A 288,358-nucleotide genomic window follows, 5' to 3' on the forward strand; every position below is an offset into this window, starting at 1 on the left:
CCTTTAGGGAACCTCCATTCCCTGGCGGTGGTGCGGTGGTCCATGGCTGCAATATGCTTTGTGGGACCGCCGTGATCCTACCAAGCATAATACGGGGTTCCTCTCTGTCATGCTTTTTATGGGGGTTCCATTGCCATGAAAACCATGGCGGAGAGGAAAGAAAGGGGGCGCTATAGGGCCCCCTGGTCCCTCACACCATGTGGATGCACACAGGGGTGCATAACATGTCCACCCCTGTAAAATTTACAGTTCATGCTATGCAGGAACCTTGTGTGGTGTTCCCATTGTGGTGCCTTTTTCAAAGGCTCTGCCACCTTTGAAGGGGGCTACACCATGTGATCGCCATGCTGCCCAACCGCTAGACCACTTTGAAGTCCTAATATGGCAGGCAGGTGCCGGTAAGTCTCAGCGGTGCTGGAGCGTGGTGGCAGCCCGCCCACTCCCACACCACAGAAACTCATAATTAAGCCCTTATTGTAGATTGTTGGAGGTGTTGTCATATAAACATTAAAGTGATAGTAACAGCCTGGTGTGGTTGTGTGGGGTATATTTTTAGATTTGTATGACTCATAGCTTGTTCAAAGTCTATGATTATTTTCTGGGGTAGTAGTTATTTGTATGTTATTTTATATTATGAAGGAGTTCATAGTAGGTGCTGCTTTGTTTGTTTGGAAGTAGAGTTGACAAAAGGACATTGGTGTTTTCATGTTCACCATGTAAGTGGTATATTTGAGTGAAGGGTTTAGGACACATTTTGAAGGTCCCATCCATCATCCAGATTTGGCATTGGGTACGTTTTATTAAGTTGCTGTGGAGAAAATTACGATTCGTTTTTCATTATTTAAATTGTCAAGTAAAAGGAATGGTACCTCTTTATGTGTTATTTTTAAATGGTCAGGTATTTCTATAGCTTGGAATGTTTTAGGGGCAGGTGGGTTATGGTTGGTGGCTTGTTTAGCGTATGCAATTAAGCATTTTAAAGTGGGAATAGGTGGTAGTTTGTATGGGGACTTTGGGTAGTATGTGTTTCAGGATTGTGCGTGTAGGTTCCTGGAAGTAGTGCTTGCCTCTCTTATATCTTGTAAGATTTCTCTAACTTCTTTTTCTGTAACATTAAGGGGGTGGTTGTGCTCTTTTTTCATTTATCAAAAAAGTATCTTTTGTAATTGCACTCTCATAGCATGCTTACGAATAATATTTAGTACATTTCCAGTTTATGGTTTCTGTTGACGCACTTGGCTGTAGGTGTAGCCCATATGGCTTGTTTCCCTTTCTGCGAAGTTATATATTTAACCCCTTCTCTCATTGTATCTTATAATTGAGGATGCTTCTTTGTTATTAGTATTTTTTTTTAATTCAGTTACTCAATATTTTTTTACTTACTTGAATGTGTTGTTGGGATGTTTTGCATGGGCTAAAGCTTTTTTTTACCTTGTTTTAACATGGAACAGGTGCTGACATTTTGGTTGAAAGAGAAAAAAATATATATTAATTAAGTATGTTATTCGTTTGTACGTTTGTTTAGGTTTAGGCTTGATTGTTAGTTGGGAGAGTTTTTAAGTTAATTTAAATGCATACCTACTTTATTATATATTCTTGGTACTTTGTTATAGTTCATTTTTTCTGTCAGTTTGTCAGTGTGTAAGTTGTTTTTATTTTTCCTTAGGTAGTCCATGTTATTAGGCAAAAGAGACAGAGTGTGTTACTGATCCAGCGGTTCACCAACAACAGATACTCCACTATCATATACTCACCTGGGCCCATAAAACACACAGTGGACAAACCGCTGGAGGTGTCAAGTTTTATATATAATTTCCACAACCTGTTTAGGATTAGTCTATTCAATACCTCTTATTCACTTTTCCAACTAATCCTTCACAGATCAACAAGTTCTTCCCTCTGGTCAATGGACCATTAGTTGAACTATTGATGGTGATAAATCAACTAACTTTTCTACACTTTTAAGTAAATCACCACAGATTTAGCAAAGTTTTTATTCTTTATCTATAATTTCAGATACATGTGAATAATCGCAATACAGTGCAGTCACCATCATTCATAAGAGAGAAAATGTAATCAATAAACACAATGCATTTATCTCTGACTCAAGCAATAATCAATGCCGAAAGGGAGAGGATAGAGAGAAAAGATTTTTAAAAAATTACGAATAACTGACATTTATCATTACCAAGGATGGTGTGGAAGACCAGCCTCCTGGCCAAAGGGCTGGTGTGGGTCCCCTGAGATAGATTCAGGAGACAAAGACTTTAGGACAGGAAGCAGGACAGGATAGTTACCCTCCCTAAGATACAGATGGTTGCGCTGCACCCCTCTCTGACACTGTCTTCCTCCTCGAGATTCTCCCGTAATCTTCGGATCTAATCCAATTAAATTAGAATAGAAATTTCTGCTTCAGGTTCTGCAATTGGCTCTTTATTAGTAATGCAGCATCCCACAGCATCAGCTTCTCTCCCCAGCATTCAGCAAGTCTTCATCAGCATCTTCCCTCAGATCTAACTAACTAAAGCTATCTTAATTATACCTTTCATTCTGCATGTTCCGGCCATTAATGTTTCGATTTCAGGAAAGTACAAAATTTGATTGGTCCGGCAAAGGGAGGTCTTCATCACACTATGCTTACATGTCCGAAATTCAGTCAAACCATTGTTCACAAACCCAACCCCTTACTTTTTATTCATAGGTGTTATTCCCATATACGACATGTATCCGTATGGCAACATTAAGATACTTCGATGAATGGAACATTTCACTGTTGAACTCTGCACCATCCGTTCCCAGGCTGTGGCACTCATTCTTGACTCTCTTTCAACTGCTATGTCGTTGACCTTCATGACTTCTTACAGTGGACATGCGCAGACTTTGCGTCATTCAGCTCATTCAGTTATGCGAGAAAGGCCCAAATACGTAATAAGGATAAAAGTCAAAAGACAGATGTTGATTTCTCAAAATAAGTGTTTGCACTGTATACCACCCACCTCTACTCTATCCCATTTTATTTATTAGACTTATCCCAGCGTAAGCATTAGTAAAATAGCCAGCTCTAATTTCAGATAAGCAGGTGCCACGCATGCGAGTCTTCAAGCCGCCATGTTAATAGCTTCTGCTCATGCGCCAGATTTCTCTCCAAGCGTTACCTCGTCATACTACATAGATGTAGTTGACGCATGCGCAAAACAGATTTCCTGTTTAAAGCGATATTAGTCCTTCTTCAATGTTATCTGCGTTAGTACATCCATATGCAAGCTTTGCTAACCCAAAAGTGTTTGTGTGAATGTGTATTAGTTTCCACAAAACAGTATTAATAACTTGTTAGTGGGTTAAATGAGCGGATTGCTCCGAGCAAGTTTCTTCTCTTCGAGACCTTGCTCTATCATTACTTTTTTTTGTTACATTATATCTTTCTGTTTAATAACAGTTATTTTTCATTTAAATATATGCATTACCTAATTTCAATTTGTAGTTATTGAGAGGATGTATTGCTGTTTTAATTGTTTCTTGAAAGAATCTGGTAGAGATTCCTCCTCTTGCAGCATTTATCATTCTTTGGAGTATATAATCGTTTTAACTGCTTCGATGCTCATGACGGCTCCCAGCCGTCATGAGTCACAGTAGACGTGTGCTCATGATGGCCAGGAGCTGTCAGAACGTTGCCGCTCCGCCTACGCGCGGTTAATTCCCCACCTGTGTGGGAGAAATACTCAATGGGCAGAGTTCTGAAGGCTCCCGGCCGTCCTGAAAACACGCCCACCATGATTTATGATGGCCAGGAGCCGTTATCAGTACCAGAGCGCCACGCCCAACCCCGCCCCCCCTCGCACCACGGCAAAATTAACACCGCTGCGAAGAGGTTAATTAGTGTGCTTTTATAATGTTGGCTTAATTGTTTGTTTGCATTTTCCGTTAAAGTTGATAAAGTTGTTTAGAGTGTTATTTTATTGGTTAGTATAGTATAGTTTGAGTTATTTTCATCAGTTTAGTCCTCATTTGGTAAAAGTAAACGTATGTTTTATTTTTGTAGCATAATATATATAGTTTATTTTTTATATATGAATTATATTGAGTGTGTGTGTGCATATATACATATATCTATATCTACATATATATATATATATTTATATTCCAGATGAAATTGCTCCCACAATTGAAGACACCACACACAATGTTTTTACTTCACCATTTATTGCTTGGCAGGCTGCAGCATGAACATGTACTGCATCCCAGCATGAAATCTGCCACTTGCCATACGCGTTTCAGGATTCCCCTTGTTCTCTGGTTTGGCTTATGGTGAAGGTACAGCTATGCAGAACCTCTAGCACCTGCGATTAATTTTATAATCCTGCCCCCTTGGGCATGTGCATTAGTGCACTCTGGGTCTCGTAGTTTCACTTGTTCAAATACCACAAGAACAAAGATGCAATCTTTGCATACGCCCCTGTGGGCGGTACTATGATCTTAAATACAAGCAAAAATTAAACGCAGCTTTTTTGTCTCCCGTTGTCTGCCAGTGAACAAGGAAAAAGGTTTCCAGAAACATGTTTGGTATGAGGCTTGATTATCTGCTGAGACTCTCGCGCTTTGCTCTGCTGTTGCCTACTGAATAAAGAAGCAGAAAAAAAGTACGTCATGTGTGGCACTTCTCAGCGTGAGCAGTTTTTAATTGGATATATATATATATACATATATATATATATATGTATATTCCAACGTAAAAAGGTTGCCCTCGAAGGAAACGCCAACCACACAAATAGTTTTCACCATCCTTTAATGTGGAACAGCAGCAAATTCATGTTCACTCCTTCAGTCTTAATAATGGCCAAACGCGTTTCGGGCACCTCTCTGCCCTTGTTCACTGGCTTGAGCAAAAGTCCCAACAACTTTAGAGGAACTGTATTTCAACACTAGGACCCGCCCCAGTGGGCGTGTAGTCGCACTGCTTCCTGGTCCTTGAAGTTCCTCGTGCCACATCAGTTGCTGGGAAATCGTTCGTGATACTTAAAATAGTGTTTATTCCCAAGTGGGCTGCTTCAGAGGGAATACAATGATATTGCTCCATATTTCATTTTCCACACCATCGGCCTCTCTGTCCTCTCGGGTCCCGACTTTTACAGGCTCCGCAGGTCCGCTTTCATGCAGAGGGGCGTTTCCGCGGCCGAGCTGCCGCTAACATTCCAACGTAAAAAGGTTGCCCTCGAAGGAAACGCCAACCACACAGAGAGTTTTCACCATCCTTTAATGTGGAACAGCAGCAAATTCATGTTCACTCCTTCAGTCTCAATAATGGCCAAACACGTTTCGGGCACCTCTCTGCCCTTGTTCACTGGCTTGAGCAAAAGTCCCAACAACTGTAGAGGAACTGTGTTTCAACACTAGGACCCGCCCCAGTGGGCGTGTAGTCGCACTGCTTCCTGGTCCTTGAAGTTCCTTGTGTCACATCAGTTGCTGGGAAATCGTTTGTGATACTTAAAATAGTGTTTATTCCCAAGTGGGCTGCTTCAGGAGGGAATACAATGATATTGCTCCATATTTCATTTTCCACACCGTCGGCCTCTCTGTCCTCTCGGGTCCCGACTTTTACAGGCTCCGCAGGTCCGCGTTCATGCAGAGGGGCGTTTCCGCGGCCGAGCTGCCGCTAACATTCCAACGTAAAAAGGTTGCCCTCGAAGGAAACGCCAACCACACAGAGAGTTTTCACCATCCTTTAATGTGGAACAGCAGCAAATTCATGTTCACTCCTTCAGTCTCAATTATGGCCAAACGCGTTTCGGGCACCTCTCTGCCCTTGTTCACTGGCTTGAGCAAAAGTCCCAACAACTGTAGAGGAACTGTATTTCAACACTAGGACCCGCCCCAGTGGGCGTGTAGTCGCACTGCTTCCTGGTCCTTGAAGTTCCTCGTGCCACATCAGTTGCTGGGAAATCGTTCGTGATACTTAAAATAGTGTTTATTCCCAAGTGGACTGCTTCAGGAGGGAATACAATGATATTGCTCCATATTTCATTTTCCACACCGTCGGCCTCTCTGTCCTCTCGGGTCCCGACTTTTACAGGCTCCGCAGGTCCGCTTTCATGCAGAGGGGCGTTTCCGCGGCCGAGCTGCCGCTAACATTCCAACGTAAAAAGGTTGCCCTCGAAGGAAACGCCAACCACACAGAGAGTTTTCACCATCCTTTAATGTGGAACAGCAGCAAATTCATGTTCACTCCTTCAGTCTCAATAATGGCCAAACGCGTTTCGGGCACCTCTCTGCCCTTGTTCACTGGCTTGAGCAAAAGTCCCAACAACTGTAGAGGAACTGTATTTCAACACTAGGACCCGCCCCAGTGGGCGTGTAGTCGCACTGCTACCTGGTCCTTGAAGTTCCTCGTGCCACATCAGTTGCTGGGAAATCGTTCGTGATACTTAAAATAGTGTTTATTCCCAAGTGGGCTGCTTCAGGAGGGAATACAATGATATTGCTCCATATTTCATTTTCCACACCGTCGGCCTCTCTGTCCTCTCGAGTATCGAATATCGGCAGACAGAGGTATACTATTCATGGATACATTTTCCAGCACCAAATGCTGTAACAAAGTACTTCCACTATTACAAAATAGAGGAACCTCCTAATGAGTACACTCCTTTCGAGGAGGTGGAAGTACCACTCAAATTTCAAGAGCATTTGCTCTTATTTGATGGCGCCCTAAAACATAATAATCACATCACCAGGCTCGTTCCTTTAGGTAGACCAGGAGCAACGTGGCCGGTCCTAGCCGGATACACACCACATCCAGACATCGAAGGGATGTCTGCAGCAGAGCTGTTAACACAGCTAAAACAATTAATAAAAATACATAGACAATTAGTCCAATATGTGATGCGGACTTCAACAATTCAGCCAGCGATTAAACTTCCACAGCTGACCCCTCACCAGGGGAACACAAATAAAATTACACCACAGAACATCCAGTCCTGCCTAGGTAAAGTACCAGATGTGCTAAAACAAATTCAAGATGAATATGGTCCTGAACCCGCTTTAACTCTTGGTATGAAATTACTGAAAGACTTCAAGCAGGTCTCGGCTATACTGTTAGCCAACATAAAAGGAGAAGCAGCAAACGTGGCGATCCGCCAGAGGTTAAAAGAGACAGATATAGCAGACCAACCAGCTGAAATTGCCAGAATCATAGAAAAATCCTATGAGGAACTAGGTAGAGATAGTTTAGGTGGAATACCAGTAAAACCGCAACTGATTGAAAGTCCTGGAAAAATATTTTTTAATAATAATTCTACATCACCAAAAAAGAACTGGGATGGAAACAAACAATCCAATCCTAAAGAAAAGAAATTCCAGTCCCGAGGAAGGTCTCCTAGGCGAAGAGAAAAATCTCCGAACCAGAGACACAGGTCACCTCAGAGTGACCCCTCTGGGAAAAGATATAACCTTAGAAATTGGGATAATATTAAAAAGCCTGATAGATATCAAGACATTGATACACGTCCCTCTCAATCTTTTCAGACTTCCTCGCAGAAATCGGAAAGAAGAGGACGATCAGAACAAAGAGAAGAGCACGCCAAGTACAAAGACAAGGAACCTGCTCAACTAAAAAAGAAATTACAATTTCCAAAAAAGAAGGTAGCCAGTATCAAGGTAGTTAACAATGCCGAGAATACTGAGGACACAACTGAAAAACGGAGAGTGGGCTCAGACAATGCTAGACAGTGCAGCAGAAGTGAGCACAGCTCGCAAAGTCCTTATGAATCATCTGGAGACAGTGGACACGAATGAATATCTTCAAGTGGAAACTGCGGACACCAGAGTTAGCAAACCTCACAAAATATACGAAATAACATTGCGTATAGAGGGGGATAAGACTAGGAAAATAAGGGGACTATTTTGGGATAATCTCTCCAAGGGCTATGACATCCTTCTAGCTGAAAAAGACTGGCCACCAGAGTTTGTCAGGGAGTGCCCTCATGGCGAAGAAATAATTATGCCTGCCTTCTCAAATCAAATTCCAATTCATAAAAAATACACACTTGCTAGAAAGTGGGCAGTGGCTCTAGCTCCTGCTTTATATAAAAATCATGTGGGATGGGATGAGGATTCTCCTCCTCACAAAATCCAGTTAAAATCACAACCTACTGCACAAAGGCAGTACCCAATTAAGCAAGAAGCTAAAAAACAGGTAAATGAAATACTAGATCAGCTAGAATACCAGGGGGTGATTGAAACTTGCACCTCACAAATGAACAACCCTTTGTTTCCGGTCTCCAAACCAGACAATTCATATCGTCTAGTTTTGGATTACCGACACCTTAACACATGTTGCAAAACTTTTGCAGTGCAAAACTCACACAGTGCTGCACTAATGAATAACATAGTGCGCAAAAAATACAAAACAACATTAGACATCTCTAATGGATTCTTTTGTCAAAACATAGCACCAGAGAGCAGATATTTAACTGCGTTCTCAATAAATGGCACTCAAAAACAATTCTGTCGGTTAGCCCAGGGGTACAAGAACAGCCCGGGGGTATTTTCAGCGAGAGTAACAGAATTACTACAACTATATGATGATGAAGCATTATCTTATGTCGATGACATTTACTTAACAGATGATGACTTGGAGACTCACTTGAAGAGAGTGAACACCATAATACTTGGGTTCGCAGCAGAGGGTTACAAATTCAACTTTAAAAAATCCAGAATTGCCCATCTGACAGTCCTATTCTTAGGATATGAGTTATCAAGTGAAGGCAAAAGCCTGGCTGACAATTTCCTAGAAAAATGTGCCGTACTCCAAGCACCTAGAACACTAAAAAACTTACAGTCAATTCTAGGCTTCCTAAACTTCGGAAGAACATACATTACAAATTACGCAGAAAGGGTCAAACCCCTTTATGATCTAATAAAACCAGATTTTAAAAGATCCAATTGGACTCAAATACACACAGAAATTTTGAGATCCCTACAAACAGACATGCTAATTAAAACAAAATTAGAAACACGTGATAACACACTCAATCTTGTGATTCGAGTCATCCCAGGGAGATGCGGATTCACATACCTGACCTCTAATGAGGGAGAAAAGGTACCAATTGCATTCAAATCACACTTGTACACAGAAGCTGAAAAGAAGTTCAGCAGTACAGAAAGAATTGTTCATGCAGTTCAAACCGCAATAGCTACAGAAAAATATCAAGCTGACGGTAGACATATCACAGTCAGAACAGCAGAATCAGCCTTTGAGGCACTAACAACACCGTGTAATTTACCAATAACAACATTGAATCCAAAGTGGATACAATGGGTGAATTCAATCACAACGGACAAAGTATACTATTACCTTGATCCAGAACTAGAAGAGTTGAAAAATCTAGAATATGAAAGAATATTCCCTCTGCCAATCAGCATTCTGCCATTACGACATTACGCCTGTGTAATCTATACAGACGGACATGCTCAACCCTCCGTTTGGGGAGAACAAGCATACAACCCCACATGTGAGATTACAAAAGAAGTGTGGCGCGGAGGTAAACTAAAACCTCTATTAACAAAGACACACTCAGTAGAAACTAATTCAGAACAACAAACTGAAATATTAGCTTTGAAAACGGCGCTAGATAATGCGGATCGCGAATTCCCGACACTTATAGTGTCAGATTCATATTACTGCGTCAAATCATATAACAAGGATTTGCAGACATGGATTCAAAACGGTTACAAAGATAACACAGATGCACCAATAAAGCAGAAACTGCTCTGGGAACAAATAGCTCTTTTGAAAAAAGAACTACCAAAGACTCACGTGACACACTCACTGAGTCATCAGCGTGATGGCGTTCACGTTGCAGGGAATTCATTGGCTGAAACAGCCGCAGCGGCAGCCACTAAATCGGCTCCCGTTGTTCGAAAAAAGCGTACATTAAAATACATTGACGGTGAAACAGTGCTGGCGGTGAAAACGTCATCAAAAGGCGACTGCTCAGCGTTACCGATCAACTATCCACTCAATTATACATACATAATCGATGCAAACTCCGTCCCTTTTGCTCGAATCCCTGGAGTGGGGGATAGAGTGATTCCAAACATGGACAGGAGAAACTTGTTAATCGCAGACGCACATATGGGCGAGGGTCTCAGACACCTCAAACTAAAAGATTCTCTGGAAGAATTACAATCACGGTACTGGTGGCCAGGCATGAGCCTGCGTCACACCATGTTTGTAAAAAACTGCCCAAACTGCAACAGAGATCGCAGTGGGGAGAGAAACAGTTTAATACCTCGTCGGTTTACTCCAGTAAAAATCAGGAGTAAAAAGGAAGGGTTGCGATTAACATATACAGGCTAGTTTCCACTTATAATGTAGATCACCAGCACTCGGCTGACGTCTGGACTGCTATACAAAGATTTGCGAGTCTAAATGGCATATACGCTAAGAGCATGCTACGTTTGACCATTGTCTCCACTCTAGCCCTCAAGCCTGAGGGGAAAACATGACCAAATGAGCATAGCCCAGCGGGAATCTTCTCACTTCCTTCCTGAGGGTACGGGATGGTGTAAAGAAAAAACCAAGGCATAAAGCAATCTATAGCGGGAAGGTATTAGGTTCGGGAGCTGGGTGGGTCAAACATCTAATAAGTGTCCAACGTAGTCTCAATAACTTGCCAAGAAATTCTCTGAAGGGATTCAGTGCGTACGAATTATTATTTGGAACTAGGATGATGATCTCTGACATTGATAGTCAGACTTCAGTGGTGAAAGAAAAAAGCTTTGACATCAAAGACCGTTTGGCTATTTTGCAGGACTTAAACAAAATAAGAAAAGACCTGAGCAACATAAAGTTGAAACAACAGCCAACAACCACTGAAGAACCACCACCTGTCCCAGCAAGACCTGTCTGGATTCCAAAAGTCGGGGATCTAGTCAGGGAGAAGATCGCGGTAAAGAAGGAATTTGGGCCTTCTTACAGAAAAGCAGTTCCTGTCTTGTCTGTCAACGGGACAAGATCAGTTGTACTACCGCCACTTGCTGGTAAAAAGGAGAACCGAGTTGTATCCATCGACCTGGTAAAACCACAATCATGTGGCCGATAACAAACAGTAGGCCAAGTGGACTCCCAATAAGTAGCAGAACACCAAGGTTTGCTACCAGTACAGAGGTCCTAACAAAAAGGCTCATCACATTCGAAACGCCTACAGAAGAACAACATGGACGATGCAACAATGCAATAGAACTAAGACCTCTGAGATCCCAAATAAAAACATTTAGCAGAGACACACCAATCTATACTGAAGTACCAAACGAAAATGCAAGAAACAGAAATCCTGAACCAATTGGAACAATTGACAGAACTGCATCCGGCTACTTCATAAACTTCGATGATTCCTCTGAAGGCTTCAGTGAATCAAAGACACAGCCATCATCAAAAACCTTTCAAGATAAAGCTAAAGAACTTTTGAAACAACTGAAAGAAACATATCTGATTTCTCCATAGATTGAATTTTGGGTGGGTTTTGGTGCATTTATCCTCATACTTTGGCTCATCATGGTACTAACTTTGGGACGCTTCATTGAGGGAAAATATGCTAAAATGGACACAGCAAGTCAGAAAATCAACTTGATCCTCAAACCACACACATCTTCACACGTCGAGAAAAGAGAACTTTCTTCAGCCAACTTCACAGCCAATCCGATACCTGGTGGGGTAGCTTGGGACAACACTGACTATGAAATTTATGGTCCGGTCGAGATCCTGAAATATCCACACCAAATTAAGATCTCCTTGAGTGACTTTGTAAAACCAAACTCATTTGCTGATGATTGGGACTTCGAAAGCATTAATAATATGATGTCTGACTTAGTAATGTCTGCTAAATTTACCAAACATGATTATTTGCAGGGTTCTACAAATTATGATAGTATGTACTGTTATAACCACTATGGTAACCATTTTTTACATAGATCTGCACAACCTAGAAATGTTTTAAATTATAATCAATGGGAACATTGTGCAACACCTCCAAAAGGGAGCTCAAGAACCGTTTACGACAAATACTCATATTTTTCAGGTTTTAACACAAGTAATGCTGAAACATTTTATTTAAAATTGTCAAACAAAACAGGGACCAAGACCATGATAACCAACACAAAATTGTTATATTCAGACTCATTCTTTGAAAAAATGAATACTTTTGGTTTTGATTATTGGGACAAAAATGTTGAATTGAAAAGTGTTTGGGGTACCAAAGATTGGCAAGTACAGGGTATAGAAGCTTTGTTTAGAGCCTGCATGATCCCAGAACAAATGATATTTTTAAATGACACTGTTCAACAAACCACCTGTCTTGGCCTAGCCAAAATCAAAGATTTAATTAAACCGTCTATTCCAAAGCCAACAATGTTTAGCAACACTTCTACAGATGAAGAGATAGACGTAAACCATATATTAAACCAAAACAGAACACATCCTGATTGGAAACAGTGGTTGATCTGGCCCACAGATACTAATAACTGTCAAGACAGATTCCTGAACAAAACACAGGGGTTCAAAATGACCAGGCCAGATCCTAGATATCCTCAAAGACATCACCCAGGGATAATAACCACCTACAGTGTGGGCAAATTATGCCTTCAATGGCTACAAACTTCCACACTGGCAGAAATTAAGCAACACCTAACTTTACTTACTGATGGTGCTGACTTGCGTGATTTCACTTTGGGACCACGCAAACAGCGTCAAAAGCGTTTCATAGCAGCCTCTGTATATGCAGCATACAATGAGGCCTGGAAGGTTACTCAAATTGAGACAGCAGAGAGAATACGGGAAATTGACCGTATTAATTTGGAAAAATCACTTTCTGTAGTGGACAATGGGTTAATGACTCTGTCCTCCAGAATTTTTTCTTTGGACAGCATTGTGTCTTCAGCAATCGACATATTATCGCAAGACTTACTGTTATTACAACACGCTCAGTCTCAATTGCGTTCTATTGTACAGCTTGGCTGGACGTTACAAAATCTGCGTTCAGGCTATGTGCCTTGGCGTTTAATCAACACAACGTCACTATTCTATATCTTTAACCTTACTGATAGACAAATCAGTATGGCCCAGAAGGGTGCTGATTATACAATCCTGAGCATTGAGAAACTTGAGAGATTACCAATGACAATGTCAGAACGACCTGTCAGTGAATGGATAATACATGGGATAATAAATATTCCAATCTCAACCTTCAGGTTTCAATACTGCCAAAAATATATACAGGCTGGCATGTACGAGAAATTGGGAAAAGGATACCTTAAAACAACATGGAACCTGCCCTATTCACATGCATGTGCCAGTAATAAAGGACAGAAAGTGTTTCTTAGTGGCAATAATTGTGCGATGTCACTAAACGGCACGTTTCTGTGTAACGGAATTAGTTTGCATGGAGCCTGTGAAGGGAATTCATACAACCTTTCATGTCACCAGCAAGGCGCACCTGCAACAGAAATAGAACCATTCTTTCAAAGACTCTATAATGGGAGTTACATTCTTATTGTAGACCACAAATGTTGTAGTCTTATGCCCGGGACTCCTTATCTAGTAACTACGACTGCGAAGGTCAAGTGCTGTGGACGCTCATTGTTCCCCAGCTCCTTCCCAGGCAGGGAGGCAAGGGCATGGCCCGATTTGAAAATTACTTCTATTCGAATAGATACTTTAAGCAGAATGAAAACAGTGCTTCTTCAGACGCCTACCAGGCTCTCGTCATCAAAAGAAACGTATGATCTACAAGTCGCAAGGACGACTGCAGAGATACATACATTATTATCAACTAATTCCCCCGTACATTTCGCGGAAATCCTGAATGATATCTTAAATATTTCTGATACCAATGGGGTCTCAAAGGTATTTAAGACAGTATTTTCGATGGCATTAACACCATTCAAAGCCATACTGGGTATTTTTCCAGATTTCGTCCATTCGATTTTTGGCGGACTTCCCCTGATCCTGGGACTAATTGCAGGAATCCTATTCTTAGTCCTTATTTTTCGTTATGGCAAACCATGTCACAGACAAAACTCTTGCGACAAGGGAAGAAACAATCCTAGCCATTGGATACCGGGACCGGATATCAAAAATCCTGGGACTCTCCCGGCTTAGAGACCTGAACATGACTTGGTTTCTATCATTTCGACCAATGTGGCAAAGATGTGTTTTACCTGTATTGAGGTGTCTGCTATGCGGAGAAGAATGCGTGTTGGACACCTGTCTAACGCTACAATCGGATGCGCCAATGGATGCAGAAACATTGTTGAGCCCGATCAAGGTTCATGCTTTGTGCTGCCCTCAAAGGCTACCAATCCTGATGACGGCATTCGTGGAAGCTTCACCACTACGATTGATGGGTAGTGAAGTTCAAGATGAAAGCAGCATCGAACAGGTACGACCTTCTGTCAGTAATGCAAATCAGAATGTCAATGGAGACAATCATGCGCAAGAATGCATGATTACACCTATTTCCAAGTTAGTGGAACTTTCCCAGGAAGCTGTTGACAGTTTTTTCGAAAGCCTAAATGATATGATGTTCTCACCAGAGCAGAAATAGAGACTTTTGAGCAAGCTCGCACACGGCGTTCCCTGAATTCGGCCTTCAACTTTAAAAATAAAGTCACATGAACAGATTTTCCCTCCAGTTCACGGACAGCAATTTTTCAGCAGCCCCAAATATTTTTGCATATTTTCGGGACACTATCTTCTGCTTAAAGTAAGAACTATTCTTAAAGAACTAAGGTTTCTAAATTTTAGATAGCTTATAGACATTAGCTGCCCGCTGATACGGTCATAAATATTTTACTCTGTGATGGAATGGTCTCGAACCTTTTTCTGTATTAAGAAGCCATTTCATGTGTAATTCTCATATACCAAATAAGCAATAATGTATACAAATGCGATTACTTTGGCATTATTCTGCAGCTTGAGTGCATACAATACATATGTCTTCAATTTTTCCGTATATTTGAAAAATTTCGAAATGCATTTATGTATTTTGGGGTGGTATGGTATACACTATACTCTATAGTATGTTGTACTATGTTATACTATGCATAGATTAGTAAATATGTACATAGTTAGCGTGGAGTGGGTGTGATGTATTCCTATAGGTTCTGAATCGATCCCCCTATTCCTGACCCTATTCTGGTTAGTAAACTAACAAGTTAACTAGTAATCAGCCCATGAGGCAGAAAATCCCCATGATGCAGATACCGTTATCTGACGCAGTCACACTACGGCACAGGAACGTGTTATCTGATTAGGTCATAACGCTTGCGATCTAATTAGACAAGCGATATTCCTCCAGCCCCTGATAAGGCATACGGAGTTCTCATAACAAATCAAACCTATGACAACCTGGGCAAAACCCTGCGGCCATTGTTTTGATTTCACCGAGAACTTCAGTAAAAGAATGTGCTAACGAGCAAGTCGTATGACATCCTTATTGACGTATCTATGTCCATCCTTACGTCAATCTCGGCACCTTAAAGGTATAAATATTACCGATCTTGCCCTATGCAAACACACGCGTGGTGACGAGACGGAGCAGCCATACTTGCCGAAGCCAAGAGCAGAGCAGACCCCGCTGGCAGCAGCCCCGCCTTCCTGACGCGCTGAGAGACGCGCTGACTTCTCCTGCCGAGAATTCCAACCCCGGCGTTTCTGGGTAGCCCTCGCAGGCAGCCTGGAATATCGAGACCAGAGAGAGAGATACCATTCCTCATTCATCCTAACTTCCAGGTACAGAACTGAATAACCCCTCACAGAGAATTCTTTAGTTATTCACTTGGCAAAAACAAACTTAACTTAAACTGTAACTTTCTATTCCCGCCCACGTATTAGACTTAGGTCAGGTACACGGGGTAGGCGTATCTAGAAACACCAGTTGAGTACGTTTAGTCAAATGTATATGTGTATGTAATATATTTTATTCATTTTAAAACATCTTATGGCTTAGAAACCATATCAATGTTTTTACAGTATTATTTTATACTTCTGCTTCTAATGTATGCACTTTACTTAACTATAAGTATTGCAATAATATCGATCCATTTCTCTTGTACGAGAAAAGAGACTGATCAATAAATAACACCTTTTTATTGAACACGCCCGTCTCCTCCTTTTCTCTACAATCTGATGAGTCTAAGAATGCACGTACTGACTGAGTAAAATAAATTGCCTTTTGTTCACACGACTCTCGAGATATACTCTTGATTAGGGGAGTGCAAAGTTGTCATGTTCTATGGTTGTCAGAAACTAAATCCCTTCTTGTCTAATCAGGGAAGTTAAGTCCTCCTTGAACATTCGAGAAAGTTTCTAGTGAACTCTGAGCTAAGCTGGCAAACCCAAAACTTTAAGTCTAGTATCGACAGTAGTAGACCTAGTTAACGTCTGGTCTAGGCCTTTACTGCTGTAGGTATTATTCCAATGCGCAGAGCCTATTGGGATGATAGGAACTACACTACACATCCTTTCCATGTTTACTTTCAAAATGCCTGGCTACAGGGTATGTCACATCTGCGTGGGTGATAGCTCGCAAATGCTGTAGTATTCGCTTATGCACTTGCGGTCGAGTACTTCCCACATACCTCAACCCGCATGGGCATTCCAGGACGTAAACTACAAACTCAGATTTGCAGTTTAATTTCTGTTTGATTTTAATAGGAAAGGGAGAAAGAGGAGTAGTAACCTCTGTTTTACTGATACCGTGTTTACATGCTTTACAAATAGAGCATCTCAAAAATCCTTTGCTTCCACTAAGCCATGAAGCTGCAGCTACCTCGGGGCTACTGGACACAAGACTATCCTGCATGGCCCGGGCTTTACGATAAGTAATGCTAGGATGTTTGCCCATCTGGGAACCAATATTTGGGTCACTGGAGACTAGGAACCAATTGTCCTTGACTATTTTATGAATACTTTTATGTTGGCTATTGTATGTCATAATTAGTCTTGTTTCCTCGCCCGCCCTGTCTGTTGGAATCTTGGGTCGAACACTACCTGAGCCCAGGAGTGTAGTTCTATCGATCTTATTGGCCCTCACAATAGCATTATCTATAGTTTCTAGTCTATAGCCACGTTCCATGAATCGTGTCTTACAGAGGGATTGTGCCATCCGGCAATCATAATCATTGCTGCAAATCCTCCGAATTCGAAGCATCTCCCCGTAGGGGATGCTACGAATCAGATGCGCGGGATGCTGACTATCTGCATGCAGCAGTGTGTTCCCTGCTGTAGGTTTACGATGTAGTTTGGTCTGTAGCTTTCCTGCATGAACAAAGACCTCCACATCTAGAAAGACAATAGACGATCTACTGAGGGTGCTAGTAAAGTGGATATTAGAATTGTTGGCATTTAATGTTTCTATGAACTCAACAACCTCATCCTCAGTGCCATCCCATACAAATAATAGGTCGTCTATATATCTTAACCAAAGTTTGACCTCAGCATTCATGGTAGCAGTGTGTTGTTTCATCAGGACCTGCTCCTCCCAGTACCCCATATGGAGACAGGCGTAACTGGGAGAGAAGCAGGCCCCCATTGCCACTCCCCGGGTCTGCAAGAAAAGTTGGTTAGCGAACAAAAATATATTGTTCTCAAGGCAGATCGTGATCATATCAAATAACATTTTTGAATGTTCTTGAAATCCAATGTCTCTTTTGTCAAGAAAATGTTGTGTGGCCTTCAAACCATCAGCGTGGATTATACTGGTATACAAAGAAGTCACATCCATGGATACCAGAACATAATTAGGGCTCCATACTAAATCTTGTAGTTTTCTCAACAGATCACTGGTATCCAAGATAAAAGACGGTAGGCTTCTCACAAAGTCCTGTAAGAAAAAATCAATGTATCTGCTCATGTTTTCCAACAGGCTATTGCAAGCAGATATAATGGGCCTACCAGGGGGTTGAATCAGATTTTTGTGCACTTTCGGGATAAAATAGATGACCGGCATCACAGGATAATCCTTTTTAAGGAATTTATATTCATCCATCGAAATCAAGCCCTTGCTTCTCCAAGCAGACAATTTCAAATAGATTGTGTTTCTTGTTTGCATAGCGTCCTGCAAAGAGATACGTCTATAACAATCCCTGTCATTGAGTTGTTTGTGGGCTTCCTCCAAGTACATTTTCCGCGGCCACAAGACCACGTTACCCCCTTTGTCTGATTGTCTGATCACCAAGTTCTTATTATCTCTCAACTTTTTGATTAAAGTGTGGTATTCTCTGTCTCTATAGGTGTGGCGTTTGATCGAATTGGCAGTTCTAATCTGTAGCTCCTTTAATTGTGAGGTAACACGATCATGGAAGATATCAACATTGTCCTTTAGCATCAGAGGACAGAACTTGGATTTTGTTTTGAAGTGGGTTGGACAGGCATTTGGTAAGGGTTCACCCCCTAGTGCAGTTTGACTTTCTGTAATGGGACATAGTTCCTCTTGTTGGAGCTCATACAGTTCCTGTGTAAGTGCTGCTCCTGTTACGATAGTATCACCAACATCACCTGGTATGTTTAGTATAGGAGCAGTTACTGACATTGAATGTGTGGAATTGTGGACTGGTCCACCCCGGGCAGCAAAATATTTGCGTAACTTGAGTTTACGCACAAACTTAAATATGTCGACTTTAGTTGTAGCGTAATCAAAAGTGCCTTTAGGACTGTAGGACAAACCCAATGATAGAAGGGAAGTTTCCTTGGTAGTGAGAACTATGTCCGATAAATTAATAACTGCCTTAGTATCATGACCCCCTTGCTCTACCAAAGTTGCTGAGGAGACTGCATTGATAGTGGTTAATTCCACATATATATATATATATATATATATATATATATATATATATATATATATATATATATATATATATATATATTCACTGAAAAAACCATAGGTTATAGACCATATATAGTTAGGAATTAGCATTTAAAAAACCTTATTTTACTCACACAAAACCATTGAAATTCCATATATAGTTAGTTGCACTAACTATATATCGCGCACCCGCAATCCACTGCTGATCATGTCACATATTACATCATTCATGACATGGTCAGTGACATCACTGATGACATCACTGATGACATCTCAAATGACATCACTGATGACATCTCAAATGACATCACTGATGACATCATCTAGTGTCTGTGTGTTTTTGTAAAGTTTAAATATGTTTTACATATTGAAGAATGAGTGGATGTATAAGTGTCTGGATGAAGGATTTAGTAGGTGCGTGACTGACTGTATGAGTGAGTGATTAAATGTGTCTCACTGAATGCATGGGTTAGTGACTAAACTGTCTTAATTTGTGCATCATTATGTCTGTTGTTCTGTAAACTGCTGCATGTGTTGATCATTAGCTATACGAGAGGCTATATGTGTTATTAATTGGTTGCCCAAGTATTTCTATGGGAGATTGAGTTTGTGTAGGGGTGGCTGGAAGGTGTGTGACTCTATGCATAGATGTGTGAGCAGTTTATTCACTAGGTGTATGAGTTCAAGAGTGCATGTGGAAACAGCTACATGGGCAGTTGACTGTGTGCATGAGTGTATTGATGAGTGAATGGATATCTCAATGCTACATGTCATAGTAAGTACATATGTAAAACACAGTACATGTGAGAGTTGGCATATATAAATAACTGTGCATGAGAGCCACTGAATGAGTGAGTAGTTGTATCGATCATTGTGAACTTGTATCAGGGATTGTATAAGAGAGTAAATATGTGTTAGTATATGTTTCAATAAGTAAGGTGTGTTTAACTGTATAGTTGAAGAAATGGAGGTGAGATTGTTTCTTTGCATGACTGACTGGGTGTGTGAGTAACTCCATGGATGAGTGGCAGTGTGTGAGTGTCTGTATACACTGAGTGTATCTAAGGTTATATTAGAGTCTGAAGAGGTTTGTCGTATTAGCACAAGAATGATGTCAAATGAGATGTCATCAGTGATGTCATTTGAGATGTCATCAGTGATGTCATCAGTGATGTCACTGACCATGTCATGAATGATGTAATATGTGACATGATCAGCAGTGGATTGCGGGTGCGCGATATATAGTTAGTGCAACTAACTATATATGGAATTTCAATGGTTTTGTGTGAGTAAAATAAGGTTTTTTAAATGCTAATTCCTAACTATATATGGTCTATAACCTATGGTTTTTTCAGTGAATTTTCAAGGTTTTGTAAATGCTAATTCCTAACTATATATGGTCTATAACCTATGGTTTTTTCAGTGAATTTCAATGGTTTTTTAATAGCAAATATCATAAGCTGTCGAATGTCAAGTACGTGGTAAGTGAAAACATTTTCGTGTTTATGCACACTGATCTGCTTTGAATGGTGCCCCCCCCCCTCATTTCTATTAGGAGTACTCTCTCTTTGCAGATAGTGAAAGGTAGTTAACGCAGGCCTTTGCCCCCATTGTAATCCGTCGTGCCTGCTTCTCTCTCCATTTGATTGATTGTTATCCAAGTATTTACTGTTTTAGAATTAGTTCTCTTTGGTTCATTCTCTATTTACAAACAAACACAGAGTCGCAATACTCTGTTTAGTCTTTGCAGATAACGAAAAATCGTGTAAAAAAAAAGAAAAGGAATTGAGCAAAATCAGTAGGCCACTAATGGGATCTCTTTTTGACCTCGCTAAAATAGAAACATTAGGAACAACCCCTCATGACAAATACAAAACTAGTGAGATGAACTGAACTCCACACAATGATGGCTGCAAAACAGCTCGGCTCCGCCACCCACCCCGCCCAAAATAACGATAAAGAACGGCTGCCATGATTGGTTGCGGAATGACCACGACGGAGCTACGAAATGGTGCTGCTCTCATGCTAACCCCAGCTTCAGTCTGAAACATCCAGAAACACTGTAGACTACCAATTCGATCAGTTCCGGTAGCGCCCCAATGTAACCCGGTAGAGAAGAACTAGCCCTCCCCTCTTTGACTGATGGTTCTTGTTGCCTGTCCCTTCTGTTGTCATTTAACAGAACTATTTAGCCTGCTGAAAGGGGTTGTGTTCCGACCGCTGGTTGGTGGAGACATTTTGACTATATTCTGTACCTGCGTTGTCGCGTAATGCGTCATATGACGCGCCGCGTTAGCGCATCCGGAAGTCATCCGGGGCGCGCAGCGCGTAACGTAAGCATAACAAGTCATGTGACTTGTTAATAAAACTTTTCATTGGTTCATTTTACTTTTCTTATTGTAATGATGAAAGGCTTGGTCATATGACCTAAAAATTACGCTTTTCATTACTTCCGAACATTATTTTTTCTTAAATATATGTTATAATGTTCCAGGCTAATGTACTTTCCCGGAAATTTTACAACTGTCCTGCAAGTAAAATATATTCTTTTTTCGAGAAAAAGAGCGTTTCTTCGTCCCATGACGGAGCCGTTGAGCAAAAGAGGGTCGACCTGCTGTCTTAGTCGCCGATACGCCTGAATATGAGATTCTTATCGATCACTTTATGTTGCAGGAATAGAAAACACAACAGCCCTTGACCATTTATCTTTACTGCGTTCCTTCGTATTATACCTTTTACCCTTCATGTAATTGGTCTGCTTTATTTCACTTGCCTTTTAATGATTCTAAAACAGTCACTATTATTAAAAACTTTACCAATGTATATACTACTACCATGTTTTCTTTTAAAAACCTTTATTGTGAAAATTTCATTATACAAATACGAGCCTATAACCACGTGGGCCTGCCACAGAGCAAACTGTAATCGTATATGATGAATAGACATTTACACTGTAGAGGAACGTAACGGGCGGGCCATTAGGTTGCAAGAACTAAGGTGTCTAACAGTTACGGAATCGGTGGACGTACATTTTATAATTAAAATACGACAGGGCCAGTTACAATAAAATTATCTAGATATACATTTGCGGGCAAGTACCATGGGTGACGTTAATTCGAACTTTCAACAGTACAGTAATCAATAACACATCAGAACTTAATATCAATAGGGATGTCGAAATATTCAATCAATTCTCGTCCCCGCCCGCCATGTGCTTCAAAACTGCATACGTATCTCGTGATTTCAAGGTTCTGCAACCAGTACACAACAAGGAGTTACGAGTCCCATTTATTCCGGCGCCATTTTGGGCGAGGACGGGCAGGTCCAGGATATAGTCAAAATGTCTCTACCAACCATCGACTATGATGATGTTCATATGCTGTATTTATTAGAGTAACACTCATCTGTCCACATGAAATTAATTTGCCACAATCTAAACATGTCATTTTAATCTTTCCAAAGTTCTTCTAAATATTTGGGACCGTTTCCCTTGCCTCTGAAGCTCTCAGTGCCACTTCTTTGATGAATGTACTAGCAGGTCAGGGGTTCTCCTCCAAATCTCTCTTTTATGCAGCACTATAATTAATTGGTGCCACCTCTCCATATGACGATGCATGGTATAGTTACCACAACTATATTTTTTTTCGGTTCCTCTGGAGAGTTCATCGTGGCAGATGAAGCGTGTAACGTACCGGGCATTTACCTTTTTTTGCATGTACAGGAAAGGAAAAAAAAATCGAGCGTCCGAGTTCTAAGGTGTCCCAGGGCCATTTTAGTGGACCAGGCCCAAATCCAAAGAACAGGCCGCCATTTTGAGAGTCCTCTTGCAGCCGCCTGTCGCTGTAGCATCAAGAGCAGCCGAAACTCAGCTGAATGGCAACTGAAACGGTAAAGGGGCGCCCAACTACAGCAGACGAGCCTCCACCTAGGAAGGCCCATTCACGCCGGCTCCCCCCCCCTTCGGGCACCCCACGCCGTTATTCGGAGCAGTATTGTAGGATGGCCACACCAGTGCGGCAACTTGCTAGACATCACCTCGGTGGTAACCGAATCTCAACGCCTTGTGGTGTCTCCTATTCAGAAAACATTGTTATGCTGCCTTCGACCTATTCGCCGCAAGTGCGCACACAACTCAACTGCATAGCTTGCTAGACACCACCTCGGTGCCATCCGGATCTTGGAATGTCAGCACCTTTTGGTGTCTTCTCTTCAGAAAATATTGTTGCGCTGCCTTTGGCCCCATTCGCACATCGGTCCGCTACTGACGCCATCTCACAGGCTAATGGGGCGCCCCACGCCGAGTTTCAGCATTGTAGAATAACCACACCAGTACAGCAACTTGCTAGACATCACCTCGGTGCCATCCGGATCTCGGCGCCCCACTGCAGATGAAGTGCCTCTCAACTATGAAACCACCACGGTGACATCCGGATCTTGGCGCGTTGTGCTGCCTTCGGCCTATTCGCACATCGGTCCGCTACTGACGCCATCTCACAGGCTAATGGGGCGACCCACGCCGAGTTTCAGCATTGTAGGATGACCACACCAGTACAGCAACTTGCTAGACATCACCTCGGTGCCATCCGGATCTCGGCGCCCCACTGCAGATGAAGTGCCTCTCAACTATGAAACCACCACGGTGACATCCGGATCTTGGCGCGTTGTGCTGCCTTCGGCCTATTCGCACATCGGTCCGCTACTGACGCCATCTCACAGGCTAATGGGGCGACCCACGCCGAGTTTCAGCATTGTAGGATGACCACACCAGTACAGCAACTTGCTAGACATCACCTCAGTGCCATCCGAATCTTGGCATCTCAACGCCTAGTGGTATCTTCCATACAAAAAATATTGTTACGCTGCCTTTGGCCCCATTCGCACATCAGTCCGCAACTTAGACATCACCTCGGTGCCATCCGGATCTTGGCATCTCAGCGCCTTGTGGTGTCAGTCAGAAAATATTGTTGCGCTGCCTTTGGCCCCATTCGCACATCGGTCCGCTACTGACGCCATCTCACAGGCCAACGGGGCGCCCCACGCCGACTTTCAACATTGTAGGATGGCCACAGAAGTGCGACAACTTACTAGACACCACCTCGGTGCCATCCGGATCTTGGCGCGTTGTGCTGCCTTCGGCCTATTCGCACATCGGTCCGCTACTGACGCAAACTCACAGGCCAACGGGGCGCCCCACGCCGACTTTCAGCATTGTAGGATGGCCACACCAGTGCTGCAACTTGCTGGACACCACCTCGGTGCCATCCGGATCTTGGCGCGTTGTATTGCCTTCGGCCTATTCGCACATCGGTCCGCTACTGACGCCGCCTCACGTGCCAACGTATTTTCTCCGCATTTTATACCCTATGCCGCATAACTGGTCATGTGACTTGTTTATAAAACTTTTCATTGGTTCATTTTACTTTTGGTTTCCTAATGATGGAAGGCTTGATCATATGACCTAAAAACAACACTTTTCATTGGATGAAAACTTTTTTTTTCCCCCAAACGATGAAAGCCCCACCTTGTTTCTGGATGTTTCAGACTAAACTGGCGTCAGCATGAGAGCACCACCATCTCGTAGCTCCGTCGTGGTCATTCCGCGAGCAATCATGGCAGCCGCTCCCCACCAGAAGCCTGCAGGAGTCGGGGCCCCCAAAACTTTTGATGAATTCTCAAGGCGGAGGGGACGCTTTCGAGAATGGGGTCCAAGACCTAGCAGACAAGCGTCCGATTTCCAAGGTGTCCCAGGGCCATTTCAGTGGACCACGCCCAAAAAGGAAAGAGCCTGCCGCCATTTTGAGAGTCCTGTGGCAGCCGCCTATCGCTGCACCGCAAGAGTGGGCGCAACTCAGCTGAATGGCGGATTTTGACACAGTGGACCAAAAGCGGACGGAATGGCAACTGAAACGGTAAAGGGGCGCCCCACTAAAACAGATGAGACTCCACCTGGAGAGGCCCGTTCACGCCGCCTCCCCCGGGGCGCCCCACGCCGTTATTCGGAGCAGCATTGTAGGATACCAAAACCAGTGCGGCAACTTACTGGACATCACCTTGGTGCCATCGTTCTGCTGCCTTGGAACTATTCGCACAACAGTTTGCTACTGATGACCCACCCCCCGCGACGCCCCACGCCGTTATTTGCTGGGTGGCAACTTACTAGACATCACTTTCGTGTCATCTAGATTTCGGCGCGTTCTGCTGCCTTGGAACTATTCGCACAACAGTTTGCTACTGATGACCCACCCCCCGCGACGCCCCACGGCGGAAATCTGGACGTTGTGCTGCGTTGGGACTATTCGCACAGCCGACCGCTACTTCGTTGTTTTTCCCTAAAAATGTTTATATGTTATTACTATTTTAGTTTTCTTGTATATATTTATAAATTATTAAAGTTTTATAATCTTACTACTTTGTCGGAGTGCTATATATTTTTAATGTGACACATAATTGTAAAAACTTTGATGTACAAAGAGTCATCCCTGGAATCTTCCGCTTCACGCTCGGTCCCCTCCCCAATCACAATACAGGATGGTTTTCAGATAATAGCAACGCTTCTGCTGTGACGGATCTCATCGAGTGTGGGCCTTGATCTACTATAACTCCTTTGAAGAGGGGTGATTCTTTACAGCTGTGGCCATAAACTACATCTGCAGGGCTAGCTGATAGCCTAGGACCGGCCTGGACAATCGGACACAGAGGAAAAGGAGTGTCAGAGGGTGCGGTAGTGAATAGGGCGAAAGGGAGGTGTCGGGCGGGCACAGGGTGTGATTCTCAGGGAAGAGCAGCGCAGATGGGGGGAGGTTTATTACCCATGCATAAGACAGAGAGCGGGGGTGACCACTGCCTGGGTGAGATGCTTGCGAGGGTGGGGAGCCATGCTAAGGATCGACAGCGTGCACAGAGTGGGTCTGGTCAAGGCATCTAAAATGGCTGCCGTGCACGACAAAAGTGTGGCATTTGAAAAAAGACAAGATGGCGCACACAATGTTTTTCAACAATTCCTGATTTCCTTCGAATCGAACGTTAACAGACGTTGGGGCATATTACCAAAGTTAAGCGATATTTATCCCTAACGATGCATTGCAAAGATTTTTTTACCGTCAGAAATTATCGCAGATAAACCTTGCTATTATCAAGGTTTATCGCAAATACGATAAAAAACGACCGCAATGCATTAATATCGCTGAAAACTCAGCGATATTCATGCATTACCGAGCTAATGCTCTTAGCCATGTTATCCACCTCCCATTGGATAACATGGCTAAGAACTGCTCAGGGCAGCTGTTACTTTTTGGAGATATTCGCGCTTATCTCGAATATTTCCAAAAGTTGATAATAGGAGATAGCGATGTTAGCGACTGTTTCCAGTCGCTAACATCTTGGCATGCCCACTTTGCATGTCATTAGTGATAAATATCACTCACATGCAAAGTGGGACCCAAGATGGTCGCTATCTCCTACTAGCCGTCGCTAACTGGTGTTAGCAACAGCTAGGTAATACAGATATAATTTTATCTCCGCGAAGCGGAGCGCTGTTACAGATATATATCTTGTTTTTGAACGTTAATTTCTCAAAATGCACTGAAGCACATATATTGAGACATAGCAAAGGCACATCGGGCTACCAGTCCCTAGGAGATAGCGATGTTAGCGACTGTTTCCAGTCGCTAACATCTTGGCATGCCCACTTTGCATGTCATTAGTGATAAATATCACTCACATGCAAAGTGGGACCCAAGATGGTCGCTATCTCCTACTAGCCGTCGCTAACTGGTGTTAGCAACAGCTAGGTAATACAGATATAATTTTATCTCCGCGAAGCGGAGCGCTGTTACAGATATATATCTTGTTTTTGAACGTTAATTTCTCAAAATGCACTGAAGCACATATATTGAGACATAGCAAAGGCACATCGGGCTACCAGTCCCTAATATTTTACCAAGTTTCGTGCAAATCCATTCAGCCGTTCGATTATTATTATTATTTATTTTTTTGCCCCGCGGGGCCCTTTTAAAACCTCCACATCAAACCTAGGGGGTCAGCGAGGATCTACTATGCCCCCTTATGGTCATTTGCCCCTTCGCTTTGGCCTCCTCTTGTCTCTCGATCCTACCGAGAGACAAGATGGCGGCCGCTACGTACTGTTTGGAATGTTTACAGACACCGGAGAGCCAATCAGCTTCGCTTCGCAAAGCTCCGTAACGCGAAAAGTACGCGAAGCGGTGCGCTGTTACAGATATATATCTTTTTTTGAACGTTAATTTCTCAAAATCCACTGAAGCACATATATTGAGACCTAGCAAAGGCACATCGGGCTACCAGTCCCTACAATTTTGCCAAGTTTCGTGCAAATCCATTCAGCCGTTCGATTATTATTATTATTTTTTTTTTTTGCCCCGCGGGGCCCTTTTAAAACCTCCACATCAAACCTAGGGGGTCAGCGAGGATCTACTATTCCCCCTTATGGTCATTTGCCCCTTCGCTTTGGCCTCCTCTTGTCTCTCGATCCTACCGAGAGACAAGATGGCGGCCGCTACGGACTGTTTGGAATGTTGACAGACGCCAGAGAACCAATCAGCTTCGCTTCACAAAGCTCCGTTGCGCGAAAAGTACGCGTCCTGGGCCGCTGCCCGGTCCGCTGTTACAGATATATATCTTTTTTTAAACGTTAATTTCTCAAAATCCACTGGAGCACATATATTGAGACCTACAAAAGGCACATCGGGCTACCAGTCCCTACAATTTTGCCAAGTTTCGTGCAAATCCATTCAGCCGTTCGGGCTAAAAGTGAGGCCAACCGCCCTATGGAAAACTCAATGTTAAAAACACGTTTTGGGACCCCCCTTTTTTCTCGGCCCCCACTGGACGAACCCCCCCCAAATTTTCAAGGGCTGCTCAGAAACAAAATGTGCCATTTTCCTGAAAATTTCAGCCAATTCCGTCCACAAACGCCAAAGTTATTAGACATAGAATTTTCAAAAAACCCATAGAGAAAAAATCCTAACTATATATACCTACTGGCGACTGCCAGTAGGTAATATATATATATATATGCACATCAATATGTATGTGTGTGTATGTGTATATATACACCACCTGGCTAAGGCAAAGGGAAGTCAGCAACACCGACACTGGTACAATAACGAGTGCAAACAAGCACACAGTGTTCTGGGGGGGGCAATAAGATCAGGAGACCAATCCAGAGTCCAATACACAAGGAAGCTCTATAAGAAGAAGGCAATCTTGTCATCAAAAAAGGCCTGGGATGAGAAAATATGGCAGGACTCAAAAGAAGCATGTAATGACAGGAACATGCAAGCTTTTGGAGCCTGGTAAAATAGGGCACAGGTGGTCCAGGGCAATCTCTTCAAAATCATGTGCACCCTGAACCGTGGGTAAAGTTTTTCTCAGATCAATATGCAGACAGTGATAATAAGGATTATGACCCTTCCTGAGTTCATTTTAATCCATCTGACACTGTTTTTAACATAGCCGATGTAACAATTGCAGTGAGCACTGTTACCAGTGGGAGAGCTCCAGGCATTGACAAAGTGCCCGCTGACTTCTTTCTGCTGGACAATGCCAAATGAAGCCAGTACATAATGCTCTTAGCAAACGCCATCGCCCATGGATCTCCTATCCCAGATACCTGGTTAGGGGCGGAGATTGTCCTGATTTATGAAAAAAGAGATACATTTACCTGGGAATTACAGCCCAATAATCCTCATAGACTCCATCTAGAAAGTCATAGCATGACTTGTTTAAGCAAAAATTCTAACTTGGATTGATGATAATGACATCCTGAGCCCCCTCTAGGCAGGCTTCCGAGCTCACCTAAGCACCATTGACCAGGTCTTCCGGTTCATTTTAATCTACTGGTGGACTGTGACCCTTGGAAAAGGTAGCACTTATGCAGCCTTCGTTGATCATAAGTCTGCCTTCGACTTAGTTTCAGTTTAGGGTATTGCAGGAGCTTGGGCTGCCCCCTGATCTACTTTTTTAATCATTCGTCTCCACGAAAATAACTTTGCCCAAATTCATTGGGGGGCTCAGGGAAACAAGACTCACCGGTGCCCAGTAGAGATAGGAGTACGCCAAGGCTGAGTCCTAGCGGCCAAGTTATTTTCACTTTTTATTAATGGCATTGTCCGTTTTTAAGCTTCTTTTACCACAGATGCCCCAGTGCTAGCATGCAACAAAATTCCAATACCAATGTTTGTGGATGACACGCTTATATTATCCAAAATACCGAGTGGGTTAAAGCATGGGCTGCAGCATTTTGAAGAATTCTGCTCACTGAGAGGTCAAAAAATCAATACAGCAAATACAAAGTTCATGGCCTTTAATCAACATATGTCGTTCAAGGATGGTATGGTGATGAATGGGCAACCCCTGGAACAGGTTGATGTATTCACTTATTTAGGCATCACCTTGCATAAAGGACTCAGCTGGAGGCCGCATATCGACACCAGGGCCTTTAAGTTAAACACAGGCAATTGGCCGCCGTCATGATTAAGGAATTCAAAACATCGCTGACCAAGCCTCTTACCCCGGTGCAACAGATCTATAGCTCTAAGACACTCGGTTCTGTATGGCGCCGAGTTATGGCAGTTTGAGAAATTGCATCCTCTTGCTGTATCTAAGAACAAGTTCCTACAAGGGATTAAAAGCCTTACCCAACGTACTCCTTTGCTCCCCCTGCTTTATGATTTTGGCAGAAAAGATAGCGGACATAGCAAGACTATATCCTGTCCTCTATTTGCGCAGAATCTGGTGTGCAGTAGAACTGGCCATTTTTGCAGAAGTCCTTAAAGATATAACGGAGGCTGGTCACTTCCAGAAAATTAGCTGGTTGAGTGACATCAGAAGCTCCCTAACCAGTATAAGAATGCAAATATTGTGGGAAGACCCTAGCAGTACTGAGTTTCCATCAAAATATTTAATTAAGCAAAGGTATTGGGAACTGATTGTGCAAGAAACTAACAGAGCAAGTGATGCCGCTACACTGACAGGAACGTTCTTACAAATAAAATCAAGGCCATGTTTTGAGGACTACTGGGACGTCATCTCAAAACCACTAGACCGTAAACTGTATTTCCAGTTTACAATAGGTTGCACACCTCTGAAGTCTTTCACAGCTAAATGGTTTGCCGCTGTCGATGATAAATGGCCAAACTGTGTTGACTCAGAAGAAACATACGCACATGTGCTGTTTGTATGTCTCACGTATGTTGCAGATCGTAGTGCTTGTCTGGCACCGATTTTCAGGAACATGGGCACTCACCTGTTGAGTGTAGCTATGAGAATATTGTGCACTGATCCATCTGTATTGTATGCAGTATCAATGGCAAAGTTTTTAATTTGGATGTGGATAATCAGATCCAAGCACCTTCCAGCAAATTGACGAATGAAGGCCTTTTCCATTAACACCAATGAGTTACGCCTTAGACATGTTGGGACTTTTTAAACAGTTTATCATTTAGTTGCATCAACTTGTAACAACAAAACTGTGTACATGTTTATTAGTGTTTCGAATCCTCTTTTTTAACACATATTTTACTGCATTTATCTCTTTTAAAACTTGGGATTTCCGTTTTTACGTGACCTGATTTTATGACATTTACTGTTGAATAAAGCTTTAGTTGAATTATTATATATCTACATTTATATGAATAAATATGTTTATAGTTCTTAATAATTGTTTTGGTATTTTTAAATGTATATGTTTAGGTTACGCTATTTTGGGAAGTATTTGTTTTATTTTTGTTTAATTTGATATTTTTTTGTTATAGTTGTTTATTGAAAGTTTTGGGCTCATTTGAAGTAATTTTTTCAAGTTAAAATTTTCTTTTTGGGTGCATTTTTATTGATGTATTCATTTTGTTGGCAATAGTACTGAGATCAACATTGCCCTAATCGATATTTTTGATATTTAACATTTTCAGTTTCTTTGTAAATGATATTTGTGCGTTTGATATTAGTGATTTTAATAGTTATGTATAGGGAGCTGATATTGTTTTAATCAACATTAAATTCCCAATAGCTTTGTATATCAATGTTTGAAGGATCGATATTATGTCAGAAAGCCAATAAATTGATACATAGCTTGCATTCAGGATTATGGAAAAATTTTAATAAATGATACTCTAATGAGGGGTATAGAGAAAATAAAAATTGTAATTAATTTTATATAATCAATATTTTGATGAAAACTGTTAAAAACTATTTAAAATGTATCCCTATCTTACGATTTAGTGCAGGTGTGTTGTTCCTTGTTAATGTGGCAGAACTGTACCTCAGGTAAAATCTCATTTACACCAACACAATTTAATTATGCTTCTTACACTATGGGGTCGATTCCGATTCGGGAAACAAATCCGTACGACGATTCGTATTTAAAGCCATTTCCGTACGAATCGTACAAATCCGTCCGAATCACGTAGTACGATCCGTAGGATAGAAACACGTCCGAATCCGTGCAAAACATACGAAATACAAGGCGAAATCCGTATGAATTAGACTCTCACAGTGAACCGTATGATTCGTAAACAAGCCGTACGACCCGCCAAGTAGGATCCGGACCGGGTAATGAATACGCGATTCGTACGGAACACGTCGAGTATAGGCAATTCATACGGAGAGCCACACATTCACATATGCACCGTACCCCTAAACGCAAGGGGTGTACGCATGGGGTGTACGCACCGTGCACCTACGGCCTTGGGGGGTACAAACCATAGCCCTACGCGCCGTAAGCCAACATTCATGGGGTGTACGCACGGGGACATACGCACCGTACCCCTGAAATTCAGGGGTGTACGCACTATACCCCGACGCACCAATACCGTGCTATCATGGGGTGTACACACCATACCTGGGGGTCCGTTTCATACGCATTTCGAGGCGAAATATGACTTACGGATGTTTTAAGCTCCCGTAGAAAAAGAGCCGTATGGAGTGTTGTCGATACGATTCATACTTGCTGGGTCGGAAAATACAGCTTTGATCCGTACGGACGTCGCGTACTGCGCGTGCCGAATGCGATTCGTACGGATCAGTGAGTTGTACGGTCTTCGGTACGATTCGTACGGAGAACTGCTTTGGGTACACATCGTACTAGGTCTTACTTACGGGTACAGTTCTCCATACGAATCGTACGGGAAAAAAGCTCTGTACGGCTATTTGGAGGGCATTTTCCCAAATCGGAATCTGCCCCCAAATGTCATAAATGTGCCATTATACCACTTTGCGTAATTGCATGCCATTCTAAGTGGAAACCCACCACAAATGCTCCATTTGCGGTAAATATTTACAGTGGACGTACAGGATGGATGTTCGTTACAATATAGCAGTGACTGACTCATTTGTATTTTGTGTAATTTTGTTAAACTTTGCATAATTACCCGAAACAAAATTACACATTTCGCAAAACCCTAAGATGAACAGCAATTAGGGAAATGTGCTTTACTTGTTTTTAATTTAAAACAATTTTTTGTTTAAATGATTTAAAATTAATTTTCGTGAAACTTCTCCATTACCTTCTGTAGGGAGATCTCTGCCCAGATAGCAGAAATCTCTTCAACAGGTGGAAAGTTATTAATAGTACCTTTACTCTCATAAATTCAGGCATAGGGGTCTCAACCCTCACACTTGAGCGGATGGAGACTCTTAAGTCTACATCTAGGTGTACATTTTCACACGGAAATGGTGAACAGCAAAAAAGTGGAGATTTATAGCTAGAAATGGAACAGAGTAGATGTAAACTTACCTTAGTGAATAGAACCATAGAAGGCTTGGTATTCGGCCACCCTGCATTCTGCAGTAAGGACATTTTGGTCCAGTGCACTTATTTTGTTATTCTTTTTTTGTTACATATTTGGTGCTGCCTAGAGGCCACAGCTGTGTCTCTGTTCTTTTTAGGTGATACGTGATCTGTGTACCAGAGATCAATGTTGTATTCAGCAAGACTAAGAGAAAGGGAAGTTGTTGCTTGAGAAGGCACCACCAAAAAAACATAAGAGCTGAATGCAGTGCTTGTTGTCAGGAGTGGCATTAACTCTGATGAGCTGGTTACTGTAAGGTGGTATTTTGTGTTTTACTGACTGTCTTGCTTCTTCACAGCACAAGCCCCTTGCAGCTTGAATAAATCTGGACTCCAACATGCACTGCATGTGTTGCTGATCTGTTTGTATTTTCGCCAGCCTAAAGTATTTAGTTCCATGCTGGTTTCATTTTGTGCATGACAAGATGCAAGGCTTTGATTCTTGGAACTCTCCGCCATTGGCAGTTAGAATCCGTATGGCATCTGCAGATACCAGTGAAAAGGGCATGTACTTTTTATTTTCTTTGTAGTCATTTAAAAACATTTCTGATGTCTAGCAGCAGGAAGATTTTCAATGTTGTGTACAAGTGCTCAAACTCTTTTCGATGTAATGCTGTCATTTTAACACAGACTCAAGGTGCTTCCTCAACTCTTTTAAAACTGTAGGAAATAAGGGATTTCAATAGGGTGAAATGGTACATTGTATCATACAAAAAGCCATTTATGATTGTTTCTAATGTATACATCCATGGAGCAGATTAGCAAAGTTAAATTAATTCGTAAACCTAGGTTTATGGCTGAACTTACATTACTTACACCCACCAGGAATTCAAAAAGGGATTCCTGGCAGGTGTCAGACCATTTTCGTGTGTGAAGATCTGCATCATGAGTGTGAAGTTGTCTGTACTCCTATATCTCACTCAAGGGGTGGGAACTTGGAATATAAAAGGCATGGGGGCATATTATCAAGGGGGTTTATCTCCGCTTTTTTGGCTTTAAAAGCCAAGAAAGCGGAGATAGAATTATCTCCCTATTACCTAGCTGTCGCTAACACCAGTTAGCGACAGCTAGTAGGAGATAGCGACCATCTTGGGCCCCACTTTGCATGTCAGGGAAATTCATCACTAATGACATGCAAACTGGGCGTGCCAAGATGTTAGCGACTGGAAACAGTCGCTAACATCGCTATCTCCTATTACCAACTTTTGGAGATATTCGCGCTAAGCGCGAATATCTCCAAAAGCTAACACCTGCCCTGAGCAGTTCTTAGCCATGTTATCCAATGGGAGGTGGATAACATGGCTAAGAGCATTAGCTCGGTAATGCCTGAATATCGCTGACATTTCAGCAAAATTCATGCATTGCGGCCGATTTTTATCGCATTTGCGATAAACCTTGGTAATACCAAGGTTTATCTGCGATAAAAATCGCCGCAGGTCGGGGATACATTTTTGTCTCCAACCAAGCAATAGCGATAATTATCGCTATTGCTTGGTAATATGCCCCCTCGTTATCCTTGGACTCTTGGTGACATGCACAAACCAACTAAATTTCTGGGCATTCACAAGTTCCTTTCATTTCCCTTTTCAGCTTTTTAAGGGTTGAATTTTTATTTCCAAACACTGTTGGTGAAATCTCTTTCCAGAGTGTGAAGGGGCATTAATCACGCCTAGATTTACTGCGGGTGTAGGGAAGGGGTTCCTTCCCCAGGAAAGTTAATTTCCCTCAGAGAAAATAAAATGTGAATTATCACATGGGCTCCTATTTCCTACATGCTGGAGTTGTCCTCTGAAAAGAATTCCAACCAGCAGGAATGGGATCCCAAATGAAATATCACATGACCTTCCAAGGAAACCAACTTGAACTTAGGACTGGTAGCTTTCTGTCGAGATTCCTGGAAAGGTTTGTCAGTTCCAAAAAGTAGTAAATCTACATTCATATGTAGGCATAATAAATGGTTGAGTGAAGACTATCTACTTTCTTTATGAATGTCTCCAATATTTCTTCCAAGAGCACCATTACATATAACGCACAATTCGAATCCTTAATTGACAGTATTCTGAAGTTAAACGAGTGAAAACTTTATTCTGGAGCTTTGGTTGGGTGGGCAGATCTGCTGCCTCCATTGGTCTCCAGAAAACTAAAAGGAAGTGTTGGAATGGTCGACAAACTACTTCGCTCTCTCCACTAGCCGATCCAGACTGAAATGAGAGAATACAGATGATCGACTGGAGTGTCAATTCAGTAACATGCTTGGATTAGTAGAAGTGACATATCATCCCCTTTGATCCCGATGACACCATAGGAAGTGACAACACATGACTTTTGCCACTCCAACATGACATCATTAAAGTTAACAAAAGATTTCAATAGAAGCATGTATAATTACATAACATCAAATCACTTAAAGAACGTAAAAACATAGTTTAACTTCTATACATATAAAAACTGGGGTGCTGCTCGAAAATGCCAGGATGGCAGCAATCACCAGTAAATAGCTGCCAGGCAACCTTGCAAGATTTTTATGTGTGACACCTTCAGTGAATTCTGGCTTTTTGAGTGTTGGATTGTAGTACTTTTAGTTCACTTTTACTTTTAGCACCCTAAGTATGCGCTTAAAAATCTCAGGGTGCAAACAGGTGTAGGTGAAAAGCTAGGTTTGATTGACGGAGTCCCACAAAGCACAATACCACTTTGTAGCTATGCCATGCAAGCATAACCATCATATGCCATGAGATGTTTGTATAAGTACACCTATATCCCAATTACAACCTCAAATGTGGAGACAATGTATGTTCTGAAACCCAGCTTCAGTCCTAAATGAGGCATAGTCTCAATCCTCAATTACTGCCACAAACACCCGGCAAAGCTCCAAATAGCCAAAGGCAGTGCCAAATTCCAGCGTGCAGTCCCAAATCTTTAGCACAACCCTGCCTGTTCCCGGGCACAGTCACAACTGAACAAGTCCATCATATACATACAAGAATTTAGACTTATTAGGCATGCATACAATCTCAAATCTCCTCACGTTTAATCTTCAGCACCCAATTAGTTATACTGGGCACAGGCCTAACCCTGAAGCCCAGTAAAGTCTCATGATTCATAGGCATAAACTCAACAAATTGGAAAGCGCTCCAAACTGATATCAAGTGTCAATCTTGTCCAGCTCAACTTCACTCTCGCCAAAGAATGAAAGGCTATTTGTGCCCTGTCTGGTTTAAAACCGTGATTGGCAGTGTGGTTATACATTTTTACAGCATGGGCACAGATGCAAAAGGCTATATGTATCTCTAAACATGTCTTTACTAACATGTCCAGTAAGTATAGCGCCCACCAAATCATCCTCATCTAAGAAAGGCCTGAACAACTGCAATTGAAAAGAAGGCCAATATGATGGTGAGCTGATTCCATAGTGAGCAGTCTTACAATAAATATGTATTTTCAGTGGTACATGCACACCATCAGCCTTAATCGGTGCCATGCCTTTTCTATTGCTAGGTAAATGAAACCCTTTCCTGGCAAAGCATGTTATAAGCTGCTTATTCACGGAACCATTTACACCTTTAATCAAATCAACCACTTAACTACAGAGGAGTTTTACTCTAGCACAACATTTTTTTTTTTTTTTTTTACAACTGGAACAAACAGACGCATTTCCTATTTTAAAGTAGGAAGGTTGATCTTTGCACCGTTTACATGAAGCATATGATGCCTGGACGTAGTTTGACAATATATTTCCCATTGTACATTGGAGAATCCAAAGCACTACTCAGCTCTATCAGCTAGATTCATGAAAGGGCCGTTTTGCGAGTCTTTAATAGCGATTCATAAGGAATCGCTATTAAGGACTTGCAAAACGGGATTCATGTAGGAATTGCTAAATAAATTGCGATTCCTACACATTCCTTATTTGCGATTAGCAAATTGCTAATCGCAAATAAGGAATAACTTCCCATTCATTCCTATGGGCCTAAAGGCATTCCTATGGGCCTAAAGGCGCATAGGAATGAATGGGGAGTTATTCCTTATTTGCGATTAGCAATTTGCTAATCGCAAATAAGGATGCGATTTCAAGGGTGCAGGGGTGTCTAAAGGACACCCTGTAGCACCCCTGAAATCTGAATTTACACGGATGTTGTGCACACACATGTCCAAAGGACATGTGTGTGTGTAACATGCAACTTTTTTTTTTTACCACGAGGTTTGACTTCGTGGCAAATAGCGGTCCTAAATTGCGATTTCGCAATTTCAAAATGGTTCATGAATTGCATTTAAGGAATCTCAAATAGAGATTCCTTAAATGCAATTCCTCACAAATGTGCAAATTCTTTATTAGCGAATTTTGCATTTGGGATGATGAATCCCAAATGCAAAAATTGCACTCGTAAAGGGCCAGATTCTCAGAATCTGGCTCTTTGCGAGCGCAATTAAGCTTGATGAATCTAGCTGTATGTCTCTTCCGTCCAGGGCCTAAGAGAGAATGGGCTTGGCAGGAGGTGATCAGGAGACAGGCAGGATGCCACTAGGTTCAGTGTGTAGCAGGCACAAGCCCGTAGAGGTCCAAGCACCACTTTTGACAAGAAGATAAATAAGTTATAATGTCCAATGCACGTCAGAGGAGCAAATGCAACTCGTTCAGGACCTTGCCTCGCTCCCACTAGCCAAGCAAATGTCATTTGGACCAAGCCAATCCATCTTCAGTTTTACTTTCCAGTGAGAAGGTAAACTTCTTTTACTTACCTCACAATTCTGGGTCTTGAGACTGGTGAGGTGGGCCAAATCTCAGAAGGAAGAAAAAGAGGAGGCTGGACAGTCAAACACTAAAAGAAAATTGACACTGGAACTACAAGACATTGAAGCAGATATCTGCTCCCTGCAGCAGATTCAACTTCTCAGGACAAATCAATATCATCTAAAATCCTGTAACTTTCCCTAACAATATCATACCTCGTGAACCTCCTACAAGTTCAAGTTCAAGTTCAGGGATTTGTATAGCGCACTGCTCACCCAGAGGGTCTCAAGGCGCTTGGGGAAGGGGATCATTATTTGTCGAATATCCAAGTTTTAAGATCTTTCCTGAAGGCGATGTGATTTTGAGTAAGGCGGAGGTGAGTGGGGAGTGAGTTCCAGGTCTTGGCGGCAAGGAAGGAGAAGGATCTGCCACCCATGGTGGATTTTCGGATGCGTGGGACTACGGCAAGGGCTTGATTGGATGATCTTAGTTGGCGGGTGGGCTTGTAGAAGGACAGGCGAGTGTTGAGGCATTCGGGACCTAGATTGTAGAGGGCCTTGTGTGCGTGGGTGAGAAGGCGGAATGTAATTCTTTTGTTGACGGGAAGCCAGTGGAGGTCTTTTAGGTGTTCGGTGATGTGATCTTGGCGAGGGATGTCCAATATGAGTCTCGCTGATGCGTTTTGGATGCGTTGGAGTTTATTCTGTAATTTTGCTGTGATTCCGGCGTAAAGTGTGTTGCCGTAATCGAGTCGACTTGTGACCAGTGCGTGGGTGACAGTCTTTCTTGTATCCAGGGGGATCCAGCGGAAGATCTTTTTGAGAGTGCGAAGTATGTTGAAGCAAGAGGATGAGACTGCGTTGACTTGTCTGGACATCGAGAGAGAGGAGTCTAGGATGAAGCCAAGGTTACGTGCGTGGTCTGTGGGTGTGGGTGCTGTGCCCAGAGCGGAAGGCCACCAAGAGTCGTCCCAGGCAGTGGGGGAAGATCCTAGGATGAGCACCTCCGTTTTGTCTGAGTTGAGCTTTAGGCGGCTATGATTCATCCATTTGGCTACATCTTTCATGCCTTCGTGAAGATTGGTTTTGGCGGTGTTGGGGTCTTTGGTGAGGGAAAGGATAAGCTGGGTGTCGTCGCGTAAGAGATGATGTTGAGGTTGTGTTGACGCGCGATGGAAGCGAGTGGACTCATGTAAACGTTGAAGAGGGTGGGACTGAGTGAAGATCCGTGTGGTACGCCACAGATGACTACGGTGGCTTCAGAGTTGAAAGGGGGAAGTCGGACTCTTTGGGTTCTCCCAGCGAGGAATGAGGTGATCCAGTTCAAGGCTTTTCCTTGTATTCCAATGTTGCTGAGGCGTTGTATAAGGGTACTGGGGCAGACTGTGTCGAAAGCGGCGGAGAGGTCGAGTAGAATGAGGGCCACTGTTTCACCGTTGTCCAGTAGAGTTCGGATGTCGTCAGTAGCTGCAATTAGGGCAGTTTCGGTGCTATGTTTGGCTCGAAATCCGGATTGGGATTGGTCTAGGGAGTTGTTGGATTCAAGGAAGGTGGCGAGCTGGCTGTTGACGGCTTTCTCGATGACTTTGGCCGGGAATGGGAGGAGGGAGATGGGCCGGTAGTTTTTAAGTTCAGAGGGGGCTGCTGTGGGTTTCTTCAGGAGGGCACTGAGCTCGGCGTGTTTCCAGCTTTCCGGAAAGGTGGCAGAGTTGAATGAGCAGTTGATGACATCACAGAGATGGGGTGCGATGATGGAGTCTGCTTTGTTGAAGATGTGGTTGGGGCAGGGGTCAGTTGGCGAGCCAGAGTGGATTGAGTTCATTAGGCGGATGGTTTCTTAAGTGGTGATTGGGTTCCAGGCGCTAAGGATGTTAGTTGGCGGGGTTGGATCTGAGGGGGGTGGGGAGGGATGAACGCTGGGAGTGATCTCGAAGCTGTTGTGGATGTCGGCAATTTTGTTGTAGAAGAAGGAGGATAACGCGTTGCAGAGGTCTTGGGAAGGAGTAATGTCGTTGGATGCTGCGGTGGGGTTGGTGAATTCTTTAACGATGTTGAAGAGTTCCTTGCTGTTGTGAGAGTTGTTGTCGAGACGATCCTTGAATGCTGATTTCTTGGCGGATCAGATCAGTTGGTGGTGTATTCGGGTGGCTGCCTTAAGGGTGGCCATGTTGTCAGTGGTCGGGTTTTTTCTCCATGTTTTCTCCAGGGTGCGGCATAGCTTCTTGGATTTTTTAAGGTCATCGTTGAACCAGGGAGCCTTTTTGTTGATTGATTTGATCTGGTGTTTTTTCAGGGGTGCTAATTCGTCAGCGCTATGGGTGATCCATTGCTTGAGATTGGTGGCTGCTTGGTTTGGGTCCAATGAGAGGGTGGGAGGGTTTTGATTGAGTGATGTGAGGAGTTGGTCAGAGGTGATTTTATTCCAGTTTCTCCGAGGAATGGGTTGTGGGCGGTTGTGGTTTAGGGTGGTTTTGTAGCTGAAGTTAACACAGCTGTGGTCCGTCCAGTGGAGGGCTGTGGTGTGATTGAAGGAGATGTGCTTGCTGGAGGTGAAGATAGGGTCGAGCGTGTGTCCGGCTGCGTGGGTGGGGGCGTCAACGAGTGGTTTGAGTCCGAGATTGGCCAAGTTGTCCAGAAGGGAGGTGGTGTTGCTGTCGTGTTTGTTTTCAAGGTGGTAGTTGAAGTCGCCTAAAAGAATGTAGTTATCGAAGGCGAGGGCATGTGGGCTGACGAAGTCCGTGATGTCATCGCTGAATTGAGTGCGGGTGCCTGGGGGCCTGTAGATGAGGGTGCCTCTAAGTGTGGTCCTGGGGTCTGTGTGGATTTGAAAGTGGAGATGTTCTGCGGATGTAAGATTATCATTGGTGCTGGTCGTGACTTTGATGGTGTTCTTATGGACGATGGCGATGCCTCCTCCTGTTTGGTTGGTGCGGTCTTTACAGGTAATCTTGTAGCCGTCCGGTATGGCTATGGCGATGTCGGGTGCTGATGATGTGTTCATCCATGTTTCTGTAAGGAAGGCGATTTCAGGTGAAGCAGTGTCGAGTAGGTCCCAGAGTTCCGTAGCGTGTCTGTGGACCGAGCGGGTGTTGATCAGGATGCACTTCAGGTGGTTAGCGTCGGGGCGGCGTGTGGCGGAGGAGGGTTTGGTGAGGGTCCTGGAGCAATTGAACTTGCAGGAGAGGCAGGTGTAAGGACCATGGGTACGTCCTGGGGTGGCTAAGCAGCATTGTGGTGTGCGTCCGGGGTTGAGGGCGAGGAGAGTTGCGGCATCATATGTGACTCTAGTGGGTTGGGTGCGGCGGGGAACAGGGGGTCTGGCGCTGGGCGCGGTCCAGGCGCGGACGGGCGTAGACGGGCTTACCTTTGGCTTACCTTCGGCGCGCATGGGGCGCGTCCGCTGCGCGTAAACGCTGCGCGCAAAAGCATCTGTCATAAATGGTTGGCGGGGGGAGGGGCGAGGGAGGGTCAGCAGGGAGGCGGGAGCGTGATTGGAGGGACGGGGCTGGGACTGCACAAACAACAAAATGGCAGCAGCAGTAAACAACGGTGATCAGGGAGAGGTTGGGGCGAGCAGTGAGCACAAAAATAAAATACACAGTAGCGCTATGGTTACAGCGCGTTAAAGCAGAGTGCAGCGCTATGGGATGTGGCAAATGAAATGCGGTAACAGTACAAGTAGCGTCTAGTCACAGGCACAATGTGGCTCTAACAAATGTGGCAAATCAAATTAAGTTACAAAGCACAGGTAGCGTCTAAACACGAGGCACAATGCGGCGCTATGAAATGTGGCGATATGGAATGCGACACCAAATGATTGCAAGCAAAGCCCAGGCAGCATGGAACAAGAAGCGCTACGATACCAGGAGGAAATGCGGGGAGCGACCGCTTCTGTGCAGGACAGGACGGTCACAGCTCACAGGGGGGGTGGGGTCGGCCTCTACTCCTAGTGGGAGGGAGGGTCAGCAGGGAGGCGGGAGCGTGATTGGAGGGACGGAGCTGGGACTGCAAAAACAACAAAATGGCAGCAGCAGTAAACAACGGTGATCAGGGAGAGGTTGGGGCGAGCAGTGAGCACAAAAATAAAATACACAGTAGCGCTATGGTTACAGCGCGTTAAAGCAGAGTGCAGCGCTATGGGATGTGGCAAATGAAATGCGGTAACAGTACAAGTAGCGTCTAGTCACAGGCACAATGCGGCTCTAACAAATGTGGCAAATCAAATTAAGTTACAAAGCACAGTTAGCGTCTAAACACGAGGCACAATGCGGCGCTATGAAATGTGGCGAGATGGAATGCGACACCAAATGATTGCAAGCAAAGCCCAGGCAGCGTGGAACAAGAAGCGCTACGATACCAGGAGGAAATGCGGGGAGCGACCGCTTCTGTGCAGGACAGGACGGTCACAGCTCACAGGGGGGGTGGGGTCGGCCTCTACTCCTAGTGGGAGGGAGGGTCAGCAGGGAGGCGGGAGCGTGATTGGAGGGACGGGGCTGGGACTGCACAAACAACAAAATGGCAGCAGCAGTAAACAACGGTGATCAGGGAGAGGTTGGGGCGAGCACAAAAATAAAATACACAGTAGCGCTATGGTTACAGCGCGTTAAAGCAGAGTGCAGCGCTATGGGATGTGGCAAATGAAATGCGGTAACAGTACAAGTAGCGTCTAGTCACAGGCACAATGCGGCTCTAACAAATGTGGCGAATCAAATTAAGTTACAAAGCACAGGTAGCGTCTAAACACGAGGCACAATGCGGCGCTATGAAATGTGGCGAGATGGAATGCGACACCAAATGATTGCAAGCAAAGCCCAGGCAGCGTGGAACAAGAAGCGCTACGATACCAGGAGGAAATGCGGGGAGCGACCGCTTCTGTGCAGGACAGGACGGTCACAGCTCACAGGGGGGGTGGGGTCGGCCTCTACTCCTAGTGGGAGGGAGGGTCAGCAGGGAGGCGGGAGCGTGATTGGAGGGACGGGGCTGGGACTGCACAAACAACAAAATGGCAGCAGCAGTAAACAACGGTGATCAGGGAGAGGTTGGGGCGAGCAGTGAGCACAAAAATAAAATACACAGTAGCGCTATGGTTACAGCGCGTTAAAGCAGAGTGCAGCGCTATGGGATGTGGCAAATGAAATGCGGTAACAGTACAAGTAGCGTCTAGTCACAGGCACAATGCGGCTCTAACAAATGTGGCAAATCAAATTAAGTTACAAAGCACAGTTAGCGTCTAAACACGAGGCACAATGCGGCGCTATGAAATGTGGCGAGATGGAATGCGACACCAAATGATTGCAAGCAAAGCCCAGGCAGCGTGGAACAAGAAGCGCTACGATACCAGGAGGAAATGCGGGGAGCGACCGCTTCTGTGCAGGACAGGACGGTCACAGCTCACAGGGGGGGTGGGGTCGGCCTCTACTCCTAGTGGGAGGGAGGGTCAGCAGGGAGGCGGGAGCGTGATTGGAGGGACGGGGCTGGGACTGCACAAACAACAAAATGGCAGCAGCAGTAAACAACGGTGATCAGGGAGAGGTTGGGGCGAGCAGTGAGCACAAAAATAAAATACACAGTAGCGCTATGGTTACAGCGCGTTAAAGCAGAGTGCAGCGCTATGGGATGTGGCAAATGAAATGCGGTAACAGTACAAGTAGCGTCTAGTCACAGGCACAATGCGGCTCTAACAAATGTGGCGAATCAAATTAAGTTACAAAGCCCAGGTAGCGTCTAAACACGAGGCACAATGCGGCGCTATGAAATGTGGCGAGATGGAATGCGACACCAAATTATTGCAAGCAAAGCCCAGGCAGCGTGGAACAAGAAGCGCTACGATACCAGGAGGAAATGCGGGGAGCGACCGCTTCTGTGCAGGACAGGACGGTCACAGCTCACAGGGGGGGTGGGGTCGGCCTCTACTCCTAGTGGGAGGGAGGGTCAGCAGGGAGGCGGGAGCGTGATTGGAGGGACGGGGCTGGGACTGCACAAACAACAAAATGGCAGCAGCAGTAAACAACGGTGATCAGGGAGAGGTTGGGGCGAGCAGTGAGCACAAAAATAAAATACACAGTAGCGCTATGGTTACAGCGCGTTAAAGCAGAGTGCAGCGCTATGGGATGTGGCAAATGAAATGCGGTAACAGTACAAGTAGCGTCTAGTTACAGGCACAATGCGGCTCTAACAAATGTGGCAAATCAAATTAAGTTACAAAGCACAGGTAGCGTCTAAACACGAGGCATAATGCGGCGCTATGAAATGTGGCGAGATGGAATGCGACACCAAATGATTGCAAGCAAAGCCCAGGCAGCGTGGAACAAGAAGCGCTACGATACCAGGAGGAAATGCGGGGAGCGACCGCTTCTGTGCCGGACAGGACGGTCACAGTATTACTGAGATCGAAACATAGGTTTGTGAACAACAGAACCAAGTCAGGTAAGTCAGAAAGATGGTGGACAATTAGCAAGCAGTGACAAGGGTGCCCAGTCACCTTTGTAGTACTATATGCCTCAGTCAAGGGCAGGTTAAATTCTTGTTACACACCATACAGGAGGTAAATCAGTACAATAGATTATTAGTAAGGAGGGTCGCCTGAACTTTCATTAGAAATACCCTGATGGGAGACTTGGGTCTAGATGCCACTTAACCTCATTACTTGTCACCAGCTGTCAACTTTTTCCAAACTTCTCAAACTTGAACCAAACATATGAATGTAATGATTAGCAGTGCTTGACTAACCTCTGGTACAATTAGTGAAATATTTGTCCATATGCCTTCAAAGACAAGTTGAGCCAGCCAGATACCAAGGGAAATGACTTAGAAAGAAACAACACCAGCATTTGCCGAATCTCCTCTTCAATGTGTATATCATTTTCCATTAATATTATCACACTGCTACAATCTTGAAGTTACTACTTCCTCAGAGTACAGCCTAAAGCTCATGATATTTCTTGACATATGCGTCCACCCATTATTTTTCTCTTTCAACTCTTGAGCTGATCAGCTGACCTAGCTGGATAAGGGGGCTAGAGCCTAGCAGCGGCGAGATGTTTTACATATCAAACATTCCTATTCTAGCACAGGCTCACAAATAAATAATGTTGTTTCTTTCTACATTCTTTCATTCTCAAACTGCAGGCTGTCTCAGAAATATTCCCTACATTCCTTAAATCCGGCATTAAAAACTGACCTTTAATTAAAACATCTGTTTGTCCCAACTCCTTTTGCTCTTCTCACTTTCAAATGTCCCTCTCCTTCCCTTCCAACCTCCGTGTGCCTCCTTTCTCTCAGCACGCCCTACTGTGATTCATGCATGTTTAATCTACTCTCTATTTTTCTACTTCTGCAAATATCCCTCAATGCAGTTACTAGATCACAATATCTCCTCCTTCCTCTGAAAGTCATACATATTCAACCTAACAATACCTAATCTTCTTTAACTCATTTATTAATCCCACCAACTATGTGCATGAGCTCACACCCCCACTAATTATCACAACTAACCACTATTAATTTAGCCTACCACAAATACACCAGAATGATTCCATGGGAGGCTTTGCTTTGAGTTCACAAGACTAGGCCCAATAACTAACAGTAAACAATAACTAAGAACTAACCACTTATCATTGATCCCGGACCAGCGTGTTGCCACTTAGATGCCTCATCGGGCTAGAAAGCACTATATAAAAAAAAAAAAAATGACAATTACAATCATGTTTACTCTTCTGTCACATCCAGGTTTGTCATGTCATGAATAAACTATTCCAGGTCTGAAGTGGTTCTAGGTGGTGAAATTTGACAGGTTCCCAAAGCTGTTTGCTTTTTTCCAAAGGCTATTAAATGTAGGCTGACCTTTTTGAGTGAATCTAGCATCTTGTTTTTTTTTTAACCTCCATCTATTTTTTTCTACAGGACTTTTAAATTCAATCTGTGTGTCTTTTGCAACTGATAAATGATTTCTGCTCTGCTTCTAAACCTCTACATTCCAAGTACTACCATTCCATGGGTCTACTGTTTAATGGGTCTAGTCTGCAAACTTCACATAACTTTACCCATGAATGTCTTTCATTTTCCCTGACAGAAACTGTGATTCCATTGCTGAACCAACCATAGATTACTAACAATACACCTCGATCATGACTTTCAACAACAATTGCTAAAACAGGGGTGAGTTTTACACATGATTAGCAGCACCATCTGCCATTCCAATACAGCAAACCTCAGACAGCTAACCAGAGGCACACCTGCACAATTGTACTTAGAGGCACCTTAACCCTGGCCTGTCATGACACTGATCACTTACTGGGACCCTCATAATGTTCATCCTATTCAAGGCAGATGTTCATGAGGAAAATCCTAGCAGTGCCGAATAGAAATAAAAATGGCACTCATACGCTGGCAGAAGAACTCAAGGTGTCAGAGCCACTATTTGTTTAATTTTTTAGAAAAGAAAACTCCCACCCTGAAGAAGTCGATGTGGCAGCTGCTCCTTTGAAGGTATAGAGATCTCTGTCAGGCAAACTTTCTGTGGAAAAATTCTGCATCAAAGAGCAACATTGCCATTGATAGCATGGGCTACATTACGATGTCACAGAAACAACGGTTCCGGTAGAAAGTTAGGCTAATCTATAATAATAACTCACAAAAACAAGTCCCCACCACCGGGACGCCCGATAGTTTCGGGTATTGCTTCGCTGCTGGAGCCCCTCTCCAAGTTTGCAGATGAGTATCTGAAACCTCTAGTCCAGAAAACCCCGACCTATTTGCAGGACACCCGTGACCTCTTGATCCAGATAGCTGACAGGGAATTCGACCCTAATACTATGATTTTAGTTGGATTAGATGTCGAATCCCTGTACACGAGCCTGCCCCAGGATGACACGATGCAAATGCTTGAAGATCTACTTTTCCTGGAAGACTGGCCACATAAGACCCCCTGCCATTTCATTCTAGAATGCTGCCGATTGGCCCTTAAAGAGAATTATTTTGAATACAATGGCCAACTCTTTCTACAGTGCCATGGAACTTCCATGGGGAGCGCCTTCGCTCCATCGGTAGCTGGACTGTACGTGAGCCAGTTTGAGCAAAAATTTGTCTTAAATGAAGAAAATCCATACGTTTCCAGTATATTATACTGGAAACGGTATATCGACGATATTTTGCTCATTTGGGATGTCAACAAAAACCTGACTGCGTTCATAGAGTGGCTAAATGAAAGAGATCGCTGGCTTAAGTACACTTTTACTGCAAACAATCAAAAAATTGATTTTCTGGACCTAACAATTTTTTCTGAAAATGGCAAATTGGAGACCAAGACCTACACAAAACCTACAGCTAAGAACAGTCTCCTATCGTATCTGAGTTATCACCCACGACCTCTCAGAGACAACCTTCCTTATAGCCAGTTCTTACCACACAAACGCAACTGCAGCAAAGACAGTGACTATAAACAACAAGCGAGAGTACTCTGTCAAAAACTACAAGCCAGAGACTATACTCCTTTGGCAATCTCCAAGTGCAAAAAACGTGCCAAAAACCAGCCCCGAGGGAGGAGCTTGGCGGGCATCCGAGATGGCCGCTTGAGCACAGCGCTCTCCGGACCCTCGCCGCTCCCGGCATTTTATCCTGACTGAATCCTGATTTCCTGCAAGAATTCATGTGGAGGACGTTTGGCTGATGACCCTGGCACTTTTCAGAAATCGATTTGGACATTGGATTCCTGAGATATGGTGATCTGAACTTTTGGGCTCCGCCCTTGAGGTGCGCCCGGGACGGGGTGCGGTTCTGTGGCCGTCCTGGAATTGAACAACAGCGGCAGGAGAACTAGCCTTGTGGGTCCCCCTCCTAAGTTTCGGTTTCGATTCTGTTTCGACTTGGGCCGACAGTGTGCGTGTCGTGCAGGGACTGATACTTGGAGGCAGATCGGCTGTTGGGCCTTCCTGTGGACTATTTGCTGGTTTGGCGACCTCTACCCGTGTGGTGCCCTTTTTGGAACCTTTGGTCCTGCGAATTGAGTATCGGGCCCGTTGACCCTGGTGGCTCGCCTTGTGACGCATCTTCAAAATGGCGGGCAGAGGGGACAGGGAGACGCGCAAGACGAAAACACCTCTGCGCGGAGCTCCGGTTCAATCAAATGTTATGGACCGCTATACCCATTCTAAGGGGTCCCCCGGAGCTGCCCTGCCTGGTCCTATTACAGCGTCTGATCGAGTTTTGGAGGAGTCGGCGGAGCCCTCCCTGCAGGACATTATGGGCGCCATTTCGGGCGTGAGGGAATCCATCGGCCTACAGTACGAGGCCTTGGCCCATAAACTTGACACTGTGGCTATTGAAGTGAATCTGATTCGTGCTGATCTCGGCAAGACGAATGAAAGGGTACAATCATTGGATATTAAATCATCCAGCCTCACGAAGGACGTATCGGAGCTCCGGACGGAGGTTGGGAATCTCCGTCGGGTGAACGACTTCATGACCCGACGCCTGGAGGATTTTGAAAATAGGGCACGTCGCTGCAATGTCCGTCTGGTTGGTGTACCGGAGAACCCAGAATCCCACTCGGTGGATCTCCTGGTTGAAGATCTGGTCTTGAACCATCTTGCCCCTTCTGGTCTTACTAAGTTTTTCACAGTGGAACGTGCACATCGTGTTCCGGGGGGCAAAGGTAAGCCGGGAGCCCCGCCGAGACCTATTGTGGCGAAGCTTTTCCACTATAGAGACCGGGACGCTATCCTGCAGGCTTCGCGGGTGAAGGGCCCGGTGGCCTTTGAAAATGCCACGGTGAACTTTTACCCGGACTTTTCCCAACAAGTTCAGAGACAACGGATGGAATTTCGTGGTGCCAAGAAACGTCTTCGGGACCGGGGCCTACGCTATGCTATGCTCTTTCCCACCAGGCTTCGGGTCGAGTATAACGAGCGTACCCTTTTCTTTGATCGACCAGATGTTGTTAATGACTGGCTGGACTCCTTGCCTGACCGTCCTCCTGAGACTGAGCCCGCCGCTCACCCTGGTGGTGCCGAAGGTGGTGCGGAGATCTGACTGTTCGGCTCTCATGTCTTACTTTGAACACGTTTTCAGGAGTGTTGGCCGGCGTTCCTCTACAGCATAATTATTTTGTCTTTAGTTTGTTCCTTTTAGTTCTTGGTGTGGTCGGGGGGCGGGTGGAACGGGGGCCTTTCCTCCTCTGGGGTCTTTGTGTAGAATAGGGGTCCTAGGGCGACAGGCACACTGCAGGTTGGGGTGGCTCTTTAGCTTTTTGCAGGGGTGCAGGGTGGGGGGTGTTCCTTTTCAGTTTGGGGGAGGGGGGTTGGGAAGTTCTTTCTTTTCTGTGTGTTGTTTTCAAGGCGGATTGCTCCTGTGTTTGCTGCTGTTTCTGATGTCGTGCTCATGGACGTGGGGTCTTGGATCGGGTGGATGGGATGGGGGTAGAGGGTTAAAATTCGTTTCCTGGAACGTTAACGGTCTGGGAGATCGTATTAAGCGCAGTGTGGTTTTGAAATGTATACGACGTTTATCACCGGACATTGTTTTCCTGCAAGAAACTCATTTGATTGGAAATGTTTGTTGTGCAATGAATAGGTGGGGCTACCGCCTTGTGGCGCACTCGGGGTTTACCTCTGGTTCCAGGGGTGTGGGTATCCTTGTTCGAACCTCCCTCCCCCTGGCAATTGATGAGGTGATTCAAGATGACCGAGGGAGGTATGCGGTCTTGGTGGGTAGATATGAGGGCCGCACCCTATCTCTCTTCAATGTTTATGTCCCCCCGGGTTTGCAGACTTCTACTTTCACTGATTTGGGCCGCGTCTTGTTAGATCTCCCTAATAGTACTCTCTTCCTGGCCGGTGATTTTAATTCGGTGCTTTCCGGCCTTCACGATCGCCATCCCCCTAGGGATACTCCGGCTGCTCAGCAGTGGTTGGGTGGGTTTCTAGATACCTTTGGCCTTGTGGACTGCTGGCGACTGTTGCATCCCACTCAGCTTCAATACACATTCCACTCTGGGGCACATGGCAGTTTGTCTCGGCTGGATTATTTCCTGATGCCCGCGGCCCAGTCGTCGGCGGTCAGTGAGATTTTGCATTTGCCAAGGGGTATCTCTGACCACTCGCCGCTCTGGCTTCGTTTTGAGGTTGGGGTGGAGGCAGCGGGCCGAGTAGCTCCCATTAACCCATGGTACCTTTCCTCCCCTGAGACCCGTAGCCTCTTGCTCAAGTCCATGGATGCGTATTTCCTGGACAACGAGGGGTCGGTCTCTTCGGCTGTGTCCCTGTGGGAAGCTTTTAAAACGGTGATTCGTGGACAGGCCCTTTCCTTGATTGTTGAAGCTAAGAAAGCCGGGAAGAGGGAGGTGGTAGACCTTGAGGGGGAGATTTCGGCTTTGGAGGACGAACTGGACTCTGGTGTCACACCTGATAAACTTCACGCCCTGGGTTTGAAACAATTTGCCTATAAATCCCTGGTCACGGACGCTGCAAAGGTGATGTTTCGAGAACAACAAGGCAGGTTATATGATGTGGGTGATAAAGCGGGTAAACTCCTAGCGTGGTTGGACAAGAAAGAAAGAGTTAATCGTGTGGTGCCCGTGATTCAGTCTGCGAGTGGTGAGAATGTGACTGACCCGATTGCTATTGTTGACCGTTTTGCCGAATACTTCCGTGTTGTGTATGCTACCGTGTCTGTGAGGGATGTGGCTGATTCTCGCCTTCTGTTGCGTGATATAACTCTGCCCTGTGTCTCCGACTTGGACCGTATTGCTTTGGACTCCCCTTTTACGGCTGATGAGATAGCTACTGCTATACGTTCGCTCCGCTCGGGCAAAGCATTGGGCCCGAACGGGTTGCCTATTGAGTTGTACAAGTTACGTCCCGATAAGATGGCGCCGTATCTCCGCGATATGTTTTTAGAATCCCGAGAGCGGAACATCCTTCCCTACGATCAGCGTTTGGCGACGATAGTCGTCATCCCCAAAGATGGTAAACCGCGGGACCTTTGTTCCTCATATAGGCCTATATCCCTGTTAAATGTTGAACCCAAGGTTTTGGCGAAACTTTTGGCGTCCCGTCTTCTGTCTGTTCTTGGTGACCTGGTCCATCCAGATCAATCTGGCTTTATCCCGCATCGCAACACTGCTTTGAATCTACGTCGCCTTCACGGCGTGATAGCGAGGGCGGGGCTGTTGACGGAACCGGCCATTTTGGCGTCTTTGGATGCCTCTATGGCCTTCGATACTGTGGAGTGGCCCTATTTATGGGCGACTCTTGAGAAATTCGGATTCGGGTGCGAGTTTATTAGCTGGATTAAACTGTTGTACGCGGAACCTCTGGCGCAAGTTGTGGTGAATGGTAGGGTGTCGGCTCCCTTCTCCTTGGGCAGGGGCACCCGTCAGGGTTGCCCCTTGTCTCCGCTGCTGTTCGCACTCGCTCTTGAACCATTGGCGGCCTGGCTTCGGTGGGAACCGTCCCTTAAAGGGATTCGTTGGGCCCCGGACTTTGAAGACCGTGTCTCGCTTTATGCGGACGATATCCTCTTGTATCTTACCTCCCCTCGTAAGTCTTTATCCGTTTTATTTGACGTTCTCGCGTCCATTGGTGCTAACTCGGGCCTTGTAATTAACTGGACCAAGTCCTGTGTATATGTTTTATCTGGTGTCTTGCCTCCGTTGCCGAGTAGACTTCCCATTCAGGTGGCCCAGGATGGCTTCAAATACTTGGGGATTTTTGTTACTTTGGACTCGTCCCTTCGCTTTGATCGTAATCTCCTTCCCCCGTTGCTTAGACTACGTTTGGACGTTGCCCGCTGGCGTAAACTTCCCTTATCTCCTCTGGGTCGGGCGGCCCTGTTTAAAATGATGTCATTGCCGCGATTTCTCTACGCTCTCCAGAACTTTTATGATCCTATCCCTAAGACCTATTTTCGGGAGATTGAGAGTCTTCAGAGACAGCTTATTTGGGATGGGCGTCCGCGCATTGCTCTCGCGAAACTTTCCATCCCGTGGTATGACGGGGGCATGGCGCTCCCCGACATTAAGAGATATTATTGGGCCTCCCACCTGTCTGCTATCAATCACGTTATGTTTTCGCCGGGTCGTAATCCGGCGTTCGAGATGGATAAACTTCAGCTTCCGGGAGGTGATTTTAACAGAGTGCTTTACTCTCGCTCCGCTGGGCGCCATCTTGTGGGACCTACATTGACTGCTTTGACTGTGTGGCGCGCTGCGAATGTGAGCTTGGGCTGGGAAGATCGCTTGACGTTGGCGACACCGCTTTATGCTTCGGAACGTCTGGGCGGTCTCTGGTCTACCAAGGGTTTCGACCGTTGGGATGTGATTGGGATTTGTAAGGTGGGGGATGTGTACTCTAAGGGTTCTGTGCGGTCGTTTCAGGCCCTCCAGGCTGACTATGGCCTGAATGGTCGGGAGTTCTTTCGTTATCTACAGGTCAGACACGCCCTTGCTTCGGTATTTGCTCCTGGTGAGATTCCGCCTGATTCTTCCCCCCTTGAAGACCGTATCCTTGACGGGCATCTTCCTGATAGCACTATCTCCCTGATCTATAAAAAGTTGATTAATAATCGGGCCGACCTACTGGTCCGACTTCGGGAAGCGTGGGTGGGCGATGGGTTGGAACTTGATGATGAGGACTGGCAATCGGCCCTCTCCTCCCCGAAGGAGGTGGCTATTCCGGCTCGTCTCCGTCTGGTTCAACTTAAGATCCTTCATCGGGTGTACGTTACGGGACCGCGTCTGGTGGTGATGGGCTTTTCCTCCGACGGGTTATGCAAGCGTGGCTGTGGTTTGAGTGCAACTTTTTTGCATATTCTTTGGGAGTGCCCGATGGTGGCTGCTTATTGGACGGCTGTGCTTGAAGTGATGGCTGTGGTGACAGGTGTGTCCCTGCGTCCGGAACCTCGTCGCTGTCTTTTGAATGTTTGGGAACCCACCGATTATTCGGTGGCCCAGACCAGATGGGCCACCCTGGGTTATATGGTTGCGAAGCGGGATATCGCGCAACTCTGGGGGGCCTCTAGACCCCCTGACGTCTCGAAATGGGAGGATAATATGGACTGGTCCATGTTCCGTGAGAAGACTGTCTATGTGGCCAGGGGCAGACCCAGGGCGTGGACGAAGGTTTGGGGTCAATGGAATGACTACCGTGGCGACATTTGTACTCCTCCCCTTGTAGGCACTGCTGAGATTACCCTGTCTCCCTAGGCGAGCGTTCCTGGAACCTTTTACATAGGGGTTGTGCTGGTGTTTCCGGTTCTCCCCTCTGATCTCCTCGCCCCTCCCCCCCCCCCCGATCTCCTTGGAGCTTGGAGCTCCGTTTATGTTCTCCTGCTGCTATACCCCCTTTACGTCCTTTGGGCTGACTGACAGTACTATACTTTCGCCTTGTTGTGTGCTTGTTCTTTCATATAAAATAAAATCTGTTTTGTCCTGTATTTCGTGGGGAGTATTGCATTGTTGGTCGATTGTTGCCTCTGCGGGCAGGTATCTTGTATTTCGACTCCTCTTTAGCGGCCAGCCCGTGTGGTTGTAGGCCCATCCTTGTATTTTCTTGCTTACTCCAATAAAGGTTTTTCAAAAAAAAAAAAAAAAAAAACAGCCCCGAGAATGCCTTCTACAGAGCAACCATAAGGAACCGATCAAAGACCTTGTAACCTGTGTTACCACCTACTGCCCGACAACCTATGATGTTCAAAAACTGATAAGGAAGAACTGGTGTATTATCACATCGGGTACCTTCAACTTGCCTAAGCAAAGATTCGCAAATAGGAGGACCAAAAATCTCAGAGATGTGCTAGTTCACACACGCCCAAGAAAAAGATTAACACAATCCACCATCAGAGATGTAAATATGGCCCCTGTTACTGGCCATTATCCCTGTGGAACGTGCGCCATTTGCAAATTTACCAACGCAACTAAAACTTTACGACTTTGGTGTGGACTCAAAGACAACATACGAATTGCAATTCCACACATGTGGTATACTTAGTCACATGCCCCTGCCAACGGAAATACGTAGGGATGACCTGCAAAAAGGTTAAAATTTGTATAGGAGAACACAGGAGCAATATTAGACTGAAGAAAAATACAACAAAGCTCTGCACTCACTTTGTGGAAGCAGGACATACATGCGATGATCTAAGATGGACCATCTTGGAAATGCTCCATGACAAGAATAACAATGCAGAACAGATATTGTTCGAAAAGGAACAAAGGTGGGTGAATCGTCTCAGAACCCACATATCAGGGATGAATGACAATATCCCATGGCATCAGTTCTATTAATTTAGCTCTACAGCAATCCATGCTATCAGTGTGGAATTAGAAGGATGAAATTGACATCTAGAAGATATTTTCCACGTTAAGTATATTTCTTCTTATTTTGTGAATTTGCTAAAAGAATGACAATATGTTTATGATACATCACTACGTTAAAGTTATTATTTGTACAGGACCTCGTTTCTTCACCTAACCCTTAACCAAGACTTAGGTAAGCACATCTGTGTTTAAGCCAAAATGTGCATTATCCACCTTAACGTTAACCTTATGTTATAATGGGGTCTGGAGAACAATCCACTTAGATGACACTACCTACTTCACCACACATTTCAATATTACTATGTTTTTTCTGGAAGTAAACTAATCTACCAGTTATTCCAGAAATTCGTGCTGATAACCTTAAGAGAGTAATATCTATGTCCACATTCGGTAATTTTACGCTCTATTACTGATTAATAACACGCAGACTAGATACCAATTGCAAGTACGTATACATAGTGTTCACGTTCAGAGCCTCCACCTTCTAGGTATTCCCTGAGCTTATCGTTAGCCCCTCTTCTATTTCTATGCCATAGGTTATAGACGAGGCAGAAAGGCCACCCCCACTACCAGGGGCAGAGTCAGCACTAGGAGCAAACGATCTCCTACACGTGGGTAAGAATGGCGTCTCCACCATCCCAACTGCTGTTTAGATTCCCCGTTTAGTAAGGCTCAATGGGGCTATACTATTGAATTTACTGTTTGTCTTAATTACCTTAGCACGGACCACTTAAGGCGACCCTTAGCACCCGGATGAGGAGGAATGCACTTCTAACGAAGGTATTTACACATTATATACGCTGAGTGTAAGCTTGTCGGAATTATTCTCTACCACCCGGCATACATGTAGATCACTACGTATGCCACACTGCATATATCTTCTAGCATGCATACATTTCCCACACTGATTTTGCGCGATTGCTGAAGAACACTGCATTTTGCGCTATGGTTGCTCGATGTGATAAATTGTGAACACTGCATAGATATTTTCTAGCATGCATACATTTCCCACACTGAATTTGCGCGATTACTGAAGAACACTGCATTTTGCGCGATGGTTGCTTGATGTGATAAACTGTGAGAAGTGTACGATCAGAAATGCTCCAGACGAGCCACATTTTAGGACCCTGGCAAAAGAAATACTGTGCCTTGCGCAACTGACGTATGTAGGTACTAACATAGAGCTATGTACGCTTTGATATTTGACTATTCCGTTTAAAAAAAAAAAAACTTTTTTCAATTTTGTTCAACTGTGACAGACAGTGTCCAGACTCAGACCCATTTGCTCTTCTCTGCTTGGCTTAAACTTGCTCCAGTGCTTACAGTGTTTTGCACACCAGAATACAACTTTTTTTGCGAATTACAATGACCGAGTATGTTTTTGCGAATTATTATGTTTGTTTGTATTCGTGCTATATGCAATTGTGACTTTGTCATTGAAAAGTATAATGTTGATTTATGTTCCCATAATGCAGGAATTTGAATATGAAAATCTCATATTAACAATTGAAAACGACACAAGTTGTGTGAGTACCTCCTTTTGTATTGTCCTGACAAAAGCTCCACAGACCCTGCTGGGCCAAGGGGAGCTGAAACATGTCGACCTACCTTAAGAGACACATGGTAATCCAGTAACTTGGTTATCCTATATATCGCAGTATTTTTTTAACCACCAGTGCCCACCTCTTTAAAATAAATTCTGGTTTTGGTGTGACACTGTTTTTTAACAACTCTTTTTGTCTGCTCTACGTATCATTCCTCTGTGGTTGTCCCTGAAATTTCTGGACACTTCTACATTTACCAGAGGTTGCCTTGGGTGAGGCAGGCATATAGCACGTCATTTGATTACCCGATGACTATGCCATGACGCTGGATGAGGGGCGGATAAAAAATATACACCGCATCGTTAAAACCATAGCGTCAATGAGGGTTTTCAAATAAAACCAATGGTTATAGTAGATACCAGTGTCCATTCCAATTTTGATTGTCATAGTAATCTATAATAATCAATCAATCAATCAATCAAAGCATTTATATAGCGCACTACTCACCCAGAGGGTCTCAAGGCGCTGGGGGAGGGGGGTCCGCTACTGCTCGAACAGCCAGGTCTTGAGTTGCTTCCTGAAGGCGAGGTGGTCCTGGGTCAGGCGGAGGTGGGTCGGGAGGGAGTTCCATGTCTTGGCGGCGAGGTAGGAGAAGGACCGTCCCCCTGTGGTGGCTCTTCGGATGCGGGGGACGGCGGCGAGGGCGTGGCCGGTCGATCGAAGCTGGTGTTTGGGAGCGTAGAAGTTGAGGCGGCTGTTGAGGTATCCTGGGCCTTGGTTGTGTAGGGCTTTGTGTGCGTGGGTGAGGAGTCAGAAGGTGATTCTCTTGTTGACCGGGAGCCAGTGCAGGTCTCTCAGGTGTCCGGAGATGTGGCTGCGACGGGGGATGTCCAGGATGAGACGTGCCGAGGCGTTCTGGATCCGCTGGAGTTTCTTCTGGAGCTTGGCGGTGGTTCTGGCGTAGAGGGAGTTGCCGTAGTCCAGACGGCTGGTGACGAGGGCCTGGGTGACCGTCTTCCTGGTCTCGGTGGGGATCCACCGGAAGATCTTGCGTAGCATGCGCAGGATGTTGAAGCACGACGAGGAGACGGCGTTGACTTGTCTGGTCATGGAGAGGGAGGAGTCCAGGATGAAGCCTAGGTTGCGTGCGTGGTCAGTTGGTTTGGGAGCCCTGCCTAGGGCGGGGGGCCACCAGGAGTCGTCCCAGGCGGAGGGTGAGGATCCCAGGATGAGGACTTCTATCTTGTCCGAGTTCAGTTTCAGGCGGCTGTTCTTCATCCATTCGGATACCTCTTTCATCCCTTCGTGAAGGTTGGCTCTGGCGGTGGCGGGGTCGTTGGTGAGGGAGAGAATCAGCTGGGTGTCGTCGGCGTAGAAGATGATGTTGAGGTTGTGCTGGCGTGTGATGTCTGCGAGGGGGCTCATGTAGACGTTGAAGAGGGTTGGACTGAGCGAGGAGCCTTGAGGAACGCCGCAGATGACTTCAGTGGCTTCAGATCTGAACGGGGGGAGGCGGACTCTCTGTGTCCTTCCGGCGAGGAAGGAGATGATCCACTCCAGTGCCTTCTCCTGGATTCCGACGTTGCTGAGTCGCTGCACTAGTGTACGGTGGCAGACAATGTCATCGGAGGCTGCGATCAGGGCGGTCTCGGTGCTGTGGTTGGCCCGGAATGCGGACTGCGAGAGGTCGAGGGATCCGTTCGTCTCGAGGAAGGCGGCCAGCTGCTTGTTGACGGTCTTCTCTACGACTTTAGCAGGGAACGGGAGCAGCGAGATGGGGCGGTAGTTCTTGAGGTCGGTGGGGTCAGCTGATGGTTTCTTTAGTAGAGCGCTGAGTTCGGCGTGCTTCCAGCTCTCCGGGAAGGTGGCGGTGTCGAAGGAGGTGTTGATGATGTCCCGCAGGTGGGGTGCGATGACAGCGTCGGCCTTGTTGAAGATGTGGTGAGGGCAGGGGTCGGTAGGAGATCCGGAGTGGATGGAGTTCATCGTGCGGACGGTGTCTTCGGTGCTGATCGGGGTCCAGGCGCGGAGGGTGGTGGTGGGGGGCGGTGGTTCAGTCGTGGCGTGCGTCGGTTGAGTGCTGAAGCTGTTGTGTATGTCCGCGATCTTGTTGTGGAAGTAGGAGGCGAGGGAGTTGCAGAGGTCTTGCGAAGGGGTGATGTTGTTGTTTCCGGCGTTGATAATAATCAAATGCACAATAGACAACAATCTGTGATGCTAGATGAGCATAGATCACCCCCTTTACCATGCCATGTGGGGTACCCCAGGGATCAGCACTTTCGCCGACCCTGTTTAACGTATATGTTACCCCACTGGCTAAACGCATATGTTCCCTTGGCTTCACAGCCATATGCTACGCCGACGACACGCAAATTGTTGTCTCCCTAGCTGTGAAACCAGAGATTGTGGCAGCATGTTTCAACCTTTGCATGAGCCGTATCATCAGCTGGATGCAGAATAATTACTTAAAATTGAACACTGGGAAGATGGATATGGTTATGTTTGGAAGGGACATTTCACTCTGAAGTTCTGCCTGGGGGCCTGGGACAGCAGGGCCTTGCCCCAGCCCGTAAAGAAGGTAAAAAACTTTGGAGTTCTGATCGATGACTCCCTTACCCTATCAGACCAGGTCAACAGCATTACTTCTTCATGTTTTAACACCTTGAAAATCCTTCAGAAGATCCTCCCTTTTATTCCTATGCCCCTTAGGAAAATGGTTGTCACTGCCTTGATTTTATAAATAATTGACTACTGCAACTACCTTGGAACCAAAGAGAGTGTGATACACAGGCTACAGAGCGTGCAAAATGCTGCTGTACGGCTACTAATAAAACTCCCTAAATTCAGTCCCATAAGGCAAGTCATTCGGGAACAACTACACTGGTTGCCCATTTCAGCTAGGATCCAGTTTAAATCTATGTGTATCGTACACAAGATCCTGCATGGGCCAGAACCTGTCCAGATCAGCCAATACAATAAGCGCTATACCCCACAGAGATGCCTCCGCTCTGCATCAGCATCTCTGCTTGTAGTCCCAAGGGTAAAGACATTGAAATGGGGCGGTAGAAGTTTCCAACACCTGGCCCAAGCCTATAAAATTCCCTGCCCCTGCACCTTAGAATTCAAAACAACCTACTACAGTTCAGGAAAGAACTCAAAACTTGTCTATTCACTCGTACCTAACTGGCTGGCTGGTTTTCCGGTTGTACTCTGAGGCAGCAATCGCTAAGACGCCACAGCAAAAATGCGCTCTATAAAAACCTATATTTCATTTCATTTCACAATCGCAATCACAAAAACGGGTTAAGGTGATGTCAGAAAGAAAGAGGGCCCTGCAGTCTTTATGATCACATTAATTCTTTTTAGAAGATCTGTAGAATTCATATTGATATATACACAGACCAAGAAAAAACAATAGTGTTTTTGTGTCCCCAAATGAAATGGAACCATAAAACAGCGAAAAACATGTAACGTGTACAGCTTGGTTTCCACAATTTTTTAAAAATGCAACCAAAGATTAACTTAGTAATGATTCCAGCTTCTGTGTACAATAGTCAGAGCTGTTAAACTGGTTCGCTTTCAACTACAGTCAACTGCGTTTCGACACTTCTACAATGCAGGGTCTCTTCAGGAGAAAGAGATATGGGGACAATCTGATGACGATTGTTCAGCCTCGTGAGACAGTGAAACAAGTGAGACACCAGTAAAATGAGAGGGGAAAAGGTAATACTCACACAGGGACTCGGTCGGGTTCCCCGTACGAGAGACGAACTGGTGGGCTGACAAACGGTCTTAATCATAGTTTGCTCAATCGTGGTAGATGGCAGAAGTAAATGACCCCCACTTAGTGTAGTAGTGATGGAGCAGATTCTTCAATTTAATTGAACCGGCCGTGGGACCAAACGTGCCACGGGGATAGTATTATTCTTTGGAATTAATCTGTCAATGCAAACTGCTCCGGTCGTCTGCCTGGTTACAATGATATATCTTTGTTAACATAGGGCAAATCGTCTTCCGTAGCCATAGAAACTCTGAAAGCTATATTGTGAAGACTGTTACTTACAACAATCATTTTACACACCATCTGTAGCTTGCATGCTCGTTGACCTCCTGATTGTTCCGAATAGCTAAACTTAAATTTAAAAATTCTAATTGGCCGTTCAATGATATGCTGGATTTTTAGGTGCCAGATTATATTTCTGTTGACCTTCTTTTTGTTGATTCTGAATTGGTGTCATTAGCCAAGGATGGAGAGCATAACCTTGGTCACCTAATAAATAAGAAATATTTGATCGCATTCTCCCATTTCTCTATGGGAGCTTGTGTTACATCCGTAAACCGGCCATAACATAAACTCCCATAGAGAAATGGGAGATTGTGTTAATCCCTGAACCACACTGCAGTCACCTCAAGGTGCCTGCCACAAGGTGAAGAGATTAACAGGAGGGCACCATAGGTGCCCCCTCAGCCCCTAACCAGAGGATGCAAGGAAAGGGGGCCCTGCGAGGGGCCCCAAAACCCACTTTCCAACAGGGTTTTCTTTTTGGAAAGGCTGACATGGAATTCCTGCTCGAAACTGTGCATCATATTCCGGACGGCGTAAACCGCAGTCCATAAAGATTCCATACTGATTACAAGCTGGTTCCTTGGGCCTTTGTAAGCCAGCCGGAATGACCGGCCGGTTTCAATTCCGATTGGGTGTATTGTGGTCACTCGGTCGCAATTGAAACCGCGACATCGTTATCGGACCCATAATATTATATTCTCATTTATTTTTTCCTATAATGTATTGTATCCTAAATGGTAAATTAAATCTATTGACATATTATTAATCTCAACTGACATATAAAAAATATATTGCCAACCTGTACACAATTTCCTTATACTCCAAGCGATGAAAGATGTATGGATCCTGGGCACTTCTTGGATATTTTGCTACAATATTAGTGAAATGATATTGAGAATGCAAAATAGCTTGCTCATTGATGGAGTAATTGTGCTTCCTGTTCCTATATTCATGTTTGTTGTGCTGGTGGCACTAATTGATTGAGTATAGTCAATGGCTTCCAATACATGCTGAAATGGTGCAATCTGACAAAATCCTTTCTTGGTCTTAATTTGTCCTGCAAGAATATTAGGACAGTAAGGAAAGTGAAGAAAGTGAGGAGTTATTTGAGGATCGAGTACAATTGAAAAAGAAGAAGATTATGTACTCTTGGCAATACCAGCCATCCAGGCACAAGTGCTTTGGAAAGCTCCCAAGGCAAGTAGATGGAGTACCGGCAGCAGCTTCACATGTGGTGGTATTGCAAGTGAACGTTCAATGTTGGATTGCAAAGAGGGTCCCATTTTGTTCAGTAAAGCAAAGATGTTTTCTTTCTCAGTCTGCAATACTTAATTTCATTTGCCTTGCTTTGGGTGATCCTTTGTTAAAAGATCTTCTTCTTCGTCCTTATTTGAAAACTGTGATATTGCAGACTCAGGCAGACCAAAATGACAATTTCCATATCTGCTGATGAATGTGTTATAAACTATGTCAATATTTTTTAATGTATTGTGGACTTTGCGACAATTGTTGCCTCTGCTAAGACCATGCAGAGGTTTTTCTCGCAGTATGGACATACCATGGTGTTACACTGCGTGAGTCTGCAATAAACCAGTAAGGCCCAGATGCATCAAACAAAAATCCGCTCGCAAAGGGGCAGATTCTCAGAATCTGCCCCATAGCGACCGGTATTTTTGCATTTGGGATGCATCATCCCAAATGAAAAAATCGCAAATTGCGAATTCGCTAAATTGCGATTACTTGCATGTAAGGAATCTCAAATTGAGATTCCTTAAATGCAATGCATTAAAGTTTAAAAATAGCGATTTCGCTGATAGGGCACGCAAACTACAGTGAAGTACAACTTCATGGTAATTTGCAAAAACTTTGAAAAATGCACTAAAGTGCATTTTTCAAAGTTTCATGTTGCGCACACACATGCCCTAAGGGCATGTGTGTGCGCAACATATGAGCACAGATCAATTTCAGGGGTGCACCAGGGTGTCCTTTGGACACCCCTGCACCCTTGAAATCGCAATCTCAATTTGCGAATCGCTATTTGCGATTCGCAAATTGTGATTGTCTTCCCATTCATTCCAATGGGCCTCTAGGCCCATAGGAATGAACGGGCAGGTATTCCTTAATTGCGACTCGCACTTTGCGAGTCGCAATTAAGGAATTTTAAGAAATCCCAATTTTTTTAGCAATTTCTTGATGCGTTGCATTATGCGATTCCTTATTTGCGATTCCTCATTTTTCGCAAATAAGGAATCACAAAATGTATGCTTGATGCATCTGGGGGTAAATCTCTTAACATACATATTTTCACTTTTTTGGTGCAATTATATTAAAGGCGCAAGCCATATCTGGTAGACAAAATGTCAATACTTATTGGAAACAGGACAAAAAGAGTAAACAGACATTTCTCAATCAGTAAGACAAACAGAAAGAAAAGCGGCTGATTGTTCTGGCGTCTAACACGCTTACAAGCTGCTCAGTGCCTGAGGCCAACACGGGTTCTGGGCCATAAACTCTGATGAGCTGGTCGCCGCCTGGCAGTGCCTTCCGTTTTACTGCCTATCTTGCTTGCTTACAGCAAAGACCTCCTGCAGCCTGAATACATCTGGACTCCTGCCACTGCTTGCAGATCTGTTTTTATTATTGCCTCTTTCCAACAGCATTTACCTCCATGTTGTTTTCTCTCTGCAGGACAAGATGCAGGCTTTGAATGCGTGGCTCTCGCCGTTGTCTGCAGCAGGGAAGGCGCGAGCTCAAAGAAAGGAAGCATTTGCAACCATTTCAAAACATCTTCGACTTCTAGAAGAGAGTTTCATTTTAATACTGTGCCCTGAACCGCTCAGGGAACTTTCTCTCTCATCCCTCTACCGTATGATAGACTCCTTTAAGCTATAAAAAATGAACAATTTAAAATACTAATTTAACAGGAGAAGGTGTGGCCTAACGTCCAGAGCTGCCCGCATTTAAACTAGGGAACCAGGTTTGAGTTCCTGCTTTGTTTAAACATTCTGTGATTCGGGGCAAGTCACTTGGACTCAGGTTTACAAAGCTCTTGTTTCATGCCTGCATCTCCCAAGACAATGCAATTTAGTAAGTAAATATTTACAAAGTGACAAACCAGTTCAGGACACTCTTCTTTCTAGACCCTAGCCCACACCTGTTGCTTCTGCTGTTGTTGGGGCCATTGCAGCGTTGCCGCAGGACCGGCCGCACTACCTCGAACTGCCGCAATCCTCACTGCACGGGGAATTTGGAACTTCACTTCCCAGGGTGCACAGGGGCCGCGTATCGGAAAGACGCCGTAGCCAAGCGCCCGGAGGTGCTTAAAACAACGCGGCGGCTCCTCCCGCGGCGCGGGACACTCTTCTTTCTAGACCCTAGCCCACACCTGTTGCTTCTGCTGTTGTTGGGGCCATTGCAGCGTTGTTGCAGGTCCGGCCGCACTACCTCGAACTGCCGCCATCCTCACTGCACGGGAAATTTGGAACTTCACTTCCCAGGGTGCACAGGGGCCATGCATCGGAAAGACGCCATAACCAAGCGCCCGGAGGCGCTTAAAATAACGAGGCGCATTCCGCGGCGCGGGACGTGCTCGGGCGTGCCCGGGCCAAGGGCGGGCCCATCCGCGGCCGTCAGAGCCCAGAAGAGGCTGGGCCGATCCATATTACTAACATCTGCTGCCGTGATCTGTAAGATTGCACCAATCCTTTGGGACTACTACTATTTGCTTGTTGTATTGTGTAAGGAGCCTGGTTGAATCCTTTTGGGGGTTCTTGAAACCTGTGTCTAGCAGTCATGAGCATAAGAAAGGTTGGGGACAGGGTGGTGGGTACACTAGATGCCTTTCTAAATAGAGCGGAATCAGTTTTAATTCATGAGATCCAGGCAACTGAACACAGGCTATCCCTGTAGCCAGTCTTATCTAGGGGTGGCTCCTTGCCTTGTGCCCAGCTACCCCCCTCTCAATCGAGTATTGAAGTGGATCTCTCTGGTGAGGCTACTCAACTTAACTCGCTATGTGAGGTCTCAATGCCCCATTCCTGGTACTACGCTACCCCAGGGTAGTTTCCAGAGTCCGGCCATGGTTAAGACAAGGGGGAGGAAAGCATTAGGGGGGGGTAGGGGCTAAACCACCAATAAAGAAAAGGAAAGGTCGTTGCCTAGCTAAACAATCTGTACCAGTGGCCACCAATGGAAATAGAGGGGTATATGTTTTTGGGAATACAGGGGTTAATGCTCCCGTAGTGAGTCCCACTGTTGGCGCTAATGTCCAATTTAATCAAGATAATCTGTGCAGCATACTAAAGGATCAGTTAGCTGCCCTCATTGCCCCCATCCTTAAAAGACTTGACTCTGTAGATGAGAGGCTCAACAAAATTGAACAATGTCTCTCTAGAAGTAAGCAAAGGATTCCAAGCCAATCTATTCCTCAGGCTAATGGGGGGGGGGGGTGCTAAGTAAACCTTAAGGGATAGTAACCATCGTGCAAGCTGGTGATATTTCAAACGCCCAAGTGCACCCTGAGCGGGTCCCCCAGGTGTCAAGCGCTTTGGATCTAGCTCGGCCGAATCCAAATACTGGCACCAAGGCTCCACCAGTGCAGCAGAACGAGGCAGTAGGTAACGGGAGGAGAGATGAAGATGGGCTGGAAGGGGGTCTCCACATGCTTCCCAGCCTCCATCTCCCCCCCGAAGCCACTCCTTATACTATTATCTTAGCTAATGTCCCCCCTCTTCCCTTGGGTTCCCGCGAACACTGGTCAACCCTTAAAAAAAAGCTCTTTACTTTTTGAGGAAAAAGTCTGGGATTAGCAACGCATTATTTGATTAATTTAAAATGGTGCGGCGCATTAATTGGGTTGGCCATTCTCACAAATCCTTGGTGGGTGACTGTGTGGTATTGAGTTTCAGGTCTCCTTCCCTTGTACAACATATCCTTGAGACGGTTGCCCTCTACCCCCCCGCAGATGATGACATCAGAATCCTACCTCTAGGGTTTTTTTTATAGCCCTCGTAGGATCCCAAGATATAAGGAAGCCTGGGTTCCCCATAGGGATTTCAATTTGGTTGACTATCCGACCCAGACCAGCAACATTTTCAGTTACTATCCACATTAGAAGACATTGACTGACTGGGTGGATGTGTCACCCCACTGCGGGTTGAAGGTCTTGGGGTCAAGATGATGGATGGAAGGAATACAGTTGGCACCCATAAGGAGTTGTGTGGGGGGAGTGATTCCTCTTGGGCAAAGCTTACTGGCAGAGCAGGTAATTTTTGTCAGGCCCCTGCTCGGCTGGAGTCTTCTATTGTCCCTGAACAGGGACCATCGGTGAGACCCTGTTCACCGAGACCCTTCGCAACTCTGTCCTCTTGGAACATTGCGGGGTTGGAATCCAAATTACTCTCACTAGATTGGGCAAGCTTCATAGAGAACACGGATGTATGGGCCTTCCAAGAGACTTGGTCACTATGAGGGAATGGTTAATGGACTAGGAGTTGGCAACTATTTCTAATGACCAAAGAAGGGTACGGTGGCCTAGGGTAGTTACTAATGAGAGGACCCGTGCTGATATTAGGGACATGGGGCCAGATGTAGGTAAATATATTTTACCGACTCATAAATACCGAATTTTACCGATTCGGTATTTATGAATCGATAAAATATAAGGAGGGAGATGTAGGTAAATCCAGATGTGGATTTACCGAATCTGTAAAAGTCGGTATTTACCGATTCGGTAAATACCGACCGGTAATGCCCATTCATTCCTATGGGCTTTGAAGCCCATAGGAATGCAGGGTCACCTATAAAGCAGTGCAGAAACTAGCCAAAAAATCCTGGGATGATGACCGTTGGAAGGAGCTGTTACAGGCCTGCAATGGTCGTAATATGACCCATTTTTGGCATTTATTTAAGTGGGGGAACTGCCCGCAATCACTGACTCTGAGTAATCATGTTGAGCCACAGCACTGGGTAACCTATTTTGGAAATCAATTTAAGGTTCTTGATAGCAACATTGAGGTTGTCCCGCCCCTTAGTCATGTTGAACCATTGGTGTTTTCACATAAAGAGGTGGAGTCTGTGCTTAAAGTGATTCCAAGTGGCAGAGCTCCGGGGCCAAACTGCATTCTGGCAGATTTATTCAAGCACGACCAGGACCTATGGATTCCATATATAACTTTACTAGCAAATGCACTAGCTAGTGGTGCACCAGTTCCCGAATCCTGGTCCGGAGCAGAGATTTTACCGATTTACAAGAAAGGTGATCGCTCTGCTCCGGCTAACTATAGACCAATCAGTCTAATTGATGCAGTGCAGAAAACAATAGCAAGATTACTATTAGGGAGAATGCAGGTCTAGATGACTGAAGCGGACATCCTAACCCCGTACAGGCGGGCTTCCGGTCACATATAGGGACCCTGGATCAGGCCTTTAGATTTGTGTTACTGTACTGGAGGAGGTGTTTTTAGGTGGGGGCATGCTTTTTGCGTCCTTCGTGGATCTTAGATCTGCCTTTGATCTAGTGCCAAGGGCAAAGGTGTGGAAAGTACTCTTGGATCAGGGGATGCCTAAGGAACTGGTTGCTATCCTGGTTAAACTCCACGAACATACTTGCGCACAGGTTCACTGGGGTAAACCGGGGGAGGTCACAGATAGGTTTGAGGTGTGTAATGGTGTCAGACAGGGGTGTGTGCTGGCTCCCACCCTGTTTTCTTTATTTATTAACGAAATGGTCCAGTAATTTGTAAATTTCCCGACTGACGCGCCGATACTAACTGGCATGAAAGTCCCCCTCCTCATGTTTGCGGACAACACGTTACTTATCTCCAAAACGAGACAGGGCTTACAACTGGCACTGTCTCGTTTTGAGGTGTTTTGCCATGAACATGAGTTGGAGGTCAATGTAGGGAAAACAAAGTTCATGGTGCTCCATGGGTCGAAGTCTGTTAGAGCACGTGTTTACATGGGTGGCGACCCTCTGGAGTAGACTGATGTTTTTACCCACCTGGGGGTCACATACAGTGACAAATTGAGCTGGAAGCCCCAAATTGACATGCTAGCATTAAAGCACACCCAGCTAGCTGGTGCACTGACTAAAGAGCATAGGTTGTCCCTAACTAAGCCCATTGCCCCCATTGTTAAAATTTATAAGTCGAAAATTATGCCCGCGATTATGTATGGTGCAGAAATCTGGGGATTTAGCTATCTGTCCCCACCTATTGTCGCCCAGAACAGATTTTTGAGATAGACAGTAGGCCTACCCCAATCTTCACCCCGTGTTCCTCTGTTGTTAGATCTCGGCTGCCAGGCTCTTGAAGATGTAGCACGCTTCACACCTTTGGCATTTTGGAGACGTCTCTGGACCACTCCAGAGCTCTCCTTGTATGCCAAAGCCTTGGTGGAAGTAAGGGGGCTGGGCTGCTCACACAAAATTCCCTGGCTGTCTGAAATCAAGACACTGTTGTGAGATATGGGGATGGGGGAACTCTGTGCCCATCCGGACACAGCTGAGTTTCCATCAAAAAAAGTTTACTGCGCTGTGTGTTGGGAGATGATTAAAGTTACAAGATTCTCCTCTCATGTTAGTAGGTCTATGACAACAGTCTTCCTCGATATTAAGGATGAACCTCTCCTGGAAGATTACAGGGATATCATTACGAAGTTACCCGATCGCAAACTGTATCACCAGTTCAGAGTAGGCCCTTTACCCCTACGATGGTTATCTAGTAGATGGAACTCTACTGGTACCGATAAATGTTTATTTTGCCCAGATCTCACTGAAAACAATGGACCATTTCTTATTTGCTTGCCCTGTGTATCACCAACCAAGGCGTATCTGGTTAAAACCTGTATGTTCGCTTTTGGGCACAAGATCAGCTTTGGTTGCAAGTAGAATACTGAAAAATTATACTTCAAATCTAGTTGTAATCGTAGTAGCAAAGTTTTTGAGCTGGGCTTGGCTTCTTCGTAAGAAAAACGAGGGGTACAGCCGTAAGGATCGATTGAAGCTGTGACCATCAATGTAGGGGCTGCTGCTGGAAACTAGTGGAGGATTGGAGAGTTCTCACCATAGATTCCTTTATATTTGATATGTATTAAGTCTATTGCTTATCCATATATTTAATACTATTTTAGGGTTGGTTTTATAATGTAAATATATATGTATTTATTTATATTGGATTTTAGATTTGGTTTTATAACTCTGTATATGATGAATTTTATCTCGTATGGATTCTGTATTAATTTGTTATAGAATGTCTTTTATGATGAAGAATCGCAATAAAGACAAAGGGCCAGATTCTGAGAATCTGGCCCTTTGCGAGCGCAATTTTTGCATTTGGGATTCATCACCCCAAATGCAAAAATCGCAAATTGCGAAATCGCTAAATTGCGAGGAATTGCATTTAAGGAATCTCTATTTGAGATTCCTTAAATGCAATTCATGAACCATTTTAGAATTGCGAAATCGCTATTTTTGGCCGCTATTAACGCGAAGTCTGACTTCGTGGTAAATAGCGAAAACTTAGAAAAATGCACTTTAGTGCATTTTTCTAAGTTGTATGTTACACACACACATGTCCTTTGGACATGTGTGTGCGCAACATCAGTCTACATTTACATTTCAGGGGTGCTACAGGGTGTCCTTTGGACACCCCTGGCACCCTTGAAATCGCATCCTTATTTGCGATTAGCAATAAAGGCCCATAGGAATGAATGGGGAGTCATTCCTTATTTGCGATTAGCAATTTGCTAATCGCAAATAAGGAAGCTGTAGAAATCGCAAATAATATTGCGATTTCTACATGAATCCCGTTTTGCGAGTCCTTAATAGCGATTATTAACCCCTTCGCTGCTAGGCCTTTTCCCCTCCTGTGCTAAGGCTTTTTTTGGCGTTTTGTGGTAGTGCGCGCTTAGGCCCTTGTAACTTTTTGACCACATAAGATATCCACGCCAAATTTGTGTCCTTTTCTTCCAACATCATGTGGATTCTAAAGGCGCCCAGGGTTTGTGGATTCCCTTGGAGGGGTCCCAGAAATTAACCAAAATACAGTGATTTTTTAGTTTTTTTCAGAAAAATGGGAAAAACGGACTGCAAATGAAAGCCTCTGGGTTTTTCCCTGAAAATGTTATCGAAAAAGGATTTGTGGGACTGAAATCTCCATTTTCTCAGCTTTTAGGGAATGACAGTCTTTTGTCAGAGAACCGACATTTTTCACACAGTTTTGGCATTTTTCTGGGACATAGCCTATTTTTGCTATTTTTAGAGCTTTCCACTTCCTTCCAGTTAATGGTAGAAATGAGTTTGAAAGCAATAATGGATCCTGGAAAGCTGTACATTTTCGAAAAGTGGACAAAATTCTAAATTCAGAAAGGGGTCATTTGTCTAAATCCATGAAGGTTTCTTTATAGAAACTGACAGTTAAATATTGGAATAATTGAAAATTTGTTGAAAAAAACAGCCTTTTGTCTCAACGTTTTCACCTATAACTTTTTCTAATTTTGACAGCTCTTGGAAAGCAATATACCGTTACATCCGTTAGACCTTCCTGGTTGCGGGGATATATAGGACTTGTAGTTTCACCAAGAACCCGACGAACCCAGATCCAAAAACTGAGCAGCAACTTGCAATGGTATTTATTCATTTACTGGGTATAGAGCACTTTGTCCTTGAAAATGTATACATGGAAAAATCTGTATGAAAGACACCTATGTATTTCTGAATTGTGTACAAATTATAGAGTTCAGAAACAGTATATAATTGCACATTTTCAAAATTGGGAATACTCATACCAGCATGAGAATTATTGGTCATTTTTCAAAAAGATTTTTTTTTACACAATGTCTTTCATTGAAAGGGAGAAATGCATGAAAGCTCAATTGGTAATAACAGTTGATTTACAAATCCGAATTACCCCAAGTCTCCCAATAAAAACGGTACCTCACTTGTGTGGTTCGGCCTTGTGCCTGCGACAGGAAACGGCGCAAAATGCAACGTGGTCACACCTAAATTTTGCAGTTACAAATTGACCCTTTTTTGGCAAAGTGCCTACCTGTAGTTTTTGCACCCTAGCTCTGCCGGCACCTAGGGAAACTTAGCAAACCTATACATTTTTGAAAAGTAGACACCCAGGGGAATTCAGGATGGGATGACTCGACTGCCTACCACCAGGTTGTGTTACCCAGAATCCCTTGCAAACCTAAGAATTTGACAAAAAAAACACATTTTCGTCACATTTCTGTGGTGGAAAGTTCTGGAATCTGTGTGGATCAACAAATTTCCACCTACCCAGCGTTCCCCCAGGTCTGCCAAAAAAAATGGTACCTCACTTGCGTGGGTAGGCATAGTGGCTGAGACATGAAACAGCGCAAAACGCAACATGGTCGCACCTCAATTTCCCAGTGAAATCTTGCACTTTTCGGACAAAAAACTACCTTTTGTTTTTGCGCCGTAGCTCTGCCAGCACCTAGGGAAACCTAGCAAACCTATACATTTTTGAAAACGAGATACCCAGGGGAATTCAGGATGGCGTGACTCATCTGCCTACCCCCAGGTTTTATTACCCAGAATCCCTTGCAAACCTAAAAATTTGACCAAAAAAACACAAATTTTCCGCACATTTCTGTGGTGGAAAGTTCTGGAATCTGCGTGGATCAACAAATTTCCACCCACCCAGCGTTCCCCCAGGTCTGCCACAAAAAATGGTACCTCACTTGCGTGGGTAGGCATAGTGGCTGAGACATGAAACAGCGCAAAACGCAACATGGTCGCACCTCAATTTCCCAGTGAAATCTTGCACTTTTCGGACAAAAAACTACCTTTTGTTTTTGCGCCCTAGCTCTGCCAGCACCTAGGGAAACCTAGCAAACCTATACATTTTTGAAAACTAGACACACAGGGGAATTCAGGATGGGGTGACACGTCTGCCTACCCCCAGGTTTTGTTACCCAGAATCCCTTGCAAACCTAAACATTTGACAAACAAAACACATTTTCCGCACATTTCTGTGGTGGAAAGTTCTGGAATCTGCGTGGATCAACAAATTTCCATCCACCCAGCGTTCCCCCAGGTCTCCCGAAAAAAATGGTACCTCACTTGCGTGGGTAGGCATAGTGGCTGTGACATGAAACAGCGCAAAACGCAACATGGTTGCACCTCAATTTCCCAGTGAAATCTAGCACTTTTTGGACAAAAAGACTACCTTTTGTTTTTGCGCCATAGCTCTGCCAGCACCTAGGGAAACCTAGCAAACCTATACATTTTTGAAAACTAGACACCCAGGGGAAGTCAGGAGGGGGTGACTCGTCTGCCTACCCCCAGGTTTTGTTACCCAGAGTCCCTTGCAAACCTAAATATTTGACAAAAAAAACACATTTTCCGCACATTTCTGTGGTGGATAGTTCTGAATCTGCGTGGATCAACAAATTTCCACCCACCCAGCGTTCCCCCAGGTGTCCCTAAAAAAATGGTACCTCACTTGCGTGGGTAGGCATAGTGGCTGCGACATGAAACAGCGCAAAACGCAACATGGTTGCACCTCAATTTCCCAGTGAAATCTAGCACTTTTTGGACAAAAAGACTACCTTTTGTTTTTGCGCCGTAGCTCTGCCAGCACCTAGGGAAACCTAGCAAACCTATACATTTTTGAAAACGAGATACCCAGGGGAATTCAGGATGGCGTGACTCGTCTGCCTACCCCCAGGTTTTGTTACCCAGAATCCCTTGCAAACCTAAAAATTTGACCAAAAAACACAACTTTTCCGCACATTTCTGTGGTGGAAAGTTCTGGAATCTGCGTGGATCAACAAATTTCCACCCACCCAGCGTTCCCCCAGGTCTCCCGAAAAAAATGGTACCTCACTTGCGTGGGTAGGCATAGTGGCTGCGACATGAAACAGCGCAAAATGCAACATGGTCGCACCTCAATTTCCCAGTGAAATCTTGCACTTTTCGGACAAAAAGACTACCTTTTGTTTTTGCACCCTAGCTCTGCCAGCACTTAGGGAAACCTAGCAAACCTATACATTTGTGAAAACTAGACACCCATGGCAATTCGGGATGGGGTGACTCGTCTGCCTACCCCCAGGTTTTGTTACCCAGAATCCCTTGCAAACCTAAAAATTGACAAAAAAAACACATTTTCCGCACATTTCTGTGGTGGAAAGTTCTGGAATCTGCGTGGATCAACAAATTTCCACCCACCCAGCGTTTCCCCAGGTCTCCCGAAAAAAATGGTACCTCACTTGCGTGGGTAGGCATAGTGGCTGCAACAGGAAACGGTTAAAATCGTACGGTGGTGAATTTACAATACCCTATTGCAACACTACCTTGATTTTGGGGGGGCACCTGAGTTTTTCGCCCGGGGCTCGGTGGCCATCTTTGGAAACTACCAAACCTAAACAGTTCTGAAATCTAGACAACGGGGGGAGTCCAGGGAGGTATGGCATGCGTGGGCCCCCCAATGTTTTCCTACCCAGAACTCCTTGCAAACCTTAAAATTAGGTAAAAATATCACTTTTCCAAACTTTTCTGCATAGGATCTCCGTGCCGGCAAAAATGTCCTACCACCCAGCGTTCCCCTTGTTCTCCCGAGTAAAAGGATACCTCACTTGTGTGGGTGCCCCAAAGCAGAACAGGCCAAAAATGAATTTTGAAAAAAGTAGTATTTAAGTTTTACAAATTAAGCCCCCCTGCCTTAGTCACAGGCCTTTGGCCCACCCACACAAGTGAGGTATCATTTTACTTGGGAGAACAAGGGGATCACTGGGTGGTAGGACATTTGTGCCGGCAGCGAGATCCCACCCAAAAAAGTAAGGAAAAGTGTTTTTTTTAACCTAAATTTAAGGTTTGCAGGGGTTTCTGGATAGGAAAACATTGGGGGACCCACGCATGCCATACCTCCCTGGACTCCCCCGGGTGTCTAGTTTTCAGAACTGTTTGGGTTTGGTAGTTTCCAAAGATGCCCGCCAAGCCCCGGGCCAAAACCTCAGGTGAGCCCCTCAAAAAATAAGATAGTTTTGCTAAAGGTCATTTTTAGGTCTCCACCGTATGAATTGGGCCTTTTCCTGTTGCAGCTACTATGCCTACCCACGCAAGTGAGGTACCATTTTTATCGGGAGACCTGGGGGAACGCTGGGTGGGAGGTAATTTGTGTGAGCCCAGTGATTCCACGCTTTCCCACACCAAAAAAGTGTGAAAAAAACAGATTTTTCCAGCTAAAATTGAGGTTTGCAAGGGATTCTGGGTAAAGGAACATTGGAGGATCCACGCAAGCCATACCTCCTTGGAAGCCCCCGGGTGTCTACTTTTCAGAAATGTGTGGGTTTGGTAGGTTTCCCTAGATGGCCGTCTAGCACGGGGCCAAAAACCCAGGTAACCCCCCTTGCAAAAGCTGGTGGATTTGACAATGGTGACAATGTCAAGTCCACCAGCTTTTGCAAGAGGGCTTACCTGGGTTTTTGGCCCCGTGCTAGACGGCCATCTAGGGAAACCTACCAAACCCACACATTTCTGAAAAGTAGACACCCGGGGGCTTCCAAGGAGGTATGGCTTGCATGGATCCTCCAACGTTCATTTACCCAGAATCCCTTGCAAACCTCAATTTTAGCTGGAAAAAATCAGTTTTTTCACACTTTTTTGTGTGGGAAAGCGTGGCATCACTGGGCTCACACAATTTACCTTCCACCCACCGTTCCCCCAGGTCTCCCGATAAAAACGGTACCTCACTTGCGTGGGTAGGCATAGTGGCTGCAACAGGAAAAGGTCCAAATCGTACGGTGGTGAATTTAAAATACCCTGAAGCAAAATAACCTTGATTTTGGGGGGGGCACCTGAGTTTTTGGCCCGGGGCTCGGTGGTATTCTTTGGAAAGTACCAAACCCAAACAGTTTTGAAAACCAGTCACCAAGGGGAGTCCAGGGAGGTATGGCATGCGTGGGTCCCCCAATGTTTTCCTACCCAGAACTCCTTGCAAACCTTAAAATTAGATAAAAATATCACTTTTCCAAACTTTTTTGCGTGGGATCTCCGTGCTGGCAAAAATGTCCCACCACCCAGCGTTCCCCTTCTTCTCCCGAGTAAAAGGATACCTCACTTGTGTGGGTGCCCCAAAGCAGAACAGGCCAAAAATGAATTTTGAAAAAAGTAGTATTTAAGTTTTACAAATGAAGCCCCCCTGCCTTAGTCACAGGCCTTTGGCCCACCCACACAAGTGAGGTATCATTTTACTCGGGAGAACAAGGGGATCGCTGGATGGTAGGACATTTGTGCCGGCAGCGAGATCCTACCCAAAAAAGTAAGGAAAAGTGGGTTTTTTAACCTAAATTTAAGGTTTGCAGGGGTTTCTGGGTAGGAAAACATTGGGGGACCCACGCATGCCATATCTCCCTGGACTCCCCTGGGTGTCTAGTTTTCAGAACTGTTTGGGTTTGGTAGTTTCCAAAGATGCCCGCCAAGCCCCGGGCCAAAAGCTCAGGTGAGCCCCTCAAAAAATAAGATAGTTTTGCTAAAGGTAATTTTTTGGTCTCCACCGTACGAATTGGGCCTTTTCCTGTTGCAGCCACTATGCCTACCCACGCAAGTGAGGTACCATTTGTATCGGGAGACCTGGGGGAACGCTGGGTGGGAGGTAATTTGTGTGAGCCAAGTGATGCCACGCTTTCCCACACCAAAAAAGTGTGAGAAAACAGATTTTTTCCAGCTAAAATTGAGGTTTGCAAGGGATTCTGGGTAAAGGAACGTTGGAGGATCCACGCAAGACATACCTCCTTGGAAGCCCCCGGGTGTCTAATTTTCAGAAATGTGTGGGTTTGGTAGGTTTTCCTAGATGGCCGTCTAGCACGGGGCCAAAAACCCTGGTAACCCCCCTTGCAAAAGCTGGTGGATTTGACAATGGTGACAATGTCAAGTCCACAGACAATGGACACTACACGCAAACCAACATCATACTTTAGTTTTTTTTTAAAATAAAAGAAAAACAAAAACAAATTGCAAATTGATACAAATCTACTAACTCAACAACTAAATTTAAAAAGACTACACAAATGCAAACTTTGAAACTGAACAATAAGTTTTAAAGAATAAAGACCAACCAGTTCACTTTACCACTCATTGATACTCCCAAAAATTATTTTGCGTGTGGTACAATCTAAAACAAGCAGGTACACACAGCCCGGGGTTTGAAGGGCAGTCGGGGCAGTACATACGAACCTCCTTCCGCAAACCTCTTCGCCAACAGACTCTACAACTCCGACTGGGAAAGTCTTTTGAGATTGTAGGAGGAATTGTATCTGGAAAGTGGCGATCTTTCAATCTGGCAACATCCTCCACAACTCCAACTCTAGGAACACTTGCCTGTTCCACTAAAACAAGGCTGCCTATTACAGACTCCTGAAACTTTACAAAAGTCATGTTTGACTGGGGACAAGATTTCTGGAACACAACAAAAGCATTAAAGGTTGCCAAGTGGAAAAGATGAATAGCCAACTTCTTGTACCAAATGTAAGCCTTACGAAGAGCAGCATACGGTTCCAACCTCTGATCTACTCTGTCAACACCACCCATGTGCCTATTATAGTCCATTATGCACACAGGTTTGCGCACTTCTGCAACCTGACCCCAAACAGTCACCGCTTCAGTGCTTTCATCATGTATTGTAGTCAACATGTAGACATCTCTCCTGTCTGAAAACTTCACAGCTAGAAGCTCCTCACAACACAATGCACTGCACTGTCCCCGAGCAAGCTTTCGACAAACAAGTTCTTTTGGGAAACCTTTACGGTTTGAGCGGATTGTGCCACAAGCAACAGTGTCCACTTTGGCTAATTCCCTGAACAACCGCACACCAGTGTAGAAGTTATCGACATACAAATGATGGCCTTTGTTAAAAAATCCACGACCAAGTTCCCACACAATTTTCTCAGTCACTCCAAAAGTCGACGGACAACCAGGGGGGTTAATCCTGGATTCCTTACCAGTGTACACCCTGAAATTAGAGACATATCCAGTCTCACTGTCACACAGCATATACAGTTTGATTCCATAGCGTGCCCTCTTACTAGGAATGTATTGCAGAAATACCAAGCGGCCCTTGAACAACAGCAAAGACTCATCCACTGCAATTTCTTTCCCAGGATAAAAGATCTCAGAAAATCGATCAACAAAATGATCAATGACAGGCCGAATCTTGAAAAGACGGTCACAATCAGGGTGATCTCGTGGCAAAGCAAGACTATTGTCAACAAAATGCATCATCCGAAGCAGAAGCAAATACCTATCACGACTCATGACTGCCGGAAATATAGCTGTTGCCATCAAGGGACTAGTAGACCAATATGAAGCCATTGATGGTTTCCTAAGCAAGCCCATCAAAAAAGTTAAACCCAAAAACTTTTTCATCTCCTCCAAATTTGTGGGAGTCCACCGGGTAGCTCTAGCGTGGGGTTTAAGGCTGGCACTGTTCACCCTCAAAAAATTTTCAGCATACAAATTAGTCTGCTCTACAATCTCTGCCAAAAACACATCATCCATAAACAACTTGAAAAAATCAATAGGCAAAAAGTTTTCAGTGTTCACCCTACACCCTGGAACACCAGTAAATTCAGGCAATGCCGGCTGCACCATGCCTGGTGCAACCCAGAGGTCAGAACTTTCATCGTCAAGTCTTGCAGCCCCAGGCTGCCGCCCAGCTGCCTCTTGACTCACTACACCAACTGGAAGTCTAGCAGCCCCAGGCTGCAGCCCAGATGTCTCTTGCCGCACTATTGGCACAGCAATGTCCTCCGCAACCACAGGCACAGCAATGTCCTCCCCAACCACAGGCACATCATCCACACCAAAAGTAGCTTCATCAGCACTCAAAGTGTCTTCATCATCAGATGAAGCCATGTGTAGAGAAAACTCACTACCTGAATCTTCACCTCCCACCTCTGGCTCAGAATCAGAGTCAGTCTCTGGACCATGGAAGACCAGGAAGAATCAAAAAGCATTCCAACAACTTGCTGAGCAGTAATCCGGCGGCTAGCCATTATCCTTACAAATAAAGGAGTCTGCACAAACAACTCAACAACCCCAACACTGCGCAAAGTAAGATAAAAAATGTAAGCATTTTTAAAAAAAAACTATATTTAGAAAAATATACAATTCACTTACAAGACACAACTACACTCACCAGCACCTACTCTGCAAAGACACAGCAAATAGGCAACGATATCCCACTAGAAAGAAGAAAAAAAAACAAATGCAAAACATGTTTTACAATCACAACAAACAGAAACCAAACATACTCTTATTACTACACACTTTGCAAAAAAACAATTACGTTACAATTGAACAAAAAAAAGGTCTCTTACCAAACACATGCAACTACAGAAACAGCAGAACAACAGAACCACCAGTAACGGAACCGCACACTGCAACAATCTAAAGAGAAAAAAAACAATACACATTAGAAGAAACAAAAACAACACACATTACAACAGGCTATGTCACAGGGTATGTCACAAATGGGGTGTCTGTCCCCAAGGGGGGAAGATTCTAAATCATTATAAACGTGGGCCCCCTGGAAGCAACCCTATGGAGGGCAGAGAGGCCAAATAAAGACACGGCAGAACATACTGAAAACAAATGGGCCCAAGGAAGCAACCCTTGGCCAAGGGGTCGCTCCCTATAAAAAAACAAAAACCTGGAGTATAGTGGGCTTTTCTATCCCCCCCTGGGACCAGAAACTGTAAAAAAAACAGCCGATCTGCCCCCGGGGGGGGGGGGGCAGAACAGTCTACAATATTTATAATGCCCCCTGGAAGCGACCCTTGCCCAAGGGGTCACTTCCTTTATAAATATACTAAAATCCCTGGTGTCTAGTGGGCTTTTCTACCCCCCCTGGGTCCAGATGTGGCCCAAAAAACGGCTGATCTGCCCAAAAAAGTCTAATAAAAAATTATGGGCCACTAGGAAGCGACCCTTCCCCAAGGGGTCGCTTCCTTTACAATTATAAACAAATCCCTGGTGTCTAGTGGGCTTTTCTGCCCCCCCTGGGTCCAGATCACGCGCTAACATGGGCGATCTGCCACCAGGGGGGGCAGAAAAGTCTACACTACATTTTTATGGCCCTGGAAGCGACCCTTGCCCAAGGGGTCGCTTCCTTTACTAATAAAAACACAATCCCTGGTGTCTAGTGGGCTTTCCTGCCCCCCCTGGGTCCAGATTTCCGAATAAAACGGTCGATCTGCCCCCAGGGGGGGCAGAAAAGTCTAAACAAATAAAAAATGCCCTAGGAAGCGACCCTTTCCAAAGGGGTCGCTTCCTTTTATCAAAATAAATAATCCCTGGTGTCCAGTGGGCTTTTCTGCCCCCCCTGGGTCGAGATCGCTCGCTAAATCGAGCGATGTCGACCCAGGGGGGGCAGAAAAGTCTGACTTCCAAATATTTTGCCCCTGGAAGCGACCCTTGCCAAAGGGGTCGCTTCCTTTTCAGAAAAAAACATCCCTCGTGTCTAGTGGGGGCATTACTGGCGCAGGATCGCGACGCTGTGCGCGATCCTGAACCAGGAATGCCCTGCATTGGGACATCAGGGGAGAAGAAACAGTGTTTCCTCCCCCCTGATGCCTCAGGGCACCGAGAAATGGCCCCCCCCACCCCACCGGAGAGCAGGAAACAGACCTACCTGCTCGACGCGCTGGAAGCAAATGGCTTCCAGCGCGTCTAGCACTTCCTGATGACGTCGGTGTGCGCGACAGCGCGCTGACGTCACCAGGAAGTGCGCGGGGGGACGGGGGGAGCAGCGCAAAGTCTTCCGCTGCCACCCCCACTACTACCACCACGATCGGTGCCCCAGGGGGGGAGCGACAGCGCTCCCCCCGAGGGATGTACTGATGACGGAGCGGTTCCGTCATCAGCACAGCCCAACCGATGCTGATGACGGAACCGCTCCGTCATCAGCATCGAAGGGCTTAAGGAATCGCTATTAAGGAATCACAAAAGAGGACAATGATGAATCTGGTGGTTAATGACTGACTGACAAACCAGTTGATTTGCATCACTTTGCAGCCTTGCATGCACAAGTTTTTGTGTTGTGGCACATTGTGTCACAACAGTTTGAATATATGGAAAGTGGGCGTTTCCCCATAAAACTATTGCAAAACGAATGCAACATGTTATGTCGATTTGTTGAGCTAATCCAGGCGCACTAGCTACTGAAACATGCTTGTGTGGATTACCAGCATGTACTCTGATTCTTAGGTTCCTGATAGAGGGCTGAAAATATATCCTATGTGGTATGTAAATTATTGTGGGGGAGGGGTAATAAATCATTTTACACTGCAGCACTGTGAACTAAATCAATAATGCACGTTAATTTATATATTTTTTGTAAGTAAAAAAGTCTCTCTTCACCAGTGCTATCATTGTTAGAGGTCTGCTGGCCTACAAAAAGAAAATGATAATAACGCAACGTTAAAAATGTTACTTTTTCATTTTCTTTTTGGAACCAGCCAGGATGGGGCGGAGCTGGGCTTGCCTGGGACAGTGAGGAGGAGTGGTTCCTGCTGCACTTAAGTGTGCAAACCGTCTTTCGCACTTTGCATGTGCATTACAGCCTGGGTAGGGAACATGCTTAACTTCTCAATCCCTGTCTGAGCACCCAACCTCGGCGCTCAGACCAATCACAACGCTGCCTTAAAGCGCTGTGATTGGTCAGGGCATTCTGGGAGGCTGTCGGCTTCCTGTTCGTGCTCGGAGTAGGAGAGGTAGCCGCTGTCGATCGGCGATGATGAGGTAAGCTTTTGTTTTCTTTATAACCCCTTACCCTCCCCTGCCCCCCCCCCCACCACCTCTCTAAACCAGCGGCCACTGATAATGTCACTCTGCTAAGGTGGAGGTGGAAAAAATGCAGGTACATTTAGATGCCTTAATAGCTTAGGTTTCTCAACTCATAAGGCTGTATCTGCTAATGGGGGAAGATATATGCTTGGGCAGAAACCCATCATAAAAACTCCTCCAATATCCAATTCTTAAAGAGTTTTGTATCCTAACAGATGTGAACACTGGAAAATGACCACTTTAGTAGGTAATTTTTCATATTGTCAGCAGCCACATACCTGTCCTTAGCATCCTCAGAGAAGGATTCGAGAAGGTTAGGGACACATTCCTACACAACCAGTAAATCTACCACTGTTTCTATCATTTCAATCTTTCCCACAGATAACTTCAACAGTTCGACATGGCTCACTGTTAATCAGGTGGCTTTGCTGGCGCCATCTTTGTCAAAGTTGACCCCAGATCGTGGCAGTGCTGATTTTGAAAGGATGAGGGTCTCTGCCAGTGGGAGTGGGAAAGCCAAGAAAAAGAACAAAATGCTTCTCACTTTGAAACATTTGGCACTCATTGAGTCACTGATCTCAACTTATTATAAAGGCCTGTTGCAAATGTTCAGCTGTGGAAAGTTAAAAAAATTAGTGTTGCCAAATGATGGATTTTGAAGCCTATTTTTAAAGGATTTGGCAAAAAAATGCACATTTATCAGTATTGGCCTTCATTCCTCATTTTTTTTTACTTCTTTATATTTTCTTCCTTTCCTTTCTTTTTTCATTTATTTTCCTTTCTTTTCTCCTTTTATTCCTTATTTCAGTATTTCATGTATTCTGTTCATTCTTTTTTCATTCTCTCTCCTTCTTTCTAACTTTCTGTCCTTCTTTATCTTATTTCATATTGCTTCTACCTTTCCATTCTTTTTCAGCCTTTTTTCTTTCTTTCTTCGTAGCATCCCCTTGTCCTTCCTTCTCCTCTTCTGTTAATGAATGTTTCTTTTCCTATATATGCCCTTCCTTTATGTCTTCTTTCCTCCCTTTGATTTGCCTTTCTTCTATCCAACTCCCATGCCTCCTTTACTATTTCTTTCATTCTATTTTCCTACATTCTTTCATTCTTTCCCAGATCCATCTTTTGTACATTTCTTTATTCCTTCCTTCTTTTCTTTTTACAATTGTTCTTGCCATCATGTCTCCTTTCAAACCTTTTTTTTCATCCTTCCTTCCTTTCATCCCTCATCATTCTTTCCTTCGTGTCTTTTCTTTTCCTTTACATTTTTCATTTGTGCCTCCTTTCCTTCCTGCTTTCTTTCATTCTTTTTTTCCTTCTTTGAGTTCATATTTCCTTCCTTATTTCGTGCTTCCACTCTCCTTTTGCCTCTTACTTAATGGAAAAAAGAACATTTTTTCATTCAAAAATCTTTATTTCGATCGTTGAGATCATAAAAGATATGCAAGTAAACAACATTAAATCATTAAAAAAATTTAAAATGGATTCAGAAATTTTAAAATTCGAGAAATCAAAGTTCATGGTTACACAATAAATTTTTAGATTAGATTAAGAACTTGTGGATCGTGCCGCATTGGAGTCCCTTATGATTCTTGCCCGTGATCTCCACATTGCCGCCAAGAATTTCGCCATTAGAAACACAGTTGGGGCGGCAAGGTCAGTTTTGAGCACTCTATAGGCTGAGGCATAAGTCCGAAAGCCCAGGTTCCTTAGATAGGGGACCAGCCAATAGCTCCTGATTTTGCTATAAGCTTTGCAAAACAAGACCACATGTAGGTCACTTTCCAGCTTGTAATTACATGCAGGACAATTGCTCGAGTCTAGATTCCCGTTCCAGGTTTTAGTGAAGGACCTCCAGGGGAGAGAGCCGTATCTCCACTGCAGGAAGATCTTCCTTACGTACACTGGGGACATAGCATCTAAAACATATTCAGGTCTGTAAGAGTCTTTTACTTTAATAAAACTGTCAGTTAGAGAGCCTTCCCGGATTAGACTCAAAGATCTTTGTAGCATGAAGCTATAGAACAATTTGGAGAGTTCTTTCCTCGGGAGCCTTGCGGACATTAGTTCTGGATTGCACCATAGCTCTGGAACTCCAAGGGTCGTGCACATGTCCCTGATGTACTTGAGCCATGGAATTTTGGACACTTGAATTAATCTAAGGAGCTCCTGTAGTTCGCTTCTATAATGGCCCAAATCCTGGCTGCTCCACAGCCGCCTCCAATAAGTCAGAGGTTTAAGGCTTAGTTCTTCGGTGATAGGACGCAGTGCTAAGTCCATTCTCAAAGGGAGCAAAGGTGTACTCAGAGGAAGGGCCGCCAATTGTCTAATAAAATTGTTCTCTGCGACCTGTATAGACTGTAGCGGTGTATGTCCCCAAAGCTCAGCCCCATAGGTGATGCCTCCTCGTGCTTGGGCTTTATAAATGTTTATTGCAGGTGCCAGTGGACGAAGGGAGGATTTTTTTGCAATTCTTGTGATAGCGCCAGCCCTCTGAATTAGTTTTGTGGTTGCCTTGGTTTTGTGTGGCAACCAGGTTAGGTTTTGATTGAGGGTTATGCCTAGGTACTCGATCACTTCAACTCTCTCTAGGGGTGTAGATCCCAAGCGGGGATTTGGGCTATTTTTGGGATTTTGACTAAGGATCATGAATTTAGTCTTCGAGGGGTTTATTTCTAATCCCCTTTCATTACAAAACTCCAAAAATCCGTCCAAAACCCTCTGTAGCCCCATTGGTGTTTTTGACAACAGCAGGGTGTCATCTGCGAACATAATCGCTGGCACCCTGCTGCTGTTCAATTGCGGGGCATCGATGTTAGGGATTCTACATAAGTGTTCTATCACCCCGTTCGTGAATAGACAGAACAGGGTCGGCGCCAACACACAGCCCTGCCTTACCCCGCGTTGGACAGGAAACCTATCTGTCAGCCTACCGCCCTTTCCATATCTTACACGGGCGTAATTATCTGTGTGTAGCCTGATAAGAATCTGGAGGATGTCTCCAGGGACGCCCATGTCCCCCAGTACCGCCCACAGCTTGGCCCGTGGGACCAAGTCGAAGGCGGCACGGAGATCCACGAAGACAGCATACAGTGACCCCCCTTCCAGCAGAGCTGTCTTCCAGTATAAGATATTTAGTCTGAGTATTTGATCCACAGTTGACACTCCCTTCCTAAAACCTGCCTGGAGAGGGCTTAAAATATCAGTTTCGTCCATCCAGCGCTGGAGCCTATCGAGGATTAATCTTCCAAACAACTTTTGGGTTACATCAATGAGGCTGATTGGGCGATAGTTGGCGGGGAGCAGGGGCGGCCCCTTTTTGTATATCGGGACCACCTCTGCTCCCAGCCAAGTATCTGGAATTGTCATTCCCCCCAGCACTGCATTGAATAAAACCATCAAGTAGGGTGCCCAAATCCCAGGTTCCTGCCTAAAAAGATCACCCGGCACCCCATCCAAACCCTGGGCCTTTCCAGAAGCAAGACCCGTTATGGCCGCCTTAACATCTTTTAGAGTGAAAGGGGGAGATGTGTATGTGGTGAGGCTATTGGAAGTTGGTAACTCATCGTGTACAGGGGCATATAGTTGTTGGAAATGATCCTGCCAAACATTGGCCGCTATGTTGGGTTCGATTGCAGAGGGGAGATCCCCGCTCCCATGGTTGATTATTCTCCAGAATCTGCGGGAGTCCCTTTTAGCTAGGGACTCCGATAGATTCTCCCAGTGCTGTACGTCCCACTCTATTCTAGCGTTAGCTATGAGCGATTTGTACGCACTTCTTTTAGAGCGGATCTCCTCCCTAGTACCTCCTTCTTTTATGGTGAGTAGGAGGTCTCGTTTTGCTATTATACCAGGTGTTCTTGGTTTGTCCCTGTGCTCTAGGTCGGCCTGTGCTGAATAGATCAGTTTCAAGCTTCTTTATTAAATGAGCATGTACTTGCGCTATGTCCTCACCTCTATCTGTTGGAGAGTCTGGATTCCACAGGTCAAAAGCCTCTTCAAGGATTGGAATAATCCCAGCATAGAGTGAGGCAAGCTTTTCCCCACTAGAGGCGAGTTTTTCCCATTTTATCCGCCTCCTATTGTTATCCAGTAGATGTCCTCCTTTCCAGTTCTCCTCGCCTGTCACAGTCACCCAAGGGATGGTATACTCTAGTTCCAGGGCATTGTGGTCACTATCGTGCCTGGGTATTATTTTAAAATCCACCACCCTTTTCCATGCCTGCAATTGTACCAGGAAGTGGTCTGTTCTGGATTGCCTCCCTGCTTTATTGAATGTGCATTTGGACGGGATGTCGGACCTAGTGCGGCCGTTACAGGCTCTCAAACCATAGGTAAGGTTTAGAGTGTTTATCTGTATGGCAAGGGGTGTCCATGCTCTGGGAGGGGGTGCTTCAGTCTGAGGAACCTGCCAACTTGAATCCTCCTCTAGGGAGGGTCCATCAAGTAGTCCAGGGTAGTGGCTCAAAGTGTGAGTTGAAGTCCCCCCCTATTAGATAAGACATCTCCGGAGGGATGGTTTCCAGAAGGGTTGACAGAGTTTCTATAGTTTTGGAGGTGGACGCTATTTTGACCGGCCTAGAGTAGATGTTTATAACCAAAAGTTTAATAGGACCCGGCCATTCAAGTAGGACGGCCAGTATATCTACCGAGTCTACTGGATATCTTGAAGCTCGGCATCCTAAGTCCGTAGCGACCCAGGTTGCTAAGCCTCCGGAAGGTCTGCCTTTCCCACTCCAGACAGCGGGGATAGAATATGTCTGGAAGCCCCCAAAGGAAGACTCTTCTCTTGTCCAGGTCTCTTGGAAGAGACAGACGCTTGTTGGTTGCGTTAGATCGGCCCATGTGTCCGTATCTATTTTGTTAGTTAGGCCAGCCACATTCCAGGAAAGAATTTTTAAGGTTTGTGGGGTATTTTGGGTGTCAAATTGTTTGGCCGTGGGTCTTATGTTTTCAAGCTGTGGGGCACTATCCATTTGCCCCTCATCCAGTGGTGGGCCTTCTAGGGCAATTTCCCTTTTATGTGGCTCCTGGGACAGGTCTAAAGACCCAGTAGTGGATTTCTCCTGCCTACCGGTCGGGGGTGCATAGTAACCGCTTTCATACCCTGCTGATTGCGTTTGTGCCCCTTTTATGGAGGCCAATTGTCAGTCCACCATTTCAAGACACTCATAATGATTAAACAGTGGTAAGAATGGTGGCTGAAGAAATCTCGGGGGCCATGGTTCCTCTCTTTCAAATCCACCCCTTCCCATCCCTCTTCTATGAACAGTTTCCCATCCCTGGGAATCGCCGTATGTGTTTGGGCGGAAGGGGGGTATTCGTGATTGGTTGTAGGGGATTCTCCTCCTTCCCGGGTTGCCCTCCCAATTATCATGTGAGTTCTGATAATGTCCTCTGCTCTGGGCATTTGTTGCATGGTCGTTAGGTGGATAGAAGAACGAAAGGGGGACAAGATGAATAGCGAAGAAAGGGGGACAAGATGAATAGCGAACATTAGACTTCAAAAAAATCAAATCAAAAAGGTAACTTTATTTCGATTGAATTTACAATCATAAAAAGTGTATTTAAAAACATATGTTTTACAACATTATAAAAGTTCGATATGCTCATTGATTACTAAAAGAGGCAAGGCGTTATTGCGTCAAAGCAGTGAAAAAATCATTCAAGTTCAAATAAACACTGACACTCTATACACAAGGATAATATCACAATAGTCAATAAAATATTAGGGAACAGTTGCCAGTAATTGGGAATGAATTTTCAAACAAGCTTTGAGGTAGCAGGCTACAGTTTTGGCAACATACGGGGTGTCTAAGTATTGAAGTGCCAAAAGAGCCGGTCTGCATCTTCTCAATCCTAAGTGCCGGAGAAGTGGGACCAGCCATCGTTTCCGCGGGGACTCATAAAAGCTGCAGAAAAGGATTACATGCAGGGTTGACTGGCGAGTATGACCATCACAAGGACAGTTTGTTAATTCCCGTGACCAGTCTGAGGGCACAGGCAGTGAAACAAGGCGATAAAATACATCAAACCGAAATCTGGTTAACACATATCTCTCATAATTTGACAGAAAAAAAGACAGATACGGTTGAATGCCATAGGAGGATTGAATCATCGTTAAATGTACATTAGACTTTTTGGCAAGTTCTGAGCACAGACGTAGGTCGCTTAGGTGGGCGGCACATAACTTTTTCAGGGATTTTCTAGGTATGTCCAATAAAGATTCAGGGTCAGTGAAATATGCAGGGCAATTCAGATCGGTCAAAAATTTAGAAACATATAACAGCCAAGGAATCTTTTTCCAGTGGGACAGAGTGAGACAGTCAGATATTAGTGACCTAGTTAGATGACATTGCTCCTGGGTCCATATTCGGTGCCATAGTAGAATCGGCTGGTATCTAATGATATCAGTCAGATACTCCCAACCGAGTTCCACATGGGCACCGTAAGTAGGAGCACTACGAGGGAGGGCTAATATATATTTCAGAAAATCATTTTCTATAATTTGAAGCTCATCTGCAGACACATAGCCCCAAACTCCAGCCCCGTATGTAGCCACGCTCATGCATTTAGCTTGATAGATCTTCAAAATCACAGTAGGGGCGGGCTTGCCCAGTTTCCTAGAGAATGAAGTCAATGCTGATGTTGTGCGTTGGAACTGCAATTTTTTACTTGATATGGCAGGTTTCCAGGACAGATGTTTATCAATGAGAATACCTAGATAAGGGTAGGTGTTGGCAGTTTCTAACCTGGTCTTCTCAATAAAGAGGGATTTGCATTTTTTGACTTTCTTGCCAATATTCATAACGAAAGTCTTGGACTTATTAACTGTGAGAACAAGAGAAAGCATGAATTGGCAGTATTTATCTAGTTGAGTCTGAAGTTGGTTGGGTGTCCTTGCTAGGATGACTGAATCGTCTGCATACAGTAATGCAGGGATTGGGCGGGAGTTTATGCAGGGAAGATCTTTGCTATCAGCTAGCATCGCTTGCTCCAGTCCATTAGTATAGATGTTAAATAGGAATGGAGCAAGGACGCATCCCTGCCTTACGCCTTTTGTGATGTTAAAAGATTCAGTAAGCTCCCCTTTAGTGCCGTATCTCACACAAGCTTTTGCATCCGAGTATAGCTCTCGGAGGAAATTCAGCAGTGCAAGATCTATGCCCAAATTATTCAAGATCGCCCATAACTTGGAATGAATTACGCAATCAAATGCGGAACTCAAGTCCACATAGACTAGGTAAAGATTACCGCCTTTGGCCCCGGCATATTTGCCCATAAGTAAAGTCAGGTTTAAGGCCTGTTCCACAGTGCCCAGACCCTCCTGGAACCCAAACTGTAAGTCGGTTAAGATCTTATTCTCTGTGGCCCAGTCCCTTAGTCGCTCCAGGATTAGTCTGCCGGCGACCTTGCCTAGAGAATCCAAGAGGGAGATGGGCCTGTAACAGGCTGGGTTGTCCCGATCTCCCTTTTTAAATATGGGTAGGAGCACAGAGGTGGACCAAGAATCAATAAGGCCGATCTTAGTAACTGCAGACATGACCTGCATGACAATTGGAGACCAAAGATCTATGTTGCTCACAAATATGTCTAAGGGGACCCCGTCAGGACCGGGCGCTTTACCGGTCTTTGAGGAAGTCAGTGCTGCGGTCACCTCCACTAGATCGAAGTGGAGGTCAATAGGGTAGATGTTGTTACTAGTGACAGCTTCCGCAACTAGTCTAGGAGCCTCGGTTATCAAGGTATGGTCCCCGAAGATCTGCGAGTAGTGTGCTACCCATTTATCAGCGGGTACTGCCACATCAAGATGTTGTATAGCAGTTTCATCAGCTAGGAAAGGGGCCTTGACTGTTCTCCAAAACAAGGTGGAGTCCTTGGTTAGAGTGCTCTGATGTAATTGGGCCCAGAGATTGTTTTTTATTTCCCGTTTACGGGATTGTTGTGCCATCTTATAGTTTTTTCTTAAGGAGGCGATTAGGGGCTGGTCCCTGGCCTGATTATGTAGAGCGTTTTTTAATGCACGCTGAGCTTTACGGCAACGGGAGTCAAACCACCCTCTGGAATCCTTATCGTTGTCATGAGTCTTATGTTGGCAAGTAAGCTCTTGTCTGATGACTTCTAATATTTTGACAAAGCTGGAGAGGATCAGCTGGGAGGAAGATGACGTCTCCAAGCAATGATGAATTAAAGGAAGGGTTTTTTGGATGATCTTACTGGTGATCTCTGTGGGATTGATCATCGACCACTTGACAGTGTAGCCGTTAATTTTACTCATCTCCAGGGTGTGCTGCGCTAAGAGACTTGTTTTTGGGCGGGCTGAGGATGGAGTGTTTAATACTATGGTGATGCTATTTGAGTAGTGGTCACTTGAGGAATCGGTGCCAGTTATAAATTGCTTCAGTCGGGTGTTTAGGGATTGGGAACATAAGATAAAATCAATGATTGTGGTAGATCCTCTACCGTGGAAAGTCGTCTTGAACTCTACAGCAGGACTCACTAAAATGTTCGCGAATTCAAGTTCTAGTGCAAAAATACAAGTGTTGAATGCGTGACCAACTGTACTGTGGGCAAAGTGGGCCAGAGGGGCTTCGTGCTCGTCTAGAAGCCCGCAAATACCTTTGTTATAATTGTTACACAAATAAACATTGAAGTCCCCACCCCACACAACGTAACATTGTAACTGTTGATTCATGGCTTTTTGATCTTGTAAATATAGAGTAATTTCCGACAAAGATTTTACACAGTCGCTAGGCGGAGAGTTGTTGTACATATTGATGAGATAGTAACAAGAGTTATTGTCAGGAACTATTTTGAGGATTTGGAAAATTGACGAGACCAACGGAACTTCCATGATCGTAAAAGGAATTAAGTTGGAGGTATAGATGGCTAAGCCGCCCTTGCATCTTCCATGAGCGGACGGTAAGGCAGGAAGATGAAATGTTTTGAAGCCCTGGATGTGAATAGGGTCGATTGCCCAAGTTTCTTCTAGGCAGATTAGCTTATATTTATTGGTCATTTCTGTCCAGGACTGGAGATGGATTTTCGACCTTAAGCCAGCTACGTTCCAGTATAAAATTGGAAGGTCCTGGGTTGATGAGAAAGTATAGTCTGAAGACTGGGGTTCAGCTGAGGAGTGTGGGGGTTGGGACAAGGACTGGGTGGTTGTGGCAGAAAGAGAAAGGGTAGAATTGAGCTCACTAAGTTGGGAAATAATAGGTTGTTGGTTCAGAGACGAGTCTGCAGGGGTAGCTGACAAAGTGTGGCACGAATCCTGGTAGGAAGAAGGTGACGGCTGTTGGGTCAGGGGTTGCTGGGGAGGACAAGACTCGGACTGAGTACCATACGGAGATGGCGAAAGAGAGCCAGCCATCCGAGTGCTCTTACAGGGGTCTTTTGGGTTGGGCGAAGCGCTGTTGGAACTGCTGTCTGTTATAGATAGAGTTGGTAGTCAGTCCACCATATCCAGGCAATCGTATCTATTGGATAGTAATGGACCTCTCCAGTTGCTAAAGTGGCCTGGTGGTGGATTGCTAAAGCCGTACCCCGACCACTGATCTCGATCTCTAATTCCGCCCCAGTTTCCTACCCTCGTCCAGGACCATGGAGGACCAGGAGGACCAGCATTACGTCGTGTATTCGGGGGATAGAAATACAACAGTTTGTAGGTGGCTATCCCTTCAGTAAAAGTTTGATCGCCCCAGGAACAAATATGCTCAACTGTGTTGGGATCTTCAAAATTTACTATAATGCAGTCGCCCTGAATATTTTTTGGGATGTTGCCTAACCAAGGCACTCTGCGTACTGTAGTAACTCTGTTGTCCATAAAGGTTGGAAGCGGTCTATTATTGGACAACCAGTAGGTTACTTTATTTTTTAAAGACCAAACCGGTTCATCTTGGTTTGGGGGGAGTTCCGGAACCCCAGTCATTATTACTACATATGGAGAGGCCTCGGGTGGGAGATGGATAGGGGGAGTCCTTCTCTTACGGTTGTTCGGAATGATGTTGAATCTAGTAGAGTTATTGGGTTGGGTGGGAGCAGAAGTAAGGGCTGTAGAGGTAGGAAGGGAAGAAGGAGGGTTTGGTTGGGAGGGTACTGGTGGATTAGGATTGGTTACAGGGCGGGGCGGTAAGGAGTTAGAGGATTTTGGAAGTGGTTGCGGCTTGTTTGTAGGTGCTGAGGAATGATTTTGTATTGGCTTCTCAGAGACTTTTTGTTTATTAGGGTTGGGATTCTGCACAGAGGTTACAGGCTTTAACGCTTTGGCGTTTGAAGCATTTGAAGTAGTGGGCCTGCCTTGCGCCAAATTGGAATCCATCTTGTTTCCTTTACTTTGGGTTAGTTCAAGAGACAGTTGGGTTAGTTGAGACTGAACCATGTGTAAAGCCTTTTCTATGGGTTCCAAGTGGGATTTAAATAAATCACCAATTCTGGTGAGCAGTAGGCTGTCATTACTATATATGTTGGGTGTAAGGTTACCATTTACCATATCTCCTCCGCTGTCATAGCTACTTGAGCTGGTACAGCTGGTATTCGGGTTAGCAGAGATAGAATCCACTATGTGTACATTTGACAGTGAAGGAGAATGGTGGAGGGATAAAGGGTTAGGGATTTGCGGGGAAGAGTTAGAGGCAAGAGGAGTTATAGGGATAGTTGTAGCAGGAGGAATGATGAAATGGTGGGACTTAGTGATAGTCTTCTTCTTTAGTTTTTTGGGAATTGCTCCTTCACGTATACCCCTAGCCATTGAGGAAGAAGGGGTGTTATCTAATTGAGTAACAAAGATAACAGGAGTTTTTTCAAGGGAGAGATGGGATTCAGACAAGTCTAAAGATGCAGAAAGGTCCACCGTACAGGGAACGGTGTGCGTTTCTGCATGCACTGTCACTGGGGGAGGTAGATCAACAGGACGTAAGGGGTTTTTTGCAGTGGCCAGTAAGCCCATTGAGGAGCGTCTGGCAATCATCAGGTCCTGTGAGATCCTCCGGTCTAGTAGGATAATACCCTGCTCAATAGCATCGTTAGCTTTAGTTATAAATTGGTCAATTGGCCCAATGACCTCACCAGCGGATTGAGCCTGCTTTTTAACAGTATTCCTGGTGGTTCTCGGGGACATTGTACCGTAAGATTTGTTACAATAGTAAAGTACAATGAATTTTCTAAGGCCAATAACAGAAAGTCAACGATACCTGAATAGATGTAATGTCAGTGGCAGAATATAAAAACAGGCTACAAATTGGGTGGCCCAGTCCAGTCCTGCCCGGTCTTGAACGGGCTTAAACGGGCCCGCCCTTGACCCGGGCTTCGCCCGCGCTTCTCCCCGCGCGCGTCCCGCGTTGCGTTTGGGGCTGATCGGTTTATAGTAAGCCAATTAGGGGGCGTGGCCACCTGGGGAAGAGGCACCAGCTGTTAGATGTAGAGGCTGCTGGTCCTCGCAGTCCCCCGGTGAAGCCAACAGGTAGCCCTGAGGTCTAGTGCACGCTGGGAGCGTGCAGGCTGTCCGCCGATTGCGGAGAAGCTCCCACCAGCGGCGCGACCTTTCCTGCGCAGAGTGATTGATGATGAGCCCTCCGGGAACAGCGTTCTGTAATCCTTCCTTCTGGCAAGTGGAGTGTTTAAAAATGAGCGGCACCCGCGAAGCGGGTGTCGCGAAAAGTAAGTAGGCAACTGAAGAGGGCGTGGCCACCTGGGGAAGAGGCACCAGCTGTTAGATGTAGAGGCTGCTGGTCCTCGCAGTCCCCCGGTGAAGCCAACAGGTAGCCCTGAGGTCTAGTGCACGCTGGGAGCGTGCAGGCTGTCCGCCGATTGCGGAGAAGCTCCCACCAGCGGCGCGACCTTTCCTGCGCAGAGTGATTGATGATGAGCCCTCCGGGAACAGCGTTCTGTAATCCTTCCTTCTGGCAAGTGGAGTGTTTAAAAATGAGCGGCACATTAGACTTACTTAACTTGAACTACTTTTATTCTGGATATTTTATTCTCAATATTGTGGCAAATCGCTATTTTAGGGTCAATATTCAGGGTGCACGTCTGATTTTAGGTGGCCTCTGCACTTTGGTACTCGGAAATACGATAGCTACAGGTATGTTGTATTCACTACTCTGGTCAATCAAAAACAGCAAGTAATTGCTACAATGTTAATCAGATAATGCTTAAAATCTTACATAATCGATTAAGCTGAATCTTGCATTATTATTTGCTGCCACTGGGTGTAAAGGGGAATCAGCTCCATACACAGCTCTGCCATGCTGTCTTCTGTGAGTGGAATCATCACATTTATTTTCAAATTCAAGTCAGACATAGGGATCCTTTCCTAGCGTTTGTTCGCTCTCTGGAGTACCAACAGCACAGCGATTCACCTCTATAGCCACAGGCTAAAACATGGGTCTCTTTTAAATGCGTGAACAGTCTGTACCTGTTCCCAAGATGTCTTGGAGAGTACCTAAAGAGAATTGTATAAGTCTACCTCACATTGGAAATTCTGGGGCTTATTTATGAGCCCTTGCATCTCTTTTGCGCCGCGGTGCGTCACTTTATGTGACGCACCAGCGGGGTAAAAGATGCGCCATGCTGCGTCATATTTACAAAGTGACGCATCTAGGTAGATGCGTCACTTTGTAAACCCCTGCGTCACATTATACCTGTGCCAGGAATAATGTATGTAGGAGGGGCGTTGTGACGGAAGGGACGCAGTGAAATCTATGAGATTTCACTGCATCACTTCTAGGACGCAAATGCGTCAATATCTTACACCTGACTCACAGCAGACGGAAGACTGATGCAGGCACATTCACATGGGGCTTGTCTCATGTGAAAGGACACATTGCTGGAGTTGCGTCACTTTTGTGACGCACTCCAGCAATACGTCACTTTTGTGACACATTCCAGCAATGCGTCACTTTTGTGCCTATAGGTATATCAGAAATACTGACGTATCTGTAACTCCTTGCGACATGATGCGTCATACTGGAAATATGACGCATCCAGCATTTCGCTAGGAGGGCGCAATGAAAAGTGACGCATCGCTGTTTTTATGCAGCGATGCGTCACTTTTCATAAATGAGGCTCTCTGTTTTCCAGATAAAATGGCCCATGCATACTATTGCCAAACAAAGTTATAAAACACAATAAATAAAACTACACAAGAATTAAAAAAACACCATGAATCTGCAAACTGCAGTAAATCCCATAATATTAAACCTCACGGAAGGGCAGAGGCTAGAGTTCACAGGTCACAACCTATAGGTCCAAAATCAAAAGCCGAAACAGAATAGTGGCCGTCAATTACAGTGTATATTCTACAAGAAGCTATGTGGCCGGAAGATTGACTTGGACTGGGAGAACTCTACTTGTCTTCAAACCTGGTACATGACATTAGGATTTAGATTCCTGCCTCTCGCGCTATTAAATGCATAGTGGAGTCAAGACCTGTTGCCCTTGTGATCATCAAACGCCTGAAGATGAGAACCACTTGTTGTTCCTTTACCCCTTTTACTCCTGTTACAGAACAGATGGAGTGCTCGGATTCCAATGCAATTAAACATAGTATCCAGAAGAGAGGCACTTTATGTATGCAAAAGCACTTGAGGACTGAAGATTCAATTCTGAGTGGCCTATTATGTATGCCAATCCTGCAACCAAAGGAAAACGATAATAGATATTCTCAAGTAGTGTTCTAGCATTCAACCACGACATTATTTTAGGCTGATTTAAATCTTAGCACATGCATTTTGGAATCCCTTGTTCTGATAGCAATCCAATAATGACATACTGCTTTTTAAAGCAGATATTTACAAATTCTCTGCTTATGTGTATTTCATTTATGAAACGTTGGCTCCAATGTTGAAAATGAGCCGTTTTTTATTTTCTCTAGGTATTTCTGTTTAAATACGTTTCCTGGAGAGATTGTCCACAACATTTTACATGATGATGATGACCAGTTTGAAGAATAGGCCAAGAGCTGTGCTTTTGATGAACCTGCTGTAGGAAAAGGACAAGAGGTATGTTTGTGCATCACTTTCAAATGTCATTCATCATGCCATCTGGCATGCGGTGCACACTTTAAGGCATCAAAGTGTGTTGATGCCACACATCTTCCCACCTCATGAAAGCCCATTAATATGAGGTCATGCTGACGCACCAGCAGCCTGATCACCCATTTCACTGTCCCAGCAAGATATGTCCTATGGAAGGATTAGACTGTATGACCGCCAACATTTTTCAAAAGCCAGTATCCAATTTAAACCGGGCACTAATATTCTGATATATTTGGTTTGGCAAAGTGCTGCATTGCAGGATGGGACATTGAGTTCCCCAATGAGATTCAGAGGGGCTGTGAAAGGAACTCTTCCTTTCAGTATAGCGCAAGATGCCTTCAAGTTAAAAGACTTTCCAGAACATACCGAAGCTCACTAGAGGTTTTTTAAAAGCAGAAAAGAAAAATATGTTACTGGACCCTACAAGGGGAATTACGATGCTCATCAGGGAACTCAATGTCCCATCCTGCAATGCGGCACTTTGCCAAACCCACTAATGGTATGCGCAGGAAATAGAAATAAAAGAGAGAGAAATCCCATTTTGAAAAGCAAATGCCTATGATTAAGAAGCTGCAAGCTTCGGGGGCGTGGCTTGTGCGCCGCTACGGAATGGCGGTTTGCGCTTGAGCTCCGAGGCGAGCGAGGGCCGTCGGAGGTTCATCTCCGCTTCCAGTGACCCCACACTCGCAGAAACGGAGCCTCATGTGGCGGAAGGTGCCGAGTGCTGTTTGGAAGTCCTTCCTACGCCCTAGAACTGCTGGTGCCTGTATTTTGTCACTTTGAGGTGGCGCTCGGTGTTTTCTACGAGCGGCCGCCATCTTGTTCTCCTTCACACACGCAGTTCCGAGTTTCCTCACAGACGGAGGTACCATTGTTACGAATCTTTCCGGAATGCGGACAAACAGGTGCTGGTGACTACTATTAACCATTGCAAGCTTATAACGGCTTCTTTTTACATTCTTCATGCTGTGTGGCTTTAAAATGGGACTTTTTTTCTTTTTCTTTTACTTTTCCTTTCTTCAGAGCGCCTCAATTGCCTTTCATTGATACTACCTGCTCTTTGGTAACCTGCTTTTTGGTTTCTTAATTTCTGAAGGCGTACTCTTCATATCGGCAGGGTCCTGACATTATTGTGATGAAATTTCTATTTTTGTGCATGTAAGTCCGCCGATATTTATTACTTTGCAATACCTGCTGGCTGTGTGCTCTCATATTTTTGCTCTTTTCTTTTTTCTTCCCCTTGCCTACTGAGTGCACCAATATCCTCTGGCCTTTTGATTTTCCTCAGTTCTCTGAAGTGGTTGCTTCTTCTACCTTTGTTTTGGAGGCTCTATGGCGGCAAATTGGGCTTGTCGCCGGCTGCTAAAGATACAAAAGAGTCGAAAGCTTCTCTTAAGAGACTCAAACAGGTATCTCCTACACCTGAATCTTCTCAAAAAGATGCTAATTCCACTCTGGAGGCTATTCTGATGCGTCTCAATGATGTACATGACATTGCGCAGTCTACCAAAACTAATACAGATTTACTACAGGTGGAGGTCTCAGCCATCAGGAATGATCTTAAAGCTCTCTCCATTCGTGTCTCTGCCATGGAGACACGTATCAGTGGCGCAGAGGATAATATGCAAAAGCAATCTAGATCTCTTTTACAGTTAGAGCGCTCAATGGCGGCATTGCGGAGAGATCTCACTGAACAGGAGGACCGTAACCGCAGATCCAACCTGCGCATTTTTGGCCTTCCTGAAAAAGCCGAGAAAGGTGCACCATCTATGATTTACTTCTTATATCAATGGTTGCCTTCTACCCTGCAAATTTCTTTTCAAAGAGACTTTGAGCTAGAACGGGCACATCGTGTCCCCACTTTTCGTTCTAAATCTGCTACGCAACCAAGGGCTATCATTTTTAAACCGCTGCTTCATCAGCACACGGAACAAATTTTGGCTCATATGCGGAAGATTAAAGTTGTCTCTTGGGAAGGCCACCGTATCTCAATTTCTCAAGACTTTGCCAGAGACACGGTGATGAGGAGGAAAGGCTTTCTTAATCTCCGGAAGCGTCTATCAGAGATGAATATCCCATTTTCCTTCTCTGGCCCTTCCAAATTTTGCATTACCTTCAAAGGTCGCTCCAGAATCTTCGACGAAACTGCTGACTTGGCCTCTTTTTTAGACAATCAGATGGAACTACAGATGGATCTTCAAATGGAGGCTTCGCTTGTTCCTGGTGCTTCTGGCACTTGATGTGATTCTTTTGCCTTCCTTGTTTTTCCACACCTCTCTTCTGGCCAATAGCATAGACATAAAAAGCAAGTGATTCTGTTTTTTATTTAAATTAAAACTAGATTTAGCAATGTCTAAAATGCCAAAGATGATAGAGAAAGCGTTTACCTTGACGTTGAAATCAAGAGCTTTATCAACAATCTTACCGACTGCATACCAGTAAACGTCAAGGTGAGTGCATGTGAAAAACATGTGTATATCGTTGGCCTTCATCTCTCCGCATTTAGGAAATTTTTTCATCATCTGTGTGTTCATCTTGGACAATTTTTCGGGTGTCCAATATGACGTGTGCAAAGTAAAAAGATGATTTCTCCTAAGAGGTGCAGAAAAAATAATGTGCCATAAAAAGTGCAGGATACTTGCCAAGAATGTTGCACGTCTTTATCCGGAAAGCTTTTCTTCCAAATGTCTTCAGGTGTATCAAAATTGGCCTCATTACCTTTGATCAGGTGCCAGTACCACAATGAGACTTCCTTAAGAATTGTTTTCTTTTGTAGGTTCTCCTCTAACGTACTGCCCGGGTCCAGTATTGTTACTTGTCCTCTGATCCAACTGGCCAATTGGAAATATTTGAATCTTGATAGTTTGTTATTGGTTCTTTCCGCAGGGCGTCCCAGTGTTTAAGGTTCCCATTTTCGAGAAGATCCCCCCACCTCTCTATTCCTGCCTTTTTCAGAGGACTTGCTAGGGCGTCCTTCAGGCATTCTGGAGTGCCCGGCGAGTTCCATTTTGGGGCCAGGGGGCTGTAATACGAAAACCTCCAGACTTTCCTTATCTCTGACCACATTTTATATGCTGATCTTAATACCTTCAGTCTAATTTTTTTTAAAGTATTTAGGATGGCCGAATTTATAAAGACATTGATCGTGATCAGTTACAGCTTTCCAATAGGCAGGAAAGGACTCCCGGGCAAGAAATAAAATCATAATGTTTTTAAGATGAAAGGCTTTATAATACATGGCTAAATCTGGGCTGGCGATCCCACCCCCCGACTTTTCTTTTGACATAGCTTTCTCCAGGCTATTCTTACCCCTTTAGATGCCCAAATGAAGGTATTGATTTCACTCTGTATTTTTCGTATCCTCACAGAATTGAACTCAATAGGGATCGCATTGAATATGAAAGTGAACTTTGGTAGGATAGCCATTTTGATGATATTTGATCTCCCCAGGAATGTAAGATGTAAACAACTCCATGATTTTAACAATTTCCTCATTTCTTTGGTTTTAAGATCAAGATTAACTTGTGCCACCTCTTCGATGCTTCTTGGAACTTCATTCCCCAAATATTTGATTTAATTTTTAGACTCAGTCAAGGCTAGTGTTATATTCCAATGCATAATTTCAGGTTTTTAGTGGTTAATTTGATAACCTCCCAAAGTCCGATAATAAGCAATTTATGCCAGCCAGCGATTTGTTCAGGTTACTCGTGTATATCATTAAATCATCAGCGTATAACGCCACTTTCAGAGCCCAACCCTTAAAACTAAAAGAAACAATTTCTTCAGTAGATCTTATCATATTAGCTAAAGGTTCAATGTAAAGGTTGAAAAGGTGTGGAGAAAGTGGGAAACCATGCCTTGTACCTCTTCTGACTTGAAAACCTTTTGAAACTCTTCCATTTACGAGTATTTTGCCTACCTGGGCTGAATATATATTTGTGATGACCCTTGAAAAATGTCCCCCTAAGTCGAAATGATGGATAACCTTTTGAAGGTATGACCAATTTACACGGTCAAAAATTTTTGCTGCATCGAATGTAAAAACCACAAGGGGGACTTTTTCCTTAGTTGCAATATCTATGGCACTAATCAGTTGGTGAGTCAGATCACTTAACTGTCTCCTCCTCATAAAGCCCTTCTGGTCTTGATGGATTAAGTTATTTGAAAAAGACCCAAGTCTTTGTGCCAGAATCTGGGTAAATATTTTATAATCAGTATTGAGGAGTGAGATGGGCCTATATGACTCACATTTAAAAGGGTATTTCCCGGGATTTAATATCAGACAAATAGTAGCTTCATTTCAAGCATTAGGAATCTGATAACCTTCTAGATAAATTGAGTTAAAAAGGTCTGCTAATTTTGGGGCCAACAGCTCTTTCAAAACTAGAGATATCTCAATAGGAATTGCGTCAGGCCCTTCTGCTTTCCCTCTTTTCGAGCTCATGATTACTTGCAGCACCTCTTCAACTGTAATAGCTGCATTTAGGGATTCTCTAGAATCAACATCCAGTTTCGAGAGTTGTGATTTATTTAAATATGCCTCTATCAGGGAGGGTGAAGGGGAAAGGTCTTCTTCATATAAAAGCTTAAAGAAGTCAACAAAAGCCTCTTCTATATCCACCCTTTCTTCTACCTTTTGGTTCCCATTGGCCTTATAAACTGCCAAGATCTTATTTCTATTGGACTCAGTTTTTAGCTTCCATGATAACAGTTTACCGCTGTTTTCTCCGAATTCATAGTTTGATAGGGAACTAGCCTGCCATCTCTTCCACACCCTATCTTACAAATATGATGCTAATTCTTGTTTCCTTTTTGAAATATCTTCCCTTATTTTGCTCTGGCCTTCCTCGTCAAAAGCTATCTCCAACCTCCCTTGTTTCTCTATTATGTCAGTTTCTAACTTTACTAATTTGGTTTTGTTCTCTTTATTCTTAAATGCTGGAAGGCTAATTACGGCTCCTCTAAGAACTGCTTTGAATGCATCCCAAATTACGATCTTAAAGAGTTCCCCCTCATTATTAACTATAAAGTAATTTAGCGTGGTATTTTTTAGCTTGTCTATTATTTCTGGGTCCAATAATAGGGTGAGATCTAAAGTCCACCTTTTCTCACCCAGTATGACCTTAATAGCTAATTCAAGATATACTTGTGAGTGATCTGAGAGATGAGCTGGTGTATGAGACACCTTTTTAACATTAAAGCTCAAAGTCTTGTCGATTAAGAAAAAGTCGATCCTAGATGCGTGTCTATACTTATAATTCCTGTAAGTGAAATTATTTATCATATCGCCTTTAACTCTCCACATATCCACTAAACCCAAATCCTCTTTAAGTCTATTCAGACATTCCCTCATTTTAAGAAGATTTGGAGCCCTACCAGGGGGATGCCTGTTTTTCTAAGATCTAATAGAATATTGAAATCCCCACCTAGTATGATTGGAAGAGATGACGTTAACAATTTTTCGCAAAGGGATTGAAGGGGCGCTGGGTCATCTGGGTTTGGACCATAATATCCGACCACTGATAGTGAAACATCACCCGTTCCTATATAGGCTATGGCCCATCTGCCCCTCAAGTCTGCACTCTCCCCCAGTAATGTTATGTTCGCTGCTTTTTTTATAATTATAGATACTCCTTTAGTGTTGCAGGATTGATTTGTGCAGACACTCTCACCAACCCATTTCTCTCTTTTTATAATATCAAGCCATTCTTCTTTAATAAGATGAGTTTCTTGTTCTATAATATTATCATAACTTTTTAACTTTAGATACTCAAAGATCTTTTTGTCTCCTTGCTCTTAACCTTTACCCATTCACATAGCTAAACTGCATTATTGATCACATTTCTAAACACAACTTTTAATTACTTTCAACTGCTGCATCATTAATTCATTGATTATTACTATATTCATCATAAATATTATTTTGCACTCTATATTTATTACTCAAAAATTTGCTTTACACAAAGCTCCCTGTTCACGATTATTGTAGGGAGCCAAAACAATGGTGTTCATGGGATCGCTTGTGTTAGTAGTGGCTTTTAATGCTAAATGATTTCAAATGGACACTCACTATTTTTTCTAAGGTGTGCTTAAGTGTCCATTTTATTGAGGCAAATCGAAAATCACACGGGATTTAAATATTCAGACCACACCCTATCCGCTATAAATCATAGCCTATGGCCAGTACAGCCAGACCTACTAAACCAAATAAGTGTTTCCTGTCCACTTAATGGAGTTTTTGTCTAGAAAGTGGTTCCATATTATAGAGAACAGTGGTCCCTATTCTAAAAAAATAATAAACAAGGGGAGATAATCATACACTAGATAGAAAGTATGACTTTTGTCCAGCTGGACAAGAATTTATTTTCATAATATATTTCAATAAGTAGCGTTTAAGAAACAATCAATAACAAGTGGGCACAGCCGTGACCCACAAAACACAAGACAGAACAACGAAAGGGATTGGCCAAAAGGCAAGCCAAAATGGCTCTGTATACTTCCATGTTAACCCGAGTGTCTCTCGGGTTAACACAGAAGTAGATGAAGCAATCTGGCTCACCACTACCACAATAATGTGATTGTGCATTTCCCACTGACTGGCGTCCAACATACGCGATTGCGCAGGGATGCTCTGAGACTAAAAAAAGTGGAACTGATACCCTGACCGCTGGCCAAGCAACCCTTACTAACTCAATTGTGAAGGCCCGCGCGCCTCACAGAATTACGTGAGACTCGTTTATAACTCCTGCCATAGAATGTAAAGTAACATAAAAAGGCGCAGTATATAACTGTCAAGACTACAATGTATAATTCTATTGTCCTGTAGATGATGCCTGGTATTTAGTAAGGGCATCGAAACGTCGTCGACACCGAGACACCTTATGCACTAAGATTAAGCTGTATTAGAGTGTGCAATGGTGTTTAAAAGTTGATATATGTCTGTGTAAACTGAGTACAAGTATACAGACCCATTTTGGCTTGCCTTTTGGCCAATCCCTTTCGTTGTTCTGTCTTGTGTTTTGTGGGTCACGGCTGTGCCCACTTGTTATTGATTGTTTCTTAAACGCTACTTATTGAAATATATTATGAAAATAAATTCTTGTCCGGCTGGACAAAAGTCATACTTTCTATCTAGTGTATGATTATCTCCCCTTGTTTATTATTTTTTTTAGAATAGGGACCACGTTTTTTTCAAAAAAGAACTGCAATGGGAACATCAAAGCCCGTTCCTGCAAAGCATGGACTGTAGTGCAGAAAAGGGGTGCATAATGTACAGATCGAGTCACACCTTGTGCCCCCCGCATGCATCCCATGGGCCTAAGGCTACCATTTTAATGACAGGCTCACAGCCATGAAACCGCTGGAGGTGAGGAAACTCGTAATATGCTTAGCAGTGCCGTAGCGGCACCGCCAAGCATACTGCCGCCTCAAGACTGCTGCACCACCGCCAGGGATTGCGGTTCCCAGGCAGTTGTGATGGTATCAAAATGGTTCGACCACCGTAGTCGTAATGCGGTGGTTGGACTACTGGTGAGACAGTCCCCGACTGCTACCACACCTTAACCATGGGCCTGGTGGTCCCATGACCACCGAACTTGTAATCAGGCCCCTAGTATGATTAAAATCCTTTTTTTAGAACCACCATCTTGCTCATCTTCCAAAGTCCACTTCCCACACAGAAATGGTACAACCTAAGAGAAACTTTTAATACTGATGTTTCTTTCATCTCTCTTGTCAATAGGGATATCAAGATAGTCATCCATACTTATACTTGTTTTGGGGATTCCTCCAAATGCGGCTATTCACCCTCTGTCATATTGGTACCTGCAGTTGATCTTTGCTCTTCGCTGCTATATATTTGCAATAGCATCTTTTACTCATCACTGGTGAAAACAAGTATCAGCCTGCAAAAAAAACACTTTGCTTGTCTCATCCACAGACTGCATTGAATTGACCGCATCAACCAAAGTTAAAGATCCAACATTGGTTACCAGTCGATGAATGAACCCATTTTGAAAGGCCGGGCATTGTTCACTGGACATGAGGGATCTACATCTTCTATTCAGCATCTTCTGAAAGCACACATTGACCAACACACCAAAGATCATCTAATCAATATATCAGTTAAATCTGAATAGAGGTCGAAGACAAGCTAGCAAATTAATAAACATAGAAGCCAGAGCTGAGGCAGAGGCCTAGTTTGGCTTTAACATCTGATGCAAAAGAAAATCATGTCCTGTAGAAAAATTATAAAGGCCCTGTTAGAAAAGGTATTGGAGGTAAACCTTGAAGCAGAAAAACATTTAGCAGTTCTTTGTTTTTTAAAAACTGCATTAGAAGAGTCCTTCTTTGCATGTTTAGCCCTGCTCGATTTTGGCTCTACAGCCCCATTGCACCGAGGGCGTAGACGGTGCTGTGCCGTGGGCACGAGTCAGGCTCGAGCCATTCCTGGAGGGCCAACTATTACATTCATCCAACTAGAAACAAGAAGAAATGAAACACTTACTCCACACTTGGGGCTCCTCCCTTTAGACCTCTCTCCCTGCAATCTCAGACATTTTAGGAAACCTTCTGAGAGTCCATAAAAGCCTAAAACTCTCCTCTCCTTCCCTTTTTTGTCCCAAGTAGAAACTCTAACGTTATTGAGACTCATCATTGCTGGCCCTCGTCGCTCTTGCCCAGGTGTAAAAACAGAACTCTTGCTGGAGCCCCCACTACTTCCTTTTGCCCTGTTCAGTAGTAGATGGGATAGAAATACCCAAAAATGAACCAATATAAGTATTTTGCTCATGTTCATTCTATAGGCTTTTCATGAGAATTACTTTCTTTTTCTTATCCCTGGAGATGCTAGATTAATAAATCCATTGCTCACTGGCCAGGCCACTTCATTGCAGGGTCCTTGTAACTGAAACAGAGTTGCTTATTTATCTAGCTCTGTTTGCCTTTACTGTTCATAGAAAGGCTAGTGATGCAGCGGTAAAGCTAGGTTCAATTACTAATTCCATTGTTTGATTTCCAATTTGGTGGAATTCTGCATATCTTTGAATAAAACAGCATTGTTTTGGCACACTGGTATGGAGGATATGGGGCAGCAACTTCCAGGTTCAATTACATTTGATGATATTTGATATGATTTTCATGTGAACAGAATATTTATTAGCAAAATCCCTTGTGGGGTTAATGGCCAAGATGTTTGTAAGGAGAGAGAAAAGAATATTTGTGGCCTCAGTCAAGAAATCTGTTTTCCTGCTGTTGTTATTCAGTATATTAAAATGTTTGCAGATAACTATTCAATCCTTCAAAATAACTGATAACAAGGACTTAATTGATAATTTATGTCATCAAGAATTTGTATTCAGCACTGGATGATATTTGAGCTTGACAAATAAAACAAATCTCTGATGGAATAAAAATAAACTTGGTGGAGTACCCTGTCCTTCACACTCATGGTATGTCAGCCCTATTTAGAGTCATGTGGACCATGTGGACCATCAGTGTTACATCTGCGGTGGCCTCTCAGCTCTGTTAATGGAAAGTTTAGTCCGACAGCCTGACAGAGTTCTGGCTGTTAAAATAAGGGTACCCCACACTTCGGGAGGTGCTCGCAGTAGACCTACAGCCCGAGGCAAGACGCTTGCCTCCTAAATGTTTGAGAACCAACTGACCTCGCCTCCCACTAGAAACTATGGGTTACTCTAGCACTCATGGTGGTCAAAAGGAACATGGCACAACTCTGGGGGGCCCACCAACCGCCAACATTAGGGAAATGACAGACGGATTTTGATTGGTGCATGTTCCGGGAAAAATCAGTATATGTGGCCAGAGGGTGCCCTGGGAAATGGAACAAAGTTTGGGAGCCCTGGAATTCCTACAGGGAAGATATTTGTACTCCCCCACTACCCCTAAATGATGACAAGACTCCTGCAACCCCTTAATGTGGATGTTCCTTTTCAATGCTCAGATTTTCTGTTGTACAGTTCCGGAAATGGAAAGATGGATGGTCTCCTGCTCATGTGGAAAAGTGATGTGTAATGTGGATTTGTTTCTCCATAAAAAAGATTTTTTTTTTTAAAAGGGTACCTACACCACCCACACTATTTAGCTGAGGCTGATAGTCTGATCTTTTTTTCTGCCTGCCATAAACACAAAAATGAAAATAATGAGACAGACCAAAGAAGTAAACTCCCTGAGTGTCGGGGTCATTAGTTATTTGATGTAACATTGTTCCTCTGAAGGTACATAGATCACACTGGGTCATGGTAATCTCTAAATATGGTGGTCCTCTGTCCATCAGGGTAGCGGGCATGATGGAGGACAGAGTACATACCACCAAACCCTAAATCAGACCCTATATTTTGTGAAGAAGAATGTTCCTGAAGAATGTTCCCATGCATTCTTAAGTGCTGTTGTATAAGTCTATCCTTGTTCACATGTATTAGTCAAATATTGCTTTTTTAGAATATAAGGAAAATGACATTTTCTTATTCTACCTGCTCTTACATCTTGGATGGCAGGACTGAAAGTGCACTTACTACAAGCACCTCGAAATTTAAAATTGCTGCTATTGAAAATGACGAACAAGAAGTTATTTGCTCTGGGTGGCCAAAGTTGTGAAACTTTGCCTAACTTGTGACTTTTGTTATAAAGCACACCTTCCAAAAATCTACTACAGTGGGCTACGTAGGGAGAGTGGAGTGCCACCACAGCCAAACATATATTTAGTGGAAGAACCTGCAGACCAAAAAATTGTTTCCCAAAAATACTACAGTAGGTGTGATGAAATGCCGCATTGAGACCAAACCACTCTGGGAATCGTACATGTCTCACATGCTAATAATGACAAGAATTAAGTTGCTGACTTCGAAGCTGGGGAACCAGGTTCGAGTCTAGATGCCGGCTCAACATCCTGTGATTCTCGGCAAATCACTTAATATTCCTGGACCTACCAGAAATTAATCCCTTCCGGCCGTCATGCATCACGGTGGGCGGTGGGCTAGAAGAAACTGTTTTCATAATATTCATATGCCAGTTACTGTGGGGATTCTGGTCACGAATGGAAAAATAAATGTATTGTAAATCTGCTTGGGAACATAGGGCCAGATGTAGGAAAAAGCAATTTAGCGAGTCCTTAATAGCGATTTTTAGGGAATCGCAATTAAGGACTCGAAAAATGCCATGTAAGTAGAAATCGCAATATTTTTTGCGATTCCTTAATATTCTTTAATTGCAAATTTCAAATTGCAATTTGCGAGTCGCAATCAAGGAATACCTTCCCATTCAATTCTACGGGCCTTGAGGCCCATAGGAATGAATGGGAAATGCGCACGCAATTTGCGAGTACCCAATAGGTACTCGCAAATTGCGTGCACAATTTCAAGGGTGCAAGGGTTCCAAAGGGACACCCTGTTGCACTCCTGAAATGTGCATGTGAGCACGTTTGGCGTACATACATGCCCTAAAGGCATGAATGTGTGCCACATGGCACTTTTAAAAAGCAAAAAAGTGGTTATTTGAAAGAAATCGCAAATTAGCACCAACTTGAAGTTGGAGGTTATTTGCGAATCCTTAAGGCAATATCGCAATTTGCAATGCCTACTAGCATAGCATTTAGGGAATCGCAAATTGCGATTCTCTAAATGCTTGCGCAAAATAAGGAAGCGCAATTTTAGTGATCCCTCATTTTGCGAGTAGGTATTTGCCTTTCTACATTGCACACAGCTAAATTGCGATCACAAACGCCGAAATTCACAGAATTTTGGTGTTTGCGATCGCAATTTGGCTTGCTCCATCTGGCTTTTAGACTCCAATTTCTGTGGCTCAGTCCGTTTTTTCCATTGATTTAGGAGATTACCGCAAGACCCATCTTCGTTCTTTCAGGTAGGAGAAACTTGTAATAAAGCAAACTAGGTACTTACTGGCAGACTTTCAGATTTCTTTTATCCTTCGGAGGTGGGCAGTTTATCAAGCTGGTTCAGAAGAAAAGGCTAAAATGTCAAGCTCCTTCTTTGCAATTATGTCTGGCCCCCGGCGATGTTAGATAATCACCTGTTATATATTCTTCCCTGATTTATATTCAGATGTATTTTTTTTTTTAATTCTCTGCAGCTTCCAGGGACTTTGAAATAAAATCATTGTTCAACCCTTTCATGTGCGACCTATTTCTATTGTGCATACGTCGCAATGTCTATTTTACTTTGATGTATATTTAATACATATTTCATCTATTATCATGCATATTTTAATTTACCATATTTCTGACAGCATGAAAGATTTTGAAAATATCAGTGCAATAAAAGTAGGTGAGAAAATACCTTTACTGCTGCCTCATTTAAGAAACGCCAGTTCCAAAACACATTTTCAACTGCAGTGTGTTTTCGCATTCTGATTTATTTATACCACTGAGGCCATATTTTTGAAAGACACTCTCATCTAGAAATACATTGCAGCTGACAACACAGACAAAGGTCATTCAATTTCTCCTCGTATAATTTCCACCTGAAAAATCAAGGGGGCTCTTTCCAGAAAGTTAAATGAGCCTTTGATTTCACATTAAGTTGACATATTCCGATTTCAAAGTTCAGCAATTTCTCAAACCTATTAAAGTTTAAAGTCTTGATTTAGTTCACAGACAATAGAAACTTTAAATCACTCACAAAAACTTTTATTTAATATTTAACAACTTGCTATTGCTAAAAGAAATTAATAGACGAAATGTGCCCCGCACTGAATGACTGCAGCACTTATTATTGTTAAGTGGCAAGTCATCAGAGCCCTCTTTATGTAAACTGGCAGTGGCCGGAGTCTGAAGGTAGGCATAGTTTCCTCTGGATAGGAGCCACCAATCATTATGAAAAGTCTGGTGGGGACCAGTGACTCCCACCAGCAGGAAAGCACTACTGATTTAAACTTCCACCTGGTTTTATGGAGGGACAGACAAGACCATTTGGGAATTGATTTTCATGGACCTTCAGATTCCAATTTAGTATTACCATGGCCACAAATGAAGGATCTACCCTACCCAGGATAAATCTAGAATTTTACAAATCCACTTGTGGATGGTGTATGGAGGATATCCCTATAATAAGCCAATGGGTAAGGAAATTCCACAGGAATATTTTTCCCCTAGGAAGAGCATATAAAAACAAACTTTTCTCCCAATAGAAAACTTTCCATCCAATAGTGAACCATCAACCAAAATATCTGAGCAGATGCAAGAACAGGCCATTTAGTGCTTAATTTGAGCCGGTGGATTCCGGTGCTCAGCACCGGCACTTAATTGTCAACTCCACACCTATGACTGCCCCCCACATGGTGGTGCTGTTTATCTAATTTAGAAATAACACAACAGTTATTTATTAATTCAATAAACATTAGAAATTACTAATTCATGTCACCAAAGCCACTCTCATGGCTTTGTGGTCTGGAAAGGTCTGAACTGCCATAGTTCTAGGAGTGTGTTGGTTAGTTAGTAGTTGGGCCACCACTGTCATTTTCAGCGCTGGCAGGGACAATGTGTGGTGGAAGCTGCAATGGTCTCCAACAAGGACCCTTACACATGTTTTTTACAAATTAAGCACTGAGACCATTCACCCCATTTTAACTCACTCTTCATTTCCTGAAGTTCCTGTGTGGCCGTGATTTACCATCCAGCAGGTTGTCAGCATTTTCACCAGGCAGACCCACCTGTTCATTATGTGTCTAACCACACATTACGATTTTTTAATGCCATTATAACGTACTCTGAGAATTCTCTAGACATACACAGCAGTATAAAGAACAATGGGCCAATTCAAAACCACATGTTGTAATGCTACTTTCTTCAACTTACTTCAACTCGGAGAACTATGAGTGGAAATCCCTACCTCTGCTTTTTCAATGAAGAGATCTCCACAAATGGAAGTCTGCTTTTTAGTAGTAAACACGGGAGAGACCAGGAGGAGTTGTTCTAAAAACAATAATATCTACTACAAAGCAGGAGGGTTTTAGGGAAAAGTAAAAAGGGGTTTGGAAGGGACACTGGATTCTAAATACCTACCCCAAAATATTAAACACATTATTAGCTACAAACTAATCTTCTAAAGTTTTTGCAACCCTAAAGGCGACAAAACAGGAGCAGATTACTCCAGCTCAGCCTTGGAGTATGCCAAGCCCGATGGACACTCACAGGTATTACCACATATTCCATAGGAAGTAATGGAGGCAGTGACTTAAAATAATACCACATAGGAATACATTCAATATATATAAAGTTAATTTGACTTTAAAAATATATAAATGATTACATATATATATATTTGGAATTGAAATATTATGTGTAATTATTACACAATTATTTTATTATTCTAAAACAAAATAATACAGACAAAAAATATAATGAAATTAAACTCTTGGGGGCCAATTTACTAAACACGCAAATTAAGAAATTCTTATGCTTAAGACTCAAAGTAGAATTTAGAATATTAGTTAACTCACTGAGAGCAGACTTCGTTTTTGAAGATTTAGGGGGTTATTAGGATGGCGGACGGTCATAGCCCGCCTGCCACCCTATCGGCTATCGGGACCGCCCGCCACAGTGGCGGGCGCATTCCTCAATTTAACATTGTGGCGGGCGGTGCTCACTACACCGCCCGCCGCAATGTTAAAAAAAATGCAAGCATTTAAATGATTGAAGCGGCAGGCACCGCACGGTGCCTGCCGCTTCGATCATGTAAATGCAGGGGGGGTACCACAGGCACCCCCCGTGTGCCACTCCCCTTTGGCCTTCACTCTGGGGGCCCATAGGGGGCCCCCAGAGTGAACACCGCATTCCTTTCTGTAGCGGCATTGAAAAATGCACATAGTAATATGGCGCCACCATATTACTCGTTTTCCGCCCCGGCCGCAAGGCGACCGGGGCGGGAAACAGGCGGGCGGTGTTTTTCACCGCCGCCGTCCCCCCCGCCATCCTAATATGGCGGGGGGGGGATTTGGGCTTGCGATGTCGGAGGCAATCCGCCCGACATCGGAATGGACCCCTTAATATTCAGACTGCCACTACTGTGCCAGGGAACCGGCGCTTGCCGGGGGTGGTGCAGCAGACAGGGATATTTATAATGCAAGGTGGGACTGGGGTGGTCCGCTATGTACATTACGAGTTACCGCTTGGCCAGCCTTTTCATGGCTGTGAGCCAGCCATGAAAAGGCTGGTGGTGGGGGTACAAATAGGGGCCTAGAAGGCCCCCATGCCACTGACGCCATGGGGATGCATTCTTGGTGGTACAATATGTGCCCTCCTCTTTGCATGCACCACAAAGCTGGCGCATCACTGCCAAAGCCCGTAATCAGGCCCTATATCTTATCCTCATGAAACTTATGAACAAGTGTACATTTACATAATTGTATTGTATAGGAATTGGCAAAGGTTACACTTTTATGTAATTAACACCAGTAGTTGTATTCCCCTTTGTTCACACATTTGAATATTAAAATCTGAATATTTTTCCATCATAGTAATATATTTTCAGGACTCCTTTATTTTGACATACACACCTTTTGGTAATTTGTAGTGAACTGATTTCCTTCACACAAGTCCCACCCCATTTACTCCATCATTGTGCATACTTTAACCCTGGACTTATATTCCAACTTTAAAATGAAGTTAAGGCTTTTAGTAAATTGTATTAACTGTAGAAGTTTGTGGGTGTTTCTTAAACATGTATTTCCTTTTCATTTACATTGTCAGAAAAAAAATGAATTCTGGGTATGACCATTCTATACACATCAGGATATTTTAGGTCCTGCTTTACCGTTCCAAAAACACAAATGATGTTTTGTTGCATAATTTATGCATATGTGTGCAAGTTATGTATTCAGTGGAAACCACTAATAGAAACTTTGTGAAGTGTGCCTAAAAGAATGCCTTTTTTGGCTCACTATGTGAATGAATAATGCATGAATGAGTGTGTAATACACACATATTTCATATGTTTTCGACAAAGATAATTGTCCATCTGATATATTCTTTTTAAATAATTTTTTTAAACGTATTTATTTGAAAGGCTTACAATCTACACATTGAAGTGCATTCCTCATAAAAAATGTTATGCAAAACATTTTAGATAATTTTTAGTGATTGTATTACTTAAAACATGCACATTTTCTATTTAGGTGCATAAAACGGACAACTACTCCCACAATGCATCAATGATTGTTAAATAACAACTTGAGTGGCAAAGTGTTACTTATACCTTCAAAATTGAAAACAATACATAAAAATATCATACTTATCACTTACAAATATTAATACACTGTTTCCTGAATTAGAATAATTATTCAGTAGGGACATATTGTATATTTGTACTTAATAATGTTCATTAACAAATCTATGCCACAATTAAAGTTCAGCTGTGACTAACACACCTATGGCATTTTTCACATCAGCCGTACTGTGTAAAACAAAATTTACTGGAATGAACCCAGAGATGTGTTAAACTTTCAAGCAAGTTCTTTCATTCAACAAAAGTTTCGAACTGTAATTTTGTTTCATTGGGCACTTTTAATTTTTGATCCAGTATTAAAGTGAAGTAAAGGGGGATACTTTGCAATTGAAATCACACATGAATAATAGGGTAGACAGGGAAGAAAGCTTTGCTACTTCAACAATGCAATAGAAAAAGAACAATTTCAGTGCAACTGAAATTGATATTTTGGAACATTATGTGGTTAAGTACCAGGTAGCTCTCTTTGGCACACATTCCTTAAGATTGAGCTCTGTAACTAAAATGCAATATAGGCTACAATCACTGACAAAATGAATGTCCTTGGCATTGAGTCATGAACAGTTAATCATTCAGACAAGAAATGGAAGGATAAAAAACACTGTGTGAAAGAAAAAGTTGTGAGACAACGATTTGAGCAATGTGGTGAAGAAGGACTTGGTATTAATTTACAATCTACCGAAAGGGAGCAAATGATCTGTACACAGCTCCCAACAGAAGCCAACATAGAAGTATATAATTAGACACTACAACTACTGTACAAGGTACGTTTTTAAAACTTTGTATTGCTGAACTTTATGTAGACAAGTGAAAAGCATACATATAGATTTTGCACATGAATTATTATTTACATATACAAAATGTGGTGAGTTACTTTAGTGTATATGTATGACCATTCATATCAATAATGTATTGATGTACCACACTGCTCGATATGAATTAAAAAATATGATGGTGCGCATTTCCTAAACACTGGTCACACAATCCAAATCAATTTGACATTTGAAATAAAAACAATTAAAAAAGAGCATATATATATATATATATATATATATATATATATATATATATTCCGAATGAAGAGACCACACAATTGGAGCATGCCCTTGATCACGGGTTTGGCATTCAGGGAGCAGCAGTATGCATGGCTTATTAGGGCGTGGTATTCCCGCCCCTTCACGGCGCATTGCCTCTTGGTATCTGTAGTTCAAGGTAAGTCTTTAGTAGGGTGCCGCTGCTTGTTCTCCTCATTAAATTTTTAAAACCACATTGGGTTGCTTCATCTTCCCAAATATGCCGCCGTACTGTTTTCACCCTGACAAGATCACATGCTGCTCTGTATAGCGTTGATGAAGTATCATCGCACGACCTGCTCATCCGCAGGGGGGTTCCTCTGCGACCTGGCCCGGCCGCAAAATATTCCAAATGAAGAGAGCACACAATTGGAGGACCTCACGAAGCATGTATTTAATTCAAAATCCACCAGGCAGCACAGCTTTCATTGCCATTGGTACAAGTGGGAGCAGGTCCAGCCCTTCAGGTCTCTATATAGATTAGAGACAGTAGGTCTAGTTCTCACCTGTGCTGCTACGAACCCAGAAAGTGAGGAGCTGGGGATGAGATGGTACTTTTGTTCAGTTCAGTAGCGAGTTGGTATGTGTGACTCCTGAACACTTCCCGGCCAATGGCCAAGGTTTTCCAAGGGCAAACCTTCACACTTTTGAAGCATGCTCCATTTACCTAACTAAACATTATCCCACAGTGCAGCAATCATGGTAAAATACAACATGGCAACCCACTCTAAACTGGGTCTGTGAGCAGGTCATCATGCTAGCTCCCCTGCAACAATCTCCTGTCCAGCTTGCCCACAGGCCTCTCCTACTTTGGGGTGATGTTTAATGTTTCAAACTAGGGTTTACCTCCTTTCAAAATGTTTATATTGACAGGTCTTCCTTCAGGTTTAACAGTTGCAGAAGTCAGGCTACTGATGTAGGTCTGGAGTCATGTTTTCCTTGTCCGTCTATTGAAAGGCACAAAATGGGCAGCAATCCATATGTGACATTTAACTTTCTACGCCATTTGTGTGTTTTCCTACACCATAAACTATGACCTTACTTGAGAGTTAACCATGGCAATTAGGGATTATCCAATTTGACAATGTTTTATTGTTCAGATCACATACACTAGGGACTGGGCAGCAGTACTCCTGTGTGCAAACTTCAAAATCTCGGAGCATTAGTCCACAAAAATGGGAGTGACCAAATAAAAAGAGGCATTTTCTCGCAATAATTTTTAACTGAATGTAATACATATGAAATAATATACAAATGTAACTTGGTGGGAATGTTTTTAAATTATTCTATACATTATCTATGAAATATTAGTTATACATTAAATAGCTATGTATTAATTATATATTTATGTAGAATTGTATAAATATGGTATTTCTATAGTGTGAAGCTAGCCAAAAGGCAGTGGAGCCCTGTACAAGATGAAAGTCAAGCACAAAGTCAATTAGTAAAAGGAGAAGAGGCTGGGTTGTGGATATTACTGCATTGTGACATACAGCCTGCAAGACTAGTTGGGGGCGCAGAGGTGGTGGTCAAGCCACCCTGCACCTGAGGTCCGACCATCCTATTACAACTAGGGCAGTCGGAGCGCCATTACACCGCGCAAACTGCCAGGGATCAGTGATTCCTGGAGGTGGCGCGGTGGTCTTGAGGCTGCAATATGCTTGGTGGGACTGCCACAGTCCCGCCAAGCATATTAAGAGTTTCCTCTTCGCCATGATTTTCATAGCGGTTCCTACTTCATGAAAATCATGGTGGAGAGGAGTCATAGTGGGCCCTACAAGGCCCCTTTGTGCCTCAGTGCCATGGGTGCATGTAGAGGGGCACATGTTGTGCCCACTGTGTGCATGCACCCCAGTACCTGCACAGCATGGACTGCGCCAGTCCATGCCATGCAGATACTGTCTTTGACGTTCCCATTGCAGTGCCTATTACATAGGCACCACCATGAGACCACCAAAGAACCATCCGCAAGTGACTGTTAAAGTCGTAATCTGGCGGGCACACAGGTTTGGGGGTATGGTAGCTGGGTGGCAGCAGGGCGGTCCCGCTCCCACACCTACTCTTAATCGTGCCCATACCGTTCTTTAGAGAGGTAAGTCTTTTTCTAAACTTGAGCTGCGTTGGGGCAACCCTGATGGATACGGTCTTCCACATCCTGGATGCATAAGCAATTAATTTAGATTTTTAGGGCCTGATCTAGATTTTGGGAGACGGGTTACTTCATCTTAACGGTGACAGATAACCGGTCCGTTGAAATGTAAATCCTATAGGATATAATGGGATTTATATTTCGGTGGATGGGTTTGCTGTCACCATTGTGACCGCGTAACCTGACTACCGAGTTCTAAATCAAGCCCTTATCTTAATGAAGTACTGTGCAGTAACATTTCATTTTATTAGTTCTATGTTAATAACAAATATTTAAAATTATTTTACGTTTATTTTTTATTGTAAATATCTGTAATATTTTTTTAAAGAATAATGAATTAAAAATGTTCCCTATCAATTCCTATAGAAAGATCTCCATTATGGTGTCAGAGATTTTTACCTTTGTGTGAAAAGTAAGTATTAGTAACTTTACACATCTAAATTTTGTAGATTTACACATTGGAGCAGCTGTAGAATTGCACATGTAAATCGTCCTTTGTGAATAGGCTACCAAGTATTTAGTAGATTTCAGAAGAACCTGATGAGATCTTACAATTCACCAATAGTTGTGAGGCATTTTTTCTGGGACCTGGAACTCTCAGTGATTACTGGACAATATCAGTGTTGATTTCTTGTTGTTCTAGGCTCAAAGGAGCTATTGTTTTTCATTTGTATATATGATCTCTAGGAAAATCAAGGTCAAGGGCTTCTCCTATGATGTGGCTGTAGGGCGTGATATCTGAATATTGACTCCAGATTATCGTTTGATGGTCAACATATCATCAGTGGCAAAATATTGTGGAACAAAATATCAAGGGTCAGTATATCGTTTTTGTTACATTTGTCAATAATATCAATGTACTAAAATATACCTGTATCTAATTTGTTATGTGTTATTGGCTTTAGCTATTGTTAGTATAATGTATATATCATATTTAAAATTATCTCTTAGGACTGAAAGGGAGGCAGCTGTTTTGATTTCAAAAGGAAGACAGCTCCAGAGTAAAGCCATGGACCAGAAGAAACTCTAACACTCCAGGATGCACGTTTGAAGGATAGCACCATTAGGTACTTTACTAGAACTGGAGCACTGAGTCCTGCCAGGCGTGCACCCCTTAGATTTTTCTTAAAGTAAGGAGGACACTGCCCATGAAGTGTCCTATAGGCTCTAGAGAGAGCTTTAAACAGGATATGTTGCCTAACTGGGAGCCATGTAGTTTGCTGATGGCTGCTTTCCCTGAATTGAATTTTGGGATTTTCTGCAGGAACCTCGCAGCAGGGTTCTGGAGAGTTTGCTGTTTATTTTAGTGGGAAGGTCTAAATAAAGGCTGTTACAGTAATTCAATTTAGTAAAGACAAGAGCGATGACCACTGTTTTTAAGAGATCAAATTGTATGAATTACTCCATTTTGTTTGATCACTCTGAAAGTGCGGAAGGAAGCTGAGGTGACCTTATTAACTTGATCTTTATATTTCAGGTCTTTGTCTACCCCGAGGGTATTTACCTTCGAAGCCAGGTGGGGAGTGATCCTAGATTAGATGGCCACCATGCCAGGGACCAGAAGGACGAGTAATTCCCAAACAGAATAACCTCCATCTTACATGACTTTAGTTTCAGACAATTGCAGTCCATCCATTTGCTTACTGCACTCATGCAGTTTCTGAATATGTCGTTGGAGTTAACATCATCTTTGGAGAGTGAAACTACTATTTGAGTGTAATCAGCATAAGATGCTAATGATAGGCTGAAAGATGTTATAAGTGTAGCGAAAGGAGTTACATACATGTTGAACATCAGCATACTCAGAGATGATCCCTGCAGAACTCCATAAGGCATAGAGTTGGGTCTTGATTTAAACTCTCCAACATCCACCTCTTGTTGACTATCAGAGGGAAATGACTGTAGAGGGGCGAGCGCTGAGACCTCCATCCAAAGGATCCACTAACGGTCAACCAGCAACACATGATTGACCACATCGAAGGCAGCTGACAGGTCTAACAGGACAAGGGCAGCATTTCTGACCCCCTCCAATGTTGCCCTGATTTCCTATGTAGCAAAGATTCTGTGCTGTGGCCTTGTCTTGATCCAAACTGGGTGTCACCCAGGAGATGGTTTGTATCTATGAAGAAGTCAAGTTACTCATTCATCACCTTCTTTAATAGCTTCACAGGGTAGGGAAGCCAAGAGATCGGACGGTAGTGATTCAGATCCATCTGGTTTAGATTACCTTTTTCCTAGCAAGGGGAGAACTGAGCTTGACCTCTAATTGGAAGGAAAGACATCACACTCGATCATAGCAGTGTAAATGTTTGTTAGGTGTAATGCCTCTGCCTCTGATACTTAGTACAATATTTTTGGAGGGCTAGGGTCCTGAAGGAAGCCAGCTTTGATTTTTGGCCTTTACAAGTTGTTTTACTGTGGTGGCCTAAAACTTGCCTAAAGCCTAGGGGCCACATGAATCATTGTTGGAATTTGCGATTCCTAAATTGCGAAAATTAAGGAATCGTAATTTAGGAATTGCAAAATCCTATGCATCAAGAAATTGCAAAAGTTTTTGCGATTCCTTAATTTTCTTTATTTGCGATTCCTTAATTGCGAATCGCAATTAAGGAATTGCATTACATTGATTCCTATTGGCCTAGAGGCCCATAGGAATCAATGGGAAGGCATTCTCATTTTGCGAATTCGCAATTAAGGAATCGCAAAATGAGAATGCAATTTCAAGGGTGCAGGGGGGGGTCCAAAGGACCCCCCCTGCACTCCTGAAATGTCATGTAAGTACATTTTACTCACACACATGTCCCAAGGGCAGGTGTGTGTAAAATAGAAGTTTCCAAAATGCATTTTTTTGCATTTTTGAAACTTTTCGCAAATTACCATGAAGGTTTACTTCATGGTAATTTTCCCCTTCCAAATTGCGAATTCGCAAATAAAAAATCATGCATAGCATTTAAGAAATCGCAAAATTTGCGATTTCATAAATGCTATCGCAATTTGAGAAATCGCAAAAAATTGCGATTTCTTAAATTGCGAAAAATGGAAAAAAAAATGATGCATCCCAAAAAAGGTTTTTGCATTCGCAAACGGCCGAATTTTGCGATTCGCACCGTTTGCGAATGCAAAACAGCTTGATGCATGGGCCCATATGTTCCTGGCAACCGCCTCTAGGGACTGCTTATTATCAGAACTACACGCACTGTTAGGGGTGAATTTGTTAAAAAAAGGCTGCTACTTTATTCCGGAAGAAGCTAGCTAATGAGTCGCTAAAATCTTGACGATTAGCTTCTGATTTGCTAGCTGTAGATAAGGGTAGTTTTTCATAGCTTGGAAGGTGGTTTTGTTAGAGTCGCTGGCAAGTTTGATTTGATCTAAGTAATAAACAGATTTGGCAGCCAAAGCAAACTTTTTATGTTCTGCAACACATTGTTTATATTTTTTTCATTCTATTAACTCATATTCTTTGCGTCATTAGCGCTCTTAACCCTGACAGCCCTGGTTAGAGGCTCTGAGTGTCTCATCAAAACTTGGTTGGGAGGGCTTTTTGATGTTAGTGACCCTGCTTTTTACAGGGGCGGTATTGTCAAGGGCGATACTCCCCCATTCGGAGTAATCCTCCGCCATCTGTTCAATGCTATCCTATCTGCTAAATCAGGTAGCGAGGTGATGAGTGATGAATTAAGTTCCCTGGCTTGTATTTCATGCCAGGCTCTTCTTAAGGACTTTTTTTATGGACTACCGGGTGGGGCTCTTCCTAAAATGTTATCTGCTAATTCACAGCACGGTGATCCGAACAAGTCAGAGGGAGGGGGATTGGGTTTGTGATATTTGGATTATTAGTGAAAATGTTAATTTATTGTGAATCATATATTTTTTTTAAAACAAATATGTAGGACATTAAAAGGTATCTCTTTAAGAAATAGATGTAATATATCTTGTAGCATTAAATAGATTTGAGTTCAAATGTTTTTTTTAATTCAATGTGTTTTCTGTAAGGTGATCATTTAACATGTAGAACACATTTGTCACTTTTTATTTACACTGGCAGGTACTTTCTTTTCAGTGGGACAAAGAACGTATACATTAAATATTCTATTATGTAATAAAATTGTATTTTTTTTAAACTATGGGGCTGATTATGATGGTGGTCGGACGAGTGTCCGACCGCGAATGTTGCAGGAACGGGACCGACTGACAGGTAGTCGGTGGTCCCGCCTGCCAAATTAGGATCTGACTGACAAAGAGGCGGTCGGAAACATGGCTCTTTGTAATGAGACTTGTGCTGCGGCCTGGAAAAGGGCCACAGTACAAGCCCCAACGCATAGAGGCATGTTTTTAAAAATCCATGTACCCTGTGGCAGGCACCATGTGGTGCATGCCACACATTGTCGGGATGTTTATGGGGCACCACAGGTGTCCCATAAACCCATAGCAGAGGGCCACAAGGGACAGGGGACCTGCTAGGGCCCCCTAAAAAGCCTTTCTGCCAGCCTTTTCACATCAGAAGAACCAACGTGAAATGGTTGGTGGAAAGGTAGATCGTAATCCCCATGGTGGTGCCTGAGAAGGCACCACCTCCATTGTGGGGAATGCAATCGGACCGACTGCCCGACATGCTCCATGTCAGTCGGTCCCTGGGCCAATGGGGTCTGACCGACCGCATCCTCATGCGGCGATTTGACTGCGGTGAGAGATGCCAGTGGGACCGATACTAATGGCAAGACGGTGTTGGTCCCACTGACATTGTAATGGGCCCCTACCATTTTGAAAGTGGATATTTTGGTATATTTGAATGCTATATTTTAAAAACAATTTATATTTGTAGCAGTTACTTTTACGGTAGATACTTTGGAGTTTACTATATTTTTTACTGTCAATATTGTTAAACTCAATATTTTTGTTATTCTCATTGTAAGTATGAAAAAACAATATTTTTGTTGGTAATATTTTGACAATTATATTTTAGATCGCAACATTTTTGTGATGGTTAATGTGACTTACAATCAGTGTTAGGATTGGAACGCCTTCATGGCATATCCCAGTAATTACTCATCATAAAACTAATGCCAAGCCAGAGCAATACAGTACAAAGGCCTTTATTTGCATATTGAAATTGCAGGGGTGGTAAAGTAAGGCACAACAAAGGAACAACAAGTTCCTACCATCTTCTTAGGCTGGTATTAAACTCCAAACATGTTTACAACAGTATAAAGTTGTATAAATGTATGATGCATTCCAAATAATGTTGTGAACTGGTTCTGAATAATATATCAAATCAAGCCTAGTCAGAGAGCCAGTAGGGGCTCAGGGAAGCTTGTCAAGGAAAGGTTGATGTATCAAGAACTGGGCCTCTTGACAACGCAGTCCATCACATCTTCTTTTAGTAAAGAAAGTCTACTTCTACCTTCTATTTTACTATACTCCAAACAGGAACCAAGGATGGACTGGAGCAGGAGAACAAGGCAGGATGCAGACTATGGAATGTCCCAGACTACAGGAGTTAAACATAGATTTCCATAATGAACGTCTAAGGTAGAGACTAGTCTCACAGGTATGGAAGACCCAAGAAGAACAGACTCTAGGAGCAAGAACAAATAAATGACAAAGCTTCCCTCAGATTGAGTAATAGCAAGTGAAATTGCAAGGCATTGCAAAGGAGATTCTGTGTCTGTATATAAGAAATTATACCCTATGATCTGTAAAAGGAAAGGCTATTTACAGTAAATTGTAAAAACAATCTTCCATTAAGAAAACAAGCAGAACTGAGATAAAAGGAGCTAAGGGCCTGATTATGAGTCTGGCGTTCTTCTGACTGCCAGACTCACAGTGGCGCAGCAGTGGCAGTCCACTGTCCACCGCATTAAGACTCATAAAGTCGATGTGGCAGTGAACCATCGGCTGTGCCCGGGAACAGCCATTCGCTGGCATGGTGCAGGAGCACTACAATGCGATATACTGAGCGGGAACTGGCGCAGACCCGCTCAGCATATTACAAGTTCCTGGACCGGCGCCTTTTCCTGGCAGATCCCTGCCATGAAAAGGCTGGTGGTGCAGGAACAAAGAGGGCCCAACAGGGCCCCCATGACCCCCCGCCATGAGGATACATTCAGGGGGGCCTGTACCCCACGAAGTTCCAGCACGGCATGGTCGTCCACGTCCGGCCCGTACTGGAACTTTTTTGCGGTTCCTATTGCGGTGACTGTTTTCCAGGGACCACAATGGAAATAGCAAAGAGCCGCTGACCGTATTATGAGTTGTGCATTTCCAACTTGTAATACAGTCGGCGGTCCTTGGGTGGTCTTGCATAGGTTTGGCGCAGCGGAGGTGGCATTGTGCCGGCTCCTCTGTGCTAAATGCGTAATCAGGCCCTAAGTTTCACCAAAAAATAAATTATGGCCTGAATTACTGAAACTAGTAAATTGTCTTGAATTAATTCTTTAGACATAGTTCACCAGCCATATAGCGAAGGTAAGCAAGCCATATTTGTCTACTTCTCTATCTCTCTCGATCCTTGGATGCATTTACACACAATTGGCTGTGGAATGACCAAAGATGTCTGCACCTCGGGTCACACAAAATGCATGGGTCCCAGTGCAGCCCAGATCACAAAGTTCCACCACACTGCTGCAGCAAGAAATATCCATTTACCCAACCTAGCTTGGTCTGAAAGCCAGCAAAACATTCTCAATACTCCGTGACCAGACAAATAATTTACATGTTTGCTAAGGCTAAACATAATGCTATAATCTAGCTCAGTGCCTGAAGTATTTTCTGTCTATCAATTCTGAACCTATGCCAAGATGAGAGTTGGTATTTTCTACCACTAACACTATGGCCTCATTAGGATGGCGGACGGACCAGCGTCCGTCCGCCACCCCCGAGGAGGAGGGACCGTCCGCATGGGCAGCGGCGGTCCCTCCATGCAAATTAGGATGTGACCGCCACCCTGGCGGTCACATCCTGGATCTTTAACCTTGTGGCGGGTGCTGCTTGAAGCAGCACCCGCCGCAAGGTTAAAAAAGCATGTTTCACATTTACATGCACAAAGCGGCAGGCACCGTGCGGTGCCTGCCGCTTTGGGCATGAAAATGAAGGGGGGTACCATAGGTACCCCCCATGTGCACCCCCACCCCCTCTTTACCCTGGGGGCCCGCAAGGACCCCCCAGAAGCAAAGGTCCACATGCTTTTCCACGGCGGAAAAACCACCGTGGAAAAGCATGTTTACTCATGCTTCCTAATTTGGCTGACGGTGTCTTGCAGACACCGCCACCAAATAGCCCGGCAAAACCCGCGGATCAGCAGCGGACGGACCTGCCGTCCGCCGCTGGTCCCACCACATTCCCACCGCCATCCTGAACTGGCGGTGGGTGTTTGATGTGGCCGCGGCGGTGAATCCGCATTCTCCGGGCCGGCGGTGGCTTCCGCGGGCCCGGAGGATGCGGATTCACCGCCATCCTAATGAGGCCCTAAGTGTGTATTAAATCAGAGAAACATGCTTAGAGCAATAATTCATCACTTTAATCCATGGAAACAGCTGTGATCTGGCATAATATGTAGGCGGACGAATCCATTCATATATTTCTGCACAGGGTTTTGATTTGCAATAAACAATGGACAAAGCTTACAGAGGAGTCAGAGAAGGGAGGGAAAACAATTCTAGAGCACAGAGGGTGAAGTAGCTGGAAAGAGGGAAAAGGGGCAGGGGGCTGCTTGAGTGTAGCAGGGAGGAATTTCTTTCTTAAGCAGGTACCTGGCTACCTGCAGACAAGCTGTATTTTGAGGAGCATGGTCCAGAGTTCATCTTTGATGTGAAGTGTCAGCAAAGTTTGGCTGGAATGAGAAGGGCGGGCAGGCATCATTTGTTTTATTTTATATTTGTTACTGTGCAATCTTGAAATGCTACTGCTGAGGTTAGTGCTTAAAACGAAGGATGTCTTGATGTTAGATTACGATTATTGACTCTTGTTGGAAATGACCATCCTTTACATGGGGTGCCCCTAAGATTATTGCGTTGACTGTTTTTGCTGGCTGTAGACCTCAGTGCACTTTACCCATGCTAACCAGTGGAAAAGTGCTTGTGCTCCTCCTTTCAACGTGATGCAATTGGTATACCCCTTAATGACATATTTAAATGACCTATTATTCCCTAGTATATGGTGCAAAATATACCCAGGGTCTGTAAGTTAAATGCTGTTAGTTGACTGCAATCATGGTCTATCCAAGTATCTGGACTAAAGCAGCTTTTATACTGCAATTCCCCTTCTCAAGGGAAACCCTTTTGACAGGTCTAGCCTGCCTTTTAAATATTATTAAGCCACCCCTAAGTAGGCTATACTGCCCAGAAGGCAGGGTGTAAGGTATTTAAAAGTATGACCCGTTGAAAGATAATGATACACATGTCCTTGCAATGACTAGGCCCCAAAATCTAGTTTCACTTTAGCATGACTGACAGTTCCATAGGAAAACACTGGAATATAATATTAATGTAATAATGAATTTTCATGCTAAGAAACATATTTCAAGGACTCTTTGTAATAATTATTAAAAATCCAATTTAATGTTGGATTTGTTAAGGAAAGAGTACATAGAAAGTTAAATGTTTCCTTCCTAAACATTTGCAAACTTAATTTCATTAGCCTCCAGCTGCAGCCCTTTGAGTACTTTACCCTGGATGAGGTTTTAAAACTGCTCCCAGAACAGAAGACAAAGGCTTGTGTGTAGGGAGGTGTTTCCGTTACTCTGGCAGTGAACAGAAACTTAATTATCTCCAAAGGGGCCTTCCCTGTCACAGGCAGATGTCAGATGACACCTGCACAGGTCACTTCTTTATTCACCCAATTAGCCACGCTCCAATCACAGTAGGGAGTAAACTGCCCCTAGAACTATTCTGAAGTGACCACTGAGGAGGAGATACTCATTTCCCTGGCCACACCTCTGTGGCAGGCACCCAGGCTCTGCACAAGGTCAGAAAGGCTTTACCATCTTAGATTTAGGTGGAGAGAGACACTGTTGGATTATTTGCTGTAGGGCACACAGGAAATTTACAAAACATGGGGAGGGTTAACCCTGGGAGCTTTCACTGTATTGGGTAGGCAGGAGCCAGTATTCACCCACAAGCTGGTGCCAGGCTTAAATATAGCATCTCCAATTCCCTCGTCACAAAACAACTGAACTTGTGCAAAATCAGAAGAGGACAGAACCTCTTGTTGGAGTCCTGAAACGAGCACTGATGTACCTTCTCTCCCTCTAGTATCCTGGGCAAATGTGTGGACTCGAATGGCCATAAGCCTGTTCTCCAGTTCTAGCTACAGGGACACAAGAGGTCTTTCCCGCAACTGCCACACCTGTCTGAAAAATCTTTCAAAGGTGCGTTGATGTTGGGCTGAGGTTTCAGTTTCTCACAGCTCAAAGTATTTCAGCAGCAGCAAACCCAGTTCAGCAGTCCCTTGTGAGCAAGATATCTGGCCTCATGGAACTCTCTTTCGCTACAGCCTGCAGCCTTTCCCTGCCAGAGGAAAGTGAGCACCAAAAAAGTAACTTAAGTGCATAAAAAGAAATCTTGACCGTACGAAGGTGCCAAAAACATCCAGTTGGGAGGAACCTTCCTTGGGTGGTAAATATTAACTTCTCCCACCCACAGCTTTCCCACCAAATGTCAGAGGGTTTACTGGGACCTTGTCCAAAGGCTATGTGACCTTTTGGAACCATTCCTTCTCTGCATCCTGCTACCTTGTCCTGTTGAAGATTTTGGACTAAGTCTGAAGGTAAATCCTCTGATTGGTTCAAGCCTGGTTTTTGTAGCTACCACTATCATGGTCGGTCTCAAATCCTGCGTAGGTCCTGGTATATCGCAACCATATTCGAATATGGCCAGTTTCCCAAAAGATGGAAGGCAGCATCCATTCTCCCACTACTTAAAAATCAAAATCTTGATCCCAATGACCCTAATAATTACCAACCTTTCTCTAGCCTCCTCTACCAGCTAAAATGATCGAAAAAGCTATGAATGCTCAACTCAGCACGTTCCTCCAAGCAAACAATATACTAGACCCGACACAATAGGGATTTAGAACAGAGCACAGCAGGGAGCGGGCCTTGATAAAATCCACAGAGGAAATAAGAGAGGCCCTAGACCAAGGAGGTAACGCGGTACTGTTGGATCTCGCTACGGCCTTCGATACGGTCCATTATAATGTTTTGATGGACCAGTTATTAGAAGGCGGGGTACAGGGCAACGCCTGGAACCACTTGAAATCTTTCCTCACAGAAAGAGTTCAAACGCTGGACCTCGACAAAGACCACTCTAAACATTTTTCCCTTCCATGTGGAGTACCACAGGGCTCGTCCCTCGGCCCCACACTTTTTAATGTTTATGTGACACCTTTGGCAGCCCTGATAAGATCTTTTGGGTTCCAATTGAAATCTTACGCAGACGACACGCAAATAGTGCTGTCACTCCTGCATGGGCAAGAGGATGAAACAGGAAAAAGATTCCATGACTGTATGAAAGCCGTCAGGGAGTGGATGTCTTCAAATTGCTTGAAACTCAACTCAAGCAAAATGGAGGTCATTATATTTTGCAACAACATGAACCTCTGGACACCTGACTGGTGGCCGGAAGAATTGGGGACCCTCCCCGAATCGACTAAGAAAGCAAAGAACCTGGGGGTTATAGTGGACAACAGACTCACTTTTGGGGACCAGATAAATGGTGTTGTCTCAGCGAGTTTTTTTCTTTTTAAAATCATAAGGAAAATAATGTATTTTCTACCGGCAGACAGTCTCAGGACAGTGATCACCGCATTTATTATGTCGTGGTTGGACTACTACAACGGTCTTTATCTGAATAACCAAAGAAAACATCTAAACAGACTCCAACTCATGCAAAACGCAGCGGCCAGATTGCTGACTGGGATACCTATGTCTGTCTCGGTTACGAAAGAATTAAAACAACTACATTGGCTCCCAGTCAAACAACTGACTCAATTTAAAGCAGTTTTAAAGGCCCTCAAGGAAGTTTACCCCGACCATCTGAAACAGCTGTGTCAATGGTATGTTCCCAGAAGGTCCCTTCGTTCCATGGGTGCAAAAAGAGTGATCGTTCCCCCAGTCAAAAACGTGAACTGGGATGGTAGGAGTTTTATTACATGTGCCGCAAGGGCCTAGAATGAACTTCCATTCCACATTAGAAACTCAACCGAGCTCCTCTCTTTCAGGAAAGGTCTGAAAACCTGGCTTTTCACCATATAATCACCATACACCTCAGCAATTCGAGAGGCAGTGTTCAGCGCCAGGGCACCCTAGAGTAACCGTTGCGCTTAAGAAATTTAAATTAACATAACATATCATAACCAGTTGACCATGGTTGACGTTTAATGCTTTTTGATGCTATTGGTATTTACAACTTTATAAACTCACATCTGCAGTTCCCCTTATTGGATTTTTGTCTTTTTAATACAATTTTAATTATTCTAATTTACAGTATTTATTTGTTTTATTGGTTTGGGATTCTTCTTACATTGTGTTTTAACTTCATTACTGTATTGATACTGCATAATAAATACTTCACGCATTGCCTCTAAGTTAAGCCTGTCTGCTTTGAGCCATAGTTACCAGGAGTTGAGCTCACGTTTATTTGGTTACATTAATGGTTCACCCTGACAAAGATTGTGATTATACTTGAGTGAGATGGTTACCCCATTCAACTAATACTCCAATTTCCTATAACTGTTACAGTTATACAATAATTTTTTGCTTTTCAGATGCAAAATAAATATTTGAAATAATCCTGCATTAAAAATCTTGTGGAAAGCTGTCATCGATTACAACACTTTCAAAATAACCAACATTCAACGGGTCTCTAACAAGCCCCCCCCTTAACTTTACTAGCTCAGCACCTACTACCGGATCCATCCTTTGCCTTCTTACAAACAGAGTAAATAAACAACTGATTAGAGAGTCCCCTGTGCATGTTAAAGTATGTATCAGTTACGAGTACGTAAGTAAACTCAACAAATAGTCTAAAGACTTTGGGGTCTATTCACAAACTGCATTTTGCAGTACACTTAGTACATTTAGTAGTACTACTAACGTACTGCAATATGCTATACACAAACCTACATTAATTATTCTCCACCTCTCTTTTCCATGGGGAGGTCCTCACACATGTACTTTTACTACTTAGGGGCCGATTACGATCTCGCTAGGAAGGCCTTCAGACGGGTTCAAGAACAGGCAAATCTAATTCGAGCCTATGTTTCTGACTGAATAGTTCCCCATTCCGAACGACCAAGTATGATGCAAAGATCTCGTCCGCGTCGACGGAATCGTTTCCGAACCCGATCCTGTAAGTCAGACTCATTTGCAGCTGAATCGTACCGCGCAATGGAGCTGACTTCCGAACGAGTGAGTACGATTCACAATTTGGACAGCAGTATCGACTCGGTTTTGCGAAAGCGGCAGTTGGAATCAGACTTTGGGGGGCTGTAGCAGGTCCCCCTTCACCCGGGGCCCTCCGAATCAGTTCCATGCATGCACAGTGGGGAAAGCACTATGGAGCGCCTGCCACAGCGTGCAAAGTTTTTCCCTACCCACCCATTTTTCCTATGGGAGCCTGTGTACGCGTTCAGTATACATGCTCCCATAGAATTCAATGGCAGTCCAAGCAAACAGAGTCTGTCACTATACCGATGCATTGTAATCGGTCGCTCGGACTCCCGGAGTGTGATTTGCTAGGACAGCCCTCAGGATCCGAGTCGTGCAGAGGGGTTTCCTAGCGAGATCATATTCAACCCCTTATTAGTAAATGTTGGAAAGACTGGGGGAGTGGCTTGTAAAAAAAAGCATACTTACTACAAAATTGGAAGGAATCAGGGAGGAGTAAGGAGGGGTTTAGACAGGGCTAGGGAGGAGTTGTTTTGGGAGGAGACCAACACACAAAAGAGTAAGTCCATTGCTACTCACAAACCTCACTTCTAAAGCTACTAATGGCAAAAAGGGACCCAAATATACTCCAGCTCAAAGATGATGTCATTTCATATTCTTATTAGGCCTGGGCAGTGAATTTCGCTCTGTTCACGCAGTCTGTGGAGTTTTCTGCACTCTGCAGAACACGCTTAGGTGCGAAAAAATCTGCTCTATGAAGCTGAGTTTTTTCCTCGCTTGTGCTCCCCAACGTTTTATTGGCAAGCGAGTAAACTCCAATGCTAGACCACCTCCAAGCGAGATTTCTCAATGTGGGCGGTCGTGGATGGTCACGGCAGCTCACGTTGAGAAACCTTCCATTTGAGCTGAGAAAGCTTTCACATGGGCAGCAGAAATAAGCAGCACCCTCATGTGTTGCGCATGGTGCTGTTTCCAGTGTGGATCAAACACCCAGCTAAAAATCAACGCAAACTGGGCAACCAAATGCACTCTACCACTTGCAGAACTCCACGTAGCGTGTGGAGTTTTTGGGCAGAACTCTGCAAACTTCACCCAGGCCTAATTATTGTCTTTGGCCATATACAACAGAAGGGGTTGCAAAAATTCACCAACTTGTTACCATGTTTGCTTACACGATTTGGAAGACTATGTATTTCCATTGTGTCCCACAATCTCATGTTTTGCAGAGAACAATAACTAATGTATCCGATCCATCAGTGTGAGCTCATTTCCCTACAAAGACTCAGGTGCCAGGCCCAGTTTGGGCAGAGATGTTTCTCTGGCATGGGGAATCCTAATATCTGTATAATCGCTACTAAAACTGCTTTCCAGAGTTTGTGACATGGCCATCAGATATGTTCAGCAGACCCCAGTTCACCACACTGTTTCCAGGTCCACTGCCGTCAACATATCTAGTATCAGGTAACACCAGACAGCATCTTTGTCTCTACGTTGAGCAGTGGTGCTAAGCTTAGTTATGCCTTGCTATAGATGGACCCAATCTTCAACTGTTATTAATTTTACCTTCTCAGGGGTACCTTCCTCATCATTATGGACTTCAAAATATGATTACAATATGCACTCTTTTTTTAATTAAAAGGTTTGTATTGTATATTTTGGTACAGTCAAAGCAGTTCCAACCGTCACTCAGTTAGATGTGCTATAATAAACATATCAGTATATTGTCTCCGATAGGCTAGGAATCAATACTGGCAGCATCACCTCCTATTTACATGGAACCAGGAATAATAATAATAATAATAATAATAATAATAATAATAAAAGAGCTTGTAAAGCGCTCAGTAACGCCATCGCGGCGTGTCCCCGCGCTGAAGCTATCAATGAAACAGCATGACATGCGATCCTATGCTCTACGCCGTGTAAAGATGTGTTTTAAGCAAGGCCCTAAACCGCGCTTCACTGTTCTCCAGTCTCAAAACAAGGGGAAGTTTATTCCATTGTTGAGCTGCTTGGAGCGCAAAGGATCGTCCACCTAATCTAGCCTTCCTTATCCTGGGGACTGTCAGCAGGCCGGCACCCTCCGAACGGAGGGTCCTAGTCGGTTCATAACGGCTGACTAAATCCTTTAGGTAAGCGGGCTACCTGTCCCAGACAATTCGGTGACAGAAAAGGAGGCACTTAAACAGCACACGTTTCTTCACAGGCAGCCAATGAAGCGCATCCAGCGCCTTCTGCGAGTTGGCTCTCCTAGGTCTTCTTAACACCAGCCTGGCGGCGGAGTTCTGTATGACTTGTAGGCGGCCTAGGCTACCCTCGGTTGCCCCTAGGAACAAAATGTTTCCATAGTCCAACCGCGAGGTCACCAGTGCCTGTGTTAGTGTCCTTCTGGCCGCTAAGGGTAGGAGGTCTAAGGTTTTATTTAGGGTCTTTAGTACTCCGAAACATTTGCCCACCAGACGCCTTATGTGGCCATCATATGAGAGAGAGGGATTCATCCAGATTCCCAAATTCTTAGCCTCCTCACAGGGTGTGGGAGAAGGACCCAGGCATGCCGGCCACCACTCAGCTGACCAGTTTTCACTTTTTCCCCCCACCACCAACACCTCTGTTTTAGAGCCATTGAGTTTTAGACAATGGGAGTCCATCCACTCAGCCAGTGCCTGCATGCAGGATTTAAAGTTGGTAGGAGTGTTAGAGGTGTTCTGCGATAGGGAGATCAGCAGCTGGGTGTCGTCGGCGTACGATACCAGTTCCACCCCAAATGATTGTACCACATTCGCCAGGGAGGCCATATAAAGATTGAAAAGAGTGGGGCTCAAAGCTGAGCCCTGAGGCACTCCCTGATCTAATGGTATCTCCACTGAGCGACATGTCCCTTGCTGTACCTGGAAACATCTCTCCGTGAGGAACGACTGTAGCCAGCACAGCGCAGGACCAACGACCCCGGCTTCGTTCAGACACCGTAGCAGAATGGAATGTGCTACGGTGTCAAAAGCCGCACTTAGGTCGAGCATGATCAGGGCCATAGTATGGCCTGCATCTGCCCCTGCTCTTAAAGTCTCAGTGGCTCGCAGGAGAGCCGTCTCCGTAGAGTAGCCCGCCCTGAATCCTGACTGTGAGGGATGAAGTAAATTCCATCTCTCCAGGTGTTCCGTAAGCTGAGTGTTGACCACCTTCTCAGCCACCTTCGCCACGTATGGCAACAAGGAAATAGGTCTGAGGTTTTCCAGCACCTCCATGCTTACATTCGGTTTTTTCCTTATTGGCAGTACTATGGCCTTCTTCCACTCCATCGGGACTTGTTGAGTGAAAAAGGAGGTTTGTAGGACGTGTCTGATGTGGGGTTCCAGGGCTGTCAGGCCCTCTGAGATGACCCAGGCCAGAGCCGGATCGTTGGGGGAGCCAGACTTCACACTTCGACAGAGCTTTATGAGCTTGTCAGCTGCGGGAACCTCGAATGTTTGTAATGAGGAATCAGGGGCTGCAGGGGAACTACCTGCTTTAAAATCTATGCCCTTATCTGGTAGTTGGGAGAAGGAGTCATAGATCGCTTTAACTTTGTTAGAAAAAAAGAATAATGTTGTCAGAGATCTTAATAATGGTTCATTATCACTTTCCATCCCAGAAGAGCATCAGTGGTCTTGGTATCAGTTTAAATATTAGTTCTCGTGTTCCTTGAAGTTGCCTATGTATATCCTCAAAGGCTTCGAGAGGTCTCTTTGGCTAGGGGCTTCTGGCAAAGTCATAGCGCAGAGCTACACACATTATCTTACCTTTAAGCCAATCTTTAAAGCTAGACACACTCTCCCCACCCTATGTCTTTGTCACTCTTCGTCTTCCCATCGGTACAGTGTTGGCAGTCATTGCATCTAGTAATTCTGTGTCTCTTTCATATACCCCAGCCAACATAAGGGTAATATTTAGTGAATCCTCAGTAATTATCGCAGTTGCCTCTATCAACTAGTCCCGTGGGCGTACCCAAGGTAGGTGCAGATAATCTGAATCCATGCTTGAACATCTTCAGCAACATGACTTAGGCATCAGCCTCCTTTAACCACAGAGACAGGAGAGTAATAGACTCTGTGCAGATATTTACAAAGTGTCAGTCTATAGCTACCATTGGGGTATACCTCTTTGGTCTGCTCACAACAGTAGGCCCATTACTTATCCAATATCTCAACACCCAGGCATGAGCCCATTACATCCTTACATTTGCTCTCATCACACCCATCTTCTTTAATAGTGTGTTATACATTCTAGTGACCAATTTATTGGGGTAGGAGTGTGACAGCAGAAAACGTAATGCCGCCCATTCGGCCGATTTGTCTGGGAAAGAAGTGAACATTTCTCTCAATAGGTACCTTAAGTTGCAAGTGTTTCTATTGAGCAGTTTGCAGATGATCCCAAGTAATCCTGAAACTTTATACCTTTTTATTTTGTCAATAGGCCTCCATCCCTATCATATACTTTGTATTCAACTGTGCTATTAGTGTCAGGTTATGTTCACTGTGTGCAAAAGGAAATGTTCAATTGTAGAATGTGGGGAGTATGTGACCAGGTATCCACTAAGTGCAGCCAGTCGTGATCAGGCCCAAACTGTGCATTCTACCATGTGAACCTCACCACAATGCTGAGGTGTATTTTGATACACCTCATCCTAATTGGTATTGATGCATGTAGACCCCTCTCGAGGTTGTATTGTGGGGCCTGTCTACAGTTGGGTACTCAGTGATGGCCTCATTGAGCCTGTGCCACTGGATAATACACTTCACATTTCGGAACTCTGAAGTCAACTAGGTTATATGGCTTCTTCAAATAATTTGGCCCAGTGTATCCTGGGCCGCCTCCCAGCCCATGCAGGTGTGATCATCAAAGTATGAAGTTTGGCAAAAATGGCTTATAACAAAATGAAAATAATGGAATGGGAATGTTCTTCAAATGTCCATAAAGTTTGAGAGCACCACCATTTCCATTAATGCAATCTTGCCCGCAACTGTGAGTGGACGTTTAACCCATCCATATTCTAGGGGCCCGATTCGCATACATAATCTGAGACAAAATCCTAACTTTCTGACTTTCAGTATTCACAGAAGGCATTTAGGAGTAGTAAAGCTAGGATTACTAACTTTAGCACTCCTAAATGCCTTTTGTGAATACCGAAAGTCGTAAAGTTAGGATTTTTCTCTGTTTAGGACTAGTAAAGTTCGAAATCCTAACTTCAGTACTCCTAAATGCCGTCTGTGAATACCGAAAGTCATAAAGTTAGGATTTTTCTCCGTTTAGGAGCAGTAATATTAGGAATCCTAACTTTATTACTCCTAAATGCCTTCTATGAATACCGAACGTCGTAAAATTAGGATTTTTGTCAGTGTAGGAGTAGTAAAGTTAGGAATCCTAACTTTAGTACTCCTAAATGCTTTCTTTGAACAAAGAAAGTCATAAAGTTAGGATTTTGTCTCAGATTATTTTTGGGAATCGGGCCCTAGATCTGTAAGGGATAACATGCATTTTCCATAGTTCTCTGAAATAATGGTGGATATGTCGTTATGATACATAGTTTCCAAATATTTTAGTCGTTCAGTTTGCCATTTCAGTGGGAATTCTATGTTAGGCTAGTGGTCTAATCTGTTAATGGTACCGTCCATAATGGACTTTGCCCAATTTATTTTTAGCCCTGAAAATCTACCGTATGAAAGCATTTCTCATGTTATGGAATTGTTGTCAGAGTTCTTGACCAAGAATAGTGCAGTCTGTATAGACTGATATCAGTAGGTTTAGCCTCCCAAGTCACATTGCTAGTCAATGTCATGTCCTCTTAATATGCATGCCTGGAGTTCTATTGCCTGAGAAAAAATAGGGGAAGATAATGGATATCCCTGACGGGTCCCTCTACTGTTCACTATGGAATCCGATAGCATGTCATTCACTTTTATTCTGGCTCTAGGCACATTACATATTAATTTGAACCACTGCTTAAAGCCCTTCCCTACTCCCATTCTGTCAAGTATGAAGAACAAAAAGGACCGTTCAATCTTTTCAAAAGCTTTTTCAGTGTCTAAGAACATCTCCAGCACAGCCTTATCTGACTTTATAGGATGAATAGTTGCAAACAGTGTACACAGGTTGTCAGCCCTAACTAAACCTGGATTAAACCAGGCTGGTCTGAAATGATCAGTGCAGGCATTAATGGCAACAGTCTGTCTGCCAGGATTTCCATAAATATTTTACTAGTGATGTTTGTTAAGCACAGGGGGGCAATATGAACCACACTGATCAGATGGTTTATCTGGCTTCAGAAGTGTGATGAAAATCACCTTGCATATAGTTTTTGGTAGATCCCCTATTTGGTAGGCTTCTTTGTATACTTTCAACAGAAACAAGATTATCTCTTTTGCATATTCTTACTAGATTTCTACAGGACGGCCATCGCTTCCCAGGGTACTGCCAGTTGGTAAGTGTTTATAACCCAAACCCCAACGACCTCCCTACTCCACCCCTGGATCTCCTCTTCAGTAATTGGCTGACAGCAGGGTATGATGTTCAAGCTCCAGCCACACTATCTAGGTATGTGCAGATATTACTTTCTGACTTTGATGTGCATGAGCAGTACAGGTCAGGGTACAATGCCATGAACGTCTCCAAGATTTCAACAGAGCTATATGCCACTCAGTCGCCTTCTATCCTACACATTATTAGCAGTCCATTTCAGCTTGATTATTCATGTCAATGTGTGGCCTGGGCGTTCCCATTCCCATATTTCTGAGCCATGCAGTATGCACTTCAAAGTCAAATTTTCTGCTCGTCAGATCCTTTGATTCTCTAGGTTTAGTTTGCATGGACGCTAAAAGAGTATGATTGGTGTACATTGTTTCTCTAATTTGAGTATCTCCTCCTCCAGCCTGGCCAGATGAGCCCTAGTAGAGTTCAATATTTCATTATTCTTTGTGATGCATTTCACTACGAATCACAGTTGAACATGCTTCCAAAACCATACCCAAATAATTAACCAATGTCTTGTTAGCAAAATACGTTTGGGTAGCTTCTCCTATATCTTCTCTAAAGAACTGATCTAATAAGATTGTGGGCTATCAACATATTAAATGTGGCTGTTAATCATTGGAGTGACATTTCAACCACTGCGGAGTGATCAGTCTGTATTGTGAGAGGTGCAGGACCATAGAAGCCCAGCGCGTGACATCTAACCAGAAATTCAACATTGAGGAGGAGTCAAACACTGAAAAGTAAAAGGTATACTCTGGATCTCATGGATGTCTCTCCCTCCAGAGATCCAGCAACTCATTATCTCTCACAATGTCTGCCTGTGCATCTCTTGCTCTAGTTTGCAATTGAGATGACTCCCTTGTGCATTTTAAGTCGCTGTTCAATACAATTTATGGTCACCTCCACATATTAGTGTGTACAGTTCCAAGGTTTGATAAAGTGTCATCACATGTGGGAAGAAATACAGACATATGAATTAATCAATGTAATTTGCATCCCTCTTTATCCGTTAGTATGGGTATTTGCTTGAATTTGGCCCATCGGTAAATAAATATGGCCACCCCACTCAAGTACAAACAAAATGAGGAGAATAGTGTTACTGTCTCTAAGTTTTAGCAAGTCAGGCCATCTGTCTAGGGCACTGTGTTTCCTGTAAATATACAACTTCAATGTAATGCTGAGATAGATATGCAAATATCTAGCAACACTTACGCTGATTGCCCAGTCCTCTTATATTTCAGGTTGCTAGTTTCAGGTTTTTTGATTGAGTAGAGTATTCTCTAGCCAATCCCATATTGGTGTCTAAATGAGTTATGTATGTGTCTGTTGTGAATCTCCCAGCATTTTAACTTTCTCTGTATTAATTTGCCGCCATGCTCTGCGGTTATTGCCACCGCCCACACCCCCTTCTTTCCTTCTTCACATGCTGATTCCCACCAACCCAGCGACATCCCTTAAAACTCCATTCATAACAATCACACCATCATAACAATGCATAAATACACTATGTTTCAGGTATACTATATAGCCATTCTATCAGCTGGGGCCAAAGTAGCATCTAGTATATATTTATATCATCTACGACCAATGTGTCATATACATGAGCTTAGAGGGGAACTAACTTAGCACCAAATGGCATATCTAACCATCTTGGTTGCAAGAGTTACAATTTGGTGGGAAGGACAAATCAGAGCCCAGAATCAAGTCTGAAATAGTTATTGAATGTTTCCATTGTTCTCTTATTTTCAATGCCTGACTTTTCGCCAATCTCTTATTCCACATTGCTCCACACTGCTCTGTCATCGGGGTCCCTCATCTATCCTTGAGGTGTTTATTGAGAAATGAATTAGCTTCTAAAAGTAGCTGTGTCAGGTACAACATTGAGTATGCCCTGCTCTCTAAGCTTCTTCTGTACTGGAGCAAATTTCCTTCTGGAATCCTGGATGCTTTGAGTGAAATCAGCATAAAATGTAATGTTCATGCCAGCGTATCAGATATCTTGCTTTTCTCTGGCAAGTATCGGATTTGGTCCCTATCTTGGTAACTGAGGAGTTTGGCTATGATGGGGCACAGGGTGGAACCAGGTATAGACTTGGGAGCCAACTATCAGTGTGCACTTTCAACTATTGCCATTTTGGAAAGTTGGTCTGCCCCACACGATGCCCACTCATAACATCTAGGGAGTAAACTTCACGGAATCCCAAAAGAAATAAGCTAGAAAGCTGTCATTATATGTGTGAATGTGGGAGATAAGGCCTAGTTAGAAATCTTGAAATTCTTTCTAAGGCTGATCAAAGCTGAAAAGAAGTTAGGTTCTGTTAGCATACAACATGTATAGTCTGTAAGAACAGATTAGATGTATCAAAGAATGGACATAAATGTTAAATAAAACCCATTCCAAAGGAATGATCCACACTGCAAAAATTAAGTACTTTTTTCAGAAAAGATCGAAAATGCCAAGAATAATTCTAAAGAACTGTTTGCGACAGTCTAAAAACTCAGCCATGTTCAAGTCCACAAAGATAATATACCAGATCAAACCTTCTGTGATACCTTGGCTTCCACCTTTTGCAGTAAGGTTCGCTGTATCTATGATGAATTTACACTTGTTCCAACCCATGACACAGGAAGTCTGGATTTCTATGTTTCTAAGAACTCGAGAAGCTCTGGCTCTGCGTATCTCTCCGAGTTTCCACCTATAACGCATGAGCAGGTCATTAAACCTCTTTCTGTCACCAAATCTGACTCACCGTCGGACCCGTGTCCCCCTAAGATTATTCTCTCTGCAATTGAGCCAATAGCAGGCCATGTCACAGAGGTATTTAACCGTGTTCTTAAAACTGGCATTTTCCCTAAAAAATGGAAAAGACCTCAATTCTTCCACTATTAAAAAAACCAATCTGGATAATGCAGACCCAGGCAACTATCGTCCCATTGACCGCCTGCCACTACCGGCAAAAAGTCTTGAAAAATACGTTAACCAAGAATTAACTTCTTTTATCCTTAACAATGACATTCTGGATCCATCTCAATGGTTTCTGAAGTGGACATAGCACCGAGCTCGCACTGATCATAGCATCTGAAGAAATCAGGCACTCTGTAGATAAGGGAGGCATGGCGGCCCTAATCCTACTGGATCTCTCAGCAGCCTTGGTTACTGTGGACCATTGCCTCCTACTACATCGGCTTCACGAAATAGGCATTGTTGGTGCCGCCTTATCATTGTTCAATTCTTTCCTCTCAGACCGGGAACAATTTGTGGAGATGGAGGGTCTCAGCTCTCAGAGCTTCAATCTTCCGTGTGGGGTTCCACAGGGGCCGTCTTTAAGCCCGACTCTTCTTATTCTTTATGTGGTCCCTCTAGCCAGGCTTATCAAATCCTAAGGATTTGCTATGGTGTCTTACGCTGATGACAACCAGATTATAGTATCCATCTCAGATGACTCTCGAAACACAGTCCATAACTTTCACGCCTGTATGGGACATGTGAGTAGATGGATGTCAGAGAACTGTCTTCAGTTGAACTCAAATAAGACGGAGGTTCATCCTTTTTGGCAGAGACATCTCTCTCTGGTCTTCCGACTGGTGGGCTATGGAACTAGGCCTTCTCCCCTCACCAGTCGCCAAGGCAAAAAACCTGAGTGTCATCTTTGACACCACCCTGTCCTTTTCCCACCATGTGAATGCAATTACCTCAGCTGCCTGCTATTCGCTTAAGAGCCTGAGGAAAATCTTCCCTTTCATACCACTGGACCTGCAGAAAACAGTGGTTTAGGCCTTAGTCCTATTAAGGCTGGACTATTGTAACTGCCTTCTGATTGGAATTAATAAAGCCCTTCTGGTCAAACTGGCCAAATACAAATACAGAACTCTGCCACCCGTCTGCTTTTTAGATTGCCAAAATACTTTTCTGCAAAGGCAGACCTTAATACCCTACACTGGCTTCCAGTGGAAAAACAGATCAACTTTAAGGCACTTAGCATTGCCTTTACAGCATTTCACAACCGGGGCCCTGCATATCGGATTGACCACTTTCACTGGTATACACCAACCAGAATGCTGCGGTCCGCCTCACATATGTTGGTGGAGGTCCCCAGAGCAAGACTGTCTAACGGGGGTGGAAATAGCTTTTTAAATATCACTACCAGATTGTGGAATCAGCTGCCATTCACACTTAAAAACTCCCCTGACCTGCTCTCTTTTAGGAAGGGTTAAAAGACCAGGTTCTTTGAGGCATAACCTTAGTAAATATTTATTATCACTTTAATTATTCTGCACTTTTCACCTTACGGCTGCAGGATGTTGGTCGACAAGCACCTAGACACCTTCGGGTATTCAATCAATCAATCAGAACAATTTGTATAGCGCGCTACTCACCCGGAAGGGTCTCAAGGCACTACATAAATATATAAATAAATAAAATAGGGGATAACAAGGAGTTCTGAGTGACCTTTAGATGACCCTGTTTTTGCTACATCGGAACAGGCTTAAGATCAAGACAAGACTACGATTCTTCAAATGAGGGGAAACAGGCTGAGGGCAAGTCTTTTTACTATACTTTCTTTCCAGAGCATAGCAGTGCTTAATTTGAGCTGCTGCTTTCCAGTGCTCGGCACCGGCACCTACTTGTCAACACCATACTTAGAACAGTCTACCACATGGTGACACTGCTCATCTAATTTAGAGATGAGCATAACAACGGTTCTTTAGGAATACAATATACAAATTGCTAATACCTGCCTCCCCAGCCATCTCTTTAGCTTTGGGGACCTGGAATAATCTGAACTGTCGCATTTACATGTGAGAGAGATGGTTAGTAGTTGTTTTAGCAGCCATGACAAGGGCGATGGGTGGTACAAGCTGCAGTGACCTCCTGGTCAGAGCCCTGGCACTTAATACTTTACAAATTAAGCAGTGGAGCATAGAAACATTTCTGGAGCTGAAAAAATTGTAGAAGATATGTATTATTAGTAGCCTTATCACCCCCACTAATATACCAAGTTGGGCGTACATCATTGGTGTATTCATATTTTCTAGAAGAAATATCAGGTGTAAACTGAAATTGATACAAATTAAATTAACATTGTGTGCCTATGCCTGTGACACTGCGCCTTATGCTGTGATACTGTGCTATTGTGCAGTTGTGCTGCTTCATTGAAGGACCCTTGGTCCCTGTGCTTTCACCGGATGTGGGGTGCTGACCACTGGCCACTGAGAGATTGGGGCAAGTGAGCAGGGGCTTCTTATTTTGCCACTGGTGCTGCTATTGCTGCGAGAGTCACATGGTGAGTTTGTCGCGAGCTAAAGCTGTGAGTAGATAACAAGTGATTATTAGGATAGAAGGTTGAGACCAGGAGGTGGCCCCATGGAGCATATTAGGAAAGCAGATAGAAGACGCTCTCTGATGTGCCTCGGAGGTGGACATTAAAGTGACTGAGTGAGGCTGAGGATCAGTAGGCTCTGCTGCAGATGGTGCTCACTGACGGTAAGACTGGTTCAGTCCTCAAGATGTTGATTATGCCAGGATCTACCCACTCTCTTTAAGTCCCTGAGGTGCCAGGAGGAAGAAGCTGTGTTGAAGCCTTAGTGGCAGGGCCAAGGTCAGGGTCTGGGTTGTTGCCCATGTTTAGGGCAACTCCAATGCAGTTTGCAGCCCGGTTGAACTCCCAGGGGGAGAAGCCCTGGCCTATATATTTGTGTAAGGTGCAACTAGGGTGCAAAGGTGGACTTTGGGCATGATCCTACAACAAATGAGTCAACAAGCAAGTCAATTTGTATGCTGTGGCTACTTGATCTTTTCGGTTGTATAACATTCCCAAAAACGAATGTGTTACTGAGTTATACCCATAGAATTTAATTTCTTTGATGCAGTCATCTTTTGAAGGTATGCCCTGAACCTTCGCCCCATTAAGTCCTCAAAACACTTAATTGATTTATTGGAACAATTATGGCAACAAGTGGCCCTGCCTATGACTGCAGTACAACCGGAGGCCAACCAGTCTACGTTAAAATCTAATCCTATAGTGTCTCGCTCAGAGAGGGTAACATATATACATCTATCTTATCATCCCAATGTGGTTTTTAAAAGAGGGGAGCTATTTGAGAAAATCATACTTTGCCTATTCTGTACAGCAGGCACAGAACTCGGAAAACATCCAAGAAATCTAAGGGCATCACAGGAGGATCAAGCTGCACATCTGACCAGAAATCTAAAATTAAATACGACTATGCCAAGGCAAATCCTTCAAAGTTGGAATCGGACACTCAACTTTTGTATCACCAGGCTCTTAAATTAAAAGCTCGGTCCTTTGGTGAGGTTAAGTTTTGCTGCAGATTACCTTCCAGTTTCAAAAATCACGGAGAGGCTGTTATTTATTGCCAAAATGGTATTGCTATGCCTGCTAAATTACCTCTGGGTAGGAATAGTTCGGCGAAGAGGGTAATTCATTTGCCAAGCCGATGGGGTGCCCTGTGTTGAAAATTCTTTAAATCCAGGTCAAAAATGGAAGGCTACCCTGAATTCTCTAAATGGGAGCAGATTAGTAGCAGCTTTGCAAGAGATTACTCTTATAAAGTATCAGTTCAAATGCTTTAACTTTGTGAGGGTTCTGCAAGATTAATAATGCGGAATTTTCAAAAATATGTTTCTATTTATCAAAGTGGCATCTTTGGTAAGTGACACAGGAAATTAACTCTTTATTATAGAGATATTACTTTGTGAAGGTGCCAAAATTAGGTCTATAGACCCTGATTCTCAGACGAAATTGATCTTTCTGAGAAACCATTGGGATTTGGTTCCCACCCAGGTTGAGCCTTTTTTCGGCTCTGTGGAGGAACAATCAGAATAGACCGAAGCCTCCTAACAGTAATTCAAGGATACTGAAAAACCTTTATCTTTGTCTGGGTTCTAATGATATGTACGGCACTGATGGTCCACACTGTCCTAACACTTCTTCAAACGATCAGCAAATTGTAAATCCGGATATCAACCTGGGGGTCTGCTTTGAACCAGACAAAACTGCAGTCCATAAGACTTGGTCTCTTGATTTGGAAAGTCTATAGGTTTAACTCGATTGACAAGATTGATTTGCTGGGCACAGTCCAAATAGTTTTGCGCTTATACTACTCCAAGAGACCTGGTTTGTCTAACCCCCTTAACCAAGAATATAAAGCCTTTCTAAAAACAAAGTTCCCAAAAGCCAAGGTCAACCATCTGCGGACCTACTGTCCCTGCTTTATCTATACTACTATAATAAAGGAAGAACTTTTCAGCCTTTGAGGCGGGTAAACTCGGGAACCACAGCGCCAATCCACACACCCGATACACCGTTGGAATCGTCAGAGTGTGTAGATGGTTATAGGCTACTTAAATAAAAAAAAAAACGTTATTTAAAAAATTTACGGTAAAAAAAAAAGTAGTCCCGCCGGCCGCGACGTGCGTGCTCACGTCAGGAGCGCGGGGGGAGCGGCATCCAGGAGCGCAACGAGGAGCGGCAGACATGGTGTGGGGGAGGAGCGGTGACGTGAGGAGCAGCGGACAGGCCAGCGGCGGTGCGAGCAACGGACAGGCTGGAGGAGCGGCGGCTGAGGTAAGGGAGCGGCGGACATGGCGCGGAGGAGGAGCGCTGACGTGAGGAGCAGCGGACAGGCCAGCGGCGGTGTGAGCAGCGGACAGGCTGGAAAATGTCGGGGCGGGCGGGGGGTCGGGGAAGCCTGTTGCTCCCGGACAACGTCGGGACGGGCTGCTAGTGTTACTATAATCCAAAGGGCAGTGGTAACAGCTACGGCACCTAGATACTAGTACGCTATTTGGAATTTGATTGAGGGCGCCTCAAGAATATGTTGATGATGGGAGGGTTTCACTCAATTCACAAGATGGATTTAGGGAGACAGACTAAATAGGTTAGAATTTTTACTGCAACAAGAGACTGGTCTTTGTAAACCCCGCTCATTTAAGGATCAACTGGCTGCTCTAAAAAGTTTCTTCTGGCGGCCTACTGTCCCTGGTTGATGTTAATATAATCAATACGGGCATGGTAATTGCCAACCTACTGCATCTGGATACTAGTAGTGCAGTCTGTAAGAAATTGGGCTACTGGTTGTGGGGGGTGAAACCCTACTCAAGCAGAATCCACAATCCTTGTTAAGATGAAGTCACAAGCAAACCCTAAATTAGCCTGTACTGAACCCTCGGGTAGCTTGACACAGAGCAGTTAGGCTTAACTGAGAGGCAATGCGTGAAGTATTTGTGCAACATTTGTAAGTGTGGGCTGAAAATTCGTTCCGCTCGCAGAATTTGCGGATTTTCCACGATTTCGTGATCCACGAATCTCATGAAATCGCGGTAAAATCCGCGAATCCGCAAGACGGACGAATTTTCAGCCAAGTACTTACAGGGTTACAGCAGCAGGTGCAAAAGTTGAAGCTAATTTCTTTGTAACCTTTTACAAAAGGGTTACAAAGAAATTAACTTCAACTTGGGCACCTGCTGCTGTAAGCGTGTAAGTGCTTCCTGGCGCCTCGTTGCCTACTTGCATCTATTCTCTGACCCTGCTCTGACCCTTGAAGCAGGGTCAGAGAATAGTTACAAGTAGGCAATGAGGTGCCGGTCACAAAAATTAAACCTCAACAGGAAGCACTTAAAGATATAAAAAAAGCAGGTACCCGAGTTGAAGATCAAATTCAGTGACGCATTCATCAGCCCAAAAAAAATTGTGAGCTTTCTCGAGGCTGGACAGCTGTGCTTTCTCCCCACTTCTACCATCGAAAAATAGCTCTGATGCTGGATAGAGGCCTCTGCATCTTTGACTTTCACAAGCGCAATCCCCGTGCTGTTCCCCTATGACCGGCAGCTTCTTTCTCCTCCTCTGCTGCTCTGATCGGTCTCTGGCCTTTAAACACAAGAGGCATGTGAACTCTCATACAAGTATGCAGTTCACATGCCTCTTGTGTGTAAAAAAGGTCAGAGACCGATCAGAGCAGCAGATGAGGAGAAAGAAGTCCCTAGACACAGGAACTGCACAGGGATTGCGCTCGTGAAAGTGAAGGAAGCAAAGTGCATCCTTCACTTTCACGATCGCAATCCCTGTGCAGTTCCTGTGTCCTTCTCCTAGTCTGCTGCTCTGATTGGTCTCTGACATACACACAAGGGGCATGTGAACTCGCATAGAAGCCCACCCGTTTGGCCCCGCAACACACTAGCAGTGTGTGCACCGTCTTCCCGCCATTTACCCACTATGATGGACAGCTCACTCAAGGGAACCCTGCGCCCTTCGGCGCGATGGCATAAAACACACATATGGTCACTGGGGACAACAAAAAAGGCAACTATATAAAAAATCTGCGAATTCGCAAAATCCACGAATTCACGGATTTTTGGCCCCAAATTCGTGCGAATTTGCAGATCACCGATCCGCAAAATTCGCCCATGCTTAAACATTTGACACAGTAACACAGTGATAACACACCACAAAAGAATCCCTCACCAGGTTAGAACATAAAAGTGTGTTTAACAATTAAAATAAGATCCAAATGACAAAAATCGATAGAACTGTAGATAAGAAGGTTTTAACATTTCAGTGAAAATAGCGTCGAAAAGCACAAACCTCCAACTGTGGATATGTGGTTGCGCCAGACCAGGACAAAGTACAGGCTGACCACCATAGAGTGCAGGTCGGCTGCAAGGATCCAGTTGAGGTAGCTGAAAAAGAGTATCTTAAATTCTGTTTGTGGAAATTGAGGGGTCCCACCCCAAAGATGCATCGTGTGGGCCGAGGCAATGCATCAGTTTCGGGGGGCTGCAAAGGTACGATGCGAGGTCCTGCATTGTCACCGAGGATCCCATTGATAAAGGCTTGGGATGAAAAGTCCAGCATCAAGGATGCTTTGTGCAGTCAAGGCGATGCGCCTGTTCCTAAGAGCTGTGTGGCTCTGATGTGGAAACCTATGTTGTCATTGTCAAGGCTGCCATCAATGAGATCTTTAGGGTGCTAGGGCCTGCGGTGATGAAGCTTCTCAGAGTGGCAGTTCTGATGAGAGAAACATGTTCTGCTTGGGGTTGAACCGTCGGTTGGGTTCACAGATGGGCTGGCAGAGCACATCCAGGCCAACTTCCAAGTGCCTAGGACTAGGGTGGCACCACTTGACAGGGTAGGACTTACGGATGTCCAGGTGCTGAGTTCAAGGTTGTTGGAGGCTTCTGTCTCAGAGGCTCAAGTCAGGAGGCCAGCCAACAAGCCCTAGGAGTCACTCTGGTGCCTGGGTTTAATAGATGCAGGACCAGTCTTACTCACACAGGCAGGAGGGCCCCAGGCAGCAGGTCACCACTGCAAAGCAGCAGTCCAGCAAGGCAGTAGTAAAGCAAGGCAGCAATCCAGCAGAGTGGCAGTCCTTTTAGCGGCACCGCAGTCCTTCTTCCTGGCAGAGCATCCACATCCACAGTAGTGTACTGAAGAGTTGGTGTCTGAAGTCCAATACCAGATTTTGCCTGTGAAGTGGGAGAGGCTTCTAGAGGGTTTACCTTTCAAGTGTACAGATGCCCTGCCTTCCTTACCCTGGCTCCAGACTTACTACAGGGGGCACACAGCCATTTTCTTGGAGGCAGGACACAGTCTATTCTAGTATACGTTGGGCTGTGTCCAGGCTTCTTCCCCCAATCCTGCCTTTGGTGGCACACCCAGGCACACTTAAGCTCCCTATTGTGTGTCTGTCTAGGAGGAATACACAATGCCCAATTGCCAACTACACATAGTCATGTGACCCAGAGATAGGTTGCAGGCACCAAGTGACAATTTCAGAATTGTAATTTAAAATCCAACTTTACCATAAGAGAGGAGTTTTCCTTGCGTTTCCAAAGACACCAAACATGAACTGGTTGCCTCTTCCCATTTGGAAGTTAAAGCTTATTAAATGTAATAGCATAACTCCAATGCTATCCTGAGGCAGAGATAGGCCTTGCAGTATTGAAAAATGAATTTGAGAGTTTTTCACTTTTAGGACATTTAAAACTTAAATTTACATGTCCACCTTTTTGTTTACATTGCACCCTGCCCTTTGAGCTGTTTAGGGTCTACTCTAAGGGTGACTTATTTGTATTAAAAAGGAATGTTTAGGCCTGGCAAAATGTTTATTTTGAGTCAACAGCTGGATACTTGTCGGGTCCCCCAAACAAGGTGCACTGCCATGTGTACCAGTTTATCATGTCTTTATTTTTATTCCAAGCTCTCAATTTTAATCCAAAAATGTTCATGCTTCAAATATTTTGATCACCAAGTTCTCAGAGATACCAATCCAGGCTTTTCTCAGCAGCACATGGGGGATCAATATTCCTCATAAATCAATGTACGAAGTATGTACCCCATGCATTTTGGGCTGATTCCTTCATCAGGGGTAGATACAATACAAGATGGTTAAAGAGAACCCATCAGCACAACTAATGAATGAAGTACTAAAAAAGTCAGGAATACATCATGCCACAATTACACCAAATGCAATGTAACTTGTCTAGCATAATAACCTAAAATTAAACACCCACCCATATCAACGCATTCTTGTTCCACCCAAAAATCCATGTACAACAGCGAAGTTCACCTTGGTGTAATTGTGGCATCATGCATTCGCGTCTTTTTGAGTTCCTCATTCATTGATTGTGCATGGTCACCCCCACTTTATGCCTGGTATTCAAAGTGATTTCAACTGGAAGTGCACTGGGTTGCAGCTAACAGGTCCCTAGTGCCAGATCTCTTTCCTGAAACTGTACACTTGTTTTCCCATCTGGCAATTCCTTTGGTACTCACTGTAAGCCCACAGTAAATGCTACCCCTGGTACCTAGGGCAACGAGGCTAAAGAGGGTCCTTGAGGACAGCAACTTGAATTGTGCCACCCTAAAGGACCCCTCACCAAAGCACATACAGACTGCCAATGTCTTGGTGCAGACAAAAGTGGAAACACAACATCCCTGTGTGCCATGTCCACATACTCCGCATACAAAATAGGCAAGTCACCTCTACAGCAGGCCATAAAGCCCTAAGGCAGGGAGAACTATACTACCTGTGAGGACTTATCTGCAGGAGCAGGTATGCCATGTAGTGGTCAACTCTATTGCTGCTAGTACAAGCAAACAGGGGAAAGCCATGTGAGGCTCTCTCGCCTATAGGCTCATACATCTCCTCCACCCTATGGTCAGACCACTGTCTGAGACTCAGAGGAGATGAAAAATATTTTTTTACCAATTAGTTACCAGTAACCCCTGTTTGATTCCTCTTTCTAGTCCAGTTCCTTGGACCCTCCATGTTCAGTACCCGACCTTGGTTGCTGTGTGTTGGGGAAACTTGATAGTTGACTTGACGAGATTCTACGTGGGGGTGATCCTAAATAGACACATCTATAGGGGAGAATGTTATTTGTTGTTCTTTAAGGTAGGCAGTATGGTGCCTGTCTGAAGGGATTGGATGCACCTCTTGATGGAAGTACTGGGACGAAGCAGGAGAATCAGAATAATGAGATCACCAGTCAGTAATTGAAGCAATAATAATTCTGATTAATATTGGGCAGCCCCTGGCTGGAGCAGTGTCTCGTCGCTACACTTTGATTGGCCGTGGTGTAGTATGAGGTTGATTTTGAAGTGCTGATCACTTGTGAAGATCAAGGTGGCAGGGACTGGGTTTTTAAAGAGTTAGTTATGCTAGCTCCTAATTACCTGCGAGAATAGGTCTTATTCAAAGGGCAAACATTTTCCAGTCTATATTTCGGAAGAGATGATTTAGCAGTCTATGTTTTCAGATGGAACCAACATTTTATCAATTTATATAACACACAAGAACACTTCACCTTCACACAACTCTACGACTGCATTTCTGTGTTGGCTGCACCCAACCACACTATCCTTTGTTGTCTCATTCTGTCAGATTGAAGTAGCACTGCTAGCATACCAAACCAAGAGCCCTCAGATTAACTCAGCCTTTCATTGAGAAGGTGCAGATCAAAGCTTCATTCGTATTTATGAGCCCATCTCAATAATCCGGTAGACTGGGAGGGGGAAGAATGTTTATGGCAAAGAGGTACAAAATCAGGAAAATGTTAGTTTCCTGTCATCTTCATATCACGAGGCCCTGCTCAGGAGGATTATATTTCTTTTGTAGCCACAGACGTTGCATCACATCAACAACCAATGCACAGCCATCATATAATGAAATTAAATGAGACTTCTAAAGGGCATGGCTACTCTTCAGATGAATACTCATATAAAGAAGACGGTGAGGGTAACTAAGTCAGCACAGAAAATAACCAAATTCATGCATTTAGTAGTTCAAATAAATTGCAACCCAATGTACGCTCAAAACCTCATTTGGATCCACCGAAAAAATCCAATAATGTCCAAAATCAAAATCCAATGAGTTGAGGGAGCGACCCAAATTCAACAAGAAATATCAAAAGGTTCACAGATTTGGATTCCCCAAAATGTTCTTTATTGATATTATTTCAACAGAGATGATGGTGACCAGTAGTACATCTTCGTTGTTCATTAATCAATACAGATGTCAAACAGCCGACGCGTTTCGTCCAAATTTGGACATCATCAGGGCTGTTAAACCAAAACATAAAATCAAAAAATATAGATTAATTTTCAATACTGCTATGTATATACAAAGAATTGAAACACTTTTAACAAAAACAATTTACATTGATAGTCAGTCTATTGAGCAATACTAGACACCTGCCTATTTAACACGCTACAAATAAAAAGAGCATAAAACAAAAATGAGTCCTATTAGCAAAGATTAAGTAAGTACTGTAATCAACATACCTCTTATTTATAAGTACTTTGAATGAGAGAAATTATGATTCATCATTTGGAAAGTCAAATAATTCGACAGCAGTGCACCCTTCTTAGAAATAGTCTGTAAACATAATAAATGAAATTCAAAATACAGTCATTATATAAATGCATATGTCATCGCATGGTAAGACAACCCTTCTGTAAAACCCTGTTAACCCATGTCTATACTGAGTATAACACATTGTCCATAGTGCTACAGTTCATTATTGTTCAGCCTCATATCACATACTAATTTATTCCATCCTCTATTATTAAAGGAAAATCTCTCCATCTGAAATGTAGCCCCTTAATATAACCAGGGTCACTATATCATACGCACCGGGTATTACCAAACTAGGGGCCATTCCCTATCAATAAATATGCAGCAACCCCTTCCAATGAAGAAGTTACTAAATGTCTTCTCACCTGAGAGTAATACTTTATTAGTTTCCTTGCCTCAACTTCCCCTCTTGGAAATGATTCCTTATATTTAAGTCCACTGCAAAATTAAAAAAACATTTCAGTAATTTAAGACATGACTTCTACGAAGGCAATTTTGTCCCTAAATTCTAATCTGAAGGATGCTCACCATTGTAAAGTGGTATTCTTTTCAGTAGGTCCTTTGTTATTCACTATTTAATAGTTAAAGAAAACTCTATCTGAAAAGACAAACAGTTTGGAGTCAAACTCTCTTTTATATTACAATTTGACTTGACATAATCCTATTTTCTACAACTATTCCTCACCTGATCTTCAACAATTCGAAAACACCATTCCTGCAAAAATAAGTAAAGGCAAACCCTTAGCTTCCAACCTTTTTCGGAGAGTGCAGATAAATACACCTCAAACACCAACACCAAAACACTATCTCAGCTCCTATTTCCTCACCTAATTCTCGTGTATATAGTGAGTTTGGAGAATCCACATCTGTGAACCTTTTGATATTTCTTGTTGAATTTGGGTCGCTCCCTCAACTACTTTTCAGAGTGTCCTGGCGCTATGCTTTCAGTTGCCAGCGAAACGCAACCACATCAGCTATACTTAATGAACGAACCAAGGGGCATATTACCAAGGTCCTTTTCGCCGCTTTAGCGGGAATTTTTCCCCCTAAAGCGGCGATAATTTTATCGCCCTATTACCTAGCTGTCGCTAACCATAGTTAGCGACAGCTAGTAGGAGATAGCGATCATCTTGGGGCCCACTTTGCATGTCAGCGATATTTATCACTAATGACATGCAAAGTGGGCATGCCAAGATGTAAACAGTCGCTAACATCGCTATCTCCTATTACCTATAAAGGCGTACTTTTGGAAATATTCGCGCTAAGACGAATATCTCCAAAAGCTAATGCCTGCCCAGAGTAGTTCTTAGCCATGTTATCCAATGGTGGGTGGATAACATGGCTAAGAGCATTAGCTCGGTAATCCATGAATATCGCTGACTTTCCAGCGATATTCATGCATTACGGACGATTTTTATCGCTTTTGAGATAAACCTTGATAATAGCAAGGTTTATCTGCGATAAAAATCGGCGGAGTTCGGCGATAATAATATTGCCGCTAACCGTGTTAAGCGATAAATATCGCTTCATCTTGGTAATATGCCCCCAAGTCTTCAGTCTTTTATTGAACAGGTCAGAGGATGCAACAGGAGTTTATTCCAGGCCACTGATCCAAGATAGGAAAGAGTCCTTCATTCCATTCTCGTGCACCAGACCCTAGGGATCCTTGCCAGGTTGCCATGGGCTCACAGTAGATTTCTAGAGAGGACATAGAAGCTAAATCTAGCCCTACGATTGCCTGCCACAGAATGGTGCAGTACTCGACAAGCTAGGACTAGCATTTTGAAGAGATTCTCTTCTGTATTGGCATCCAGTTCTTGGGGGGCAGGTTAGGTAGAATACAGGTTGTCATGTTTTGGACCATTTGAAGCTTGTTCACCAGGTAGTCCGGAAGTCCTAAGTATAGGGCATTTCCTTAGTCCAGTTCCAATGTTAACAGTGACTTGATCACTACCTTTCTTGCAGACAGGGAGAGATAGCGTAAAAAATAATTCAGTCTGCAGGAGTCCAAAGCAGGTACCAACCACTGATAGGATCTGTGTCTGATGTAGGCAAACCTATTGCATAAACATAACTATTACCCTGGATTGTCATGATATTGACAGGGCTGTGGTACCCACATTTCAGTACTCTAGACAAAATATTAAATCTAATAACTAAAGCAAGAAGGGAGATAAGGAGGCAATGTGTTTATTGTTAAAGCAAGACCCATTGGCAATGCCTGCGCTTGAAATTTCAGACCCCCTGTGCAGTGAGCTAGCTACGCCAGTGTGATATTCATGCACCCCACATTTTTGATACAGTGGTATTTGTAATTTCCCCTCAGGTTCCTCTTAAAAATTGTGGAATATCTCAGGTTCCACTTAAAAAATGTGGATTACCATGGGAAAAGTAAACATTGTGCCCGTGCAACACGGTAATACACCATTTGAGTCCCATTGCCACCAGGTAATGTAACCAATTTTCAAAGTGGTGAAATGTAAGTGCCTGGATTACCAGGATTCACAAATTGATTGTTACTTGTAATTCCTGATTCGACTAGAAGCACAGCTCCTATTAAGTCTACCATTTATGACATCATCCCCATTTGGCTAAGTTTCAAGAGATAACAAATGTGCACATTGTGATGTGATGTGACTCTGTCCATAAAAGATGTGAGGATTTACAGCTCTCCAGGCAAAACATATTTCAGAGCTAGAGCACTCCACATGCAATAAAATAAGACAATGTTTACATCGCGGGGCTGTCCACAAAAACACATAAAAATCTGAGCTGAATGGATGGATTAGCGTGTAATGGTCAGGGCTTTGGGGGCAGCCGAGGGTGTGGAACAAAATAATTAGACATATTTATGCATCAAGGGGAGGAACAAATCGCATGTGACGTGATGTCTTTTCTAGTGCGTAATTAAATTGTAGTTACCTGTAGTCAATCTTACGTGATGCCGGGAGGTGCTTCGCTATTTTGATGGTAACGTTGTGTTTTAGCAAAATGACAATAAAAATGCATTGCAAAAAAGTGTAAATGATGAACAAAAGTCAATTTGCCTTTTTTCAGCAATTTGATATTCTTGTCTTAATTCCCCTTGTGGAAGTGCAGGCCTTCTCTCGATTTCCGAATTTGTTTATTTACTATGTAGTTCATGCTGAAAGAACTGATATAATTGGTGCTGTAACACGTGATTTGATCAGAGATGACAACAATTACGTCACAATGATGTCTGAATTGTAATCGGAAATATCTTTTGGTGTGTCATTTAACATCACAATCAGAGCATTGCTTTTTTTTACATAAAAATGTCACCTTTCATTTGTTGCTTTTGATGAAATCCTTGAGAATTCTCTCGAACAACCCCCTTAGTCATCTGATGAATGCGGCAACAGTAAATTACAGACCATTTAGGCATGTCTGCAGAATATTGGTCTACACTAAACCCAGGTGCGGCCGGCTAAGGTAAGGGGGCGGGGTGGGCAGATAAGTCGACAGGATAGGTCAAATTAAATAAAACATTGAAAAAACACTTACATTGCACTCGAGCGCAAGGTAAGTGTTTTTATTAATGTATTCATTTAATGTTACATATCCCGTCATCTGTGGACTTCCCCCCAGCCTTGGTCCTGTTACAGTAGTAACAGAAGTCAAGGTTAATTTATGCACTCCACACATTACATTTTTGTTTTCCTCATAACTTAAAATCTGGATTACAGCTATTATGTCTACCATGCCACCTGTTCACGTCTCAGCCTCCAGAATCATTAGTCGTTATGTCCTTCCTCGAGTAACATATTGTTATTCTAGTTAAGACCAGGACAGCTCCCTGTACACATCTCAGGTACAGGGGAAATCTCTTGGGCCATATTTCATAAGTACACAGCTGCCGTTTGAGTAGTGGGATGACCTGCTGCTGCACATAAAAGCTTCCTCCTCACTTCTTGAATTCCACAAGAAAGCTGAAGACTTGGCTTTTCGAGTAGTGGCGCGTGGCCCTAGGTGTGATAAACTCGCACCTGCACGCGCCATGATACCCTCCCGGGTGAGAGTGCGCTCTTGAAATCTGCATAACATAACATGACAATATGCTATTTGAACACTCTGGGCCCTTTAAAATTACACAAGGGGCTGAAGATTCTTCTGCAGATTTATATTGATGGCATGGGCAGAGGAAGTGCAGACCCGATCAACCTCGATGGTACCGGTGGTCTCTAGTCTTATACACCTGAAGGAGGTCCCCTCAGCTTGCCCTGATGTAAGCATGTCTTGAACTCAGCTGGAATGCGCAGCAAGCTGACACCGAATTGGCCAGGCCTGCAAAGAAACAAAATAACTTATTAGTTTCTCTTTCAGGCAGGACCTGCATGTCCCCTTTGGAGAGGAAATCATCTGCAGAGAACTACTCATTTGTACATCAAGGGACAAAAGAGCACAGAGGTGACAGGGGATGAGTGCAGCTCTGGAAACAGGAACAGAAGACAGATGAGAGACAGTGGAAGTAAAGTGTAAAGTCACCAGAATATGACTTAGCCTGTGGTATACTTGGACAAAAGAACTGGAGAGGGAGATTGGACATGGTAAAACAAACCGCTGTGGTGGGCCATGGGTGGGAATGATGGCCCCCTTCCACAAGAGCCATGGTCTTATTTTGTCAATGATTGGATTGTACTTGTTTTGTTAAAGGTGTTCTGTAAGGGGATGCAGCACATTCATTGCACGTTTTGAGTCTGTTTCAAAGTCATCCAGTGTGCCCAGTGCACTCCCATTTTTGCTTATTGGTACTGGTGGAAACTGACTCTGACTGTCTCTGGACTCTGTCTAACTGGGCCCAGGGCCAGTACTATGTTGAGAAATCAAGTGAAAACACACACATGCATTAGGGTACACTATCTATTAGGATACAGTTACCTTTGGCATGACCTACCCTATAAGTCCCTAGTAAATATAGGGCAGGGGGATTAAAACGAGCTATAGGTTACTCATATATAATAGGGCAGGGCAGTTTAGAGGCCACATCCCTTTCTAAACTTGCATGTGTGCACTGCTGAGCAGCTGCAGTCATTTAAAGCAGCCCTCTGTTGTGTTCTTTTCCTGTTAGTTAATGGAATTAGAGCTGTGCCAGAGTGTTCTATGTCTATTCTGCTTCAGCCAGTACTGTAGCTGCTGCTGGAGAGGACGGACCTGTTACTTGTTATACCATTAAACAACTTCTTGGATATCTATATAACAATTATTTTGGCAACGGGCTGGCGGATGAACCTCATTATTGAATTAAGCTGCTGAAAAAGATTCATTCTGGGCATTTTGTGTTTTTTTTTAAAAAGAAAAGAAAACAAGACAAGAGGAATTTGGCGGAAATTATTTACTAGGTACGATTTGTTGTGTGTTATTGCTCGAAAACACAGTATGGGACGATAGGTCCACTGGTATTGCGTTCGATATTAAGTTGACTGTTGGACTGTTGGCATCTTTCAAGGAGGAGCGTGTAACGGTTATCATTTTTCAAGGAGGTGCACCATTCCAACGCGCGAACCTTACCTTCCCCATCATCTTCGTGGAACCTCTGAAGCGCGCGGCGCTCCCTACGTAACAACGTAGGAGGTATAACGCAGCGTAAGAGGTCACGCAACGTAAAAAACGTGGCAGCCACTTTGGAAAATTAAACAAAGTATTATCTGTTCAAGTTACAGCACACACAATCGGAATTGAAAAGGGATTTTGTTATCGAAGTATACAACGCGCTTAACCGAAATTCTAATTAAGCATTATCTTTGAAATACACCGCGCTCACGACGCCCAGTGATTAAGAGTACTTTTAATAGGAATAAGAAAATGGTATTGTAATCGCAAGAAACAGGTGGGAATTCTAAAATCTTTATTATTTGCATTGATGTTAGTCTAAAGAAAAAAATATATATAGAAAGAAAAAAAAAGAATATATAACGGTTTTTTTTTTTAAGCATATTTACCATTTATTGTTGGAAATGGCTCAACAGAATTTTGCAATAATCTCCCCACACAGTTTTGGGGTTTCTGCCAGTGAACCAGACATGGTATCGTCTGAATGGAAGGAGTATTTCGATAACTACATAGCTGCAATGGATGAAAAGAAAAAAATGTCTGCAGACCAAAAGAAGAGAATATTATTGTTATCACTTGGTCCAAAAAGGTTAAAAACGTACAATAGAATGCCCAAAACAGCGGTCTCTGGTGACGCAAATGCATATTTAGTTGCATTAAGTGACTTAGACAAATACTTCAAGCCCAAAGTTTGTATTGGGGTTACTAGGTATACATTTTTCCAACGCAAGCAGTTGAAAGGCGAAACAGTTGCAGAGCTTAAAAAATTGGCAATAGACTGTAAGTTTGGTGATAACCATGACGACTTTATAAGAGATCAGGTAGTGATGCATAGCAACAACAGTGCTATACAAGATCGTCTTTGGATTAATGGGGATTCTCCTCTAATGGAAGTGGTCAATTCGGTGCGTAAAGCAGAAATGTCAGGGAGATGTGCAAATGAAGTGCAGCAACCGGAAAAAGGACGAACGGAAGTTTGCAAAGTTAGCCATAAGAAGTATGATAAAGGAAAAAAATATGATCAAAAAGGAAAAGCAAATAATTCCGATTGGAAACAAAGTAGTCCAGATTGGAGATGTTACCGTTGTGGTAGTAAAGAGCATTTGGCACACAGTAAATTATGTCCAGCACTCAAACAAAAATGCATGAACAAAATCATTTTGAAAGACGAGGAAGTTCTCAAAATACATAAAATGAGAATGATACCTATTATGTTACGTGATGAGATAGAGAAAGAACTTAAAAAATTAACAGAGTTGATGCAATAGAACCAGTGGAATCATCTGATTAGATTTCTCCGGTCGTGGTAGGGAGACGGAGCAATGGGAAAATCCGTTTGTGAGTAGTCTTAAGCCATGTAAATAATAACATACTTGTTGACCGATTTCCCTTACCAAAAATAACAGAGATGGTGTCATGTCTCAAAAGTGCATCTTGGTTTTCAACCATTGATCTTTCTAAAGCATATCATCAGATCCTTGTATCAAAGAAGTCTAGGAAAATGACTGCGTTTATACCACCTTTTGGATGCTTCCAGTACAAGAGGATGCCGTTCGGCTTAGCATCCCCAGCGGCGGTATTTTAAAGACAAATGTACAATCTGTTTGGCAAAGAAAATGGAGTGTCTTTCTTCCAAGACGATATTTTAGTCGACGGGAATGACTGCAACCAACATGATTGCAAAAAACACAGTTGATGGACAGAATGTAGAACAATGTCATACATTCACCCCAGTACAAGGATCTGGGCCTAAATCCATCGTTACTTTGCACTCCACACCACCCTGGGTTAGACACTGGCTATATACAAATCAGCTCTGACCCTGTGCCTCATGGGAACAGGCCAGTCCGAACTACCAAGCCATGTCTTTCCCAGACCGGAATCAAGCAGTCAAGGACCGGTTTCTGGCTATCAGCCTTCATCAGCCTGGATAGATTGACTCCTGTGGTGTGGAGAGCCTGGGACTCACGTCTGAGCATACCCAGCCCACTCAGGGTGAAAATTGCAAAAAACACAGTTGATGGACAGAATGTAGAACAATGTCATACATTCACCCCAGTACAAGGATCTGGGCCTAAATCCATCGTTTTTTTGCACTCCACACCACCCTGGGTTAGACACTGGCTATATGCAAATCAGCTCTGACCCTGTGCCTCATGGGAACAGTCCAGTCCGAACTACCAGCTCTCCACACCACTGGAGTCAAGCGATCCAGGCTGATGAAGGCTGATAGCCAGAAACCGGCCCTTGGATGCTTGATTCCAGTCTGGGAAAGACATGGCTTGGTAGTTCGGACTGGACTGGTCCCATGAGGCACAGGGTCAGAGCTGATTTGCATATAGCCAGTGTCTAACCCAGGGTGGTGTGGAGTGCAAAAAAACGATGGATTTAGACCCAGATCCGTGTACTGGGGTGAATGTATGACATTGTTCTACATTCTGTCCATCAACTGTGTTTTTTGCAATTTTCACCCCGAGTGGGCTGGGTATGCTCAGACGTGAGTCCCAGGCTGTCCACACCAATGGAGTCAAGCTATCCAGGCTGATGAAGGCTGATAGCCAGAAACCGGTCCTTGGATGCTTGATTCCGGTCTGGGAAAGACATGGTTTGGTAGTTCGGACTGGACTGTTCCCATGAGGCACAGGGTCAGAGCTGATTTGCATATAGCCAGTGTCTAACCCAGGGTGGTGTGGAGTGCAAAAAAAATGATGGATTTAGGCCCAGATCCTTGTACTGGGGTGAATGGATGACATTGTTCTACATTCTGTCCATCAACTGTATTTTTTTGCAATTTTCACCCCGAGTGGGCGGGGTATGCTCAGACGTGAGTTCCAGGCTCTCCACACCACCGGAGTCAAGCTATCCAGGCTGATGAAGGCTGATAGCCAGAAACCTGTCCTTGGATGCTTGATTCCGGTCTGGGAAAGACATGGCTTGGTAGTTCGGACTGGACTGTTCCCATGAGGCACAGGGTCAGAGCTGATTTGCATATAGCCAGTGTCTAACCCAGGGTGGTGTGGAGTGCAATTAAACGATGGATTTAGGCCCAGATCCTTGTACTGGGGTGAATGTATGACATTGTTCTACATTCTGTCCATCAACTGTGTTTTTTGCAATTTACAACCAACATGATGACAGACTACAAATGGTTTAGGGCACCTTAGATAGTAATGGATTAACTGTTGAGTTGAACAAATGTAAATTTAGAGAAAGAAATGTTTCCTACCTAGGACATGTTATCTCAGCTGAAGGTGTTAAACCTAAACCAGAATTAATAAATGCTATTAAGAATGTTCCATCTCCAGGCAGTAAATATGAGGTAAGATCCTTTTTAGGGATGGCTGAGTATTGCGCGAAGTTTGTTCCAAACTTCGAAGGAAAGGTGTTTAACATAAGTCAGCTCTTAAAAAAAATGCAAAATTTATTTGGGATCCGTTATGTGAAGAAGAATTCCAATATATCAAGGAATATCTCAATACTGTTCCACATCTTTCCCGTTTTGATCCATGTTCTGATACCTATGTTACAGTTGATGCTAGTAATAAGGAGTTAGGAGCAGTTCTTACTCAGAAGAATGATTGTGGAAAAGAGAAAATTGTACTATTTGCATCAAGGTCTATTTCCCCTTCAGAAGAGAAGTATCCCATAATTGAGCAAGAAGCACTTGCTTGTGCTTGGGCCCTCGACCATTTCAGGGCTTTTATTTGGGGTAAACCAGTTATTTTACGTACAGATCACAAACCACTAGTTAAATTACTTTCTACAGATGGAATTTCTACTGCTTCAGCACGGTTAGCAAACGTATCTATTCGGACGAAAGACTATATTGATAAGATAATTTACGTTCCAGGGAAGGACAATTTAATTGCAGATTTTCTGTCTCGTTTGCCTAATCCTTTGGAGACATGAGAGGATGATCCTTGGGGTGACCTTAAGATTGCATTGGTGCACGATTCAGGGCCATCTGCAGTTAAACATAAAGATTGCTTAGTTGAACATTTCAAAGATAAAGATTTATTAGAAGTGGTGAATTATTTGTCTAATGGGTGGCCAAAGAAAAAGTCATTAACGAAAATATGCAAAGCATTTTGGGACGTGAGATCAGAATTATCTTTTGAAGATAATATTATTTACAGAGGGTGTAAAATAATTCCTCCTGTTGGAATAAGAGTGGCAGTTTTACCGTTATGTCACGAAGGCCATTTTGGGGTGGTTAGAACAAAAAATGTAGTGAAGGAATCATTTTGGTGGCCATTTATTGATCAGAAGGTGGAAAAATTTGTGAATAAATGTACAATTTGTGCAAACTCTGATAAAACCTTACGTACTCTTAAACCCGCAATGTCGAAAGTTAGTATTCCTAATCAACCCTGGGAAGACATTAAAATTGATATAATGGGACCTATTGGTGAATTCCATGAATATGTAATTGTTTTGATGGACTTATTCACCAAGTGGCCTATTGTTGATATTGTGAATAAGGCAGACACGAACACAGTTTTAGAATTTTTAGATCATGCTTTTATTTCAGAAGGGATACCAATCACTCTTTTGAGTGACAATGGTGTGCAGTTCACTTCATTAGCTGCTAAGGAATATTTTGAAAGAATAGGTTTAAAACATAAAACCACAGCTTTATATAACCCTAGTGGTAATGGAACCGTGGAGAGGTCCAATAGAGTGTTGAAGGGTGTTATTCAAGGAGCAGTTTCTAACAAGGGGGATTGGAGGTTAGCTGTAAAGAAAGCTATTTGGGCTTACAGAATTACAAAAAATGACATAGCCGGTTTATCTCCTTTGTTAATGATGCGTGGAAGATCTCCCAGATGTAAGTTTAGCCCTGCATGGTTAAAAGATTGTTGAACTTTAGAATGGTCAACGGAAGAAGTCAAAGCTAAACTTATTGGTGAGAAACAGCATTCTAGAGAACATTATAATTCTCATAACAAGGTTTCTGACATTCATATTAAAGTTGGTGACTTTGTGAGGATAAAAAACCTATGAAGGTCTGTAAAGGCATAAGTAAATTTTATGAACCAATTAGCGATACGGAAATTTTAAACAATGCTGTTGAGAATGGTAAGGTATGGAATTTGAAAAGAGTTGTTTTGTGTAAGGGGAATATCATTGGGAACAGTAAACCTAAGGTTGGCATTGACCCCCTTTGGTCTAATGACATCAATGTACCTAATCACGACAATCATGAAATTGTAACAGAAAGTAATGATGATGGGAGTAGTGAACAATATACTGGTGAGAACAACAGAAATTGTGGCGAGGTTTCAAGTGGGAAACATGGAAGGAAAAGGAATTTACCGTTATGGCTAAAGGATTTTGTCATGAATTGAATGTACATGAGTTTGTTGATTTAATTATCATTTTATTTTATTTTCTTATTAAGTCAAGGGGGGTAGGTGTTAGTTGTATTAATTAATTTTCTTTTCACAGGTTATTTATTACTCATCAAATGTTTTAGACCATATGTATAGGTTTGTTTATTACTGATCAAATATTTGGTGTTATATATAAGTATGTTATTATATAAAGAGAGGGGATGTGTTGTGTTCTTTTAATGTTATTATTTAGTTAATGGAATTAGAACTGTGTCAGAATGTTTTATGTCTATTCTGCTTCAGCCAGTGCTGTAGCTGCTGCTGGAGAGGACGGACCTGTTTCTTGTTATACCATTAAAGAAAGTCTTGGATATGTATATAACACCTGCCTTACAGCACTGTTTTTAAATGTAAATTAACTGCAAACTCAACTTTGCCGGTAGGGGCACTTAAAACAAGCTAATCTACAATACTTCAACATATTAGGTACCCCCAGTTTCTCCCCTAGGTGTCCATGGGGTGGTGAGGTCATGTAATTATAAGTGGGGTCCTTATAAAATATGTTGTATATGCCCTGGGGGTAGAAGAATTGCACATTTCAACCCCCCTGTTGTAGTAATGTGCCTCCCAAAATCGACTTTGGTGCTATGAGCACTGTGGATTGAGGATCTACACTATTATTGCATATTCAGGACCCCAACGGTATCCCATAGGTGTCCCTGAGGTGGGGTCATGTAACTAAAAGCAGGGCCCTTATAAAATATGTTTCATATACCCTGATAATGGAGAAATTGCACATTGCACCTTAGGATAACATTGCAATAGTTTATGAATGCATAAATATTGCTAGGAAGTGAATAACTATCATTCAATGACTTAAGAGAATGGTATTGATAAATCCAGCAATATGCCATTGTTGACTTTATGCTAAAATATAAGGAAAAATAAATGATTAGACTTCCTTGTCTGTAAGCCAAGATCCAGTCTTCCTGCAGTCTTCCCTGATTGGTTAGAGTTAACAGGATTAGCCAGGCGGCTTTTATGAAGTGATAATTGGCTCACCCAGGGAGAGGCTATCTGCTGGAGAGGGCTCTGCTACACAGGAATGCCAGAGCAGGGGCAGGGGTCACAAAACATGAAGCTTCGAATATGGAATAGGACAGGCAGGGAATGCAAGGTTCATCTACCCCCATCTCCTTTCATCTACCCCCATCCCATCTGACAGATAGAGGTTTAAGGAAGGAATCTGCAGAGTTTGGGTGGTGGAAATCTATAGAAATGAGCCATACTAAGAGTTGGTTTAGTTAGCTATTCATGTGTTGCTGGGATTCCAGCCATTTTGAATTTTGGAGGAAAAGTGCTTTCTGAGAGAATAATATACCACACTTTGCAGGAAGTAGTCATGCTCTGGGGGGTTGCCTTGCATCTCATTGGAAAGGAGTGCTCTCCTGCTTGACCTCAGAGAACACTGAGGTGCAGAGTCTCTCAGATCTGCTGCTTGAAACTAGGAGAAGGATTGGCATGCTGGAAACTTGATTTGCACCACCAGGCCCTGCATTCTGACTGCTGCACTATCTGGAACTACAGCCCTTTGGATGTACCTTGCTTCTCAAGGATTAAGAATGGACTCCACGAAAGCTACAGGTTAACAGAATTCACCTGCTCCTCACCACCAAGAGTCCTCGGTCTGGAGTGCTTCAAGTGGACGTTTAAGGAGTTTGGCCAGGTGAATTGTAGTTCCAACTTTCAAGGACCATCTTGGAGCTTCCAGAGCCTAAGATTGCGTTTTGGACACTTTGGACCCTGAAGAGTAACTTCAATAAGAGATTTGAGAAGTTTGGAGTAACTTTGGAAAGATGCTCCATAAGGTAACCGACTCAATCGCGAGAGCCAAGCCAGCCACCTTCAACTTCGACCTTCCCCAGATTCCAGGTTTATCTTGCTGAAGAGCTCTGATGGACCAGCTTCCAGAGTTTTACCAGGAGCTCCCTGAATGTCAAACCGGAGAACCCTCATCGAATCCGGACTGGTGAAGAGCAACGAGGGACCCAGGCAGAAAAAGCTCCAGAAAGGTTTCTAAGGTAGACCAGGGCCTCCCACTCAGTGTATCCACACAGAGCTCCATCATGGTCGGCCTGAAAGTTTGTCCCGGTCAAGTGAGACCATATGTCCAAGAGTGGCGCTATTGGTTTCTAAGTGCTAGAAAATGTTTATTTTTTAAAAATTCATATCCCTACATTTGATTTTTGCCGTTTTGGCATTAATTTAAAAATACAAATATTTCCTGTTTTTATAGATTGGTGTAGAATTTGTATTGTGTGGTGTGTCTTACATATTTACTGAATTGGTGTTTTTAAATGCTTTACATACTTGAGTCCTAAGTTAAGCCAGCCTGCTCACAGCCAAGCTACCAAGAGTTGAGCATGGGAATAATTTATTGAGACCTATACTGGACCCTAGGCCTAATTGCCAGTGGTAGGTGCCTACTTACCACTACTAATAACCCACCTTCCAACAGAGGTGGGTTAAGCCCTGACTACAGCTGTAGTCATGGAGTCAGCTAAATATGCGATAAATCAAGGAAGGTTTTCAGTAGGCCTGGAAAAAAAGCTAATTTTGCCTGCGTAATTCGAGTCATTTCGAAGGAGAGGTTAATGATGCTACGCAGGTGGGGTGCGATGAGGCTGTCTGCTTTGTTGGCAATGTGGTGGGCCTGAGTAGCTGGGGCTTATGGTCTTGATTATGTCTTCGGTGATCACGTTGGTCCATGTGGTCAGAGAGTCGTGGACGGTGGGGTTCGGAGTGTTCGTCGTGGCGGGGGTCCATAGGGTTCAGCCAGGGGTTGAAGCTGTTGTGGATGTCGGTGATCTTGCGGTGGAGGAAGGCAGCGAGGGTGTCGCACAGGGCTTGCGATGGCAGAATGTCGTTGGAGCAGGAGCTAGGATTGGAGAGTTCTTTCAAGATGTTGAAGAGCTCTTTGCTGTTGTGGGTATTGTTGTCGAGGCCGTCTTTGAACGAGGCTCTTTTGGTGGTCCTGATGAGGTGGTGACGGTTGCGAGTGGCGTCTTTGTGGGCTGTGCAGTTGGCGGGCGTTCTATCGTTGAGCCAGGCGTTTTTGAGTTTCCGGCAGGTGCGCTTGGAGGGCAGGAGCTCTGCATTGCACCAGCTGGCTCTCTGGCTGGTGTCTCTGTCGGTGGGTTGTCTCATTGGTGCTACGGTGTTGGCGCAGTCCTCCATCCAGAGTCTGAGGGTGCGGACCCCATCCGTGGGGTAGTGGGGCTGGTCGGTGGGTTGAGTGTGAGGTGTGTTTCTAGAAGTTCCTTGGTGACTTTGCCCCAGCGTTGGCGGGGGATCAGTAGGGTGCAGTGGTGAGTGACGGGTTTCTGGAAAGTGAAGTGGACGCAGTGGTGGTCAGTCCAGGTGAGCTTGGAAGCGTGGCTGAAGGCAACGTGTGGGCTGGCGGGGAAGATGGCATCGAGCGTGTGGCTGGCGATGTGGGTCGAGGTTGTGTCGATCTGTTTCAGTCCGAGGGTGGTGAGGTTGTCAACCAGGGTGGAGGAATTGCTGTTGTTGTTATTTTCCAGATGGTAGTTCAGGTCGCCGAGCAGGATGTAGTTGGTGGAGGTCAGTGCGTGCGTGCTGATGAAGTCGGCGATGGAGTTGCAGAATTGGGGACATGGGCAGGGTGGTCTGTAGACGAGGGTGCCTTTGAGGGTGGTCTTGGGGTCCATGTGGATCTTGAAGTGCATGTGTTCGGCGGTGGTGAGGGTGTCGTCGGCGTTTGTGGAGACCTTGATTGTGTTCTTGTGGATTATGGCGATACCTCCTCCGACTCCGTTGGAGCGGTCTATGCGCGAGATCTTGTACCCGTCGGGGATGGCCACTGCGATGTCTGGGGCAAAGGCTTCGTTTATCCAGGTCTCGGTCAAGAAGGCGAGGTCAGGTGATGTGGTGGTGAGTAGGTCCCAGAGCTCGACGACGTGCTTGCGTGTGGAGCGGGTGTTGAGCAGGATGCATCGCAGTTGGTTGGGTTCTGCTGCTGTGGGTGCCTCGGCGTCGCTGTTGCAGGAAAAGATGCAGTTCTGGCAGGTGAAGGGGCCGTGGGTGTGCTTGGGGGTGGCCTTATAGCAGTTCGTGGTGCGTCCACGGTTGAGAGCGATGAGGGTGTTGGCGTCGTAGCGTTAGCGGGCATCACGGGTTGCGTGAGGGCCAGTGGCTTTGGCCCTGGGCGCGGTCCCGGCGCGGACAGGCGCAGACAGGCTTGCCTTAGGCGCGCGGCGCGCCCGCTGCGCGCGGCCACCATATAAGGAGAGGTGGGGAGGGAGGATCAGCTGGGAGGCGGGAGGCGGGTTGCCAGGACTGGGAGAAGCCACAGAACAGGCTCACAGCAGCAGGGCACAGAATAGAAAACGAGCAGGGGCACAGGCACACAGGGTACAGAAAACGGGCAGGGGCACAGGCACACAGGGTACAGAATGGAGAGAATGGGCAGGGGCACAGGCACACAGCAGCAGGAAGCAGCAGCAACGGCGATCAGGTGCCGGGCACCAGGAGCACGAGTCCACAGGCAGGAGGCAGCAGAAGGATGGCACTAGCACTGGTGGCTCTGCAGCGGAGGGGGAGCGACCTACCAGGAAGGTCAAGGGTTGCTTGGTATGCAAACAGGTAAAGCATGTTAACAGGCGGAACAGTAGGGAGGCGAAGCACCAAGAAACTAAAGTCCATGCAGACACAGGCTGTAATCTTGGTTTTTTGCTGCACTTCCCTCCTCATCTCTCCTTTTCACTCTTTTTGCATCATAGTGTACAGACCAACTGGCCCAAAACAAATGTCGTGCCCTAGCCATGTAAGCCTAGTCACGTTGCCCTCCTTGCTTACTTTGCTTTGACTCTTGACCTGAAATTCTCCATCTTTCTCTTGATAAATACTACACGTATCATCTCCCTGTTGGTGTGGAAAAATGAATATTTCATTCATTTCTCTTTTGCTATTAGCTTCTCCTTAACATCAACCAGGCTAACTAGTCCTCCATTTAAGGTGTATCCTTATAACTAATCCTTAACGAAATTTGTGCTAGAATTGTGAAATCTCCTTGCGTAATTCCGGCCTTTCATGTTAAACTTATTACACAAAATGTCAGCAATAACACCATTACGCCAAGCGTTCAAGTCTCTTTATCTAAAAGTTCTATATCGAGAGATGTCTTTCTCGCTACACTTTGTTGACCCACTATTTTTTTTTACCGCAAAATGTGTCCTTACATCCAAAATAAATATGAGGATGCATTTCACTTTAAAATATAGCGCTAAATTCTGGGTAATTTTTCAAACCTTTTGCTTAATTACGCTAGAGGAAGTTACACAAAGATTGTGGGGCATATTACCAACACCTAGCGATAATTTTTGTCTCTAACTTGTTTAGAGACAAAAATTATCGCCGCACATCGGCGATTTTTATCGCAGATAAACCTTGCTATTAGCAAGGTTTATCGCAAATGCGATAAAAAACGCCCGCAATGCATGAATATCGCTGAAAAGTCAGCGATATTCATGCATTATCGAGCAAATGCTCTTAGCCATGTTATCCACCTCCCATTGGATAACATGGCTAAGAACTGCTCAGGGCAGGTGTTAGCTTTTGGAGATATTCGCGCTTAGCGCAAATATCTCCAAAAGTTGGTAATAGGAGATAGCGATGTTAGCGACTGTTTCCAGTCGCTAACATCTTGGCACGCCCACTTTGCATATCATTAGTGATAAATATCACTAACATGCAAAGTGGGGCCCATGATGGTCGCTATCTCCTATTAGCTGTCGCTAACTGGTGTTAGCGACAGCTTGGTAATAGGGAGATAATTTTATCTCCGCTTTCTTGGCTTTTAAAGCCAAAAAAGCGGAGATAAAACCCCTTGATAATATACCCCTGTGTCCCACAACTAACCATGCAGCTATATCTGAATGTTCTAAGACTCCTGACTCTGATCTAATTGCAGATTTCTTCAGTGACCAGATTTCATTCACCATAAATGACCTGGTTGTGAGTTAATCGGTAGTGGCAGGAAAAATGACCAGTTCTTGTCTCTATAAGGAAAAGCTGGTTACCGATGGGTATGCGTTTGATGGTGGCGCTCCTGCTCAGCAAAACTCCCACGAAGCTTAGAAATTCCAGCTTTGCAGATGCAGAAACATCTTAGCGTGGACAAAGCTGCCATCTTTCTCTCCATGAGTAGGACAGCTTATAATTGTAAAAGTGAGCTGTTCTTGATCATAAATCAGCTGGAGATCACAAAAGTGCAAATTTTGCAAAATCACACCTTCGCAATTGCTCTGTGACAACATCACTTGAATTTAGACGAAACAAAATCACTAAAATATATAATTATTTCACATGACCTGCTCCTAACTCTGTGTGTTGTGCTCCCGAAACTTCAATCATACTTCTCAATGTCACAGTTTATTAGATGCCTTATTTGCTCTCTTTTGAAACTTTGAGGCATATTAGCAAGAAGTTGAGATATTTATCGCAAAACGCACTTAGCGTGTTTATTATTACTGCTGCCTATTGCTGGATATTTTAGCAGAGAAAACATGCTATTAGCAACGTTTATCTCCACTGTGATAAAATATCCAGTGATAGCGGCGAAATGCCTGAATACCGCTGGAAATCCAGCGATATTCACGCATTAACGCCATGGTGGACTTAGCCTGAGAATCCACCTCTCATTGAGGATACAGGTAAGTCAGGTTTTCAGTAGGTGTTAAATACTAGCGATAATCTCGCTTAGTGCGACTTTTTTTACCGCTTCGCCTGCGTTGGTAATAGGGGAAAGTAGTGTTAGCGACTGTTTTCAGTCGCGTCTAGTTGGGAACGCCTACCTTGCATGTCATTAGCGATAATCATCGCTAGCATGCAAGGCGATAGGAAAACCTGCCGCTATCGCCATAAAGCTGTCGCTAACACCTGACAGGGCAATAAAAAAATCGCCGCTTTAGTGGCAAAAAGTGCCGCTTAAGGAGCGATAAAGCCCTTGCTAATATGCCCCTTTGTTCTCCAGATAATCTCTGCCCCATTACTACTGTCAGTGGCCTGTTCCCGCTGCCAGTCATTTCATCACAAATGTTCTTATCCCCTCCAGCCAGAGACAAACTTGCTAAAAAAGGCATGTCCCAGTGTCTGTGCAAACATTTGGAATCCACATCCCTACTGGGCTCACTTCAAGCTGGCTTCAGCACTGCCTATCAAGTAGTTGGAGCTGGCTGCTGAACTGCATGGCTTTTGGGGGATTCTAGGCTCTGGTCCTACAACAATTTCAATTCTCTACACGTATTCCCTGCATTTGACACAGTCAACCTATTCATCCTGACTGAAAGGCTAGAAGTGTCAAGTATCTCAGGGACATTGTTAAACTGGATTAGCTCTGCCCTGAGTGGTAGGTCACAAGTTGTATCCTTAGCCCATTTTAGGTCTTGCCCTGTTCCCCATACTGTTCAATGTGCATGCAGCCACAACTAACAAACCTTATCTGGTCCTACTGTTTGAAAGGATTTTACAATGCAAGCGACATACAAAGCATTATCTTTGTGATTGATTTCTTTAAGTCACATTGGCATTGATCCTTCAGGCATAAGTGTGCCCTATAAGTCCTGCTCAAACACTCAGTCAATCAAGTCAAGTATCTTGTTCCACTCGAGTTTTTAGCGAGGTTAAGTATGAAGCGTATACACTGTGGTGATGTTGAAGCTGACATAGCAATAAATGCAGGTTTGGGATAATCTGCAAAACTGGGCTTTGGCAATATCTGTAAAATGAGAGCTGAAAATGCTACCAAAGATGGCAAGTTAATTAACATGATCTAGAGTATTCTCAAGCCAACACTATGGGCCCACTTTCGATCTTGGCGGACGGCCCGTCCTTCCCCGGGATGATGGAGTAAATTACTCCATCACTGTGAAGGAGGTGCACCTGCCAAATTTTGAAATATCGGTCAGCCCGGCGGATATTTCAACCATTGTCAGGAGCTGCTGTCAAAGCAATTATTGGCAATGTGTTGTAACTTTGACAGACAACTCCGTCAGACATAAAGTAAAATGTATTTTTATTTTCAAAAAGAAAATCCCAAAGCAGGATTTTCTTTTTGAAGAAAAAAAAAAAATCCTCCCTTGCCCTGGGAGTTTTTTCCTGTGGCAAGGGGGGCATTGGCCAGTGTCAGTGCCCCATACCATCAGGTTTTTCTTGGCAGTGATGGACATTGAAAAACGGCTGTATGTCTCGCCATCTAAATTGCGTAGGCAGACATGTAGCCAAAATCTCTGAAGGCCTTTCCTCTGTCAGGCTGTCAGAGAAGTGGACCACGGCGGAGATGAAGTAGCTTCTGCCATCGTCAAACTGTGGCCTTCTCAACTCAAAATCAGGGATTTTTCTTGTGTCATGTTTTCACTTTATTATTGTTTCTGTGCCACATACATTCTTTACACACTGCCTCTATATTAAGGCTGATAGCTTTTGTGTCAGGCTTCCAAAGGGTTAAGCACAGGGTAATTTAGTGACTGTTAGTGGTTCATACTGACATGCATTGTGGTTGTTGCTTGAGTGAGGCATCCACCCTCCTCAACCAATAACCCAATTTCTTACAAGGTGCATTTAATTAAGGGATGGTGAGGCTCATATACTCCCCACCTCCAAACTCCATTTTGTAAATGATTATAATTCTTATTATTATAATACATTCAAACAGAACTGGTTTTCAATGTTGATTGATGCAGAGAATGTTGATCCCACACATTTCAATATTCCCTCTGCTAAAGTCATCACTGAAACTCCTGCTGATGCCCCTTGGATGCAGATGGCAGAGTTGAAGTACGTCAACAGAGTAGGTGGTAACTGTCAGTGTACATGTACAGCAAGGAGCCCCCTCAGCATTCTTTGAATGGCTCTCAGGTTTTTATTTTATGCCAGCATGCATGGGCACACATTATTTGCTCAAGTGATCCCATAGGGGATGTCCTTATTTTCAAGGGGTTGTGGCATGAGTCAATTGAGGGACACAGAACACATGGGTTTAGTCAAGGAAATTAGATATCCAAAGAAGTCATAGGAGTCTCACAAGATTTGCAAGCAGTAGTGGCCATCATTGAGTCTCAGAGTATAGGGTTCTTGTGTTCCAGGGCGTCTTTGCTAGGCAATTGAGATATATAGTTGTAGGAGCTGGGACCTTGGTGCCTGAATGTTAAAAGTTTGCAGATTGCGGCAATACTTGCAACTCGACGAAAGACTGAACTGGATATGGAGAAATAATCTAGCAACTTTACATTTAAGGATTTGGAAATATATTCACAAACACCAATTTAGGACTCATCCCTTGATGATTATGAACTCAGATATTATGCATCGTGGCATTTCTACATTGGTAGCACATAGGTATTAGGTAAACACATTGGAAGGGAAAGTGATTACCTGTTGTCAAGTAAATACAATTTATTTATTTTATTTTATTTATTTACTTTATAAAGCGTCCGAAAAGCCCCTGAAGGTGTATTGCCACGTTATAGGCAAAATAGCAGTAGACTCAGAAGAACTCTGTTTAAGAAGTTTTCTAAATGGAAGATATTTTGAGCATTTTCGAAGATGGATTGTGAGTTTATTCCCATAAGAGGGCGCTAGATAGAAGAAAGCTTTGCCACCCGTGTGAGATTTTCTAAAACAGGGAGTAACAAAAAGGGATTTAGCTGCTGATTGTAGGGATCTATTTGCCTGGTATGGGATAAGTTTTTGAATTAAGTAACCCGGTCCTCTACCATTCAAAATTTTATGTACTATGCAGCATATATTGGACCTAACTCTCTTGTGTATAGGTAACCAATGAAGTTGCCGCAAGAGGGTAAGGGAGGCTGTCCTGGCTGTTAAGTTCCTAACGAGACGGACAGTGGTATTTTGTACCACCTGGAGTCTATTTAGTGAAAAATCGCTTACCGCAATCAGAAGGGCATTACAGTAGTCCAGGTGGCTCATCACTAGTGCCCGAACAAGCATTTTTTTGCACAGAGAGATGAAGGAAAGGAAATACTCTGTGCAGAAGGCTCAACATATGAAAGCAGGCACAAGTGGTGGCCACCACCTGATCTTTCATAGTAGTTTTCTGGTCTAGGCGGGCACCCAAGTTCTTAACCACTGCCTTATGGCGGGGGTATTTCCTAACTCAGGGGGCCCCCACTCTGGAGACCAGCACGAAATGGCATCACTGAAGAGCATATTTTCGGTTTTCCCAGAATTCAGCTGGAGAAAATTCTCTGTCAACCAAGAAGCAATTGCTGTCATACCTTCTGAGAAATGAAACTGAATGTTCGTAGTATTTTTGTCAAATGATAATAAGAGCTGAGTATCATCAGCCTATGAAATCAGGGTGAAGCCGAGTTTTCTGAGTAATTTCACAAGGGGTGCCACCAAAATGTTAAATAAAGTGGGGCTGGGACAATATCCCTGTGGCACTCCCTTGGTAAGCTCCATAGTTCGGAGTGTAAGGGTCCAAGATTGATAGTCTGTGTACGAAGGGAAAGGAAGCTTGAGAACCCTGAAAGATCTTGTCCACAGATCCCAATCTTTTTACGTCTCCAGAGCAGAATGGAATGGGATTCAGTGTCGAAAGCTGCTGACATATCTAACAGCACCAACAAGACCGCCTGGCCATTATTGAGGGAGTGTCTTATGTTGTCTGTAACAGCAGTCAATGCTGTCTTCATCTTGTACATTGGTCTGAAACTCGACTGTGAGGAATTGAGTCATCCAATGGACTCAGTACATTCTGAGAGTAGTTTGTTGATATGTTTTTCCAATAGTTTACTCAGTAGCGGCAGGAGGGAGATAGGACAGCAGTTGGATAAATACGCTACTGGGGCATTCGCCTTTTTTTCGAATGGGCATTATCTGTGCAGCTTTCAAATCTGTTGGAATTTGGCCCTTCCTCATAATGAGATTAGGTATTGTGCAGATAGAGGGAGCCAATTGTTTATGTGGCCACGATGGGATTAAATCTACAGGTGACCCAGAGTTGGCTGCTTTCAACATTGCCTCAACTGTATATACTGTGAGTGGAGTAAAACTATCCAAGAAATGGACATTATCTGAGGTAGATTGAGTGAGATATATTGTTGCACTCGGAGAGCCCCTAGCTTCAGTGAATTTATCAAAAATCAGATCGACTTTTTGTTCAAAATGATTTGCGATCTCATCGCGAAGTTCTTGAGACGTTGCATTGTTGCTAGCCCTAGGGTTAGTGAAAGATTTGAGAATTTGATATAATTCTTTAGGAGAATTCCCTGCTTGATTAAGTTGTGAGGCAATTTGAGCTCTACAGGCATTTTTTAGATTCTCGTCATAGAGAGCCAAGGAAGGCTTACAGACTCACGTCTGAGACAATTATATTAATGTTAATTTATTATGTTGCAGTTTATGAACCTGTTGCTTGGAATATAAATTAATCACAGGAGCATATTCATGTCACACAGAAGATAGTTATCCATTTTGAGAAAGACATAATAGACCCACTTACTTTTGGAATTAAGAGCTGTAAATACAGAGACTGTTTAAAGGTATATAATATGCTATATAACAAATCAGAAGCTGTAGCAAGATCAATAATATAAGAAAAGATGTCCTCCTTGGTTTAGATATCAACACTGCACCAGATGACGATAGTGCAGAGCTGATTGACCAGACATAGTGAAAATATCGATTGCCTCTGTTTTCTCTTTTATCCCATTCCCCATTCCCATGGGTCTACTTCTTACCCAATATGTAATTCCATATATGATTGGCGGTGGGTTTAGAAAAATTTGGAAGCATACATCACTCCTGTTTAATCTGGACCTGTAGGGCTATTGCATTCTGACACATATCCAATGTTAACACTAGAGAGTAGCTCTCCCGCCTAGGGAGAGAACGCCCCTATGCACAACTGTGAGAGGACCAATGGGTCTGATTCAATACATCCAGTTTTTCAACAAAAACGGTGTCCAAATCGGAGATATTTTCACATTTCCAATTTTATTGGATAAAGCTTTAAAGGATGCAATCGTGTATATGCTGTATATCAAGCATGGTGATCCGAAGCCATATATATAATTCAAGGTGTGTTCATTATCACACAACCCAATGCATTTCGGGCGGAGCCCGTCGTCAGGGGGTTACTCTACAACAAAAACAAAATAACCAGCTGTAGTCATATGGTAGAGAAATAATAACGGTCAAAAACAGGAAACATGGTGCATGCAGCGTGGTGAATAACGGAAATGAGTGATCATGCGAGAAAAGATTAGAAAGTCACAATATTCAAAGAAATAAATCCAAGTGTCTCCGCGTGGTGAAATAATGTAAACCGCAAAGATTAGTGCCTAAAACCGAAAAAGCCTTTACCCAGTGTCCATCCGGTTATACAAACGAAGTTACACGGTGTCTAACGTCCAGCGGGTTTCCCCACGTGAACGTGCATCTAAAAGATCATAACTCAATTAAAGTGCCCAAAGGCGTGCGTCCCGGGACCGGGTACTTACTTATGTGATAATGTCCAGCAGACTCGTAAGAGTTCCGTGAAGGTGATAGCGCGGTGTACTACGCTGGGAGTACAAGTAATGTGTGCTGGAAAGTGAGAAAGGACTAAACGGCCCGAAGGGTCAGAGTGAAAGAAAAACGTGAGCGCCATGATGTAGAGGATAAAGTAACAGACAGGAAACATAAAAACATAAGGAGGATCATCAAATATCAAAATAATATTAAGGTAAACCATTATGAAGACAGAAGCATAAGTTCATAAATAACACAAAAATTCAATGCGGTCATTGAGCCCCAAGGGCGCCATCGTGGACAGATAACGAATCCAAAAGTTCTCTCTTTTGAGTAGCAAGTTCTTGTTATTCACGGTGATAGGTACTTGTTCCAGAATCTGATATTTCAGTTGGGCCACTGAGTGTCTATTTTCCAGAAAGTGGGTGGCAACCGTAGATTTTAGATTCCCAGTGCGGATGTTGCTCTTATGTTCTAAGATCCTGATGCGGATCTTGCGTTCAGTGTGTCCCACATAGCATTTGCCACACGGGCATTTCAATACATATATGACATTTTTGCTATTGCATGTAGCATTGACTCTTAATTTTATGGGGTTTCCTTTCATGGGATGGTTGATCTGGTTACCTGTGATACAGTTATTGCAATTACTGTAATTGTGACATGGTTTGAGACCGGTGTATATAACATTCGATTTGGGTCCACTGGTGTTATTCAAAGCCTCTTTAATGTTCTTGCCCCTGGTAAATGCAAAGATGGGTGTTTCATTGAATATTCCTTTGAAATCAGCTTCCATGGTCAAAATGGGCCAATGTTTCCGGATGATTTTTTGGAATTGTGCCGATGCTTTAGAATACTTGGAAACAACCACTAGTCGATCAGATGGTGTCTTTTGTCTAGGGAGGAGCAAGGATGCTCTGGTGCATTTCTCACTTCTTTCCATGGCTAAGTCCAATATTGGTGTGGGGTAACCACGAGCTTTCAACCGTTCCAAGACTGTTTGGATTTGAACTTTGCTCTCAGCGGGTTTAGACACAATTCTTTTGACCCGTAGGATCTGGGCATAAGGTAAGTTGTTTTTTAATCCCATGCGGTGGAAGCTTTGATAGTGGAGGGTTGAATTTCTGTCGGTTGGTTTCCTGAAGATGGACGTAGACCAATCTCCCGGTTCTCTTGAAATTTTCACGTCCAAATAATGGGCGCAGGATGTACTGTAATCCCATGTGAATTGTATCCGTGGTGTGACCTGATTCCAGGTGTTGAGAAAGGTGACTAAGGTTTCAGCGGTGCCTGCCCATAAAAGAAAAATGTCATCAATGTATCTTAAGTATAACCGGCCGTTTTCCTGCCAGTTTGTAGTGCTTAAGATGTGGGTTTCTTCAAATACTTGCATGAAAATGTTAGCGTAGCAAGGAGCCGCCGAATTTCCCATGGCCGTACCTGTGAGCTGTAAATACCATTGGTCAAAGATAGTAAAATAACTGTGGTATAGTGTGAACAGAGTGAGTTCCATCAGGAATACTTTCAGATCATGATCAATATTCGATTGAGCCAGTGTTTCTTCGATGGCTTCTATCCCTCCATCATGAGGGATCGAAGTGTATAAGGAACTGACGTCCACAGTACACATGATGAGGTTAGCATCTTTGAGATGAGTCATAACAGGTTCCAATTTCAGTAGGAAATCAGTGGTATCTTTGACATATGAGTTAGATGTGGTAACAAATGGTTGGAAATATTTGTCAAGAAATTTCCCTACGTTCTCATGGATGCTAGTTCTAGTCGACACAATGGGTCGAAAAGGAGGATTGGTAGGGTGTTTATGGAGTTTAGGCAACATGTACAATGTCGGAGGTTTGGGATAGGTAGGTGTAAGATACCTCTTCGTTCTCTCATTGATGGTCCCATTATCGAAGGCTTTATTGATAATGGTAATCAAGTCTTTGGTGTATTCCGGGGTAGGGTCACCCGGGAGTATCCCATAAGTGTTGGTGTCTCCAATATGTTCAATGACTTTTTGTTCATAGAAGGAGGTGTCCATAATGACCAGGGCACCCCCTTTGTCAGCGTTATGACAAATGATGTTGGGGTTGTCCGCAATTTTTTGCAGGATGTTTCTCTCCTTGCGAGTCAAGTTACTCCGTGTTGCAGGTTGTAAGAAAGGTAACTTCAATATATCTTGCTTCACCAGGTTCTCGAAGGTATCGATGATTTTATGGCTTTGTGGGGCCAAGAATGTGCTGTGAGGTCGTAGGCCTCTGAGCATATCTTCCTCCTGGATGGTATTCGGACAGATGTTTTGAAAATAATGTTTCAGACGAATGTTACGGATTAATTTAAATGTGCTCACTTCGAGCTCCAGTGTGTTGGTGCCCGTGGTGGGAACAAAGGACTGGCCTTTCTGAAGAGTATTGATTTCTTCCTTTGACAAGATTGTAGAGGATATATTGATGACCAGGTTCTCATCAGTGGTCAACGTCTTCCTTTCGGTTTCTTGTTTTTTGCAGGTGGAGTTTTTTCTCGTTCCTCGACGGGTTTTTCCCTTCCGGGATCTTTTTGTAGGCTGGTACCTGGCTCTAAAAAAGGAACCGCAGGGTCATTAGAGGTGCTTGGAGTCTGGACATCAGTGTCTGGTCTGGCCGGTGTAGGCCTTGTTCTTTGATCTTCTTCAGAAGATGAGGTTTCGTTGGCGGAATAAGGATTATAAGGTTTGTTGGTGCGGCGGCGGGCGTATACCTCGGCCCAGGTGTAAACCTCGCCGAGTTTATAATCGATTGTGTCTCGCTTAAACTTTCTCAATTTTCTCTCCTGTGTTTCCCGTACATGTTTGTCTAATTGTATGTCTATGTCATCTAGCATTTTGTCAAGTTCTTCTTTGGTCAGGGCATCGTTGAGTTCCTTTCTCACGCTAGTGATTTCTTGGGTGAGTTCTTCTAAGGTTTTTGCCAATTCTTCCACTATCAATAAAATCAGATCGAGGGAACATTTGTTCAAGATAGAATACCAACGTTCTACAAACTTGGTGTTGTTTTTGCATAGGAGTGGTTTTAGAGGGACCCGTAGGCCACGGGGGATTCGTTGGACACGATGGTACCGAACGAGGGTACTCGCATGAAGTTTTTGGTTTGACTGTTTTTTGAGTAAGTAGAGTAACTGACGCAGGTTGCTCTCTACACTGCGGGTATTACCCGTGGAGATGATGTCGTCCTGTATCATGCCATAGATCTTATCCGCGTCATCTGGAGTGTAAGCAAAGGTGCTTGCTTTTTGGTCGGTCATGCCCGAGACCGATTCAAAGTTCATCTTGGGAGCGTGCCGAGGTCCGAGGACAGATAGGAGGAAATGTACAAATGAAAAGGATCTCGCACAGCTAATTCGATCAAGGAAGTAGTCTGTTGTAAGGAATTGTAGTGTGCAATAAGGGAAACACTGTCTGGCCAAGCAGTGTAGCAACGTGAACACTAGAGAGTAGCTCTCCCGCCTAGGGAGAGAACGCCCCTATGCACAACTGTGAGAGGACCAATGGGTCTGATTCAATACATCCAGTTTTTCAACAAAAACGGTGTCCAAATCGGAGATATTTTCACATTTCCAATTTTATTGGATAAAGCTTTAAAGGATGCAATCGTGTATATGCTGTATATCAAGCATGGTGATCCGAAGCCATATATATAATTCAAGGTGTGTTCATTATCACACAACCCAATGCATTTCGGGCGGAGCCCGTCGTCAGGGGGTTACTCTACAACAAAAACAAAATAACCAGCTGTAGTCATATGGTAGAGAAATAATAACGGTCAAAAACAGGAAACATGGTGCATGCAGCGTGGTGAATAACGGAAATGAGTGATCATGCGAGAAAAGATTAGAAAGTCACAATATTCAAAGAAATAAATCCAAGTGTCTCCGCGTGGTGAAATAATGTAAACCGCAAAGATTAGTGCCTAAAACCGAAAAAGCCTTTACCCAGTGTCCATCCGGTTATACAAACGAAGTTACACGGTGTCTAACCTCCAGCGGGTTTCCCCACGTGAACGTGCATCTAAAAGATCATAACTCAATTAAAGTGCCCAAAGGCGTGCGTCCCGGGACCGGGTACTTACTTATGTGATAATGTCCAGCAGACTCGTAAGAGTTCCGTGAAGGTGATAGCGCGGTGTACTACGCTGGGAGTACAAGTAATGTGTGCTGGAAAGTGAGAAAGGACTAAACGGCCCGAAGGGTCAGAGTGAAAGAAAAACGTGAGCGCCATGATGTAGAGGATAAAGTAACAGACAGGAAACATAAAAACATAAGGAGGATCATCAAATATCAAAATAATATTAAGTTAAACCATTATGAAGACAGAAGCATAAGTTCATAAATAACACAAAAATTCAATGCGGTCATTGAGCCCCAAGGGCGCCATCGTGGACAGATAACGAATCCAAAAGTTCTCTCTTTTGAGTAGCAAGTTCTTGTTATTCACGGTGATAGGTACTTGTTCCAGAATCTGATATTTCAGTTGGGCCACTGAGTGTCTATTTTCCAGAAAGTGGGTGGCAACCGTAGATTTTAGATTCCCAGTGCGGATGTTGCTCTTATGTTCTAAGATCCTGATGCGGATCTTGCGTTCAGTGTGTCCCACCTAGCATTTGCCACACGGGCATTTCAATACATATATGACATTTTTGCTATTGCATGTAGCATTGACTCTTAATTTTATGGGGTTTCCTTTCATGGGATGGTTGATCTGGTTACCTGTGATACAGTTATTGCAATTACTGCAATTGTGACATGGTTTGAGACCGGTGTATATAACATTCGATTTGGGTCCACTGGTGTTATTCAAAGCCTCTTTAATGTTCTTGCCCCTGGTAAATGCAAAGATGGGTGTTTCATTGAATATTCCTTTGAAATCAGCTTCCATGGTCAAAATGGGCCAATGTTTCCGGATGATTTTTTGGAATTGTGCCGATGCTTTAGAATACTTGGAAACAACCACTAGTCGATCAGATGGTGTCTTTTGTCTAGGGAGGAGCAAGGATGCTCTGGTGCATTTCTCACTTCTTTCCATGGCTAAGTCCAATATTGGTGTGGGGTAACCACGAGCTTTCAACCGTTCCAAGACTGTTTGGATTTGAACTTTGCTCTCAGCGGGTTTAGACACAATTCTTTTGACCCGTAGGATCTGGGCATAAGGTAAGTTGTTTTTTAATCCCATGCGGTGGAAGCTTTGATAGTGGAGGGTTGAATTTCTGTCGGTTGGTTTCCTGAAGATGGACGTAGACCAATCTCCCGGTTCTCTTGAAATTTTCACGTCCAAATAATGGGCGCAGGATGTACTGTAATCCCATGTGAATTGTATCCGTGGTGTGACCTGATTCCAGGTGTTGAGAAAGGTGACTAAGGTTTCAGCGGTGCCTGCCCATAAAAGAAAAATGTCATCAATGTATCTTAAGTATAACCGGCCGTTTTCCTGCCAGTTTGTAGTGCTTAAGATGTGGGTTTCTTCAAATACTCGCATGAAAATGTTAGCGTAGCAAGGAGCCGCCGAATTTCCCATGGCCGTACCTGTGAGCTGTAAATACCATTGGTCAAAGATAGTAAAATAACTGTGGTATAGTGTGAACAGAGTGAGTTCCATCAGGAATACTTTCAGATCATGATCAATATTCGATTGAGCCAGTGTTTCTTCGATGGCTTCTATCCCTCCATCATGAGGGATCGAAGTGTATAAGGAACTGACGTCCACAGTACACATGATGAGGTTAGCATCTTTGAGAGGAGTCATAACAGGTTCCAATTTCAGTAGGAAATCAGTGGTATCTTTGACATATGAGTTAGATGTGGTAACAAATGGTTGGAAATATTTGTCAAGAAATTTCCCTACGTTCTCATGGATGCTAGTTCTAGTCGACACAATGGGTCGAAAAGGAGGATTGGTAGGGTGTTTATGGAGTTTAGGCAACATGTACAATGTCGGAGGTTTGGGATAGGTAGGTGTAAGATACCTCTTCGTTCTCTCATTGATGGTCCCATTATCGAAGGCTTTATTGATAATGGTAATCAAGTCTTTGGTGTATTCCGGGGTAGGGTCACCCGGGAGTATCCCATAAGTGTTGGTGTCTCCAATATGTTCAATGACTTTTTGTTCATAGAAGGAGGTGTCCATAATGACCAGGGCACCCCCTTTGTCAGCGTTATGACAAATGATGTTGGGGTTGTCCGCAATTTTTTGCAGGATGTTTCTCTCCTTGCGAGTCAAGTTACTCCGTGTTGCAGGTTGTAAGAAAGGTAACTTCAATATATCTTGCTTCACCAGGTTCTCGAAGGTATCGATGATTTTATGGCTTTGTGGGGCCAAGAATGTGCTGTGAGGTCGTAGGCCTCTGAGCATATCTTCCTCCTGGATGGTATTCGGACAGATGTTTTGAAAATAATGTTTCAGACGAATGTTACGGATTAATTTAAATGTGCTCACTTCGAGCTCCAGTGTGTTGGTGCCCGTGGTGGGAACAAAGGACTGGCCTTTCTGAAGAGTATTGATTTCTTCCTTTGACAAGATTGTAGAGGATATATTGATGACCAGGTTCTCATCAGTGGTCAACGTCTTCCTTTCGGTTTCTTGTTTTTTGCAGGTGGAGTTTTTTCTTGTTCCTCGACGGGTTTTTCCCTTCCGGGATCTTTTTGTAGGCTGGTACCTGGCTCTAAAAAAGGAACCGCAGGGTCATTAGAGGTGCTTGGAGTCTGGACATCAGTGTCTGGTCTGGCCGGTGTAGGCCTTGTTCTTTGATCTTCTTCAGAAGATGAGGTTTCGTTGGCGGAATAAGGATTATAAGGTTTGTTGGTGCGGCGGCGGGCGTATACCTCGGCCCAGGTGTAAACCTCGCCGAGTTTATAATCGATTGTGTCTCGCTTAAACTTTCTCAATTTTCTCTCCTGTGTTTCCCGTACATGTTTGTCTAATTGTATGTCTATGTCATCTAGCATTTTGTCAAGTTCTTCTTTGGTCAGGGCATCGTTGAGTTCCTTTCTCACGCTAGTGATTTCTTGGAAGAACTTAGAAGAACTCACCCAAGAAATCACTAGCGTGAGAAAGGAACTCAACGATGCCCTGACCAAAGAAGAACTTGACAAAATGCTAGATGACATAGACATACAATTAGACAAACATGTACGGGAAACACAGGAGAGAAAATTGAGAAAGTTTAAGCGAGACACAATCGATTATAAACTCGGCGAGGTTTACACCTGGGCCGAGGTATACGCCCGCCGCCGCACCAACAAACCTTATAATCCTTATTCCGCCAACGAAACCTCATCTTCTGAAGAAGATCAAAGAACAAGGCCTACACCGGCCAGACCAGACACTGATGTCCAGACTCCAAGCACCTCTAATGACCCTGCGGTTCCTTTTTTAGAGCCAGGTACCAGCCTACAAAAAGATCCCGGAAGGGAAAAACCCGTCGAGGAACGAGAAAAAACTCCACCTGCAAAAAACAAGAAACCGAACGGAAGACGTTGACCACTGATGAGAACCTGGTCATCAATATATCCTCTACAATCTTGTCAAAGGAAGAAATCAATACTCTTCAGAAAGGCCAGTCCTTTGTTCCCACCACGGGCACCAACACACTGGAGCTCGAAGTGAGCACATTTAAATTAATCCGTAACATTCGTCTGAAACATTATTTTCAAAACATCTGTCCGAATACCATCCAGGAGGAAGATATGCTCAGAGGCCTACGACCTCACAGCACATTCTTGGCCCCACAAAGCCATAAAATCATCGATACCTTCGAGAACCTGGTGAAGCAAGATATATTGAAGTTACCTTTCTTACAACCTGCAACACGGAGTAACTTGACTCGCAAGGAGAGAAACATCCTGCAAAAAATTGCGGACAACCCCAACATCATTTGTCATAACGCTGACAAAGGGGGTGCCCTGGTCATTATGGACACCTCCTTCTATGAACAAAAAGTCATTGAACATATTGGAGACACCAACACTTATGGGATACTCCCGGGTGACCCTACCCCGGAATACACCAAAGACTTGATTACCATTATCAATAAAGCCTTCGATAATGGGACCATCAATGAGAGAACGAAGAGGTATCTTACACCTACCTATCCCAAACCTCCGACATTGTACATGTTGCCTAAACTCCATAAACACCCTACCAATCCTCCTTTTCGACCCATTGTGTCGACTAGAACTAGCATCCATGAGAACGTAGGGAAATTTCTTGACAAATATTTCCAACCATTTGTTACCACATCTAACTCATATGTCAAAGATACCACTGATTTCCTACTGAAATTGGAACCTGTTATGACTCATCTCAAAGATGCTAACCTCATCATGTGTACTGTGGACGTCAGTTCCTTATACACTTCGATCCCTCATGATGGAGGGATAGAAGCCATCGAAGAAACACTGGCTCAATCGAATATTGATCATGATCTGAAAGTATTCCTGATGGAACTCACTCTGTTCACACTATACCACAGTTATTTTACTATCTTTGACCAATGGTATTTACAGCTCACAGGTACGGCCATGGGAAATTCGGCGGCTCCTTGCTACGCTAACATTTTCATGCGAGTATTTGAAGAAACCCACATCTTAAGCACTACAAACTGGCAGGAAAACGGCCGGTTATACTTAAGATACATTGATGACATTTTTCTTTTATGGGCAGGCACCGCTGAAACCTTAGTCACCTTTCTCAACACCTGGAATCAGGTCACACCACGGATACAATTCACATGGGATTACAGTACATCCTGCGCCCATTATTTGGACGTGAAAATTTCAAGAGAACCGGGAGATTGGTCTACGTCCATCTTCAGGAAACCAACCGACAGAAATTCTACCCTCCACTATCAAAGCTTCCACCGCATGGGATTAAAAAACAACTTACCTTATGCCCAGATCCTACGGGTCAAAAGAATTGTGTCTAAACCCGCTGAGAGCAAAGTTCAAATCCAAACAGTCTTGGAACGGTTGAAAGCTCGTGGTTACCCCACACCAATATTGGACTTAGCCATGGAAAGAAGTGAGAAATGCACCAGAGCATCCTTGCTCCTCCCTAGACAAAAGACACCATCTGATCGACTAGTGGTTGTTTCCAAGTATTCTAAAGCATCGGCACAATTCCAAAAAATCATCCGGAAACATTGGCCCATTTTGACCATGGAAGCTGATTTCAAAGGAATATTCAATGAAACACCCATCTTTGCATTTACCAGGGGCAAGAACATTAAAGAGGCTTTGAATAACACCAGTGGACCCAAATCGAATGTTATATACACCGGTCTCAAACCATGTCACAATTGCAGTAATTGCAATAACTGTATCACAGGTAACCAGATCAACCATCCCATGAAAGGAAACCCCATAAAATTAAGAGTCAATGCTACATGCAATAGCAAAAATGTCATATATGTATTGAAATGCCCGTGTGGCAAATGCTATGTGGGACACACTGAACGCAAGATCCGCATCAGGATCTTAGAACATAAGAGCAACATCCGCACTGGGAATCTAAAATCTACGGTTGCCACCCACTTTCTGGAAAATAGACACTCAGTGGCCCAACTGAAATATCAGATTCTGGAACAAGTACCTATCACCGTGAATAACAAGAACTTGCTACTCAAAAGAGAGAACTTTTGGATTCGTTATCTGTCCACGATGGCGCCCTTGGGGCTCAATGACCGCATTGAATTTTTGTGTTATTTATGAACTTATGCTTCTGTCTTCATAATGGTTTACCTTAATATTATTTTGATATTTGATGATCCTCCTTATGTTTTTATGTTTCCTGTCTGTTACTTTATCCTCTACATCATGGCGCTCACGTTTTTCTTTCACTCTGACCCTTCGGGCCGTTTAGTCCTTTCTCACTTTCCAGCACACATTACTTGTACTCCCAGCGTAGTACACCGCGCTATCACCTTCACGGAACTCTTACGAGTCTGCTGGACATTATCACATAAGTAAGTACCCGGTCCCGGGACGCACGCCTTTGGGCACTTTAATTGAGTTATGATCTTTTAGATGCACGTTCACGTGTGGAAACCCGCTGGAGGTTAGACACCGTGTAACTTCGTTTGTATAACCGGATGGACACTGGGTAAAGGCTTTTTCGGTTTTAGGCACTAATCTTTGCGGTTTACATTATTTCACCACGCGGAGACACTTGGATTTATTTCTTTGAATATTGTGACTTTCTAATCTTTTCTCGCATGATCACTCATTTCCGTTATTCACCACGCTGCATGCACCATGTTTCCTGTTTTTGACCGTTATTATTTCTCTACCATATGACTACAGCTGGTTATTTTGTTTTTGTTGCAGAGTAACCCCCTGACGACGGGCTCCGCCCGAAATGCATTGGGTTGTGTGATAATGAACACACCTTGAATTATATATATGGCTTCGGATCACCATGCTTGATATACAGCATATACACGATTGCATCCTTTAAAGCTTTATCCAATAAAATTGGAAATGTGAAAATATCTCCGATTTGGACACCGTTTTTGTTGAAAAACTGGATGTATTGAATCAGACCCATTGGTCCTCTCACAGTTGTGCATAGGGGCGTTCTCTCCCTAGGCGGGAGAGCTACTCTCTAGTGTTCACGTTGCTACACTGCTTGGCCAGACAGTGTTTCCCTTATTGCACAGTACAATTCCTTACAACAGACTACTTCCTTGATCGAATTAGCTGTGCGAGATCCTTTTCATTTGTACATATCCAATGTTACCAAAACCAGTTTAGTCTTTCAATGATACACAGGGACTTATTTACAAGCCCCTTGCATTGCAGGTACGCCACTTTTTCCCATATTGAAAGTGACGCACCAACAGCGCAAGGGGCTTGGAAATAAACCCCACAGTGTGCAAGGCAAGCACGAATTGTCAGAATTTGTATCTGTGGTGGGAAACTGTATTTTTGGAAAGTCGAGTGAATTGTTCTGGTTTGCGCTGGGTACACCACAATTAGGCTGCACCATGGTGAAGATCGGGACATTGTTGGTAATTGTGTGCACCTTCCTCGTCTATGTCTGCAAATAATTAGGAGTGTGCAGACTGAGACATTTTTAGAAATGGACCCTGGTATCCAGAGGTTCAGGAGGAGCAAATCTAGGATCAATGCACTCCTGCATAGTTACTCAATATGAATGACACATCCTCAGACAGACACATATTCACAAACATTGATGTATCTTCTGACACACACATGCAAACATACACACATATATGCAAAATGCATACGTAACCACCTTACACGTCCATTGCCTTATTCAGTGCTTATTTGTGCTAGGGCTCTCATCAGGAGGCCACTGCAGCTTGCACCACCCATTGCCCCTACCAACACTGCCAGTGTCAAAACCAACACAACTACTAACCATCATACACCTACAAGTGTGACATTTTAGACTATTCCAGGCCCCTAAAGCTATAAGAATGGCTTGGGCCGCAGGTATTAGTCAATTTTTATATATATATTGAATTAATAAACTGCTGTTGTTGTGCTGATCTCTAAATTAGACAAACCGTGTCACCATGTGTCAGACTGTTTTAAGTGTTGGTGTTGACAGTCAAGTGCCGGTGCCCAGCTCCGGAAACCACCAGCTCAAAGTAAGCACTAACCTTATTGCAATATTTGAATTGATTTTACATTGAAACAGCATCCCATAAGCGTTTTGCAAAAAATATGAAATACATGAAGGACGAGGCTGATGTAAACAATACCAACACAATTATAGAGAATTGCAGACTATTCACTGGTAAGGCACATCTTGCACATACAATGACCTTGAACGATCACATCCCAAAATCCTGGGGACTCTCTGCAATGTGATCTAGATAAGAGGGGCAAAGGGGCTGGCAGAGTTTTACGGTCAGAAAGCTACTTATGATAACAGATATCATCAAAGTTATACTTGTGGTTTATACTGCTGAATGAACAGTCAAAAAATGTTCTGCTCTGAGGCATTTTCATTATATTTTTTGCAGGGCTGCTGAGATAGTAGCTTAGCAATCATCCAGGAGACAACTGCATTTGAGCAGATATGATGGTACTTAAGGGAACAGCTATCAGCCTCTCCTTGACCCTAAACTCCACACATTGCATCACAGTTCATTTTAAGAGGAGCGAGCAGCAAATATGCAATAGGAAAGTAAAGTGGCCACTGAGGGCTTCGCTTGATGGTTTTATTTGATAGGCTATTTTAAAGCGATGTGCAGGCTAATATTGACCGAAAAATGAGAAATAAATGACAGTGGAACAGAAAAAAGAGATGGAAAAGGAGGTAGTGATGATACTTGCACCCCACCTCCTTCTATTCCTGATCCCATGATAAAGCAGGCAGTCTGGCATGTCCCAACAATAAATACTATATACTGTATGTATATATATATATATATATATATATATATATATATATATATATAACGCTCAATTGCCTCCAAGTTTGTTAGAAAATCAGCACTCGTAGGCACGTTGGTAATACTTTCCTGGGTTTATTTCACAGTGTCAAACAGACGCGTTTCAGCTACAAGCCTTCGTCAGTGTTGTTTACGCGCGCCTAGCAGCCAAGCATTTAAATGGATGTCATATGACGGAATATTTCATCGAAAAGGGACTCAAACAGATCGGCTAGGGGTCGCGCCATTTTAGAAAGTGCAATACTTTACAGCTTTGATAGCATGTATGCGTCTCCCTGCTTGTTAAAACATTTAGCCGTGTATCGGCTTGTCATCCTGATATTATAGCATGTATTAAAAACGATCGCCAATGCTATTTTCAATCCATAACACTTAATGTCATTATTCTCACAATAAATCCATTCATAGTTCTACATATTGCCGTGTATCGGCAGGTCACCCCATATAGGGGTTCTTGTTATGGATGTCAGGCAAAAGTAGCTAAAACCAGGATGAAAATAAAGGGCCCAACTTGCCCTGACCTTTGTCCCACATTACTGCATTCTTTGCCCTAGCTCGGCAATTTGTTATATATTTCGCACAACATATACTTCCATCATGCTTGAAAGTCCACATTATTTACAGAGACAAAACCAACGTTCATCTACATAACTCATTGATGCTAATATCATGATGCAAAGCAATAAACAAACCAACTAATAAAATGAAAAGAAATGAAATAAGATCAGGTACAGATATCAATTGTCAAAGAGACCCAGGCAGATCTAACTACTATTATGTCATACTATTAGTGGTACAATCTTAATTTTCTTTATATCATTGATTCATAGACAGCCCGATCCCATACTTGTATTTTTTCTGGCCAGATATTTTAAACAAGTATCAGTGTCCAGGTGCAAGATTGTAATTGATAGGTTATTTTTCACGTTTAAGGATATGTGTCATTCTCTTACATTCCGATAGTATCTTAATAACTAGTAAATTGCTTCATTCCTGCTTGTTCAGTTAAGTTATCAGTTTAGCAAGGTGGGTTTATTTGCCCAGGTGTACTGCAAGCTCCTCTCCACTGTTGAGCCCCAATGGTGCCTTGGTCATCATATCGATTATATATCTAGACTCCAGGCGTCTGAGCTGTTTCAACCTGTCTCCCCCTCTAATACTCGCTGGGATGTAGTCAAGCCCAAAGTACTGGAGTTTATTCCTATCCTTGTTGTGTTTTTCGTCAAAGTGTCTTGCGACAGGGTAGGATGGATCTACTCGCTCGATTGCACGTTGATGTGCCAATATCCTGATTTTTAATGGATGAATCGTGCTGCACGATTCATCCATTAAAAGCAATTTACTAGTTATTAAGATACTATCGGAATGTAAGAGAATGACACATATCCTTAAACGTGAAAAATAACCTATCATGTACAATCTTGCACCTGGACACTGATACTTGTTTAAAATATCTGGCCAGAAAAAATACAAGTATGGGATCGGGCTGTCTATGAATCAATGATATAAAGAAAATTAAGATTGTACCACTAATAGTATGACATAATAGTAGTTAGATCTGCCTGGGTCTCTTTGACAATTGATATCTGTACCTGATCTTATTTCATTTCTTTTCATTTTATCAGTTGGTTTGTTTATTGCTTTGCATCATGATATTAGCATCAATGAGTTATGTAGATGAACATTGGTTTTGTCTCTGTAAATAATGTGGACTTTCAAGCATGATGGAAGTATATGTTGTGCGAAATATATAACAAATTGCCGAGCTAGGGCAAAGAATGCAGTAATGTGGGACAAAGGTCAGGGCAAGTTGGGCCCTTTATTTTCATCCTGGTTTTAGCTACTTTTGCCTGACATCCATAACAAGAACCCCTATATGGGGTGACCTGCCGATACACAGCAATATGTAGAACTATGAATGGATTTATTGTGAGAATAATGACATTAAGTGTTATGGATTGAAAATAGCATTGGCGATCGTTTTTAATACATGCTATAATATCAGGATGACAAGCCGATACACGGCTAAATGTTTTAACAAGCAGGGAGACGCATACATGCTATCAAAGCTGTAAAGTATTGCACTTTCTAAAATGGCGCGACCCCTAGCCGATCTGTTTGAGTCCCTTTTCGATGAAATATTCCGTCATATGACATCCATTTAAATGCTTGGCTGCTAGGCGCGCGTAAACAACACTGACGAAGGCTTGTAGCTGAAACGCGTCTGTTTGACACTGTGAAATAAACCCAGGAAAGTATTACCAACGTGCCTACGAGTGCTGATTTTCTAACAAACTTGGAGGAAATTGAGAGTTATGTGATTGCGGGGCCACCGCCACCGCAGACTGCACCCACTCGTGAGTGACCCGTCGTCCTGGCAGGGAGGAGAGCTTTGAATATATATATATATATATATATATATATATATATATATATATATATGTATATATATATATATATATAAAATCACTGAAAAACATAGGTTTTAGGGGTGTTATAGTTAATTGAACATTTCACTCGTACAAAACCCATGAAATTCCCCCGTTATAGGGGCCTATTACGATTGCGATTTTTCCGCATCCTCCGGGCCGGCAGAAGCCAACGCTGGCCCGGAGGATGCAGAAAAACCGCAGCGGACCCACCAAAGACCCACCGCCACATTAGGATGGCTGGTGGGTCCTGGTTTCCGTCCGCAGCTTTTCCGCCGCGGTTGGCTTACAACCGCGGCGAAAAAGCTCGAATATGGTGGCGGTGTCTCTCAGACACCGTCAGCCGTATTAGGATGGGCTGTGCAATATGCTTTTCCGCAGCGGGTTTTCCGCCGTGGAAAAGCATGTGTAACTTCACTGTGGGGGCCCGTTGCGGGCCCCTTGGGTGAAGGGGGGGTGCACATGGGGGGTATACCTATGGTACCCCCCTGCATTTGTATGCAGAAATCGGCTGCCACTGTATGGTGCCTGCCGCTTTCTGCATACAAATGCAATGTATGCATTTTTTCCATTGCGGCGGGTGCAGCTTGAAGCCGCACCCGCCGCAATGGTAAAAATAGAGGATGTGACCGCCAGTGTGGCGGTCACATCCTAGTTGCACAGGAGGGAACTCTGCAGGCCATGCGGAGGTTCCCTCCTCCTCTATGGTTGCGGACGGACTCAAGTCCGTCCGCGATCATAATGCGCCCCATAGTTAGTTGTACTAACTATAACTCGCGCGATCCACTGCTGATGATGTCACATATTACATCATTCATGACATATTTCAGTGACATCACTGATGACATCTCAAATGACATCACTGATGACATCATCCAGTGAATGTGGTTTGGTTCGATATTTAAATAAGTATTATGTATATATAGCAATCTGCCTTTTAGACTAAGTGGATGTATAGGTGTCTGAATTGAGGATTTAGTAGCAATGTGATTGACTGTCTAAGTGACGAATTTAAAGTGTCTCACTAAATATATGGGATAGTGATTAAACTGTGTGAATACCTGTATCACTCTATCTCTTGTTGTGTAAACTACTACTTAAGTTGGGTACTAGCTATGTGAACGTCTATATTAGTTATTAATTAGTTAAGTGAGTATTTGAATAGGATAGTGAATGAATGTGTGTGTGGTTGGGTGGGAGGTGTGTGACTGTCCAAAGATGTGTAAATAGTTCATTTGGTAGGTATATGAGGTCAAGACTGTATGTAGAAACAGTTGTTTGGGTGAGTGAATCTCTTTATGAGTGTGGTGATGTGTAAATATATTTCTCAATTATACATGTCCCAACAAACTAGAAATATAAAAGGCAGTGTATGTGACAGTTGTTGTATATAAATAAGTATACATAAGACTCAGTGATTGTATGAGTGACGTATGGATATCTGTATACTTGTAATAGTGATTTAATAACACACTAAGTATGAGTTTCTATCTATATGAATAAATAAAGTGGTGTTTGTGTAAGTGTATAGCTTAGTAAATATAAGTATGATCAATTGTTTGCATAAGTGAGTAGGATGACTGCATAAGTGAACAGGATGTGTGCTGGTGTGTAATGTTGATGTAGGTGTATAGGTATATTTAATAGTGTTCTTTGTTTGCATGTATGAGTGAATCTATAGGTAAGTGTTTAGTTGTGTGTGTAGATGTAGGAATCACTGAGTGGGTTTTTAGAAACCTGTATTGTTGTGTCAATGGTTTCAAATATGGTACTCCATATTTTATAATGAATGTTGAAAGGTTATATTAGTGTATGATAAGATGTATCAGATTGTCACATGGATGATGTCATCACTGATGTGATCAGTGATGTCATTTGAGATATCATCAGTGATGTCATCAGTGATGTCACTGACCATGTCATGATTGATGTAATTAATATGTGACAACATCCGCAGGGGATGGCGGGCGCGCGAGTTATAGTTAGTACAACAAACTATAACGGGGGAATTTCAATGGTTTTGTACAAGTGAAATGTCCAACTAACTATAACACCCCTAAAACCTATGTTTTTTTTGTGAATATCTAATGTTTTTTAAATGCTAGTTCCTAACTATAACATGTCTGAAACCTATAATTTTTTCAGTGAATTTCAAAGGTTTTTTAAATGCTAATACCTAACTTTAACATGTCTGAAACCTATGGTGTTTTCAGTGAATTTCAAAGGTTTTGTAAATGACAATTTTTAAATGTATTACATTTTATATTTATTTTTTTGATACTGATTTACAATTTTTTTTAAACTATTTATTTTTAGATATTGTATTTTTTAAATTACATTATAATTACATTATACATTACATTACAAAATATACTTTCTCAGAATGAATTACTTTAGTTTAAATACTTTGCAAATAGGCAATAGAGTTTTAAGTACTGTAGTTACAGTTGTTGCAATGGGGAACAATTTCAAACAATGCAACATTGAGCTGAGTGGGACTTTCTAGTTAAATGCAATTAGTTACTTTATGGATTACTGTTCTAACCACAGGACTGGATCCTAGATTCAGTCCAGGGACATCTCCTGTAAAAAGTTGAGTAAAAGCGTTTTGGTTACATTGGTGATTTTTAAGAAATATTATTGTATTTTAAAAGTTGACACTTCGAAACTTTTTCACATAGAATCACAAATGTTATCCTATGGGAGGAAATTCACTTAGCAAGTAAGTAATGTTATAGTTACTTTTTCTTACTCAGTGGTGGACCCTGGATCCAGCATAGGTGCATCTCCTGTAAACAGTTGAAAGAATGTGTTTAAGTCATACAGGCGATTTTTTAGGAATATTTGTAGTTTGTGAAAATAGACAGAAACTTTTCTGGTGAAAACCATACAATGGATTCCTAAGGAAGGAAATACAAGTTACTTGTAAGTATGGTTAGAATTATTTTTCAGGGTGAGTGCTGGGCTAAAACATGCAGCACTGAGTTCTCTCCTGATAACAGGTGAGTAAATCGGAATTCGTAGTACATCCAGTATGCGCCACAGAGCTGCGTAGCAGAAAGATGTAAAAAGGGACACGGTCTGCACCACATCTCTGCTACTTGGCCCCCATGGTCCCTCAGGTTTGAAGTGGAATTTTTTCCCCAACTTAAAACGCACCACAGGGCGTGTTTGTACACATTACATCAGGACCCGCCCCTCCCTTCACCACTGTGTAAACGCACCCTGTCATTGTTCTAAGTCGAGAGATTAAGTCCCCTTCAATCATAAGGGTCCCTAGAATCAAACTAGCCCACTAGGTACACCCTGTAAGCGCCACAGAGCTGCATTGCAACAAGGTGTAAAAAGGGGCGTTGCCTCTGAACACCTGTCTGCAACGCAGCTCCCTGGCGCATACTGGAGATAACTGTTGGGCTATTTGGCCCTCAGGGAACCTCAGTATTGAAAGATAATTAATTGCCCAACTTAAAACGCTCCACAGGGCGTGTTTGCACAGTGGTGAAGGAAGGAGGCATGGCCTAAGGTGATATGTCTGCAAAAACACCCTGTGGCGCGTTTTAAGTTAGAGAATTAATTCCTCCTCAATCCTGTGGGTCCCTGGTGTTCAGAGGCCACGCCCCTTTTTACAACACTCTGCAACGCAGCTCCGTGGCGCTTACTAGAGGTACCTGGTGGGCTAGTTGGCTCCCAGGAACCCTCAGTATTGACAAGGAATTATTTCCCCAACTTAAACCGCGCCACAGGGCGTGTTTGCACACATGTGAACTCAGGCCCCGCCCCCTCCCTTCACCACTATGCAAGCGCGCCCGTGGCACGTTTTAAGTTGGGGAATTAATTCCCTTTGAATCCTGGGGGTCCCTGGGGTCCAACTAGCCCACCAGGTACCTCCAGTAAGCGCCACAAGGCTGCGTTGCAGAGAGTTGAACAAAGAGGCGTGGCCTGGAGCACCTCTCTGTAACCGAGCCCTGTGGCGCTTGCTGGAGGTACCTGGTGGGCTAGTTGGCCCCCAGGGACACCCTGTGTTGAAGGAGAATTAATTCCCCAAATTCAAACGCTCCACAGGTCGCGTTTGCAGAGTGTTTTTGTGAGGGAGTGGGGCCTAGGGACGATTGCGTCTTTTAAAAAAAAAAAATTTGAAAAGGGGGCTGTGTGACCCCCCTTCCTTTTACTTTTTTTGGGTCCTGGGTACCCCATCCCCCAGGGCCTGACCTCCAAATATAATTTTAACATTTTTTTTACAGGGAGGGATTCGCGTGGCCCCCCTCCTGTGGCCGATTCCGGGCCCCGGGGACCCCATTCCCCGGGGCATGGCCAATTAATTTAATATTTTTATGGAGGGGAGCTGCATAGCCCACCTCCTGAGGCCACTTCATGGCCTCGGGGACCCCATCCCCCTGGGCCGGCCATTGTTTAAAAAAAAATTGTTAATGGGGAGGGGGCCACGTGCCCCCCTCCCCCCCCGGCCACTCGTAGCACCGGGGATCCCATCCCCTGGGGCTGGCCCTCACCATTGGGAACCGTGGGGGGGGCCCAAATCCCCCCATGGTCACGCCGACTCCCTGCCTCCTGCGGGAGCCGGCATTGCTTTTCCAAATGGGGAGCAGCTAAGGTTTTTTAAATGCTAATTCCTAACTATTACGTGTGTGAAACCTATGGTTTTTTCAGTGAATATATATATACATATATGTATCTTCGAAGCGAACAAACACACAGGCACAAACTCCTCTTGGTTTGCAGTGCATGAATTTAATAAACCTCACTCCTCCATGTCATGACACGTTTGGTCAACACATGACCTTAATCTCATAAGGAAACACCTAGCGGTAAACTTGTTTTTAAAAAAAAAACATTGTGTCACATGACATCATTTACAAAGGACATAATTAACAGACTTAGTTGTAAGGACCTTATTTTGCATCAGTCTTTTTGCGAACAGTTGTGAGTAGACTTTTATTTATTTGTATAAATAAATATATAAATTACTATGAACACAATTAAATCTTAGTGCATTACAGAGGGAATTAGTATAGTGCTATTCTTGCTGCTTAAATGCATTTTCGCAATACTTCCCTTACATATATTTTACATTTTGACAATAATGACATCCATGTTATTAAATATCATAAAAAAGTCTAAAACATCTGAAATATTAACATTTTTGTCATTTGATGTGCAATTTAAACCTGAATATCCTTTATAAAGTGCAATGCATGCTACTATCATACTATATAAGTGCATAGTGCTATAAAGTGCTTTGTGCGTAGCTGTGCAAAATATGTAAAAGGGCTTGAAGTTGTTTTTATTTCTTATTTTTTATTTATTTGTCACATCTAAAAACATATATTTACATTTTTACTTGAGGTCTGCTTTTGGAGTCTTATTTGTAAATATTTAGAGCCAAATTTGTATATACTGTACTGAATCTTTAACCTACTCAGATTTTGTGCAATATTACACTAAACGATGAATTTAAATTCTATTGAAATTGATAAGTTCAACGCAACTAGATCGTCATAAATACTAAGCAATCTTTAAAAATATATATATATATTAGGGTCCTCACCTATGATATACAGGAAACAGGCAAATGTGTTAAGATACTGAAATGTATCACTTGCAGCACCACCTATGCTGTTTACTGTCTGGTCTGCCCGTGCGGCTTATGTTACGTGGGGAGCACTATCAACCCACTAAAGATGCGTATATTGGAGCATCTTCGGGCCATCGACAAAGCGGATCCGGCATACCCGGTGGCCTGTAATTTTTCAGAACAACATGGGAAGGACAGAAACAAACTGCAATTCTTTGGTTTAGACACTGTAGCACCTATGATCAGGGGAGGGGACCGTCTGAGAAGGCTTGAATCGAGATATATTATCGATTTAATGACCACATATCCCAGAGGCCTGAATAGTGGGGAGGTTTCACTGCGTCACTTCTATGAGGTTTTTATGCATTGGAACACCCGCCCTGCATACATTATACCTGACACAGGTATAATGTGACGCAGGGCTTTACAACGTGACGCATCTCCGTAGATGCGTCAACGTCACGTTGTAAATGGGCCGCATTTTAACGCTGCTGCTGTGTCAAAAAAGTGACGCACCAGCGGCACAAAAATTACACAAGGGGCTTGTAAATCTGCCCAAAGGACTTTAAATGAGGAGTGGGCAGTATACTCCGGTACACCAGCAAGTTCTTTGAGCTTTTGACACTCCGCGCCATGCTCAGTGTGAAGTTTGGCAAAAAACTCTATCAACCGCCGGAGGAGCGGCGCTCATCTGCTCGCTCGCCGCTCAGCCCTAACTTCTGTGCCCTGGGACATTTCTTGAAGGGTCTATTTAGCGCATTTCTGCACATTAGGCCTGTAGTATGAATATCCTGGATAACCAGATATGCAATGAGTTAATGAAGAGCAAAATCTCTGCTTGAAAGTCATTGCTTTTGGCTGGATACCTGCCACTAAACTAAAGACAGGCAAGTCACATAGTCTGGGGCTGACATTTTTGGCACGACCACAGCCTTGACAGTCACTCTCTGGGAAGGATGGGTCATCTTTTCTGGGGCATGTTCCTCTCTTCTAACCAATCACAGGCTTTCTGAGCCAATACAGCCACGGAGCCTGGCTCAGCTCCGCTCTAGTTAGTCGCCTTCCGATTGGCTCTCTTCGCCTTCACTTTTTGAAATTTTGAAGAGTTGAAAGCAGGTCTAAGGCAATCAGATCGATGTTTAAGACCTTTCGCTGAGAAGTAAGTCTCACTGGGGATTCTGTGGGGTTTCCATGTCACTCTTTGCTGCCCCAATACTGGGAGTGTCGGTCCTTTGCTCAATGCTTTGGAAAGCGGACAAGAACAGGCTAGGTCAGTTGCTGTATGCTGCAGATTGATGATTTCCCAGGGTGCCACCCCTTCCTCTCCTTTGAGGGAATATTTCTGTTTGATTTCTTTTGTGTTTGCCAACACTCTTACTCAGGGCATCGCAATGTCCATCTTCAGTGCTGTGAAACACTCGTTTTGATAAGATTAATATCACAAATACAAAAGCTTAACCCCTTCCATGCTGATGACGGCCCCCGGCCGTCATGCACCACGGTGTGCGTGTGCTGATGACGGCTGGGGGCCGTCATGAACCTGCCCACTCAATAAAAGTGCCGCACAGGCGCAGAATCGCAGCCACGCCCAAAGGGTTAATAGTTGATGTGAAAATGCATTACTAGAAACAGTGAGCTCAGTTTTAAAGGAGTGCAATTCCTTCAAACTTGATTGAATCCTCGGATCTTGTCTCCCAGAACGAGTTAAAAGAAAGCTCTTGTCAGATGCAACGTGATGCAGAGTCCCATGACTGACTCACAGCAATTCAATTCAGGGCTGACCGGTTATCTGAATGAGGCATGTGATGAGCCTGTTGCAAGTTGGCCCTTTTCCCTTACTAGGTGTGATTAGTATTTCTATTTACATGTGGAGAAAGTTTTATGAGTTTGACCTGTGATTGGCTAATAGAATTGTTGCCATGTGATTGGCTGTGAGAGCAGTACTCAGTTTTTTATTGGCTATGAGGCTCCGCAGCCTACACAGTGGCATGGGAGAACTTGTGTCAGTTACTTTATCGACTGTGAGGTTTCTGATCTTGCAACATGGCTGAGGATTGGTTGTAACTTTCAGTGGCCCATGTCTGCCTGTCATTGACTGCATGTATTCCCCCTGGTACACTACTGTGTGCAGTTGCTGCACACACCCGCCTGCATCAGTGGACAGATCCCAACCACATAAGTGCGAAGATGTTCACTCCATCCTGCACGAATCTCAGCTCTTGTTTCTCGGTGTCTGTCAGGTTGGGTCCGGCACCTCTTCTATCCGTGGATGGGGGCAGGCATGCAGAACATCTCTGGACCCCCACCCTTGGAACTTTCCTCCGTCTCCAGTGATGTGACAGCTCCCGACTTACACAGAACTCCACGGAATCACATGGAGTTTTTAGGTAACTCCGCAGAATCCTGCAGGGTGAAACTCTGAGAGCGCATTGCACCTGGATGTATGTCAGTACAACGTGATCTAAAAGATCGCGGTACTTGACAACGCGGGCATTACAATGCAAGTCGTTACAACGACTTGCGTTGGAGGGCGCGGATTTTGGAATCTTATAATTTTATATTCCAACACCAGTCCACGTAACAGTAGGGAAGGTGTTGGAATATAAAATTACAACATTCCTTGCCCAACAGCGCCATCCAGCGTAAGTCGTAGTAACGACTTGCGTTGTAATGGCAGCGTTATAAAGGCACTGCGGTGTAAACACTGCGTTCTAAACGATGTTTCCCATTGCACCCTTACTTTAAATTACAATTCATTTGGGTGGAAGAAACATTTCTCTTAATAAGGGTAATAAGATAAACTAATGCTAGTCTATATAAGAGATAGTCTTATAACAGTGAAAAACTATTTAGGAGATTTTCAGAATATGTAAAACTTAAGTATGTATGTCCTACTTTCTAAATACCATGCACCCTGCCCTCTGAGCCTTTGCCACCTACCTGAGGAGTGGCTTGACAAGTGTTGAAAATGTAGGTCTGGCAAAAGGTTGTTTTGCCAGGTCGAAATGGCAGTTTAAAAACTACACTGCAGGCTGCAGTGGCAGACCTGAGACTTGTTTAGTGGATACCATAATGACTGCTGCAGTCCAAAAGAATCATTTAATCTACAGGCCTTGGGTACAAGTAGTACCACTTACTAGGAGCATATAAGTAGATTATATATACCAATTGTGTGTCTGCCAATGTTACGATGTTTAAGAAAGAGAGCACAAGACGGTTGCTTCTTGCTAGCAAGGGTAAAATGAGTGGAGTCCTAATGTCAACAAAAACAGATTCAGCAAAAACAGCTAGTGAAGGAAAAGTGTATGGGGGATTACCATGCCAAGGGCATCAGGTCTAACAATAGTCTATACAACCTCCCCATAGTAGGCCTTGGACGACTATTCTCCTCTACCTTGAGAAACTCAAGTGCCACATAAGTGACACAACTAGCAACTTTTGTGTAATCTGTGAATGTCATACTTGGAGTAGTCGTGGTTCAATGTGATCAATTGGGTTGTTCTTGACTAGTGAGACCAGCCCCTCACAAACTATTTCTATTGTCTGTTACATGTGAAGCATAAGTCTACACATATTGTATTTCCAATGAGTTTTAGTAATCTGAAGTGAGTCCAGTCCCATGAGATATGATAGACGGTTTTGCTGCCATATTATCAAATGCCAAACACGATATACCACTTGTATATAAAAATGCACAACACTGGAGCTTGTCATCAGCAGTTGGTCAACAGTGCCATTATTTGTATGATACGGCACTGTGCAAATAAGATGACCCCCCAACACACACTCAATGTCTCCACTCAAGGTCACTGCTATGAGGACAAACATGCCCTAATTGAGATGAGAAATGTGTTGCCCTGAATGGAGATTGTGTCGAGAGGATCAGCGGGTAATTCATCCACTTCAGTGATGTGTCTTTTCAAGTTCAAATCCCACTGGGTCCATTCAGCCTTTCATCCGTCGGAAAATGAGTACCATTGAGTGAGGGATGTATGACGTTACAACGCATGTTTTACCACGCATGCTGTTACAACGCAGTTTTTACAACGCATACCATTACAACGCATAGCGCTTTGGGGTGCTGGATAGTGAATAGTTTAATTTACTATTCCAACTCCAGTCCCCGTGGACACTAGGGAAGGTGTTGGATAGTAAATTAAATCTATTCCCTATCCTAGAGCGCCCCCCAGCGCAATGCGTTGTAATGGTTTTCGTTGTAAAACCTGCGTTGTAATAGCACTGCGTGGTAAAAGTTGCATTGTAAAGGATGTTTCCCTTGAGTGAGGTAACAATAAACATGTACCTGGTATGTTCATGTACCGTGCCTCACAGGACATCTTCCTCCTCAAAGAGATATCCCACTGGCAGACTACCCAGAACTTCTACATCAAGGGAGAGAGCCTGCAACAACTGATATTGCCTGAGCGAGAATGGCTATAAGGCTATTAGAACATTCTACCCGCTGAGGTTAGAACGGCCTAAATTAAAAAGGGGCAAAAAGAAGGGCAAACATAGAATGTTAAAGCAGTAGGCCATTATTGGTCCTGAGCTACTCCATTGTCTTCAATTGAGCTCTAATATTCCTGTGTTCTAAAATGCAATGCTGGCCTTCGTATTTTACTTTAAAAGGCACTTTATATATATTGCAATGTACTTTTTAGCCTCTCTCTGGCTCCTTCAAGCCGATCATCATATTGGAATTTAATATTAGACTCTATTTTATTTTTTTACGGTTGTACGTGTAATTTTTGGTGTCTACCTACGCTATCCTGTTTACTTGTCTGTTTAAAAGGATGTTGTGTTTCTGTTGCAGTCTGTGCAGAGAGCAGTGTGTGTTGCTTACCCTGATTCTGTGGACAAACTGCAATTTTATAGGACGTAATCTGTCACACAAAATGGTACCCGGAGTCCTTTTCATGCACTCAGATGGAACATTAGGATCATTGATGTGCTTTTGGCACCAGGCGGCGGCTCTTTAAAGGGGGATATGATATAGAAAAATAATGACATTTCGTGTAAAATGTATTATATCAGGTCTAGTGGGTTTGAGAACAAATGGACCCACCGAGGAAACTAAAATACTTTATTCTCCAGACAAATGGATGTGCCAAAGTTTGTACTCTAGACCCTGGACAAATGACTTTTATCGCTCTGTCAACAAAAAGCAGAAAGATTTGCATCATTTTCTCATGGAGTCGCGGAGGCAAGTCATATATTTATCTTGTTATATTTAGTTAAGTGTGGTAGTTTTTGCTCGGGGGAAGGTCTAATGTGTTTGGTTTTAAGTAGGTTATCTAAAACACCATTCCACAGCATCCAAACAAGTGAAAGGCCTTCCCACAATACAATTACCCTAAACACTGCTGCCTGGGAGTGATTCAATTTGATATCGTGCACTAAGCAGACATCCACAGCATTCTTTCAACCTTTTAAAATGTCCCTTCTCATGGTTCCTTAACAATGTTAACTTCTCTTTGGGCCAGATTATCGAACCATTTGGCATTTAAGTGAATTAAATAGGCAAGGCGGCAATCAGCGATAGTCAGACCTAGTCCACGGAATTGCGATCTGCCGGAGATTTTTGGGTAGCAAATTACAGATAAGAGGATGCAAATAACCCCGTTTGGTGGATTTCCCCGTTCATACATTCATCATTAGGCGCAGGAAAAGGAGCCTTTTCAGTGGAGGTGTCCTGAAACACCCAGTAAACACTAGCAAAGTCATCCGTTTGGAGATAGTCAAATACATTTAACAGTTATGTTTTTAAAGTACTAATAGTAAGCAAAGGTAATCCTCTAAAAAACAGTAGTAGGTGCTTTTCAACATGGGAAATAGAAGGTAAAAGCCTCTGTATTTCGTATACATTTTGAGGAATTACTTTTTCCAGAGAACACATATATATATATATATATATATATATATATATATATATATATATATATATATATAAATATACATATATATATATATATATATAAATATACATATATATATATATATACATATACATATATATATATATATATATATATATATACATATATATATATATATATTCACAGAAAAAACCATAGGTTATAGACCATATATAGTTAGGAATTAGCATTTACAAAACCTTGAAAATTCACTGAAAAAACCATAGGTTATAGACCATATATAGTTAGGAATTAGCATTTAGAAAACCTTATTTTACTCACACAAAACCATTGAAATTCCATATATAGTTAGTTGCACTAACTATATATCGCGCACCCGCAATCCACTGCTGATGATGTCACATATTACATCATTCATGACATGGTCAGTGACATCACTGATGACATCACTGATGACATCTCAAATGACATCACTGATGACATCATCTAGTGTCTGTGTGTTTTTGTAAAGTTTAAATACGTTTTACATATTGAAGAATGACTGGATGTATGGAAGACTGAGTGTGTGTGTGGCTGGCTGGGAGGTGTGTGACTCTGTGCATATCAATGTGTACTTGTATCAGTGATTGTATAAGAGAGTAAGTATGTGTTAGTATATGTGTGAAAAGTATGGTGTTCTGTGTTTAACTATAGATGAGGAAATCGAAGTGTGATTGATTCTTCACAGGACTGACTAGGTGTATGAGTGCATATGATAGTGTTCTAATAATAAGTGACTGTATGTATGAGTAATTGTATGGGTGAATGAGTGAATGTGTGTGTAGACGTACGAATCAGTGAGTGTGTATGTAGTAACTGGTATTGGTGTGTCATGATGTCATCAGTGATGTCATTTGAGATGTCATCAGTGATGTCATTTCAGATGTCATTAGTGATGTCATCAGTGATGTCACTGAAGTATGGTGTTCTGTGTTTAACTGTATAGATGAAGAAATGGAAGTGTGATTGATTCTTTACAGGACTGGCTTGGTGTGTGAGTAACTCCATGGATGAGTGGCAGTGTGTGACTGTCTGCATAGGTGTATGAGTGCATATGATAGTGTTGTAATAATAAGTGACTGTATGTATGAGTGATTGTATGGGTGAATGAGTGAATGTGTGTGTAGACGTAGGAATCAGTGAGTGCTTATGTAGTAACTGGTATTGGTGTGTCATGATGTCATCAGTGATGTCATTTGAGATGTCATCAGTGATGTCATCAGTGATGTCATTTGAGATGTCATCAGTGATGTCATCAGTGATGTCACTGACCATGTCATGAATGATGTAATATGTGACATCATCAGCAGTGGATTGCGGGTGCGCGATATATAGTTAGTGCAACTAACTATATATGGAATTTCAATGGTTTTGTGTGAGTAAAATAAGGTTTTCTAAATGCTAATTCCTAACTATATATGGTCTATAACCTATGGTTTTTTCAGTGAATTTTCAAGGTTTTGTAAATGCTAATTCCTAACTATATATGGTCTATAACCTATGGTTTTTTCTGTGAATTTCATTGGTTTTTTAACAGCTAATATCTGTAGCTGTAAAATGTATTCTTCTTTAAATCCAAAAATATATTTTATATGTTTATGAATAATTTTTTTTTTAAATATTTTTTTTTCTTCGTTCCCGCTTCGCGAATCGGGAAGCTTCCCGTTAGCTGACCTTGATGCCGCGAAATAGACCGCGAGCCGGTAAACGTTTCTTTACCGCAAGTGCCGCGTTAGAAAACAACATCGTGACGCCTCCCGTCCGCATGACGTTTCACGTTGTCGCGTGATACGTCATATGACGTACAACGTTAGCGAACTGGTACGCGAAGCGAGTCGCAAAGCGCAGGTTTCTGGAAGCAAACCGGGAGGCCCTGCAAAGCGCTTAACGTAAACACAGCAAGTCATGTGACTTGGTAATAACACTTTTCATTGGTTCATTTCACTTTTGGTTTCCTAATGATGTAAGACTAGGTCATATAATCTAAAATGAACACTTTTGATTGGTTGAGAACTCTTGTTTTTCCCAAATGATGAAAATCCCTCCTTCTTTCCTCACTCTGACTTTCATCATTGTGAGAGAAAGACCCTTTGTGATCACTGAGCAATGGCTTCTTTAGTAGCTTCAGCTGGTGCTTCCCCACCACCTCCACCACATCCAAGGAAGAGTGGACCACCTGCTCAAGTTATAATTCAACAAGGAGAGGAAGAAGAGGAACAGGAGGACGAGCACGAAGAGAGGCAGTTTTTGCCTGAGCAGCCCAGGACGTCTCACCGGAAAGAAAACTTCATTTGGCAATTTTTTAAAATTCCCAAAGGTCAGAAAAAAGTAAATGCAAGATATGTAACTTGCCTTATATGTCAAGATAGACTGTCCAGAGGGACCGACAAAAAATACAGTTTCGGAAACTACACAATGCATCGCCATATGACTAGGTGGCATCCTAACAACTACAGTGCTGCACAGTTTCGGAACGACCTAGATAATCTCCCTATTATGGCCAGAAGATCTGTTGTACCGGAAGTAACGGGACCAGAGGGCAGGGAGATGGTGCCAAATATACAAATGAGATTTGGTGATGTAAAACACATCTGCGTATTTTGCGATGGATTCATTTCCTACGGAGAAAAAAGCATCACTCTGATCAACAGAGCTATTGACTATCATATGCAAGTTTGTACGAAACGCCCAAAATAATAAATACTTCTTTTTTTTGTTTTGTTGCTCCTGTTGAGCCCTTTACAATGAATCGTTTTCATTGCCCCCTCCAAGAAAAACCCAAAAAAATATAAAACTGTTCAGAAAAATTCAAAAAAAGTAAAAAAATGTTCTGAAAAATAAATAAAAAAGTTCTTTTCAGAACTACCTCCCCGTTATAAAAAAATTGGTACAATATTTGGAACTGTGCCAACCTCTATTTCTCTTAGTTCGCTTCCCAGTTCGCTCCCCGGTACGCGAACCGGAAGCGAACCAAAAACAGTAAGTATAAGGGAAGGAAACAGACACTTATGTTAAAAGAAAGACAGCTATAGGGGAGTAAACTAGAGATACTATTACCCGTAATCCACTGCTGATGATGTCACATATTACATCATTCATGACATGCTCAGTGACATCATCAGCAGAGGATTGCGGGTTTTTTGGCAACGTGCCTTATCCACGGTTTAATAACGCTGCCTTTTGCTTTATATAAGTTTTCAAATTGTATGAAATATATACCAATAGGTCGTTATGAACCTTTAGGTAGTGCTTTTCTTCATGAGGTCTGGTCGCTTCCATACACATACAGATGTTTCAAAGATGATCAAGAAGTTTATCTGAATGGAGAGGAATGCACTGAGACGCCAGATCATTCACTAATGTGTAGGCACATACAGTTACACGGTTCATGCAACAAACACCGACCAAATATGGCTTGCTTGTTGCAAGGCACGCCAGTTCCTGCTATCATCCCCACGTTCAAGTTGTTGGAAAATGGTAGTTATTTGATGCTCAATAATGAAGATTTTTCTGAGTTAATTAAAAGTATTCCTTTTATCGTAACAGTAAGTGAACGGGTTATTTGCTGCAGAAATGTTCTATTTCCTCCCACACATGAACATAGGGAGTTTTCAATCTGGCCACAAATACCAACCTTGGGACAGATTTCAACAGCATGGCAAGAATAAGAGCTCTTTTGTCTCAGAGAGAGGTGGCCTTGAGTTCGGCCCGTGAAACTTTCGTGCTTCACATAGCGAACACCCGTACAGAGGTGCACACACTTTTCAATTCAGATTTGCCTTTCAAATTCAGCAAGATGGTTCCGACTATCTTTAACGCATCCTCCGCAAAGTCCCTGGCGCACTTTTTTAAAGTTGTTACCAGTGGTCTCGTGACTTCATTTGAGAAAATCTTTGGACTCATCCCTGCTTCCTTTCATTCTATTTTCTCCACTCTGGTTCGTGGATTGGCATTTTTACTTGCATTACCAGCGGACGCTCTTGTGCTTTTTTACATTTTTAAATATGGATGTCCCTCCTATGCAACCTCCCACCCTGCAGCTGCTGACACTGTTCCGCAATCGCATGCTAGAATATTATGGCACAATGCCGTTGGCGATATTAAGCACGGCATATGGATTATCTTTTCGATTCTCCTACTTCACCTGTGTCCAGCCTGTATTTCACTGCCTGACCTGTGATTTCGATTGGGCCATTGATTTGTGTCTCTGCGGACCGGTTTCTCCTGACGTCGACTTTAATCAGCTGATGACTCCTATCATTACTCACGAGTTGGTTTGTCCTGGCGAAAGGATTATGGCTGTGGCATTGATGCATGGACTACTTGGTCCCTGGAATTTACTGGTGGCAGCACAGTCTTTCTTGGAACAGAGCTTTCTTGAAAACCCACCGAGCTGTCCTCTGATGGTGATAGAGGATCCGGTGCTGGGAGAGCACGTATGTTCTTTTCCGCTTTTAAATTGGATGGCTGAACTGTTTTCGGATGAAGACGGTGACTTCCTATTGGAGGCTGTTGCAGCTTATTTTGCATACACAGTTATGTCATAGACCTTTTTCATGTTTGATATGCTGAGTACTAGCATTTCATTGACAATTCATTGACTTATTTGTCAAGTTTTTATTATTTACCTTGCCTATTGGCTTAAGACTCGATAAAGTACTTGGCTGTTTTATTTTTCTTTAGCCTTAAATTTTCCTAGTTTTTAATGCTTTACCTTGCGGACCGTCCACATATAAACTTGCAATCTGCTCTCATGAGATGGCACTTCTATTATCTTATTCAGTTCGTTTCCGGATCATGGGGAGGTGTCATCTAGGTCCTGGATATCTTTACACCGTGTTAAGTTAGCATGGGCTCATTACCGGTTTAAACGCCATTTTTCCTTTTTTGCAACTTCTGCACACGACACTTAGTTGTTGCTTTAGCTTTCCACCTAGTAGTTCATCGTGGTTTACATGAGAATAATATGTTATTGCTCTACTATCTGCTTTGCTTGTTAAACTATATCTGTACAGCGAGTGCTAAAGTTTCAAGAACAACACGATACAGAATTGTTATGAGGTCTGATCTCCACGACTTCATACTCATAACATAAGTGCAACTTCTGCCAATTCTGGGCATGAGGCGGGTTTTATATTGCTTTGCCGAACACACATGCACAACAGTTGATGCGGCTCACATGAAGAGAGAGCTGGTGTATGCTGATGTGATTCCTTCAAATCTAAGACACTAAAGTATGGGCACGCCCTAAACCAACACAAAGAGACCTTCTTAGCAAATAATATAATATGTGTATTAGGGAGGGTGAGATATAAGCAGCCGCGGGCCGTGGAGGGAGTTACGGTGAGGCAGGGAGGCGGGGAGGGGGAGAAGCAGGGTGGAGCCCTCTCTACCTTGCCCCTCCCCCTCCCCGCCTCCCTGCCCCACCGTAACTCCCTCCACGGCCCGCGGCTGCTTATAAGTGTTGCTAACTCTTATTCATTTACAGCATGTTAACATACTATCACCATTCGCTTTTTATGTACTAGTAACTATGCTGGTAATTTTGCTACTGATAATATGTGTACTTGTATTATCTAAGATACTACGCCTGTGAAGACGGCATTAGTAAATAAACATTTCAAATACACATGTGTTCTTCTTAACTCCATGTTCTGGTTTCTAAGAAATATATAACGACCGACTGTTCATGAGTTCCACGTATCCTGAGGTACTATAAGTTCATATTCTGGATTGTCTAAACATTGAGAGTTTGTTATATCCAATGTGACACTGTACCTAGCTTGCTAAGGAGTTTTTGATTACTAACGTGAGTTTTGGGACACCCTAATTCGCCGAGGTTCCAATCCTCTGTCCACAGTTCTGTGTGAGAACAGAAACCCTGCGACAGGGGCACCCCCGACCCTTGCTGGAGCTTCATCACACTTGCGATACAACTCCAGCAATGCGCCACCTTTACGGCACAGATACATCACGCATCTGTGCTGTTTTTGCCCCATGATGCGCCGCATTGTAAATGCAGCACACCATAGGTGACGGAACAGCGGCACAGAATGACTAACACATCCCTGGTGATGCGCCAGTCATCATAAATGTATCCCTATGCTTCTTATCTTGTTAGAGATGAACCGCCATATGTATCATCAAAGTTTTTTGCATTTCCTAAATAGCGAACTTTAAGGAATAAATAGCGATTCTTTACCATTCCTAGTTTGCGATGAGCTATTTGCTAATTACAAATTACCCATTCATTTCCTTCATTTCCATAGGGCGGTTGGACTCACTTTTAGCTCGAACGGCTGAATGGATTTCCACGAAACTTGGCAAAATTGTAGGGACTGGTAGCCCGATGTGCCTTTGCTATGTCTCAAGATATATGCTCCAGTGGTTTTTACGAAAATTAACTTTGAAAAATATATATTGGGCTACATTGGCCTATATATATATGTTGGAGCCCAAATGTAGCCCAATGTAGCCCAATGTAGCCCAAAGATGGCCGCCAGACACACAAAAAAACAAATGTAGCCCAAATATCAGCCAGATGTAGCCCAACTATAGCCCAGTGACAGAATGACCAATCAGCTTCGCAAACCTCCGTTACGCGAAGCGGAGCGCTGTTACAGATATATATCTTTTTTTGAACGTTAATTTCTTAAAATCCACTGGAGCACATATATTGAGACCTAGCAAAGGCACATCGGGCTACCAGTCCCTAATATTTTGCCAAGTTTCGTGCAAATCCATTCAGCCGTTCGATTATTATTATTATTTTTTTTTTTTGCCCCGCGGGGCCCTTTTAAAACCTCCACATCAAACCTAGGGGGTCAGCGAGGATCTACTATGCCCCCTTATAGTTATTTCCCCCTTTGTTTTGACCTCCTCTTGTCTCTCGATCCTACCGAGAGACAAGATGGCGGCCGCTACGGACTGTTTGGAATGTTGACAGACGCCGGAGAACCAATCAGCTTCGCTTCACAAAGCTCCGTTGCGCGACAAGTACGCGTCCTGGGCCGCTGCCCAGTCCGCTGTTACAGATATATATCTTTTTTTAAACGTTAATTTCTCAAAATCCACTGGAGCACATATATTGAGACCTACAAAAGGCACATCGGGCTACCAGTCCCTACAATTTTGCCAAGTTTCGTGCAAATCCATTCAGCCGTTCGGGCTAAAAGTGAGGCCAACCGCCCTATGGAAATTAACATGGGAAAAACGCGTTTTGGGACCCCCCTTTTTTCTCAGCCCCCCCTTGATGAACCCCCCCAAAATTTTCAGGGGCTGCTCAGAAACAAAATGTGCCATTTTCCTGAAAATTTCAGCCAATTCCGTCCACAAACGCCAAAGTTATTAGACATAGAATTTTCAAAAAACCCATAGAGAAAAAATCCTAACTATATATACCTACTGGCGACCGCCAGTAGGTAATATATATATATATATATATATATATATATATATATATATATATATACACACACACATACAGAAACTCCGTGTTACCACCTCAAATCCCCCAGGACTGGCGAAGCAGGAGACAGACCACGAACTTTTCAGGTAACTGATTTTTTTATTTGCAGAACTTAGTGGTACAACCAACCATGACGCGTTTCGAGCCCTTGTTCACATGCAAGGGATAGCTGAATATGGTGATATTTAAAGTGCATTTTGCTCCGCCTACTACCTGCCTCCTGAAAGGTCATGTGACCTACAAACATAAATAACAGACTGGATTTGCCTGAGTTCGATGTCAGAAAGCGTAGTTGTTTTCGTATGTCCATATTGCACAGAAATAAAAGCAATTATGTAGTAAAAACAACAATTAGAAATTCTAGTACAGTACATACTATGCATAAATGCATTTTTAACTGAAAATCCCATTTAGTAAGTTTCTTTAGTTGCTTGGTCTGGAGGAAGCTCCAACCTAAACTTGACAGAATAACTAGATAAATCCGTTACATCACCAAAAAAGGACTAACCATACTGATTTACCAAAGGTGACTGTGCTAGTAATTTCAACTTAACCTCTGCCCCGTGGGACAGAGGAGCGGACAGCTAGATGTGCAATTGAGCAAAAAAAGTGCTACAGTGTCAATAACCAAAAGCTAGGTCAACCTTGCCTAGTGTGCAAAGAGGCTTTATGTAAAGTGCATTCACATCTCACAAAAATAATAATAAAATTCATGATATACAACTTACTGATTAAAAAGAATGCATCCAAAAAACGTTACCCATATTAAAATAAGGACAAAGCCATATTATTTGATCAAAGGTAAGTAAAAAATGCTATTCTAAAAACAGTAATTCATCATAATTTTAAAAGTGTATAATGAGTGTAGTGACCAAATATGTGGTGATAAAACAAGTTAGTGAATAGGGAGGGAAAGGTTCCACAGGTGTAAAGTGGCTGGAGGACAGAGTCAAAAAGGAAAAAGGGAACAATAAAATCCAATAGATAACAGGGAACCTGACTATCTATTATACATCATAAATAGTACTAGTTCAACCCTTCCTTCATATCTAGAAAAGCAGATGGGTAACAGGGAACCTGACTACCCATCTGAGCCAAGCTCTATCTTAAAAAGATCTAGCTTAAACAACAATATTGACTAAGACCTTGGCCGATATGATGTTGTGCGCCACTGTGAATACTGGGTGGCATTATTTTAAACTGCTATAATGGGGAAACACGCTTCAGAGTGGAGTCATGACTATAGAAAGTTGTGAATGTCTTCAGTGTTATTGAGGCTGTTAGGCCACTTACTATCGAACCCCAAAATGAAGTGTGTTTCTAACTGTCTGAGTAGCAGTTCCCTGTTACCACCTCTACGCGAGGGCGGAACCGATCCCACCCCAAAATACGTCAGGCATTCTAGATCTTTATTGTGCCTTAACGCAAAATGTCGCGCTACTGGGTAGGCGGGATCATTATGCAGTATTGCCCTGAGGTGTTGGAGAATTCTGACGTGCACTTGGGCTTTGGTGCTACCAATGTAATTTAGTCCACAGGTGCACGTCAGAACATAAACTGCAAAGTCAATTTTACAGTCATGGCTGCCTTTAATGGGAATATCTGTCGTGTAAAAGGGTGTGCGATAATGAGTCCTGTTCGCACCAAATTTGTACGTCCTGCAATGTGTGCATTTTCGAAATCCAGACTTGGTTTGTAACCACGTGCCCTTTTGTTTCAGCTCAGGGCTGCTGACATCCAGAGAAGCCCCCATATTTCTGGCCCTGCGAAAAGTGACTATAGGTTTACGGGGCAATGTAGAGTTAAGGATATTGTCGGTTAGAACTATCGGCCAGTTTTTTTGAATAATCTTTTGGATGGCGTTCTTTTCACTGCTATAAGCAGTGATGAATCTAGCGCACGTGTTGCTTTCTAGATCTAAACCAGCAGGGGAATCTGTATTATCTGATTCTAAACCCTGGGCCCGATTCACAGAATGAACTTAAGACTAAATCCTAAACTTACTACTATTTGGTATTCACAGAATGCACTTACTACTTTCGGGATTCACAGAGTGAACTTACTACTTTCGGGATTCACAGAATAAACTTACTACTTTCGGTATTCACAGAATAGATTTAAGACTACTAACTCTAAGTCCGAAATCGGGGAGTAAATTCTGGCCCGGAGGCGGAGCTTCCGGCTTGGGGGCGGAGCTTGCGGCACGGAGGCGGAGTTTCCGGCCCGGAGTCGGAGCTTGCGGCCCAGAGTTGGAGATTTCAGCATGGCAAAAATCCCCACCTCCGAGCCGGAAGCTCCGCCTCCAAGCCGCAAGCTCCGCCTCTGGGCCGCAAGCTCCGACATATAGAGGGACTCTACGTCCAGCGTGATGAGTAACATGTCTTCTTGCCATTCTAGATCCATAATTTTGAGAAGAAAGTCACTGGTGTCACGCACGTAGCTGGGCAACTTGGTAACCAGATCTTGCAGAAAATAATCAATATAGCGGCCTACGTTTTCTCCAGCGCTGTCTATGGCCGAAATGATCGGTCTTCCAGGAGTGGGCAAAGTTCCTTTGTGGATTTTGGGTATCAGATAAAAAACCGGGAGGACTGGAAATTCTTTATTCATAAATTTGTTTTCCTCTCCGGAAATCAGTCCCTCTCGCCGGTATTTACCCAAAAGTTTTTCCAAGATGACTTTGGCATTGGCATATTCTTTTTTGTTAGATTTCACATAACAAGACACATCCTGCAGCTGTCTTAAGGCTTCTGTTACATAGTCATTCATAGCCCAGATTACTAAATTGCCACCCTTATCTGCCGTTTTCACAACAATATCAGGGTTAGTACTGAGCTTCTTCATTAAAGCAATATAGTCAGCTTGTTTGTGATCATAGTTTTTTCTTTCGCGCTTGCGTGACTCTGTATACAGCTGCTTGATCTCATTAACTATGTCTTGGAAAGTATCTAAGGCATTTTTTACCATCAAAGGAATGAATTTAGACTTATTTTTGAATGGTGTGATGCCTGCTCCCTTTTGGATAATATTGATTTTAGATAGTCTAGTTTGGGTATTGTCATCACTGTCCTGACCCATCGGTTGAGAATCAGTAGCTTGGCATCAATCATTTAGAGTTAAAAAGGTAGAAACATCAGCAGCTCTTACCTCTGACACTCCGCCCGGAGTGCTAGATTCATCAAGTGGGGACTTGTCTGCGTCGGATTTTAGCTTTTGTGTGGCGAAGAATTTTTGTAATTTCATTTTTCTAATAAAACGATAAACATCAATGCGGGTTGCCGCATAGTCAAATGATTGTGCAGGACAGAAATTGAGCCCTAAAGCGAGCAATTGTTCTTCCGCTTTGCTCAGAGTGACACTGGAAAGATTAATGACAGATTTGTTATTGCTTATTTCTTTCGTGGCCATGGCGCTTTTGTTTTCTTTGTTTGCGCGTTTTTGTTTGGCTTGTTTTCTCCGTTCTCGTCTTTTTTGGTTTTTACCTTTGCTGTTGGCTGTTTAGGCGTGGGCGCAGTGTCATTAGTCAAGTTCCTCTCCCAGATTGAGGATAGGTGCTGCTTGTAGGTTCCTGTCAGGGTCGTCACTAGAACCACTTGACACAGAAAGAGTGTCTCCGCTTGCTGCTTCTTCGTCCGTGTCAACAATTTCCCCATGTACCATCTGTGTTGTTACAGGTCCAGCCTGCTTCTTGATTTTGCTGCTATACTGCTGACGCTTGGCCACGCTGTACTTGCGGGCAAAAGTGAAAATTTGTCCATGGACATAGTCAGCCTGATCTCGTGCAAATTTACTGACCTTTCTTGCTTTTATTTTATCCTCGTGTTTCTTGAGTCTTGCTTCCATCGCCTCCCTGAGATTTTTAATCAGATCAGTTTCTTTGATTTTCGCGATGTCATTGTTCAATTTCTCAATACTGGTGAGGATTTCAGCCCGGTCAATCGCTGCATACTTGATGAGTAGGTGGACAAGATTCATTGATGCCGCCAAGTTGAGTTCACCCCATTCTTTAAGCATCAGGGGATTAGGACGATAGAAGCTCGGCGCGAGCATAATGCAAAGTCCTCTAGGAACGCGACCAGCGTCTGCATATTTAGATAATGAGTAGTGCTCCCACCACTTTGTAACTTCTAAGCGTTTTTGCTTTTCTAAGTTCCGGTACAGCGTCTTAATGTCACCATCATCATTTACCTCCGTCCCAGCTGGGACATTTTGCGGTGTTTCTCTCGTGAGGGAAATATTTTCGAATAGTTGCTCTGCCTCCGCCTCCCTAGCACGGAAAGCCTCCGCAGACATGTTGGTTTACCAAAAAGCAAGAAAACTTACTGCAATGCACTCATACAAACCGCCCGTAGGTCGTTTATGCGGTTTCAACTGAGGAGTGCTCGTAATATTCCTGAAAGACCTCTCCACCTAGAGAGAGAGAGAGAGAGAGAGAGAGAGAGAGAGCGCGAGAGAGAAAGATAGAGATAAATAGATACATAGAGAGATACATATCTATCTATATATAGATTTATACATTATACATATTTTCATTTCATAAATCTTTATTTCGGTAAAATTTTTCACCATAAAAGACATTTATAACATTCATAAAACTAGTAAAAATAGGAATTTTTGTACATTATAAAATCAACCATTATCATTAAAAACAGAGTTTCTTAGTACAATATCATGTCCTTGATACATTTAGGGTCAGTGGCCAGACCTGAGACATTTTCTTCTCAGAATCCAAATAGCACCCAAATATTTGGCCACTGCAAAAACAATATAGTCCGACAGATTTGATTTCAGAACTCTGAAGGCAGCCAAACACTCTGCAAATCCCAAATTTCTACATAGAGGAACTATGCATTTCTTGCGGATCTCACGATAGACCGGACAAAAAAAGAGTATATGGAGTTCAGACTCATCGGACATTCTGCAAGCTGGACACATACTGGCTGAATGTTCACTCCACTTACTTGTGAAAACTCGAAGAGGGAGGGACCCATGCCTCCACTGCAAATATAGTTTCCTAAGCAAGGGAGGATACAGTTTATCTAGAATTGGTGCAAAACTGTAGGTATCTTTAATGCATAGAAAAGAGTCAGTCAATGAGCCAGGTTTTTTGGCGGTTGAAGAGTTCCATTAATTTACTATCATAATATGCCTTAGCTAATTTCTTTTTGGGAAAAAGAGGACAGGTGGTTAAAGGATCAGACCACATCTTCGAGAGTCCCAGACATATATATTCACGGAACAAATGGTATACAGGGACATCATAGCTAAGCTCTGAATTCACTCGTTCAAAACCATTGAATTTCAACGTTGATAGTAAGCATCGGTTTGCAGAGTACTATTATAGTAAGGGTAGTTGGCGGAGTACTACTACATGGAAGGGAGTGCTAGAATTCGTGAATTACACAACTTCCCTCTGTCGGATTCCCAATGAATAAAACGGAAATCTCATATACTTTTGGTAAAATAACAAGTGTCTCTGTCTTTATATGCTAAAATGCATATAGTCATTTTACAAAAGTGAAAATGAACTTTCTAGTAAGCAGTGAGAGAAGTGATGATTTTGGGATCCTCCCTAACTTAGGGAGAGAACCAAGCAGATGCCTTGAAAACAAAGAGCACATTCAACTAGTCGTTACAATGTGTCCCACACGTGTCAAATGCGAAAGCATTGAAATTATTACATCAAGCTGCAGTTCCACTAGTCGTTACTAGGTGTCCCTCACAAGTCAAATCCAAAAGCATTGAAACCCTTTCATGAAGCTGCAGTTCCACTAGTCGTTACTAGGTGTCCCTCATGAGTCAATGAGGGACACCTAGCAGTGACTAGTTGAACTGCAGCTTGATGTAATAATTTTAATGCTTGTGCATTTGACTCGTGAGGGACACCTAGTAACGACTAGTTGAACTGCAGCTGTTTGTAGAATTATTTTGATATTGGATACTATAATATTCACTGCCCACTGCTAATCTCGTCCCATAATGCTTTGCAGGGCCTTTGGTTGGGATTGTATTTTTGCCCTCAACTGTGCTTGGGGTGGTCCTAAGAGCATGGGACTACCACTGAATCGTTCAGCATGATATGGTCTTTGTGTTCAAAGCATCTGCCTGGTCCTCCCCCTAGGTTAGGGGGAACCCCAAAATCATCACCTCTCTCATTGCCTGATATTTTTCACATTCAAAGTTCACTTTTGTGAATTGGTTATATGCCTTTTAGCTTGTAAAATTGCTTTATGAAAGCATTTGCGGGTTCAGTTTAGTAGCTGGTTCTGATAGAGGGAGAAATTGATTTTTTGCATGAATTCTGTGTTTTTAATGGAGAACTGGACACCACGGTGTCATATGCACAAGCTTGCTGAACTTTAAACTTGTCTGAGCTTCACTCACTTGTACGGAGGTCTTTGGGCCGGTATTCAAGACCACTGGATACGCTTCTACTTGGGGGGCCAATTGCTGCAACTTCAAGGTTACTTTTGCACATGGAGACTTCGCAAGAGTTTGACCTTCTGGTTCAGGACTACATTGGACCTACTTTTCTGACAATTTTGCCCTGACGAAGTTCCAATGGAACGAAACGCATTGGCTGGGGTTGAATTTAAAACAAATAGAAACAAGAATAAAGGACCTCATTTGGATACATTCAAAGCTCTTATTGACTCTATTCTTTGGTGCACTGTCCTTTTCTTCATAAACTTGGGTATCTGATTCTCAGTGGAGCACAAGTGCGGCGAGCTCCAGACGTGGTTGCACAGACTAAGGACATATATGTTGACTGTAAAATTGAGGTGCTGAACCTGGGTCAGCTGCATTGTTAGTTTTTATTAAAAGAAACAGAATTTTTGCCTGAATTCCATGTTTTTAATGGATTGCGTAGTTAACAAATCTCCGCATGGCGGAGCGGAGTTCATTGCCCAGGTCTAGTATATTTACCTGAGCTAACTATGATTTACGCACCCAATGCACTGCTTATGACCTCACATATTACAGCGCTCATGACATAGTCAGTGACTTAATTGATGGCATTACTAATAACATCTCACATGACATCACTGATGACATCATCTACAAACCCACTCACAACCCCATTCACACCCCCATGAAACCTCTCATACACCCACTCACATACCCACACAATCACTCACATAAACTCCTCAGCAAATTTATATCAAATCACAAAAAGGCCTCTTTCTAGACCAAATACTTATTTTCTGCCAAATTTGGTGTAATTCTGATCAGCGGTTCGAGCTGTAGTCTATCTTTGGCCAGCGTTTGTCCTTGATACCAACATCTGAAGGTTGTGCTCTGTGGGGCATGGATTCCTGAGGAAGGCAGGTCGGAGGTTCTGGCCCTGCAAATCTTCCAACTCTTCACATAGATGAATGCTATGCTCAACAATTATTCTAAAACTCGCACGATGAGGGTACTCAACTTTGTGCACTGTGAGATATTTGATCAAAATATAACTCAAATATATCTATCAAATTAACCAGTTGATACTTTACTTGAAGCAGCCCATCGTCAAAGCCACTAAAATTCAAAAACAATATATTACCCAAGGAGTATCACACATCCATAAACATGTTTACGCAACAATTTCTGCAATTAATACAAAAGCCAAAAATAACAATTCCAAGCAGGCTTTCTTCATTACTACATAGGAGTTTTTAATGTTTTCATTAGTAGATGATATCCATTGTGTCCAAGTTGAATTCTTTTCATAAATAATAATGGTTGCAAAGTTTATACAATTTTCTGTTGCTACAGCCTACGCGTTTCATCCCTACCGGGACATCATCAGGGCTTCTGATATAACTGTCTTTACTCCAATTACACCAAAGGTCTGAATCAGCAAAGCTTGGTGAAATTTTGACCTGAATAGAAACTGGGAACATGATCTTCTCTGGTAACTGTGGAGACTGAGGTACAAGTGGAAGGGGTGGTTTTACGTTTGGTTCAAGCAGAAGGGTTTATCGCAATTTAATCAATGCTTTTGTTTGCAGGAGGTATTTTAAAAAAAGGTTATCCCTAATTACATCTTGCAGCTTACATCTGGAGATTCATGTGGGGGGGACGATTTTAAAATAAAGATAACGTAAGTTCTAACACTAGATGAAGAGATTTGTGTAAGTTAATAAGCTTATTGAGGTTCTGACAGGGTCAATTACACACTCTGCACAGGAGCTGAGAGTCTCCCAGGATAATGAAACAGAGCAGTCAATAGGTTACTCAAGAGAGTGAGGTAGGTTACACAGTCAGAATTAATTTTACTTAGAAAAACATCAGTTAATAATGCCAGTGTGCATTCATTAATATAATTCACAAAACAAGTGTTCTATAAATATTTGGACAGTATACTGTTTATAAAAGTATGATATAAAGTGAAAACCTGAAATTTGTGCAACAATCTTGCCCAGAACTTTGACTTTAAACAATATTATGAATTCCAAATGCTAAGCAGTGTTTGGTACTGGTGTTTGATTCTAAAGGATAAGGCAGATGTTTATTTATATTGTTGCAGAAGGAGCAAGGCTTTAAAGGATAAGTTGTTTACCTTGGCAACCTTTCGCACTTATAGAGGGTAAGGGAAAATATTCACTGTCCCACAGAAAAGTGAAGAAGTTAAGGATTATTGAGTGCCATGTTTAATGACTTTACAAAGATTTGTTTTTTTCTCTTTGTTGTTGACCACACCAAAACTAACATTTTGACAGTCTTATGGGGGAAAACGTATTAGAATACCTACCCATTCTGAGGCATGCGTTAGAAACCTGTTTGGGAATGAAAGGGTTAAGGGAGCAGATAAAGATTTGACAAAGCACACAGTGATGTAGTTAGAATCTCTGCCTGCCCCTAACCCAAATATCCAGTCTTGTAGAATTGTGCTGCCACTGTCTGTGTGCTAGCCTAGTGAAAGCAAAGCTGTTGTGATGTTCTTCAAATGTCGTTCTAGATATGTGTGAGCAGATCGGTACTCTGGGAGACTTGCGGTCAAACTGAAACACCTTTAGGTGTCCCTACTAAATCTGTGAACTGTGAACTACTTCTGAAGGAAAAGCGCTTAGAAACAGTAGAGGGAAAAAGAGGGAGATGTGTGAGGAGATTGCCACTGCATTTGTGGTACATTATACTATACATTTTTCTTGTTTTACATTTGATAATTCAACTGACACCTATAGGTTTGTGTTAGAAAACTAACTCAGATAGCCTGAGGAATAGTCTGACACTTTATAAGCACACGGTGAATGACTTTTTAATAATTTAATGAACACAAAGGCTCACTTCTGAACGTAAAGTCACAACCAGGTATGTTTTCCCTGATACTCTGGGAGACACTCAGAGGCACACTCGGACATCTCTACAAAAGACTATGACTAATTATGTTATAATATGACTAGCTTACCCGTCGCGCGTTGCTGCAATCTCCGAAGAAAGGAAATTCAAGGAAACTCGTTATGATAACATTCAATTTACATTGTGTCATTTTTATTGAAACTTATTCATTTTAATATGGAAAACATTTCAAAGTGTCGTTTTATTTCTATTTATTTATTCGAGTGCTTGTGGATACACAATTTTTTGTTTTTCCGTCTTGTGCGTAAATCAGTATTCGAAAGATTATGAGGTCCCTGGGGGGCGATATTTAAAAAAAAATTATGCCAGAAACCTTCGCGGGAGTGTACTCAACAACAAAGTTTCCTGGCGATCGGATGAATGCTGTTATAATTCTATTTATTTATTCAAGTGCTTGTGGAGACACGATTTGTTGTTTTTCTGTCTGGTGCGTACATCAGTATTCGAAAGATTATGAGGGCCCTGGGGGGCTGATATTTAAAAAAAATGTATGCCAGAAACCTTCGCGGGAGTGTACTCAACAACTTCCAAAAGTTTCATGGCGATCAGATGAATGGTGTAGTAATGCATAAAGGACAAACAGACAGACAGAAATACATTTGTTTTTATATATATATAGATGAAAGAAAAAGCACTAATGCGTTGATAAGTGACAATGTTTAGACAGACCCTTGGATAATTAATGGTCTGTCTAACTACTATTGTAACTCATCCAGGCACTAACAACCACCTTGAAATACATAAAGAAACACAGCACATCCATTTATGAGAAAATGCAATAAAAGCGTTTTTACTTTTATGTAGTTAGAATCACATTTAGGAACATTTCACTTCACTGGTGCTTCTTCAGATACTCAGGGCTAAGCAGTACCAAAAAGAGTAGAGATCAATCAAATACAAATTAGCTTGATATTGTATTGAATTCAAGTTTGTAAAAAGTTGAGGAACCACAGATCTTGCATAGTTTTAAAAACATGCCTATAGGCTCTAGAGAGGGGTTAACCATTTTGCAGAACACCATTTTGTTTCTGTCATTTAAGGGAGACTTTTGGATTGTGTCTCCATTGCCCCCATGTCATGAGCTGAGTGCAACAAATAAGGAGCAGTCACTGCATCAGCCAGTGGGACCATCATCTGCACCACCACAGCAGGATGATGATGTTGTGGTGGTTGCTTCCACTTCCAGAGCACCTTCTGCTTCACATCTAGAGATCCAGAGATGGAGTCTATGGTGTAGCAATTGTACACATATCCACAAGTTCAAAAAGGTTAACAAACATAAAGTGACCTACAGATTCTGTCAACAAGTTCTACAAACAAGACATCCTGGCATATACTCTCAATTATGAGCAATGGGATAAAAAAAACACTTAAGCCAAATGAGTATTTTTATGCTGAAATACAGAGACAGCGCGTGGAGTAAGAGGAGGAGGAAGAAGGTCAATTCCTGCACGGAATGCCTAGCAGCAGATGTACGAGGACAAAGCCTGGGGGTGGCAGGTTTTTACAACTTTCTGCCACCGTTGAAATAAACATTTATTTTAAGAAGAGATGAATCAGAATGTAATTTCTCGTGCTATGAATGTCTATTTAAGAAAAGCTGAGTTCTACAAATGTTCCAAAAAGTAAATAAAGAAAACAGTGAAGCATAAAAACATGAGCAAAGTAAAATTAGGTTTAAATAACAAAAGTTACAAAATCTGAATGGTAAAGTTTACCAAAAGATTTTTTTACAAGAAACAAAATTCAATTGTGTGTTAACAGCACAGCAACCCCTATGGCTGGCCCTCACTATGTACGGTCAAAGGCTGTGTGTTACAGGGGCTGGACCACTGTGCAGAGTAAGGTACAGTGCCTTGTCAGAAACCTAAGCGTGTACCTCACCCATTCAATGAACACACTGTCAAACCACAGATGGTGGTTAAATGTGTTAAAGACTTCCTGAATGCACTAAAAAAATAAAGTTAAGGTGTAGTTATAGATGCAATGCAAAAACTAAAGACTACATCAGAGATGTCATCAGTGATGTGGCTTAGAGCCTCATTATGATGTCGGTTGGAAAGGATCCGAACGACATTCGGATTTTCCTAACCCGAGTCAGGTCCCATGTTTCCAACCGACTTGGAAACATTCCGACTGACCGATTACAAAGGAAGGTAACCGTTCGGTCTGGCCGACTAGGTTCCAAAAGGTATTCGGAGACTCTGAGGTGGTCAGAGCTGAATCGCACAGGTCTATTGACCCCGTTGCAGACCAACGTATTGCAATGTCGGATTCGGACAGCCTTTCCGACTCGGTTTGTCTGACATGAACAGCTGTCAGAAACTGACTTTGGGGGCCTGAGGCAGTCCCCCCTTCACCCAGATGTCTCCAGTTGGGGCCCGTGGGGGTACCCATGGGACCCCTCTTTACAACCATGCACAGCGTGGCAGGCACCATGGGGTGCCAGCCACAGGATGCAAGGTTTTCAGCAACCACCCCATTCTTCAACGGGAGTCTGTGTTGTCGGTCGGAACACAGGCTCCTATTGAAGTCAATGGGATTCCAATCAAACGGTGTTCGGAAACATCGTAATCGGTCGGTCGGACTCTCCGAACCCGAATCGGTCGGAAATGATTCTGACAAGGAGTCGGTCGGAATGCTTTCCAACCGACATCGTAATGAGGCCCTGAATATGTCATGAGTGATGTAATGTGAGGTCATAAGAAGTTAATTATGGACCACAAGTTATAGTTAGTTCACTAACCCATATTAGTGAATGTAAGTTCTTTTTCAGTTGCTAAGCATTATCTGCTATCTCATTTTAACCCTAGTAATTTGTTTTACTTTTTTTAGTACTATGGTGTTGTGTATTTCCTACCAATCTGTAGGATCTGTGTATTGTTTGGACAACATAAACTAAGGGCACGATGTCAAGACTGATTTCGGACACCTCCGCAGGATATATTGACCTTTAGACCAGCTAGCTCACAGTGCCACTGTAAGCCCCCTAACTGTCCAGGAAGTGAACAGTTTATCGCAACCACTGAACATGACAACCCTGATTCATCAGGAATCGTGGAAACAGTACAGAATCTTTCACTCAGTCACTCGTGCTTACTTGTTCTCAGAGAAATATACAGACAATACACTGTGGGACGTTTTCAATAATATTTATTCAACTAATGTTATTCTTGCATAAAATACATGAGCTGCAATGATTAGTAGGCAGAAGAAAATAAAGGAGATTACAAACACCAACAGAGTAAACAGTAGATACATTTTTGCCATGGTGCTGAAGCAATGAATATATGCAGGCATATATGTAATGGGGTAATGTAACGTACTTCTATGATGCAGACTCTACTCTAAGTGAACCTAGAGTGTGTGGAGGTGTAGAGCCAAGAATCCTCCCAAGGGACGATCCAAACCCATTACCTGATTGGATAGAGGGAAGGACCCCGTCTTGGTCTTGAGTTGGACCACCCTCACGGAATGTCAGACCTGTGCGTGATGATTTCTCAGCATGTAGGGACCTTCGGTGTCAGCAGAAGTGCCTCCTCTACCAATCTATTAGGATGCTTATTATTTATGATGTGCGAGTTAGATTAGTGATGTTATGGATATATGGATGTCACCCCGTGGATGAAGATAGAACAACTTTTGCACCTAGTGCGTAGAGAGGTCTAGTACATGATGTTCAAGGCATCGTGATAAACTTGTGCGTAGCTGGATGTGTAAACTAAGTCTTTTCAGAAAAACGAATCCAACATTATCATGCCTGCATATTTGTGCAAAAGATCACTGCTGAAATGTTGTTATCTAGGAAAATGTAGGGAATAAGCTGCCTCACTACATGGGCCTAACTCAGGTTATATAACAGTGGTAGCAGTATCTCAATACCATAGGGGTGGCCTTGATGGATACCCTAGTACTGGGTGTTGTACCGTCCCTTTCGCCCTTGCCACATGTCACTGTGGGTGAGGGTCGGCCCACCATCCCCCTTATGTGGCTTTTTGAAAAACTTTCCAAGACTCAGGTTTGCTGAGTCTTGTAATCGTGGCCACAGTATTTTCTTCGGTGTTGTTGCTGACCAATCACATCATTCAGCACCACTGTACTACCACCGTCACATTGGTATCAAAATAAATTATGGGAGAAAAGGCTCCCTTAGCCAATCAGAATGGTTTAAATGTATTTGTTTTTGCTAAGCATATCTTCAGTGGAAAAAAAATGGCTAAAGTGAAATTGTAAATAGCTTTTGAAATGAGATAATATTTAAAAGCCAAAAAAGCACTGAAATTTGTAATTTATAACTTTGTAAACTAGCAATAACTTCCACCCCATCATGCATTGCTTATGATTTCAAATATTACATTACTCATTACATGTCAAAAGATATCATTGATGACATCACTCTTCGGCCTTGTGCATCGAGGAGATGGCCTCATAGCCAGACCTCTGGCCAGACCCTATGACCTCACCTCCATGAGTGCCTAACCCACTGCTCCGCACACCTTCTGCCGGGCGCACCAATGGGTTAGCTCTTTGCCCAACCCACTGCAGGCAGCCAGCATTCACTGTACACAGCGTATGAGCACAAATGCAGTCGGTCGCGTAATTTTGTGAAAGCAAATTTTAAGTGCAAATGTTAAAATGAAAAAAGAAAGCTTGAATGGTTATATAAGTGTTTAGGAGTAGAAGGCTGGCACTTATTAGATCCTTGCCTTAAGTGTTATTATGCAAATGTAATATTATGTAGCTTGCGATTTTCTGTTTTACACTGACAGTGAAACTTCTCTCTTGGGAGGCATAGTTCTAGGAGAAATATCTTGTGGGTACTGTGAAACCATCTGCATTCAGCAAACACATGCACTTTGCAACCAAGTACTAGGTAATTTCTGCCAAATTACTACTCTCTTTTTCTATTCAAGGCTTTTGGAAATGATAAAGCCAGGCCACTCTTTGTGGGTAACAAAGTGTGCAATACACTTCTCAATCAATCAATGTTTACCATGCTGATGCTAGCATAAACGTCATTATGGAGCAAAACAATTTATATGACCATCATTATCAACCAACATAATTCCTAATATAGCAATACAATAGTGGGAGAAATATGGACACAAAATTCTTGAGAGCATAAATGTGCACATTCTGAGACTATGATGAGATGATAAGAGACAAGCTTCGGATGCACAAAGCTTGCACCACTGCACCAGGACAGATGATGTATCGAATAAATCCCCCACTTAGAAAAGGTTATTTCAATTGCAAAAATGTATTGAATATTCAGCCAAAAATATCAAGATACTAAAAAATATCAGAGCAATGACATGAACCTTATACAGGGGAATGAAGAAAGTACTAAAATCAACTGGACAATATTAATAACAGCAATTATCCAATGGGAAGCATGTTACAATGGTGGTAATGATAGGTAATGTTCCAACTATGGAAGGAAGGGGAACTTTTGCCAGATGTCACAGGTCAAGAAAGTGTATAATCCATCATTGAGGAACAGAAAGAAATAAGTTGCAGAGTGGAAACATACAGTATTGAGGATCAGAAATGTACTGTTGACCTAAATATGTCACCTATGAAGATTTAGCAGAGACTGGGTTATAGATAACCATAGTTACAAAAAATTAAGTTGAAAAATTACGTGGAAACAAGGCCTTTAGTCAAAGTGACATCGCAAAGGGGTGTGATGGTGATGTAGCAGGATTTCGCAAAAAGAATCCTGCTCGATTGAACACCCCTATATTACGTATTAACAGTAAGTAGTCTATAAACGACTAATGTGCACATTTACACTACATGTGGGAAGCTTACTTTGCTAAAATGCACAAACTAATCAGAATTAATATGTAACTAACCGAAAATGAAATAATCTTGTGTTGAGAATAGATTAAAGGGTTTTGCATGGCACAGCTGCATGTGTAATTCGTAAAAAATGCATGGTGTGTGATACTTTAAAATCACAAATAACGCTGTTTTCTGTTTAAGCTATGCTAGGCTGTCACGCTAATAATGAATTCGTGCTAAATTGGGTTGTAAACAGTGAGAATTTTATTATCGTTTCATTAATAAATGTCTATTTTCTGTTCTTTTAGTGATGAATGAGTCCTCCATGTTCTTAAATTGTCCAAACTAGAGGGAGGGTGGATTTGTGTGCGAGCAAGAATCATGTGACCACATAACTGAACTGCCATGCTAAGCTAAAAAAGCCTGACCCGGTGAAGATGTTGACTGCCAGCCAAGCCAGTGTCATCATGAGAAACGGGAACCAGTAGTCGCTGAATTTAATAAATTGTATACAAAATTGTAACATGTGTACTCATGAGAGAGAGGCCTTATTGATGACTATGGGTAAATTATTTTGAACAATAGTATGGTTGAAAGAAGAATGATTTCATAATGGGGTGACATTCGACCCCTAGAAACCAACCAGTCACTTACTTAGAAAATGTGAAGATCGCAACTATTGTGGGACGGACATGTCATTTTAAAGTATAAGAATAGGTGTTTTTGGGGTGTGGTTTAGATGCCGTTGTGAGAGAAATCACGTAGGTTGAGGTGTCCAAGAGAGGGCTGTGATGCTGTTCGTCGGTTTGCAGAGAGGCCTAGCTGCTCCTGTCTTATCCCTGTCCCTGTCCTGATTCCTGAATCTTTAATCCTTGACTCTTAGTTCAAGGGCCCCTCCCTACTGCCTAGGCCGGTGTGTGGTATTTTTCCCCTTTACAGATACATTGGGTTTGTATTATTTAACAATGCAGAAATATATTTGCCTAATGTCTCTTCATCTATCCCCTCTTTGCAACATATATTTGAGATGTTATTTCCGTTATTGCTATGATTAGTTTGTTACTCTCTCATGAGGTTTACAGTATTTGAGTTTATAACGGTTGCGTTGAGCATTTATTAATCCTAGTTAAAATTACTAAATATTACCGAGAGTCTGTGGGTCTTTTAGTCAATTATTGATTGTTAATGTTCTTAGAATTTCCATTGCCATCGATTCTTCAGCTAGTTGGTTCATCGACGAAGTCGATAAAAAGTCAATTACATATGTTAAATATACATAAAATACAGGATGTTTAAATACAAGTTTTAGTAGTAAAGAAGGTTGGGGAAGGATACATAAACATGACCCCAGTGTATCAGGGATTTGGGTGAATGTGTATGGGCCAAAGTAGTTTGAAGATGTTGAGAATTTATCCCTGATCAATTTATCGGGTTCGCGCTGTATCAGTGGTTAGATAATTACTTTAAAAAGTTAATTTAACATTGGGTTGCAGTTTTAAGATAGAGGTACACAAACTAAGGTATAAGCTTTTAAAGGGGGCATATATTGGGATGGAATCAGCAAAATATGATGAGTGTGAAATTAGATCCAACTATAATAACTTAAGTTTGGTAAGTAGTCCTTGAAACATCTGCGAATAATGTGAAATTGAATGGATTTTATTATATAACCGGACCAATGCACAAAAACCTGTAAGAGTATGTGAAAGAGTACTATCTGTAGTATTTTTTACGTATTTTTTTCAAGGAATATTCAGTTACAAATAGTACATACAGAAAGGACCCTGCCGTCTTTGCAATTTTACTAATAGAGAATTGTGGGTTTCAGGCCCGAATCATGAATTGTAATTGTGTAATTCTAAACTGAATGTATGTAGCACATACAACCTCTGATGAGGCATTGAAGTGCTTTGTGATGAGTAGCAAGGCTCCGTAACCCATGATTAAAGTTAAATGGTTAGTAGATTAGTAATATATGACTTCTTTTTTCTTGTGGATTATTCACAGTAGGTTGGTGCTCTTGAGTTCATGTGCTTAGTAGAGTTTTGAGTAGAGATAGAATTATGGGAATGGATTAGAAATGGGGAATAGTAGGTTGTTATTCAGAATAGTAAATGTGCCCCTGTTTGTTGGGTGGATTGGCTAAAAAGGAGAGGAAGTTTGGAAATAATGTTTGAGTGTAGTGGACATGTGTGCCTCTTTGTTGGCTGAACTGGCTGAAAAAGGGGGGGTTGATAAGGATGTTTGGGAGCTCATAATAGTAAGGAAGCTGTGGGATGAGAGAGGAGGGGTGGGACAAAGGTTGAAGGGAGTAATTTGTTTTTAACAGATACCTGGATTTAACTTATATGTTAATAAACACACAAGACAGCAAGTTTTAGTAGCCGGTATAAACTCCTCTATATGAAACTCAAGATATACATAGAGGTAGTAATGTTTACATGGTTGGTATACACATGTTTCTTGTGGTGAAATATACAGGTTTTGTTTAGCAAATAACTGAAATTAAGTTATACATATATAACTATAACTTGTGCCCTGCAATGCACTGTTGATGGCGTCACATATTACTTCACTCATGGCATGGTCAGTGATATCACTGATGACATCACAAATGACATCACTGATGCCGCATGATTTTGACGACAATGGAGGAGACAGTGGAGGAGAGAGATGATATTTGTTCTCTTGTGTAGGTAGGATGTGATCCAAGACAGAGTTGAGTCCCCTATTTCAGCTTCCTAGAATTTTGGTATTATTGTGTCACATTAAAATGTGTCAAAAGCAACCAAAATGTCCAAGACGAGAAGGGCAGCAACCCCTTTTAAATTTGCCCAGGAATGGTTTGTTTACTATGTCTAAAGTTGGTTATCCAGGCTGGCTATTTTTTAATAATGAGCGTATGTATTAGGGCTGGGCGTAATTGAAATATGCCAGTCTAACTGGAGTAATTTGGTAACTAAGCATTAGTCTTGAAATGCAAATTACCGATTTTAATACCATAACGCCACATTGTGCTATTTATTCTCCCATTTAAGGAAAACTGGATCACAAGAAGCACTGAAACAATGTGACAGAACGAACGTTCACATTCATCATCTTTTGGCCAACACAATCAGACCGTTCAGCGGTGGTTTTGAACAATACCGCCAGTTCTTTCATTTGGGCCGTCACTGATAAGCATTTTATGTGGATTTGTTACTCAAGCTATTGAACAATCAAGTCAAAATGCATTTTCAAGTAGATATTTTAACAGAATGTACCATTTGGATAATTATTTTCGAACCTACTTCACCTTTTACTTTCATTTTTTATGTTTAAACAGGAAGGAAGTGCCATAGAGACTTGGAGGCTATTGTAGATACAGTAGCACTTTCCGCTTCCTGACCTGAGGACTTTTCTCTCTGCTTTTTCTATACCTTTGTCACTTTGGATTTGGAGTTTGGAGGGAAAGCATCACTCTCATTTCACTGATGATCCTCTCACCTACCTCCAAATAAAGATGAACTAAAAGCCTCTTTTCATCATGCAAATCTGGCTCACCACTAGACCCTTGCCCCCCTCATATGATGAGACAAATAACAGAGACCACTGGCTCTGTCTTCACAAATCCTCTCGTCAAACAGGATCAGTCCTCCTGAAATGGAAACAAGCTAGCGTCAACCCTCTACTAAAGAAACCCTCTGCAGACAGTTAAACACGATCTAACTTTAGACCCATATCCCTTCTTCCTGCAGCAACAGAAATTCTGGAATCCATAGTTAACAAACAACTTTCAGAATTTTTAGAATCTAATCAGCTTCAGCACCCCTCCCAATCGGGCTTCCGATCATGACACAGCACCAAAGCAGCACTTCTGGAAGTCTCTGTGTCTCTGAAAATGTCACTGGACCATGGACACAACACAACACAGCACTCATTCTTTTAGACTTGTCGGCGGCTTTTGACATAGACCCCCATGACATCCTCTTGCAACGTTTATTTAATTGCGGTGTCAGGAGAACGCCTTACAATAGCTGACCTCGTTTCACTCTGAGCGAGAACAAGCTGTCTGGACAAAACCTCATCTCTCCAAACACAAACTTCTGAAATGTGAGGCATCCCATGGCTCCTCTCTCAACCCAACTCTATTTAATGTTTATATGTCTCTGTTGGCCACCCTAGTAGAGTCTTTCAGCATCACTACAGTTTCTTATGCCGACAATACTTAATTAGTCTTTTCCTATGAGGGCAACTCTCACACCCAGAAGGATTCCTTCTCAAATTGCATGAATGCAGTCTTAGTTTTGCTCAGAGAAAGCCAACTACAATACAACTTGCAAAAAAACAAATATCATACTGTTAGGATCTAACACTAATCCGGATTGGGCCGTTGCTTGCCCCCAAAGATGGCCCTACTTTACCTCCGTCCACTTCGGCAGCGAGAAACCCAAGAGTCATCTTTGACAGCAGCCTTTCTTTTAAGACCCAGATTCACTCAGTTGTCAGTAAATGTATGTGGATCCTCAAGGCTCTCAGAAAATTCCTTCCCCTCCTCCACTGGGAGGTCATCAAAACAATAGTTTGGGTCCCAATTCTCGCCTGACTGGACTACGCAATCGCCTTGTACATGGGCTTTCCCAGATACCTTATCCTGCAACCTTTCAAAACACGGCAGGTGGCCTTCTTTTCAGCTTGCAAAAAGGCACCCAACTTCACCCTTTCTCACCACACTGCACTGGCTCCTAGTTAACAAAAGGATCATTTTGAAAATACTTAGCCTAGCACATCAGGCACTGAACAATGATGGCCCCAGGAAACTGGATAAAATAATCAATGATTACCAACCTAGCAGAAATGCACTCTCCTGCATACATCACCTTATAGCTATCTCCCATTTTTAAAAATCCAGATTCGATGGGACTTCTTTCCTAGTTAGAACTGCCAAGACCTGGAATCACCTACCCCTCCATCTCAGAAGCATAGAAACTGGATCTGCCTTCCTAAAAACATATATGTTCAGGGAATAACTTTCCTTCCCTCCATATTTCCTGCACTATTACTTTTGTTGTCAGCGCCAGGGTGCTCAATTTGTCTGGCTGTTTGTGCTATACAAACCATGTTATTCATTCATTCTTATTGTCTGCAATCTCTGCTGCATCCACACCTTTAGAATCATAACTTTTTGGGAACAATCAAGTAAGTTTATTACATCACTTTGAAAAAAGTTTGTTGTTTTAGGGAGACATGGAGCAGTATGTTTTGTTCCTTTTAGGATATTAATTATTTTATTATTTATTATTTTGTATCATTGTTGGTGGGTAACCTGGAGTTTGGACTGGAGTTGAGGGGAACAAGCACGATAAACTTTTTTAAGGGGGAATGTTTTCACTTTATCATATTGTGGAGACTTGGGGTTAAATATACTTTTCCCCCATTTTCTTGTGTGGTTTTGATGCATTTTGTTCTGATTTCTCTATCATTTTACTATGATGTTTTACTTTTTGAGGTCTCCTCTGCCCTGCACTAGGCTTTAGGAGTATTTTTGCTCTTATTAGGGGGTTGTGGTGGATGGCCTTCAACTAAATGCAAAATGTATGTTATCTTTTGTCTTCATGTGAATGTTTGTCGTTAGGATTAGTGCGGCTCTTAGAGTGCAGGCCCATGTAACAACACATCAGCCCAGATACATTGGGTAAATAAATCTGTAAAATCCTTTCCCTGCCTTGTGGGATGGGTGGTGGCGGGGGAAGAAGGTGCTCCATGCCAGACAGGGCAACTGTCTTCTTTGTTTTCCATGTCTCTGTCTTTGCAAGCCATGCTGCATAGGCCACTTTGTGTAGCCTGTGTGTGTTTGGGATGTATGACATTACAACGCATGCTTTTACATCGCATGCCTTTACAACGCAAGTATTACAACGCAGTCCATTACAACGCATAGTGCTTTGGGGTGCTGGATAGTGAATAGTTTAATTTACTATTCCAACTCCAGTCCCTGTGGACACTAGGGAAGGTTATTGGATAGTAAATTAACCTATTCCCTATCCTAGAGCGCCCCCCCAGAGCAATGCGTTGTAATAGTTTGCGTTGTAATGGTTGCGTTGTAAAGGCTTAGCGATGTAAAAGTTGCATTGTAAAGGTTGTTTACCGTGTGTTTGTTACATGCTGCCATGTGTTCTTTTTTCCCTATGCCTTCTTCTTTGCTGGACATGCAACAATGGCCATTTTATATTGCCAGTGTGCATTGTATTTGTCATAAGCCATTGTTTTGTCTCTATGCTTCCTTTTTTTGGCTATGCGGGGGTGACCATTTAGTGTAGCCAGTGTTTACCGTGTTTGCCACAGGCCACCATTTTGACTTTGTTCTTTAAGCCTCATCCTTCGCTGGCCATGCAGCGGTCACCATTTTGCATAGAAATTGTGTACTGTGTTAGTTGTAGGCCAAACATTTTGTCTTTTTTCTCTATGCCTCTTTCTTCACTGGCCTTGTGGCGGTGGCTGTTATGTGTAGCCAGTGGGAACTGTTTGTCATAGGGCATCATTTTGTCTTTGTTCTCTATGCTTCCTTCTTTGTTTGCCATGTACTGGTGGCTATTTTGTGTAGCCAGTCTCTGCTGTGTTTGTTATGGACCACTATTCTTTTTGTTCTAATGCCTCCTTCTTTGCTGGCCTTGCTATACCCCGATCCTGTGGGGACAGTGGAATGTGTGTATCTTTGGTGGCCATTGTGTGCTTGTTTTCCATGCCTCCATGAGCTACCTACCACCATTTTGTGCGGCCAGTGGGTGTTTTAAACTTTTCTTCCACTTTTAAAAGTTATTTTCTAGCGGCATTGTTAGAAGAGGCCTATGACATTTTTGTTCATTGTTTTCTTTTTTCCTGATATATTTTTTTCTTTGATTGTAGTACATTTTTGTTGTTTTTATTCATTTTTATATCTGCCTCCCTCTGTTTCTCATAGCGCCTCATGGCCCAGGAAGAGCTCCAACTATTTTTTGTGTATTTTTTTTATTTTTGCCTTCCTGCTGATTCCTCGCATACAGTCCCCAGGGGAACTAGAGGTACACCAGCAATTGTTTAATGTATTATGTATTCAAGTTATGCCTTACTCCCATAGACAAAGTATTCTGAAAATCCTTCCAATTTTGTGTTAAAACGGGTAACACAGGGAAAATCCTGATCTATCACACAGATAGGTAGTGACACCACAAACAGGACTGAGGAGCTTGGCCCCAATAAAACACATTTGGCAAAAGGTGCATACTCCCAAAATATCACAAAGTAAGATGCCACAAGTAATTTGGAACACTCAGCCAATCAGTACACTACATGTACATCGCAAGGGGTGATCATGCGCTTACCACACCGGACATCTGGACACACACACACACACACACACTGGCCCACAATAGCTCTCCCTGAGGTCGAGAGCCATCTGTGTCTCCCTGATCAGATGTTTTTCGTGTTATCTATTACTGTGATGTTTTTCAAACAATGTTGAAGTGTTTCATTGTACCCACAAAATGTATATATGTGCGGCCAAAGCTTCTGTACTCAGACTATCGTCAGACGCACCTCTGTTGATACTCTCCCGGGGGATGCTTTTAACTAAATCAACATGTTACTGTTTTGCCAAACGCCTCTTGTCTTTTCATTTATTTAAGGTCAACTCATATTTGAGCAACATCTCCATTAGCCCTGGAGGAGCACCAACAATTATTTCAAGTACTTTTTTTATTTTTGCCTGCCTCCCATGGACTCCCCATATACCAAGGAGGGGCATCAGCAATTATCATTGTTTTTTCTATGTGCCTCTCTCTGCCTTCCATAGTCCCTATGGGCCCTAGAAGGACGCCAGCAATTATTTAATGAATTTTAATTAATTTTTTCTTCCCATAGAGTCCCCATGGGCCCTAAAGGAGCACCAGCAATTATTTAATGTATTATTTATTTTATTTTTGCCTGCCTCCACCTCAGTCCCATAGAGCTGCCATGGGCCCTGGAGGGGCACTAGCATTGAATAATTAAATATTTTTTTCAATTTTTTTACCCTGCACTCCCTGCCTACCATAGTGGTTTCATTGCTCTGGAGTAACACAAATTAACCTTTTCTGTGTAACGAAACATGAGTAAAATAGTTTAAGCAGGGTTTAGTGAACTATTGTTAAGAATTTCAGATGATGATGCCTAATGATGACTTCACTTGTGTTGCATTGGATAGATTTTGATTGCCCAGGTTTCAATGGCTATTTTATTGTTGCTTGTAAGTGTATAAAACACCACACACAGTACTGATATGGAGAGAAGTCTGCAAATTAGCTGCCAATCATACATGAGTCTTCCTCAGCTAAGTGCATCTAGTCCTAGTGCTAAGTGCCAACAGCAAGTGCAAAAAAGATGGCCTCTACATAGGAGGTTCCTGTCAAGAGAGTGTCTAGTGGGAAAGAGAAGAAGTCTGCTGCTACAACTGGCATGAAGCTTTCATCCTTTTTCAGGAAATGTGAGTTGCCTGCTGCACCCTTCTCTTAGCAGAAAGAGGCTGAGAGGATCACTCCTGTACCAACAGCACCGCAACCAGAATCTAAGGCTATGTCTCTCAGCTCTGCAGTGACTACAGTCATTAAGAGCAGTGAATTAGAAATGGAATATTCTCATCTGCAAACTGAATCATCGCAGAAAAGTCAATAGTAGGAGCCACAATCAACAACAGATCTTCCGGAAGTAGGAATAGAACAGGAGTTTGAGCTTCCTGCTGAGCAATATGTTGTTGAGAAAGGTACTCCCCCATCTTCCCTTCTGAAGATCTGGACATGGATTGAACCCTGGCTAAGTCTGAGAACAAAGAAAATGGAACGTTCCTGAAAGCTTTGCAAGTGAAGAAGGTGGTGATGATAACAAGCCAGTGATCTTCAGTGTGTAGAGTGAGTGGCACAAAGGAAGTATGGCTCACCTCCATTCAATCTGAACTTGTCTAGTGGTATTTGACTAGGTATTGGCGCCTCAAAGGAATGTACACCTTTCTAATTCCTGAAATAGTTGTTTTTGGGTAATACGGTGCTACAAGGAGAAGAGAACCACTTCCCTCTTCTAGTTAGCTAACGCCACAAAATTGCTTATACTCCTTAGCACACGTTTAATAATAATCTTCTGGCAGTTTGCATGTGTTTCCACCATATATCAGTTATACATTCAAAAAAAGAATGTCAGTTCCTTGTATTCAGGTTTGTTGATGGTGTAGTTTTATTTCTGGAGACGTCACAGCCGACACGTGTTTCGTCGTTGAGGGAATGTAACCCACGACTTTCTCAAGGCTATTCTCCAAACTGTTGTTATTTATTTGTTGAGGTGATAATTCCAACCCTCAATGGGGTTCTGCTTGGGGACTTTATTTCTGGTTGTCACGTACGTTGTAACCGGAGTATCGGTTATTTTTTCAGACAGCTGCTCGTTGTGCTTTTCGTTTTCCAATTGGGTCCCCGCTGCAATCTTTATCGTGCAGTCACCTCCATTCAACCTGCTCAGAGACATGTGTTTCCATCAACACCGACGGCTACCATACTTGCAAGACTCCAGAAACCTGCAGCCACCATCACCCGAACCACAGTTGCAGTTCCTACAGAAAGGCAAACAACATAATGTAAAATGTAAATGTAGTGTACTTGTATAATGCACGAATCAACCCCAGCTGGGGTATCTCGGCGCTTTTACGAATACCGCTGTGGAACCCTTCCTGGCTTTTCCCTGTGAAATGTCCACTCCTGGGCACCCCCAAGGTGAAGCCAGGCATCCTAGCGTTGTTGGGGCCATTATGGAGATTAAGGAAGCTATTGCCCAGAGTTGCAGAGTGGGGCCCATGATTAGAATAGGCACCGAGGCGAGAATTATCAGGTTCGAGGAAATTGAGCCCAAGACCCGCCGAGGCGGGAATTGAACCCTGGTCCCGGGCCAGACCTCTGCATCAGGGTCTGCCGCTCTAACCATTGACCCACACTTCTCCACTAGTCTCCAACAACCTAGCTTTTCCTCCAGTCCTTGAGGCTTCAGCACAATACGAAAGCTCTCCTCCCCCATTTGGGACCTCTTTATGCTTGGCCAGCATGAGGATATAATTGAAATGTACTCTGTTTGCCAAAAGAAAATTTGTTGTGGTAAGCTAGTTGGGCACTACGGTACCAGATGCCAACTGCCCCATTTGAAAAAACAGCACTCAATCATATGGGAAGACCACCTTAAAAACATAGCACTTCATAGTGAGAGAAGCAGCAGCTGAAGCGAAGGTGGTGAGAACGTAGAGTATGCCATCAACAGCACACAAAGCAGCCCTGTGTAGTCGTCAAAGTCTGGATGTATGTATGTATGTATAGGCGTTCTTGTATAGCGCATTAACTGTCACCCGACGGGCATCCTGTCGCTTAGACTGTAATGACACATACATGATGTTTCCAGCATCCGAAACTATTTACATTGCTCTAGGGAACAGATGGGTTTTCAAGGCTTTTTTTAAAAAGTGAAGATCCTCCCGACCCCTCAGGTCTAACAGAAGATAGTTCCACAGTCTCGCTGCGGTGAACCTGAAGGACCGTCCACCCATCCTAGACCTCAGAATCTTGGGTACTACCACCAAGTGGGCTGAGGCTGATCGTAAAGATCTAGGCGGGGTGTACCAGGAAAAAAGATCTTGCAAAGGAGACGGATCCTGTCCGTGTAGAGCCCTGAATACCAGGCATAGTGCCTTAAAATCAATCCGTTGGGAAACTGGCAACCAATGGAGGTCCCTTAGTGCCTTGGTGGAGGAGTCAAGACGTCGGCGCGAGAGGGCCAGTTTGGCGGCAAAGTTCTGTACCCGTTGTAATTTTCCAACTAGAGTAACAGGTGCCCCCAGAAGCAGTGCGTTGCAATAGTCAATTCGACTTAAAATTATGCTCCGGACTACCTCTGGTCTAGCATGTGCCGGAAGCAGAGGTAAGATCTTTCGCAGCGAGCAGAGCAGAGCCTTGCAAGTGGCCACTGTTCTATTCACTGCCACATCAAGCTGCAGGCTAGAGCTGAACATCACCCCTAGATTGCGAACGGATTCAGCGGACTGGCTGGTCCCTTGACAATCAGCAGGCCAGAAATCCTGTGGAAGCGGTCTGGGGATATGATCCAGGGAGCAGTGTAGCACCTCGGTTTTCGAGCTGTTAAACTGCAGGGAGTTGTTGCCCAGCCATTCAGCCGTGGTGCTCATGCAGCGATGGAAAACCTCCTGAGACACCCCACCCTTACCCTCAAACGAAAAAACTAGTTGAGTGTCATCGGCATAATTGGTGACTGTTAAGCCAAAAGATCTAATCAGCGTGATCAGGGGGCGGAGGTAAAGATTGAAGAGAGTGGGGATGGCACAAGGAACAGCAAGATACGGTGACTGTCACCCTAAAGCTTGCAGGCAGCCTTCCTCCTGTGGGTACCCATTGGTCACTTCTGGCAGTAGTAGCACAACAAAAGTCAGTGGGAAGCTGGGGAAAATGTTAGTGCTTAACCTCCTTTGACGAATTCACCAAAATGCCAGTTGCAGCAAAAGCATATCGCACATCCTTAAACCCCAATGGCATCACTTGGTTAACACTTATCAAATCTTTACCCCCTCAGCACTTACTTATTTAATGTTCAGCAGTTAGGAAAATGGGCCATACAAGCCAGTACTCAAAGTTATCAGGTCTCGTGACGTCATTTCTCAGTTCGTTCCTGCTACGTCCTTCGTGCTTTTTTGAAACCAGGAGTACCAACCGCTATTCTGAGTCCCTAAATTGATATCCATGCCACCCATTCAAGATATATCCAAAAAGGCCAGATCCGGCCAGATTTTCAGAATAACCAAATTATATAAATTTAAACTCAATAATTCTAAATGGGTCTCTGTCATGTAGCTAGTGGTGATACTTAAACCTCGGTATCAATCTGTGACTTATGGACCAAACCTGGAACCTCCTACCCTCTCCCTCAAACTTTCTGATATCCTGTTCTTCACACCAGAATTTAAAAATGGGGCACATGCATCATTTTAAATTGCATTCGCAAATGGTGCGAATCGCAAAATTCGGCCGTTTGCGAATGCAATTTCAACTTTTGGGATGCATCATCATTTTTGTACTTTTCGCAATGTAAGAAATCGCAATTTGCGATTTCTTAAATTGCGAATGCATTTAAGGAATCTCAAATTGAGATTCCTTAAATGCAATGCATCAAACTTAAAAAATTAGCGATTTCGCTAATAAGGGGAGCAAATTACCATGCAGTTGACCTTCATGGTAATTTGCGAAAACTTTGAAAAATGCACTAAAGTGCATTTTTCAAAGTTCCATTTTACACGCACACATGCCCTTGGGGCATGTGTGTGTGCAAGATGTACTTATAGGCAGATTTCAGGGGTGCAACAGGGTGTCCTTTGGACGCCCCTGCACCCTTGAAATTGCATTCTCAATAATTTGCGATTCTCTAATGGAGAATCGCAAATTGAGAATGTCTACCCATTCATTCCTATGGGCCTCTAGGCCCATAGGAATGAATGGGGAGGTATTCCTTAATTGCGATTCTCAATTAGAGAATCGCAATTAAGGAATTTTAGGAAATCGCTATTTTTTTTGCGTTTTCTTGCTGCATTGCAGTTTGCAATTCCTTAATTGCGATTCCGTCTTTTTCGCAATTAAGGAATCGCAAAAAGCAATATTGATGAATGTGCCCCAAAGTCCCTACTTCCTTGTATTTCGATAAGAACCACTATTTAGGAGTTTAGATGCCAATGAAACCCCATATATTACTGAAACTATTGGGTAATTATGAAACAGAAAAACTAGAATGCCTATTCTAATGATGCTCCCTGGCATCCCAGGGCACCTGCTACTCAGCGCGCTTAATTAGCTTCAACTGCGAAGAATCTGAGTTTATGAATTTCCATCAGGGCCACTGGGAGCCAGGTAGAGGCTACCGATTTACTGACACATAATGAAACCAAACAACGAGTTCCAAAGCAACGCGCGGTGCACCGAGCTCAGTCAGACATTTCCATAAGTTTACCCTTTCCACAAATAATCATTTTCATTGAATAATTGAAAACAGGCGTCGAGCTGCAATAGGCGACCAGGCAAACCTCTTCCTCCGCGCGGTGTTAATGAATGCCCAATGGCTGCTTGCCCTTCACCCCCCTGCAGTCACCTGATTGGCTGGCGAAGATACGGCTTTCACAATGAGAAACTCAGAAGGTCAACTGTTCCCCACCACTGCACAATGGCAAGCAAACCTAGACGTATAAGTGGTAATTATGAAAAACAAAATAACATTGTGAGGCTTTACCTGTGTGCCAATTGTGTTTATTTTGAGCAATGGAGCTATGTTATTTACATGCAAATGAGATTCTGATAGATGAGTGCCTTAATATGGCCCCCTGCTCACAGTATTTTTCCTTCTGATGTGCAAAATTGGTAACAGGTCTTCAAAGGGTTAAATTGGCCACACAGCATAAATCAATAAAGAGCGTATCCCAAAAAGGCATTTTGGGTCTCAGAAATGCGATCACTTTATACAGTAGATCTCTGCATATATATATAGGTCTAGGTGAAAGTAAATGTGAAAATGAAAACAGCATTCAGTAGCGAGGGGCTTCATTCAAATCACCGGCGGCATCAATATGTGTTGCACAGCATCGGTTTTGCAGGCCTCTGGAAATCGCCACCCCTGCTGTTTTACTGATTAAAAAAAATTCTGATGTACCTAATACCGTGACTACTTTTCTAATAGCGTGAACTTCAGCGTTCTAGAAGTTAACATTATTAATTTTTGTTCAGCACCAATAGCACCTAATTCAATGTTAATCCTTCATAAAAATAAAAAAGCACTAGAAAATCCAATAGGACTTGCATTGATCACTAAGCTTTTGGCTTTATCGATGCTCATTTTGTCATTTTATTATTATTATTGTTATTATTATTATTATTATTATTAAACATTTATAAAGCGCATGGCTACCCTCGGGCATCCCAGCGCTAAACAACTGAGTAAAGATACTGATAAATTTAAGAAGCTCTTTGTTAAAATAGCCATGTTTTTAGAAGCTTTCGGAATGGTAGGATGTGCATTTCAGCACGGAGGTATAATGGGAGTATATTCCACAGTTTTGCCACATTGAAGGCGAACGATCTTGCACCGCTTCATGTCCGCCTGACTTTGGGAACAACTGCAAGGTTAAGGTTAAGCGATCTCAGGTTTCTCATGGGGTGATACAGAGAGATAAGAGGTTTATTAATTGCCGGGCCTTTTCCCCACATATTCTTGTGGGCGATGCACAAGGCCTTACATTTTATTCTCTCTGTGATTGGCAGCCAATGAAGAGTGTTTAAGGCTGGTTTGGCTGACTGGGTTTTTGGTATTCCATGTAACATCCTTGCTGCGCAGTTTTGAGCGACTTGAAGCTTTCTTAGTGTTGCCATGGATGCACCCAGATAGAGGGAGTTGCCATAGTCCAGACGTGACAAAACCAGCGCCTGAATAAGAATTCTCCTTGCATCCATTGGAAGCAATGGGAGTATTTTCCGGAGAGATCTCAGAATACCAAAGCAAGCCCCAGCTACCTTCATTGCTTGATGATCGAACTTGAGCGAGTTGTCTCACCAGACACCCAGACTCTTTATCTTGGTTTTGGGGGTCGGGGGCGAACCTAGGCACTTAGGCCAGGTTTGAATGGGGCCCACACTGGGATGGTTACCTAGAAACATCAGCTTGGTTTTTCCTCCGTTGAGTCTGAGGCAAGAATGCTCCATCCACAAGGCGACTTTCTCTACACATAGTTCAAAGTCAGATGAAAAATTGCCAGGCCCATTAAGAGTTATGACCAGCTGAGTGTCCTCCGCATAGGTCACAATCTTAATTCTGTGGGGCAGTATGATATCGGCCAATGGCCGCATATATACATTAAAGAGAGTGGGGCTCAACGAGGATCTCTGTGGGACACCACAGTTGAGCTCAAGTTTCATCGCCTGAAAAGACTTGGAAGGTTCTTTTATCTAGATAAGATTGCATCCAGGCGATAGCGTTCTCTTGTATCCCCAGTCTCCTAAGTCTCTCTACTAGAATGGAGATGTTGACCGTATCAAAGGCAGAGCTTAGATCAAGGAGGATGATAGCAACTGCTCCTCCCTGATCCAGGATCTGCTTGGCGTCCTCTACCTCCGTAAGAAGGGCAGTCTCTGTACCCTGGTTTCCTAAGTCGCTAGGGTCTAGGCTAGAGTTTGTCAATATAGCCTTGACCATCGCATGCTTCCAAGGAGCTGGAACAAATCCTGTGGACAAGGAAAGACTTATCATTATCAGGAGGCTTGGTAGAATCACCTTCCCTGCTTTGTGTAGAATATATGGGGGAGCGGGCTCTAGAGGGGAGCCTGATTTAATTTGTGGAAAGATTTCTGTCAATTTGTCCAGATTCATTGTTGCGAATTCTTTAAGACCATGCTCTAAATTTTGTACGGGCATCTCCATATCTGCCAGATCAATGGGGCAAAGAGACTTGGGGAATGTGTTATAAAGTTTATTAACTTTTCCCTTGAAGAACTCTACTAGTGCATTACACCGTTCTGGAGTGGCCTCAATGGATATGCCATTTGTAGGGAGCTCTAGAAGATCCTGTGCAATCGGAAGATTTCCCTGGGAGTATTATTAGCTGATGTGATCTCTCCATAGTAGGTTGCTTGCACTGCTTTTATTTCTTTTTTTATATTTCCGTTTACTCATGTCCTGGAAATCCTTCCTCCATTCCCTCTCGGGTCTTTTACATGTCTGTTTTAGTACTCTCAGTTCGGGGGAATACCACCGAGTTTTTTTACTCCAGCTTTGTGACTGTGTTTAATTGGGATGACCATGTCTAATGAAGTCTCGATCCAGCATGTAAAGTTTTCTGCGGCTTCGGTTCGGTTAGAGTTGGAATCAGGTTTGAGAGTATTAAGTGCTGATGTCCATGTATCTATCGAGAGTTGAGCCCAGGGCCGTTCTTTCCTTTTTCTTATTGTGATGCTGGGAGTTTGCGATCCCGATGTTACCTAAAAAAGGATCAGAAAGTGATCCGACCAAGGAACAGGTCTAGGCCCGCTGACCCGTATTCCAGACTGATTACTAAAAATAGGGTCTAAAGTGTGGCCCTTTATATGTGTGAGGTGTATAACTTTTTGCAACAGTTGTATTGCCGAAAGATCATGAATGAGCTCTAGTGCGTCCATCTTACTGGGCTTTTCAAAATGGAGACTGAAGTCACCCATAAGAGTGGTGTTGGCATCTAAGGTTGCGGCGACTTCCGAAAGGGATTTGATAAACTGCCCACATCCCCCTGGGCTGCGATAAATAAGGACTCCAACAGAGGAGTGGGTTGGGGAAAGTTCCATGTTCAACGAAAGGTTTTCACAATCCAAGATGATATTGGGCTCAACCTTGCCTTTAATGAAGTTTTTATAAATTATGGCAAGACCCCCTCCTTTATTTGTGATGGCCCTCGCCAATATAGAAATTAAACATTGTCCAAAAGCAAAAACGAGAGACTGGAGCGTTTGTTTGGTGCTGGGCGGACTACGAGCCCCAGAGTGCCTAAGGAGGCGGGAGCAGATCAGCGTGCCAGTCAGGCCCTATATAAAGGCTGCTTCCCTTCTGAATCATGGGATGAGAGAGTTTGTTTGGTGCTGGGCGGACTACTAGTCCCAAAGTGCCTGCGGAGGCAGGGGCAGATCAGCGTGCCAGTCGGGCCCTATATAAAGGCAGCTACCCTTCTAAATCATGGGACGATAGAGTTTGTTTGGTGCTGGGCGGACTACAAGCCCCAGAGTGCCTGGGGAGGTAGGGGCAGATCAGTGTGCCAGTCGGGCCCTATATAAAGGCCGCTTCCCTTCTGAATCATGGACGGGAGAGTTTGGTGCTGGGCAGATAGCGAGCCCCAGAGTGCCTGAGGGGCTGAGTAGGCAGGAGCAAATCAGCAAACCAGTCGGGCACTATATAAAGGCCGCTTCCTTTCTGAATCGTGGGACGAAAAAGTTTTTTGGGTGGTGCTGGGCCGACTACGAGCCCCAGAGGGGCTGAGGAGGTGGGAGCAGACCAGCGGGCCAGTTGGGCGCTATATAAAGTCCGATTCCCTTCTGAAGCGCGGGACGCATCCGGGCATGTGCCCAGGCAAAGACTGGGCCAAGACATTGACCAGAAGAATCCAGGCCGGTCCATCCCTCTTGACCTGAGTATTTGGTCTACCTTCAATGGGTATTTCACCAATTTGGAAGGTGAGGCACTCTCGGACCAGCAATTATCATGGGAAAATAAAAGTTGCCCCCCCCTACAGAAAAGGGAATGATAATCTACCCTCACAATCAACAATCACCAGTTACCTCTACACTGTCATGAGGATCTTTTACAACATGGCTAGAGCAGGTGGAAAAGAGAGTCGATGTGGCAAAGAAACTTGCACAAAAACCACTGTTTAGAACCAAATGTGATTGTGTATAACATTAGGAGAGAATTAAACTCAACCCCCATTTCCACTCTGAACCATGCCCGTAATGCAAAATTGGCGTAAGATACTCAGTTTTCAAGGGCGGAGATACATCCCCAGACACGCCCAAGGAGTGATATTGACGACCCCATAAGTGATGAATTGTAATTGTTTTCAAATCCCCCTCATCCATAAAAAAAGGCAGCGAAGATCAGACGCAAATTGAACATAGATCGAAGAAGGAATAAATGAATTCATCCAGAAATTTCTTATCAAAGCAATGAAAATGGCGATATGTTACAAAACCCCACAATTCTTGGTAAAAGGTCATTGGATCATTTTTATCTAGAATAGACTCCTTATTAATGGATTTTCTTACTAATCTGGAAGTTGAGATAACAGCCCTATTAAAAACCGAGCTGAATGAAGCCATTTATATACTTACTCAGTTGACACGTGCAAAATGAGTTAATAACCATGGTTCTCTAAATGGAGCTGGACGCGTCTCTACTTGCACAGCGGTAAATCTGATGCTGTACTACCAGTTTTACTAACGGAATTTGGGGCTCGATCTACCTTAACACGAGCGTCTTTGACTTTTTCTTTTGACTACCTACGAACTACAAGAGTTTGCACTAGTCACTTTCAAAATTGGACACACTGTATTCTAGCTCATTCTATATAATGCGCCATCTACATTCTAAACTTTCAACATTGGAAAGTGTTCTGAAGGTTTATCGCGATTGCTGTGGTGTATCCCGAAATACTGAGGGATCTAAAGAACTTACGCTTCAACTTTTCCAAACTTTTGTCAAGCCATGAAAAAGCCGTCAACACGACAAAACACGTGTCGGCTGTCTGCATCTTCGATACTTACTTCCTGTCAACATAATCAAGACTATACACTTTTTTTCTTTCTGTATTTGGATGATCACTTTCTTTATTGTATATACTGCATGGTGTTATGTTTATTCAAACTAACTGACAACAAGGTTGGTTGAGTAACTAATCAGTGGTTGTGCTCTGTAATCAATAATTTCTTGTTAAGTGTACCAGAGAGTACTCCTTACGTAGTGATCCTGGCAAATGTTCCACCCCTACCTCAGGGGCACAGCAAAGAGACTGAGACCTTAATGCATAGGTCTGGTTTCCAGTGAGATTTGTATAAAACAAATGTGCTCTCTAGGAGGGTGAGATGGGTTGGCCCATCCAAAAAGATCTCAAAGGGCAATTGCATTGTGGTCAACTTCAAAGACCCAAGGCTAGTACAATTTTTGCTACAACCTTTGTATTATCTAGTTGAAACTGGTGAGAAAACTAGAACTCAGTCAGTTGGTTTTTCTACAAACTTTCACCTCCTACTCCTGCTAACCACTTAAGAGCCCAGAGTTTTCAAGTCTTCCCAATCCATCCCCAACATGACTTTTATTTAGCATTGTCGAAACGTTTCAACCCTTTGAGTGACCTGGGTTTCATACATTGACTTCCTTTCGACATTGAGCCATATAACTCAGAGGGAGGTCAGGGGTCCCGCATGACACTAGCCTGGAAGGCCAGTCACAAGACATACAGCCTAATTCAGCTACCCCCTTTCAAACACTGGTCTAAATCCTAATGACCGACCCAAAACATTTTCTCTGGTCTCTTGGAATATTACATACAAAGCTAAAAAGCCCTGACAGGGTAAGTTTAATCTCAACGTTTGATATCATCTGTGTGCAGGAAACGTGAATGGCAGAGCCCTCTATATTGATGATTATTATACCCTGTTTCAACCATCTCTTCCATCTACAGCTGGGCGGGCCCCGGGTGTCCTGGCTACTTTTGTCTCCATTCAGACACTGCACACTCACATTTCACTAGAATGATCATCATCCTACTTTTTGGTCTCTGATACCCTTTTCCAAGGAGCCTGACATTTTATTAATTCACTTTTATAATAATATTTTAAATCAACATGTGAGCAATATAATTGTGGATCTGACTAATTTTCAGGGGGATTTTCATCTGCAGTTGAACCAGAAAGTTATAATATTATCGGTGGGGGATTTCAACACTATGTTATATCATTTGGACGATCCACATCTGTGCGCCTCTCCTGTTGATTTTACATTCTAGACACACAACTCCCTAAACACTTGATTTGCATTTGGCTGGGATAAACTGGGGTGGTATAGTGAGAAAAAGTACAATGGATTTAACCCAAATCTCTTGACTGGAGGTGAATGTATGATTTATTCAGCATTCACTTCTTCATTTGTTTGCCTAGCACTTCTCGGCCTAAGTGAGATGGGTAAACCCAGACGTAGGTTCCTTGCTCACTGTGCCACTGGATTCAAGCTAGCCTGGCTGATGAAGGGTAATACCCCGAAACTAATCCCAGGATGCTTGTTCCTCATCCATGGAGGACCTGGCTTGTCAGTTCTGGCTGGACTATTCTCATGACGAACATGGTTAAGACTGATTTGCATATGGCTGGGTCTAAACTGGCATGGCATGGTGAGCAAATGAACAATGGATTTAACCAGATTTCTTGACTGGGGGTAAATGTATGATTTATTCAGCATTCCATCTATCGTTTATTTGTTTGCGTAGCCCTCAACATTTTAGCATTAAAATACGATCTAACTTTTACATGTGACAAATTGTTAGAGGAATGACAATGTACATCATCCACTTTTATAGGAAACACTTCAGGCAGTACAATTGATTTTGTATTGATATCGGCAGAGTTCATACCTTTTGTTTTGTATTTTAAAATTGTTCCGAAATGCTTTAGTGACCACACCCCCTAGATGATCCCACTGAACTGCAATTTAAACAGCAGCAGCCCATGCAGGTAAGAGCAGTGGGGTGGCGGGCCGGGTTGGGGGGTGATTTGACAGACGACTACGAGGAAAAATTAAATAAATAAATAATTTGCCCTCGCCGTCTGTCGAAAACCCGCCACCCGGCCCCGCCTCCCCACCGCTCTTATCTGCAGGGGCCGCTGCTGAATTTAAAAAGGACAGCTTGGGGAACACGCCAAGAGCTTTTACACTCCAAAAATAAAGGATTAAGAATGAAGTGGGATAAAATGGATCCAATTGCATTCACCCAAAACATTATTAAAGAAAATACCAACTCTGTTTTGACCTGCCTATCGGATAATACTAATCATCCATAATCTTGCCAGAGTTTGAGTACTTATGTAAAATCAATCTTAGATAAGCTATCCATAAAGAGGCCAAATCATACAACACCGCTACACCGATGGTTTAGTGCGGGCTGCACAATCTCATAAACACTGAGAGCCCTGCTTAAAGCAAACCCCCGGTTCCCATCTGACTTTTCAAATACCTAGGCATCAGTATATGAATATTTTGGAAGATTGGAAAATGGAGATATGATCTAAAGCAAGGGATGCATTTTTAGCTACAGCTATGTTAAAGGACAGTATTAAGTTCAGAGAGCTAGGTAGTGAAGAATCCTTTTTTAGCTGAATATGATAGCTCCCAAGTTAAATCCATGATCCTGTACGATTAGTGGGTGAAGCACTTTATGGGAGTCTTCCACCCAAATAATTGTTCCTGCCAAGTCCATGACAACTTAAGTAGGCATTATCCCCCAGTGCCTTCTCAGCAGAGCATCACTCCCCTAAAGAACTGAGGGCCAGATGTAGGTAAGCTCCATTTACCGATTCTAAAATACCGAATTTTACTGATTCGGTATTTCAAAATCGGTAAATGGTATGTAGGTAAGTATTCGGTAAAGTTTACCAAATCGGTAATGTTCGGTAATTACCGATTCTGTAAATAGCGAATCGGTAATTCCCATTCATTCCTATGGGTCTGGAGGCCCATAGGAATGAATGGGAATTACCGAATCAGTAATGGGGGAACACATTCAAGGGTGGCAGGGTGTCACATTGACACCCTGTTGCACCACTGAATAGTGCATGGGTGCACATGTGGCACACATACATGCCCTAAGGGCATGTATGTCTGCCACATGCCACTTTTGAAAAAGCAGAAATTTGCTTTTTCAAAGGTTTTCGATATTTACCACCAACTTTTATTTGGTGGTAAATACCGAATCCTTAACCATGCAATGCACTCATTTGAGTGCTCCCGACATTTCAGATTCGGTAATTTACCAATTCGGTATTTTAAGGAATCTGTAATTTACCGATTCCTTACCGAATCTGAAATGTAGCCACCTACATCTCAATAGCCTAATACCGATCGGTAACGGCCGAAATTCGAAATTACCGACCGGTATTGGGCTACCTACATCTGACCCTGAGTGAAGTAACCTTGGCCATTTACCAGTCCCAGTCCGCCCCTGGGAAATCACCAGGCCCAGATGGGGTGCTAGTTGACATTTTTAAAGCTAACGTCCAATTATGTACCCCTGCTCTAACAAACGTTCTACTGAGTGTTGCGATTGGTCCTATCCCAGAGTCCTGAAAGTTGTCTATTATAGTTCCTGATTTTTTAAAAGGCAGATATTGATTCTACGAAAAAGCTTTAGGCCATGTTCTCCTTTTCTGCCTTGTAGTGTTGGTAGAAGAAAATATATTGTGTCAAAAGTCCAGTTTGGTTTTAGACCTGGGATGGGAATTGTGGAACACGCTTTAAATCTCCACTACATTGTAAGTAAATAAGTGATGGCGAAGAAGGGAGCCCTGCACTTGGCTTTTATTGATTCAACAAGTGCATTTGCGTTAAGAAATCCAGTTAAATAACGGAGAATAATGGAGGAGTTGTGTGTTGATGCAGATCTCCTTAGGCTAATTCAACGCTTTCATCATGATCTGAAAGTCTAAGTGCATTTTGGCCACAAGGTGAATGCTCTCCTCAAACAGACTCATTAAGAGTAGTGAGACAGGGTTGCATTTTTACCCCTTTACTGTTTCTACACTACATAAACGGAATAAGCAGCCATTTAATGAGGGTAGAAAGGGATCTCCCCAAAATAGAAATACAACCAACACCGATCCTCCTCTATGCAGATGATGTGGTTTTGATTACCCAAAAGGCTAATAGCTTGCAAGGTCTACTAGATCTTTTTGAGGGTTTCATGAATGACTTGAAAGTAAATTACGTTAAGTATTATGTAATGATCTGTGGGTCAATTAACACAAAATGGAAGTCCTTCACAATGGGGGGGGGGGGTACACTCCTAGAGAAGACAACCAACTTTACATATCTAGGGTTAACTTTCAGCTTATCTCTTTTGCGGAAATCCCTCCTCCTGGCGAAAACAACATATTGCCAGGAATATTGAGGCAATCTTTTGCTATTTAAGAAAACATAAACCATTAGCTGAGATGATTACTCTTTACAAAATAAAATGTATCTCTGCAGCTGTGTATGGCACAGAGGTCTTGGGATATTTTAAAGCTGAAGCACTCATATGCTTGGAAAAGGCTGTACGTGCAAACTGCTAGCCTCTCCAAAAACAATGCAAATTTTGTGTGCCTTGAGGAATTGGGTTTACCCTCAATTAATCAGGGAATTGTGCGGGGAGCGGCTCCAGCCAGTCAAAGAGCCAGGTCTTGAGTGTCTTCCTGAAAATGTGCAGAGTGGGGTCGCCTATCCTGAGTACCAGATTGGCCTAGCCCCGCTCTGTTTGTGGATAAAATGTTGGCTTAATCCAGGGGGGCAGTTAGAAAGATCATGTATTATAGATTGTCTATCCTTGGATAAAGCTATTAGGATACCTTGGTTTGCATATCTAAAGTGTAATTTTTATAAATGGGGCTTAAGGCAAATGTGTTTAAAACCCCAAGACCTAGTCTCAAATAGTAAGGAGATTATAAAGCAAATCTTTGCCGAGTTCCGTTAAAAGTTTAAATGATAGATTGCTGAGAGCACAAACCATGTATACTACATTGAACCTTGTTCATTGTGGATTTAAAACCCTATTTATAGATCTATCATTTTTTAGATTAAACCTGATTCATTTGAAGTCACTTTTTCATCCCAATGTGTCTGGCAGTATGATTTGTTCCCATGTCATTGTAAGTATACAGAGAAGCAGAATACTTGACACTTTATTTTGTTTTGCCCTTTATATTAAGCCCCATGATCTTCTTCTTTAAAACCTGTGCAGTGGAGGGCAAGTATTAGACATTTCAGGTTAGGACTAGAATTTTTACAAAAATGGTCTTCCCTAGACATCTGGTTTGCTGTATTAAATTTTATCAAGAGCACACTAGTCGTTAGAAAACGTTATTAACTTTTGCACCCAGAACGGTAGTACTGTATAGAAATTATGTAATATACCTGTTATTGAAATACTTTTTATGCATGTCTTAGATCCCTCAGGGAATATCAAGTTGTGAAGAAGCTGTCTGTTTGTGGGTGTTTTTATCTTCCTCTGCACTTGTATTGTGGGCTTTCTGATTGGTGATCAAAATGAGTTTTACAGTCTGTTAGAAGAATGTTTTCTTTTGTAGAAGTCAGTTGAGGGACAGGCTATGTTTGGATGCCAAACAACATTCTGTGTACATGCTTGCTACATTGCCACTGAGTGCCCTACACCCCCAATGTCTTCCTCAGGAAAGTCTCTCCTCTTACCATCTCTGAGGGGTAAGGTTTTCAAACCTAATTATCATTGAACAGATCTTTCCATAACTGCAAGAAAGGTATCACTGGTGAGGAACTTCTTTCAAAAATAACTTTGTAAAATAATACAATTTTTACTAAATTGAGAACGATAGCTTCCTTGAAACAAGCATTGGCAAGGCCGTAGGTCTGGGTTTATGTGGTAATGCCATAACACCTGGTAATACAGTATTATTATAATAAAGCCAGACACATGAAAGTGACAACAGCCAGCCGATATTGAAGGGCCCTTTTCCTTCATTATAGTCCTTCTTTTCTACCCTGTGAAGTGAATGTCGGATGGTAAGGAAGCCTTTATAGTAGTCACTCTATCATTTCTACAACATAGAAAGATAAGAAGGGCTATAATGAAGAGTCCGTTGCCGCCCAACCTTTATTTCTGATGGAAACAAACAGAGAACTGTAGAGAACACAAAAGAGTTTTCAGTACACTCCACCTTTTGTTTTTTTATGTAAAAGGAAGAATGGGTTACAAAGGAGTCCTTATCATCTACTAAAAAAAATACCTAGCCCTGGTGGCACTATTGGGAAGCTCAAGGAAGAAAAAGTGGGTTGGGTAAGAAATAACAACACACGGGGGGAAGAAAGAGAGGCCAGTGGGATGAATGAAGGAGAAAGTTTTTCTGGTCAGGAGAAGCGAAGAGAGAGACACATAGGAAGAGGAATGAGGAGGAGCTTGGGAGCGAGAGGAGTGTTCTAACAGTATAATTAGGCTTTCCTGTTTTCAGTTTCTATTTTTGGTAAATTCTGGTGTTTTTTTTTCAGTGTTCTCAATATTTAAAAAAAACAGTTGTTATCAGTGGTTACACATTTTTGCGCCACTAAAAACAACAGAAACAGTGTTTTTCCGGTGTTTATGGAACGTTTTGCTTTTATTATTGCTTGCTTTCTGCACTGAAAGAACATGGTATATAGACAGTGTACTTATAGTGTATATGAGGTCCTAATAGATTATTGCAAATTAATCTTATTGTAGTACACCATACAATACTTCTTCAGTGAGACTTTGGGTCATGTGTGCTCGATCTTTCCTTCCCATGTAATCTTCTGTGAAAAGGCCCTCTCAGCATTCATAGCCCCTTGGGCTGAGAACCATCAGCTAAGGGACACAGTTGGGATGACTCTTTCTTTGATGCCACATAAAGCACCAAATGATAAATATTTGCGTTTTAGTTCCCGTGCATCAGAAAACAGTGCACCAGAATGGACTAAAAAGTCAATAGCATCCCTCATTAACTCTGAAGATGGTAAAGATGCTTTCAGCATACCTTCTAACAAGTTGGGAGGATCTGTGGTATATAAATAAATAATACCGGATCTATTTTTGAATGAATGAATGAATAACAGATAGCTCAATAAATAAGAGTCAAAATTCGAGGTAGTAGGAGTTTTGCAGGTTTATTACAGCATAAGGACAGGAACAGGACAACCTGCACGGAATAAGATGGCAAGCCTGGCAGCGCTGCCGTGGTCAGGGTCTAGAATGGCTCACCAACAGGATCGGGACTGGGAACACTTTTTAATAACAATACATGAGCATATATACATAACGCCAACACATAGCATTACATTGCAATGGGCGTAGCAGTGGGTGGAGCAAGAGGCATGACGCGAAACAGTCGCGAAAGATAAGGGCTTAAAGAGGGTGTAACTGGGTGTGCACATAGACATGTGATGCAAATGTAACAGAATATGTCATGAATGGGCGGAAACATTGGAGGGGGCTACCTAAGGAGCCGGGACCTCTAACCTGATGGTGCGCGCAAACTGGCAATGACGTGTTACTAGGAAAAGCTGGGGGCTATGAACTCTGTGCTAGGAGCAGAGACTAAAGTCTGGAGGGTCGGAGCGACATGTACCTAAACCCTATCTGGTATCTAATGTTTATGTTATGTTATGTTATGTTAGGGCTATTTGTATTGCGCACGGCTGCTCCAGCGAAGGAGCGTCCCGGCGCACCGACAAGGTGGCGAACACAACACAACAGAAAACAGAAAATATTATTTAAAAATGGGGGTATGGATTTTAACATAACTCAGAGAACAGAAGGGTTTTAGCGGCCTTGCGGAAGGAAAGCAAGTCGCCAAGGGTCCGGAGTTTCAAGGGGAGAGCGTTCCAGAGCGCGGCTGCCCGCACCCTAAAAGAGCGACCCCCCGCCCGACTGAGTTTGAACCGAGGGGCTGCCGCTAGTTCTTGGTCCAACGAACGCAAAGTGCGGCCCGGGATGTAAGAGCACAAAAGTTGGCACAGTAAGGGAGGCGGTAGGCCCTTCAGAATCTTGAAAGATATGCACAGTACTTTAAAATGGATCCGCTGCCTAACGGGTAACCAATGCAAGGCTCGCAAGGTTGGACCGGCCGAGCAAAACCTAGGAAGACCTACGATTGCTCTGGCCGCTGCGTTCTGCACTCTTTGAAGTCGGGTTAGCTCGGCCTGGTTTAACCCTATGAAAAGGGAGCTGGCATAGTCCAGCCGAGCCAAAACCGTTGCTTGTACCACAAGTTGACGGGTTGCGGCATCAAAATATTTAAGGGCAGGTCGCAGATTGCGCAAGATGCCAAAGCAGCACGCCGCCGTCCTTTTAGTGTGACCAACAAAGTTGAGGGAAGGGTCCAGCCAGACACCAAGATTTTTGATCTCCGCAACCGGAGTGGGGGTGGGACCCAACTCAGGGGGCCACCAGGTATCTCCCCAAAGGTCCGTCCGCTTCCCAAAGACCATCACCTCCGTTTTTTTGGCGTTAAGTTGGAGACAGTTGGACGTCATCCAACCAGCCACCGCCCTAAGTCCTTCTCTGAATCTTGGGGCATCCACCCCAGAGTCCCCGCTGATCGTGACCGCTAGCTGGGTATCATCTGCGTATGACACCATGGTCATACCACAGAGCTTCACCACCTCAGCCAGCGGCCTCACGTAGATGTTAAACAACGTGGGACTCAGCGAGGAACCCTGCGGAACCCCAAGAGACAGAGGATGACATTTGGACTGATAGGGCGGGGACGCCACACAGAAGGAACGATCCCTGAGAAACGAACGAAACCACTGGTGTGCAGTGCCAGTCACCCCTATCTCCTCCAGCCGCTGCAGGAGAATTTCATGGGAGACCGTGTCAAAGGCGGCGCTTAGGTCTAACAAAACAAGCGCCGCCGTTTAACCTGCATCCAGAACTGCCCGCAGGTGCTCGACCATAAATAACAATGCTGTTTCCGTACTGTGGCCGGCCCGAAAACCATTCTGGGTGTCGTCCAGAATGTTGGCACGCGACAGATGATCAGTGAGGGCGGTGTTAACATGCACCTCCGCGAGTTTGGCTGGCCACGGGAGAAGCGAAATCGGGCGGTAGTTCTCCGATTTTAAGGGGTCGAGAGATGTTTTTTTCAAAATGGGCATAACTACCGCATGCTTCCATTTCAAAGGCACCTGGCCAGATGATAGCGACATGTTGATTAAGTCGCAGACCGGGCGAGCAAAAGTCTGGTCTCTGAACATTGGTGGCTTGAGCGGGTCAACCGGCGACCCAGACTTGACTCGAAGGGCCAATGCCGTGTAAGACTCCAAAGAGAGACAGGGGAGAGAATCTAGCACCACCTGATCCTGCTGGATGGGTGGCCCCGTACTGGTTTGTGCAGTGGTGGGGAAGGCCCTATAGATGGTCTGGACCTTCTCCAGGAAGAAAGCCGCCAGCGCTTCACAATGGGTATTGGAGCTGATGGAATTGCCGGCAGGCTTCCTAGCCACAAGGTCTTTAAGGGCCTTAAAGATGGTTTTAACAGGATTCCCACTGCTGCGAAACTCCAGAGCGTAATATGCCGCCCGGGTTCTACAGACCGCGCGGTGATAGGACTTAACCGCAGCCATATACAGGTTTTTTTTGCTGCTGTCATACCTCTTCCTCCAGTCTCTCTCTGCACGTCTACAGACACTTTTTAGAGCCCTCAGATTGCCATCATACCAGGGGCTGGGGGCGCGGAGGCCACACTTACTGGAAACCATCGGGATAAGGGAGTCGAGGGCTCTGGTTACCCATCCGCAGAAATGGTCATAACCAGATTCCACGTTCTCCACTGCACCCAGAGGATCATCAGTGAGAAGGCGATGGAGATCTTCCGCCTTAAGTTTGCTCCAGCGCCGTCTGGGCATAGCTCGCAGTGGCGCCTTAAGTGGGGCTTCTATAAGAGGACAGTAGATAGTCACGAGCGAGTGGTCTGACCAGGTCAGGGGGAGAGGGGGGGCCACTGTAGCCCCCTCTAAGTTGGAGAAAAAGGGGTCCAGAATGTGGCCACCCTTATGAGTGGGGTCCGAGACCAGCTGGAACAGTTGAAGGGCCTCGAGATCCGCCACCATCCCTCCCACTGAAGAAAGACACAGAGTGTCAAAATGGAGATTCAAGTCTCCAATGATAGAAAAATTGGCAGACCCTACTGCTAGTGAACTAACTGCCTCGGGAAGAGCCTCCCTAAATGCCACGGAACTACCAGGTGGGCGATAAATAAGCAATCCTGACATGGTAAAATGCGATGTAACTGCAACCTTGAACAGGGCGCTCTCGCATCCCGTGATGTTCTGCACTCTCCAGGCGCAAGGATAACAAGATTTAACTGCAAGAGCGACTCCACCCCCTCTCGAAGAGCGGTTGAGCGTGTAGATGGAATACTCCGCGGGGAGCGCCAAATTCAATACAGTAGAATCGGTATCCTGCAGCCATGTCTCTGTCAGACAGAAGATGTCAGGGGGGTCATTGTCCATAAGATCAGCAATATCCTGATAATGCTTGACCGCCGATCTTACGTTCAAATTCCAGATGGTGAGATGTCGCGAAGAGACGTTGCTGCTTATGGCAGGCTGCACTATACTGGACCCCAAGCAAGATGGTGCTTCGAGTAGCCAACCACCACAAGCACAATGGTGGGGGCCACACAAAGGGTCAACACGGGCTCCAGCGCAAGGAGGCAGGCAATTGTTAATCGCCAGGAGAGTTTCCCTGGTGTACGTAAGCATAATTAATGATGTACCTGATGTTAAGGCCACCGCGAAACCAGCGCAACCGAGCGCGGACGGGCGCAGACGGGCAGGACTCTGGCACGACTCCGGCCACGCGAGGACACGCCCGCTGCGCGATCCCGCTGCGCTAGGGGAGGAGCATTAAGTAGGTGTTCCCAGGCGTCACATGCGCAAACAAGCGCTAGCAGATGGAAATGCCTCACTCCACTCACCCCACTCCAAGATGGCCACCAAAAACGAGCAGGGCACCCACCCCAGGACCAGACCCGCCCAAACGGCGGTGAGGGGCACAAAATTATGGTGCAGGTAAGGGGGGATTTAAAAAAGGGAACATGTTGATATAAACTAGAAGTCATGAGGGGAAAAGCTAACAGACTCTAAGGCTAGAGCATGCATTTATTCTACATGTAGTGCGTGATGAAGAATATTAAATGACCATTAAATACAGTATTTCTCTTAACATGGGGCCGAATAGGCTAGACAATGACGGAAACTATTGATGCAGTTCAGTAGCTTGGGAATGCAGAGAAGGAGGACTAAACTGATAGCTGGAATCATAACATAGTCTTGGCAGACTCAGAGGCAGAGCCAAGCTGCACCGGGCACTGCGAGGCAGGAAGTAAGTGAAAGGTCGAGGATACAGGTGGGGGCTGGATCGCTCCTCAGCGAGGGTTCAGGAGACAGGAGCTGAATCTGATGTCCGGGCCCTGTTGAGGCCTAGAAACGGGGACTTTACAATAGAATAACGTACACACTGAGAAACGTGGCAACATAACTTTACATAGGCCTGACACTCATATTACTCACGAGAACTGGGAAATGATATACCAGAGGTGGACACAACTATAATTGCGTCTTGAATCGGACATGGGGAATAACATATGCATATTGATCATGCACACATAACATATGATGGATGACACGTAGGGACATAGAACATGACAAAATTTACTTTTCCACATTCCCTCCTTGTCACTACGTTTCCATCAGGAAACATCAATATTTATGATACCATCTATCATTTCATACAGTACCATTTGTTCATCTCGAATTGTCTTGGAACGAGATTTAGAACGGGGCTTGGGACTAGGAATACAAGAGGTAGCACACATGCCGCAAATCGCAGGGCCACATTGTATACAGAGGCAGCAGCTGAATATGATCGCTACTGCGATACCTAGAAAGGACAAGACTTTCCATCCCCAGGCGGAAATTATATTCCAGAACCAACCGGACCATGTCCAGGTGCCTGGATCTTGGTGTAACAGATGGGCAATTTTATGAAGTCTGGTTATAGCTGAATAAACAGACGGCGCGTTATTTGGAATGAAAATGCAGCAACTGGATCCGATGAGTCTACAGGCCCCGCCCCTATCGGCCAGTATGACGTCAAGGACGAGACGATTCTGGAGCACAACAATTCTCATAAAGGATTGCTCTTCGGTTAAGTTACCTAGAGCGGAGGCAGTCTCATCTACTACAGCTTCAAGGGTTCTTGTTAACCTACGGATTAGCTTACTATTTACAACTGTACCTAAATAAGGGAAAACACCTTTATCAATATCAATGAATTGCTCTGCAGCAGTTTCAGTATAATCGACAATCGGGAGGTTTCTCTTGTGTCTAGTATGTACTAGGTAGGAATTCCTATGGTAGTCAGGTGGGGCTAGAAAAACAGGTGGCAGTAGGAAGGCAATGTAACAGGTTCCCTCCCAATCGAGGGGCAGACGAACATATGCAGTTCGACCACAAACAAAATAAGAATGACGTGAAGCTTTAAAAATAGATTTCCCACTGTCACTATACTTGACAATAGTAGTACAATCACTATGCCCTACATGTACAGAACCATAATTACGAACACATAATTCGCCTTTGACTGGTAATACTGAAATAGCAGGTGAGTCTGGAGTAGTATCAGACTGAACATTCAGGACCATAAAATTCGACGAATAGTTACCTAAATTGTACACTTCATTTTCTAGATCTAAACCTGTTCTGTGGGGGAGACCATGCTTGTCTGGGAAACATGTGCTGTTAAGAAAAGACATATCTGTTGAGGATGACGTTAACGTGGACCATGCTCCACACGAACCATTATGTGAAAAAGGATAAGGAAAGAGTGGCAGAACTCCCTTTGACGTCTGGAAAGGGGGGAGTCGACCACACACCCAACAATTAGTGGCATTGCTGGTCTGGTGTGAATAATGCAACATGCGGATAAAAGTATTGTTACGCATAGCGAGGCGGTATGAATATTCATGAGGAGGCAGATCACTAAACGTGTGCTCTACTGTAACATTAGAATGCTTATTTACATGAGGAACTGGAAAACACAGATAAAATGCGTAACTAGTGCAGGAAGTCAAAAGGCTGAGAAATAATATGAAACTTAGAAAAACGATACATCGGATTGAGTTTTGACTAACTCTCTCACTATGGGGGTCTATTTTATACATGTCAGAAACAGTCTAACCGTTTCACCTAGGGGAGGACTTATACAATCAAACTGGCTGACTTATTTTACTAGACCGTAGCTTTTGCTTATACTCCTGCTGCGGAGTTTTCTCTAACAGGGGAGGGGTTGTGTCAATGTAATTTGCGGGACAGTCCTTAGGAACAATGTTTTGACAAGTTTTTAAATCCTGGGAAATGTTCTTGGAGACCGGCTTTAATCCGTAGAATTTCTTGACGTGCGAAAGGTGTACCCAGCCGCGGCGTCCTTCCAATTTCACGGCTGTACGGGTGGTGAGGAGGACCTGACGGGGCTCCTTCCAACGTGGCTCCAGCGGACTTGATCTGTCGAAGTTACGTACGAGGACCATTGAACCTGGAACGATTTCATGCGGGGCCACCTCGGTATTGTCTGGAAATGCGGCGGCAACCTGTGAACGACATGAGTTGAGGGCAGACATCAAGGAAGCTAGGTAATCTGTCAGCATATTACATGAAACATCAGTAATACTTCGGGGTCTAGGAGTACCCCACATATTTGGGGGGCGGCCGAATACGACCTCATACGGGGACAGACCTGATCTGGAATGTGCGACCATACGCATATAAAACAAAGCAACTGGCAGAGCTACTAGCCAGTCCACACCTTTCTCTTTACATATTTTGGCAATTCGGATTTTCAGAGTCTGATTATGTCTCTCGACCAGACCAGCTGCTTCAGGATGGCGTACACAATGAAACTTCCACTGGTACCCTAACAACAGAGAAACGTGCTTCATGAGTTCAGATGAGAATGGCTGACCGTTATCAGAATATACGACTCTAGGGAGTCCATATCGAGGGAAAAACTCACGAACCAACTGCTTGGCAGTGGTCGCGGCTGTGTAATCTGGGACTGGATATGCTTCTGTCCATCTGGACAAAGCGCATACAACTACAAGAACATACTTGAAACCTCGACATCGCTCCATCTGAATATAATCCATCTGGAGGACCTCAAAAGGGTGGTCAGGAGGCTGGAATCCCCCTTGTTCCACCGGGACACTTTTACCTGGATTAAACTGACAACATATCATACAGGTACGGACTTTCTGCTTGGCTGCAGCTCGTAAATGCTTGTTGAACCAAATGTTCTGGATACTGTCTAACATTGCTTTTTCTCCTAAATGTGCTGGACTATGTGCGGTATTAATGATGACTTGAACCATAGAGTCGGGGAGAAACCATGTGGTTCTTCCCTTCGTCACCCATCCTTGATCTGTCTGGACCCCTCCTTGTTCAGACCATTTCTTGATTTCATCGGGAGTAGCATGTAACTGGATATCTATGACATCCTGGGTGGGGTCCTTAACTGTCATACATGTAGTCGGATCTGGAGTTTGTGTCTGTGTCGGATTAACTTGAATGTCTGGAGTCTGTGCTGTAAGCTTGGCTGTGCGATCTGCTAGATCATTACCTTGGGAAATAATGTCAGTAACTTTCGTATGTGCTTTGCATTTCATAATAGCAATGGATGTCGGTAAATGTATTGCATCTAACAGAGCTTGGATAAGGAAACCATGCTGAATTTTGGTTCCATGAGAAGTCATGAAATCTCTCTCCTGCCAGAGCACTCCAAAGTCGTGAACGACTCCAAATGCGTAGCGTGAATCTGTGTAAATATTAACTTTCTTTTCCTTGGCGTGTATACAGGCTTGTGTCAGAGCAACTAGCTCTGCTGCTTGAGCGGACAGAGTGTCAATGCGGTGTGTCTTAATAACCTCAGTGTCAGTAGTCACTGCATATGCGGCAACTAAATCTCCTGTACTAGTTCTCATACATGACCCATCCACATAAAGTGTCAGGTCGGGATCTAGTAACGGAATGTCTGTCAGGTCTTGTCTTGGCTTTGTCGTAATGTTGACTACTTCCACACAATTGTGTGCGGCAGAATTTGAACTAGCTGATGGCAACAGTGTAGCAGGGTTCAGGACGTTGCAGCGTCTGATTTCTATGTGTGGCTGAAACAGTGTCAATTCATAACCCGTTAAACGTGCAATTGTCAAGTGCTGAGTTTGTGTTCTATTTAAAAGAACTTCCACGGAGTGTGGAACTTGTACTGTCAGGGAGTGTCCTAAAACTATGGAATCACTTTGTCTGATAGCTAGTGCTGTGGCTGCAACTGACTTGAGGCACGCAGGCAAAGCCTGGGCGACTGGATCTAATGTGCTAGAAAAATAAGCACACGGCTTGTACTGTCCTGCTTGATCTTGTGTGAGAACAGATAATGCTGTACCTTCGCGTTCAGTGACGAAAAGTGTAAAAGGCTTACTGTAGTTCGGTGTAGCTAGAACTGGAGCTCGGCATAAAGCTTTCTTTAACTCGTTGAAACTAAGTGTATGTTCAGATGTCCAAGGGAGGACAGTCGGTGCGGCTGCCTCCTGTGTCGTTAACTGTATCAGTGGTTTGGCTAGAAACGCATACTGAGGAATCCATTGTCTGCAATAAGAAGTAAGGCCGATAAAAGCACGTACCTCCTTCTGGGTCCTGGGCTGAGGAAGACTCGCTATCAACTGGATGCGGTCTGGTGTCAACTGCCTACCCCTCTTGGACAGTAAGTGGCCTAAGTAGATCACTTGCTGGACACAGAATTGAAGCTTCGAAGGGGACACCTTGTGCCCCATCTCGGCTAGGAAATACAGAACCGTCAGTGACGCTCGCTCGCAGTCACGTTCAGAACGGGCTGTGATCAATAGATCATCGACATACTGGAGCAGGGCAGTGTCAGTTGGCATGTGAATATTGTCTAGTTGTCTCTTAAGTGCTTGACTGTAAATACTAGGGCTTTCGGTGAAACCTTGAGGAGCTCGTGTAAACATATAGCTCCTTCCATTTAAACAAAATCCGAAAAGAAACTGGCTGTCTGGATGGATGGGAACACTAAAAAATGCATTCTTAAGATCGATTACTGTAAAGAACATGGCTTCGGAATCAATGGCTGTCAATAGGGAAGAGATATCTGGGACAACTGGGTACTGAGGAATAATACATTTGTTAAGTTCTCGTAAATCAATCACTAATCGATATACTGGGGGTGCATTTGGATCAGTACGTTTCATGACTGGAATGATCGGAGAGTTACATACATTGGAGTCAGTTTCTACAACTACTCCTTGAGCCATGAGCTCGTCTATAATTTTGGATAAGGCTGCTACAGCCTCAGGTGGCAATCTATACTGCCTGATTCGTGGTAACACTACACCTGGTTTGAGAGTCACACGATGGGGTGTGATTTGCATGTAACCTACATCAGTTGGACCTTGCGCCCATAAATGCTGCGGGACATTAAACAATCTCGGATCAAAATCTCGTAATACATAGTGACCCTTAAAGTCACGTAGGAACAATCGTATTCCCTCGGGGGAACAACATATAACTGCACCTAACTCTTTCAATGTCTTAATGCCTAACAGATTTTCTGGACATGACTTAGTAAGTAACAGATCAGTAGTGCGGGACAATGGACCTACTTCTAGAGTGACTGGCTTTGAAATCTCATTTACGATAGGCTTTCCTGAAAATCCAAGGGAAACATTTCTAGAGCCTGAGAGCGGAGCCCCTGGAACTTCGGCGTGACTAATTGTGGTCCTACTTGCCCCTGTATCAATCAAAAACTTTCTGTCTTTCCCTAATACTTGACTGTGAACATAGGGACCCTCTTGATCTACAGGTATCTCGATGAGAGGCAAGCCTACCTCCCTCTCTAGGCTGTTTCATGAATACTGCTGATACTCTGGATACTCAGACTGTGCATACTGGTACATCTGCGATGTAACATGCTGTGTTGCAGCAATAGGCTGCGGTGCTGTAACTGTCTGTGGTGCATTCTGTGACTGAGGAGTCTGTGAAACTTGTTCTTGTCTAGGCGGACGTGGTCTTTCTTTAGTCTTACCAGTAGCTATGTTATGTTTCAGAACTGTACACTCGTTTATGAAATGACCTGGCTGTTTACAATAATTGCAGTTCCCTTTAACGGGTGCTGCAGGATGACTGGCTTGATTCGGACCCCTCTTCTGACTGTCGTGAGGAACAGATTGTGCAACTAGCACTTTCATTTTCGTGTCTTTCATACGTTTTCTTTCGTGTTCTTGTTCTTCTCTGATTCTATTCTGGTGATACTGAAGCATCTGGAGCATCTGGGACGGAGTATTAGCTTGCCAGGTACTTTCGACTTTCAGAACTCGGTTTTTAATTGGTGGACTTGAATTCTCGACTAATTTAGTAACGAAAAGGTGAGGGTACGACTCACTACTCGTCTTGAGACCACTGTTGATACTAAAGCACTTTTCAAACCTAGAATAAAAATCACTAATATCTTCATCTTGTTTCTGTTTACAGGCTGAGATTGCATCCCAGTCTTCCTTTTTCGTTGTTAATAATCTGGGTAAAACTTGAATCAATAATTCTGGTAATTCTTTACATTTCTCTCCTAGACCAGTACCTGGTACACGTATCTTATCTTCTGCTTCTAGGACTGCCCAATCTATCTTTTTCTCTCCCACCTCCCATTCTTTCTCTTTGAGCTTTTCATACACCCCGGCGGGCAACAGAACCTTTAACATTTTAATGATATCTGGGTAAGTGTATTCTCCCATACGGAGCATGTCTTTTAATTCTCTATGGTACCCTGCTGGATCTTTGTCATGACAGGGAATTAATTTCTTCATCTCTAGAAGTTCCATCTTTGTGATCGGAGTGTATACAAACACTCGCTGCATTTCGCCACCCGCTCCTCTGACTGGGTGGACTTCTCGTAACGGATTCTGTCTGTCTATGTAGAATGATTTACTTTCTGGGGGTGAGACATGAACGAAATGCGGGTTCAAGAACATTCTATATTTATGGCGTTGTTCTAGAATGACACTAATTAAATCGGTACCTAGACCTCTCCATCTGTACTGGAGTAACTCGTTCAGGATATCATGTAACGGGCCTGGATCAGAATGTTGACCCTCATACAGAGTAATGAGGTGCTGAATCATATACATACCCACCAGTCGCTGCTCGGCTGGGGGCATTTTCAGAAACATTTGTGCCACTATTTCGTCTGGAAAAGTGGTAGAATCAGTAATCCATCGGACTTCTGACCGAACTATTTCTTGTTCATGCATAGTACTTAACTCACTATAACCGATTCGTGATTTCAGAATGTGATCGGTAGCTTGGAATACTTGTTCCAGGGAACCTTGTTCTGGTGCTGAATGATGGGAAATTGGCTTGTGTTCTAGACGTAAATGGCGATCTGGAAATTTAGGTTTTCCTACATACGCTATTCTGGCGGTATTCTCATCGTCTTCCTCTTCAGGATCAGAGGTACTTTCTTTCTCGCTTACTTGTGCTGCTTTACGCTGTTCGTGTATCTTTATTATCTCTCTACGGATTTTCTTGTACATACTTTCCATGGCACCAATGGTATTGTGCTTTCCTTCGGCTATATTATCACTCCACTTTGTTAGAGTTTTCATTTCTTCCGGGTCTTTAGACGGATGATCCTGTTCTCTTATTAGACAGTTAATTAAGAACTTTAATATCATGCGCTGAATCTCGGCTTTCCTTTGAGACATGGCATCACAAATACTTTGTGGGTCATCCCCTGTACGGATGAAACGATATATCCTGTCTAGATCTTCTTTCATATTCGGCAGGGTGACTAGATACTCGGTCACTCTCCTTACGCGTACGGAATATAAAACCATATTAAACTCGCCTGGAACTGGGTCATAGACACATTCGCCAAGGGTTTGCCTGATCTCTGCAACAGACTTATTACTTTTAGGAGTACGCTGTGATGCTTGAGCATGTAATTCGAGTGCTGATAAACGCTTGTATGGCGGCGGGGTTTGAGGAAGACCTCCTTCTGCGGCCCCTAAACTAGAATCATCAACTGATGCTTTTCGTCCTGGCAGGGTGGGTAATTGTAACGTGGGCTGGACTTGTATGGCGGGCTGACCCGGGGGGGCTGTTAAGGGCACCCCGGTGTCTGGGGGAGTAGGAATTACCTGATTTACAGGGACTGGCGGAGCGCGGACAGGATTTACATATTCAGGGACTGTGTCGTCCAAATAGGACGAGATGAAAATATCAGCTGCGGTCGGTTTGTGACGTAGCTTGGTCGGAACTAACGGTGGCGGGAAATTACTGGATGCCTCCGGGGTCGCTCTTGGCAAGCCCTCGGCAAGAAGAGGATACATACCCTTAATGAGGGCATTCCTCTGTCTGTCTGATTGCTCAGTTCTAACTCGTTCACCTATCTCGATTAATTCTCTTTCTTGGGCTCGTTCTTGGGATTCTCTACTTAGTTCTGACTTTCTGATTTCTTTTTCGGTTCTTTTATGAGCTTCTTTGCGCCATAGCTCGATGGCATCTTTCTGTGATTGTCTGGCTTTCTTTTTCCATAATGCCTCCTCTACTCTCATGATGCACTCGGCATCCCACGTACCTGATACGGGCCATCTATACTTTCCTTCTAGCTCCTTTGTATACTCTACCCATAAATCTAAATATAATATGGCGCTTATGCCATGTTTCTGATACATAAAGTGACCTGGACTGTCCCTAGGCGGGACGGGAACTGCTGCTTCCAGCAGACCCTTTCTAGTCTTTAACTGACGTAATTTTGAGAAGAGCGGCATGACTGGACTATAATCTGGACATAATACAATACACAATAAACACGATACTTATTCCTCATTCATACCACGACATTAACATACATGAAGGACATTTAAAATAACAGTTCGAACAGAATACTACCTGGAAATACTGCGAACAGAACACTTGAAATTTCTCGAGAACAGAACTGACTAGAACAGAAACTAGATGCACTGCTGAAACAGTACGAAACTTACCGGTCCCTTAAAGAGACACGTCAGGACCCGTATCCACCGAAGTGAACACTTCGTTTGTGGGACTGTGTACCACCAACCCACAGACCAGAGTCAATTAAATTGACCCTGTCTAGATACCACCCCAGTAACGGTACTCACCGGGCAGCAAGAACGGAAGGCCTCGGACTGGACTGCACTGCTACGACGACGACGACGAACTTCGGACTTCAGTTACGGGTGGACCTCCGGATACCTCGGACCTTGGACTCTTGGCTTGGGCTCTGGTCGGGACTCGCCGCGTTCCTCCACCGTCTCGTTTGGATGCTGGACCGCCTCCTCCGTCTTCTCCGTGGGCCTGAGGGATACTTGAGCAGAAATATCTGCCACTGCGCAGAAGAGTTCCGTCACGACTGCAGAGGGTCAGGGGGTCGGCGTGGCTTCACCGACGCGTGGGGAAAGGGCAAGTCCCTATTCGGGCGCCATTATGTGGTATATAAATAAATAATACCGGATCTATTTTTGAATGAATGAATGAATAACAGATAGCTCAATAAATAAGAGTCAAAATTCGAGGTAGTAGGAGTTTTGCAGGTTTATTACAGCATAAGGACAGGAACAGGACAACCTGCACGGAATAAGATGGCAAGCCTGGCAGCGCTGCCGTGGTCAGGGTCTAGAATGGCTCACCAACAGGATCGGGACTGGGAACACTTTTTAATAACAATACATGAGCATATATACATAACGCCAACACATAGCATTACATTGCAATGGGCGTAGCAGTGGGTGGAGCAAGAGGCATGACGCGAAACAGTCGCGAAAGATAAGGGCTTAAAGAGGGTGTAACTGGGTGTGCACATAGACATGTGATGCAAATGTAACAGAATATGTCATGAATGGGCGGAAACATTGGAGGGGGCTACCTAAGGAGCCGTGACCTCTAACCTGATGGTGCGCGCAAACTGGCAATGACGTGTTACTAGGAAAAGCTGGGGGCTATGAACTCTGTGCTAGGAGCAGAGACTAAAGTCTGGAGGGTCGGAGCGACATGTACCTAAACCCTATCTGGTATCTAATGTTTAGGGAACATGTTGATATAAACTAGAAGTCATGAGGGGAAAAGCTAACAGACTCTAAGGCTAGAGCATGCATTTATTCTACATGTAGTGCGTGATGAAGAATATTAAATGACCATTAAATACAGTATTTCTCTTAACATGGGGCCGAATAGGCTAGACAATGACGGAAACTATTGATGCAGTTCAGTAGCTTGGGAATGCAGAGAAGGAGGACTAAACTGATAGCTGGAATCATAACATAGTCTTGGCAGACTCAGAGGCAGAGCCAAGCTGCACCGGGCACTGCGAGGCAGGAAGTAAGTGAAAGGTCGAGGATACAGGTGGGGGCTGGATCGCTCCTCAGCGAGGGTTCAGGAGACAGGAGCTGAATCTGATGTCCGGGCCCTGTTGAGGCCTAGAAACGGGGACTTTACAATAGAATAACGTACACACTGAGAAACGTGGCAACATAACTTTACATAGGCCTGACATTCATATTACTCACGAGAACTGGGAAATGATATACCAGAGGTGGACACAACTATAATTGCGTCTTGAATCGGACATGGGGAATAACATATGCATATTGATCATGCACACATAACATATGATGGATGACACGTAGGGACATAGAACATGACAAAATTTACTTTTCCACAGGGAATCACTTCAGCTCGGGTATCAATTTTGACAGGGCATTACACCATTTTTTTATATATGTATCTGAATCAATGCAAACACAAACCATATCACTCCATTCTTTGTTGAACTTGGAAAGAACCTTTTTTGCAGAGTATTACAAGTGACACTGAGTTCAATACTTTCCAAAAGTCTGGTGTCATGTTTTCACCACTATCCCAGATGCTTGGTGATATATGTACTTGTCACTATACCTTGCATTGAATGTTTAAAGCCTGAGGTGTTGGCAATTCACCTACTATCAATACTGACCCACTAGAAACTATTGTCTGATGTATTAAGTGTTTTTACCCATTCTCTGTGGGTAAAGTGATGAAACATATTAGGAAAGATTTTTATGAAACCAGCCATTTTACCTATCAGTGAAAGAATGAAATGCAGCCAAAATATCAAATATGAGTTTGATATTTTTTTGATTCTCTACAGTTTATAAAATAATTAAACTAAACCTAAAACATAAAACTAAACCCTGCATCTTTAGACCAAAGTCCACAAAACTGAAAAAAGTAATTGGAAGAAGAAACAATATTTTAGTGACATCCCTAAAGAACAAAACTCAAGCAGAATAATGTTAGCCAGTCTTCCTTACTGCTAGCTTGTATAACAAAGTTACATTGTATTGACACCTTCAGGAAGAAAAAAATGACTCTTTCACTTTTTTTTCCTTTCTTTGAATGGCATTTAGTTTGTGGTTGTGTAGGTGTTTTTTCAAAGTTTATAAGTTTTCACCGGTGAGGGCTATTTATCTTTCCGTGGGGTTTTATCAGTTATTATAGGTTTAAACCTAAAACCCCACAGGCTAAGTATAATAGAACACAGCACTGGGAAAAGATGGAGTAGTGGGATGGCGAAACAAGTGTGGTGGTGGGAGGGGGAAATGTAGAGTAAGACACATAGGAAAGAAGGAGGGGCAAGAGGAAGGAGCAATAGGAAGGAGTGGGCAGGAGGACTGACGAGCGAGACACATGGGAAAGGTGTAGGAAATGGACGTGAGGGAACAAACAGAAGCAGACGTAGGAGGGAGAAGTGGAAATGGCTCAAATGGTCATTGAGAAACTGACAGAGAGGCCTGTAATAGTCCCTCCTGTACATCAGTGGAAGCACTCCATCAGACATCAGAAAGATACATCCTTATGGCCAATAGCATCAGGTAAAGATGATATACTCCCATGGGCTGCGTCAACATTTGAGTGATAAAGTCTCAAGCCAACAACAGGCCCAAAGCAACATTTAAGGGTCAGATTTATCATAGGATTACCTTGCCCATGCTTCACTCAAGGTACCCCAAGGGCAATGCATTCCTTAAGCCAGATTCACTAAGCCACACAATGCCACCTTGCACGGCCCTGCCTTATATGGTAAATCTAAAGAATGCAAAGCAGTGCAAGCTGCTGCCTTGCAGCACTCTGTGCCAGGAAGGCATCACATGGGTGGAGAGTGCATGTTCCCATTCCTCCAGCTATGTATTTTGATGCATTCACAGATTTACCAATATGGGAACTCCTGGGAGTGCATCAAAATGCTATGTCTCCACGACAAAAGCACAAAGAGCAGAAATCTATTCATTTCTCCTTGTTGTTTCTACTTTTTCTAAGCGTGTTGCTAAGTGGAGAACACCTCTAAGGATTGTTTTTATGCAGGAAGGTGCACAAAACAATCCTACCTGAAAGGGTGTCTACATCGGCACTTGGAAGCCAGCTCAAAGAGAGAAGAGGAATGTGCTAGATGTTAGTAAATATGGTGTATTCCTGCCCTCTCCATTTGAGGTAGCACAGCAAGTTGTCTTGCTGTGATGCATCAAACAATGATAAATCTAGAGAAAACAGTATTAGCTCTGTTGCCAAAATAGACCTAAAAAGAGGGTTTAAAAAGTATGGTTATGGATGCAGGCTGACTGTGTTCCCTGCCCTCCCTCCCACAACCCCACACACCTCCACAAGAAATGCGTCTGTGCACACCATTCCCCTCCTCTCCTAATCATGAACAACACCTAAACTGCTACATTGTGTCCTGTGTAGAACATGCACCTGTAAACAGCAGAGGAAATGATGGTGCGACAGCACTACTCTCATTCTCACGAGGTCAGCTTTTTGAGTCTGTGGGGAAACTTCCCTCAAGGCGCTGAGGGGTTGGCCTTGCATCCTGTATTCTCTAGATGCCAAGCGTGTGCCGTGTTCAACCTGCCCTTCCATATGTAGGCGGTGTTTTCTGTTAGTGTGGCAATCCTAGATACGACAGGGATGAAGTTGGCATGATTGGAAAGAGGAATGTTGTGTTAATGTTGCAATCTAAACTTTACTGCTGTCACCAACTTTTGCTTCTGTTTTCCCATAGCACCTGGAAGCATGTATAAAGTAATCGAAGTGCTATGCAAGTATTTGCATAATTTTACATGGGTGTATGTAGGTGTTTGTACTCATGACACCACACCTCGTTAAACACAATGGATCATTATGCCAAAACGGGGCAGAAGATGATTCAAGACTGTGTACATCAACTGGGGTGTTGTTTTTTTACATCCGTATGTACAATTTGAGGCACAGGCAGACTAGGTGACTTGCCACTATATATGATTTGTTTTTCAAAGGCCAAATCAAGGACCAGTATGCAGTTTTTTAGGTTCAAAGGTCAGTAATACTCTGAGCTGAATTATCTCAGCAAGTGTATAAGGGACACCCGGAAATTAGATATTGGATTACCATATTGTGAGAAGGTGGTCCTGACCATCTGAGCTGCCTGGATGTTTTGCTTTTTGAACACCTTATCTTTGATCTTTTACTGTGGGACCGCCTCATAAGCTGGGAATCACCCACAGTGAACTCATGATAAAATGGACTGCTTGTGGATTTCCCCAGTGTCCGCCTTGTCAGATAAGGCTGCTGCTCTGCAGCCAGGGTAAGGGGCACGGGACTGGTTACTTGTAGACACGTGCACATGTGTGTGCACCCCTGTAAGAGCTGCGCATTGGAGATTCCACTGTGCGCAGCCCAGCAGCAGGTACAGATAGAATGGTGTGACAGGGATTACGCAGATTAGGGTGGTGACATGGAATAGGCTTTATGATGTGGCGAGACACATGTAAGGGAAAGTCAGTGAGCTTTAGTGTTTCACTGCAGGAACACTCCATTACTCTCCTATGGAGACAAAGACAACATGGGGTAGTTTCAATGCCCTAGGGCCTACATATTCCAGACACACACCAAAGTACACTGTAAGTTGTGTAAAAGGAAGTATTCTGCTGAGTCCAAAGTACTCCAGGTGGCTAGGGCTGGCCACAAGGAGTGGGAAAATGGGCAAGATTGTGAAAATCCATCGCACGGGCCGAGATATGCCTCCAGAAGGTAGACGACCTTTGACCTCTGAGCAGACCGATAACGTAGCGCTCTGGGCTCCGCCGCCAATCTTGGATGTGCCCCTGGGGTGGGTCAGGTCCAAGGGGCAGCTCTCAGATGAAGGAGAAGCAGGGAGCGCTGTCACGCCCCCCGAGGAGGTGACACAGGGCCCAGGCTCTCCAACCTGGGCTCCCTATGAAGTAAAGTTGGGGAGCGCTGAAGCGCTCCCTGTGAAATGGTCCATGGGTGAAGTGTTGCCAGGGGCCAGGCACCCCAATTCCGTGCCCACAGAAGTCGTGGAGCGCCATAGCGCGCCCGTGAAATGGGAAGTCAGGGAGCATTGTTGCGATCCCCGTAAAGAAATTCCTGGGGCCCGCGACCCTGAACTCTGGGTCCCTGTGTAAGTGGAGAAGAGGGGGAGTGCCGTCACACTCCCCCGCAACAAGAAGTAGTAGGGGGAGTGCTGTTGCACTCCCCCGAGGCCCAGACGGACCCGCTGCATCATCTGTGTCTGCCCGCAGCTGACAGACCAGAATGAAGAGCTGGCTCCCGCGGCAGCACACTAGGGTGCTGGCCAATCGGGGAGCCGGCAAGAGCAGATGGGGGTGGGCTCCCCGAGCTGCTCTCCAACCTCACCTGGATGCGGGGTGCCTGGGTGGGACCGGGTCCCCAAGGGAGTAGAGACGCGGCATGAGGCCGCCAACAGAAGGAGCGCGGGTCAACCTGGAACAGCGGGAGAGCCGCTGCTATAATAAGCATAAAGTGAGTGGAAGCGCCCCATAATGCCTTGCAGGGCTTAGGAAAGCCTGCAGGGATACCTGTTTGTTTAGGAGTGTCGTGGCCCCAGGAGATTGGGGCCACCGCCATTTCTTTGTAAAGGTGCAGGGGGAGCTGCAGGGTAATCGCAGACTCCCCCAGCACAAAAGTAAAAGTTCCCATCCCAAGTCACTGGAGACTTGAAGAAAATAACCCCTCAAGGGTTCAGCTATGTTTTGAAGCCAACCTAATGCTAGGACCCCCAACTCTGGGCCCCTGTGTGAGTGGAGTGGAGAGGAGGGGGGAGTAATAGCTTGGTACTGTTGTTTAAGACTGCACAGGGGGCTGAAAGGCTGAACAGGGATTGTTTTTGTGAAGACATCACCTAGAGGTGGGAAGTTGTAAATGCACAAGTGGTGCATTTATATAATATTGTTTATTTTATGGGGACTGGAAGTCACATGTAATATGTGAAATGATAAGTAGATTGGAAATATATTGCTAGGCATTCCTGCTAGGGTGCCTGGTGGTAATTGCATATTCATGTGATTTTTAATGCTCTGCCTTTTAGGGGCTGTGATTGACTTGCATTATACCTGTTATCAGATATGATAAGTACCTGTCATTCTAAGTGATGCCTAGACATTTATTCTTGCTACTGCATAGGTTGAACAACCAGACTGTCAGCCACTGTGATTAAAGTCTGTATACTGTATGATCAGTATGAGATGCTCAGTGGGGATTATATGTCACTATGGCAGGTGTTCCCATTATAAATGATTGTTGAGATAATGGGGTGGGCAACCACTGGGATGGTGCCAATGGGAAGGGCCCTCGCTCAAGGTTATGGCCAACCCACTGTATTTGGGGGCAAGATGATGTTCATACATGTGAGTGGTGGTACTAGACCTCCTGCAGGAGGGGTGGGGATGCTAAGCAATGTCAAGAAATATTTCCAACAGCTTATGTATATTTGTAAATTGATGCATAGTATTTAGTAGTGTGTGTGTAGTAAATGTACTCTTCCTTTTTATAAAGCAAAGTATAGACTGGACAATCAATTATTGGGTGTTATTTCTGTGTACCTGTAAATGGCGATTACCAGCCCACACCACCTCCACCTCCCTTGAGTAAGACTTGGACTGCTCTGCAACGCTACCCTCTGAGAGTCAAGCGCTTGCGCTACAATCGGTTGTTTGGTTCCCAGTAAAGGACAAATGTGGATATATTGTTTGTGCAGGCCTCACAAATAAGTCCTCGTTTTCCAACACATATAAACTTTCCATGGTTGTGTATCACACTTTCCGACCACTGTTGTGTATAAAGCAAATGTAGCGATACATGATGATAAGTTATGCTGCGCTGTGCCTGAAAAGCATGTGATGAACTGCCAACACAAAACAAATGACAGCACCTGCTCTAAATTGCAGCCTAACGACATTGAACAAAATTAAAAACAAGTGGCAGGTGTTAGCTATGGAGCAGCGGCATTATAGAAGCAATCAAACATCGCAGATCATCTGCTGGGAGACGCACATAATGCAGGACCTCTATTGGGAGAAGTAGATCCTTAAATCATATCACAATGAGAAGATAGAAACAAACTCAGAAGGGGGGGGGGTGAAAGAGGGGCTGCATCATTTCAGAAAAAGTGCCCAAAACATCAAAAGATATGTGATGTATTCATGTTTAGGGGAATTCCATCCTTTACTAGAAGGAAAAAGTCAAGACTATTTCATTCATGTAATTAATTTTGGGGTCTTGTAAAGCGCATGACTATCCAAACGTGGGCTTCCCAGCGCTGACAGGAGACCTGAGACAAGACATACTAGTTCAGCAGAGCAGGTACATTTTCAGTTGCTTCCTAAATCTAAGCAGATTATTATTGGATTTTAGGCAGAGTCAGAGGAAGTTCCAGATCCTGGGTGCCAGATAAGCAAAGGAACGCCCTCCACTTCTGGCCCTTTTTATTTTTGGTATTACAAGAAGAAATTGATTGTTTGACCATAGGTCACGTGCTTTACGGTGGGGAATGATGAATTGCTTCAGAATATGTGGTCTCTGAGCATGCTTTACTTTATAAACAATACAGAGAGGCTTAAACTCAATTCTCTTCCTCATTGGCAACCAATGATGGCTGAATGTAATTTGGGGAGATTCAGCAAGATTTTGGCTGTGGCATTCTGTATGACCTGCAACTTTCTGGTGACATACGTAGGGCTCACAAGATTAAGTGAATTGCCATAGTCTAGGCGTGACAGGATGAGTCCAATTCTGTGAATATCAATAGGAAGCCATTTGATTGTCTTCCTGAGGGTTCTTAAGAGACCAACACATGTTCCCGCTAGTTTTTTGGCCTGTGCTGCCATGGTGAGGTCCTTGTCAAGGAATACTCCCAAGCTCTTAACTTCTTCTTTAAGAGAAGGCGGTCGCCCAGGCATGAGGGTCAGGAAAAGTTATGCCAGAGAGAGGCATTGTTTCCAACCAACATAATCTGTCTTGTCTTTATTCAGTTTAAGGTGGCTATTGCAAATCCATGTGTGTACCTGCTCCATGCAGTCTGCTAAATTGGCATCTATAATGTTGGAAGCAAGAGAGACATAAAGCTGGGTGACCTCTGCGTAGAAGACCATCGTAATACCTGTTGATAATGTCAGCTAAATGGCACACACACATTTTGGGGTCAATTCCGATCCGGTAAAAAGCGCTCCGAATTGCCGTTCGGAGCGTTTTTCCCGTATGAATCGTACCCTGTAACGTCCCCCGTACGTACGACGAAGTACGATCCGTACCAGGAGCTGGACTCCATACGAATCGTACAGGGACCGTACGAATGAAATCCCTGTACGATTCTCCCTCGGAACCCGCTGTACGCGACATCTGTACGGTTCACGGCTGCTTTTTCCGAACCAGCAAGTACAATTCGTGTTTGGTACGCGCCGTACGACCCTTTTTCTGCGGGAGCTGAAAACAGCCATAAAAGCTGAGTTCGCCCCGAAACAGGTACGGAACAGCCCCTCCCGGGTACGGTGCGTACCCCCCATGATCGCAGGGGTACGGTGCGTACCCCTGCGATCACTGGGTGTCCGCACCGTACCCTGCGATCTCGGGGTGTACGCACCATACCCCGCGATCTCGGGGTGTACGCACCGTACCCCATGTCCGCTGGGTATGTGAATGTGCGCTTTTCCATACGAATCGCCCTTACCTGACATGGACCGTACAAATCGCGTCCTGATACCCCGGCCCGGATCGTACTCGGCGAGTCGTACGAGTCGTACCGAAACGGCTCCGTTTGCGAATCGTACGGACGGAAATTTTACCGGATTGGAATCGACCCCAAAGTGTGAACAAGGCAGGGGACCCTGCCGAAACGCGTTACAGCACTTGAATAAATAATAACCTTACCAGAAAACTGGAATTTAAGTGTCGGTATCTGGCTGTGTGAATTTTCATGCTGGAGCTGGTCGTGGATATATATATATATATATATATATATATATATATATATTTCATACTCGTAACCCTCTTAGCGACGCGCCCACCATCCAGAGCCATCAAACCAGAGGAAAACGGAAGACCCAGAGTGCAGGTGAGTTTCTTTATTTCTTAGTACGCCACAGCAGCATAACGTTTCGGCCTACACAGAGGCCTTGGTCACATGACGCACCAAGAGAGTTGCGTGAATTTAAAGTGCTAGTGCATTCAAACAATTACATTTTGATTGGTTAGGTGATTTCTGGGGGAGTATCCATCTTATGTTACTGGCAGCATGTTGCGATTGTTGTAGGAATACAAAATTATTCGTATGTTACCTATTTCATTATTAACTGTTTAAATACAATTTTATCCGAAAAATCAAAAAATATATGACAAAGAAAATCTTACGTCATTATAAAATACATACAAAAAGCATTTCATATATTTACAACTATTTACACAAATTACAATATCATATGCCTTAATAGCAATATTTACATATGTAATTCGATAAATGATTGATCGGATATAGGCATATACGCTATTCGCCTCTCCTACATGTAGTATTGGTTTGACTAATGAAAACCAACTTGGAAATCACATGATTACCAGAGTTGACAATATCATTTGCACGCACTTGCCATAGCTCCTCCAGACACAATTGTAATACACGAATGCAATTTGAAACAAAAGTGATTAAAAAGCAATGATTTGCTAAATTATTATTTACTTGCAGCCAAATGCACCTTCTAACAGGAAATAACAAATGGAAATGTTGTTACTGAAGGGTGACCAGCAACCTAGTTGTTTTTTTCATATATAGTTGTATTGGTCATCAGTAATAAAACGTGCAAAACAAGCATAATTATTTATTACGACCAAACCCAGGTAAGCAAAAAAAGGAAGATGGAATATTTACGGGTGATAACAAACAGGAGCTCTTAAAGGCACGTATGAAAATCCTCCGTGGAGTTGAGACCATTCGGAGCCTTACTATCCATTTCCAGGATATACCTGCTCTCAAGTGCCCTCAAGATGCCCTCTCTGTTGCCACCTCTCCTTAAGGGACCTACAGAGTCTATGGCGTAGTATCTAAGGAGTCCACTATCATTATCGTGGTGTTCCTTGAAATGCCTCGCCACCGGATATGCGGCATCATTGGTGTTGATAGCCCTAATGTGCTGGAGTACCCGTTTGTGGACCTGCAATTTGGTGCTACCAATATATTGCAGACCACATGGGCACTCCAGCACATAAACCACATATTCCGTCTTACATGTCAACTGTTTGTTAATTTTTTGCGGCACTGTAGAAAATGCTGTTAGGAACTCGGTTTTATTGAGCCCCTGCGAGCATGCCTTGCAGCTAGAGCACTTTCTAAAACCCCGACTTGCTGCTAGCCAATTCTTGGGTGGAATCACCTCCGGACTCGATTTGACTAAAGCATCCTGTAACGAGTATGCTTTGCGAAAGGTGATAGTTGGTTTATTGGGCATATGTTCTCCAATAACTGGGTCCAATTTAATTAGATTCCAGTGATGATTGATTATTTTTCTCAGTGCCGCATGTTGACTATTGTAGGTCCAAATAAGCCTGACAGGTTGGGTAACATTGGATGTTGTAGCCCTCTGTGTTTTTTTGTAGATCAATGCATTGTTACGGGACAGAGCATTGGCTTTTCTGATTGCTATGTCGATAAGATTTTCAGCATAGCCTCTTTCCAGGAATCTACGTTTGCTAGCAGCCTGTGCTGCTTTGCAATGAGTGTCTGTACTACACACCCGCCGAATTCTGAGCATCTCCCCATAGGGAATGCTCCGAATTAAGTGCGGCGGATGGTGGCTACCTGCGTGCAGAATAGTATTACCGGCAGTAGACTTCCTGAAAAGTTTTGTTTCTAATCTGTCCTGACTGACCTCCAAAGTTATATCCAGAAAGTGGGCTTCCTTTTGACTGATATGTGAAGTGAATGACAAATTGAACGAATTTGTATTCAGAGCATCAATGAATTTTTCCGCCTCTTCATGAGTCCCCCGCCAAATCATTAAAATATCATCGATGTATCTGTACCATCGTATGATATTGCGGGTACAGATCTCCCGGTGAATACCATTGAGGACCTGTCTCTCCCAGTACCCCATATGGAGACAGGCATAGCTGGGAGAGAAACAGGCCCCCATGGCGACACCTCTGACCTGCTGGTAGTACTGATTCGAAAACATGAAGTAGTTATGATGTAAACAGAAGCTAATCATAGTAAGCAACATTTTGTTGTGCTCGGCCAATTCAATTGGTCGCTTGCCCAAGAAAAACTCAACAGCCCTTAGCCCATCCGTATGCACAATGCTGGTATACAGCGATGAAACGTCAAGAGTGATCAACCAAAAGTCACTACGCCATTGCAGTTCATTCAATTTTCTAAGAAGGTCACTAGAGTCTTGAATATAAGATGGGAGTGACAACACATGTTCTTGAAGAAATAAGTCAATGTATGTAGTAGCTTTTTCTAATAACCCCCCACACACCGAAATAATAGGCCTACCAGGCGGCTTGATCGCATCCTTATGCACCTTTGGATTTAGGTACAGCACGGGGGTAATAGGGTGATCATTCTTTAAACATTTGAGTTCATCCATTCTGATGAGTCCACTAGATCACCAACCCATCAGGAGCGAATGAAAGTCTGTTTGTGCTTTCCTCAGTGAACCCACATCACAGTGTCTATAGCAGTTTGGGTCATTTAATTGGAGGTAGGCCTCCTCCAAATATAGTTTCCTGGGCCAGAGTACGATGTTACCACCCTTGTCAGATTGTCTGACTATCAAGTTGTTGTCCTTTTTTATTTTTTGGATTAGCTTCTGATATGGAATGTTACATTTTTGTATATATATATATTTGGGCACTATTGAGTGTATGGTAAATTCCAATCTTTGACAGACTGCAACCACAAATGAATGCTTGGCTAAACTAAAACGTGGTATAATGTGAATAAGTGACGGGATGTTGGTTGGTGTCTTTGATTTTAGGCATCTTAACCATTGATATTTCTCATGCTAATTTTATATATATAATTTTGAGAAATTTCAATTTGAACCCGTCTACTTTTACCGCCTACATATTTTAATGGTGGGAAAACGTGTTTATTTAACTAATAATTTTATAAATATGTACATTAATATTTATCATTTTAAACAGATATATTTCTGTTTTATACCTATCTACCATGTTTTTTGCCGGATACATTGCATTTTTAACGAACATTTATTAATTCTGTCATATTTATTTGTATACATGAAATCAAATGTAATATTATGGAGCATTTATGCCAATATTGCACATGTATAGTCTTTCTTTTATTACAATTCTGGCCCAGCACAGCTGAATGTAATTTGAGTTGCACTAGCACTTTAAAAAGGCTTTCAATTGCACGTAACGCGTCATGTGATCAAGGTCCAGGTGGGACCGAAACGTGTCATGGCGACTTTGATGCAGGGTGTTTTGAAATAAACGGCACAAAGAACTTTGGGTCCGCGTGTTCATCCTTTTTCTAATTGCATGAGAAAGGTTTGGGTGAAGTACGAGAATATTGTGGTGTTGGAGTGCTTCGCTGACGCCTGCGGAAACCACTCCTTCGTTTTGGGCGTTGTTGTATCAATCAATCAATCAATCAATCATAACATTTGTATAGCGCGCTACTCACCCGGAAGGGTCTCAAGGCGCTAGGGGGAAAGGGTCCGCTACTGCTCGAACAGCCAGGTCTTGAGTTGTCTCCTGAAGGCGAGATGGTCCTGGGTCAGTCGAAGGTGGATGGGGAGGGAGTTCCAAGTTTTGGCCGCCAGGTAGGAGAAGGATCTGCCTCCGGCGGTGGCTCTACGGATGCGTGGAACGGCGGCGAGGGCGTGGTTGGTCGATCGTAGCTGGAGGGTGGGAGTGTAGAAGGTCAGGCGGTCGTTGAGGTACTTGGGGCCCAGGTCGTGGAGAGACTTGTGTGCGTGGGTGAGGAGCCTGAACGTGATCCTCTTGTTGACGGGGAGCCAGTGCAGGTCCCTCAGGTGGCCGGAGATGTGGCAGCGACGGGGGATGTCCAGGATGAGTCGGGCGGCGGCGTTCTGGATGCGTTGGAGTCTTCTCTGTAGCTTGGCTGTGGTTCCGGCGTAGAGGGTGTTTCCGTAGTCCAGTCGGCTGGTGACGAGTGCCTCGGTGACCGTCTTCCTGGTTTCGGTCAGGATCCATCGGAATATCTTGCGGAGCATGCATAGGGTGTGAAAGCAGGATGAGGAGACGGCGTTGACTTGTCAGGTCATCGAGAGGGAGGAGTCCAGGATGAAGCCCAGGTTGCGTGCGTGGTCTGTTGGCTTGGGAGCGGTGCCCAGGGCGGGGGGCCACCAGGAGTTGTCCCAGGCGGAGGGCGATGGTCCCAGGATGAGGACTTCCGTCTTGTCTGAGTTCAGTTTCAGGCGGCTGGTCTTCATCCACTCGGCGACGTCTTTCATCCCTTCGTGTAGGCTGGTTCTGGCGGTGTCGGGGTTCCTGGTGAGGGAGAGGATCAGCTGGGTGTCATCGGCGTAGGAGATGATGTTGAGGTTGTGTTGGCGTGCGATGGCTGTGAGAGGTCTCATGTAGACGTTGAAGAGGGTGGGGCTGAGTGATGATCCTTGTGGTACGCCTCAGATGACTTCGGTGGCCTCGGATCGAAACGGGGGGAGGCGAACTCTCTGTGTTCTTCCGGCGAGGAACGAGATGATCCACTCCAGTGCCTTCTCTTAGATGCCGATGTTGCTGAGGCGTTGAATTAGGGTGCGGTGGCAGACAGTGTTGAACGCTGCAGAGAGGTCCAGGAGGATGAGTGCCGCTGTTTCCCTGTTGTCCAGCAGGGCTCGGATGTCGTCGGTGGCTGCGATCAGGGCGGTCTCGGTGCTGTGGTTGGCTCTGAAACCGGACTGCGAGGGGTCGAGGGATCCGTTCGCCTCAAGGAAGGCGGCCAGCTGTCTGTTGACGATCTTCTCGATGACTTTAGCAGGAAAAGGGAGGAGCGAGATGGGGCGGAAGTTCTTGAGGTCGGTGGGGTCCGCTGTTGGTTTCTTCAGTAGGGCGCTGAGCTCGGCATGCTTCCAGCTCTCCGGGAAGGTGGTGGTGTTGAAGGAGGAGTTGATGATGTTCCGGAGTTGGGGTGCGATGGTGGAGTCGGCCTTGTTGAAGACGTGGTGGGGGCGTGGGTCGGTCGGAGATCCGGAGTGGATGGTGTTCATCGTGCGGTATCATGGTATCGAAGCAGCTAGTCTCGTGGTACGAGGCGTGTTCTCTCTGCTCTGGATAAGAGCGAACCACCCAGCAGCCCCTAGATACTGAAAATTGTTCCTTACCGAGAGACCGGAATCGAGGCAGACGGAGTTGTTATTCCATGCTGCCTGAAGATATCTGGAAAGGTAGGGGACGCCACGGATTTACCAGTGAAGGAGTGTGCCCGGTGGGGGTGTTGAAAGTTTTCGGAGACCACTCACCGTGAAGTTACATTTTACACCCATTACTATTGCATCATGGCCGCGGAGGCGTTACGGAGCCGTGAGGCGGCTGCGGTCGAACTTTTGGATGACTCCCCGGCTGGGGAGTCGTTAGCAGTGGATCAACAGATTGTTGCTCCCCAGGTGAATTCTAGTGCACGGGACTTATTCAAAAGATTGGAGAAATTAATGCGATCCGAGCAGGCGAAATGGTGGGAGCAGAGGTCGCTTGCTCGGTACTTGGAGTTGGGCAGGATCCCAAGGGGCTTGCGGATTACTCTGGCCCCCAGCTATGAGAACCCTGACCCGGAGATGTTGGCAGAATGGGCGGGCTGCAATTTGGACAACTCTGCTCGACTACTTCGTATTCTGGTCAAATACGCACTTGTGGGACACCACCGCGCCGCACGGCCACCAGCTGCTGCGTGTGCCCCTTGCCTGCCCTCTGCCTCGCTGCTGCCTCGTTTTGCCGGTTGCCGGCTGCCTCCGCTGCGGTTGTTTTTGCCCTTGTTTTGTCGTTAAATTGTGCCTGTTTAGTATTATTTTCATTTTGCCCTTGTTTTGTCGTTAAATTGTGCCTGTTTGCTTTTATTCCATTTTCCCCGTGTTTTGGTTTTTCCTTCCTTGTTGTCCGCCTACTCGCCGCCCTCCGCCCTCCCTTCCCGCCACCGCCGCTTTTCCCCGCCCCTTTTTCCATTCTGTACCCTCCCCGCTCCCGCCTCCCAGCTGCTCCGCCCACCCGCGCACTTGGCCTTAAATGGCGACCGTGCGACGCAGGTGAGTGTGACCCACTTGTGAGACACCCCCGCGCCGCACGGCCACCAGCTGCTGCGTGTGCCCCTTGCCTGCCCTCTGCCTCGCTGCTGCCTCGTTTTGCCGGTTGCCGGCTGCCTCCGCTGCGGTTGTTTTTGCCCTTGTTTTGTCGTTAAATTGTGCCTGTTTAGTATTATTTTCATTTTGCCCTTGTTTTGTCGTTAAATTGTGCCTGTTTGCTTTTATTCCATTTTCCCCGTGTTTTGGTTTTTCCTTCCTTGTTGTCCGCCTACTCGCCGCCCTCCGCCCTCCCTTCCCGCCACCGCCGCTTTTCCCCGCCCCTTTTTCCATTCTGTACCCTCCCCGCTCCCGCCTCCCAGCTGCTCCGCCCACCCGCGCACTTCGCCTTAAATGGCGACCGTGCGAACGCGCAGCGGTCACGCGCAGCGGGCGCGCCGATTGTGCGCCGAAGGCGCGCCAAAGGTAAGCCCGTCTACGCCCGTCCGCGCCTGGACCGCGCCCAGTGCCAGGACCCCTGGCCCACGAAGACCCCGACCGACCCGCCTGACGTACTCCGCCGCCACCCTCACCGCTCTCAACACCGGCCGACTCCCAGATTGCCATCAAGCCACTCCACGACGTACCCACGGACCTTTCAGCTGCCACGCCTGCAAGTTCACCTGCATCCGGACCAGCCTCGCACCAGCACCCGCCAAGTCGAACACCAGCAGCACCCACCTCAAGTGCATCCTGCTCAACACCCGCTCCGTCCACAGACACGCCATCGAGCTCTGGAACCTGCTCGACACCACAGCCCCTGACGTTGCCTTCCTCACGGAGACCTGGATGAACGCCTCTTCAGCTCCCGACATCGCCATCGCCATCCCGGAGGGCTACAAGATCGTCCGGAGGGACCGAAACGCCAACCAGATGGGAGGAGGCATCGCCATCATCCACAGGAGCACCATCCGTCTCACGACCAGCACCGACAACACCCTGACCAGCGCCGAACACCTGCATTTCCAGATCCACACCAACCCGAACACCACCCTCAGAGGCACCCTGATCTACCGACCCCCTGGACCACGCACGCAATTCAGCGAGGACATCGCCGACTTCGTCAGCCCGCATGCCCTCCCCTCTGCTGACTACATCCTCCTGGGAGACCTCAACTTCCATCTGGAGAACAACAACGACCGCAACACCAGCACCCTGCTCGACAACCTCGCCAACCTGGGACTCAAGCAACTGGTGTCCACCCCCACCCACCTCGCCGGACACACACTCGACGCAGTCTTCTCCTCCAGCACAGACATCGACTTCAGCCACGCCACAGAGCTTCAATGGACGGACCACAGCTGCGTCCACTTCACCTTCAAGAGAACGACGACCCACCAACACCAGCAACAGGCCGCCCGCAGAAGCTGGAACAAGATCACAGCAGACCAGCTCGCCACCGCCCTGAGCCAGCACCCTCCTGCCAGCTCAGCGAACCCCAGCCAGGCCGCCGACAACCTCACGAAGTGGATCAGCAACTGCGCGGACGAACTCGCCCCACTGAAGACCCCGCCTAGCAGACCCGGCAGCAAGAAGGCCCCATGGTTCACCGACGAACTCAAGAGCTCCAAGAAGAACTGCCGAGCCCTCGAGAAAGTCTGGAGAAGGGAACCAACACCGGACAACAGGACCTCCCTCAAACTTGCCACCCGGAAACACCACCAGCTGATCCGCGCCGCCAAGAAAACAGCATTCAAGGACCGATTGGACAACAACGCACACAACTGCAAGGAACTCTTCAACATCGTGAAAGAGCTTTCCAACCCCAGCGCAGGAAACAACGACATCACCCCATCGCAAGACCTCTGCAACTCCCTCGCTTCATACTTCCACAACAAGATCGCGGACATACACAACAGCTTCAACAACCAACCAACGCACACCATGACCGAGCAACCTCCCCCCACCACCACCCTCCACGCCTGGACCCCGATCAGCACTGAAGACACCATCCGCACGATGAACTCCATCCACTCCGGATCACCGACCGACCCCTGCCCTCACCACGTCTTCAACAAAGCCGACGCTGTCATCGCACCCCACCTGCGGGACATCATCAACACATCCTTCGACACCACCATCTTCCCTGAGAGCTGGAAACACGCCGAACTCAGCGCTCTACTCAAGAAACCAACAGCGGACCCCACCGACCTCAAGAATTACCGCCCCATCTCGCTCCTCCCGTTTCCAGCCAAAGTCATCGAGAAGACCGTCAACAAGCAGATGGCCGCCTTCCTCGAGACGAACGGATCCCTCGACCCATCACAGTCCGGCTTCCGAGCCAATCACAGCACCGAGACCGCCCTCATCGCCGCCACCGATGACATCCGAGCCCTGATGGACAATGGAGAAACAGCGGCCCTCATCCTCCTTGACCTCTCCGCGGCATTCGACACGGTCTGCCACCGCACCCAAGTACGGCGCCTCAGCAACATCGGAATCCAGGACAAGGCTCTGGAATGGATCATCTCCTTCCTCGACGGAAGAACGCAGAGAGTCCGCCTACCACCGTACAAGTCAGAGGCCTCCGAAGTCATCTGCGGCGTCCCCCAAGGATCATCTCTGAGCCCCACCCTCTTCAACGTCTACATGCGCCCCCTCGCGGCCATCGTACGCAAACACAACCTCAGCATAATCTCCTACGCCGACGACACCCAGCTGATCCTCTCCCTGACCAACGACCCCGCCGCCGCCAGAGCCAACCTGCACGAAGGGATGAAAGAGGTAGCCGAGTGGATGACGACCAGCCGCCTGAAACTGAAATCGGACAAGACGGAGGTCCTCATCCTGGGCTCCTCACCCTCCGCCTGGGACGACTCCTGGTGGCCTCCCGCCCTGGGCACCGCACCCAAACCGACAGACCATGCACGCAACCTGGGCTTCATCCTGGACTCCTCCCTCTCCATGACCAGGCAAGTCAACGCCGTCTCCTCGTCGTGCTTCAACATCCTATGCATGCTACGGAAGATCTTCTGGTGGATCCCCACCGAGACCAGGAAGACCGTCACCCAGGCCCTCGTCACCAGCCGACTGGACTACGGCAACGCCCTCTACGCCGGTACCACCGCCAAGCTCCAGAAGAGACTCCAGCGGATCCAGAACGCCTCAGCCAGACTCATCCTCGACATCCCACGAACCAGCCACATCTCCGGACATCTGAGAGACCTTCACTGGCTCCCCGTCAACAAAAGAATCACCTTCCGCCTCCTCACCCACGCACACAAAGCCCTACACGACCAAGGCCCGAGCTACCTCAACAGCCGAGTCAACTTCTACGCTCCCAAACGCCACCTCCGATCAGCCAACCACGCCCTCGCCGCCGTCCCCCGCATCCGAAGAGCGACTACGGGAGGAAGGTCCTTCTCCTACCTGGCCGCCAAGACCTGGAACTCCCTCCCGACCGACCTGCGCCTGACCCAAGACCACCTCTCCTTCAGGAAGAAGCTGAAGACCTGGCTGTTCGAGCAGTAGCGGCACCCCCCCCCCCCCCCCCCCCCCAGCGCCTTGAGACCCTACGGGTATGTAGCGCGCTTTATAAGTGTCACTGATTGATTGACTGATTGAGAGTGATAGGCTCAAACTGCAAATCAAGATCGATGAATTAAATTTGGAGATCGCGAAAATGGAGGAAACTGAAAGTATTATAAAAATGAGGAAAGACATGCTCTTTAAACTACAAAAAGATGACGAGGTTATAAAAAGATGCAAAGCGTACAAATTCAATCGTGATAAGTTTGACTACCAAAATGGAAATGTTTTCACCTTCGCTCGGAAATATGAGGGTGTAAGAGCCAAAGCTGGTGTGGTTAAATCAACAAACACTAGTGTTTCAAGTGATAATATCATTGCTTCCACATCGGGTTCAGATATAAGCACTGCTACGGGAAGTGAAACTGATGGGGAAGGTGGTATAGTACAACGAGGGGGAAAAGCAGGGGCTTTAAAGTTATCCCTGGCACAGGAGGTGTACTGCCTGTGCCAGGACAGAAGAGATACCCTGAGATCCCGGAATCGTCAACTACCACAAAAAACAAGCGGGCAAACGCAAAACGCAGCGCCAGGAGGAGGTGCAGCAACCGGCGCAGGCGTGAACAAGCCTCCGAAAAAAGCGATGAGAGGGAGGTGGAATCGCAAATAGATTTTGAAACAGCAGCCAATATGGTGATCAATTTGTCCGACATAACCTTAAATAAGGCAGAGACACAAATTCTTGCACTGGGTTTATCATTTAGCCCTGAGAGCAGTTTTAACTATTCTGAGACCCGGATGGATGTCTACAGATTTATTTGAAAACTAAAACTGCAGAAATTTCATAAACTCAAGGCAAAAAAAGTCCCTGTGAATGTCCCCAATATTATATCAAGTCCTCCTTTACTTTCAGCTGGGGATGTACATCTTTTTCAGGACTTACAACATCTACAAAATGAACAAAGTGCCAGTAGGAGTGATTTGGGATTGGAGGGCGTGGATTTAAGTGGGACAATCAGAACGCCTTTTAAACCCAAATCAGTGTTTCAACCTATATTACCTTATGACAATCTTGATCTCTTCCATGAACAAGTGACCTCTGACTTAAAAGAACTATATAAGTCAACACACCTTGAAAATGTCCAAATGAGTCGGCATCAGCATTGTTACATCGAACTGATGAAAAAACTGCAAGACAATGAAAATCTCATTATAAAACAATCTGATAAGGGGGGGAATATTGTCTTGTAGCCACGATAGTTATATATGGAAGAGGCCTATTTACAATTGAATAATGTCTCATGTTATAAACAAAGTAACTTGCAATTTGTAAAAGCCTCCTGGTTGAATTACTATGGCAAATTGGTGGCATGGAAGAGTGGTGGGTTACTTAGTAATGATAAGTATCTTTTTTTAAGAAATGACCATCCAATAATTCCATCCTTATATCTTCTGCCAAAGGTCCATAAAAATAATCAGAGGCCACCCGGACGGCCGATCATTTCTGCAATAGGTAGTATCACAGAAAATACATCGAAATATGTGGACTACTTTCTGCAAGAATGGGTTACATCTTTACCGTCCTATTTAAGGGATACCTCAGATTTTTTACGTAAAATTCAGGACATATCGTGGGGGAATGACTTAATCCTTATCACCATGGATGTTACCTCCCTTTATACTTCTATTGGACATCTTGACGGGGTCAAAGCAGTGGAACACTATCTAAATCGTAGACCAGCATGTTTTTCTTTGCACAATAAGATGCTTATTGATATGGTTAAAATGTGTCTAGAACACAATTATTTTTATTTCGATACACCATTTACCAACAGATAAGGGGAGTTGCTATGGGGGCCTGCTTTTCCCCCAGCTATGCTTGCTTGCATATGGGGTTGTGGGAAGAGCAGGTCCTCAAACTGCAACATGAGGACATCTTAAATAAGCATGTTCCCCTATGGCTAAGGTACATAGATGACCTCTTTATTATTTGGAGGGGGTCGGAAGAGCTAGCCAAACAAGTTATCGAAAAGTTAAATATTAACTATTTGAATCTTGAATTTACCGCTCATATGAGCAAGGAATCAGTTGTTTTTTTAGATACAGAGGTCTTCATATCTAATGGTGCCCTAACTACTAGACTTTATCGCAAGCCCAACGGCTGGGAATTCTCTACTGCATGCACTTAGTCACGATCCACACCATTTGATCCAAAGCATCCCCTATGGGGAGATGCTAAGGATAAAGCGTATTTGCAGCAGTGACTTTGAATGTAAACTAGCTCAGGAAGCTTGTAAAAAGAGATTCCTTTTGAGGGGTTACAAAGCATCAATTATTGACAAGGCAATGGATAAGACTAGATCCCTTACCAGAGAACAGGCGTTGATCCCAAAGGAAACAAATCCAGACAAGGCAAAATTAGAGACATCTAAAGTTAGAGTCATCCTGACCTTTAACAAACAACATGGGGCTATCAGAAAGATCTTTAAACAACATTGGAATTTGCTCCTAAGGGATCCAATAATCGGTGCGGACCTAACAAAGCACAATCGATTGTCCCAATTGACCTTTAGAAAAGCTAGGTCCATGGGAAATTGTCTTATGAAAAGGAATCCTGAGATTAAACTGCCTTCCAATTGGTTGTCCAAGCAAAAGGGATTTTTCAAATGCCTTGTTTGCAAAGCATGTAAACATGCAAAAAATGTAAAAATGTACAGCACTCAATTTTTACCTCGTCCAGTAAAAATGAAGAAAAGAATTACCTGTAAAACAGAATATGTAGTATATGTTTTAGAATGTCCCTGTGCACTGCGATATGTGGGCAGCACAAAACTGCCCGTGCACAGAAGAGTCCTTCAACATATACGGGCAATTGTCAACAGAGATCAAGCATATCCTGTTGCAAGGCATTTTGAGGCAGTCCACAATAGTGATCCGACCCATTTAATTTATTTTGCCATAGATTGCATACCGTTGTGCCGCAGAGGGGGCAATCGGGAGAGTGCACTCCGTACACTTGAGACCAAGTACATATTAGAGCTTAACACTAAGTCTCCATTTGGATTGAATGCAACTGAGGATTTATATACTTGCTTAAAAACTGATTTCCTTAAGGATGTTCCGCAATTCTAGCTCTGATGAATTTTTTGACCTAACCCTTTGACCGATTTATTACTGTGTTCTCCCCTTATGAAATCTTGTTAACTACTGTGCACTAGAAACTTAGAAGATTTTAACGTGTTAGTTAGTTTTTCCTTTTCAGCAGGGTGTCACTTTAATTTAATTTTATTCACTTATAACAAATTCTCCCCTTGCCTTGGGTCAGGGGCTGTATTTGAAAAATGTTCGCCCAGTGTCTTTTGAAAAGCTATATTTGGCACGCTGTGCTTGCCCACTTGGGCACTATTGAGTATATGGTAAATTCCAATCTTTGACAGACTGCAACCACAAATGAATGCTTGGCTAAACTAAAACGTGGTGTAATGTGAATAAGTGACGGGATGTTGGTTGGTGTCTTTGATTTTAGGCATCTTAACCATTGATATTTCTCATGCTAATTTTATATATATAATTTTGAGAAATTTCAATTTGAACCCCGCCTACTTTTACCGCCTACATATTTTAATGGTGGGAAAACGTGTTTATTTAACTAATAATTTTATAAATATGTACATTAGTATTTATAATTTTAAACACAGATATATTCTGTTTTATACCTATCTACCATGTTTTTTGCCGGATACATTGCATTTTTAACGAACATTTATTAATTCTGTCATATTTATTTGTATACATGAAATCAAATGTAACATTATGGAGCATTTATGCCGATATTGCACATGTATAGTCTTTCTTTTATTACAAATCTGGCACAGCACAGCTGAATGTAATTTGAGTTGCACTAGCACTTTAAAAAGGCTTTCAATTGCACGTAACGCGTCAGGTTATCAAGGTCCAGGTGGGACCGAAACGCGTCATGGCGACTTTGATGCAGGGTGTTTTGAAATAAACGGCACAAAGAACTTTGGGTTTGTTCATCCTTTTTCTACTTGCATGAGAAAGGTTTGGGTGAAGTACGAGAATATATATATATCGACTATGGAAACTCTCTTTATGTAGGACTCCCCCAGCAACAACTCTCAAGGCTACAAATCGTAATGAATGATGCTGCAAGACTGATTTTTGGAAAGTCTAGAAGAGCACATGCCTCTCCTCTCCTATGCCAATTACATTGGCTTCCAATTAGGCAAAGGATTATATTTAAGGGCATGTGCATTGCGCATAAGGCAGTCTATGGCAATGCCCCCGGATATATTAAAGACAGGATGATACACTATCTCCCAAAAAGAACGCTGCGCTCATCTGAGGAGTCACTTTTGGTCTGTCCTCGCTATCGCATGACTACCTATGGTGGACGTGCTTTTTCAACCACCTTACCGGTAGTCTGGAATAAATTACCGCTCTGCCTGAGGAAAGAACCAAACTTACTGTCCTTTAGGCGTCAGCTAAAAACGATCCTCTTCCGAGAAGCTTGGGGTTTGGTATGATCTGGGTGACTTTCCCTCTGCATTGATCAGTTTTACACTATAAGCGCTTAGAGACCTATTGGTGATAATTGCGCTATATAAATTGAATAAATAAATAAATAAAATATATATGTATATATATATATATATAGAGATATAGATATATATAGATATATATGTACATATATATGTATATATATATATATATATACTTGCAGCCCGTCCGGGTATGAATTGCTGCCGGCCAGTAGTATATTGTTTTGTAGGATTTCGTTTAGATAGCATTTCTTATCTGTGACAGGCCTGTGAAACGCTCCGATTCACAGTGCACTGCGGATGCACTTAAGAGTGCGCGTTCAGTAGTGTGTGAACTCGAGTTTCCCTACTTTATTTTTCCTTGCAATATTATAGAGCGCGAACTCGACAACATGGCATGAGCACAATTTACATTACAGAAGAACACATTCATTTGTGGTAGGCACGGGGAGACAAAGTGATTTGTCTGGAATCACAGGATGTTGAACTGATGCCGAGATTCGAACGTAGCTCCCCATCTCTAAAATTCGCAATTCTAGAACTTGTGGCGGAAGGTGTGTCTAAAAGTGTATGTCGGTGCTGGACATCAATGAGAGAGACCTATGCATTTTTCAAGTGGGTGGTGAAAAAATATGAGTATGTTGCTGGAGATGTGGGCCCCTGTGCCACCAATGTACTTACCGGGGAGGGTAAACATCCATTATTCCGCAACTTTCTTTCCGCATACCAACACTCCGCATACTTTCATTACGAAAGTACCATGACTCCGCAATGCCATTATAACGCATGGCATTACATTTTTTATGCTTTTACCACGCATACATTTACAACGAAATTCGTTGTAAATGCATGAATGGTAAAAGCATGGTTTTTTTAATGTTTGGATAAGGTAAGTATGGGTATAGGGGTATATGTTTTGGGGTACTGAGGTATATGTTTTGGGGTGTTTGGGTATTTTAAGGGTTCAGATATAGTTTTGGGTTATGAGGTACAGGGGTAGTTTTAGGGTTTAGGGCTAGGTATGGGTTTTAGGGTACAGGGTATTTTTAGGGTTCACAGAATCCACTCCTGAGGCAGAAAGCCGGGAGTTAGCATTGTTTTTACTGTGTTTAAATTGATTTTACCTGCTAAAACTCCCCTGACTCACTCGAGCAACACCAGACCGGCCAGCCGATTTAGGGCTGACGCGGAACACTGTTGCCAGGGCGACGCCGCCTTCCTTCCTGCGGACGCGCCCACACGCGCTGACCACGCCCCCTCAGACTACAAGAGCGAGCGCTGACCACGAGCGCACGTTCACAGAATCCACTCCTGAGGCGGAAAGCCGGGAGTTAGCATTGTTTTTACTGTGTTTAAATTGATTTTACCTGCTAAAACTCCCCTGACTCACTCGAGCAACACCAGACCGGCCAGCCGATTTAGGGCTGACGCGGAACACTGTTGCCAGGGCGACGCCGCCTTCCTTCCTGCGGACGCGCCCACACGCGCTGACCACGCCCCCTCAGACTACAAGAGCGAGCGCTGACCACGAGCGCACGTTCACAGAATCCACTCCTGAGGCGGAAAGCCGGGAGTTAGCATTGTTTTTACTGTGTTTAAATTGATTTTACCTGCTAAAACTCCCCTGACTCACTCGAGCAACACCAGACCGGCCAGCCGATTTAGGGCTGACGCGGAACACTGTTGCCAGGGCGACGCCGCCTTCCTTCCTGCGGACGCGCCCACACGCGCTGACCACGCCCCCTCAGACTACAAGAGCGAGCGCTGACCACGAGCGCACGTTCACAGAATCCACTCCTGAGGCGGAAAGCCGGGAGTTAGCATTGTTTTTACTGTGTTTAAATTGATTTTACCTGCTAAAACTCCCCTGACTCACTCGAGCAACACCAGACCGGCCAGCCGATTTAGGGCTGACGCGGAACACTGTTGCCAGGGCGACGCCGCCTTCCTTCCTGCGGACGCGCCCACACGCGCTGACCACGCCCCCTCAGACTACAAGAGCGAGCGCTGACCACGAGCGCACGTTCACAGAATCCACTCCTGAGGCGGAAAGCCGGGAGTTAGCATTGTTTTTACTGTGTTTAAATTGATTTTACCTGCTAAAACTCCCCTGACTCACTCGAGCAACACCAGACCGGCCAGCCGATTTAGGGCTGACGCGGAACACTGTTGCCAGGGCGACGCCGCCTTCCTTCCTGCGGAAGCGCCCACACGTGCTGACCACGCCCCCTCAGACTACAAGAGCGAGCGCTGACCACGAGCGCACGTTCACAGAATCCACTCCTGAGGCGGAAAGCCGGGAGTTAGCATTGTTTTTACTGTGTTTAAATTGATTTTACCTGCTAAAACTCCCCTGACTCACTCGAGCAACACCAGACCGGCCAGCCGATTTAGGGCTGACGCGGAACACTGTTGCCAGGGCGACGCCGCCTTCCTTCCTGCGGACGCGCCCACACGCGCTGACCACGCCCCCTCAGACTACAAGAGCGAGCGCTGACCACGAGCGCACGTTCACAGAATCCACTCCTGAGGTGGAAAGCCGGGAGTTAGCATTGTTTTTACTGTGTTTAAATTGATTTTACCTGCTAAAACTCCCCTGACTCACTCGAGCAACACCAGACCGGCCAGCCGATTTAGGGCTGACGCGGAACACTGTTGCCAGGGCGACGCCGCCTTCCTTCCTGCGGACGCGCCCACACGCGCTGACCACACCCCCTTCTCATGGCACACGTAGGTCAATAAAGCATGTGCTACGAACGGAAGCGCAGCGGACGAGCGCAGCGGGCGCGCCGATTGCGCGCCGAAGGCGCGCATAAGGCAAGCTCGTCTGCGCTCGTCCGCGCCGAGGACGGGCCAGGGGCCACCCCCCCTGCAACACCAGTACCACGACTACCTTCAAACATGGTGAGACGACAATATTCAACAGCTGATTTACTGGAACTCAAGTATACTGCTGCTATACCCCATGCTCCACCTCACCTAGAATACTCCAATTCCATTCTAGGTCCAATCCGATGTTCAACTTGCACTAATATATCCTTGACACCTGACAAAGCTGTCCCTTCACTGGTTCAAGCAGCGTTAATAAATGCCAGATCCCTCCCCAAACACAAACTAGAAATCGCCGACTTGATCGACGCATACAAACTGGATCTCTTGTTTATCACAGAGACTTGGGGCGATGAAGCCTCCGGACCCGACTTTAGAGCAGCCACCCCTGCCAATTACAACGTAAGCAGATTGGACAGGCCAATAAAGAAGGGTGGTGGTATTGCGATAATTTATAGAGATCATTTCAAAATCACAACGAAACATTTAACCTGTCCAGAATATGAATCTCTCCTTTTCTCGTTATGCCTTTCCACCAAATCCTCCTTCAAGGGCATATTAATTTATCGCCCACCCGGTTCAAGAGCCAGGTTTCTAGCAAATTTAGGCAACTTAATTGAAGCAGTTGCAGATTCCGCCCACTTTACACTACTAGGTGATTTTAATTTTCACCTTGAAGCACTGGACAACCACGATACCTCACAGCTGCTAACAGACCTTGCAGCAGCTGGCATGACTCAACTGATAACTTCTCCCACGCACCAAGCAGGCCACACTCTAGACGGTTTGTTTACTAACAGCCCCTTAGTAAAGATCACCCGTATCATTCCTCTCGTTTGGACAGACCATGCAGCGACTTTCTTCACTGTAGAAACTAATCCACCAAAACCTACAGTCTCAGCCTCCTCCCAATCTTCTTACAGAGATTGGAAAAACATCAATCTATCGCACTTAGCGGAGATGATTCAAGAAAATTTCATTCCTGAAGAGAATGACCCCATCATAGCGTCTTCCACCTACTTGAGGAACCTAAATCTGGCCTGTAATAAACTAGCCCCTATCAAAACCTCCTCTCGAAATAGGAAAACACCATCAGCTCCATGGTTTAATGAAACCCTTCGGACTCAGAAACAACACTGCAGGAATCTTGAAAGGCACTGGCGACGCAACTATAGTCCTGCAGACAAAATGACCTACAAAAATGCCCTGGCCATCTATAAAGGACGTATAGTTGCTGAAAAAAGTCGCTATTATACCTCTCAAATCGAGCAAGCACAAAACTCACCAGGAGAACTCTATAGGGTGGTCAACACTTTGTCTAGCCCCCCGGCACCTCGCCTAGAAGGCTCTCAATCATTAGTGGATGCCCTGGCCAACTACTTTGAGGAAAAAGTCAGATCCATCTTCATCACCTTTACGAATTCCGTTCCCCCTCCCCTCTCTGAAGAACCCCCTACTAATACCCTGCCCTCCCTATTATCCTTTGATGCTGTTGATCAGGGTCATATTCATCGCTTGGTATCCAGCATCAAATCCGGTTCCCCTCTTGACCCTTGCCCTCCAGCTATTTTAAATCGCATCCCGGGTGCGATCTCCCCAGCTTTGACCACTATCTGCAACGCCATGTTTGTAACTGGCGTATATCCTTCAGTTTGGAAGGAAGCTATTATCAAGCCCCTTCTAAAGAAGCCTACTCTGGACCCTCAGCTTCCAGCTAGCTACAGACCCATAGCTTGTCTCCCCTTTCCAGCCAAAATTTTCGAAAAGTCTATCAACATCCAGCTTTCCAAATTCATCAATGATAACAATCTTCTTGATGATACCCAGTTTGGTTTTAGAAAGGGTCATGGGACGGAGACTGCACTATTAAAGGCCGCAGACGAAATTAGAGCTACCATGGACATGGGAGGAGCAGCAGTCCTAATACTTTTGGACCTCTCGGCTGCTTTTGACACGGTCGATCATGTCACTCTGATCGACCGTGTCTCAGCTTTTGGAATAAGAGGCAAAGCTAAAGATCTGATCGCCTCATTCCTAGCTAACCGCCCTCAGACCATCAAGATGGGCAATTTCACCTCCCACACTTTCTCCCTCCCTTGCGGTGTTCCTCAGGGCTCCTCGCTAAGCCCGACGCTGTTTAATATCTATGCGTCGGACTTGGCGAGGGTGATAAAATCTTATGGAATTGCCCTCACTACCTACGCCGATGATACCCAACTTGTATTATCGGTGCATAATAATGGAACATCCATAGCAGCCAACTTCCAGGAGGGAATGAAGGCGATAAGCTCCTGGATGTCATCAAATTGCCTCAAGCTTAACTCTGATAAAACGGAGGTGATGACATTCGGGAGCTTGCGCCCAGCATGGTCTCCTCAGTGGTGGCCACCTCAGTTGGGGCCCCCACCCCAGCCGGTGGCAAAGGTCCGCAACTTGGGAGTCATCTTTGACAACAAGCTGACGTTTTACCACCATGCCAACGCCGCTGTCTCATCTGCTTTCTATACCCTCAAAAAAATAAAAAAATTGCTTCCTTATCTTCCAAAATCAGCAGGAAAAACTCTCATCAGCACATTAGTGTTCTCGAGAACCGATTACTGCAATTCACTTCTCTTGAATGCGCAGGAAGGAGTTCTCAATAAATTACAAACAGTACAAAATGCTGCAGCCAGAACGCTACTGTCTATCCCTAAATTCTCATCCGTTTCCCCATATATCAGAAAACTCCACTGGCTCCCCATCAGGAGCCGAATCAAATTTAAAGCTATGTGTATAGCTTATAAGACCCTGAACAACACAGGACCACAGTTTTTAAAAGAATCTCTCCGTCCACCTGAACAACATAGGATTCTACGGTCATCTTCAGCCTCTCTGTTGAAAGTCCATCGAACAAGGAGGGTTAACTGGGGAGACAGACGATTCACTATTGCCACGGCCAAACTGTGGAACACTCTACCTCTCCACATCAAAACTGCCCCCACGCTTCTAAAATTTCGTAAAAACCTCAAGACTTGGCTATTCTCCTCCTCCTAACCCCCCTGTCTCAGACACCGCTATCCTCCTCCTTACTCCCCTAACTCCTCCCAGTGAGTTCTGTGAATTTAGCGCCGAGACACCCTTATGGGTATTTGTTTGCGCTTTAAAAATTGCTATAAATAAAATAAATAAAATAAATAAATAAGGGCTAGTTTTGGGTTTTGGGGTATAGGGGTATTTTTAGTGTTCAGGGGTAGGTTTGGGTTTTGGGGTACAGGGGTATTTTAAGGTTTCAGGGCTAGGTTTGGGTTTTGGGGTACAGGGGCATTTTTAGGGTTCAGGGCTAGGTTTGGGTTTTGGGGTACAGGGGTATTTTAGGGTTCAGGGGTAGGTTTGGATTTTGGGGTACAGGGGTATTTTTAGGGTTCAGGGCTAGGTTTGGGTTTTGGGGTACAGGGGTATTTTTAGGGTTCAGGGGTAGGTTTGGGTTTTGGGGTACAAGGGTATTTTAAGAGTTCAGGGCTAGGTTTGGGTTTTGGGGTACTGGGGTATGTTAGGGTTCAGGGCTCGGTTTGGGTTTTGGGGTACAGGGGTATTTTAGGGTTCAGGGCTAGGTTTGGGTTTTGGGGTACAGGGGTATTTTAGGGTTCAGGGGTAGGTTTGGGTTTTGGGGTACAGTGGTATTTTTAGGGTTCAGGGCTAGGTTTGGGTTTTGGGGTACAGGGGTATTTTTAGAGTTCAGGGGTAGGTTTGGGTTTTGAGGTACAGGGGTATTTATAGGGTTCAGGGCTAGGTTTGGGTTTTGGGGTACAGGGGTATTTTTAGGGTTTAGAGATAGGTTTGGGTTTTGGGGTACAGGGTATATTTATAGGGTTAAGATGGGTTATTGTTTAAGGGTGTTGGGGTATTTTAAGGAGTAAGGGTGGGTTATGATTATGGGGTGCAGGGGTATTTAAAGGGAGCAGGGTGGGATTAGCACACGATATGAGACATGGCATGAAGGGCGGAACGTACCACACGCCCCCAGCGTTTGTCACGCCCCCAGCACACGCCCACAGCACAACGCAGACACGCCCACAAGGGACTACTTTGCTGGCACGGTTCTTTTATCTTTTAAATGTATATGGTGTGCGTGTGCATAGCCTATGTCCTTCTGATGCAACTGCCCTTTCCAACGCTGTATTGGGTGTTGTGATTGGTGCTGTGGTTCCTGAGATTACCCGCCTCAAAGGTTTGGGCTCTCTCTTTATTCTATTAGTATGGATATATATATATATATACATACATGTATGTATATATATATATATATATATATATATATATATATATATATATATATCCAGCTCCGGTTCCTCGTAATTTTTCAGGAAAGCAGCACTCGTAAACAAACTGATGCTCGCACTCGTATTTTATTCAAACAGAGTAAACAGACGCGTTTCGGCTTCAAGCCTTCCTCGGTGACCAGTGGGGACTGGGAGCTTCAATATATATATATACATATATATAAAACTGCTCCCAACAGACTCACTCAGGAGACAGCACTCCGTAGAGATGAAATTCAAATTTAATGGAAAAATGCAAAGGCATATATATATATATATATATATATTACAAAGTGTGAGGTTTAAAGACAAGCCCTGGGGCACTCCGCATTCAAGCTGATGGGCTTCCAACCTTCCAACAGGAAGGGTCACTCCCTGAACTGGAAACCTCTATTTTCCGAAAAGGAGGTCAACCAATTCAGTATTTCGTCCTTAATTCCTATTGTCTCCAGCCTTCTTTGGAAACAGTGTCAGAGGCTGCACTCACAATCCAGAGGATTAGCACAGCTGAGCCATCTTGGTCCAGGATTCTCCTAAGATCTTCAGTAGCTACTAGGAGAGCTGTCTCAATGCTGCATCCTGGTCTACAGAAGAGACATTTCCTCACCACTAGTTAGATGGCAAATTCTTTTGGAGAAGACATCTCACAGCATTGAGGGCTTGATTTCCATACTACATATTAGTGAAATCCATGCTTGGTTGGTGATTATTAGATATTTACATTTATATTAGGCGTAATTTACTCACTTTGCACTAGAACACTTCATGTATGATGGGTGTTGTGAGACGATCGCGAACATGGCCCTCAAGTAGGAATTGAACAATTAAATTAAATGTCATGTTTTTTTGGGACAGGGAGATTAAGTTACTTGCTCCGAATCAAAGAATATTAAATCCAGCACAGAGGCTGAGCTGTAAACTCAGGTCGGTGCCTCTAGCCACTGTGCATTATCTGCTTTGTTCCATAAATGTATGAACAACATGCACAGGCAAAATTATCCCTGATGTGTGTGCTCATTCTCCCAGGTCAGGGCATGAGCTGGAATGCAGACACAACGTGACTTGTGCAAATCCCCACCATTGCTGGATTAGAGAGGGGAAACTGGCAAGTGGTGCAAGGAGCAGGGGCTTTCTGTGCATTTGGAACATTTGAGGTTGTACGCGAAGAATGGTGTCTAGACACCAAGACCCGCATCAGAAAAGGCAGGAAGAGTAATGCTGTGTGGGAAATTGATTACCCACTTACTCATTTCAGCCCAGCTCACATTGGCCCAATTCTGTAAATCTCTTTTTTCTCCTCTAATGAA

The 288,358-nt window shown here is 43.8% G+C and overlaps 1 long non-coding RNA gene across 1 annotated transcript; it reads left to right on the top strand.

Annotated features, from left to right (window-relative positions):
• Positions 1 to 62,936: 62,936 nt before the first annotated feature.
• LOC144782634 (uncharacterized) lies at positions 62,937 to 218,832 on the top strand. Its single transcript, XR_013601183.1, has 4 exons — positions 62,937 to 63,015; positions 93,010 to 93,136; positions 113,338 to 113,466; positions 218,165 to 218,832. It is a non-coding gene; the product is annotated as an uncharacterized LOC144782634 (long non-coding RNA).
• Positions 218,833 to 288,358: the final 69,526 nt, after the last annotated feature.

Source organism: Lissotriton helveticus, chromosome 9, assembly GCF_964261635.1.
Source record: "Lissotriton helveticus chromosome 9, aLisHel1.1, whole genome shotgun sequence".
Lineage (NCBI taxonomy): Eukaryota > Metazoa > Chordata > Amphibia > Caudata > Salamandridae > Lissotriton > Lissotriton helveticus.